Here is a 288,358-nt window from a genome sequence, read left to right as displayed (position 1 = left end):
ACTGGAATTTTGTTTTCTATTCTCTGCAAGTCTAATTTTATTTAGCCCTGTAAATAAAGCTTCATTTGCAAAACTGTAAGGATGGCTTAAAAGACTCCAGTTTCTAAATGCATTATAAAGGTACTACACTAGATTTCTAGGAAAAGAGGCCATGGCCTCTACTTCAGAATACTGAGGACAATGCGGACTTGGCTGACCTCCAAGTACGCCATGCCATTTTCATAAAGGTCCAATGGGAGGACAGCATACTAAGCACTTCTAGGAGAATAGATCAAGAATAGATAGGGAAACAAAAGAACAGGACAGGCCCATGGCATAACTATACTTTGTCCAAAGACAAATAACAAATACTGAGCTGGTTATCAGTCCCAAGACTTTTTATAACACTTGTAATGAAGTTAGCATACAACAATATTTTGAGTAGTCATGTGGGAATGAATAAGATAAAAGCCAGGATGTTAGCTAGATTTTACTTGACAGTTGTTACATAGAACAAAGACCTTTTTTTGTACAGCTTGCCCAGAATGTCAAAAAAAGCATCCACCCTTTACCTACTATGGAAATCCCACATGAAAGAACAGCAATTGGCATCAAAGATCCACTTGTAAAACTGAGTAAAGGCCATCAGTATACCCTAGTAATCATTGATTATGCAACAAAACTTCATAAGGCAATATGCCTATTAACAGTTAATGCAAAGTCCATTGCAAAAGACTGAGCACTGCTTTTTTCTAGATTAGGAATTTCCCCTAGAAATTCTTATAGACCAAGGCACCCCATTCATGTCCAGAGTAATGCAATAATTCAGTCAGTATTTTTAAGTAAAACAACTAACAACATCTGTATATCTCCCTCAGATTGGTGGGCTGGGGGCCTCTAGGAGCTGGGTGGGGAGGATGAGAGTGAGTGGCTGTTACCAACATGTCCTTCCTTGGGAGGAAGGAGGGGTCTCTGGATCAACAAGCAGGTGACACTCAGTGGGATCATTAGATCTTCATCCTGCGGAGCTCTAAGCAGACCGAGCCAGCACCAGTGCATTCATATTATGCAGCTAAGGGGAAAATGACATGCAGAGACATACTTCTCCTTGAGAAGCGATGAGCTGCCATCTGGAAAGGGATGTTCCCAAGTGGGAGGAGTCCATTTGTGTTTTCCAGGCAAGAACAAATGGGCAGCAGGGCTCATGCCTCGCCTGAGAATACCTGACTCTCCATTACGCTACAACAAATGGCCAACTAGGTGAATGTAGGGGAGTCACTGGTCAAGGTACTGGGGGGGTAAGCAAAAAATAAAAAAAAATGATATTTAATGGGTAAGGAATTTACTTACCATATTCCTCTACAAAGGCTAAACTAGCAGACAGACTGCAAACCAAAAGTATTCAGATGGACTTTGACTATCCAGCCTTATAATTTTGAAATACATCATTATCCAGTCCACACTCACTTAAATGCAGACGGGTTATCTCTGATTTATGTCCAGATAAGATAGGGCACAGACTAGTGGTTCTGTGTGGAGGATGTTGAGCTTGGATAATGTACCACACACTGTGGGACTGCATATGCTAGAGGACATGTTCTGGAAGGGATAGTGCAGAGTTTCCAGGAAAAAGCAGATATCCATAACATCTAAGAGAAAGCATAAGACTCCATGTGTTCATTGTGGCTAACACCACCATGAGGAGATCAAATGTCTGTCTTCTGAGTCTAAAGAAAGTTTTTACAAAGAGTGTCCAAGGAGTAACCTGTGAAAAATGTGGAAGTGAGCTCTGTACTGTGTGAGTACTACAAAACTGCTTGTTACTGGATGGGATATTTTCCCCATTGCAAGGACACAAAGAAAAAGCTTTCATTTGGTAGTATTTTTCTTCAAAGCTATATTTTATGTTGGCAGAATAGTAGAGTACATTTTCAATTTCTGTCTTAGTAAAATAAAAAAAAATATGTGAATTGGAACAACCTGAAGCCTAAACTTCTTACTTTCTGGATAGTTAAAAGAAGAAACTGTTGAACCAATTTCCATGAAATATGAATGACTGGTAGATAGATAGACAGACAGACAATCAATTGACCAATCTATATCTCCACCAGCTAATATAATCATTTTAGTAATATTTTTATTTTCTGCTCATATGAACAAATTGCATAAGCATAGTTTTCTTTTGAAGAAAATATTTTAATAAACTCATTTTTCTTAACAAGATATGTGAGATTTTCCAGTGAATGCACATCCAGTTATCATAGTGCTAATGTGGTATTCCTCAATACAAAGTGTTTTACAGCAATTTTATTCAAGGCATTGCAAATAATACTGTTGTGGTAAATGATCTGTCAGTATATTATAACTTTTTCTGAAAAACTGTCATGTCTTATAAAGCTATTATGATGCATTGCATTTAATATGATGATGCGCTATAACAAAGTACTTCCCTGTGTGCTCTTTTGCTGGCCCTTCACTTTCTCCAAAAGATCTAAACTCAGTAACACTTTGGAAATTAAGGAAACACCCAGAAATGTATCTAACAACCTTATCTTGTGGCCAGAACTTTTTCAAAACAAGGTACTAACGCAAGCGGTCAGTTGCACTTGATGAATGAAGAGAGGCTCACAATGGCTTTAGGAGATTATCTTCCCACAGAAATGCGTTTGTGGTTCAGGACTGGTTCCAACCACAAGGTTTAGAAGAAGAAGAAAAGGTAAAAAAAGAAATCAGAAAAAGAACTGCGGATTGTGAAAATTCATAAATTGTTCATGAAACAGTGTAAACACCATTTATCCAGTGGCTTATTAGTCATTTTATTACTCTCTCAAGGAATCCTAAGTCTTGATCAATTGGAAAAATTCTAAATGTCATAATTTGGCAGCTGTTTTCAGGATGGTTTTGTCAACTAGATTTGTTTTCATGTGTTGGGAGTTTCATTAATCAAAATGAGTTTAACTTGTTCTGTTGACTCTGTGAGGGCTTACATTCTTTATGGTTGTAAAAAAGCATGTTCGTCTGTATAATTTCTACCATACGTAGCACCACAGGCTCTTGTATTCACTGGTTGTGTTTGTGAAACGGACTTATTAACATGCATAAATTGAACTGCATTGACATATGCCACCTCCAGGTCTAGGAACACAGCAACAGGGTGGAGACAATCACATTATTTCGTTCCACGATCCCTTAGAAATGTATAAGCTGAGCTATGTTTAGCCCAGTTCTTTAATTATGAGGCCTTGAAATAAAAGCAAATACATGGAAATTATTAGCTTTAATACAAGTCTGACATCTTCTCATAAGTACATTTATTGGGTAAAACTAACTAATAAAAATAACTTTTTATTGGCTGTAGATAAAGTATCAGATACGCACTGCATTACAGGCTGTAGGAAAAGAAAGAAAGATGTCTTAATTTATGCCGAATGGTGAAGTAACAATGTCTTTGTTTACTAGCAGTAGCTTGTAATAATATTAAATTGTCATAAATAGCTGGCAACAGATACCATTTTAAAAAGGTTTCACTGGCAGTTTTTACAGCATTATGAACTATGATAGGTGTATGATGATAACTGGAAATAAAAAAGCAATGGACGTACAGGGATCTAGCAGAACAATAAAATATCCTTCAAAACTGAGGCCTCTGCAGCATTTGTGTGGTGACTTATCATTCTGGTTTTCACTGCTCAGTGATGTATGCTGATATGAAAGGTTCCCACTGAGACCAGAAGGAGGTGTTGATAACCAAGAGACTGTTTTCAGAAATCATTTCACACCAGCTGTGCCTGTCCACCTCTCACAGGCACTGTCATTCTTTACAGTTTGCAAAAATGAAACAAATGGGAAAATGGGGGTCTTGCACAAGAAAGACTTGAATGAACATGGCTTGACATTTATAAATGCTTGTTAATTCATTTTTAATAAACTGATTTTGGTATTGTACTAAAGGGTGACAAACTCAGAAACAAAACAGCAGTAATTCAGTATTTCAGGGCAACTGTCTTGTAAAGCTTTTAGTCTGTGATGATAAAAGGTTTTGAATTTCCATATTTAAGCCACCTTTAATTAATAATAACATCTTTAACTTACATAAATTAAAAGAATAGCTAAGCATAAGGACGGTCAATTTAATACCCAATAAAAATCCTTGGAGATATGAGCAGGAAATTTTCATAAGAAATTATCAGGTCTCCCTTCAACATGAAGCATTTAAAGGTCTTTCAGTATTCAGAGAATAGCCTGAATCAAGAAATGCTAGAATGCTAAAGTGTAAAGCACTTCTATTTTTTCTTGCATGATGGCTTTCTGTTTCATATGCCGAGAGGTAATGCTAATTGCCACTTTACTTTTGTAGGTTTCGTGCACAGTATGAATTGCTTATATATAATATTCAGCTGAGTAGGTCTAAGGCATTTAATTGATGGCTTTAAAGCTTGTAAGCATCAATCAGCTCGAGATTAAGCACACAACATGAGACTTGGAGGCCACAGACTATGTAGGCAAAAATACTGTAGATAGATAATAGTTAAAACAATTGCTTTATAGATGAAAGTGAAATTGCACTCTCCACCATAAAGTCAAAAGGAAAGAAAGTATAGTATATAGGACATTTTTCACATTTTTATCAGTATCAGATAAAGCAATATTGCAACACAAAAAGGTTTACCTTGTATCAGATTATTAAGAAATGTGTAAATATTGTGAATTAATGTAGAACATTGTCCCATGTAATTATTCTGCAATTGTCAGAATTGTACAGTGTCAGCTTGCAACACAATGGCATCCAGTCCAAGAAGAGCTTCTTTGCCTTGCATGCAGGGCTAGGCCCCGATTCTCTTCTAACCCCAAAGTGGATTAAGCAGGCAACTATAGAATGAAGGAATGTATGTTATCATTTACCCATGGAGGTCATACAACACAACAAACCCCTCTGTTATGTCTTACAATTAATGCAGATTGTAGCAAGCAGATATCTTCTGTAATTCATGTTAGTTTAATAAATCTATACTTAAGAGTAAAATAAACAAACCCTGCCTAGAAAGGAAGGATTGTTGCAGGAACATACTTTATCAAAACAATTAATTTTAACACTTAAAAGACTACCAATATTATGAGCCTCTCTGTGACAGGATTAGAAGTCAGATTTCAATATATTGCAACAGTTCATAATAACTAACTTTGCATCAATTCATATGAGACTGAGGTGGCTTTATATAGCCTGAAATCATAAAATGTCAAAAACAAAATGTAAAGAAAAATTGATCCTACAGAAGTGATAAGTATTGACTTTTTAAATAAAATGTTACAGCTGTACTATCAATATATTAAAGTGCAGGCTATTATTTTAGAAATCTTAACATTAATACAGTTTACTGAAAGGAAAACGTTATCTTGATCACTGATCTTATTGGAGAATGAATGTGGCAGCTAGCAATAAAATGATTACCAACACCACAAATTGTAGATTATACTGCTTGGAAGAACACTTTTTAATATGATCCATGGAAAAGCTCCCCACATTTTTGAAAAGTCATCGTTAAGACTGCACTTACTGCCAGTCTTTGTCCAGTCTTGTCCTGCTGTTTGAATTTTTAATAATGAATGGTGCTATGTTTAGTGAAATATTATTAAGTCTCTAAATTAAAGTTTTTTTTTTTAAACATAATGCATAAAATGCAGTCTGGGACATTCATTATTGTCCTGAAAGCAAGCTACTTTTAAAATCTGGAAGTCTGAATTACACATCAACTACCTGGATTATTTCTAATGGATATAGTACAGCACTATGAAAATGGCAAATTAGTTTTTATGAAGATTACTATTTCAGCCCCCAACACAGCACAACCAACACTCTGACATGCCATTGTTCTCAGACAGACCAAACACAGACATAAAACCCACCACACGTGAGATATACTGACCATAGACTAATGAAGCATATGCATGCATACACACTCACACTTATACACACACACACACACACACACACACACACACACACACACAGTCACACTGCCCAACTCTACAATTAATTATTCTAACTGCAAGGGGATTACCATAGAAGGCAGGGCAGTGCATTTTCAAGAATTTTCTAAACTTACAGTACACACAATACCATACCAAACATACAACTCAATCCAGCTTCACAAAGATTTCACATACGCAGTCACTTTTAAGATAAATAAAAAATAAATGGTTTTCATTTGTATATTTTTTATTACAGTTAAGTCAAATGGACCTCATAGGCTGCTCCTCAGTCATGACCTAATTGTATAAAAAAGCAAAGGCTGCAAATTCTCCACTGAAACAAACATAAACTTACAACTCTGCACATACAAAATAAAAAAATCTGAGATTTTTGCAGACCAGAAACAAGCATTTGAAAAACAAGGTTAATGAGAATCATAAAATCTTTTTATAACAATATAAGTAAAACTGTATGGGTAGAAGTCATTTAGTGCAGGGCCGAGGCTTTGGCCTAATCCACTGATGAATCATACCACATCAGCACTCCAGGAGATGATGCAGGGCCGAGACTTTGGCCTAATCCACTGATAAATCATACCACATCAGCATTCCAGGAGATGATGCAGGGCCAAGGCTTTGGCCTAAACCATTGATGAATCATACTACATCAGCACTCCAGGAGATGATGCAGGGCCGAGGCTTTGGCCTAATCCATTGATGAATCATACCACACCAGCACTCCAGGAGATGATGCAGGGCAGAAGCTTTGGCCTAATCCATTAATGAATCATACCACATCAGCACTCCAGGAGATGATGAAGAAGAGGGATGCTAGTGGGAATACTCTGCTGTCTCCATGGAGAGCGTTCAATGAAGCAGTGATGTGTTCATCCTCAGTGGAAGCTAGATGTTCAGTACTTACAAGATTTATGGCTGATGAGTCATGAGAAAGTGCGGACATGGTTGTATCCAGAAAACATGTCAATTCCCTGGGTACAGTCAAGAGATGTTTTACTGCATAATAACACCAACACTTTCACTTCAAAATGATGATGTAGCTTTCCATCTCTTCCAAAAATGTCACACTAGGCTTGTAAAAGTCACAGGGAGCTAGACTGGGGGGCCCACCTGCTGAACAAATGATCAGAAATGAGCCTAAAAAACTCTCTAAAATCAAAACTGAAGAAAATCAAGACAAATGTGTTTTGCTGGGTTTTAAAAGACAAAGTAGTATAAAGTAGGAATCATAAACCTAGGAGATGAAAGGTGTCAAGAAATGCACTTACTAAGTGGAATCCTGAAAACTAGTTGCATTCTCAGTTGCTATAAAATAGGATTTATAACTATTTATATTGCATGACTATTTTAATTAAGGAAATACATTTAATGAAAGCTTTCTTTTAGCAGAAACTGTTAGAAATATATTCAATAAACAAGAATTATCTGTGCGCTCTGAATCAAAATGCCATACATAATGAAAAATAAAAATGAAACATGAGATCTCACAGTTTATAATCTCATAGCAACTCAGGGCATATCTTGCAAGTTCCTAAAGCCAGTCTGCAGTGCTTTAACCACTCCATTTCTACCCTTGGACCCAAGCTCTGGAGGGATATTCCCTCAAATCTTAAAGACCTCTCTAACAACTCCTTTTGGGCACAACTTCTCTAACTCCAATCATGTCACTGCTCTAACTCATGCAAATATTGTACACATTGGTTTCTGTTTACTACCTTCATTTTTTTATATTGTATATTAAATATTTCTTTGTTTTCAGTTTTATTTTATAAATTATTTTGCTTTTTCCCCACTTAAGGTATGTTCATATTTTAGGCTGAGACTGCAAATTGTTCAATGGGATCAGTAGTCTACCCCAGTTAACAAATTATATATATAAATAAATAAATAAAAATAAACATATAATGTAAAATAAGACTGTTATACGAAGAAATTATATGTCCCATCAAGTTATTATAAAAGTAAGATGGTTCTGTGGACACAACCACATCATGGAGAAAATCTGTCTATTGCCAGAAATGCTGGAATGTGGGTTTCACTAAAGCACTACAGTGAATCTGTCATTAGCGAATCATCAGACTTCCCAGCATTCCCAATGCATTCAAAATAAGAAACTTTATATAAATTCTGAAAGTGTACGTGACCATTCTAAGTTGCAATAAAGTATTTTGTAGAAGTGATGTCTGCATTTCTAGGGTATGTAATTCATATTAGTCTGAATCTCTGGCTTCAGACCAAACACTGTGGAGAAAATCTGAAGGTTGTTTCAGTTTAATAGAAAGACATTAGGCAGTAGAGAACAACCCAAAGAAAATGACATGCAGTAGGGGCCATAAATCTCTGCTGGACAATAATCTCTGGCAATTGTTGTTCAGAATCTGTCATGGTACGTAGTTGTATCTGGATACAACAGGTATAACAATGTATCCTAATTCTGTTTATTTATTTGTATTTGTTTACTAGGGTAGAGCAGCAGATGACTAGAGACTTCTGAACTTGTTTTTGTTTTGCTTATTCATACCATTTGCTGCATTTTCTATTGCCTGCCCCCTACATTTCTACTGTATGTATTTACTGTGTACTAACCTATACTGTTGTACTGCAATTGCCTACTTCACTGTGCCTATAAACTTGAATTTTATTGCTGTTTTCACTGTTTACAAAGCTTTTTTGTTGTTTTCACTGTTTAAGCATTTGCTGGTATTCTTTTACTGTTTTAAAGCTATCTGTTCTGGTTTTCCCGCCAAGCAGTGTTTAATTAATTGATCTGTTAACTGTTTAAAACATTCTTTAGAGCCTCCTGGCTGATTTTCTGCTGTTTTAAATGTTTTTTTTCAGTGTCTCATTGTTATTTTTCTGCAGTGTTAAACATTCTGTAGTGTTTCCTGCTGAAACTAGAGTAGCTAGTAGCTGTAGCATAGAAGGCCTGCTGCTTCTGGAACTGTTCGTAATGGTTTGTTTGTTTTGAACATGTTTTCCAGGTCATCCTTGATTGGAAGGGGCCTATCTGCACTTTTGTGAGAGAATTGTGCTGATTGGGACCTGTCTGGTAAAGGGAGGCCAGTCTAGGGTTTGGAACAAGCATCCTCATTGGTCCTTTTGAATCTTTTTAGAGTTTTTTTTTTCCAAGTTTTAGCTTCTGATATTTAGGCCCTGCATTTGATCAGGTTTCTGCATGCTTGTGTGTCGCACATCACTGCGTACTACCATATAATTGTGTGCCAATGCCAAATAGTTAAATTTAAAAAAATTTGCCTTAAAACCTAGGCAGAAATATCCATTCACTGAGCTCCTCCATGATCGTTTCTGAAAATCCACCCCTAGTGACAACAGTTCTCTAACTAGCATTATGGACAGTTGGGCTACCTTTGTTTTTCCTGTCAGCCTTGTTGACTTGGGTCTCTTGAGGCAGTATAGCAATTACCTCATGCACACAGACAACCCTCCACTAATAACACAATCTAGTACTGAGTGTGAGAGATGTATTTATACAAAGAATCTAGAATCCATGCTCTCTCTCACTCAAAATAGTAACACAGAAAAGGTTGTGAACTCACCCACCACATATTCACATAGTACCACTACTCATTCACGCATCTATATTACTACATTGAAAGATTAGGTTGTCAAATGTCTAAACATCGACACCTAAGCATCGAAACCTATAAATCACTAATGGCAATTCTGTCCTCAGGAAATAATTTGCTAGGCCTTTGCAAAATAAAATAAATTCTGAACCCAAACATAGTGGGGGGCTTTGCCCCCCCACACCCCCCTAACTAAATATACCAACTCCGAGATCACTCTACATTGGGGAAAGGGCAAATCCCAGATAACGGCCAAGCAAATTCTTTCCTGAGGAAAGAATTTGCATATGTGGCTGTTCGCGATTTTAAAGTTTCAATGCTTAGGTGTCGATAATTAGGTATTCGGCAACTTAATCTGTTGAACATCTAATAGGAACCCTCATACACATACCACTACTCATACACATAGTATGCTTCAAACATGTAAATCCACATATGCAGAGGTTCTCTCAAAAAACTTACCAAACACCAGAGACCTCCAAAACACAAGTCTGCTCCAGCTAACACAGTCTCCACAGCACCCATGACACATAGCAACACCAGTGTTTCACCCACCAAAGCCGTAAGGCATAACACTCAAAGACCAAGTTTTTTTGTCATTGGAGACTCAATAGTGAGACACAAAGATGTCCCACTCACCATGCTGAACAAGGAGAAAGTCACGGTCAGCTGCCTGTCCAGTGCCAGAATTCATCAAATCACGCATGCACTCAGGTCTCTCAGCAACAAGTACCGTTATGACTCTGTCATAGTTCATGTGGGTGTGAATGATCCGAACTGTACCTACCTGGACTACATGAACAGAGACATGATGGAGCTCTTGGATTATGTGTCCCAGGTGAGTATGAGCCTAGCATTGAGCAACATTCTACCTTCTTGAAGGATAATGCTACAATATGCACAAAATATTATTTACTTTAATAATTTACCTAGTCTTTGGTGTCATCCTAAGGGGGTACAATATTTGTCAGCATGGGAGGATATGGTCAACAGACCATGCAGCTGGGGCAGGGATGGTTTGCACTTGTATCCTCTAGGCTTTCAAATATTGGCTAAAACACTGTCCTTCCCAATAGTGGATTTTTAAGCAATGCTAAATTAACAAACCTTCCAAAATTGCAAAATTAACCCTAGAAAATCTAAAGGTGTTACTGCTCAATGTCAGGAGTCTAAACAAGAAACTCCACTCCCTTCAAACTATCCTCCTCTTGGAGAATGCAAAAATTTCTGCAATTAACAAGACATGGTTTAAAGCCATGAAGAGCACCTTGGCAATGCAGGGCTACAATGTTTTCCACACATTTAGACCAGCTACTGCACAGGCAAGGACTAAGAGCAGAGGTGTCTTGATTTTTATCAAAAACAATCATTCCTCAAGGCTAGTCAAACAGGTTGACAAGCTTGAGTTTCTCCATTTTTAAATTACTATAGACAAAGTTGCATACCATAACCTTGCAAGCTACAGGCCCCACTCTGTGACCAATGAAATCAGGTAAACTTACTGGAATCACTCACCATTCAACCCAATACCATATTCATGGGTGACTTTAACTATCCCAGTATAAACTGGGAATCATACACAACCCCAAAAATTTAGGCCGAGAGATTACTGGACTTTGCCAACACAAACACACTGGACCAAATAGTCCATAGGTTCATTAGGGATACAAACATACTGGATCTGATCTTCACTAACATAGTAAAATGCTGCCTCCCCCACCCCAGTGTAATATTCTCTCTCAGGTCAGGTCAGACCATAAAGCTAATCTGCCTTGAATTAAAAATACAACCAGGGACCCCTGCTAATCCTGGAATATTCATAAACTATTCTAAGGTAAACTTCCTAATATTATAGGTTCATAGGTAGGTACCAGGCTATCTGCCCAAAGGCATTTATAAGCCTAGCTGGAATGTGTCGGCTTTCGCCACACCCTTTAATTTAGTTCTCTGTGCCTCTGTCCAGCAGAGCCACTGAAGTGATCCCCGGGGTAAACTTTCTGTTTCCCATCCACTTGTCAAGGTTTCTCCTGAAGAGTGTTAGCGAGGAGCTCTGCCTAATATAGATTGGAATCTTGTTCCAAAGCATGGGAAGTCTCTGGGACAGGAATCTATCCCTCCAGCATGTCCTATTTATTGTTGTGGTGAGGTTTAGATCCCTAGAGCATGTGGCTTGAGGGGATAAGGTTTTCTTTAGGTGGAGCATGTCCATCAATTCTGGGTTGGACATGGCCTTGTATGTCAGGCAGAGATCACCTCTGAGTAGGCGGTATGCAACCGAGTACAGCTGGAGTTTCTTCAGTTGAGCTGCATAGGGCATCTGAAGCCAGTGATCCTCTTGGTGAAGTACTTCTGTAGTCTTTCCAACTGTTGCAGGTGTCTTGTAAGGTACATCCCAAATGGGGCGTTGTACTCTATGATGGGTCTAATGAGTGATGAGTAGAGGGGCACAATGACCTCTTTTGATCTTGATGTAAACCCTTTTGTGATTAGGTGGGCCACATAGAAGGATTTTCTAACCACTTTGGCAATGTGATTATCAAAGGAGAGATTACTATCTACTTGGGTTCCCAGATCACTTATTACGTTTTCCATATTTAAGGGACTACCACATATGTGGTAGTTTGTGGGTACTTTGTTTTTTTCCAAAGGGGATGACTATGCACTTTTTGGCATTTAGCTTGAGGCCATGATTTTGACACCAGGTGTCTGTCTCAGTGAGACCCTTTTGGAGGATGTCTGTGTCAGCCAGAGAGTCAATTATAGCCCCTAGTTTGCAGTCGTCTGCGAACTTGGTTAGCCATAGTCCTCCTGTGCTTGTCTGTACCTCTGAGAAGTATATGCCGAACAGGGGGGTGGTCCAAGGACTGAGCCCTGGGGAACACCACTTGTAACCGGTTTATAGTTGGACCTAGCTCCTACAACTCTCACCATGTAGGTTCTGTCTGTGAGCCAGTTGGCAACCCATCTTGTGACGTAGGGGTTTATGTTCAGGCTGGTGAGCTTGTCTGTAATACCAAAATGGGGAATGGTGTCAAAGGCCTTTGTGAGGTCTAGGTAGGCTGTGTGTAGCAACTTTCCCTTGTCTATAGCCTTGGTAACTGTCTCAAAGAAGTCCACCAGGTTTAGGAGGCATGATCTGCCCTTAACAAAGCTCAACTGGGTAGGGTCCAGTGTTTGGAGGTTCCCATTGTCTCTGTTAATGAGTTCCATGATGATGTGCTCCATAGCCTTGCAGACCAAGCTAGTCAGGCTTGTAGGGCGATAGTTCTCGGGGTCTGTTGTGACTCCACCTTTGTAGCCGTTGCTGTGCGCCACTCTATAAGTGATAACCTGGCAAAATTTCAAGTGCCACAAATCCTGAGAACACCACTGCCTATGCAGAATTGTTCACAGGGACCCTGCATAGATGCATTGTGCCCTCACGCAATAAACATAAAGCAAACACTAAAAACAAACCACCCTGATGGAATACCAAGATTAAGAATGTGTATAACAGAATGAAGAAAGTTGTGGCAAAAACTAGAACATGCAACACCCAGCATGATAAAAAAAATCTCTCTCATCAATCTAAACAAGAAACTCAGAGGACAAATCATCTATGAAAGCCAAATGTGACATTAAAATAACGTCCCAAGGAAAGGACAACCAGAAGGCTTTTCTAGCTCTGTCTGCAAACTCAAAGGCAGCATACAGCAGTGTGCAGAGCTAACTGCAAATGGAGCCACCTACTCTGAGCCAAAAGGGATGCACTTTGAAATATCACATGCATCATAAAAAAAAAGCATCGTTCCAAAAGGATCCAAACACAAATCAAAAAAAAAAAAAAAAAAAAAAAAAAACCAGAGAAAAACAAAACCCATGTATTTTGCAATGGCACGCCACCCTGCACTCTACACCCTCTAATTATATATAACTGTGAAATTGCTCTAATATTGTTCTGATATTATGAATGTTCAATTATATGGGTAGTTTCTGCCAAAAGATAGAGCAAATTTACTGGCTGACAAATTCAACTCCAATTGTATCCCCTCACCCTAGCCACCTCTCAGGAAATACCATTGAACATAACCCCCAACAAATATTATTAGGAGTAAGTCCTTGATGCACTCTCCAAGGCCAAGAATTCCACATCAGTGGGCCCTGATAACATACCAGGATGCCTTCTAAATAGCAAGAAGCACAACCTATCAGGACCACCAGAGTCACTATTTAAAAACTGCCTCCAGACAGGCTTTGTGCCATGTGAATGGAGAAATACAATAGTTATCCCTCTGCACATGGGTGGGCCATCTATGGCCCCTGGAAGCTACAAACCTATATGCCTGACTGGTCTCATATGCAATGCCATGGGAATAATTAACAAAAAACATAGGAAATCTACAGACACTAAATCCAACCCAGTTTGATTTAATCAAAGGCAGTTTCTGCCTGCTCAGCCTGGCTGACTTTTTGAAGAAAGTCACCAAGGCAATGGATAAAGGCAAAACAGTGCATACCGCCTAACATGGCCAGCCAAGGCATTCGATACAATACCTTACTTGGGCATTGTAGACAAACTCATGGAATAGGTATAGACCCTTATTTCACCTACTGCATAGCTGGATGGCTCTCAGATAGGACCCAAGAAGTTAGGATAGGGGAGTCCACCTTCACAAAGGGGCCAGTCACTTGTGGAGCCCCTCAGGGATCTGTGCTGGGTTCACTCTTTTTCAGCATCTACATTCCAGATCTTAAGGCCAACTTCAAGGGCATCTGGCTGACCAGGTCTGTAGATGATTGCAAACTAGGTGCAGTCATAGAATTCCCCCAAGACACTAAGAAGGTTTGATTCAGACAAATAACTTGTCTCAGGGCCAAAAATGCATAACAGTATCCCATGGGTAGTCAGCTAGCCCTGGAAACTACCTTACTGATAATACATCCATAATAGTAGATCCAATAACCAGGGATTTGGGGACATATGTAGATAGTAACCTGGCCTTTGACCATAATGTATCTATAGTAGCAAGGCGATCATTCTATATTGTGCAAATTATAAGCAAGACTCTGGCATCTAGGTCCAAGAAAGTAACCATTCCACTGTATGCGGCCCTCATCAGACAGATCATTGAGTACAACACCCCGTTTGGTTTGTACCTGACCAGACACATGTAACAACTGGAATGTCCACAGAGCTTCCTCATAAAAATGTTACAGAGTGTAAAAAACATGTCCTACAAGTATTGCCTCAAAGTCTTAGCCCTGTACTCAATCTCCTACAGACTGCTGAGGGCTGACTTATGCCTGGCAAACATGGCATTCCTGGATCCTACTGTAATGGACCTTATGCATATCTGCAAAACAAATAGGACATGTTTGAGGGACAGGTATCTGTCCCAGAGAATACTACTTCTCTGTAACAAGCTTCCCATTCATGTTAAGCAAAGTTCTTCCCTAACCCTTTTCAAGCATAATTTGGACCATTACATGGGGAACTGGAATTTCAACAGTCAACAAAAAAGCCAGCAAGTGTTGGTAATAACCATATCAAAAAAGTATTTATTAACCAGAGGGAAGAAAACCTCCCCTGCTGAAATACTGCTATGATAAATATCAATAGCAGAAAAAGCTTTTAAACAAAAAAAGCAATAAATTCCAATAGTGTTAAATTCAAACCGGTTTCGGCTCCTATGAGCCTTCTTCAGTGAAATAAAAAATGGAAAAACAGATTATCACAGTACACACATATATATATGGATTGGTCCCACCCATGGTCCAATCCAAACACAGAATTCACAATTGGTCATTAAGACCAGGTGCAAACAGAGCTCCAAGTTTGATAATCCATTTTTTCTCCTTGGAGCTAAGCAATTCCTGCCAAAACTGTTTATCATTACATTTCCCTCTAATACAATCAATGACCACAAATTTATATGAAGCAGATACATGTTGCAAACAATGTTTGTATAAGGCATTACTAGTACGTTTCTTTTTAATGTCACTCAAATGCTCACAAATTCTGAAACGGAAAGCTCGAGAAGTCTTTCCAACATAGAAAGCAGAACAGATGCAGGTCACCAAATAGATGACCCACTCAGTGTTACAGTTAGCCCAAAACTTTATATCAAAAACTTGTGAGGTATTTTTACTGGTGAATTCATGAGTACGTGAAACACGAATACAGAATGAACAATGCCCACAGGGGATACATCCAACAATGGGTTTCCCTAGAATAGACCGCTGAGTTGGTTCAGAAAAATCTGCACCCACTCTCTTATAATGACTCAATTTTGAACCAATGGTTTGTCCCCTTTTAAATGAAAAAGAGCAATGATCCGGCAACATGGAACAAAGTTTTGAATCAGCTTTGAGAATGTTCCAATGTCTCTGTATGATGTTTTTAAAGCCTTGTGTATTACGTCCATATGTGGTTACCAAACGTATGGGTTGTGACTGTTGACCATTATTCTTATCCTTATATATTAATAAATCATCCCTATTTAGGCTGGACACAAATCTTTTGGCAACATGTATCGAACCTGGACGATAACCCCTCTTAATAAATCTACAAGTCAGATCATCTTGGGCATCAGTGAAGGATTGGTGGCTAGAACAGATTCTCCTGGCTCTAAGAAACTGAGATTTCGGTATATTATGGATGACATGTTGTGGGTGGAAGCTGGTAGCATGTAATATTGAATTAAATTCAGGGAATTTCCTAAACATCCTGGAGGATAAAGTGTGATCCTGGTTCCTAGTAATTTCTACATCGAGAAATACTATCCTAGATTTGTGATAGGTCAATTTGAATTCAATCCCCCATATGTTGTTATTCAAATATTCAAGAAATTCCATGAGATATTGTTCATCAGCTTTCCACACCAACCAACAGTCATCCAAATACCGACGCCAAATATCCATCTCACACATGTATATATTATGTGTGGCATCATAAATTATGATCTCTTCAATGTATGCCATAAACAGATCTGCATATTTTTTTTTTTTTTTTTGTTGACTGTTGCTTATCCATTTTTGCCGTGCAAGGGTTTCACGGGCATCTGCTACTTTGTGAACTGGAATTTCACCAAGGTTTGGCACTTATGTCCACAACAGACAGAAGCAGTTTGCAAATGTTTTATCACCAACCACTAGCCTACATACACCTCTTAGAATAATCTTGGGGTTACTAAATTTGTCAGATATATCTGGAAAACATGGCTAGATTTAAAACGGCCCCTGTGGTCATTAGCCTAACATATACCTATGAACCTATGAATAAAACACAAAAGTAATGTCCAAAGATTTTTAACTGTTTAATGAATATGTTAACCAACTTAGCAGTTGTTAGCAGTACTTCATTCTCAGTCTCACTCAGTTGCCATTGATTTTTAGGATTATAATACTGGAACATCATTCTATTTGTTATGATAGTCAGTTTAGAAGCTGAACTCCAGTTTTCACGTTCCCTTCTACAAATCACTTTACTTTAAGCTAAACAGTTATTTTCAATCACTGACACTTCAGTTACCCTTCTCTATGGAAATATATTCAAAATAAGTTATTGGCAAGAAACTGGAATGTTTAGACTAAGCAGAACTCCGATATAAAAGTGTGCAGACTTTGCAATACTAAGGCTCCGGACTGTTACAATACTGGTAAATAAAGTGAAGCCTATTTGTGTAATTCACTTATGTACAATAACATTAGTGGCAAGCCACAAAATCCTCCTGCATTTTGTATTTTCAGTTACAAGAAATGAACTCACAAGCAGCAGACCTTCACTCTATAAGTTCATGTCATGCCTGGTAGACAGACAGGCATCTATCAGTTAACATCTGGCTAACAATATTTTTGCATTAGATTAATTTGATGCAGCCTTGAGAAATTAACCTGGTTCTTTGCATTTTTTCTGTTACACTACGTATGCCCTACAGATCCAAGAGCAAAAGAACCAGAGAAATATTCTTTCTCTGTCTTATTACCATTCTAAATAAAAATTCTTTCAAAGATTCTTCTAAGCAAACAACTCAGAGGACAAATAAATTCTACCAAAGCCAAACTTGATCTAATTTTGGCTTCCCAGGCCAAAGACAACCATAACATATTCTTTATTATGACTGCAACCTCAAAGGCAATACACAATTGTGAGCAGAGCTCATTGTAAATGGAGCCACCTATACTGAACCAGTAGACATAGCAAATCTACTGTCTGACAAATTCAGCTCCAACTTTACCCCTGACTCCGGCTCAATCTTCCATCAGGAAATAACATCAAATAAAACTCTTCCTGCTATCACTAGGGAACTGGTCCTTAATGTTCTCTCTCAGGCCAAGAACAGTGCATCAATGGACCCAGACAATAAACCAGGATGCCTTCTAAATAGCATGAAACATGACCTATCATACACTCTGGAAGTGATATTTAACTGTTATCTCTAAACAGGCTTTGTGCCTCACAAATGGAGAACAGCAACAGTCATCCCTCTGCACAAATGCGCACCATCTACTGACCCTGGAAACTACAGACCCATAAATCTTATTAATCTCATATGCAAAGCCATGGGAAGAATTATCATGGAAATGATTAATAATGACATAGGCACAACCCAGTTTGGTTTCATCAAGGACAGACCATGCCTACTCAGTCTAGTGGACGTCTTTGAGAAGGTCACCAAAGCAATGGATGAGGGCAAAATGGTTCACACTGACTACCTTGAACTGGCCAAGACATATGACATAATCCCCCATTCATGTACTGTTGACAAACTCAAGAGGTTAGGTATAAACCTTTATGCAACCCAATGGATAGCCTACTGGCTCACAGACAGAACCCAGGAAGTTAGAATAGAGGAGTCTACCTCTACAAAGAGGCCAGTCACAAGCAGATTCCCTCAGGGATTGGTCCCAGGACCACTTCTTTTCAGCATTTACTTCTCTAAAGTCAAGGCCAATGTCAATGGCCTCTGGGCTGACTACATTTGCAGATTATTGCAAATTAGGAGTAGTCATATAATCCCCCAACAGCACAAATGTTCTCCAGGACGGGCTGACACAGACAAATAACTGATGTCATACCCATGGACTAAAACTAAATGTCAAGAAATGCATTATAGTATCCTTCAGGATGTCATCCACCCCTGATAACTATCATATATACAACACACCCTTAAGAGTTGACCCAGTAGTCAAGGACTTGGAGACATACATAGACAGAAATCTAGCCTTTTACCATCACATGTCAACAGTGGTTAGGAAATCATTCCATGTTGTGCAACTTATAAACAAAGGTATAACATTCTTTTTTTTTTTTTTTTTTTTTTTTTTTGTAGTTGAGATTTTTTATTTTTTTTTTGTCAGAATTTTTTTTTTACTTTCCTTTTTAACTAAATATTTTTTTATTATTTCAAATAAGATGTCTTAAGAAACATTACATGAAATAAAGATAAATAACATATTTACAGTTTTAGAACATTACTAACTTCAAACCATTATATAACTATTTACATTGGTGTCTATGCAAATAACATTGAAATTCTATATTATATAAAGTTAGAAACATAAGATGATATATCTTCATTGATCTTTTTGAGTATTTCTAGTACTTTCATCCAAGAGTAATAGTAAGAAGTAGATCTTTTATTTCTGTTCTTCACTGTTAATATTTCCATATGAGCAACTGTTGGTTAAATTCTCAAATTTCTTGAACGTAGGAGAAGCCTCATTTTTCCAGTGTATAGTTATGATTTTACGTGAAATTGCCAATAGTCACCATAGGATTTTAGTGTCTTTTTTGGTACAAAGTTTGGAATAGGAGAGTTGAATAAAATTAAAGACTTTGTTAATTGAAAATTATCATTATAAACAGTCTGAAAAAAATAGTTAATGGACTTCCAGTACATATTGAGACATATATATTCATAAAAAAACATGCTGCCAATCTGCTTTTATCTTGGTATGGCATCTCCAACATTGATCTTCAATAGAATACATTTTGGCTAGCCTATGTGGTGTATAGAAACTTCTGTGTAGATATCTCCAAGTGAATAATTGCCAGTATTTTGATAATGTAGAAAATTTGGAAGATTTTAGAATATTACTTTTTTCTTCTTCAATTGGAGGATGGTTGTTTATTAAAGTATAATAATCCCAGTATGATTTTTCATGATAATGTTTTGTTTTTTTAACAATTTTATAGATATTAGACAAGTAACCTGTACCCTGATAAGGTTGTTTTGTGATAAGGATAAGGTATTCAATAAGTTTTGGGGCTTCATATCTAACTGAAGGTTGCATTTGTTTTATTTTATTTATAAGAAAATGTCTTAGATTTTGTAAAAGCAACCAGTAGTTTTTATTTATATTATAATTGTAAGTTATCTGTTCATTTGTTAGTATTTTCCCTTTCTCTATAAGTTGATGCCAGAAGAATAATGATTTTGTCTTGATTATATTCATTTTAGAGATTTGGGATGTATCTAGAATATTGGGTGTAATAGCTATAGGGAAAATAAGAAAAATCCAAGAATTAATATCTGGTATTTTGTTTATATATGTTTTGAACTTTGAAAGTGTAGAGCCTATATAGTTTGATGGCACTTTATTAATATTATTCCTTTTCCCTAAAAAAAATATCTTTTAACATCCATATAAGGGGTGATGATATTACTGTTGTCTTGTATGTGATTGTAATTGATTTCTATGTAAATCTGCTCATGGGCTTGTTTCCATATAGGTGTATATGAATTATTTAACCATAGTGTTATATTTTTAATAACAGATGAGGTAATATATAAATCAATATCCGGTAAATTAATTCCACTGTCTTCCCAATCTGGTAAATGTTTATTTAAGGCTATACAGGGTTTATTTGGAAACCATAGAAAATTTCAGATTAGTTTATTGTATCTTTGAATAATATATTTGGGAGGTGTCAATGAAAAATTTTGTATTAAGTATAATATTTTGGGAAATATGATTATTTTAATAAGATATAATCTGTCTGCTGTTGAAAATATGTATTTATTCCAGTAACCAATTGTTCGCTCTATTTTGTCTAGTATTTTATTATAGTTAAATATTAGAGAATCTGTTAATTCATTGAGTAGATTTATTCCCAGATATAATAATTTATTTTCTGTTACTATATATTTGGAAAATCTTTTGTTTATATATTTTTTTTTACAATTACAGGGCATAAATTTAGTTTTGTTTTCATTAAATTTTAAGCCTGAAATATTTTTAAATTTATTCATGGAGTTAAATAGAGCATTCAGAGACTCATTGGCATCTGAGAGAGTTAATAGTATGTCATCAGCAAAGAGTTGGATTTTAAGGTTTAACATTTTATTAATACAAATGCCATTTATGTTATTGTTTGATTTGATTTGCAAAGGGTTCTATGAGTAATGCAAATAACAATGGTGATAAGGGGCAACCTTGTTTAGTTCCCTTTTTGATTGTTATAGGGCCTGATCTATGCGATCCTAGTTTAACATATGCAGTAGATTTTTCATATAGTATTTGGATAAGATTATTAAAATTAGAAGGAAAGTTATATTCTTTTAAAACTAGTGAAAGAATGTTCTGGTTAACTGAATCAAAATATTTATTAATATCTAATGAGATTACATTTAAATCTAGGACTTAATAAAGCCTGTTTGATCTTTGTGAATTAAGAAAGGAAGAAAGTGTTTGATCCTATCTGCGTATATAGCCATAAACATCTTATAGTCTATATTGAGTAATGATATTGGCCTATATGAGGAACACTGCTTCTCATCTTTATCTGGTTTGATAATTGGGGATATCAATGAATATTTCCAAGAGGGTGGTATGTTCAAATCTTTCTTGGCTATATCATATACTTTTAATAGTAAGGATATGGCTTGATTGGGTATTAATTTATACATTTCTGGTAGCATATTGTCTGGGCCAGGTGCTTTATTTGTCTTGAGCTTTTTAATTTGTGATTTTAATTCTGTCATATTGATTGGTTTGTTTATAATGTCTATTTGTTCTTGTGTTAATTTAATATGAATATTATTTTCTAAGTATGTTTTTATATCCTTAGTAGGTGTATCTTGAATATTTATGGAATTATCGATGTTAAATTGAAGTCTGAATGCTTCTAAAATATAATTTAGATCCGTAACTCTTTTGTTAGTATTAGGAATAAATATTTCTTTTATTTGCTTAGATTTGATTATTTTTTTTGTTCTATTAGTTAAGTGTCTCAGGTGTACAAAAAGGTATAACATTGAGTTCGAAGGAAGTCATTCTTCCACTGTATTCAGCATTCATCAGACTTTTCATTGAGTACAATGCCTCCTTTGGTATGTACCTAACCAGGTATATCCAACAACTGGAACATCCACAGAGGTTCCTCACTAAAAGAATATAGGGCATAAGTAACATGTACTTTGCAGACAGCCTCAAGGCCTATCCCTGTATTTTGTCTCATATAGGCTGTTGGCAGGAGATCTATACCTGGCATACAAGGTATTATCTGGCCCCACCCTGATAGACCTCCTACATATCTACAAAACAAACAGCACCAGAATTACTAATTTTAAAGATGTAAACCTTGCCTGTGATATAAATATGAACTGCTGGAGAGACAGGTGTATATCCCAGACACTACCCCTATTCTGGAACAGGCTCCCCATCAATGTGAAGCAGAGTTTCTTCTTAACCCAATTCAGATGTAACTTGGCAATTGGATGTGGAACTGGAAATTCATCCCTGGTTTGGCACCTATGTCTTTAATGGACACAGGCAGCCTGTAAATGGTTCATCTCCCAGGCCCCTGCTTGTAAATGTTTTGTCTCCCAACTCCCTGCCTACACTTATCAAAGCTACCAGAACTTGTCAGATATTCAGGATGCAAGCCTAGGCTTAAAAAGGTCTTTGTTAGCCTGGCAAACACCTATGAACCTATGAGATGGACCGGTATCCTAACTGACACATGTTTCCCCCTTACTTATGAACAGTGTTTTAAGGATTACCTACCCTGCTAAGCTGTCTGTACAGTGTGACAGACTTTTGCATCTGCCTTCTGGAACTGCACTGTAGTGGCAAACTCTTACATCGTGACATAACCTAGTTAAGGCTTGCATTGTCTAGAAATTTTTTGTCACAGTGACTGCATGTTTTGCATTGTTGTTTCTCTTTACAGATTAGGAAGAAGACCGCTTTTAGAGAAATTTATTCTTATTAAAGCATATATTTTATGTTCCCTTACTTTATATTATGTACTTATTGTCATCTAGAATCAGGACTCAGATTAGAGACATACATTATGCTTATACTAATACATTATTCTATGAATTGAGTGAGATAGTATTGCTATGACAACAAACCCATAACAATGTTTAAGGAATTGGTCTTTTTTGGTATGTTCTTAGTCAGAACACAAGTACATGGACTGGTTAATGTTCCCTCTGTGGATAATTTATTTATTGTTGCCAATCTGTCAGCATGTTTTGAAGTGGCAGGAAGAAACCAGAGTACCTAAAGAAAACCCACACAGACTTATGCAGAACTTGCAAACTCTACATGGAAAGATAAAACAACTGAAGTTTGAATTTCATATCAAGAAGCTATAAGGCTTATATATCTTAACCATAAGTCACTATCCACTGAATTACTGTAGTCAAGTCTTGTACCTGTTCATGGGAATTTACACTTTTTCAGTGTATACAGTTAGCCTTATCTTCTTTCACTATTTGTTCCAGGACTTACAAGATAAGTGACCTATTCCTGTTTTACTTTCATATATACTATTTTATTGTATCTTATTATATATTCCCAGTAAATAAGTATTTAATACCATATCATTTCTACTTACCTCATCTCCATGGCAATCTGTATTTGCCCTTGTAGCACTGCTCATATCAGTGGTTATTGATTATAATAGCTCTAGTTGTACTTCTTATTACCACTTATAGATCCTGCTTATGTGGTACAGTATAACTAATTTATTTCCAGTTGCAGATGATACAAGTGTCATGTTTTTGGCCCAACACCCCACACACTTCAGCTAACACTGAAGTGACAGCATCCATCTATTACAATATGACAATATGAGTCATATAGCCAGTCATATCTTATCCCTTGTACTAACACTGTAACCCCCTACCTCCATCTCACCTTTCTTCTTCATGTAGTTACCTGTTTTAACCTTCCAAAAGTATATAAGCCAGCAACCTGTCCCTGCCCTCTTATGATTTCACACTTACCTGCAATATTCTGTCCCACAAACATCATAGGGACATTCATTAGCAATAACATATACATCACTCAACAATTTCATTATATATCCAGGTTCTCCACAGCGTATCCTCACCATAAGACAACCCTGACTAAACCAAAAGTGAAATTGTCTTCATGCTGTTCCATCACACTACCTTGTACCATCAAACTCATTTGCTACCAGCTGGACAACATTGTAAACACCCTAAAAATCTAAAGGAATTATCTTGGCCAACACGTAAGGATACCTACCTCTGAATGGTGGCTTGGTACAATTGGATGTAATATCATTGCTGTCACTAGTTTGGCTCAAGTTATGTGACCTTCTCTCTGCTTTTTTGGGACACAGTTACTGCCTCGTGTGCATCTTTCATTCAAAAAACATAGAAGAAGAGAGTTTTTGCTGCTTCTCTTAAGAAATCTACAATGTAAACATTTGGCATGGTCCCTTCTAAAAGTCCTAATAATTCGAACTGTTTTCTGTGTGAATGCTATCATCTCAAAAAGTCCATGAAGCAGACAGTCAATGCGGTCCTCTTTAAAAGTTAAAATTATCCAAACTGCTTCATCTGCAAATCCTAGTTCACAGCTAAAGCTCAGTACAGGAGTCTTGTATATGTCACACCCCTCATCCATTCAACTAGTGGAGCAAGTCATGGGGTCTATACATCCCTCTGACAAACACTCGCAATATTGTTCTATTAGGAGACACTTAACTGTTCAGCTATGACAAAAAAAACACTTAGCAACTCAGTGCTATAACATATCTCCATCCCATTCTATACTTAACACTTTGTAACTCAGTGCAGAAATTTGCCCCCATCCCATACTATACTTACCACTTGGTAACTCAGTGCTGAAATGTGGCCCCATCCCATACTATACTTAACCACTTGGTAACTCAGTGCTGAAATGTGGCATATCTCATGGTAACTCAGTGCTGAAATGTGGCCCCATCCCATACTATACTTACCACTTGGTAACTCGGTGCTGAAATGTGGTCTATCTCATGGTAACTCAGTGCTGAAATGTGGCCCCATCCCATACTATGCTTATCCACTTGGTAACTCAGTGCTGAAATGTGGCATATCTCATGGTAATTCAGTGCTGAAATGTAGCCCCATCTCATTCTATACTTACCACTTGGTGACGCAATGGTAATATGTGGCCCCATCCCATACTATACTTACCACTTGGTAACTCAGTGCTGAAATGTAGCTCCATTTCATTCTATACTTACCACTTGGTGACTCACTTCTGAAATGTGGACCCATCCCATACTATATTCACTACTTGTTAACTCAGTGCTGAAATGTAGCCCCACCCCATTCTATACTTATCCTACAAAAAATAGTAGCAAACTCCCTGTTGGCTCACCAGAGGCAAACATCAGTATTAAGTGATGGCTTACATGTACTCAGTACCTTTTCACCTTAAAAAAAATCTGGAAACTCTTTCTGCCCCCCCTCCACGCCACGCACACACACACAGACACACACACACACACACACACACACACACACACACACACACACACACACACAAACACATATATACACATACGCGCACACACCTTGCACAGATTTTCCAAAGCAATGAAACCCAGTTCTTATGATACTAGCTAATCCAAACTAGACAGCTGTGTTATGCATGGATAACTCAAGTCAGTGGGATATAATTAAACTCATCAATGGTTAACTGTTTCAACACCATTTGATTGAGGTAGACAAATCAGAAATGCTTGCACTGAAACAGTTGTTAAGCTGGAGACAAAGCCATCCAGTTTTAGTATGCTTGCACTTTGTTGCAACCTTTTCACCCATGAAAGGAAAGAATCAAGAATGATACCTTTAGGGTCCATGTTGCCTACAGGATCTTTGAGAATAAGTATTGTCTTGTGATTCCAGGAAGACTGGTAGGGTTTGTTGATTATTTTTAAATTGCTACAAACAGCATCGCAGTTGATTTCTTGGAATTCACCTAAACTAGTTTATCAATATACCTAGTTGACTGAAGTCTGCTTGCACCCCTTTTTCTAATTCTTCGCTGACCTATTAGATTTGTTTAACATTCTAACAGCAATTACTGTAATCAATAACCACAAATAGCCATCATTTGACCTTCTGTCTGTTACATACCCAAAGCAAATCTCTAGAAAAAGCAGTCACCTTTCAACTGAAAGACCATCTTAACTGAAATTATCTATTACACATTTCCCAACACGTCAACAACCTTATCTCCTGGACTAATGTAATATGTACTGGGTAAGCATACACCACATTTTATACATGCTTCATTCATCTACAAACGGCTATTTATCAATTATTGTTTCTCACTAAGACTAAGTATATTAACCCAATGATCTATCATCAGAATGCTGTGCTCATTATGTGCAAATTTTGATATCTCAGTAAATTTCACCAGACTTACTTACCTCAAGATGACAGGCCTCTTCATATCACTCAAATAAAATGCTTCCACATATACCGACTTAACTACTCTCATATCCTTCCCTTTCAGCCTAAGGTAATCCACTATTATCCATACCTCTCCCTGTTACTCCCTGCAAAGAAAGGTTGGCATAACAAGTGGGAGGTTGGCATAACGGTTAAGGTATTTACCTTACAAATGCAAGGTGCAGGGTTTGATTCTCACATAGGGTAATTGGCTAGGCTAAAAATGGCTCATGAGGACAGTTAGCCTAATACAAATCTATGAACCTATGACATTACTTGATACCAGTATGGCTAGGATACCTACTAGACACAAAATAAATTAACCAGTCTCTATTTATAGCATCACAGCCTACAGGTATTCCTTTTTATCTCTTTTCTTCTGCTCTCAGGGATGATGCAACTTCCACATCCCATCTTCATGCAGACTTGTCATTTTTATACTCTGTTACTTCTGCATACACTTAGACATGTATTTGCCTGGTAGCTTTCTGACTTCCGTTTTAACTTTTTACTTATTCTTTTTCCAGTATCTCTTCCCATCTTGCTTCTTTCATGTGTAAAATCAGTAATGACATGAGTCTAACAGCCTCCTACAAGTTTTTTTTATGTTCTGTCACTGCTCACATTTCACATTGCCTGCTAATGACTACCATAAATGTAATACTTTTTAGTCTCTGTAGCAATCTGTTCATGTGCTTGGCCTTGTCTATTAGGAACACTTTTTGTACACCACTCTGGTGCAATAGCTAGCTGCGGCGAGCAGTGCTTTCTCCCACTGTCTCCCTCTCCAGTTTACATCTTAGCTGCTGTGCCTTTGTTGGGAGTCTTTCCACTGCCCCTGTCTTCGAGTCGGTTACCTCACAGGTGTCTCAGTTTCCTCTCACATCCCAAAGATGCACTACAATTAAGCTATGAAGCCTTTAAATTGTCCATGCAAGTAAATGTCATGTAGAAGTGTATGCATGTGTGAGTGTGTATGTACTGCATGTTATTGTCATGTAGAAGTGTATGCATGTGTGAGTGTGTATGTACTGTATGTTATTGTCATGTAGAAGTGTATGCATGTGTGAGTGTGTATGTACTGTATGTTATTGTCATGTAGAAGTGTATGCATGTGTGAGTGTGTATGTACTGTATGTTATTGTCATGTAGAAGTGTATGCATGTGTGAGCGTGTATGTACTGTATGTTATTGTCATGTAGAAGTGTATGCATGTGTGAGTGTGTATGTACTGTATGTTACTGTCATGTAGAAGTGTATGCATGTGTGAGTGTGTATGTACTGTATGTTATAAACCTATTTAGTATAAATGTCTATACTTTGAATGCTGGGCTTGGCTCTCTACCCCCTCCCCCTCATTCCTCAGTAATGGATTAAGCAGGTTGTTAGAGACTGATTGTAGGTTTTCAGGAATGAATGACTGAATGTTTTCAGTTTGGCTTTCTATGTCTTACAGCCATTGAGTGCTTTGACAGGAATCAACTTCCCTGCAACCAAGTATTGGATTAAGTGGGTAATCAAACAATTAATTTATGATGTTTTTATGCAACTCTCCATTGGCCTTTTGTGGTCTAATCTACTCATCTTCTCAAAATAAAAAATAAATTAATTAATGAAGTCAGAATAAATTAAATATATTCCTACATAAATAATAAGTAAGAAACAGTCGAAAGCTAAAGGGATGCAATGAAGTGTTGAGTGACTACTATTTAATTCATATTCTTAATGTATTATCAGAATTTGTTAAGAATAAGACCTGCCTATATAATAATTTATTATTATCCTGAACAGCAAACCTTTGCACTAAGAAGTTCAATCCTATTTCTAAAAAAATCCAGAAGTGAAAAAATACTGCACGTGCTGTGCTGATGTAGGCTTTCCTTTGATGGGCAGTAGTCTGTAATCACAGCTCAGACTTGATTAAAAAGTAACCTTTTCTTATTTATTGAAAGTGTTTTATAGTTTCATCAATGCAGCACAGTCTGTTAGACATAACAAGATATCCTTAGAATGTGAGCAAAACGTTACACTGGAGAAAAAATAATGAGGGTTTTCTGAGGTGGTTAGCTACATGTAATGTGATAGCAAACAAAATCTGTTCTAGCATAGCACTACAGGGGCTGTGTTAAGATCAAACACATATGTTAAATTTTCCATGGATGCAGACCAAGCGTGCATGTAGGACAGTAGTCATGAGCAGAGATGAGAATGTCAGAAATCACAGTATTTCCATTAATTTTCAACACTGTACTTTATTCAGTAAGTCCATTAAGATAAGCCAGAGATCTCACCTGTTAGCAAACCAAATGTGTGCCAGTAAGGAATAGAAATTAAGGTGGATGATAAACAGGAGGAGTAAGGCAATCCAGATCAAATGTGTATACAGCGCCGGTAAAGGTCCTTGTGAATGAGAAGATAAGGGTGAGAGAAAAGCTTGAATGAGATTATAAGTAATCGAGAAGGCAACTATGAATGTACTGAAAGACTATTAGAGAAGTTAAAAAATCAGTATACATTCAAGTAGGAAAGTGGACTCAGAAGCAACAAATGGACCAACGAAGGACAATCATATTCTATTAATGCAGACAGGAAGGTAACAATAAAAAGGCGGGCAATTAACAAACAGAATAACAATGGTCTACAATGAGGCGTGATAAACCAGGATCCTCCAAATTTTCTCAGCCTTGTAAAAACACACTATCCTCTTAATCTGCTGCAGTTTTACAGTTGTTTATATCAGGATGTCAAGGTACGAACACCCTCCCAAGTGTTTGAGAGGGTCAGAGGGTGTCACCATTCAGACAGCTGAATATTTTGCAAACTTCTTTGTAAAGGTAAAATGCATCTAACTTCCTCACATTTTTCCAGTATTATTTTTAGCATCCTTATCATGTTAATGCCACTTCCTATTTTTAGTCAGAATAATCTCATCTCTTTTAGTCTCTGGTTATATCTTTCCACTTCATCTCATGCATCCTTTGATTGGCTTTCCTCTGGAGTATTTCAGGCAGTTTGATAACCCTCTCTTAGTTTGGCCTGCAAATAAGCACACCTTTCTCATGTGCAGCCTGACCAGGGCTCAGCAGAGTGGACTCAGTACTTCTGCTACTGAAGCCTGTCCCCCAAGGATAGCCCCCAGCATTCAGTTTGCTGCTACATGTTCATCTCATTCTACTCTTAGTGGTCCACTCATGTCCAGTACCCTCATACATTTTTTCACGTACTATTACTGCCAGTTCAGCATAAACAGCTTCACAGCAATGCTGCTGCAACCCAAGTGTAGTACTTTGCATTGTTGCACTGAACCTTAGCTGCCACCTTCTTACTTTGTGAGCCTTTCCAAATGCTTCCTTAGAATCTTTCCCCTCCCTCACCGCTACACCTATCTTTGAGTCATCAGTGAAGAGGCTGATCCTGGTCTATGTTCCATCAGATGTTTGTAACCAGCACACTCGAAAGTACTGTTTCCAAGAATGACCCTTGCATTATTCTCACTGCAACCCTCAGCATCATAGACTGCAACCATGCTGCAGTCCTGTTCATCTGTCCTGGTCCTACTCCAAAATCCTCCAAATTTTTAGCAGCTCCCTCTCCTAGAACAAGTCAATGCCTTAATGAAATGCCTTAATAAAACCTAATAGGTCAATTCTGCCATTAGTCCTCTGGTGAGGTCTCCTTTAACTCATTTAGAAAACTTGATAAGGATTTTCTGACAGCTCCTTCTGGCCCTAAACTAATGTCAGTTGTTTTCTTGTGGAAAGCTGACCTCTAAGACAGGAAGCAGTATTTATCTCTGGACTCTCTTCATAACTTTCCCTACCACTAATCTTAGACTTTAATTCCCTGGATGTTTTCCTGCCTCCTGAAAATACAGTGGTATAATAGTTGCTGTTTTCCAGTCCTTAGCTGCTCCACAGTAGCCAGTGAGGTGTTGAAAACTTCTTTCAAAGAATCCATTGTTTCCTGGCCAGATTCTAAAGGACAATATTTATTTTATTATTTACTTATTCTTTGTTGATTGACTTAGTCCCACTAGGCTAGTTGCCCCTTTTCGAGTGACACCTGAGGTGGCATGTCTACTACTATGGGAAATTTGGCCAGGGTATTTGGGAACTTCCCCTACTTGTCATTTTTGTGAGTGGGAACCATTTTGGAGGAGCACTTCCTGTTTTCATTCCAGGCACAGAGGCAGCCCAGAGAAAGAGTGAGGCAGATGTAGAAAGAAGGAGATGGAATGGTGAAAGAAATGAAGGAGAAAGCAAATATCAAGACTGGAGAAAGTGTTCAGGATTCTGAGGAACTGTTTCAACGAAATCTATTTGATGAAGATGACACAGCAAACAATGGATATGTAATTACAGCCCTCCATTTGGGAGGGTTGCAGGATGATTTACTTAAAGAAATGGTGATACAGAATGAGACAGAAAATGAAAGAGATGTTTCCTGGGGAGACATTATAGAGAAAATACAAAATGAGGATGTAGAGACAATCCTGAAGAATAGTGATGAAATAGAAAAGAAAACATGGCAGAGAAAGTAAAACAATGCAAAACTGGAGTAGCAGAAAAGAAGGCAGAAGAAAATGAAAAAAGGAAATATGTGGTAAAGAAGACAAAGAAATGGACAGGTACAAAGTGTAGGATAATTGAACAGCTCCTTTGGGTGTAAAACCCCATGAGGTAAGAGCATTTATTTTTTTTAACAAAGACACATTTTGTGACATATTTCAGACTGTTTTTTTTTCAATAGGAAATTTTCTTGGAGAATATGAAAAACAGAAAGACTGTTACCATTGGAATCATTATGTGATAAAATCATTTAACAGGGAAACAAAAAGAAAATTAATGTACAATTTCAAACAGATAGAAACAGGGACTTTGAAAGGATATTTGAAAGCATTATAGCATATTATTGCTTGTCATTCACTCTGTCATCAATAAACCTTCTCCCTGCCCCAGTTTGTCCTCACTAGTCTCATTTTATAACCCTCCCCAATCTCTAAGGAGCTCAGTTCAATATCTGTTACAGATTCATAAACCTAAAAAATCTGTCAGACAGAACTTATATAGTTACTCGCCCACTATTCAATGGAACAAGCTTCCTATGACACTGTGAAGCATACCTCAAGCTTATAAATTCAAGAGAGCTCTTAAAGAACACCTGAATCACTCTTGGAAATGCCACTGTAACCACCCTACCTGAATCTAGTCCTTACTCTATCTATTATTTTCTCTTTATACTTCTATCCTTCCTTAACTTATCACTCCATCTGTTTATTCCTACTAGTTTCCAGTCATTATACTGTATTTTATTATCTTCCACTCTACTTATTTGTAATAACTTCATGTACTTTTGCTATACAATCTCCTTTAGACTATATTCTTTTTTATCGCCATGCTGTATATTGGTAATCTTTTGTATTATACTTCTATGTAGTTTTTATATTTGTATTGTGAACCATTTCTCCCTGGGCCTCCACTGAAAAAGGGCTTTGCCCCAGTCGGACTTTCCTGGTCAACAAATGTCAAATAAAAAAATTATGTAAAGAAGTACTATATACTCCAAAAGTTTATGACAAAAGGGATTTAAGGATTGGTGGCTGGAACAGTAATATTTTGTTAAAAATAGAAAGAGAAAAAATGTATACATATACCAAGCATGATAAATGTGAAGGGGAATAGGGGTGTTGCAAAATACTAGGGAGACCCAAAAATGTGTTTTTTTTGTGGAAAAGAAGGACATTTGATAAGTAATTTTGACAAAAGAAAATGTTATATTTGTGGGGAAAAGGGATATGATGCAAAAAATTGTGAACTGAAATGTTATGAATATAACAAAATTTAAATTTATGGATGCATTGCAAAAATAAAAATAACAGTAAGGAAAAGGAAAGAGAAAGAGAAGGAAATGAACAAAAAGAACCCATTTTAGAAGTAGTAGAAATAGAAGAAAAATTGGATAGAAAAAATAGTAAAGTGGACATAGAAGAAGGTACTGAAATAAGTGATGAGGAAGATAAACTGGGAGGTAGTAAAAGTGAAAAAAAGCATTCTATTGGTAAAAGGATAAAAGACTGAAAAAGAAAATTTAAAGGGATAAGTGCAAAAGAAAAAAGAAAGGAAATGGATGAAAAAGAATATATACAGCTAATGATTGGGGGTTGGTATAATGGTTAAGGTGCTTGATTTACAGACACAAGGTACAGAGGTTGCTTCTCACCTTTGGGAAGGAAATTGTTTAGGCCTAGAATGACCTATTAAGAAGGATAGCCCACTAATTAACTATTAATTTGAGAAGCCATGAATCTAAGGAAAAGGGAAAATTAAAGTTTTAGAGTGCTGTCTATAAATGCGAAAAGTATTAAGAAAATAGTAAAAAGAATATGAATTTTGGAGTAGTGTAATATATGTGACGTAGATGTAATTATACTATAAGACACAAGATTTTTAACTAATGAAGAAAGATTACAAATAGAGAAACTATGGGGAGGAAAGATAATCTGGAATTTGGGAATGAGAGATGTTCTGGAATAGCTGTATTTTATAGAAATAAAGTAAAGATATTAGATGTAATTTAGCAAAAGTGGGACAATTAATGGAAAGAAGAAGTCTATAGAATTATGAAGAAAGAACGTACGAAGGTATAATTCAAGCCGGGATTGTTTTATTTAGCACTTTCATCAAGAATTACTTATGACTTCTTCAGAATAACCTAACATCTAAACAAACTCCTTATAGTCTAATTAATTAATTAGCATACATAATACCAATCAATTAGTGCATTAAAACCCTGCAGTTTAAAGCTGCAGACTACATAAGTTAAAACATATTGTATTGCTATAAAACTATTTCGTATTATATAGTAAACGCTCTGCCTGCAACACAGAATGTTGATACTTGAAAATTGGTACATAAAAATTAGTGCATAAGGTAATACAAATGTATTTCATCAAGAATAAAATTCAGACTTGAGTTTTAAGTAACTTGTAAGGGATACAACTTCATTCAACCCAGGGTGACTTGTGGCATTCACCCTAAGTTGCCACATTAACTCTTTGTACTCAAGAAATAATTCATTAGGTCCCTCTCTTTCAGTCTCCACATGTTCAAGTACAGTAAATGTAAAACTATGGTTGGGAAAATTGTTCAGGTGTTTAACAAGTGTGTTATTGATATTGCCTTTGTTTATATCATATACATGCTGATATATACGTGTCCTGAATGTATTTTTTGTCTTCCCTGTGTAATATCTGTGACATTCCTGGCACACAGCAATATACACCACATTTTTAGTTCCACGGTTACTTTTGTGAAGGTATCTTATTGTTCCATACTTTTTGATTTCAAGCACTGTCCCCTTCTAGAATGTACTTACATTGTGAATAATGTCCGCATTTTTTCATTGTTCCATTCTTTTTATATCTCCCACCTTCTTTTTTCTGTTTAAATAAATTCTTAATACATGTATCCTTTTTGTATACCACTAATGGTTCATCCCCTATCTTACTTCCAACATGTTCATCGTTTTTATGGATGAACCAATTTTTGACTAGGATGTCTCTAATATGTAAAAACTTGGGATTATATGTCACCGTCAATGCATTTTTATACATAGTGCTGTTACTCATACTACCCCCAGTATTGGTGCTGCTGGTCCCTGGCACATGTACCTCTTCCTCCATACCTAAACCCAACAGTGGGTAAAATGGCCTGATTTTTTTTTTATTGGTTACTTCTTCCAAATAGGGCTTCAAATTCCTAAGGGTACCCCCTTTAAAATAACATACCCCAAAAAAACTCCCTTTCTTTATGAAATGTATCCATCTCACTGACTATCCTAGTGAGCCTGACACCTTGTCCCTTTACAAGTGATCTTTTTTGATGCAAGGGGTGTCGCTGTATTCTTATAGTAACTGTAAAGGAAGGGAAAGCTCATTTCATCGGATTTTAGACTACGTAGTGATACGTATGAATATTATAATATCAGAAGACTTTAAATATGATTTAAGATATAAGGATAAAAAGAAAGGAAAGGACATAAGAAAAATGTTAAAAGTTATAAGATGTGGCAAGTTAAAACTTTGAGGCAAAAATTCATGGACTTACAAAATGGGTATGTATTGAATAGAAATAGTTTGTTTTATAGTATCAGAAGATTTAGTTATAGGAAAAGAGGAGGTAGTCAAAACAGAATTTTCTGATCATCTTGCAATATAGCTAGAGATAAAAGAAAACAAGGCATATATATAAAATAGGCAAAGGAATTAAAAGTTTAAAATGAGAAAGCATGGAATGAAGAAGGAAAGAGATTAGTAATACAGTTATTGAAAGATCATTTTACCATGCGAACATTTTATAAAAAATTGGTCTGAATGGTGGGTAATATTTAAGGAAAATTATTAAATTGTTTTTTTTTTTGTTTTGTTTTTTTGCAGTGGCAATATGATGTGAGAAAAGCAAAGAAAGAAAGATATAAAAGAACATATAACTGCATTGGACAATTTAGAACATAATAATAAAAAGTAATTTTACAAAGAAAAAAATTATATGAAAGAAATCAAGAAAAATTACAAGAATTGTTATATAATCAAAGATATTTTTACAACGAAAAAGAGAAGTAGTATTGAGTTACTTAAGCAGATTAGTAAAGTAAGATTGTACTATAGTGAGAGAAATAAAAAAATGGAAAAGGAAAAATAGAAAACTCAGATTATGAATAGTGTACAATATATGCAAGAACTGTATAAAGAAAAAAGAAGGTAGTGAAAAAACATGGAAAGTAAAAAATTAACAGAAAAAGAGAATAAATAGTTGGAAAATTAGATTTGGTTAAATGAACTAGATAAAGTATTAGGACAAGTAAATATAGATTCATCTGCAAGCCCAGATGGAATAGAATATGAAATGTATAAAAATGTAAGCGATTGGCAAAAAATATTCTTTAAAGAATTCGAATGAATGGTTAAATGAAGGTTTTATATATAAAGAATTATGTAAAGGAATACTTCAATTTATATGGAAGAAGGAAGATAGAAGAGAATTAAAAACGGGAGACCAATAATGATTATAAGATCTTTTACACAAAAGAGATTTGAAACTAAAATTGGAAATATTATTGAAGATAGCATATATAATATAAAGGGGAAGGGTTGTCAAGAATTACTATTAATAGTTAGAGAAATTGTGGATGATATAAACAGAAAAGAAGAAATGAAAAATCATGATAGGAGACCTTAATAAGGCATTTGACACAATTGGATATGAAATTTTATGGGTAATAATGAAAGAATATAAGTGAGAAAGTTAGGAAATTATGCATGTCAGCATATAGTAATAATAAAGTAAAATATTTGTAAATGTCTGGGTAAGCCAAGAGGTATATATGAAGCGTGGTGTAAGACAGAGATGTCCAATGAGTTGTATACTCTTTGCATTAGTTATGCATGTGATAGTATATGAAATAAATTACAAAATGAAGGAGGTGGGTATATAACTCCCGAAGGGTTAAGAATTCCAGTTCTGTTAACATATGCAGATGACATTATAATAGTTGCAAAAAACAAAATTTGTATAAAAGTAGTAATAATTTACACAAATAAGTGTTTATAGAGGATAAGGGTGGCTTTAACTACACAAAGTAAAGGTTTAGGTGATGTAGTAAAGACTGTGACATATATTTTACAAGAAATTAAATTTCTGTGTTAGTAATAAAATTTGGGGATAAAGATGCAAGTAGAATTCAATGGGAAAACCAATAGAAGAAATACAGCAAATGTCTTTTTTTTCTGGAAAACATTTAAATTATCATTCAGAAAAAGAATGCTTACTGGATTCATTCAGTACTGATGGGAAAAATAGCATACTTTGCAAGTGCATTTATTTTGCCAATAGTTTAATTAAAGAATGTGATGTCATTTGCATTTGAATGTAAAACAGTTGGGGGAAGTTGTGTTCAGTATCTGATGCAGTCCTAATCCTGGGCCGAAAACAATTATTCTTTATAGCATTTATGTTGTTGGATAATAAAGAAGTTTGCTTGCAATACACCTGCAAATAGATCATTGTACCACAACAGTGCACATTATTTTCAGTTTTTTAATCAGAAAGTAGAATGTCAAGATTTTTTTGTGGAGACTGGTAATAGATAAATTGCCAGCAAAAGCAAATTTGCAATATAAAAAAGTGATAGAATATATTTACATTGTCAAGAAGAAGAAACTGCAAAATGTGTCTTTGAAGTGTAAAAGAGTAAAAAAGTTATGGGGAAAACTATGTAAAGATTTTTTTAATATTTAAAAGAAGTGGATAAAATAAACATGAACATGATTCAATATGGATATGATAAGAATAGAAGGAGACAATGTTACAATAATAGATAAAAATATATTTTATGTTGTATGGTTATATGGAATGAAAGAATAAATTAAATTACATTTAATGGTAAATGGATTTATCAACAATATTAAGTTAAAATCAGATGGTGGTTATGGAAAAAGGAGTGTGGGTCTAATAAGGCTGAAAATTTAACATGATTGTATAGGAAATTATGAATATGTGTAAACAGATGTGTATATTTATATATTTGTACATATGTAAATATTTTGTAAATAAGAGTTATTTTTATATAAATAAAGGATGCCTACTTGCAATTAGCACTCACAGTGTTAGCGTATGCAAGTAAGTGCACATGACCCATTCCTAGTGTGGGAGGATGGTATGTGAGATGGAAAAAAAACAACCAAAGGGAGCAGAGGCAATTGCCACCTCAGAAAAAGTAAGTAATATAAAAGCAGAAGACTTGAAAGAAGTTTTTCAGAAAAGGGTGATGACTGGAGACAGTCAGAGAGGAAGTGCATAGTTATAACCCTCCAATCGGCAGAGTTGTGTGATAATTTACTGCAAAAAATTATAAATTAAAGTGAACCAGAGAATGAAGCATCACGGGGGGACATTATGGAGAAAATAAACATAGTGGATAGAGAAGCGACGACAAGGCAGCATAAAAGTAAAGAAAATGAGACATTAACAGCTACACAAGAAGGAAGGAGAGAAACAAGTGGACACTGTAAAAAGAAGAATTGTGATAAGAGTACAAAGCAAAAGAGATCAGGAGTTGAACCGATACGAGGTATGGTACAATGTAATTTTACCTTTGGGTATAAAAACATAAAATGTAAGAGCATTTATTTTGATTTAAAAAAGAGACATTGTGTGACATTTTTTGAGAGTCTGCCTGGTATGCAGAGATTTTTGTGTGAATATTGAAAAAGAAAAAATAATAATCCATGGAATGAATATACAGTAAAAGCATCTTTTTAGGAAACTAAACAGAAAGTTCATATACATTTCTGAACCAAAGTGGAAAGAGAGACTGTAAAATATCATTTAAAAATATGTAAAGAAATACACATTTCAAAATGGAAATGGAAAAAAATGTACATATTCCAAGTATTATAAATGTTGACAGTAACAAGGGTGTTGTAAAATACCGAGGACAACCAAAGACATATTATTTTTGTGGAAAAGAAGGAAATTCAGTCAGTGACTGAGACAAAAAGAAATGTTATATATCTGGTAAACAGGACATGAAGCAAAAATAATGTGAACTTGAATGTTATAAATGTAAAAAATGAGACATTTATGGGTGGATTGTACAGAGAAAGAGTTAAGTATTATGAATGACAGTAAAGAGAAATAACAAGAAAAGACTGTAAATGAAGTAAAATAAAAGAAACATTAGAAAAAGGGAGATACTGAAATTATAATGGAGATGAATTAGAGAGAGAATCAGAAGTTAGTAATGAAGAAGATATAAGTTGGAAATGGTAAGAGGAAAAAATAATTTCATTGGTAGAAGAGTAAAAGACAGAAAAATGCAATTTAAAGCCATTAATATAAAGGAAAAGAAGAAAAAGAATGGGTAGCAAATCATTTATTATAAGAAATTTGTATAGTGTGGTATCTCCTAAACTAAGAAACAGGGAAAGGAATAATTTAAGGATTCTTTCAGTGAATGTTAATAGTATGAAAAATATTACTAGAAGGACAGCGATTTTAGAATGGTGAAATACATTTGATGCTGATATTATTACTCTGGAGTTCACAAATTTTTTTACATATGAAGAAAGATTAAAGACACAAACATATGGGATGGAAAACTAATATGGGACATAGTTAATGAACATTGTTCAGGAATAGCAGTTTTATGCAGAAGAGTAGTGAAAATTATGGACGTTATATTAGTTAAAATGAGAAGATTAACAATTATAGAAGTAAGATGACAAGAGAAAGGTATATAGAATTATTGCAGTATATGTTTATAGGATTAGTAAAGAAAATATTGGATTATGTATTTGTCAATCAATATATATATATATATATATATATATATATATATATAATAATTACAGAAGATTTCAATTGTGATTTAAGGGGAAATAGAAAAGAGGAAAAGATGTAAAAAAGATGGAAATAAACTGGAAAATTAGCTATATGAAATAAAAATCATGGAGTTACAGGAGAGGTGCTTTAAAATCTGAAATTGATAAATTTTTATTGTCAGAAGAAATATATACAATGGAAGAAGATCATTTGGCAATATGGTTGGAAATATATCATAATAAAAAAACATAAGACAAGAAAGGGTATAACAAGAATAAATGAAAATGAATGGAATGAAAAAAGAAAGAAAAATATTAATCAGTTATAGAAGGACTATATTACTATGAAAGCAATATGTTAATTAGTTAAATGGGGGTTTACTTTAAAAAATATAAAGATAGTTATATACTTTGGCAGAGTAAAGTAAGAAAGAAGAAAATCAGCAATATGCTAAACATATATAGATGTGATGGATAATTTAGAAAATAATAATAGAGCTTATTATGAAAAAGAAAAATGTATAATAAAAATTATGAGAAAATTAAAGAATTATATAAATAAAGATATTGTTTACAAGGAAGAAGAGATGTTTTACCTTATCTAAGTAAGCTAGTGAAGGAGGTTAATAGCATAATAAGAGAAATGAAAGCTATAAAAGGTAATACAAGGAAAAGTCAGCAACAAATTATGGAAATGGTAAGCTTTGTGGAAGAAATGTTTAGTAAAAAAAGACAGTGTAAAGACATGGGAAATAAAAAAAAAAATGCTGAACAAATAAATACATAATTTGAGAAAGAGATAGCACTATATAAATTAGAAAGTGTTTAAACAGTTAAATGTAGAATCAACATCTGGTCCAGATGATATTGGATGTGAGATGTAGAAAAATCAGGAACCATGACATAAAAATTATTTAATATGTGTATTTAATGAATAGATAAATGAAGAATTACAGTATAAGGGATTGTGTAGTCAGGTATTAAAATTTATAGGGAAAAAGGGAGAAAAAAGATATAAAATCTGGAGATCAACACAGATTATAAACATTTATGAAAATAATACAAAAAAGATTTCAGAATAAGATGCAATATATAATGGAAGAAAGTGTGCATGACATAAAAGGAAAAGGATGTCAAGAATTATTAATGACAGTGAGTGAAATTATAGATGATATAAGTAGAAAGAAATAAGATATAAAACTTATGGTAGGTTTTACTAATAAAACATTTCATTCAATACAGCATGATATACTGTAGAAAATAATGTATATGTTAAATGTTAATGACAAATCATGCAAGTGTTTAGAACAGCCTATTAGAATAATAAAGTAAGAATCTTAGCCAATGGTAGGTTAAGTAAAGAAATAGATATGAATAATGGTATAAGGTAAGGGTGTCCTATGGGTAGTATTTTATTTGTTTTAGTCATTAATAAAATAGAGGAGTTAATAAGCTGAAGAATGCAAATTATAAAATTCAAACAAAAATTTAAATTCCAGATGTAGATGATATTATTATGGCAACTAAAATAGAGAATGGATGAGAAAGGTTTTTATCTATTTAGTTGAAAGCTTAAAAGAAAAAAGTAAAGGAATGGGTGACATAATAAAAATAGCAGGTATACAATTTTCTATGAAAGAAATATCTGTTCTAGGGATAAATTTGATAAAGAAGGAAATAAGAGAGGATGGAATACAGGATCATAGGAAGTTACAAGCCTAGCCAAGTTCTACCCTTATTTCCCCAATCAGCACCTATTGCCCCTCTCCAAGAAGGACACAAGTGGAACCCCTGTGTTGAATTTAGGGTTACCCATCCAATCATCCAGAATGAGTTTGAAGAGTGCCAACAAAGTGCTTTGTTTGAGATGAAGTGGGAGTTTGTTCCAAATGTGTGGTAACCTCTGAGAGACAAATCTATCCCTCCAGTATGTTCTATTAATGTCACATACCAGGTTAAGGTCTTTGGTGTGAGAAACTCTGTACCATTTGACTTGCAGATATGCAGCATTTCCAATAAAGCAGGGTCAGAGATTGCCTTATATGCAAGGAAGAGATCACCTCTGAGTTGTCTGTATGAAACAGAATGAAGTGACAGTGATTTCAGATGATCCACATAGGACAGATGCTGAAGACCTTGAATTTTATTTATGGGGAACCTTTGTGGTTTCTCCAAGTGCTTGGAAAGGTATATACCAAAGTAAATGTTGCACCCAATTACTGGCCTGATAAGAGAAAAATACAGGGAAGTTATACCTTCTTTTTTTCTGAAAGCAATGCCTTTACTTATGAGATAACCAGTATAGAATGCCCTTCTTATCACTGTGGAGACATGGTGATCAAAGGTAAGCTGTAAACCTGTGTGCCCAGGTTTCTCACCACTGAGTGTGTACTTATGGTGTTGCTACTGATGTGGTAGTTATCAGAAACATCACTCTTACTGAAAGTAATGATAATACATTTTTTGCATTGAGTTTAAGGCCATGGTTTTGGAACCAATCATTTGTTTGTGTAAGACCCTCTTGTAGGATTGTTGAGATCATTTGGAAATTCTATGACGGCTCCCAGTTTGCAGTCATCAGCAAAGTTTGTCAGCCACAGACCTTTATTTTTTGCTTGTACTTTGGAGAAATAGATTGCAAACAGTAGAGGTCCCAGGACTGATCTCTGTGGAATACAGCTGGTTACAGGACTGCTGTTGGAGGTCAATTCACCTATTTTGAGTATATGTGTTCTATTAGTGAGCCAGTTAACAACCCATCTAACAATATAAGGATTGATACCTAGCTTGGTGAGTTTGTCAATGATGCCTGAGTGGAAGATAGTTTCAAAAGCCTTGGCTAAGTCTAGGTAGGCTGTATGCAAAGATTTCCCCTTGTCCACGGCCTTGGTGACTCTCTCGAAGCAGTCCACCAGGTTTAACAGGCATGATTTCCCTTTGACAAATCCAAACTGCATAGAATCAAGTGTTTGGAGATTACCTATATCTTTTTTGATAAGGTCTATGATGATTCACTCCATGGCCTTGCAGATAAGGTTAGTCAGGCTAATAGGACTATAGTTCCTGGGGTCAGTGGTAGCACCACCTTTGTGCAAGGGAACAATGGTGGCCATTTTCCATTTAGCTGAGATGAAGACTGTGCTTAGACTGTGATTGAAAAGACTACCCAACAGTGTTGCTAATTCTCATTGGAGCTCATACTAGATGTGGGTCTACATCATAACATGGAAACAGACAATGTCAAATGCTCACATGAGCAAAAAATCACATCCTCAAAAGTTTATTAATTTTGTTTGCAGTACAGGGAAGATTGGGATTTTTGCCCTTTCCTCACTGTAGTGGGATCTCGGAGGAGGAATATACATTTAGCAGGAGGGCACAGCCCCCCACAGTGCCATTGTCGAGAATGTGAATATTCACTCATGTGAGTGTCCGATGTTGTCAATTTCGATGTTATGATATAGATGCTAGGATGCAGCCTAGGATGTTATCAGGTCCCATGGATGCTGTGTTTTTGGCGTTAGAGAGGGTGTTTATGACCTGTTCTTTGGAGATACAAGGTAGGGGACAGGTGGTAGAGATGTCATGGGGTACATGTGGCAGGGACAGAAGAATGAAGTTTTCACAGAACCAGTTGGCCAACAGGTTAGCTATGTCTACAGGCTCAGTATATGTGGTATCATTAAATACCAGTTCAGCACAAATCTGAGCCTTTTCTTTTAGGTTATGGATGTAGAGAACGTCTTATGGTTATATAGTTCAGGAAGCTAAATTGGATTTGTAGTTTGCTTTGGAGGATTTCACAGAAAGTCTGATTTGCTTGTTTAAGCTGAGGAGGGAGTGTTTCCAGATTAGGGCTCACTCCTTCTAACTCTTAGACAGCAATTTCTTCCTGTTATTCTAATGCCTGTTAATGGCCGTTGTCTAACAGGAAGGTTTGCTCTTCCTTGAAGAGCTTGTTTTTTTATTCCTATCAGGTATGGCCAAGTCAATGCAGTTATACAGATATTTTTATAAAGCATTGGTGTAGAATCCTGGCTTTCACCACCCAAGAAAATTATTTTCTTGTGCCCCTGTCGAGCAGGGACACAGAAGTGATCCCCAGGGTGAATTTCCTGTTTCCCATCCAATCATCAAGATTTTTCTTGAAGAGTGCTAATGATGAGCTTTGTTTGATATAGATAGGTAGTCTGTTCCAGAGTATGGGAAGTATCTGGGACAGGAATCTATCCCTCCAGCATGTTCTGTTTATTGTGGTGACAAGGTTTAGGTCCCTAGAGCATGTGCAACTAACAGTGGGTAAAACTGCCTTCCAGTTTATAGCCTGCTACAGACCACCCTCCCAAACCCAGGAACCCCACTCGGCCTTCCTGAGAACACTGGAAAATATGAAGGTCTCTCCAAACACCATTATATTGGGTGACTTCAACTACCCAAACATAGACTGGGAGCATTAATCTAGCTCCAACACCCTAGCCCAAAGGTTTCTAGAATTTATAAACTGAAATGCTATGGAACAACTTGTTACCACTCCCACAAGAGGGGAAAACATACTGGACCTGATCATCACCAACATGGGGACTCTATGCTCCAGACCAGAAGTGTATTCCTCACTGGTAAGATCAGACCATAAACTAATCTCACTAGATACTCACATCCCGACCCCAGCCCCTGCCCAGAAAACCACAGTGAAAAACTTCTCTAAAGCAAATTTCACACTCCTCAAAACCGAGGTGGAATCCTTCAAAGCCCCCGGGCCTGTGGAAAATACGGCCCAGACTGCAGAATCCTTTATAAACGCATTCTATGAACACCTTCAGGAATGCATGGATCATGCAATCCCAAACAAAACCAAGACTCAATCCTCCAAAGGCAGGTGTCCTGTCTGGTGGACCCCAGCCATAAACAAACTATACAATAGAAGGAGGAAGCTACTACATGATAGAGCAAAATCCCAAAAAAGGAAGGCATCTCTGATCAGTATTAGCAAAAAACTACGGGCACTCATAAAATCGTCTAAGGCCAGATTCGAGAGACAAATTGCACAGGACACTAAGGATAATCACAAGGCTTTCTTTAGTTATGTTAGGAACCTGGGTGGGAATTCCCAGATATGCTCAGAATTAGTCCAAAATGACAAAAAATACACTGAACCCACAGACATTGCCAACGTCCTAGCTGACAGGTTCAGTGCAAACTTCCCCCCCCCCCCTTCCCCACCAAAAGGGCAAATATCTATCCCAGCAGAGTGCTGCCCCCCTGACATCTCAGATGCTCAGGTAAGAGCCGCCCTCTACAAAGCAAAAAACACAGCACCAATGGGACCAGATGGTGTCCCGGGCTGCGTCCTACATGAACTCCAAGAAGAACTAAACCCAAACATAAAACTACTGTTCAATCTCAGCCTTACTACAGGATATGTACCCAAAGAGTGGCGTACAGCAACAGTGGTCCCTCTCCACAAAGGTGGTGCTTCAACGGATCCTGGAAACTATCGCCCCATAAGTCTGACTAGCTTGGTCTGCAAAGCTATGGAAAGGATCATCATGGACCTCATAAATAAAGATATTGGGGACCTACAGACACTGGATCCTACCCAGTTCAGCTTTGCTAAGGGCAGATCCTGCCTCTTAAACCTGGTCAATTTCTTTGAAACAGTCACCAAGGCCATTGACGAGGGGAAGGTGGTCCACACAGCCTACCTGGACCTCGCAAAAGTCTTCGATACAATACCCCACTCGGGCATTATAGATAAGCTCACCAGCTTAAATATAAACCCCTAAGTCGCTAGATGGGTTGCAAATTGGCTCAAGGATAGAACCCACATGGTTAGAATTGCTGGAGCCATGTCAGACTCCAAACCAGTGGCATCCCACAAGGCTCAGTCCTGGGACCTCTCTTGTTCAGTATATATTTCTCGGAGGTACAGGCCAACACAGAAGGACTGCGGCTGACCAAGTTCGCAGATGACTGCAAACTGGGCACCATAATCGACTCTCCAGCCGACACAAGCATCCTACAAAAGGGCCTCATAGAAACAGACAACTGGTGCCAGAGCCATGGCCTCAAGCTAAACGCCAAAAAGTGTATAGTCATCCCCTTCAGCAAAAACAAAGTGCCCACAAATTACCACATAGATGGTAATCCATTAAGTACAGAAGAAGTAATTAGGGACCTGGGGACCCAAGTTGATAGTAATCTCTCATTCGACAACCACGTGGCCAAAGTGGTTAGAAAAACATTTTATATAGCCCACCTAATCATGAAGGGATTCACATCTAGATCAGGGGAGGTCATTGTGCCTCTTTACTCATACCTCATCAGGCCCATAATTGAGTACAATGCCCCTTTTGGGATGTACCTTACCAGACACCTGCAGCAACTGGAAAGACCCCAAAAGTACCTCACCAAGAGGATCAAAGGGTTCAAACAGATGCCATATGCTGCCCGGTTAAAGAAACTCCAGCTCTACTCAGTGGCATACCGCCTGCTCAGAGGCGATCTGTGCCTGCCATGTCCAACCCGGAATTAATGGACATGCTGCACCTCAGAAAATCCAAATCCCATCGAGCTACGCGCTCGAGAGACTTGAATCTCAGCACTGAAATAAATAGGACATGCTGGAGGGACAGATTCATAACCGAAAGGCTCCCTTCACTCTGGAATAAAATCCCAGTCCAGGTTAGGCAGAGTCCCTCACTGACTCTCTTCAAGAGGAATCTTGATGAGTGGATGGGAGATCGTAGATTTACTCCGGGTATCACTTCTGTGTCACTGTTAGACAGAGGCACAGTATACTAACCTCGAAAAAGGGCATAGCAAAATTCATTTAAAATGGGTGGCGAAAGACAAACACACTCTGGCTAGGCTTGTAAATGCCCTAGGGCAGATAGCCTAGTATGAACCTATGAACCTATGTAGCTCGGAGGGATTGGGATTTCTTTAAGTGGAGCATGTCCAACAGCTCTGGGTTTGACATAGCTTTGAATGTTAGGCAGAGATCGCCTCCGAGTAGGCAATATGCGATGGAGTAAATCTGGAGTTTTTCGAGACGGTCTGCGTAGGGCATCTTTTTGAGGCTGGTAATCCTCTTTGTGAAGTATTTCTGCAGCCTTTCCAGTTGTAGATTTCTTGTGAGGTACACACCAAAATGGGTGTTGCACTCTATAATGGGTCTAATGAATGAGTAGAGGGGAACAATGACCTCTTTTTTCCTGGATGGGAAACCTTTTGAGATGAAGTGTGCCATGTAGAAGGATTTCCTGACTACTGTGGTGATGTGATTATCAAAGGAGAGACTACTGTCCACCTGTGTCCCAAGGTCTCTTATCACACTTTCGGTGTTAAGTAAACTAGCTGGTAGTGGTAGTTCATGGTTACATAGTTTTTACCAGAGGGGATGACAATGCACTTTTTGGCATTGAGCTTGAGGCCATGGCTTTGACACCAGGCATCTGTCTCAGTGAGGCCCTTTAGTAGGATGTCCACATCATTAGGAGTTTCAATTATGACTGCTAGTTTGCAGTCATCTGCGAACTTCATTAGCCAAAGACCTTCCGTGTTAGCCTGTACTTCAGAAAAATAGATACCAAACAGGAGAGGTCCCAGGACTGAACCCTGTGGTACTCCACTTGTCACTGGTCTGAAGTCAGATTTGGAGTCTGCTACTTTCACAGTGTGTGTTCTGTCAGTGAGCCAGGTGGTAACCCATCTTGTGACATATGGATTTATACCTAGTTTATCTATAATTCCAGAGTGGGGGATGGTGTCAAAAGCCTTGGTGAGATCTAGATAGGCTTTGTGAACCACCTTACCCTTGTCTATGGCTTTGGTGACTGCTTCAAAGAAGTCTATCAGGTTTAGTAGACATGATCTGCCTTTTACAAACCCGAACTGGGTGGGGTCCAGAGTTTGGAGATTACCAATGTCTTTGTCCTTGAGACACCGCCTAAAAAGACATTATGGGGGTGGCAAAATCCTTAGCAAGTAGCCTAAATCCTAGGGGTGACAGATGAAGACCATCTCCGGCAAAGCATCGGGGTCTGTCAATTATGTCATCCCAGGTAGACAGGTACTGGATCTCCTTGAAGAAGAAACAATGGAACATGTTTTCTTAAAATGAAAGAGAGTTAAAAAGCTGTGGAATAAATTATGTATAGAAAACTGTTTTGAAAAATTCAAGAATAATGAGGATATAAATATGGATACGACTGAAAACGGATATTATGAGAATGTAAACAAAAAACTGAAAGTAGACAAGAAAGGGTTTTACATAGTTTAAGTATTATGGAATGTATATTAAAGAAGATTAGATTATGGTTATTGAAAAAAGAGTGGGTGTCATTATAAAAATATATGAATGGCAAGTTTGATGTGTAAAATATGAAAATGTCTTAAAATGATTGTATAAATTAGTAATGGTCAATCTACCTACATGCTGTATATATATATATATATATATATATATATATATATATATATATATATAGATATATATAGATATATATATATATATATATATATATATATATATATATATATAGATAGATAGATATACATATACATATGTGCAAGACTGTTACTCTTTTCAATACTTGCCATGGGATCTTTTACATACCCCTGAGCTACCACCAAATCACACAGGTGGGGCCTCAATTTAATGCAACTTCCAAAAGATGACACACCTAGGAGTAGAGCACTCCCTTTATGCTGCACTGCAGGCTCAGCAGTCACTCTATCTGGTGTGTGACTAGAATCCACAGCCTTCTACACCAAAGGAGAGTATACTGCCTGGTGCACCACTGACACTACACCAGGAGGCAGCCCCTTTGGTCCTTGCATTTAAATCATCCCTCTCACTTCCTCCATGTCCATCCTGCTGTCCATACTCTGCTCTCCCCACTCTGCCCTACTTCTTTCTCAGCAAGACACCCCCCCACGTCTGTCATGAAAACTAAACTGAAGTATTCCTTTAATACCTCTGTTTTTTTTTCCAGATTCCCATGACCACACTCACATTTTTGCTCAACTTCCTAGGTCTGTCTCTTTCTTGTTCCTGTCTGCCATGGACACAAAAAGTAATTGCAATCCTTTTTGAACCAATTCTGTCAAGTGCCTTTCAATCCGTGCTTCTGTTTCCGTTATCTCTTCTGTTGTCTTTATATTTTCTTGCTTATGTTATCTCCCCGCCTCCTTTAAACCCCACCCATATCACCATATGCATGCCCTCCTGTTTTTTTTTTTTTACTAGCCGTACCATCCTGCATAGCTACATGGGCCTTTTTCCTTTGTCTAACTTCCTGCACAGCCCCTTATCTATAACACTAAGTAGTCTATCTCTAATCCATTTCCATAGCTTGATAAACAAGTCAGTTTGCCTCCAGACCCTTAACCCTTTGGATGCCAACCCCATGTCATCATAATCCATGTAAATAAAACCCTACACTAATGTCTCTTTGTGTCTATATTCTCCCTTCCTGCCCCACCATAAGCCACACAGTGACAATATACCTAATAGTATGTTGAGCTTGACTTTCTTCACCCTGTCCGCCTTATTAAGGGCGCATCCCATATTAATATTCTTTCTAGTGAAGTCCTGCACCAGATGACAGATTCCTGTGTGGTTCCAGATTTCAGTCAACTACTATTCGCCCTCTACTCATAAGTTCATAATCTCTCAGACTACACCTAAAAAATTATACCCTTCCTAATATCCCAATTTTTTGTTCTCTCCTGTACTCTCCATCGCTCTCACTCACATATTTGTTGGCTGCTACACAAATAAACACTCCCTCCCATCTTATGTGAGAGAGTTCTGACCCTGACTGTCTGCCTGTGTGCTTGACTGCTTCATGTGATAGTGCTTGTCTTTCACACTGACCTTGGAGATGATACCCTACTTTATGCAAATTGCTACATTACCTCGACAAAAATATCTACACCCAAGAACTCTGTGTTACACCTCCCTCTTGCCCCAAGAACAAGCGTCTTATTCCTCCTGTGTCACCGCTTACAATTCCCCCATCTTCCTTCTTGATGTATATAAGGTTGATTGAAGTGTGTTTTATACTAGATCTGGTGAAGTACCTAGTTTGGTATGAAAGCGCTTATCTTGTTGTTTTGTTGTTTTTATTAAACTTGAAGTTTTACGCTTTTGCTGCCTACCAGTTATTTTCCTTTTTTTACGTTTGTACTTACAGCTTTAAACTGGTTGCTCTATTCTTGCTACATATCATTAAATAAAATCTGGGAAGGAAGACAATGGGAGAGATGTGGGAAGATACACATGTTGAGAAATTACCTGGAAAAATAATCATCTACTAGGATTATAAAATTAATAAGTAATTTAAGGAAGTGATAAAGACGGAATGAAAGAGTAAGGGGTATAGAACATTGCCAGAATTATCTAGTTTGCATATTCTGAGAAGGATATGAGAGCCATTTCAGCTGGTATCTTAATGTCTGTGTTTGGAGCAATGAACACAGGAAGTGAGACAGATGATCAAAAGGATGAAAACAAAGGAAAAGGAGGCAGGTAAAAAGATCATCCAAAAGAATTAATGGAATGAAAACAATTTGAATGAGCAGATTAATTAAAGGCAAGGACGGACACATCAAAGGTAAAGCGCGTCAAAAGAAGGTAACTAATTGCTTGAAATGGCCTGAAATTAAAATTATAACATGAATCGGAAAGAAGGCTTACTGGTTATGTTACCTGGTTCATTCTTCCATGGTTCATGACCTTGAATTACTATATGTGTGGAGTATACGTACACTCTGTGACTGTATGTCTGTGTGTTTTTCTTTCTTTTTTTAGTTTACACTCCACTTTCCAGCCACCTCTCAAAATGTGCTTGTATGGCTGCTTGAAACTGTTTACATAACTTATATTTAGCCTTGGCCTGTGACATGAGTGAGAAAGGTCTGTAAAAAAAGTACATTTACCTGGTTAACAAAAAGTAAATAATTTCACACAAAGGATATGAAGCCCTGTGACAATTATAGCAGTTCATAAATGCCAATACATCAGTATCTATTTCTGTAATTAGAAAGAAACCTCTAGTTATTATAATTTAAATTTATATAACAAATAATCATGTCTGATTTGCAGACTGTACACAATGGAAACCTTGTAGTACCTATGAACAATTTCAGTTACCTATTTTAATAAACTTGGATTACTATTGGATTGCTTCTACGCTGCCTATCTGTTTGTGTTATTTGGTTTGGTTCGTTTGCTTTATCTGCTTACAATTTCAGTTCGTTATAATGTAGGGTTAAAATTTGTACCTTAGGCCACTAGATGAAGGACAGCCTGTTGCTTCTATGCCTTTACACGGTCAAGGGTATTCAACATTGCTGTTAGCAAGACAGTGTCATGTTTGAAAGCATTTTATTATTTTCTGAAGTCAAAATTGACTTCATCAGAATTTCGCTTAAAATTCCAATGCTTATCTGAGTGCTAAAATAGCATCTAAACACCCAGGAGTTGTCAAAGCAGCTTTGTCCTAGAGATTGACATTCTCAGAAAAAAGAAGTTTTTCAATGCAATGTAGAATTTTGTTGTTGAGTTCCCCACTGACAGTTTAAAAGGTTACTTTTTCTGAACTAGAAATGAAAGGCTCACTGCTAATGAGCAGAACTTGGCAGGTCCTTTGATAGCTGAAAGCTGTCTCAATAACGCAACAATTAAGATGCAGGGGACTTTTTAAGTAGCCAGTTTACTTTTTGTCTGGGACCAGTGAACAAAATGCACATTTCCCTGAACATTTCCTTGCATTTCTTGCTGAAGCATTACACACTGTTTAGAACAAAGAGATGCAAATCAGAAGACCCAATGGGCATACAGTTGAATTCTTAATTGCTGCTTGCTGTGAGACCCTAAGCAACTTACTTAACTATCATTTCATTTTCCTTCTTGACATACCTTGGAAATAACTCCATAGAGAGCTCTGCTGATAAAAATTTTAAAATGCATTATATATGGTTTTAGAAAGCAAATTAGTAATTAATAAGTACAGATCACAAGAAAAAAGCGTGAACAGAACAGGCTACATCTGCATGTTATGAACATCTCTAAACAGCTATCTGTAGAATGTTCCAGAGTTCACACATGATTATTGCTATGGTACTAAATGGTATCATTCAAAAATGCTGCTTAGTACAATGAGAACATTTACTTGGGATGTAGCCAAAACATTTTAAACAAATACTGCGAGCCCAAAAATAAAAGGCAGTATATTCCTATTAACTACATATTTTCAAAAATCAGCTGCAGAATTTTTGTACCACAAACCAACACAGAATGCCCTAGTCATATGTCTACAGTTTGAAAACTGTCCTCTGTAAAAGCATTTTAGAAAGCTCAGATAAGATCTTAGGCAGGTTTATGCAGTTGTGACTTTTCATTCCAGCAGCTTCACCTTATAACTACTTAATTAAAATAATCATTTCAACAGTATACAGGTGAGTGACTGCCAATTGGTGAGTAATGGTCTGTCAGAAGTTAAATTAGTTATTCATATCCCTCCATTAAGATTCCCAGCATTCAGAAGAACTTCCAAAGAAAAAGGTCAAATCAGGGTTATAAGATACAGAATTAATACAAATAATATAGCAAAAATTAAACATAAAAAATAATGCATTAAACTTAGGTTCATGAAACTTGTAAGCACCACCACCATGCTTCAGCGGACAACTTGTCTATAACAGTACAAACCACTAAAATATCATAAACTAGTATCAGAGGGTAAGTCGCAAAAATCTTTTTAACCTGGTGGTTATATCCATGCATTTTATGCAACGAGTAACAACTTGAATCCTTTGTTAGGAAATATAGTCCACACCAGAGCATCAGATTGTGTTGACTATGTTTTTATGAATTTGGCTCATACTTTACTTCCTGTACCTTGTTCAAGATCTCTGGCTGCATTTTATTTTGAATTGAAACTTTTCATTTAAGGTTTGGTCACTTCTATTTGTATCTTATTCTTGTATTACATTTGTTTTGTTTTAAGTTTTCTCTTCTGTTGGAGTTTTAAGAGATCTTGGCTAGGGTCAGTTAGAAAAGTTAGCAAAGAATTTCTTAGCAAACAGTGAATAACATCAGTTAATTACTGGTGACTTTTGAGTTATCTGTCCCTACTATAAATCTGATATTGCACACTCCTCCCCTTCAAATCTCATCAGCTTATTCTACTGAGTTCCAATGAGTACAGAGAGATCATTTAAGAAGGCCCACCCCATTAGTTTCTCAAACTTAAATTATCTTATTATCTTCTATTTCCTCCCTTCACACTTAACCTAACAAAAAATGCACTTTATTCAGCTGCTTTTACTGTCTTTTTGTTTAATCCCACTTCATTACTTTATTTTGCTTTGCTGCTTGTTCTTAAAAGTGTTCAATTGCATTTTTCTGCTGCATTTATTACTGCTTGTTAGTAGCCTGATTAAATTGTAACTGTTATTCTAAGCCTTTTGGTTTAAGCACTTGGGCATCAGGCCAGTTGTTTTACATTAGTAAGGTTTGTGGTCTATATTCCTATGGCAGGAGAGGTAGCTTAAATCCTTCTAAGCTGGGAATTGCCGTTTGAAGGCTTAGTTGTTTGTTATTCTAAAAGTGTCTTTATTCTGGTTTAAGCACTTGGGTTTCAGGCCAGTTATTTTACATTAAGAAAGTTTGTGGTCTACATTCTTGCGGGAGGAAAGGAGTAGCTTCTTCCCTTTTGAGCTGGGAATTACTGGTTGAAGACTTATTGTGCCTGTTAGTTAATGGTACTACATATACAGAGCCTGTGGATATAGCAAACCTGTAGGCTGACAGGTTCAGTGAAAACTTCAATCCCCTGTTTCCACCACATTTACCCCAAAGCATCCCTAACACCTGTCCCCCACCTAGTATCTCCAAGGAGCAGGTCTTAAATGCCCGCTCCAAGGCCAAAAACACAGCTTTTATGGGACCAGATAACATCCCAGGATGTGTTCTACATGGGTTAAAATAGGAATAAGCATCACCATTGACCACACTTTCGAATCACAACCTAAGGACTGGCTTCATCCCAGCAGAATGGAAAACAGCTACCATCATCCCTTTGCACAAAAAGGGGTGCATCCACAGACCCCAGGAATGATAGACACATTAGCCTGACTAGCCTTATCTGCAAGGCCATGGAATGAATCATCATGGACCTTATTAACAAAGATATAGGAAATCTCCAAATGCTCAACCCCACACAATTTAGCTTTGTCAAGTGGAGATCATACGTGTTAAACTTGGTGGACTTCTTTGTGACCAAAGCATTACACAAGGCCAAATCTGTGCATACGGTCTACCTAGACTTAGCCAAGGTCTTTGACACAATCCTTTACTCAGGCTCATTGATACACTCATCCAGCTGGGTATCAACCTATGTATTGTCAGGTGGGTTGCAAACTGGCTCACTGACAGAACTCATAAGTCAAAATAGGGGACTCCACCTCCTCCAGCAGAACTGTAACTAGAGGTGTTTCACAGGGGTCTATATTATGTTTTCGAAGAGTCTATTCTTCAGACACATAATCATGGACAAATACACAGTGAATGCTGTAAAGCGCAAATGGACACGTCCACAAATTCTTTCCTCAGAAAAAAATTCAGTTGGCCGTTATTGGGAATTGCCCTTTTCTTCAATGTAGAGTGATCTCAGAGTTGGTTTATTTAGTTAGAGGGGTATGGGGGGCAAAGGTCCCCACATGATTAGTGTTTTAAAGTTTTGTTTTTTTTACGGCCACATGAATTTTTTCCCCGAGGAAAAAATTTGCAGACTTAGACATTCACGGTTTACAGCATTCGCTGTGTATTTGTCAATGATTATGTGTTCGAAGAGTAGACTCTTCCATCATATAATATAGACCCGTTTCACAGGGATCAGTTCTGGGACCCTTACTGTTTGGAATCTACTTCTGTGAAGTACAGGCTAAAACTCAAGGACTGTGGCTGACAAAGTTTGCTGATGACTGAAAACAGGGAGTGATCACCAAAACCCCTAGTGATGTCAACATCCTGCAAGAAGGTCTTACACAGACTAATGACTGGTGCCAAAGACATGGCCTTAAACTTAATGCAAAAAATGCATTATCATTCCCTTCAGTAAGGGTGATGTTCCTGCAAACTACCACATCAATAGCAATACCCTAAGCACACAGTCAGTGGTGAGAGATCTGGGCACACAGGTTGACAGCAACCTTAACTTCTATCACCCTGTCTCCATAGTGGTAAGAAGGATGCTTTATATTGCTCATCTCATAAGTAAGAGTATTGCCTCCAGAAATAAAGAGGTTATAACTCTCCTGTACTCTTTCCACATCAGGCCAATAATACAGTACAACACACTCCTTGGTATGTTCCTTTCCAAACACCTACAGCAATTGGAGAGATGACAAAGGTTCCTTACAAAGAAAATTCAGGGTCTTCAAGATCTGTCTTACGCGGAGAGACTAAAATCATTGTCACTTTACATTGTGTCATACAGACTGCTCAGAGGCAACCTGTGCCTTGCATATAGAGCAGTCTCTGACCCATCCTTAATGGAAATGTGCATATTCACAATTAAAATGGTGCACATGTCACTCACTCAAAGGATCTTAACCTGGTATGTGACATCAACAGAACTTGTTGGAGAAAGAGATTTGTGTCACAGAGGTTGCCCCATCTTTGGAACAAGCATCTTATTTATGTTAAACAAAACCCCTCATTGGCCCTATTTAAAGGCAATTCTGACAGTTGGATGGGTAACCGGAAATTCACCCTGGGGCTTCCACCTGTGTCCCTCTTGGACAGGGGCAAAAGGTGCTGATTTTAGTGTCTGCCTGAACCAGACACCCTTGGAAACATGGTCTGAACTTCACTAGGCTTGTCATCACCCAGGGGCCATTAGCCAAGTAACCTCCTATGATCCTATGAAACAGAACTCACATGTAAGAAATACAAAATTCAGCATAATATGCTTATCCAGTACAGCATTTTCCTACGCACCCCTTATGAACCCTGAAGTTTATAAAAGGCTTACAAAGCAAGTGCAAAATCAAACAGAAAATGAAGAAGGCCATAGGACTACATATCAACAGAAAACCCAAGAAAAGGAATTAAATCACCAGGAGATGAGTATGATGTGACCTGCTACACAAAACGAAGACATAGCTTCAAACAAGATACAGACTTAACATTTTTGTTTTACCCATCTTACTAATGCATGCTAACCATCTAACCCTGTCCCTAACCCTAACTCTAATCCTGTACCTTACCTTACAAAAAACCCTTTCCAAAACACTACCAGTATTCAGAAATGGCCCCGCCACCTTATTCATGTTTGCTAACCCTAACCTGAAACCTACCCCTGCCACTAAAGCAAGGCCTACACTTTATGCTACTAAAACATCTTTTTTTTCTTTTTTATTTGTCATTTGTTCACTGGCAAAAGACCGACTGGGCATAAAACCCATTTTCAGTGGAGACCTGGGGAGGAAAGTTTTATAGACATGTTTGTATACTTGCATAATATAACATGCTTAATAAGATAAATAGGATAAGGAGTTGTACAGTGGAGAAGAATAAAAGAAAGTGGCATACATGTAATAAACATATATATATATATATATATATATATATATATATATATATATATATATGTGTGTGTGTGTGTGTGTGTGTGCAGTTACAATAAGTTAAAATAAAATACTGCCCTGAAATATGACAATAAACAAACTAGAAGACATAACTTATGATTAACTTAAAAACACCTAAATAACAGAAGTAAGATAGTATTAAAGAAGAAAGGTGAAGCAAGGATGACATCTGAGGTAAAGAGGTGTTACATATGAGGAGAAAAGAAAGACACTGTGGTAGGGGAAAGGTAGAAAAACAAGTTGAAAGGAGGAATAGGACTAAGAGGGGAATTAAAAAGGTAAGAGGAGAGAGAGAGAGAGAGAGAGAGAGCGAGAAATGGAAGTGTTTTAAACCTGAAGAAAAACGATTTAAACCTGATGTAAAACAAGAACAGATCCAGGAGTTGAGCAGACATGCATTAAAAGAGAGCTGAAATGAGTACTAGTGGACCATTAACATGTTCTAATATCAATAAGGTGCACGTACCAAGCTTTTGCCACTGAACTGACTAATAAGCTATGACCTATTTGTTTTTTTCAATTTCCAGGAGTTATTTTTCAGTTGATCAAAGTGGAGAAATTGTGAGGTGATAGTTACAAATAGAACTGGTAGCTGGGCAGGAAGTAGAGTTATGTATCATTTTATGAGCAATAAGGAGATGAGTGTCTACAGGATTGCAATCTGGCTACCACTCTCTCAACAAAAACTGTTTTTCTCCCAGCAATTAAACAGAGTAGGTTATACATATAAAAACATTTGTTAAGCTTACTCTTACAGTGCTGTGTAACTAAGAGAGTCACTATTTTGGTCAGCCATAGGGCTCTTTTCTACTTGAGTGTTTACCTCCTTCCCCTGTAACTAAAGTGCACTGACTCTTACATTAGTGTCTCTCTGACCCTAATTTTTACAGGTATATATTGTACCTTTCTGGCTTTCTACACAAACATAGATTTCCTGTATCAAAGTTTTATTTATCTGACATCGAACAAGCAACCCTTATAAAAATCCTCAAAAGTGTATACTGCTGGTCTGTCTTTCCTGCTAAACATAAATAACATTAAGTTCTGAGTGCAGGTTTTAGGCCCTTACATTAAACTTACCTCTGGTGTGATGTCTTGAGTCAATCAAGGTCCCCCTCTAACCACTCCTACTGCCTTCACTCTTCCCCCACCCCCATTTTTCCTCAAACAGGTTAAACTGCTAAAACAGTAATTTCACCCTGCACTCCCTCACATAGCCCAGAAAATTATACCCTGCATCTATTAATTTATCCTGCAAGTGTATAACCTATAGATTAAAAATAGCCTAAAATTTGATGTAAAAAGAAACATATCTAAATACAGCCAAAACATTACCTTTACATATCATAAGCCCAGGGAAATACTTGAAGTCAGTGTTAGCCCCGCTCCGCTTGCCCTTGCTGCACTCGGACTCACTCTGCTCCCCTCCCTGCCCCCAATTCTGACCTGTCCCCACTACTCCAACATTTAAACTATGCTCAGCCATAGCTGTCAGCTGTAATATATATAAATATGGGTTACTTATAATACATTGACAGCCCACTACATCGAATTCCACTTCTCCGACATGGCAGAACATCGACAAATGAAGAGCCAAAGTTTCCCGCACACTAAGTTACCGTTTGGCCATCCAGAACTGAAAATCTGCCATTAAACAGACTACACAAATGTGGGGGGCTATGCCCCCCACACCCCCCTAACTTAATATTCCAACTCCAAGAATGCACTACTGGGGGGGGGGGTACGGGGCAAAGTTCAGGTGGATGGCCAAACAGTAACTTACCGTGCGGGGAAACTGGCTCTTCATTTGTCGATGTTCTGCCATGCCAGAGAAGTGAAATTCGATGTAGTGGGCTTTCAATGTACTAAGGGTAACCCATAAATACATATAGCCAGATTATTAAGAGACGATGACAGATTCTAGTTGCTGATTTGGTTATATAAAATATTGTTGGTGAAAGACCACCTTTTACCTTGAAGACTAAATGCAACTTTAAGAGATGACTTTCCTGTAATAGTTATGGAAAAATGTCCATCAGTTTGAATGATAAGAAAGGTATATAGCCTTGTAAATGCTATAATTACTATTAATATTAATAGCAGTGATTGTTTTGTACATCCAGTGACTCTGAAAAAATATTGTATGTATCACTGCACAGATTGTAATATTAGGTATCTTGTTTATACAGTAACTTGCTGCAAATAGAATAGTTTTTACACAAGGAAAACAGATGTCTGAAAGATAGGATTTATCAGCATTAATATGATATTAAGAAGCAGAATTTACATAATGTATTGGTGATACTTTTTGCCACAGATGGTCCTTTGCACATTTTTAAATATATGATGCTATAAGTGTTAAGAGATGATATTAGGGAGATGACATTAAGAATTTTACCAAGAATGAAAAATACAAATGGATAACTAGATTGAATGCAATTACACCACCAGGTCTCAATGAATTTTCTAGCCTTAAACATATTTTAAATAAGAGGAAATTAAGCCACTGATTTCATTTGGTGCACATACTGTATATTATATGACAATGTTATTCACTGGTCCATTAATACATCTAGCAGTGTAATGTTGTTAGCATATGTTATACATAAAGGTTTTGTTCATATATTTTTTAAGACTTGAAAAAAGCACTTCAATTTGGTGCAAAAAAGCTTGTTGAATAAAGCTTTTTATGAAGTATCTCTTCCTCTCTATGGTTCATGTCTGTATTTCTTGATTGTTAAAGCTTTTGTTTTTCATTGTGGCATGGTTAATCCTTGCTTTCGTGTTTTGGTTTAGACTGTGCTCTTTTTGGATTTGATGGAGGGAACATGGATGAAGGAGGAGACACAGAACCAGAATATACTCCTTGTTTATTTAATGGGACTGCTAAGAGAGATAGTGTTAGATATATTTTAGATATACAAGACAATCCTTTTTTAACTTTCTACTAAGACTTGCATAGAGTGTCATGAATTGATAGAATATAACAATGTTTTTACAAAATACAGAACTTTGAAGAGAAGATGTTAAAATATAACACAGATGCCAGAGGTTAGTGGCCACCCACTTCGACCTTACCATAGTAAATCCATATATATATATATATATATATATATATATATATATATATATATATATATATATATATATATTATCATCTGTATATGTATGCATGCATGTATGTGTGTGTCTCTGTATATATATATATATATATATATATATATATATATATATATATATATATATATATAGAGAGAGAGAGAGAGAGAGAGAGAGATTTTTTTACATAGAAATGAGAAGAGTTCTCCCAGAAATTTTGTGCAATTATTATTATAAGGGGGAGCTAGACAACAAGCATTATTATATTTATTATAAGAAAAGGGGGGAGGAGCTCTAGAAAATACGCATTAACTTTTCTTGCTTGCTGGTATGCTGGACACTTATAGACAAGGGAGGCTACATGTTAGTATGCTGAACAGGGAAATGCGGACCTTAAATATTAACACTGCCATGTATAATACTGAATTGAAATGGAATTTCTTGTAACTATCATAATGTATTGATCCAGTATGAAACAATTTCCTGCATGACTATGTGCATTACACAAATGTAGTACGTTCTTTTTGTTGCATCATAAAGTGCTACATGCACAGCAGTAGGTTTGGTTAACAGAAAGATTCAACACATCCACTGTTATTTATTGACATACATACAAAAAGTGATAATTCACAATCGGGCTTAGTCAACGTGCAGGTGAGAAAAATCCGTGAACTGTTTAAAGGCTTGAAGCTAGTACTGTTGGACTAGAAGCAGCAAACAACTGATGCATCAGCAATCACATATAGAAAGCACTTGTGCTACAGGAATTAGACAGTCACATTTAAATATGTGTTTGTTTTTTCAGGGCGCTGTGCCAAATGTGGGAGCTTCCCCACCACATCATCAAACTCTAAATGTAGTACCTCTGAAGTAACATCACCGCAAAATGAAAAGTAAACCTGATTTTTAGAAAAGACAAACCTCTGCTTTACTGCAAGCAAATGCAACTTCAGAGTTGGTATATGTAGACACTAGGGACATGGGGCAAACAATTCCACATCAGGAGGAATAGGGGACATAGCCTCCACTCACCCTCAAAGTACTGCATTAGCTATCTTAGTTTTCTGAGTATCAGTGCTATGTTAGTGCTATATCAAATAGTTGAGAGTAGCAGTACTCAACTACTGATACAAAAACCCATCAGAGTTAGAATTAAAATCACAAGTGCTTCATTATGTTCCCTTATAGAGAATCTTATTTTTAGTGAAATTAAGTGAGAATCAAATGACGTCAACTAGACGGGGACAGTACAAGTGAAAATAAGCATGGTGACCGTCTTGCATGTCATAGTGCATGTAAATAAGATGGCAATGGGGTGTGGTACAAAAGGAGAAAGAGAAAAAAAGAGATGTGAGAACAGTGCAGCAGCAAGAATCTAGGGATGGGAAGATGGCAAAGGATGTAAGTTTCATACTCTGATTATTCACTAAATGTTAGGAAAAGCAGGATGGAGAGGAGTTAAGCAGGGGCAGGAACGATGGAAAGATAACTCTCTTAAATGCCTTGTGCGGATGAGTGAAGAACCCAGAACATTTTCACAACATTTCATGCATATGGAGGAAGCTGATGAATTCCTTGTACTGCTAAAAAAATGAGTAAGTCATGAGGGACAATGGATGTAATATCACAGGAAAAAGTAGTTGTTTGTTTTCAGAATTACGTTTGTGTCTGGGCTATATATAAATGACATGAAATCTGTATTAATAGCCTTGGCAGGTCAACAGGAAACCTCAGTACAGAATTTTACATTTCTTCTATAGTATGATGAAGTAGAAATATGTGGACACAGACTTTTCTGCACACCCAAGAAATACACTAATTATATTCATTTGAAGGAAAGAAAAAGAGCTGACAAAACCAGGGAGGTATATAATCATTTCTGCACAGAAAAATGGAGGATGTGGGAATCAAAGCCTGGGTTACAGGAACCAGCTTATTAACATCTTATATTATGTACATACTATTAATATATCTATATATCACATATATTATAAGCATACTATCTTGTAGTAAAACCAAGTATTCCATTCAGAAGGCATTCCTCCTACTGAACTCAGTATATAGTCTATAAAAAAAATCTCAAAATGCAAATGATATACTCCTACTGCCAGACAAACAAGTAAATGCAAATTTTTGTAAGAAGGTATGTCCTCTATTCCCGTTAGTCATATATAGAATAATGTCTTGATTACACAATTCGCCTGACGTGCAGAGAGGCCTGGCACAGTAACCTCACAATCGTGCATAGTGTAGTGATTTCAACTAGCTGAGTTCAGGCAACTATAACTCAACCCTGACTGACTAGCATATAATCTCCACTCACCTACATATAATCCTTTTCACAAGTAGTGTAAACTCAAAATAGTTAACAGGCTTTCTGGCACAGAGTTAGATGGGAAAGTTCCTCTACAAAAGCATCTGAAATAGTTTCTGTTTGTTGAAGATTGGTAACGCATGTATGAATGTTATATATGTTTTGCATGTGCACACACTGTACACATTTAAGTGTCTTTATTTCTAGACTAGATGTTGATATAAACATGTCCTCACAGCACTCAAAATTCTTAAGGTTAATTCCTTTTCTACCCAGTATTTTGATACCATGTCTTCAGTGTTTACATGAAATCATGCAGCAGTATCATGTAGCTGTCTATATATTTACTGTGCATTTCTCTTACACACCATGCCAACAAAAAAAAAACACTTTCATATATCTATGAACATTTATTACATTCAGTATATATATTTACATATGTTGAAAAGAAAGCTTTCAACCTTTATGATGTAAATGGCTTTATTCTGCTTGTATAATATAGCATGCTGGATAAGAATTGAGATGTTACATGAATTTATTATTTGTGCAGTCAGGGTTTTAAATTAAAGGTACTGTGCTGGGAGTATAAATTTTAGCACTTTTGTTATGCTCCCTTACAAATATTCATCCTGAAAAAGGAATGCATAGGCACTTAGATGAATTGCTTCCAAAAGCAAGGATATGATTTCATCTGTTGCCTTTTCAACTATAGAATAATATAGCTCTCTGCATTACCATAGATGACAAAAAATTTACAACAAGTCAATTTTAAGTTTTCATTCTATGGACAAAAATTTTACATGTCAATTGTAAGTTTTTATTCTATGGTTCCTTTACCTCTTCTTCAATCTGGAAAGTTAAGAGTATTACATTTACTGATCTAATTTGCTTGCATGCAGTTTTTTTAATAAGATACTGTTCCTCATGAGCTGTTCTAATTTAAGCTTGTACAGCTGATTTTCTGACACTGCCTTTGACCCACAGTTTCAGAACACTACCCTCTGCAATTTAAGACTTCCAGGTTACTAAGAAGGAGATGATGACTCCTGCTCAATTAGACTGTACTAAAGGTCAACGCTCACTGAACACAGTGACCCTCCCTCATTATTCCACTGCTCCCTTAATAGTTTTCGTTTTTCATGAATAGCATCCACTTACATTCTAAAAGAAAGATGCTGAGATAAGCTAAGACAAGTTCACAAGATAGCTATTGTTTCAGGTTGCATTTACTGACAACCAACTATTCTAAGCTGTCACAAGTAAAAGTGTCCTTGTAACTTGTCATGTCACAGTAAAGGACAAGATAAAAAGACAGAGATTCATACAGAGGTGCCAGCAATTAAGCAGGCTTACAGGAATGCAAAAACAAAGAAAAAAGTTAAAAGTGGCTAGCATTCTTGAATGTTTGTTCTATAACTTTCAAATGAGTTTGAGAGTTGGAGTAACCTCCTTTAAAGAACATAAAATGATTGAAATAAATCATCATTAATGAATGCCAAATGAAAAAAAATATTTTTACTATAAAATAGCAAACATTCCATATGTAAATTTCCAAAAGAGTCAAATGGTGCTACTCATATGTACTCTCTTAGAGGCTAGTAAATGCCTCAATTGCTAAAACAAACCCAAAGAGTCACAAGGTACAGCTCCCTGTTCTGGAGATGGCAACATCACTCAGATTAGGTTCATAGGTTGGTACTAGGCTATTGGCCCTAGGGCCTATACAAGCCTAGCCATAACAATTCCCTGGATATTTCTTCCCACACTATTTACTTCCCTGGAACCCTGTCTAGCAGGTTGACTGACGAGATCCCCGGGGTGAATTTCCTTTCTCCCATCCAATCGTCAAGGTTCCTTTTGAAGAAGGCCAAAGAGGCACTCTGCTTGACATGTATGGGCAGTCTATTCCAGAGTCTGGGGAGTCTCTGGGTCAGGAACCTATCCCTCCAGCATGTTTTGTTTATTGTGATGACAAGGTTTAGATCCCTGGAGTGTGTGGCTCTGAGGGATTGGGATTTCTTTAAGTGTAGCATGTCCAATAGCTCTGGGTTTGACATGGCTTTGTATGCTAAGCAGAGATTGCCTCTGAGTAGACGATATGCGACAGAGTATAGCTGGAGTTTTTTAAGGCGGTCAGCGTAGGGCATCTGCTTTAGGCCTGTGATTCTTTTAGTGAGGTATTTCTGTGGCCTTTCCAGTTGTTGCAGATGTCTTCAGAGGTACATACCAAGCGGGGCATTGTATTCTATAATGGGTCTAATGAGGGATGAGTACAGTGGGACAGTAACCTCTTTTTTTCTGGTTGAAAAGCCCTTAGTGATGAGGTGTGCCACATAGATGGATTTCCTGACTGTTGTGGCGATGTGATTATTGAAGGTGAGACCACTGTCCACCTGTGTCCCTAAGTCTCTTATCACACTTTCGGTGTTTAGTGTACTGCCACCTATGTGGCAATTCACGGGTTCATGTTTTTTCCCAGAAGGGATAACTATAGAACATTTCTTGGCATTGAGCTTGAGCAAGAGTGATGTAGGGATTGATGCCCAGCTTAGTAAGTCTATCTATGATTCCAGAGTGGGGGATGGTGTCAAAGGCCTTGGCAAGGTCCAGATAGGCTGTGTGGACCACCTTACCCTCGTCCACGGCTCTGGAAACTGATTTGAAGAAGTCAATCAGGTTCAGGAGACAAGATTGGCCCTTCACAAACCCAAACTGGGTGAGATCCAGTGTTTGAAGGTTGCCATTGTCTTTGTTTATAAGTTCCATGATAATACGTTCCATGGCCTTGCAGATCAGGCACATCAGACTGATGGGGCGGTAGTTCTCAGGATCCAAGTTGGATCTCCCCTTGTGGAGTGGGATGACTGTAGCTGTGAGCCACTCAGTGGGCATGAAGCCTGAGGTGAGGCTATGATTAAACATGACACTTAGATGAGGTGCCAGTTCATTTTGTAGTTCATGTAATACACAGCCCGGGATGTCATCTGGTCCCATGGATGCTGTATTCTTAGCTTTGGAGAGTGCATTTTTTACCTGTGTGGCTGTTATTACCGGAATTTGTCAATCTTCTGGTATTGAGATGGGCCGTTTAGGAGGTGAGAGGGAGGTGAAGTTGGCACTGTATTGATCTGCCAGGATATTGGCAATATCCTTAGAATCAGTATATTTAATACCACTCTGTTGTAGCTCAGAGCAGATCTGAGCATTGACATTTAGATTCTTGACATAGTTATAGAATGCCTTGTGGTTGTATCTTTGGCAATTTTATTTTCATAACTAGCTTTGGATGATTTTATGAGGGATCTCAGCTTCTTACTGATGCTGGTAAGGGAGTTTTTTGCATCCTGGGATTTTCCTCTTTTCTGCAACAGTTTCTTCCTTTTGTTGTAAAGTTTGTTTATGGCAGGGGACCACCAGATTGGCTTCCTTTTTTGGAGGAGAGCATCTTGGTTCTATTTGGGATGGTATGATTCATGCGTGAGTGGATGTGCTCGTACAGTGCCTTAGTGTAGGATTCAGCAGTCGAACTTTCAGTTCCCATCTGCATGGGTGTCATGAAGTTTGTCACTTCTAACTTGAGTAGCATGAAGTTGGCTTTGGAGAAGTTTCTTATGGAGGTTTCCTTACTGGGGGGTATGGATGGGATATGGATATTAAGGGTGATTAGCTTATGGTCAAACCTGACCAGCGAGGGGGTGACCATAGGTGTGGAGCATCAATTTCCCATGTTGGTAATGACCAGGTCTGGGATATTGGAGCCCCTGGTGGGACTATGGATTAGTTGATCCAGGGCATTGGAATTTATGAATTCCAAGAACCGTTGGGCAAAGATGTTGGTACACGAGTAGTTTTCCCAGTTAATGGCAGGGTAGTTGAAATCACCCAGTATTAGGGTGTTTGGTTGTATCTTAATATTTTCCAGTATGTTTAGAAAGGTGTAGTGAGAATCTTGGGGCATGGTGGGGGATATGTAGCAAGCTACAATTTTGATTGCAGTCTTACCTAGTGTTAGTTGCACCTGGAGAATTTCAGACACATTGTGTTGGGCAACTAGCCTGGTGGTGTGAATATCCTTGGTGAATATGGACACTCCTCCACCTTTAGTGTTTCAGTCCTGGTTTGCTGGCCGAAAAGCAGATGTTCCTGATTTTCAGGTGCATCACCGATTTTGTCTCAAGATTTTGTACTGCCCTGCATAAAATGTGCGATTTTCTTTGTTTTGTCAAAATCATGTGAACTGAAATCACTAAACACCATCAGTAATTACATTAAGAAGTACTATATTCTTCAGAAAAAGTATTGTAGTACAAGTCATTTTTATAATGTCTTTGTGAGGGTAGCCTATGACTAACATCTGCCAAGTGTTTTTAGAGACTGTCGTATGACATCTAGTAACTGTTAAACAGGAGTGATACTTTTTACTTTTCTAGAAAACAGTTGTTAAAACTAAAGTTTTGGGAAAAGTTGTGTTATTTTACAAGTACTTTTTCACTGTGTGTTTTAGTGAAAAAAAAAGTTTTTTTTTTTATTACTAAACCTGTTTTACAATCCAATGAAGCCAAGCTTCCCTGGGAATGAGGCATCTTTTTCAGCTTTACCATGGACCACCCTACCAGTTTCACTATCCTTCTTTCTACCTGCAACAGAAAGAAGAAAATTAATATAAGCCTTTGCCACTACAGCAGACTGCCACAATGACTCAGCCACAGATGTGTGACTATGCTGTGGCCATTTCTGGTTTCTCAGATTATCATTGTCTCCATCTGTAGTAGTCCCTACACCTACAGTGGACCAGGGTTAGACATGTCCTCAGCAGCTGATGGAGTGACCTTGGTAGCCAAGGGAGAGCTACTATTGTCAATTCTGCCCGAAAGAACAGGGAGCACCTCTCTGCTTGGCCAGACCAGAATGTATGCCCATAGCGAGGTTTTGCCTGACAAAAGTGTGTCTGCTTCTTTAGAAATTCATGTCAAACAGAAGCAAAAACTGATATACGTCTTCTCCTGTCTTAGTTACTTTGTACCAGAATGATTTATTGACCTTAACTTTTGGTTTAGAACAGGATCTTGAACCTTCCAGATCAGCTGTTTCTGGCAAGAGAAGGGACTGATCATTTTCTGAAGAGGTTAAAGATTTTGGACTATAAAATGATTGCAAAGGGGCAATTTCTATTTTTCCCCTCAAGCTTCTGATTCAGATTCTGAGGAAAGTGTGGCGTCTGCCAGTACTTTTGAAGAATTCTCTTTTTCCTGAAACTATTTCCGGAATTAATCAGTTGTTAATGTGGGAACATAATGACATTCCAATCTCTCTGAAGAAGTATTGTTATTTATTGCAAAATGGATTTTCCTGATCATACACCACTTCCCCCTGTTCCTTCTGCATTGGAGGCCTTTTTTGTGGCAACCTCTGTCTTTCCTGGCAATCTGCCCACTGCCCCAAGAAAGCAAACAAAATGTATAAAATTCTTCAGTCTTATAGTTTTTATATACTAATCCCAAAGCAGACCCAGCAGTTATTTCCTTGGCAAGCCCAACTGCTGTTAACATCTGGTTAACACCAATCCTGCCCATCTGATAGAGAGAGAGAGAAATACTTTTGATAGATTTGGGCAAAATGCAACATTTATTTTTACATTTCTCAGCTGTCAAGCTCATATGTTAAAGTTTATGCCTGCCAGTTTTGAAAACATGAGGAACATTATGTTATCTGTTTCCTCTTCCGAGCAAAAAAAAAAATCTTTGTGTAAACTTGATTGCTTCTGTGTCTCAAGTGGTTGCTCACAATTTGAAATGTGTTTATGATTCTGCCACTGGAACTATTATGAGGAAGATTGCTTGATTACATACTTAAAACTTTCCTGAAGATGTTAAAGCTAAAATGTTAATTTTTTTCTTTGACAAAGAGTTATTTTTTAAGATCAGCTGCTGCAGAGGTCCCCAAAAGTGTGATGAGAAAGGTAGACAGATTCAAGGAATTTCTCAGATTTTATAGCCTTTCTTTCTTTTCCAAGTTTGTTAAGTAGTTTCATGCTATCTATGCAACATATTTCAAAAAGCAAAATAAATAAATAAACACATCAGCTACTGATAAGCAAGTGTTTAAAAAGCAATGTCAGGGAGTTTCCAAAAAGAAAGGAGGAACCCCCCAGCCCAGAACAAAGGACAGTCTAGTAAGTCTGAACGACTCCTAGAAAAGAGGTGGCTCCTCCTTGATATCTTTATTTTGTCTTGGAAAAACTGACACATGCTCCATTTGAACCAGCTCAGCGGGATGACTTGCAGTTCTTAACATAGAAAACAGTGTTGCTGCTTGCTCTGACCTCTGCAAGTTATCACATTTTCCACAAACATATGTTTTCCTTAAGAACTAATCCGTCTTTTATTCTTAAAGTGGTATCTGTGGTTACTTTGAGCCAAGCTATCAATCTACCTGTCTTCTTTCCAGAACCTAAAAACAAGGTAGAATGGATACTGCATACTTTGAATGTTCTCAGACATACAAAATTATTTTAGGAAGTCTTATCAGTTATTTCCTGTGAAGGTAAAAAGAAATCACAGCCTGTGTCAAAGCAGAGTATTTCTAAATGGTTGTTTCAAGCTATTACCTTTTGTTATACCCATCACAAGGTAATTCCAACTAGGGTCAAGGCTCATTGTGCCAGGGCCTTGATGTCATCTGTGGCTTTTTAGACAGGGTTGGATACTAAAATATTAAAGAAGTATCAGTTTAGTCCTCTGTGCATACCTTTACAAAGCACTACAAACTAGACTCTTTTCCAGGTCTAGAACAGGCTTTCCTGGGACCATTCCCCAGGGGCTCCTAGACCCTCATCCTTCTTTCTCCCAATCCATCTAAGCTATGGTATTCTACCAATATAGCCAAGGCTACTGCAACAGTGATTAATATGATGAATGTACTGCAATTGTTTAAGTAATCTTACCATAACAGTAGATGTTTGAATGGTCACTGCTGCAGTTACCACTCTCTCCCTCCCACCCTCTCTCCCCCTGACTTTTGTGTTTTTATGTTGTCAGGGTGAGGACTTCTAACTTTAGCCTCCTGGTATTGACCTTTTTCAGGGCTCTAACCTCCCTGTCCTAGCTGGCATAAAACTCTGGAGGGCTTGGCACCCAAACCACTATTTTTCTTCACCTCAGCACAAGTTGCCTTGTGGGTTGGTCACATGGAAAGTGTACTTGAAGCGTTGGAAGCTGGTTGACTGTTATATCCTGTGCAGGATATAACACATATAGCTTAAGCCTCTGCAGCAATGATTATTCAAACATCTACTGTTATGCTAAGTTTACTTACACAACTGTACTTTTCTTCTTTCTAGTAGCCTAACCAGACTACATTAAACATGTAGTCCAGGCCTAGCTTTACTTGAAAAGGTACAATGTCATTTTTGTCATGGCTTATGCCATCCAAATATAGGATTTGGGAAAGGGTGTTGCTTTCAAACTGAGAGTAATATCTGATATTTTCTAAATTCATAAATCCATATTGGGCAATCATTTTTTTATAAATCAGCAAAAGTTAGTCTCAGAATCATGTATAGTGACTAGAAATGTGAAAGAAGAAAAATGTACTTGTGTTAGAAAAATAAGATTATTTTAATAAATTGAAATAACCCTTTTAAAAATGTTTGTTTGTATGATGGCTGAAATATAGGGTTATAAAAGTATGTACTCTGCTGGCTAGTTGTTGTTTTAACTAGAAAGGTTTGTAAAGGAAACCATGAGTTGTCGAGAGACTAAAAAGCAAATGAAATAAAAAAGGGGAAACAGATGCAGTAAAAACAGTTAAAGATGACAGCGGTAGCAGAGCCAGTAAAAAGATGGGAAGACGTAACAGGCACTTTATCTGTAATCATGGAAGCAAACTGTTTGCATGCCAGCAGCTTCAGCACTGGAATCTGAGGGCTGCAGATAGCAGGGAATAACAGTATGTAGACACAATAATTATAACCTAGAAACAATTCTCAAGAAATTGTGACTGGAGGTCTGTTACACAATACATTTAACTTAGAACAAGCATAAAAACAATAGGTCACTCTATTTGAAGCAGATTATGGAGTACTCAAAAGAAATGTAACTAGATCAGTCAAAACAACCAGCAAACAATGTTAAGTATTATACTTGTTTTCTGTAAAATTTAAAGACTCAAAACAGAGAGTTAGTGGTAAAATAATAAAGACATGAAATGGTAAGACAATGATAAAGGGTGATTTCAGTCGTCAGTAAGAGGGTAAGTAAACATACATAGTAAAACTCCTAAGCTGTATTGCTACTGCCTGGCAGCAGGACACTGTATTTTAATGGCATAGTATGGTTTGTTTCCCATTTGTGCTATATAAGCAGACAGGTCACAGAACAGAAACCACTGTAATCTATCAGCTACATTTACATTTTAACATAACCAGACAAAGACAAGACATCATTGTAAAACAGAAATTAGACAGTTATGCAAATTCATAGCTATGCCCTGCACATGCACCAGTAATGCTTCTACATAAGGCATACAACTGACTCATCTCGCTGGAAGTCTCAAAGACTACAGAGTCAGCTAACTGGCTAGTTACAGCACCTTTGTATAGGCATTCCTGCACCGAGTCCAGTTTCACTCCACTGTTGCACAAGATCTAGTTGTTGTGCACATCTCTTTAACTGTTCCACCCCCTTAGAAATCTGAGGTGCAGCTGAGAAGAAACCAAATCACAATGTGTATTGCTCATGATGTCGTCTTTTATTCAGTGTCAAAGATGGATCATACACTTGACCAAGAGTGGATGTCGTCAAACATTTTCACATTTGAAGGATGACTTGCCTCCTATTGTTTCACCTGGTCTGTTACAAGAACAAACCCATTCTTTCCTGGCACAGATGCTAAGTAAGTCTAAAAGGTTCCTGCTGCTCTTTTGCACCGTTCTCACTGCTGCTTAGCCAATTACCGTGTGAAATTCCATGTACAGTGGGGAAAGAAAGTTCACCACGTGCACCATTCTCACTGCTGCTTAGCCAATTACCGTGTGAAATTCCATGTACAGTGGGGAAAGAAAGTTCACCACGTGCAACATTCTCAATGCTACTTAGCTAATTGCTACATGAAATTCCATCTGGAGTGAGGAAAGAAAGATTACCATAAAGGACAGCATGATCCCCATGAAGTTAAACAGCAAATATGAGTCACTTTATTAGATTTCTTGTCCTGTACTTCTGGATTTGAAGGCTGTTGTTATTACCCCCCACCCCTTACCACTATTACATTTATAACTTCCAGGATCACCACACTCCTAAAAATGGAGCTTAGCTGACTACAAATTCTGCATGAGAGATTTACAGTCTCTTCTCTGGATCAGCAGAGAATATGCATCAATGTCTTGCATTGAAGATCTATACAAGAGTCTTCTTAGACCTGTGTGGCATACAATACAACTAAGTGTTAGTTACAAGACTTCCTAGAAATGAGAATTTCATTAGTATTTCAGTTCTCAGTCATCAGTATGGAAATGCTTTTCTAAATACTCCCAGAGTTTATACAGTCATAAGTGCCCAGCCATAAGAACCATATACCTAGAACAAGGAGTGAGGTTTGTCCAGGAGCTCTCTTGTACTCTCAGGCTTTCAACAAAGACTGTAAACCTTTCTACTTCATATCTAGCTGCTGGTAGTACTGTGGTTTGGGGTCTTGTTAAAAGTATCATTTGTCATGCAGTCTGCGGTGCAGAGGAATAAATCCCTTACTGTGCACCAAACAGCCAGTGTCTGATTAGCTGCATAGTCAATAGAGAAATTGCAGGGGGAGGATGGGATTTAGTTATCTATGTTGACTTACCCATTCTTGGAGAAGTGAGACAGCACAGGCTCCTTGCAATAAAGCAGTGTTATGAATCTGGCAGGCTCCATACCGCATAAAGGATGTGCTGCTTAGGTGAGAGATGGCTCATTTGTGGAAGAGCTTGCACCTCCCAAAAACAGCAGTTATGGGACCTTCAAGGCTGCTAAGAAGTGTTTGGAGTTAGGGTACCCTCCCCAGTAACAGTCTGATGCTGCACCACCATCTCTGATGTCCCCACAGGCCCTGGGCATTGGTTGGGTTGATGCCAGGGGATTTTAGGGCTGGTCAGGTAGACTCAGTGAATGAGAAGAGGATATGGTGGGAGTTGATGGTCAGCTGTGTGGAGCACAACAATATAATTTATGTGTTTTATTCTGCTGGTTTATTTGTTTTATTCTGTGTCTTCTCTACCAGCCATTTATTCATCCCAGCTGTGTTACTTATCGTAACTGTTTATAAAAATATTATTGTCTTTGGCCAGCAGCCAGGAATAAGTGTGAATTGTCAATCGCATCAACCTCTATATGGACGGTACTGCTATCATTGCTGCTTATATTCTATATTTGGTGGCTCATATGGGCTTCTATAATGCATACTTCTTTGCCTCTGGCTTAATGTTCAAGATTTTACAGTATATACATACATGCATACATACAAATATTTCAAGCATGGGCATTAATGCTCTTCCAGCTTGCCAATATACCAAAACACTTGTTCCCCTAATAAGTGTCCAGGCTGTTCTTAAAAATCTCTAAACTAGTACTTGCTTTAATGTAGTTTGGTAGTCTGTTCAATGCATCACCTGCTCTGTCAGAGAACCAGATAGTACAATTATCGTTCCTATATAATCTTCTACATGGGTTGTCTGATGATTCTCTAGCACTTTTGGATAACCCCAAACATTCCCAGAGATAGTTGTCTCTAAATGCCCTACATACTTTAATAAGATCTCCTCTTAGATATTTATAAGAGACACTGTACAAGTTCAGATATTTTAGTCTTTCATAATAGTTTAAATTTTCACATCTATGGATGCTCTTGGTATATTTCTGCTGCACTCTTTCCAGCTTACTCATGCTTGTTTTCTTATAAGGTTTCCACATTGTTACTCTGTATTCACGTTTGGATCTAATGCAACTAACAAAAAAAATGACTATTATTTCTGATTTCCTAGACTTTATAAATCTTTTTATACAACTTAGAGTTCTATAACTATTATTAACCAGTTGGTTGATAAGATTAGAAAAACTCAAAGCTGCATCTACCCATGTACCCAAGTCCTTAAATGAGTCTACAGTTTTGATCACTGTGTGGTGTATTACATATTCACCTTTCAATTTAGGTCTCCCAAATCTCATATACTTAGTTTTTGATGTATTTATCAGCATACTACTCGCCTGTGCCCAAATGGTTAATTTAGTCAACTTCTTTTGCAGACATGCCTTATCCGTAACACATGTAATCAGTTTACACAGTTTCAGGTCATCTGCATATAAACTGTAGAACACCTCAGATGAAAAAGTTAAGCTGGAAGATACAATCTAAACAAGTAAGGGCCAAGGACAGAGCCCTGTAGGACACCCTGACTATAACCAAGAATTTCGCCTGTCCAGTTGCTGTGTGATACTTGCCATGTTCTCTTTGTAAGCCATGCAGCTATCCATCTTATCAAGAGTACATCAATACCTAGTTGTTCTAATTTATTGATCAGTGTTTTGTATATGACCCTGTCAACTGCTGTAATTACATCTATATAAAATACATCAAAACACAAGTTTTCATTCATAGCTGTTATTATATTGTTATAGAACATCATGTTACAAGTGGTAATAGATCTGTTTTCAACATATGCATGCTAATATATGGTTTCAGGTCCCAGCCTGTCTACTTCTGACAACTTATCCAATATTACCTTCTCCATTATTTTTCCACAACATGAAGGTAGATGAAGGTAGACTTAAAGGTCGATATGGCTATGCGTTTGTCCTACTCCCTTTTCCCATAAAGACAGGTTTAATAAGCCCATGTCTCCAATCTTGAGGAATCTCCCCATATTTATAATAATAATAGATATAAGGGTACTCTGTAAGTTCTTGATGAAGTGTTCTCAGGTCATTATTATTAATTCTGTGTCCTTCCTGTGCTTTGTTGGAATCCAGTTTATACAGTTCTTTTTCAATATAATATAATTTGATTCCAGTATTTGAGGTTACTTGGATGTCACTAGGACAACTTATTATCCACTTTGTGGAGTCAAACTGTTTTGCATAAGATTTTGTAAATATTTATGTAATCTGTTGTGTCTAAGAATAAATTTTAGAATCTTCACACAGTTTATCAGTTCATACGTCTTTACTCCTTCCAGATCTTATGTATCTACAAAAGGTTTCCTATTATGCTGATTACCTTTATATATATTTTCTTTAAATTTTTTCTTGATCTTGTCTCACACTACACTTAATTTGTTTGTCCAGCTTATTTATTTCAGTTTTCAAAGTTGAAGTTCGATCTCTCTTCAATTTCTTATATGTTTTTGTCTCTCACCTTAATCAGGTCTCTTGTTCTTATAGAAATATATCCCCTGACATTGTATGCCTATATCTTGATATTAAAAATGTTCTCTTTCAAAACTTTTCACATTCCATCAACAGTTTTTCTGCTGAACATATCACTCCAGTTATACAGTTTTGTATAGTGACTGTATAGCTTCCATATAATCTGTAATTAACCTTGTGTGCATTGGTTTAGATTTCAGTTTGGCAGAATTATCTAGCAACACATTAACCTTTATAACCCCATGATCACTGCACATCAACAGTGGTAAAACTTGGCTTGAAGTGACAGTAATTTCTTTAGGAACATAAATAATGTTTAGTATGCTCCATTCCCTGGTGTTTTTTTTTTTTTTTTTACAGTTTGAAGCAATTGTTGTTCTTGAATATATGTTGTAAATAATTTCCTTACTAAAATTGGGGAATCAATATTATTATTCCAGTCTGTTTTTGGTAAATTTAAGTCCACAACTAATATTATTATGTATGAATTCCTCTAAGTCATCTGCACTTGACTTTGGTGGTCTATGCACGTCAACAATTGTTGTATGTTCCAGGGTTGTCTTCATTGTCACAGTTACACAGTCTATAGTGTTGGTGTTATCATTGAACATGTAATAATCGCAGGTCTCATAACTATCTTTAATCCCTATCATAACACCTTCACCTGATTTTTTTGTTAGAATGTCTGTTACAGTAAAAACATGTATACCCTGTGTGACGCCCCACCACTGTCCCAGTAATAAAGGAGCATCAGTCCTTACCACTGGCAACAGTAGAGGATGTACATACTGGGAGGATGACAAGTACACACACAGTAGAGTGCAATTTCCCTTAAGAGCACACAGAGACCACAGTCAGTCTGGGGCTGGTTTCTTACTATTTCTCTAGATCCCCAATAGGACTCCCCACTGGTACAGTTATAGAGTTGAGATCCCAGCTGAGTGGCCAAGGCAAGACATCCTATACCCTCTCTGTCTAGCCAGTGCTTCATGTCCCTGCCCAAGTAGCTGACACACACACACACACTTTGAGATTTGATTTATACACAAACACACACACGCACACACACACACACACACACACACACACACACACACACACACACACACACACACACACACACACACACATGCACGCGCACACACATGCACGCACACACACATGCACGCACACACACACACACACACACACACACACACACACACACACACACACACACACACACACCTGGGAAAGGCTGGCACAGGTTTACTAGCTATACCCCCTTTTGATCTTTTGGCAAATGGTGGAAGTCGTAAAATAATTTACATTCCACCACATTAAAAGACAATACAAAAAACTTCTAGTTCTAGACATTATGTCTCCTGTTGCACTGAAACTGAAACATAACATTTCTTTTATTATGTGGTTATAAAGTAATTGTAGTTTTCAGCTATTCTTCTGAAGTTGACTTCTTGTGTTTTAGTCCCCATTGTTAAAATGCATATACATCTAAACTGTTACAATAGTGTATATATCTGCTCAGTATCTTACAAAATATCTCTTCTGCACACATCTATACAATATGACAAACAGTTCTAATACAGTTGTAACACAAGCAATTGCATCATGCTGATATTCACAAATGACATGCAACCACTTACAAAGTTCCAGACAACTGGGCTGGCAGTATCTCCTTCTGTCACACTTCTATATAAATAATAATATATAATATATATAAATCATATTAATATTCAAATGACATATAATTATTTAAAAAATTCAAGATAGCTGGGCTGGCAGTATTTCTTTTTGTGACATCCCCCCCCTTAAAACTCAAGCTAGTTTTTCAAATGACCCTTGAGAAATTATGCTTGAGACGGTGAGCCTATCAGGGAATTGAGATTCCTGCTGCCTTGGCATTGCTGACCCCCGTACAGTGCTGCACTGTCCTATCATATGCCTGAAACCCTAGGCTCCACCATAGTAATTTGAGATTTGGCTGGCTGGTCCCTGTAACCATAGATCCCCCTCAGACTCCTCCTGCCTTGTACTGCAAATACTTAGCACCAGAACTTCCATATCATGGTAAGGTTTTATCATGTTAACATGGTACAGTTTGTGCCCCTGCCTCCTGCCTAGCAGTTCCACCATGTAGTCAGCATCACTGACCTTCCTTACAACTTTGAAGGGTCCCTACAAAGCTGCCTGCAGCTTGTTGTGTCTGACAGGAATGAGAACCATTACCTGCTGCCCTACAGCATACTCTCTAGCTCAAGCAATCCTGTCATACCAGACCTTTTACAGCTGTTGGGCTTCTGCCAGGTTCTCCTGGGCCAAACCCATGAGCTCCCTGAGCCTTGTCCTGAGGTTTAGGACATATGCCACAACAGACTCCTTGTGAGATTCACATTCACCTTGTTACTCATCTTGAATCAAATCTAGAGGTCCTCTCACCCTATGCCCATACAGTAACTCAAAGGATGAAAACCCTGTAAGCTCCTGGGGTACATCCCTGTAAGCAAACAACAGATGGGGAAAATATTTGTCCCACTCCCTCTTAAACTGGTCTGCAAATGCCTGTTGCATGGTCTTCAGTATAGAGTTTAACCTCACAACTAGACCATTAGTCTGGGGATGGTAGGGTATTTTTTAGGTGTTTCACCCCACAGTGCTTCCACACACAAGCCAGCAGGCCTGACATGAAATTGGCACCTCTGTCAGTATTTCTTTTGGGAAACCTACCTGCTGAAAATCTCTAACAAAGCATTTGCCATCTTTTCTGCCTCAATGGAGCACAGTGCACTGCCTCAGGGTATCTGGTAGTATAATCTACAACCACTAGGATATGCTTCTTCTCTGTGGAATTTGGAGTACTCAGAGGTCCCACAATATCCATAGCTACCCTCTGAAATGGCTCTTCAATCACAGGTAAAGGCATCAAAGGAGCTTTAACCTTGTCCTCGGTGCTGCCTACTTCTTGGCACTACTCACAGTTCCTGCAGTACCCTATTAAATATTTGGAAATCCCAGCCCAATAAAGGTGCTGTATAATATATCTCTTTGTATGTTTTCTGTCCATAAGACCTGCAAAGGGAATGTGATGGGCTATGGCTAGAAGTGCCAGACAGTAGGCTCTGGGCACTAGCAGCTACTGTATTCCCTCACCCTCTAGCCTCCCTCAGAGGTCTACTCTCTATACAGTAACACTTTGTCCCAGTATACAGATTCCTCCTTCCCTTGAGAATCAGGTGCCTCACTAGCTACCTCCCTCAGGCCTTGTAATGTAGAGTCAGAGCTGAGCCTTTCTCAACTCTCTCTTTGTAACCCTTCCCTGCTCCCCTTCCACTGGAAGTCTAGCATCCTCTGACAGGGGTGCCTTAATTCAGCCTGGGTACTACTATTCACCTCTGCCCTTGCAGTCAGTTTGTCCAAGGGAACATCAGTACCCACAAGCAGCTGTGGCTCACATTCAGTCTCACTGCTACAGGGTAGCTCCCTCCCTGAAGTAACCACCACATCTGTCCAGGCTTCAAGTCTGTGGTATGTCTGGGTGCCCCAGGCTACCAGACCCACATGCCTGTCTCCAAGCCTGACTGCTTGTCAATGTATGCACACAAGGTACTGCATTATCAAAATCATTCCCTATCAGGACATCTGCAGGGATATCCTCAAACACACCTATTTGCTGGCTTCCTTTTCCATCCTCCCAGTCAAGGTAAACCCTAGTCAAAGGTATTTGGAATGGGGTCCCTCCTAAAGCTCTGACTGGAGTAGACTGCCCAAGCAAGTAGTGCTCTTCTGTAAACATTGCAGGCTTCACAATGGTTAGGTCAGATGCTGTGTCTCTCTTAGCAGTGACAAGTTTCCCATTTACTAAGATAGGATATAACCTCTTGTGGTAGTTTGGTACCCTTGTTGTCTCCAGACAACTTACTGCTGGCATTCTGTCATTCCCTCTTACTGGCTGTCCCACCTGTTATTCCCCACATTCCTCCATGGACATCTATATGCTACATGGCCCCACTGGTTGCATTTAAAACATTTAACCCTTGGTCCTGGGCATGTACCTGGACTAGTGGATTCCCCTGTTACTGGAGGACTCTGTTGGGGCAGTTTAGGATGCCCACCATGAGTTCCCTTAGACCCATGAGCAGCACTGGGTATCCCTTTCCTGTGCAGTGATGCCCTGCTTGCTAGGTATAGGTCTCCCTTCTTCCCCATCTCATCTGCAGTATTGCATTGCCTATCTGCTAACCAGATTCTCATGTCCTCATGCAAAGTTTTTAGGGCTTGTTCCCTCACCAAAAGGCCTGCCAGACCTTCAAAAGTGGTGACATAATACCCATTCACCCACCTATGAAAATAAGTGCTTAACTCAGCAATATATTCATACACACTCATCTGCCTTGCATCTATGCTCACAAAACTTTTTTTCTATAAGCTTCAGGTGTTAGCTTAAAACACTCTAACAGATAATTTTAACAGTATTATAATTCAAGCAATCAGTATCAGACAATTTAGAAATAGCAGTTACAGCTTTACCATGGGGTAAGGGGGTCAGGAACCATACCCAGAGCCCTCGGTCAGCATTATACTGGTTTACATACCCTTTCAAACAGATGACTTAAACTATAAAAATTATCACCCTCTGTAAATTGTGGAAGAAATGTACTGACTTTTGTTGCTTCTGGGGTTCAGTTACACCCTTCCCCATTAGCTCCAGGACCCTGACGAAGAGTCAGCATCTTCTTCTCATGTTGCCTCTGCCTCTCATTTTCCTCAGCTTCCAGATGTTGCAGTCTCTCTGCTGCTTCTATTTCCAAATGTGTGGCCTCCAGTTCAAATCTCTAGCTCCAGATGGATTTTAAGTTCTTTGTGGAAAGGTTGAACCGTCCATTTTCTGAGAGTTGTACCTCCCCAAGGCCAGTTTGATTGTCCTTGAGGTTGCTGGTCTGTGATGCAGCTGTGACTAAGGCCACAGTCATCTCTGCTTTAGTCAGGTTGGTATGCACCAGTCCTCTGTCTTGGCACATCTCAGCCAACTGGGTCCTTGTTAGCTTGCCATACTCCTCTCCTGACATCCTTACCTGCTTTCCCTGACTAACTAAGCTAACAAAAAAAATAAAATAAAACTATTGTGATATGAAACTCTGAATGTTCACTGTGTGGCTGAGAGTACAAACACCTTCCTTAGTGACCACTACTTACAGGCTACAGGAATTCAGTATTCACACCACTGAATCCAAATATGTGGATATCCCACCACTGCCAACCAATTAATATGTGATATCCCACCAATGGCCCAGAAATCAAAGAGCCTCAATCCTCACCACTGGCAACAGTGGAGGACGTACACACTAGTAGAATGACAAGTGCACACACAGTGGAGTGCAATTTCCCTTTAAAGGACACAGAGACCACAGTCAGTCTGAGGCTGCTTTCTCCCTATTTCTCCAGATCCCCAATAAGACTCCCCACTGGCACAGTTATAGAGTTGAGCAGCACCCTCTCTGTCCAACCAGTGCTTTGCGTCCCTGCCAAAGTACCTAACACATACACACACAAACACACACACACACAAACACACACAAGCACACACACAAGCACACACACACAGTTTGAGATTTGATTTATACACAAAACATACACACACACACACACACACACACACACCTAGGAAAGGTGGACACAGGTTTATTAGCTATGCCCCTTTTTGCCCAGACTATTAGGTAGTTATTACTGCCACCAGCCAACTCTCTATCTGCTACTTTAAGGCCCTTAACAATTGTCCAGTCTTACTGTGTAATGTTACTATTAAACCAAATGGTAGTTTGACCAAGAGCAAGGCTATTAGGAGTGGCCCACACAGTGTCACCCAGTAAATATGCAAGTAGTCTCAGGGCATAAATATGTCTCTACACAGATCAGGCACAATGAAAGATTTAAATATATTTAATAATAAATAAGAAAAGAACAAGAAAATACTCAGTAAATAATCACAATTACATCAGAGTTCAAAATCACAGGAAATATTTAAAACAATATTGCAGGATAGTCTCAAATAAATAAAGAATATATCTAAGCTAAACATTATATTCCAGTCTGAATCCAAGAGAAATTACTGTACCCTAGTTAACTTACTTACAGTGCCAGATGTGGTGTGCGGGTTTTCCAGCTGCTGTCAGGTCACAGAGAAAATACAATCAATCATATTCTCTCTCTCTCTCTCTCTCTCTCTCTCTCTCTCTCACAGAGAAAATACAATCAATCATATTCTCTCTCTCTCTCTCGAGAGAGAGAGAGAGAGAGAGAGAGAGAGTTCCTAAATTAATATTTCAAATATTACTGCTGGGGTGGTTGGCAGCATGACATCACTTCTTATCATCTGACTATCAGTTCCCAGGCTCACAACCATTGATTTTTAGCATCTACCTGTGAAAACACATAAACCTTAGATCTTTTGGCAAATAGTGGAAGTCGTAAAATAATTTAAATTACTCCACATTTAAAGACAATACAAAAAAACTTCTAGTTCTAGACATTATGTCTCCTGTTGCACTGAAACTGAAAGATAGCATCTCTTTTATTACATGGTTATAAAGTAATTTCAGTTTCAGCTATTCTTCTGAAGTTAACTTCTTTTGTTTCAGTCCCCATTGTTAAAATACATATACATCTAAACAGTTACAATAGTGTATATACATTTCGGCTCAGAATCTTACTAAATATTTCTGCTGCACATGTCTGTACAATATGACATACAGTTCTAATACAGTTGTAACACAAGCAATTGCATCATGCTGATATTCACAAATGGCATGCAACCACTTACAAAGTTCCAGACAACTCGGCTGGCAGTATCTTCTTCTGTCACACTTCTATATAAATAATATTAATATTCAAATGTGATATAATTATTTACAAAATTCCAGATAGCTGGGCTGGCAGTATTTCCTTTTGTGACACCCTGACAGAACCGGTTTCCAGTCATTGTTCTTTAACCATGTTTCACAAACAATAACATCAATCTTGTGGGAATGTAGCAAATTTTCCAATAAAAAAACATTATTATTAATGTTCCTATGTTCCTAGCATTAACAACCATCAGAGAGGCATCAAATGTTATTTGTGAACTGTTACATTTTCCACATTTTCCACCTGGTAAAAATCCTGCCTAGTTTTGTGGAATATTGCAAAATATCTGCTGCAAAAATTATCTTCCCTGATCTTGACAAATGTACACCACCCTGTCTGAACACGTGCCCAAAACTAGGCTTGGATGCTCTACACATTTCCGTTTCTTAAAACAGGACATTATTTCCATGTAGGTATTCACCCCAAAAAATATTTTCATTCATGGTGACCTGACTATCCTTTTTATATGTGATTTGTGAAAAATACGAAGCCGCGGTGGTGCAGCGGTAGCGTTGTCTCCTCACAGCAAGAGGTTATCCTGTTTGATTCCCAGCTGGAGTGCCTTCTGTGTGGAGTCTGCATGTCCTCCCTGCAGTCAAGTGGTGTTTGAAAAACATGCGTGAATGGGCATGCCTTCGTTGAAGATTGGGCATCGAGCTGGCATCTCTGCACCGTAAAAATCTACTGCCAATCATTAGCTGACCGGAGTTCCGCTGTGGTGACCTCTAACTGGGAAAAACCAAAAGAAGAACAAACAACGTCCTAATACCAGAACAAGCTATACTATCTAAGAGGGCTGTAAGTTCCCTACTACTAGTCAGAGAATCCTTGCAGATGAGATCATTTGTACGGACGTGATTCAAAACAGAGCTGTACTTCCTTACATTAAGGCATTCCATGGCTTGTTTCACATCTTCTATTTTTGCTCCTCACAAGCATAATATTATTTGATGTTTATTATCTTCTACGCAAATATAAGTATCAGTTCCTCTAATAACTGAATCTCCATTTACAAGAATATCTTTTCTGACCAGATCTGAAGAATAAACTTCTAATACAGTAATACTTACTCTAGCAATTGTTACAAAGGAGTGATCTTCAGCACCATTAGTCTTATTAATCCCACTGTTTTCACTGCATATTAAATTTGCAAGCATGCAATTCTCATCCACCTGGCTTTTGTACATCCACAGCTTGAGCCCTGTAGTCAACCCACATCTTTCTCTTCTCTTTTCTTACAGTAATGTTCTTTACTGGATTTAACTATCTCACTGAAGTACTACACTTAATGGCCAAAGAATAATTTTTCTGCCTGGCTCTATTATTTTTCCAACTGTACATAAAGATCACTTCCTTATTTTTATTCATAAAAATCTCTAGCTATCTATTAAAGTCTCTTAAAAAGGCACATTTTTTTTAGGCCAGCTAGGAACCCTTAAGTGAGAAAAGAGTACCAGCCTAATTAATAAAATTATAAAGTACATTTCAGAAGCTGAAAATACTAATAAAGAAATGTTGTTGGTAAGAAATAAGGCTCTAGTAAGCCAAATTGAAATGAGCAATAAAATATATCACTACTTATTTTAAGAACCTATGAAAATAGGATCAGCCAATATATTCTTTGTCTCTTCATTTGGTTAAGTACAATAGAGGAATAAAGAAAAAAATTCAGTGTTTAAAATATACAAGTCATTACTAAAACCTGATAATATTTTCAAAAACATGCACGTGCCGTCATGTTGCCAATATCCTTGGGACACTTTTTGTCATCTCTCTAGAATAATTCCAGTCAGTAGCCTGTAGTAGTATATGCTAATAAAGAGATTACTCCTCACTAGAGCTTGACAGACAGGTGAGAAGGGGGCAGAGAGAGAGAGAGAGGAGAATTATAATAATAAAGATTACAAAAAGACACACAAAAAAAAAGAGTGGAAGCAAAACAATGGCTTTACTGCCATACAGCTTTTTGTTGCACTAGCTCTTTACTTGTGGATCTCCTGCGCTGCACCTCATAGCAAGAAAATGGGAAAGAACTAGTTTCCATGGGCTGATGGAAGAGAATAGTATGGTAATACATCACAGGAGGGATGGGGGAAAGCCTCTAGTAAAAGAATGTTGAAAATGCTTAGAGCGATGACCATAATATGATTTTTTTATGCAGCCCAAGGTGTTGCTTCCCAAGCAAGTGACACAGAAAGGCATCAAAAGAATCTCACTAAATACTTGCTTTACTTTATACACATTCTTACTTCTAATTTTATCTGCATCTTGCAATATCTTAATTCACGTATTTTTAATAAATGGGGAGCAAGATAATTCAGTAGTTAAGGTTTCTGCCTCCCAAGTCAAGGGTCCAGGGTTACATTCTAACCAACAGTTACTATCTACTGAATTTTCTGTCGATATTTTAGTATCTTTCCACCTCCAAAAATATATTATGGCTTTCTGGCTACTGTACTCTGGTCATATATATTGTATTTACCTTTGGGGTGCTGGTCATACCTCATTAGCAATAAATACAATTATAATAAGCTTATAGTATACTAAAATGTATATATGCAAGCTGTATCTAGTACCTCAAGCATTGGTCAGGGACAAAAGGGGTGTTACAGATAAATGTTTGTACATGTCTCTTGTACAGGTCAGTCGGTCACTTAGTTATTCCTTTTCCAGTTCACACTTTATTCTGTTCAAGGCAGCAGAGTAACTAGATCTGGAGGTCATTTCAGCATCCAGTGAGTATAAGCTAAAAACTGTTTCAATATAGTTCACATCATGCGCGCGCGCACACACACGCATGTGCACACACACCAGCAAGCAATTTTGAGCATTATCAATTAATCTACTTGCATGTCTTTAAAGCGTGGAAAGAAACCAAAGAACCTACAAAATATCCACATGGACACAGGAAGGATAGGCAAACTCTGTACAGAAGATACTGCAAATGGGAAACAAGCCAGATAAAGCACTGTAAGACAGCAATGCTACCCTATTTGTAAAATATTTCTGTGAAAGGCATTTAGACTGGTGTTTTAAGATCACACCAACCCAGATATAAATAAACAAGGTCACACCAATGGCAGCAGCGGGAACAGATAAACAGCAACCACAAAGGCCAGAAGATCCAACAGTTTAAAAGATTTATTGTTTCAATATACACACTCTAGCAACACGGCTATACAGCCTTCTAGGAGTAAAACACTGCACTTTAAAAGGTATACAAAACATGCGGTACAAATAAAAAAAATATGTATTTTCTTTTACGTTTGTTTCTAATAGCCACATATCCTAGTCTGACATCACTTTATGAAGGCTCTGCGGTCCCTTTCTCTCTTACTCACACAGCTGCTATAAATTCTACTCTGCCCAGTTTATGTTTGTAGAATCAAAGTACAGGAAGAGTCCTCATCTATACCAAAAATGAATCACTTTCATAGGTGGGGGTTGATATAATGGCCAAGGATTTTACCTACCAGATGCAAGCTACAGGGTTTGACTCTGACTTCTAGCTACTGGCTAAACTTGCATTACTCAACAGACTGATAGCCTGGTATTTACCTATGAATCATTCTCACAATGTTTCAAGCTGTTATATCTTCTCATTAGCTTAGAATCCTGTTAATGACGGGAAAACTGGATCCATAAGAAAAGGCATTTTAATTGATTTTTGGAGGCTCACAGACAAGGAGACATGGTCCACAGCTGGAGGATAAAAGGCAGAATCTGCTCAGCAAACAAGATTGCTTCTTTGGTGTGAAATGTACAGAAAATGTGCAATGCTTTGGTTGAACAGATCCTTCCATAACACAAAATCTGTTCAGCACCCTGGAACCAGTCAAAAAGCTTCAAATAGGCTTAGTGGTAGGAAATGCAGTCTTCCAAACAATCAGTTCTTGAAAAATAATAAGGCATAGCAATGAAAGCTATAAAAGCATCAAGGTAAAAACACCACGCAGAAATGGTTGTGTAAACAAAATACTGCACTTCTATGGAGATGTACCAGTGGGACTGCCAAGTGTAGCATGTCTCATTGCACACGATAACATTTAGATATGATGGATAACATAGAAAAAAAAACATCAGAGATTCATCCTTTGAAAGAAGCTGAAATGCAATGCTATAACAAAGAAACACATAATGGCTTAAAACTAAGTAAAATTATTGATCAGAAAGAGGACATTCTTTATGTATCAAAAGCTATTATTTAAAAGTCTTGGCAGATACCACAATTCATGCAGGAAATTGCTGTTGTCCTGGAGATGTGAATTTATGCATTTTAGTGGGCAGAGAAAGAGGGGAAGTTCTATGTCTGTGCAGCATTGACTTATAACTGATAATATACATGGAATATCACATGCAACTATGAGCTATGCATCAAAAAGAATAAAATGAACATTAATGGACTATATCACAAAAACAGAAGGGGCAAAAGAAGTCTCCTGAATTGTGCATATGCATAGAACCCCTATGTGTGCTTCTGTTGTACATTTTATTCCATATGATACCTTTTAAAATAAATTTAGTTGTATGAGACTTTGTGATCCTTAGTAATTCATTAAAGAGCTGATATACTGATTACTTTTTTCTAAGACTTTGTCTACTTGATGAATGAAAGACAGCACCAAAGGGCTGAGCATATTTTTCTTTTGTGACAAGTAAATTAAAAAAAAATTGCTTCAAATAGAATTGCTAAATTTAGTAAACAAAATGTCTACCATTATACAACATTTACATTTCATTGTTGGTTATTCACATACTTCCTCGTCATTCTGCCTTATTACAAACAGACAGACAAGCTTCAGACTAACAGACAGTGGAATTCAGAGATGGCTGAACTCTATACCAAGCTACAAAACCATGCAATGTGATGTGGGAACAGGTGTGGCTTCAACTCTCTACCTTACGAGATACTGTAACTTATCATATACATGCACCCAGCAAAATGGGCCCTGTGTGCAATAGTAGTAAACATGTCAATTGTTTGCTGGGAGGCACAGAGTGCGAGAATAAAAGTACTGCCACACCATTATGTAGTGGGGGCTTTAAGTGCTTATTTGGAGATGTAAATTTAAAACTAAGACAACGTATATGACAGAAGCAAAAAATACGTTAATTAAAAAAAAATTCAAGTGTTGTTTTTCCTTTTCTGTTGTGGAGAAATACCAGTGCTTTATATGGCCTGTACCATTTTTAGTTATTAAACCATGTAGCTAAGACAAAATATTGTCAATGAGCTTTGAAAATCTCTGAAAATGAGGTGTGGGTGGTACATAGAAAAGGAAGACTGCAGTCAGGCAGCTGCTCTTCTCTTATAATTCTTATCGTCTGGCTTACTACAATTGTTCAGTTCCTTTGCCTTCTCAGCCCTTATACTGAAAAACTAAGTGTCAAGCTAAGTTGCACTATTGTTGTAGTGAGTGTATAGTTACAAACATGATCAAAAATGGGGAGACCAGTTTGATCAGTTAGGGAGACACTGGGTACAAAGCAGACTCAAAGGACCACTTGACACTCCATGAATTGCATATAAGAAACCAAGAAATTCATGGCAGATGATTAAGGACTGCTAGAACTGCACAAAGAAATAATTGGTGTCATGCTGTGTTACTGTGATAAAGCATATCTGGAGTGACAGTAATTATAGCATCCGAGGGTGGAAATGAAGCCCATTTTAAAACAGGATATAAAACACAGTACTTAGGGAATTGTGAAGTGTGATAGTGAACAATGGTAATTAACTGCAGAAAATTAATATCAAGGAAGTCACCATATATTTTCTCATCATTGTGTACTTAGCAAAACATATTCCTCCACATTTCAGAGCTACTCAAAATGTATTCATTAAACACAATACTAACACCATGCTTTGGAGGCTGCTTGTGATGGATAGGTGCACTCGAAACTCTTCTATAAACATTGAAATGGTCGTCTTTCTGTAGACTATAGAATTTATATCTGCATATGCATGCCTTATTTATTTTCCTCTTACAAACAGAGATAGAGAAAAAGACAAAAAAAGTAATATAAAAGTGCATTTAAAAAGAAAAATGTTAATGCACCTTCTTACTATCACATTGATAACACGTTGGAAAACAAGACTAATAACCTGAGAAAACATATATTGGCATAATAAAACATTTAAAACATATTGGAATAATAAAACATTTAAAACATATATTGGCATAATAAAACATTTTCAGAGATGAGTGTCAGTAAGACATCAGTGTAATATTCTCTGATGATGTAATCAGTAAAATTTCACTATAATAAAATTACAGCAAGAGATCAATGTATAAAGTTACATGAAATGAAATACATTACATGCTCTTAACAAAAGCTTTTTATAGCTTTCTTTAAAACTCATTTTTGAAACAAAATGACAAATGCTGCAAGAAATGAAGAAAGAAATGAGAAAATAAAATAAAAATTGATCCAGGCAATCTAGTCTGTCTTTGTACATTAGTCATTAGTCTAGCATGCTGCACTGCTGTATGTAACTGCTAGTAGCTAAGAAATGAACTAAAAAGTAGTAAAAAAATTGTTCATTCATTTGACATTCATTGCTTTCTATTGCTTTCAGTCATGGGGAGCCAGAGCAATTGTCAGCAGCAAGCAGAAGCACATAGAAACAAAACAATACTGGACACCAGTCCAGTCACACACACACACATATATGTAGATACACACACACACACACACACACACACACACACACACATGCACATACATTACAAACATGCTCATTTTTTACAGGATTAGGATTATCAAACAAACATAAACATATATATGGAAAGAAAAAAGTTACAGCAGCAAAAAGGTGAAACACACAACATACAAATTCCACCAAACCCACACAAAAGCATCCCAGGCAGAGAGAGAGAAAGAGAGACTAAGTTTACAGTTTCAACTCACAGACACAACTGTCTGAACTTCTGTGCAACTCTGCTTGGGTGCTAATGGAGATATCCTAAAACCACCATATCATTTTAAGTGTGTGTAGTCTGTTCAGTCATATATAACCTATAGGAGTTCTGGTTCTGGTCTATCTAACCCTTTATAACTTGAGTCCACCTTACCTCAAGGAGCTTTAGGCCTGGTATTGACTTTCACATGCCCTACATTCACCTATACAGAAGGTCCCAGGAGTTTGGCTTGATACTTCTGGCAAACATTCTTTCAGTTGTCACCCTCTTACCAGCATGGTTGAGAATGCCCCTGGTGTGCATTAGCTTCAAACAAACCCAAAAAACATTTTTGAGCTTGCATATGAGATGAGACACCAGCAACCACCACTATATATATTTAGTATTTTATTGTTATTTATTTCTTATCTTCAATGTTACTGTGATTTTAATGTACTTAAATAGAGTGTGAAGCCACAATGCTCTTCCTTTTCTCCTTCTGTAGTGCAATTAGGCATTAACAGTTAATGCGTTCAAAGTTACACAGTTCTATATCTGTAGGCTGGCAAAAATGTATTATTTTTTATTTATGTTTACTAACTCGGAAATTGTGACTGAGCATGATTCATTTTCACTAGAGGCCTGGAAAAGAAAGCTACACAACTTACATAATTGTATACAAAACAAAAACACAAAACAGAAATCCAAAAACAGTAGCTAAGAAGATTGTTTTGCATAATTGTCTGTGCTAATTTATAAACTTTGGAAATGAGGATCAGCTGACAGTACTATGAAATCCTATCATAAAGTTCTGACTTAAGCAGTCAGAATGAGCAGCAAACCTTTGTGTATATCGTACGGTGAAATAATAGTTGATGGTTTGGTGGAAAGGCTCTAGATATCAAAATCAGCCACCATATACACAAAATGTTTCATAACAGTCATAGAATATCTCAATATACATGAGCAGTATGCATTGCTTACATCAAGTGACATGTGACAACTATGCTGTAACCACAGGACAAATTATAGAAAAGTTGACTATGCACAGCGTTCTGGAAAGGAGGCTTTTAGATGAGTAATATAATGAAAACGGTGCTTTATTCCATAGCTTTGACACTACTAAACAAAACCTTGAGACTCCTAAATGGTTTTGTGCAGGTGAAGATTTGATAAGGCTTGGTTTAGTAGAATGTAGACTGTAAATGTTTCATCTCCCAAGTCCCTGCTTACACTTACTGAGGGAACCAGAACTTGTCAAGAGATTCGGGATGCGTGGCTAGGCTTAAAAAGGCCCTTGTGGTTGTTAGCCTAGTAAACACCTATGAACCTTTCGATTGGGATATATGACTTATTCAAGGGCTTAATTATGGAACATCTATTTGCAAGTCTTAATAGTAACTTTCCAAGTGTTGGTAGTCAACCCACATCACACAATGAACACAATGATTGCTCTTCAATGGATGCTCACTAATGAATCTAGTTATTCTGTAACTTTGTTCAAGGAACCAGCTAGCATGTACTATATGTCATTATACACAAACTTATGTAAAGATAAGAAAACAAACTGCCACCATTGCAAGAACATGAGTAAGCAGTAAGCTAAAGTGGGGAGGGTAACACAAAGATATTATTACATGGCTAAGAATTTTGTAAAACAGAATTTCAGAGGATTTCTTTACATTTGCATAAACATTACAGTTACATAAACTGGTTATCTGTTTTCTTTATATGATAAAAATAATGGTTAGTATTAAAGGAACATATTTTGACATAACCACAGCAAACGCACTGCAGGAGTAAAGCCAAATGCTGGACTTCCAACCGTGAATAAAACAAAATATTTATTGAATAACTGACAACATAAAACGCTTAACGAATCATCGCATTTTTCATCTAATCATACAGACTTCATCAGACAAACATATAATTAATGACATCACTTATATACTGTCACAAATATTTGAATTGGCCAATAGCTTCTAAGTATTACAACTCATTAATAAGTAAACATACCTCACAAATACTGGCAGTAATGAACATACTATATAAACCCCACCAAATTCAAAGTGTTGTTTTCTTCTTTTATATTTTATATTTTATATCCTCACCAATAGTGGATATCTATATCTTGTTAATCCCACCATATGATGAATTCACTTTGATTAAATTCTAATGTATAAAACAACTCTAACATAACTTTAATCAAAGTTTGTTTGTTTGTGTCTTTCGGGTTTTCCCGGTTAGGGGTCGCCACAGCGGAACTCCGGTCTGCTAATGATTGGCAGTAGATTTTTTACGTGCCGAGTTTGCCAGCCCTGACACACAACCTTCAACGAAGGTACGCCCATTCATGCATGTCTCCACACAGAAGACGCTCTAGCTGACAATCAAACGGCACAACGTCTTGTTGTGAGGCGACAACACTACCGCAGCACCACCACCGCAGTAAACTTGGAAAATCATTGTACCATATTCGCTATATAATGCTACCCCCAAGTGGACAAATGTAAAATTACAAGCAAGAATAACATTTCATTCTTAAAGCAAACTATATTCTATGTTAGGCAGGATGTCTAAACATAAAAATATATATATTATATATTGTATATATAATATAATGTATAAATAAATAATTAAATATATAAATAAATAATTTGTGTAAATATAAATAACAATGATAAAATTCATAAAAATACATAAAATTGCCAAAACTTAAAAACATACTCAATGTTTCATATTATACATAAATTATAATGTAGCTGCCCTCATTTTAAGAACGAGTGCAAGGGGAAATACCATAATTTATACCTGGATATTTATTAGCTTCTAATATAATTTGCCAGTATAATTCACGGTATTCAATTGTGGTTCATACCACCCCTTTCATCCTTCGGAACTTCCTCAATAATAAAAAATTTATATTTCGCTAGGGGGCAAATTGTATAATGTCTAAATAAGGCATTACTCTCTTTTTTGTTTTGAATATCATTCATATGTTCATAAACCCTCCTCCTTATTTTCCTCTCAGTTTTTCCAGCATAGAATCCCGAACATATTTCACATATTGCAATATATACTACACCGTTAGTGTCACAGGTACTGTGTGTCCTACTTGCAATTTCTCTCCCCCTAGACTCAATATATATACATTCTTTGTTAGCCATCAGTGGACATTGAGTGCACATCCCACATGGGTATGTGCCTCTTAATTTTGTTTTCTTTTGACCTCTATTCTGGACCATAAATCAATCCATTTCACCCACTCCTGTATATAATTTTTAAAGGTTCCTTATATTTTAGCTTAAGGTCCGTTAAACTTATAAATTTATTCCATTTTTTACCAAGTGTATTGTAAATCACCACTAAAATCTGTGATAAATGCACGTCCATAAGATCTATCTCTATCACTATTGTGATAGAGAAAATAAAAATACCTCGGATATATCCTATCACAATATAGAGATAGATCTTATGGACATGCATTTATCACAGATTTTAGTGGTGATTCAGTGATTCAGTACAGAACAGGAAGTTTCCCTATTCCCAGCTGTAGCCCGATCTTGTATAGTTAAGTAGGGGGGGTGTGGGGATGCAGGGGGCTTTTTTTTTTTGCCATGTTAACAGAGCGAGCTTTTGAAATATTGAGCATATGGTCTCGACCATATGCAGTTCGATATTTCAATAGTTCGATCTTTTAACATGTAACCTAATAAAATGCATACATATGTATTTTAAATGTCTGTTTCTTCTGTATTTATGATGTGATGTGACCCACCCCCATATAAAAGATCTTTATAGCAGTTTTATGTCTGAATGTGTGGCATTAGGGTTGCCTTCAGTAGCATGGTAACTATTGCTGGAAGAGAAAAAAATAATGTGTTAAAGGGTCTAGCCAAGGCAGTGAGGACTGTGCAGCATGCCAGCTGTTTGACTTCTTCTGGATGAAGGGGAGGAACTAAAGTACAATAGCACTACAACCTATAGAACAGTATGGGTCTACCAAATGACCATAGGGAAACAGCTGGTGGATAGGTAAGCTTTTCTTGTGGAAGGAGATTAAAATTGTAATGTATGTCTGCAACTAGCCTATATTCGGGTCTATATTAGAACATTGAAAGCTTAATGGTTCAAATGACTAAAGGTCAACCTTTAATGATCGAACCATTAAAATTTCGAATGTTCCAAAAAAATAAATTAAAAAAAAATCTAAAGGGTGTAGGCAGGAGGGCAAGCCCCCTTCACTCCCCACTCCCCCCACTACTTAAATATACTGAGACTGTACTACATTGAAGTAAATGGAAATCTCCCCTTATGAAGATTTCCATTTACCCGTTCAATGTTCTGCACTTTTGCTATTCTCGTATCAAACAATTTCGGACTCGACATTGTCGGCTTTCGAGAATATAATAGGTGACCTCTATATTCAGCTTGTGTTCCACAGTCCCTGATTATGGGAAGAGAACCTAATGTAAATATTCTGCATACTTCATAATATAACATTCCTGTTAGCATCCAGCTTTTGGTCCTACAGTAAATGAATGGCTTGGTAGGAATGCAGCAGGATGGGAACAGCCACCCATTCTCAGCAGGTTGGGAAACACAAAAAAAAATTACACTTTGCTAACATGCATGCATAACCTTTTATTTACCCTCATACCTTTATCAATTTCTGACACTTATGTTCTAAGATGTAGGTGCATTGCTTTTAAATATTCCCTGCGTGAATTATGCTAGTGAAATATGTCAGATAATATTCAGAAAATAAGTTAGTCTGTAACTTAAATTTCCCGGTCAAACAAAATTGCACCACAACCATTAAAAAGTCCAGGAGCTTGAATTCCAAAGATATTCTGTAAAGTACTGCAGACAATAATTTGAAAAAACAGGGAAGATATAGGGATTACATCCAATGTCTGCCTTCAGACAATGTCTACGGGGTGAGCCCAGTGGCTAAAGCTCAGTATAAATAAGGCAATATCAGTACCAGTATTGTTGCCATTGAGACGGTGTATATGATTATCAGTGTTACTGACACTGAACTCAGAGACTGAGGCCAGAGTTTATTAGTCCAAGCCTGGTGTCAAGAAGTGTCAGTAGCAGGAAAGAACCATGTCAGTGTTGAATTTATTGACCCCAAATAAGCCTGAGACTGAGAAAAAGCCTGAGGCAAGGATTGACCTCAACTTGACTTTGAGCTGCAAATAACCTTGCTAGAAGGTTAACATATGACCTGGGTCTGGACTTGTTGCCAGTATGGAGATTCAATTAATTCAGGCTGGAAAACAACATTGCCAGAAAGTAGACATTTGACCCAGAACTGCTGTCAAAGCATATATGGTAATTTAGCTTGATGCCAAAAAAAAGAATCTAACCATTATGACAACTGATACTCAACCCAGAAACAGGGTCAACACTGACTTGAAGTGGAGCAGGCAAGTTAAAGTGCATGAACTATACCAATATAAAGTATATGACTATAATAAAAAGTGCTCATGTCCCTAAAGCTGCAGAGTAAGCTGCTATAGAAAGCTTTTATTTTTTCCAAATGTTTGTAAATTTCCAGGACAAATTACTATATGGTAACAAGACATACATCATGAGGTCATTATTAAAACAGAACTTATTTTTTGCTAACTTGCCTTAGACTAATTGTCTCGCAGTGTCGTCTGTGTATAATCTCACTACCCATTCTTGAAATCAGATGCCTCACCTCACATTACATTTCTAAGTTTTCAATCGCCTTGCAATTAGGAAAGCAACATACTGCTTTACTGCCATGAGTCTCAGCAGTATCCTGTTCCAGAGGATACTTGAATGCTGTTAAGCTCACCAGTACAAGTGCCAGTTTTTTTTTAATGACGTGGCACCTTCAGAATCCTTGTAGTCCTTGTGTGATTCTTTATTGATATAGAAAGGAAGGTGAGCTGCATTCCTCCAGGGTACAGATAGAAAGAGATGTGTCACTAGGAAAACTGTATAGTTTTCCTATAATATTCAGTCTGCAAGCTGTTCCCTAAGCCAAAATTACAACGGTAAGTCATTATCCCTGTCCAAAAATAGACACCATCAAAATATTGACAGCTACTCAATCTTCCTGTAGCATGCATAAAGAAAAAAAGTCATTCTGGCATCCTCTTCATAAACTTCACTGAGTTTTTAACACCTATTTGAAAAACACACTATTCCACTCTCACCGTCAACATTACGTGTAGCCTACAATACTGACACAGACTGGCTAAATATATTATTTAGATGTTGTGAGCTTCTCCATCCTAGCCCTACACTGGCACAGGCTAACAAAATATAATATTCATATACTTCTACCATTGTGAGCGCTCCCATCCTAACCCACATGTAAGTGCACTTGTGGTATCCTATCATCAAGAACCACATCCATTGCATTACCTAGTAGACAGTAAAACTCAGGAATACAATGTACAGCCAAGAATGAGAAATGTTTGCTCTGAAATGACTGCATTAGTATAAAGTATTAAGACATCTGATTCATTTATTGAAACAGAAATTATACTAAATTAAATCAAAACAAAAAAAAAACAGAAAAGTATTTTAATACAAGGAAAGAAAATTATCTAAAACATAACAGTAAGTAAGAAATATTGAGATCATACCTTTCTATTGTCAAGAATTTAGCAGAATGTCCAGATTTTTGTCTCACACATTTTAGTCTGTTTCTCATAAAAATTATGGTTTTCTGGCACATCACTGAGGACTGAAGTTGATAAATAATGACAGGCAAGTCAGGCATTTGAGTATGAAACTTCATATCCTTCAGAAAATTCATGCTAATGCAAAACCTTTTGTTCCAGTAATGTTCTGAGTGTTTAATGAGCAATATTTAAAATCTGTATCCATTTTCAGGACATAGTCCCCATTTATTTTGGCTTTGTCCAGATTTATTGCACTACGATATGATATAAATTAAAAGCCTTACCATAAAGTTTTTATTGTTTTATTTACCATTTGTTAACCAGGTTAGATCACAGATCAATGTGGCCCATTTTCAGGCTCAGCCAATAGAAAGGCAACTATAAAGTTACACTAGACAAAGAAGTAACTTACAGTACAGACAAAAACAAAAATATATTAAGCATATGAAAGGATGACATTGTTATAGTGTTATAATGTTTAATAATGGTGGGCAATTGTTAGTTGGATTTTCGTTAGATTTATTTGTTAGTGGTTCAACAGGTGTGAAGTATTGCAAGGAAGGGTTGCATCCTGGGAAGAGGGGAATAGAAATAATTGGGCTTTGCAGAAAGACTGAAAGGAATTAGAAGTAGTCACATTCATATGTTTCTGAATTGAGGCCAAGATGTTACTTTCAAAAGAAGGTGCAAGGTGAATTCTAAGCTCTTGATAGCAGCAAGTTATGGCAAGAGAAAAGGACAGGACAAAAAGTATAGCAATTTCAGAGACTTATATTCTTAATGGGTGAGGCAGTGTGAAGCAATAAAGCTAATTGGCAACGGAAAAAACAAATGTCAAGAAAATAAAGTTTAATTAAGTAGAGACAATGAAAAACGTGTTTCCTTGCAATATTGGCACGCTGTTTGCATAATTCAGAAAAATACACCAATGATGATGTTTGAAAGGTTACAGAAAAGATAGATTTTATCAGGAGTATACAGAACAGTGATATTACGGTGTTAGAGAATGCTGCTAAGGTTTATAGGTTCATAGGGCTAGCAGCCCGAGAGCACTTACAAGCCTAGCCATGTTAATCCCAAGTTACCCCACTTGTCCTTATTAAGTGAACATATTTAGCAGAGCTAGTCTATGGTCAACACTAAAAATTAGCTAGTGGTCACCAGCAGAAGGACTAAGAGATGTTTAAGGGAAGGTTATATTCTATCGGTGGAATTTATTGATTTCCTTCCCTGAGTGGTAATGAGAGCAGGTGTGCTCTAGGCAGCTTTAGTCATTTCACTTCATTAAAAATTACTCAACATAGAAATGAAGGATTAAGAAGAGTTCAAATGAGCACTTATTTCATGAGTTTACTGGAACAAATTGGATACTTGCAGGATGAGAGATTTTTAACAATCATATTTATTTTCTTCTGGAAAAAATATAAAAAAAAATAGCAAATATCAAAAGTATATGAAAAGCTGGCATTGACATTATCGACATCATACATATTTAAAAAGACTGACCAAAACAATCTTTTTAACCAAAATCTCAAGAAATTAGCTGATGGGATCCAATCTGGTGACATACAGGGATAAAGCCCTGACTATGGCCCAGTCAGCTTGGGTTTGATTAGTGGCTTGGGTGCCCATCCCAGGTGGGAGGGTGTTTGTTGATGATGCTCCCTTAGGAGAGGCATGGTCCAAAGAGGAGAGTTGTCCTTGGATATGATCAATGAGTGGGGAGATGGGGTGGTGTATAGGTAGGGCATATAATGAACCCCTCCCCATGACAGAAGTAGAGAGGGCCAAGCCCCTGTGATGCCCTCAGAATCCATGGCCAGCTTATAAGTCCAGGGCGGGGGTGCAAGGAGATGAACTGATAGACTTGCATGATCATGGGGCACTGGGGACCAGGCCAATTGGGTGATGTCCCAAAGGGGAGGAAAAAATTTTAAAAAAAAGTAGCTAGGGGTCTCCAGCAGAACGACTAAGAGATTTTTAATGCAAGTAGCAGAACCAATAATGGATTATTACCCAGAAGATCATATATATAATAGTATTTCCAGTGGCACAAATGTATCCTTAATAGTAAAAAAAAAAAAGCCATTGCAATAGTCCTTCATGTAACAAAGCTTGTTGAGGTTACACCACAGGTCTGGAAATGTTAAGTATATGAATATTTTCATGCGAAATGACTTTGCTTACTAAATGACTTCCATAATTTGAGTGATAGTTTGTCTCATTTTAACCAATGCTTTACTTCTAAAAATTGACCTAAATAGAGAAATACATATTAAACTGTAATTATCACATGAAAGGTGAGAAAAAGACACAATTCTTACATGGCTATACCATTTACAATCCCCTTTTTAATGAGCTTGAATATCTTCAACATATTCCAAACAACCATACAAGGTAAATTAATTTACATGCCCCATATATGGAAAATGTCAGCAAAATTATCACCACGGACTGTATACTACTGTATAAATAATTTATCAATTACAAGTGATGTATAGGCATAGAGCAGATCCATAAACTTTTAGTATACACATTTAGAAGAGGGCAAATTCTTGGCTGCATTACTCCAAATTGATTTCTGAATTAAGAAACTAGTTAATTTTTTATCAACAATGTTAACCAATAATTTAGAATTTGCATACCTGAGAAATATGAAGATATTATTATCAAATTTTCGAGAAAAGACAGATAATGTAGTTTAACCACAGAATAATACACTTGAATTAATCGTATGAAATCTAACGAGAGTGAGGATAATTTAGCAATGACAATTGATTCTAAGATACAGTGCCATACTTATTGTTTCTGTGATTCTCTGTTTCTTCAGTTCATAATATTATATTCTTTCTAATCATCTGATGCAGGCAATGAACTTCCAGCATAGGAAATTATGACAAATTCAAAGATTTATTAATAATTGAAATGCTAGCACAGTTTAGTGGCAGAAATAAAAATTCCTTTAACAATTCAAGCCTGACGAATAGATTATGAACATCTTTGGCTAGAAGCTTGATGTATTAGTTGAGCTTTAGGAAAATACAGAATGTTTTATCAATCAAAAGAAAATGAATTCATGGAAATGCAAATGCCACTTGTTACTATACTGATCATTTTAATCCAGAGGGGCATTATTTGTATTGGACTCAAAATAAACAGACATACTAAACAACTTCATCAACGCAGATAATGCATCAAAAATCTGTAAATCAGGAAGTTTAAGACCTGCTTTACTTTTTGGGAATGAATGATTATTTAAGCTAATATTAAGGATGCTAATGTTCGAACAGATATATAAGATTATTTTATTGCCTGTGATTTAAACAGCTCAGTTGCATACATGAAATTAAGATGTTATAGAAATGGAAAGGCATGGGAAATACGTTCATTTGATGATGCACAATCTAGCAGGAGAATTGTATTTGAGTTTACTCTAAGTGCTGTGATCAATCTTGATTCAATACAATGTCTGTCCAAAATTCAAGTGGATAAAGGTACAGATATCATGTTTGTAATTTAACCATAATTAATTAAGGTCCTTCACAGATACACTAATTTGATAACTAAAGGAATACCATATTATTTTACTGTTAATCAAAAGTAAAGGATAATTTGCATTTAGTATAACAATTAAGGCAGTACTACAGTTACCTGTGGTATACAGTAAGTAAGGAATAGTTTTTGATTGAGTTTGAAAGTAATAAAAGAATGGCAGCCAAAAAGATGCTATATTAACATATGAATTACAATATTTTATACAATTAAATCTAAACAGTCTTAGAGGACTTTAGAAGAGTATGGTTCTAGTGAGACAATAAAAACATAGGAAGACAAAAGATACCCTTGACCTATACCCATCAAGATTCGTATAGGAGAAGATAACCTATTGCTGTTAGCTGATCACACAGAGGCTGAATTGTATAAAAGTTTTAAGTAACTACCACGAAACTTAGAATTTCTTTAATATAGCAAAAGGAAACTGAACATAAACAAAGTCTAAAGCTTTGCTTGTATCTATAACAAAGACATTATGATTATCAGAACTTCTGTTATGACATAAAATCAGCTCCAACATAATGTTATTATCATGTATTTCCTGATTCTATGAAGGAAAGTCAAGCATTAGAAACAAACTGATCAGCTACTAAATGAAATCTCTTAGTTAATACGGTAGATGACATCACTGGTAGTCAAGGAAACAGATTGTCTTAGTTAGGATGAAGAAGAAACAATTGTTCTTGACTGGTTCAGTATTTATCAGTTAGAATGTATGCTTTGATATAATTAAACAGCTTGAAAAGAACCGGAATATTGAATTTCTCATTGAAGGCATCAAAACCATCCAGCTCTGAGATTTTACCTGTTTATGGTTTGTGAAACTTCATTCAGTAAAAAGAGTGACCCAAGTTTATTGATTAAGTAGTGTTAAAATGTGATAGAAGTGAACTCAGCCAGAAAATGATGAAGCATACATTTCTTTTTAAATCTGGTAGATGTCTGAAGGAATATAACGGGGCTATGGATATATATCATTTTCTTTGACTCAATCAAAATTATTTTAGCTAGAGTTTAATTTAAGAAGGCTGCTTAAGAGCTATGAAGGAATCACTGCCCACCCAGAATACCTTGCAACTATCTTTGCTTCATACAGGTTTTGAGTAGAACCTTCTAATGGTTTAAACTCATGCCCTGCGATAAGAAAAACTGAGTAGCAGCATCAAAGAAACATTGGAGATTTCTGTCAAGCTTCAACATAAAATATTTCATAAGTGAGATTTCTTCCTGCTTGTGTTTTCTGAAATGCAATGCTTTGCTAATTAAAAAAACACTGCACATATACTGTCACCATCACTGTGTTCATCAGTAGATGAGCTTTCATATGGAACTAAACAGTTGGTTGTTGAAATATGTATAAAAATATGAAAATTATAACATAAATAGACAGTAGAGGACAAAAAATTAATTTCTCTAAAGCAGCATTAGATGTACATCAGATATCAGTGTGGCTGTTGCCCACCATGTCAGTATTAAGGTAAACTCTTTATATAGCTTGTATGTAGCATGGTTTTGAAATTATTGATGCAAATATGAACATATAATATTCGACACCTAAGGGGGTCTCTAAGACATAACTACAGAATCACCTGGAGGTTTCACTAGGCCAGACTGAGTTAAGCAGTTGTGCATTTAATCTCCACTCCACTGCTGTCACATCTGGGGTTTTAATGTTAATTTTAAGATGTATGAAGGGATAAAAACTAAAGGAAGAGGAGGTGTATCAATATTCATTAAAGATAAATACACCTCAAGATGGTTAAACAGTATGATTCCCTGGAGATACTTCAAGTGAAATTAACTGCTGGTATGACACCTATTCAAGTCATTGCTAGCTATAGAACTCTTCCATGAATCAAGACACCCACTCTGTCTATATGGATCTTCTTGATTCTGGTATGACACCTATTCAAGTCATTGCCAGCTATAGAACTCTTCCATGAATCAAGACACCCACTTTGTCTATATGGATCATCTTGATTCTATCAAGATACATCCAAACACCTTGGCTTTGGCTGACTTTAACTACCCATCCACTGACTGGGTAAATTTCTTGTGCTTAAACTCACTTCCCAAAGGTTCCTAGACTTCGTTAACTCCAGTGCCCTGGACCAGCTGGTTGACACCTCCACAAGGGGTGCCAACATCCTGGACATTATGCATACCAATATGTGAGACTACTATGAGGTCTTCCTTGGTGAAATCTGACCACAAATCAGTCTCATTTGAAGTAACAATCACACCTGACCCCCCTCCAGCAGCAACTAAACTAAAATGCTTCCCAAAGTAGATCATAACCTCTTACAGAATGGTATAAATAGCTTCAGTGCACCTCTCCCCTCAGATGGAGCTGGCAACTATGCTGAGTTCTACACCAATACTTTATACAAAACACTTTTATAACTGCATTTACTTGGACGTACCTGATAGGATCAAAACAAGCTTATCAAGGAAGAGCAAACCTGCCTGGTGGACAAGTACCATAAACAGTCTTTACAATAAGAGGAAGAAACTGCTATCTAAGAGTAAGAAGGAGCAAACCCTAAACTGGAAACACTCCCTCCTCAGCTTAAACAAGCAAATACGACTTCTTGTGAAGTCCTCCAAAATCAAACTATGAATCCAAATTAGCTACCTCAACTAAGGACAACCATAAGGCATTCTTTTAGTTCATCTGTAACCTAAAAGGAAAGGTCCAGATTTGGACTGAACCGGTAGTTAATGATACCCCATATACTAAGCCTCTGGACATACCTAACCTGTTGGCTGACAGGTTCTGTGAAAACTTCACTCCCTTGTCCCTGCCACACAAACCCCCTGACATCCCTACCACCTGTCCCGTACCTTGTATCTCTAAAGAGCAGGTCTTAAATGCCCTCTCTAAGGCCAAAAACATAGCATCTATGGGACCGGATAACATCCTAGGCGGTGTTCTTTATTGGCTCCAACAAGAATTAGCAACACCATTGAGTACTCTGTTCGATCATAGTTTAAGTACCGGCTTCATCCCAGCTGAATGAAAATTGGCCACTGTTATTCCGTTGCACAAAGGCAGTGCTTCCACTGACCCAAGGAACTGTAGACCTATTAGCCTGACTAGCCTTATCTGCAAGGCCATGGAGCAAATCACTGTGGACCTTATCAACAAAGATATAGGTTATCTCCAGACACTTGACCCTACACAGTTTGGATTTGTCAAAGGGAGATCATGCCTGTTAAACCTGGTGAACTTCTTCAAGGCAGTCACCAAGGCCCTGGATGAGGGGAAATGTGTGCATACAGCCTATCTAGACTTATTCAGTGCTTTTGACACTATTCCCCACTCGGGCACCACTGACAAACTCACCCAGCTAGGTATCAACCCTTATATTGTTAGATAGGTTGCTAACTGCCTCACTGGTAGAGCACATATGGTCAAAATGGGGGATTCCACCTCCAACAGCAGACCTGTAACCAATGGTGTTCCACAGGGATTAGTCCTGAGACCTCTACTTGAACCTGGTGAACTTCTTTAAGGCAGTCACCAAGGCCCTAGATGAGGGGAAATGTGTGCATACAGCCTATCTAGACTTAGTCAATGCTTTTGACACTATTCCCCACTCGGGCACCACTGACAAACTCACCCAGCTAGGTATTAACCCTTATATTGTTAGATGGGTTGCTAACTGCCTCACTGGTAGAGCACATATGGTCAAAATGGGGGATTCCACCTCCAACAGCAGACCTGTAACCAATGGTGTTCCACAGGGATTAATCCTGGGACCTGTACTGTTTGGAATCTATTTCTCCAAAGTACAAGCAGAAACTAAAGGTTTGTGACTGACAAAGGTTTCTGATGACTGCAAACTGGGAAAGGTCATAGAATCACCAAATGATGTCAACATCCTACAGGAGGGTCTTATACAAACATATGATTGCTGGCAAAGTCATGGCCTTAAAATCACTCCAAAAAAATGTATTATCATCCCTTTTGAGAAGTACAATGTTGCTGCTAACTACAACATCAATAGCAATATCCTTAGTACACACTCAGTGGTGAGAGACCTGGGCACACAGGTTGACAGCAACCTTACCTTTGACCACCATGTCTCCACAGTGGTAAGAAAGGGCATTTGGGCATTCTATACTACTTATCACATAAGTAAGGGCATTGTCTCCAGAAAAAAAGAAGTTATAAACTCCCTGTACTCTTCCCTCATCAGGCCAATAATTGAGCACAATGCCCTTTTTGGTATGTACTTTTCCAAGCACCTGCAGCAATTAGAGTGACCACAAAAGTTCCTCACAAGGAAAATTCAAGGTCTTCAGCATCTGTCATATGTGGATCATTTGAAATCCCTATCATTTTATTTTGTTTCATATAGACTGCTCAGAGGCAATATCTGCCTTGCATATAAGGCAATCTTTGATCCTGCTTTTTTAGAAATGCTGCATATCCGCAAGTCAAATTGTACACAGGTTACTCGCTCTAAAGACCTTAACCTGGTATGTGACACTAATACAACCTGCTGGAGGGAAAGATTTGTCTCCCACAGGTTACCACACCTTTGGAACAGACTCCCACTTCATGTCAAACAGAGCACTTCACTAGCCCTCTTCAAACTCTGTCTGGACGATTGGATGGGTAACCATAAATTCACCTTGAGGGTTCTACCTGTGTCCCTCTTATACAGGGGCAATAGGGGCTGATCGTGGAAATAAGGATAGAACTTGGCTAGGCTTGTAAGGGCCATTAGCCTAGTAACTTCCTATAATCCTATGATCAGAAAAGGATGTTATTCTCACCTTGAAATTAATATTACATTTTCAAAAGGTTTTTGGGAAGAAAGAAAAAGTCTGCTCTCAACTAGGATTTATGTGGTACTACAAAAAAGGAAAGTATTTGTCTACAAGATATAAAACACTATAAGAATATAAAAGGTCATGTGCCCCCATTAAATCATGTAATAATTGGTAAATGAACCTAATATTAAATAAAAAAAATATCCCTTACATCTAATGGAAACCCCAGCTTTATATTCAAGTCTCTCTCTCTAATATAAAATCATGATTAAAATAAGAATTTAAAATCTGAAATAAATGCCTAGAGAAGCTTGACCTGTTGCTGCAGGGGACATAAAGTGGGACCATGAAAAGAGGACTAGGTAAAAGAGGATTTATACATTTGATAATGACACATCTTTGGTAACTTCTTGAGTTCACATCTTTGGTAACTTCTTGAGTTCAATCAAATACAAAATGTACCTATTTTGTCTTTTATGTATCAAACTAGGTAGTGCACTTATGTGTATCTTGTTATTAAACCATCATTAGCTCTTATGCTATAAAATAACTGCCAGAAGGATTCTCTTTATGCTATCATCATTTGAATTCCATGCCAGCTCTTGGAAAATATACTTACTACAGACATCACTTGCTGATGTTATAACATGCTACCTCATTAGATAAGATCAAAATACAAATAGGTAAAGCCTACCTATACTCTGTGCTGGGTAAAACGGAATTTGGTTACTACTGTATGATCAAACTATATGCATTGTATTAAGGATATTACACTGACTTTATGGGTAATCTGAAACACCTTGACAGCAACATGAGAATTAACCAAATAGTACCTGTCTCTCTTCTTCAGAACTAATCTTGAAAATTCCAACTAGCTGAGAATGATGAAACACCACATAGCCTAAAACTGACTCATATCATCCCCAAGTGTGCGTGTGTGTGCTATATTTTTTTTCTCTTGTCAGTTGATTGAGTTTTCAGAAACTCGAAATTCATATTGGTAAAATTAAGTTAGTATGATCGCATTTATATTACCTCGTTGAAATTTTACTGCATCGAAGCAATAAAAGTTGAACACAATTGATCGATGCAGTAAAATATTGAACGAGTATAAAAAAACAAAAAAAAACAAAAAAAAAAGCTAAAGGGCGTAGGCAGGGGGGCAAGCCCCACACCCCCTGCTACTTAAATATACCAACTCCGAGACCGCACTACATTAAGGTAAATGGAAATCTCCCCCTACAGAGATTTTTGTTTACCTGGCTGATATTCTTCACTTTCAATATTGTTGTGACGACAATACAGATTAGATATTGTCAGCTTTATAATATAGACCCGTATGATCAAATTTCTGAAAACTCGAACATTAAAAAAAAAAAAAAAAAATCTTTTTTTTTTTTTTTTTTTTTTTTACAGTTTTTGCACACCCACATCCTTTTTGCACACCCTTTGCTAATTATATATACCAACTCCAAGATCGCACTACATTGAGGAAAATGGTAAATTTCCTGAACATCACTGTACAGCAATCTCCATTCAAAAGCTTCAGGTTTTCAGAAATTTGATCATATCATCTCACTGATACAAATTTTCAGTTTCTGAAAACTCAATCAACTGATAGGGATCTATATATATATATATATATATATGTCTACTTTTAAATCTCGAAATACTGAAAGACCAACTTTCAGTATCCCAAGACTTAAATACCAAACATCCACTATACCGAAATATTAAAAAACGAATGTCATTATACAGAAAATTCATAATACTGAAGTTTCAGCATGCGACATTCAGTTTTTTAATATAACCTCCACAACAAAAGCACAAACACCATCCCCCTAAACCTTAACTAAAACCCTAAACACATAAACCTAAAAAAACCTAAGCATAAGCAGGGGGGAAAGCATCCCCTGCACCCCCCATGTGGGGTGCTGCTCCCCCCACACCCCAGCTACTTATAAACTCTGAGGTCGCACTACCATGAAATGCACAAAAAAATACATAATCCACACACATACACTTACTTCACACAATATCACACATACACGTGAAAAACACACATACTGCACATTCAAAAAACACACCACCTTCAACAGTAACACACACAGACACTCACCCATCTAACCCATCCAGCACCCAAAACTTCCCACAACACTAAAATACAAAACACTCTATCCAAAACCCTTAAACACTTGCAACTTACCTGAATCTCCATACACAGCCACAGGTCATCCTCCATATCTAACTCACAGACCAGAATGCACCACAAATACAAACCGCAACACACCAACCCAAAAGCAGATTCAATAATATGCAATTCGGTAAAGTGCAGTTTTGATTAACTGCACTTCCAAAATTTTGGTCTCAAGATACTAAAAGTCGATCTTTCAGTATTTCGAAATTTAAAAGGGATCCTATATATATATATATATATATATATATATATATATATATATATATATGAGTGTGTGTGTGTGTGTCAAAACTTAAGTATATACAGCAGAGGTTTGTTTGCTCTGCTCTGAAGACTGAGGAGGCCATCAACTAGTGCTTCAGGATGGAATGGAAATGTTCTTTGTGGAAGTGAATGATGACCAGTAAATTCAGCCCATGGTAAGCCCTCTTGTCTTGTGAACTGAGCGTGCACAAGACATGGAAGGCCATTAAAAAAAATGTCAAACTACAAGATACCCTCTGGTCAACTCTTGACCTGGTTTTGGGGAAAAAAATAGGTCAACTGACCAGTAGGAGGCTGATAATCAGCAGACAGTAGGAAAAAAATCTACAAAAACATACTATCATTGGTTTGTAAAAATTGTTAGTGACACTGAAATCATGCCTGCTACTCTGGTCTCTATTAAACATTTTCAGTATAGCAGCATAATTTATCTCTGTCACTCATTTAAAACACAAACTATATACATTTTAAAAAACTAGAAAAAAGGGAAAATGCATTAATAGGTTTAACTGCACTAAATTCATCCATACCTAGTTTCTTGATGATGACACAAAGACATTTTAACAGCAAAAAAGAAAAAAACTGTAATCCAGAAAAGTTCACATGCTGGTTACTAATTTGACATAATCATATATCATAATCACACTTTGTTGTACCTGCAGCTAACACTACAGTTCAGGGTCATATTTCTGGTTGGATTGCAGATATTTTTAGGTTACAGCACTAATGACGTTCATCCATCCACAAACCCGTTTCCCCATTTTTGCATATGGGGTCATACAATCATTTAGATCCAATGTTATTTTTTGTTTTGTTTTTCAACTATGAGAAATACACAGAAAGCACCAACATTGCTTAAGTTTTACATACAATAACCTTAATGGATGACCTTGCAGAGAGGAGATGTAAGGCTCTGAAGATTCTGTGCTTCAGTATTTTTCCCTGGCAAGTATAGTTTCATGCCACTGCCCCCCATGGCATGTTGAACTCATCTTAAACAAAATTATTTTTAAGTGGCAGACACCAATTCCAAGAACTGTTCTGCGCTCTTAGCCTTCATTTTAAGAAATCAAGCTCATTGTTCTGTGGAGTCAGTTCAGTACATAAACGTTATAAAAGCACAGCACCATTCATATGTAACTGATCATAATGCTGCCATTTTGCTGACTGTCCAGGATGAGACATGTTAAGTTGGGGCATTGCTAAATGTGGCAAATACATCTCCAATAACATTGATTTAATTTTCTTAGATTTAACTGTCAGCTTAGGTTTAATACACAAAGATTAAATACACTAAGATTAAACCTTACCAAACTTTCCTTGAATTAAAATTTGGATGTTTGTTACTTAAAAAGTATATCCTCTAATTCTGCCAGTTTGGCATCGCCACATTAAATTCATTCTTCCATAAAATGGAGATAATGCCTGATCTATGGAAATGAATCTATGCTTCCAGGATTTTGTGGGTGTATGAATATTTGAGTGGGTGATAATTAAATTGTTAATGTTTATGAACAAAAACTACTTTTTATGTAAGGAGAGGTAAAAAAAAGAGGAATAAACAATTACTTTGTTGCAAGAAAATGGAGTATCGGTTAAACTGAAGCAAACTGTGAATGAAGATTTGAAAGGAGCATAATTAATGATAAGAAGAGAGAGCATAGCTGTTACTGGAATTAAGGGAGTGTGAAAAGGAAGATGGAACATTATAGTGAGGTTTAGTAGACAGGAAAATGGAATGTAGCAGTTAGGGGGAACATCGATGACAAACCGTATACGATGGGGTAAATAGTACAAAGGACTTCATTGTGAAAAAAACAAGGATGGTATGAAGACCACTACAGTTCATACCATGAAGACATGATCAATATAGCAATGTGTAAAATACTTGGAGATAAGCAGCATCAAGAGTGAAAAATAGCTATACTGAAAAGACCTATGCAAAGTTAAGCTATTTGAGTTAAAGCATATTCTTGGTTTCAGATGTGTTGCAATCAAAACATTATTCTGGCTCAACTAGTAGAAATCATTTTCTAGCAATACATAGGTAAACAGTTCCTAGCAATAACCTAAGAAGATAAGTATAATTAGGTAGATGTGAACAGTGCAGAATAGGAACAAATAATACAATACTACTGTGTCCCAGAAATGAATGCAGAAGGAAACAATGGCTTTTACCTATGTCTCCAAACTAGGATGGCTACACAGCAAGGTATGATATCTTGCCTTGAAAACTTTGAAAACCAGATAACCCAGATTTGGAAAGTGGCCTTGGTATTGGTTAAGCCAAACTGGGGGGGGGGGGGGGTGAACAGGCCTTTCTTGCTCTATTTCCTCAAGGTTTGAAAGAGCACATTTCTGGAAGCACATCGCTCCTACAAACCACTTGTGGAGATAAGTAGACAGTTCCTGACAGATCCTCTAAGGGAGGAGGCATTGCCAGAGCATTACAGTACCCACATAAGTGAATAATTGCCTCTGTCTATGCCCATTGCATGTTCCTTCTTTGACCACTTATATGGTATGCAAGGAGACAGAAAGGCAGTACAGGAAAAAAACCCTGACAGCTGTATGCATGACCGCTATGCTATGAGTGCTCACATCCTGAAGGGATCACATTAACTGACCAGATGCTAAGTACAAGCAGGGGAGACAAAAACTATATATGTCACCAAACTGACAGCAGGCAGCTGTACTGGAAGGTTGTGAGAAAAGATCTGCGGAAATGAAGTTGTCTGGAGTTGCAGAGGAAGATTAACGTATACCCAGGAAGAGACTGTAAAGGGACAGGTAAGTAGAAAAAGAAGGTCAGAATGTCTAGAACTGTGAAGAGTGAACAAAGACTACATGAGTGTAACAGGAAACAATGGGGATCCTTTGGAAAAAGGAAACAAAGGAAATGAGGCATTCTGATTTTAAGAACTATAGAAAACAAGGACAGAGTGTAACGTTGAAGGCAGATGTGAATATGGTAACTGATACATGAAATGGGAGGGCATTATATGACTGTAAATATCTCAGAACCTCCCTTCTCTTCTATGAAAGGCATCCCTAAAGTAAACAATAGCTCTCATCTAAAGTGTTCTATTGAATCCCTAGAGTCAAAACATTTAAAGTGCACTTACTTTCTACAAAAATATGCACATGCTTATTAAAACGGATGCCATATTTCAGATCTAGGTCAAATGAATTTTCATCACCAAAGGGACACATCATTCCTAATTGTTAATCACAGCCTGCACCAAATGTAAAAATTTTGATTTGTTTACTCAGGATAAATTAATGTAAAACCACACTGTTCAGTAAATTTTCCATTGCTGAATTACATTCCTGTAAATAATGTTAATGTTTGTAGCACTTTAATTCATGACAAAAAATAATAAGCTAGGACACGCTGAATAGGAATAGTAAAAATCGAATACAATTATACTGCTTTTAATACTGTGGACATTTTGATATCACAGAATAGTTTTTACAGTTAAAATCCACAAAACAAAGATTCATTCAGTAAAAATACGTATTAGTGGCATACTTTCAATTTCTCAAATCTCATTCCATTTATTTATTGATCCTAATGGCAGAACCTTAAATACTTCCATCAATAATCAGATTGGAAATGTCTCATTCTACACAGTAGATCTTTTTTGGATCTTTACTATAATAATCATTTCCCTGCAATCTTACCTACTTTGTCTTATTTATATAGCAAATAATGTATTTTTTATTCTTTTTTTTTTTTTTACAACAGCCAAAGCAACAATTTATTAGTAGGTTAGAAGGATATTATACTTTAAATATTAATATATATGTATGGATGTAAGCATGGAACTTAATATTTTAAAATGAAAGAAGATGAAATAAAAGAATTAAAATAAAACACTAATTACAGGTGGCCAGTCAAAAACTAAAAGAATTATTGGAAAAACAGATCTATTTCTACCTAAACTAAGATTAAGCTAACTAAAAAACAACAACGTGCAAAACTTGTCATTACTAGCATAACTGTACATACACTGTTGAAATGCATCCACAAAATGAACTGACACTGCAAAGCAAATAAATAAAAATTACTTCATGACTAGGGAACAAAGCCTCTCACTAGTTATTTAGTTAATACATACCTATACAAGCCACCAAATCATTTTTAATGTAAAATTTAGAGCAACTAATACAGTCTATTGGAGTCAAGTGAATTATCATACTAACATTAACAAAAATTTAGAAAACAATTAGATGGAATCTGGTGATTGGTGTGGTACATAAAATATATTTAAACTCACCACAGTAGACCCTCATATAATTATAAACACACACACACACACAGAAATGATTATATACATGTATATTTTGTCTCTGACAATAAAAGATCAAATTACTTTGATATTGTACTAATACTGTATTAATAGCAGTACAATAACAAAACATTTAATAATCACAAAGTTAGTTTTATTACTGAGTTGTAAGAAAAGTGAATCTGATCAACAGATGTACTGGTCTCTCTCCCAGGTAGTGACAGTCCATTTGCATAGTTCACTTGTAATTCTGAATAAGTTTATACATCCTCTGCTTTAAAGATTAATGTTTGTATTGAGGAATGTATGACATAGTAAGCATAATCTGTGGGGATACTATTGTACTATTACTGTTTTCTAGTTCTTATAAAAGTGTGTACCAAAATATAAATTCCAAGCTAGGGACAAAATATATGTAACACTTTTCATAGGAATAAAAAACAGAACTCTGTACTACTCTTACATATTTACACGCTTTGCCCGAACTGGTTTGCACATGTCCCTTCTAAGCTTTCAAATATTGGCTAAAACCTAGTCTTCCCCATTGTGCCTTTTTTATGTATGGCCAGCCTGATAAACCTTCCAATACAGCTAAACCAAGTCTAAAGGTGTCACTGCTCAATGCCCTGAGTCTAAACAAGAAACTCCACTCCTTGCCAGGTCTCCACATCCTGGAGAATAAAGACATCTTTGTAGATTCATAGGTGGGTATTAGGCTATCTGCCTGAAGGCATTTATAAGCCTAGCCAGAATGTGTTGGCTTTCTCCGTCCCCTTAGATTAGTTCCCTGTGCCTCTGTCCAGCAGAGCCACTGAAGTGATCCCGGAGGTAAACTTTCTGTTTCCCATCCACTCGTCAAGGTTTATTTTGAAGAGTGTTAGCGAGGAGCTCTGCCTAATGTAGATTAGGATCTTGTTCCAAAGCATGGGAAGTCTCTGAGACAGGAATCTATCCCTCCAGCATGTCCTATTCATTGTTGTGGTGAGGTTTAGATCCCTAGAGTGTGTGGCTCAAGGGGAAAAGGTTTTCTTTAGGTGGAGCATGTCCATCAATTCTGGGTTGGACATGGCCTTGTATGTCAGGCAGAGATCACCTCAACTGGAGTCTCTTCAGTTGAGCTGCATAGGACATCTGTTTGAGGCCATTGATCCTCTTGGTGAGGTACTTCTTTGGTCTTTCCAGCTGTTGCAGGTGTCTTGTAAGGTACATCCCAAATGGGGCATCATACTCTAAGATAGGTCTGATGAGTGATGAGTAGAGGGGCACAATGACATCTTCTGATCTGGATGTGAACCCCTTTGTGATTAGGCGGGCCACATAGAAGGATTTTTCTAACCACTTTGGCAAAGTGATTATCAAAGGTGAGATTACTATCTACTATCTACTTGGGTCCCCAGATCCCTTATTACATCTTCCATATTTAGGGGACTACCACCTATGTGGTAGTTTGTGGGTACTTTGTTCTTTCCAAAGGGGATGACTATGCACTTTTTGGCATTTAGCTTGAGGCCATGATTTTGACACCAGGTATCCGTCTCAGTGAGACCCTTTTGGAGGATGTCTGTGTCAGCCAGAAAGTCAATTATAGCCCCTAGTTTGCAGTTGTCTGCGAACTTGGTCAGCCATAGTTCTCCTGTGCTTGCCTGTACCTCTGAGAAGTATATGCCGAACAGGAGGGGTCCTATGACTAAGCCCTGGAGAACACCACTTGTAACTGGTTTAGAGACAGACCTAGCTCCTGCAACTCTCACCATGTGGGTTCTGTCTGTGAGCCAGTTGGCAACCCATCTTGTGACGTAGGGGTTTATGTTCAGGCTGGTGAGCTTGTCTATAATACCAGAATGGGGAATGGTGTTGAAGGCCTTAGCGAGGTCTAGGTAGGCTGTGTGTACCACCTTTCCCTCGTCTATAGCCTTGGTAACTGTCTCAAAGAAGTCCACCAGGATAAGGAGGCATGATCTGCCCTTAAAGCCAAACTAGGTAGGGTCCAGTGTTTGGAGATTCCCAATGTCTCTGTTAATGAGTTCCATGATGATGCGCTCCATAGCCTTGCAGACCAAGCTAGTCAGGCTTATAGGGTGATAGTTCTCGGGGTCTGTTGTGGCTCCACCTTTGTGGAGCAGAATAACCATTGCTGTGCGCCACTCTATGGGTATGTAGCCTGTGGAGAAGCTGAGTTTGAACAGTATATTTAGGGGAGGGGTTAGTTCGTCTTTGAGCTTGTGTAGAACACAGCCTGGGACACCGTCCGGTCCCATTGATGCTGAGTTTTTGGCTTTAGAGAGGGCTGTTTTAACCTGAGTGCCTGTGATTTCAGGGAATCTACATTCTTCCGGTATGGTTATGGGCCCTTTTGGGGGTGAGAGGGGGAGTGAAGTTTGCACTGAACCTGTCTGCCAGGATGTTGGTGATATCTGTCGGTTCAGTGTATTTTGTGCAATTCTGCACTAACTCCGAGCAGATCTGAGCATTGCCACTTAGATTCTTGACATAGCTAAAGAATGCCTTGTGGTTATCTTTGGAGCCCTTGGCAATTTTTCTTTCAAAGCTCGCCTTGGATGATTTTATAAGGGATTGTAGTTTCTTGCTGATACTGATCAGGGATGTCTTCCCTTCTTGGGATTTTACTCTTTTCTGTACTAGTTTCCTCCTTCTATTGTATAGCTTGTTTATGGCAGGAGTCCACCAGACTGGTTTCCTTTTCTTGGAGGAGTGAGTCTTGGTTTTGCTTTGGATGGCACGATCCATGCATTCTTGTAGCTGCCCATAGAATGCATTAGTAAAGGATTTTGCAGCTTGGACAGTGTTATCCTTCAGCATGGGGGCTTTGAAACTTTCCACCTCAGTCTTAAGTAACGTGAAGTTTGCTTTTGAAAAGTTTTTCATGGTGGCTTTCTTGTCCAGGGGTGGGGGCAGAATATGGATATCCAAAGTGATTTCTTTATGGTCAGATCTAACCAGCAAGGGGTTGACCTCTGGTGTGGAACACTGGTCGCCCATGTTGGTGATGACCAGGTCCAATATGTTGTCACCTCTAGTGGGAGTGTTGACCAGCTGAACCAGGGCATTTGAGTTTATAAATTCTAGGAAAAGTTGGGCAAGGGAGTTAGTACTTGAGTAGTTCTCCCAGTTAATGTTTGGGTAATTGAAATCACCCAATATCAGGGTGTTTGGTAGGACCTTTATGTTTCCCAGTGTTCCCAGAAATGCAGAATGGGGGTCCTGGGACATGGTGGGCGATCTGTAGCAAGCTACAATTTGAATTGCAGTTTTACCTATTGTTAGTTGCACGTGGATGATCTCTGAAGCATCGTGCTGTGCCACTAACCTGGAGGTGTGGGTATCCTTGATGAATATGGAAACACCCCTGCCTTTTGTATTTCGGTTTGGGTTCTGTGGCCAAAATGTATGGTATGAGTTGTAGCCTGGTAATGCTGGGGTGGTCTCTGGAGCCTTAAACCAGGTTTCTGTTACTGCACATATATCAATTTTCTCCATACTGAGGAGCGCCTCGAGTGCGTGCATTTTGAGGTTTAGGCTTCCTGTATTGAGTAGCATTACCCTCAGTTTTTTGTTACTTGTGCTATTTACGGCGGTGGGTTTGTCTTTTGAGCCTTGCCTAAAACCGGCACTATGGGGGTGGCAAGAGCCTTGGCAAGTATTCGAAAGCCTAAGGTTGACAGGTGCAAGCCATCTCTAGCAAAGCAGCATGGCTTGTCGAGCATGTCATCCCAGGCGGACAGACACTGGATCCCCTTTGAATGACACCAGAAACTTAGCCAATTGTTGAAATCGAGAATGTTTTCTTTATACCGTGGTATTATTCTTGGTGAGGGCAGGATGCTACTCAGGGTCAGGGTCATATGGCCTGGGCAACATGATCAGAAAGCTCTTCCATGTCTCTTTTCATGTAGTCCAGGCAGGTACGGCTCAGGTCATTCACACCAACATGGGCAATGACAGAGTCATATTTGTACTTGTTCTTGAGTGACCTGAGTGCTTGTGTTATGTGGCGGATCCTGGCACCTGACAGGCAGCTAACAGTAACCTTCTCCTTATTCAGCCTAGTGAGTGGGACGTCAGTGTGCCTGACTATAGAGTCACCTATTACTAGTATGTTGGGCATGTTATTTTTACTTAAGAGCTGTGATTGCATGGCACACTGGCTTTGTGAAGTATGTGTTTCATGGTTTGTGTTGGGGGGTGGAGGTTGCTTGGATGTTTGCTTTGGAGGTCTCTGTTGGTTTTGCAGATTTTTATTTAGAGCCTCCGAGTATGTTTCCATATATTTATGTGTGTTTTTTGTGGGTGCTGGTTTAATGGGTCTATGTAAGACTGGTGGTGTTGATGCAAATATTTCCCTTCAACTCTTGACTGTCTGATCCAGTCTTGGGTTGAGAGAGCTTAGCCTCTAGTTTGGCTGTATAACTGCATCTCTCGCATGTATTAGTGTTTGGTGGTAGAAGGAGGGGGTTGTCTGTGTACATGAGGCAGTTGTAACATTGCCTCAAAATGCCCAGATTCACCAGTTGGACTGGAGAGCACACCTGAAACTGCCCTTTGGACATGCCTGGATAGGTACAGTGAACTGTTTTACTGGATGGCTGGTAAGGTTGAATAAAGAGACTTGTCCTTCTGTACAGTACAGGAGGGTCTAGTGCTAGGGTTTATAAGTGCTTGCTATAAGTTTTGAGCAAGTGCCGGGCTGAGAAATGAATAGCTTGAGTGCTTAAGTTGAAAGTCTGTCTAGTTCCAATGGAAAAATTGAAGAGGAGACTTTGTGGAGCCGGGAATAGTTTACCCTAGCTAACCAGTGCTGCCCGGTGTGCAAAACCTGGCAAATATGGTATTTATAGCAGGGAAATGAAAGAGATAGAAATTAGCCCAAAATGGCCAATAAACTACTAATTTCTGGGCTGAAACCACTCCTCCAGGGACAGATAGGCTGCTCAAATCTCCCCTCTCTCACAGGTGAGCAGAGAAACTTCCTTCTATTCAAGTAAGGTATGGGCAAACACAGAGATTTGTAACACAGCTCTGAATTCAGCACTAACCTGAAAACTAGACTATACTAGCTTAGAAAGGTGGGAAACAAGTATATATATATTTTTTCAGAAAATAAAGCAGATACACTCATAAAAACAGTTTAAAAGCACAGAAAAAGGATAATTATTGTTATATATCACAGTTCAGAGTTGTAGTCAATGCCCCCAGTAATAAAGTAGGAAGAAACACAAATACAGTAAAAGCAGATGAATAAAGTGCAAATTTATATATATACATATATATATATATATATATATATATATATATATATATATAAAACAATAGAAAACAAACAAACTGATTTAAACAAGTTACCCAATTAACCAGAAAAAAGCTCAAAACTGAGCCCTGTTCCAGCAGTCTTCAATCAGACAAGTTCTAACTGCACACCCCATGCTTACTAGGGTGCAGGGGAACCTTCTCCAAACAAAGATGGCCTGGATCAGTGCCTCAAGTTATACAAACAAAGCTAGATTCAGTAGTTGCTGAAACGTGGATTAAAACCACAGGGAGTACCCCAGCAATATAGGGCTACAATGCTTTCAATGCATTTTGACCAGCTATTGAACAAGAAGGGTCAAAAGGCAAAGGTGACAGTGCACATCAAAAACAAACAGACATGAAGACTGGTCAAACAACATGATGTGCTTGAGCTTCTCCATTTCCACATTACAATAGGCAAAGTCCCACACCATATCCTTACAAGCTATAAGTCCCCCTCTATGACCCAGAAAACCTGTAATACATATTTTAACATACTGTTGTTACTCCCCATTCAACCCAACAAACCTATTAATGGATGACTTTATTTACCCCACTATAAAATGGGAATCATACAAGACCCATACATTTCTGGACTTTATAAACACAAACACCCTGGATGAGCTACTCCATATGCCCGCTGGGGTGCTAACATCCTTGACCTTGTCTTCACAAGCATGGGAGAATGTTGCCCATCCACTCACACACAGTGTAATGTCCTCACTGGTCAGGTGAGACTATAAAGCTGCCTTCAATTAAATGAAAATAAAGCACAAGACCTCAGCAAACCCTGGAACCTTTAGGAATTATTCTAAGGCAAAATTCCTACTACCAAGTGACATCCTGGCAAAATTTCAAGCCCCCCCAAACTCTGAGAACACTGTTACCTATGTGGAATTATTCATGGAAACCCCATACAAGCAGGTAAATAGCTGCAGAGAGGCAGCTGTGCCTACCAGAACAAGCAATTAACAAGCCACACAGGTGGAGTCCCAACATCAATAGGTTGTTTAACAAAAGGAAGAAAATGATGGCAAACATGAGGAAATGCAGTGTTTAGCAAGCTCAGACCTCCCTCAGCAATCTCAGCAATCACAACAAGCTACTCAGGGGGCTAATCAAGTCTGTTAAAGATAGATTACAGGTTAAAATAGCCTCCCGGACCAAGAACAATCATAAGCCATTCGTCAGCTATGTCTGCAACCTCAAAGGCAATACACAATAATGTAGCCACCGATACTGAGCCAGAAGATATAGCAAATCTACTGACCAACAAATTTAGCTCCAATTTTACCCCCCATTTCCCCCGCCAGCCACCTTTCAAGAAATACTCTCAACCATAACTTCCCCAGCTATCACTAAAGAACAGGTCCTCAATGCACACTCCAAGGTTAAGAACACTGCATTGAAAGGCCCTGATAATAGCCCAGGATACCTGCTTAATAGCATGAAACACAACCTGTCAGGACCACTGTAATCATTATTTAATGGTAGCCTCCAGAAAAGCTTTGTACCAAGTGAATGGAGGGTTGCAACTGTCATTCCTCTACACAAAAGAGTGGGCCATCTATGGACCCTGATAACTACAGACCCATAAGTCTGACTAGTCTCATATGCAAAACCATGGAAATTATTAACAAAGACATTAGAAACCTTCAGACATTGGATCCAAGTCAGTTTGTTCTTTTTTAACAGCAGGTCATCCCTACTCAGCCTGGTGCACTTCATAGAGAAGGTTACCAAAGAAATATATGATGGCAAAATGGTACATACTGCCTTCCTTGACCAGGCTAAAGTATTCAGCATAATACCCCACTCGGGCACTGTAGACAAACTCATGAAATTAGGTATGAACCCCCATGTCACCCACGGGATAGCCAGCCAGTTCACAGATAGGACCCAAGAAGTTAGAGTATTGGAATCTACCTCCAAAAAGAGGCAAATCACTAACAGAGTCCCACAAGTATTGACACTGGAGCTGCTCCTTTTTGACATCTACTACTCTGAAATCTAGGCCAATGTGAAGAGCCTCTGTCTAAGTTTGCAGATGATTGTAAATTAGAAACAGTCATAGAACCCCCCCCCCCCCAACACAAATACCCTCCAAGAAGGCCTGTCACAGATTAATGACTGGTGCCAGAGCCATGGTCTAAAACTCAATGCCAGGAAATGCATAATAATATCCTTTAGGAAGATGGCTACCCGTGGATACTACTACATTAATAATGCACCCCCTAGGAGTATCCTCAGTTCTCAGAGATTTAGGAATGCATGTAGGCAGTAACCAGGCATTTGATCATCATGTGTCTAAGGCAGCAAAGAAATCATTCTGTTGCAGAACTTATAAAAAAGGGTATGGCATCTAGATCCAAGGATGTCATTGTTCCACTGTACTTGGCCCACATCAGTCTGATCAGTGAGTACAATGCCCCTTTCAATATATACTTAACCAGGCATATGCAACAATTAGAGCTTCCACAGAGGTTCCTCACAAAAAGAATACAGGATGTGAACGAGATTTCCTAAGTGGACCACCTTAAAGCCATATCCCTGTACTTATTCTCCTACGGCCTACTGAGAGGTGATTTGTGCCTAACCTAGAGAGCATCCTTTGATCCCACTCTGATGGACCTATTCAGCATCTGCAAAATGGATAGCATCAGAATTAATGGATGCAATGGCCTAAATCTCATCTGCAACATGAAAACATATTAGAGGGACAGGTATTTCTCTCAAAGACTACCCTTTCTCTGTAACTTCTATGATGGGAAGAGTTCTTCTCTAACCCAATTCAAGTGTAACTTGAACCACTGGATAAAGGATTGGAAATTTACCCCAGATCTTGCACAATGTCTCCAGTAGATAGAGGCAGCCTGTTAATACTTGAACACCCATGCCCAAGCCTACAAAACCCCCTTAAAATAACCCTAGGGTATCAAAGATATGAGATACATTTGGGAAACATAGCTAGGCTTAAAAAGGACCCCGGGGGTTTAACCTAGTAATCATCTATGAACCTTTAAGATAGACCCAGCGGGACTATTTCAAATAATTAAAGTGAAAATTGACCATTGCTTAAACCAGAGAGAGCTTTTTGTTGGAATCATATCATCCAACTTTTTTAAGTATATGTACTATATTGGACAGATTTCTGAGACAGCTGTTTACACTCAGGAATGTGCATGGATCATTAACACCTCTGTATATTATACTAGAAAGCCCCTCATCCCCTTTATTTATATAACATACAACCAACTGTCACATAATTTCTTTATTCTTTATGCAATCACCATAGCAGCTTTTACGAAGTAGAAATTTCTAGGTAAATATATGTGTGTGTATTTTTTCCCAGGAGCTCACAATAAAGCATTGTGTCCCAAAACTAGCCAACCTAAAAAAAATTCTGTAAATAAGATGTGTACATCGGAAGAAGTACTACATGACAACATTTAGACAAATAACATTGACCTTAGTGCACAGTGATAACATTTGTGAGTCAGAAGTTAATAACGGTAACCAAGGATCTACCTGTCAGGCCTCTTATTGATAGGATTATTCCGAGGATAATGCAAAATGTCATCACTGTGTTTATTAATGAGTCGCCGTACATTTTTGCATTTACTGATAATCACGTCATTTAACATCAGTGTGATTTACTGCTAAGTACATCGTGGCCTTGAAATGTAGAATCATTGTTGAAAAGGGAATCTGATATTATATCACATTTATAATGGAATTCATTTAACATACATACTCACTAAAAATTAGTATGTATCACAAAATAATGTTAATGTGAAAGAATAAACACCTGTTATTTAATAGCAAAGAAATATAACACTTTGAAAGTAAATGACTAGACATAGCTTCATCTACAATCCGCGCTTCCACTTTCTTTAGGAATTGTTTGCACACTGGAAAGTCACTTTTTCAGCCCCTGCTTTGAATCATTTTGTTTATTACAATTTAATTCTAAATGGGAGAACATATGATGATCCCAGAGGTGGTTTGATAATAAACAGTATTTTTTTACAAAGAGCAAACAGTATGAGCTAGCTAAAAAGTCAATCAGACTGCAGTAAATATCTGCGCAGAGTGTAATGATATATTGTTGGACACATTCTTACTGTGGGTAGACATAGACAAAATAAGTAATTTATTTAGGGCAGAGATATTCGTTATGCAGGTAGTAAAAGAATTCAAGTCTCAGAGGTCAATCATACTTTATAATATTATGTAGATTTTTTTAGAGCAGATAATACAAATTTACTATTGACCCCAAGTCAATAAAATTCATATTATTAATATCAGTTCTTCTAAATTTTAAAATTGGTATCCTAACAAAATTTACTGTATCATTTCTACATGTAAAGTGTTTGAAGTGGTAGACATTGGTAAACAGTGTGTGTGCGTGCACACAGATTTGCGTATGTGTGTGGTGTGTGCAGTTGTGTGTGTGTGCGTTTATGTGTGTGTGTGTGTGCGCGTGCAGTTTGCAGGTGTGTATGTGTGTGGGAGTTTGTGTGGTTGCTTGTGTGTGTTTGTGTGTGTGTGTGTGTGTGTGTGTGTGTGTGTGTGTGTGTGTGTGTGTGTGTGTGTGTATCCCACACTTATCACAACGATTACGCTAATCATACAGACCAGAAATGTAGCGCAATGTATAGCAATTCAGGTCAAAGACTTATCACAATCAGTTTGGTAATGACAAATTTGTCTGCTGACAATTTGTGATAATCAGACTGCAAGACTGAATAGTACCAAACTTGGTTAGTGAGACTGTTATAAAATAATCCTATTAATTAGGTGAAGGAAGGCTTGCTAATAAAGCATTCATAAGTCAGGCTATGTCATCATTTCATAAATGTATTAAAAGAAGAATATAAAGTAACAAAATACCCATCGGTAGTACTGGCCACACCATGCACGAGTTTTGATATTAAATGCCAGTTCACAGTGAAGAGATCGTCTATTGTCATGTTTTATAAAAGATAAACATCAGTATAACATACATTAGTATGTATTTGAAGAAAACTCTTGCAAAAAGCTGAAAGAATAACCTCAGGAAGGGGTAGTTTAGCATGAAAATATACACTTGCATTTAAAAAGCAGCAGTCAAAAGTGTAAAAGAAATAAAAATGTCCATGTGTTATACAAATAGAAGAAAAACAGAGAAAGAAAACAGATTACAAATCTTTTTAAATATAAAATGTAATATTGCTCCTATACTGATATCATTGTAAGCCAGAAACAGTACCGCATTTGCTTCTGCAGTTCAATTCAAGTGGGAGTACCTTTTATGTCCAATAGGTGATCCACCAATTTGCCCACTAAAGTGTGTGTATGGGTGGGTGGATGTATTTACACATGTGCATCCTGAAATGGTTTGTTGCCCTTTTCAGGAATATTCCAGGCATTGTGTCCAGTGTTTGCCATAATATTTTCCAGTTCCCCTGTGTCCCTGTATTGAATTAAGACAGTAGTTAGAGAAAAAAAGAAAGAAAGAAAGAAAGAAAGAAAGAAAGAACTACACAGGAAAGAAGTACAAGAAATGCACTGAATAGTACTACATGGCCTCATACTCCCTGAAATATGTCAGAAACAGACTTCAAATAAATTAGAACACCTATAAAAGAGAGTCCTAAGACCATATAACAAATGCATCTTTCATTCATTCTCACTATCCACTTTGCTCTAATCTGGAAAAATAAGTATCCTGGAAATTAATGCCAGTCCATTCCAAAATACACACTTGCATGCATACCACACATATAACAAATTTTGCTGTATTGTTATTTCACCTACCTGCATGTCTTTGGGATCTAGAAAGAAATGAGATGCCATTGTAAAAACCCTTTTGAAGACAGCATGGACATACAGAATCTGAATGGAAAGCACCTCAGCCAGAACAAAGTAGTGGTCCAAGTACCGTGAAGCAGTATTTTTTTTTTCCTGTGCTGCCCTCTTACACAGTCACTGGTAGTTCTCCACATTCTCCATGCCTGCTCAACTCCAGACCCTTTTACTCCTCTATTCTGGCACTCTGGGCGTAACTCTCTGTTGTGTATGCCCCTGCCTCCACATCATGGAAATTATCCTTCTACAGGGTGTGCAAAGAAATGTACATGTCCCAATGGGGGGAAGGCACAGAAGACCCTCACTCAAATGAGCTTGCATATCCCCCATCTGGAAAAGGGCACTAAGAGCAAGACCAGAAAACTCCAATGGCTCCAATTAGGCTCTGGGGAACTTACAAGCAGTATATGAATAGTCACAATGCCATAAATAGCCCCACTGGAATGATTCCATTTTAGCCTGGATATTATTTATTTATTTTACATCTGTTTACCCGGGAAGTCCGGCTGGGCAGGGTTGCCCATTTTCAGCTGAGGCCTGGGGAGAAAAGCTCCATAAAATATGACAATCCATTAAACATATAATAATATAAAATGTCAGTCCAAAGAAAAAACAGATAGCAAGCTTATTACTTGTCAGCACTAGAAATAACTAGTTGCAATCCTCAAATTGATCCTTCTGGATTGTACGCTTGTGATGCACACCTGGAACTCTGTCACTAGGAGCATGATTTGTGATGCTATCCCTAAAAACAGTGCACCAATCCTTATGTGTGCTGGACAGCCCTCATCTCCTTATAAAAGATTAAAACAATTACAGAAGTTCCCTTAACAGACTTTCTGATAAATTATCATCATTATAGAATGCATCATCATGGAACTTATAAACAAAGACATTGGTAATCTCCAAACTCTGGACCCCACCCAGTTCGGATTTTTAAAAGGCAGATAATGTCTCCTAAACCTGATAGACTTCTTTGAAGCAGTCACCTAAGCCGTAGACAAGGGTAAGGTGGTTCACACAGCCTATCTAGATCTTGCCATGGCTTTTGACACCATCCCCCACTCTGGAATTATAGATAAACTCACTAAACTAGGTATAAATCCCTATGTCACAAGATGGGTTGCCAACTGGCTCACTGACAGCACACACACTGTGAATGTAGCAGACTCCAAATCTGACTTCAGACCAGTGATAAGTGGAGTACCACAGGGTTCAGTCCTGGGTCCTCTCCTGGTTGGTATCTACTTCTCTGAAGTACAGGCTAACACAGAAGGTCTTTGGCTAATGAAGTTCGAAGATGACTGCAAACTAGGAGCCATAATTGAAACTCCTAATGATGTGGACATCCTACAAAAGGGCCTCATTGAGACAGATGCCTGGTGTCAAAGCCATGGCCTCAAGCTCAATGTCAAAAAGTACATTGTCATCCCCTTTGGTAAAAACTCTGTACCCATGAACTACAACATAAGTGGTAGTATACTTAACACTGAAAGTGTGATAAGACCTTGGGACACAGGTGGACAGTAGTCTCTCCTTTGATAATCACATCACCACAGTAATCAGGAAATCCTTCTATGTGGCACACCTCATCACAAAAGGTTTCTCATCCAGAAAAAAAAAAGAGGTCATTGTTCCCCTCTACTCATCACTCATTAGATCCATTATAGAGTACAACACCCCTTTTGGTATGTACCTCACAAGACATCTACAACAACTGGAAAGGCCGCAGAAATACCTCACAAAGAGGATTAGCTGCCTTAAACAGATGCCCTACGCAGACCGTCTCAAAAAACTCCAGCTTTACTCCGTTGCATATCGCCTACTCAGAGGTGATCTCTGCCTAACATACAAAGCTATGTCTAACCCAGAGCTGTTGGACATGCTGCACCTAAAGAAATCCCAATCCCTCCAAGCTACACACTCTAGGGACCTAAACCTTGTCACCACAATAAACAGAACATGCCGGCGGGATAGATTCCTGTCCCACAGACTTCCCATACTCTGGAATAAGCTACCTATCTATATCAAACAAAGCTCCTCATTAGCACTCTTCAAGAAAAATGTTGATGACTGGATGGGAAACAGGAAATTCACTACAGGGATCACTTCTGTGGCTCTGCTCGACAGTGGCACATGAAAATAATTTTCTTGGGTGGCAAAAGCCAGGGTACCTTTTTGGCTGGGCTTGTATAGGCCCTAGGGCTAATAGCCTAGTACCTACCTATGATATTTGCAGCTGAGTAAACATAGTGATATTTCAAAAAACAAAACATCCACAAAGTATAAAGACAACAGTCTCACATAAAAATATTCACAAAAGACAAAAATAATAAAGATATAATTTTGTGCAGTAAGCACTTTTGTTCTTTTATTTCAGTTAAGAACCTCTTCTGACAGTACCACGATAAAGTGAACGTTCTGCTTGCTTAAGAGACTGAATTCTTGTAATGCCAACTTTTTGTGTGTGAGATTGTGGTATAATTGGTAGTGGGAATTTTACCTTGCCCTGCTGTGATATGATCTTAGAATTGGTATATATAACTTGCAGGAAGTGTGGGGAGCTTACCCACTGCAAAAAAAAATAATTTTTTCATTACTTTTGTTTCAGTCTATTTTATTTGATTGTTTTACGGTTCAGCAGTTTGTTAGATAAACCCCCGGGATTCAATAATGCCTACACTAAGTATACACAGAGTACACCATACTGAGTGATCAGACACCACAGACATAACTCACACCTTCTTCCTCCTAATTTTAGTTTTCCTACTGATATTCTTGCAGCTTTAAATATTGAAAGGGAATCATACAGGTTACCACAAAGTGTTGACTACATGTACACTCAGAGTAATCTTTCTGAGTGACTAGAAAACACACAAAAATCTAATAAGAAAGTTCTTGAATACATATCATGTACACTTAGTGTAGGCTTTATTAAATCGTGTATACATGTCTATACAAGGGTTGCATGACAGACGTTTACCACACAATTGTTCGACATTCAGAAGAATGAAAACCAATGTGAGAATTATGCACAAAGCAAAAAAAATTAAAACTAACTAAAATATTCATGTAGCTTAATATATATTAACTCATAGAATGGTGTACCTTAAAGTAACAGAAATCCTCAGAAATGCAGCTGTTTCATAATTAATATGTACTCAAACATATTTCTGCATTAGTGTTCACACTTAAGAATGCCAAACGTGGTGTGGGCTTCTGTCATGCTTGCTATATAAGGAATATGTGGCATTTAATCTATAACTTGTGTAACTCATTTTACTTGCCTAAAAAAAAGTCTTTTTTAGCAAAATATGACATTAGCAAGTCTTAGTGATAATCAGTGACACTTCACTGTGTCATTAAATCTAATCAGACATTCTGTGTATAAAATTTAAAATATGCACCTTTCTTTCATATAAATTGAAATGTCTGAAACATTTTTAATATTAAATAACCTAGTGTTGCACAGCTCTGAACTCACTACAGTTTTTACTATCTCTAAAATCTGTGTAGTGGCATAGATTTTGATTAAGACTGAAAGCAACTTAATATAAAACATTACATATTAAATCATTAAACCTGCTATAGCTGTAGAATGGTTTAATGTTTTTCTTATGTTTCAACAGACTGAAATAAATAGCTGACATTATTTTATATGTTAATGCTAATGCTAACAGATTACAAATTGTTATTGGTGAGTAACATAACTGAATGGAAGTAAGAATTTCAGTTGTTAAAACAATTCAAAATGTCCACTTCAGACACACAAGTAATATGGTTTTAACACTTAGGAAATATCAAGAAAACAGCTGTAGCAGGTTTAATTATTTAATGCTGTTTTATTTCTAATTTAGAAAGTTCTATCACTCTTCAAACTAATGTAATCTAACAAGTCTTATAACAGTTTTTTCTTTAAGCATTTGTACTTCACTGTCAGAATTTAAAGAAATATAACTTAACAGTTATATACATATGAAATGTGCTCTTTTAAAAGTAGATTCTCAGAAAATATTTTTTTTCTCTCAAAAGGTTAACATTATTGCATACTCAAATTTAAAAAAAGTAACTGAAAAGTTATATAGCTGAGTATAATTTCATGAAGCAATGCATTTTTAAATGTTTTACAAATACTACAGCACAAAGTTAGGAAATAACATCTGTTTTTGCAGGTGGCTTTTGTCCATGAATTTGCCAGTTTTGAGGGCCTACCCAATATCCCAGAAAACAAAATAAACAAAGGCCAAGGTCTCGTCTTACAGAAAGTGAATAATTCATTAGGCTATAAAAATCAGTTTATTCAAAGCTACCACAACGTCAGAGTTAATATTTTAGTTTATTCGGTTAAAGAAGCGTGAGGGGCACATCTCCGTTGGGGTTACTGGATGGCTGCTGCCAGTGGGACACTCAAAAGTTGATATAGAGGGTTCTTTTGTTTTTTGGAGGGTATAACTTTACATCATTTGTGGGGTTTTTTTTTGTTTTGTTTTTTTTGTTTTAGAGTTGTTCAATTTGTCACATTTTATTTTTTTTTTGTTATAAACATTTTTATTGATAAGATTATTATAACAAACATTTATGTTTTATGATTTTTTTTTTAATCTGGATATGAACAAACCTGAAATGTTATCTAATTTTATGTAAATAAAATATTTCCAGAATAAGACTATTAAAGAAAATATTTTCAGTGTCCCACATTAAGCTCGTCAATAAATTGTTAGTAAAAGCTTAGAAAATAGCTAGTACATCCTTTTTTGTAGTACAGTACTGAAATTATTGCAAAATAACCAACTAGTCTTGCCTTATCTATGATAATCTTTTGGAAATACCACAAACAAACAGGTGGACAGCTGCAGACAAAGGCAAATCAAATCACCAAAGAAACAGGTATAATGGTTTGTGCAGTCCATTATTAAAAAGCTAATGTTCAGTGGAATGTGTCACCTCTAGCATTATAAATTAGCAGACAGAAAGCATGTGGCTGCTAACCTTAACATGACTAGTAATAAAACAAAAATGGCCCTTCAGGGCAGTTAGCCTAATATTCACCTATGAACCTATAAAGTCAACAAAACAGTAGTCTATGCAGTTAAGAGACTAGGGCTGTGGTGGGTGGGAGGGGATACTGTCCCACTTTTATGATTTATGTCTAGAATGGACACCAGTGGAGCCTGAACATCCTATTATACTTCTTCTAAGGGTTCAAACGCAATGGTCACAGACCCCTATGTCACAAATGTGAACTTCCTGCATGAATATAGCATGGTCTCTTGTTGCATACAAGTTTAGAGCTACATACTGTGCAGAAAATGGATACCTATCAGATCTAGGCACAGTAATAACCTGAATGCCCAACTTAGTAGATATACTAGGCAATCACAGCAATTCCATTTGTCTACTTAGCATGAATAAAGAAAATGATCGACTCTGAGACTGCCAGCATCAGTTTTACAAAACTAAAAAATAAAGGTCTTCTACATATGCAGCAAAGAATTACAAACTTAAGTATAATATTTTCAGGTTAAAAACAAATGCTTAATAAGTTAATGATCTTTGTTTCTGGTAACAATTCTGTTCCACATTTCAATTTTGCAATGTTATCATAATAGAAAATAAAGGCAAACACACAACCTTTCTGAGAGGGGAATTATGCCAAAGGGTGCTATTAGAATGATCTCTCACCAAAAGTCTACACTTAAATGAAAAGTTCAAGAGATGTGCATGCCTTTTTATGTTTTAAGTAGAGGCATTACAGTTTCTGGATTTGCTAGTTAAAGAATGAATTGTCGGGGTCAATATTTCAATGACAATGGTATGGCTTCTTGTGATTTTGTTACATCTATGGTAAGATGTGTGACTCAACTCCAGTGCCAAGCTCACCTTCTGCAGAAAAAAATGATTTCATAATTTAAACCACACCTTGGATATTGTCATGCACATTCTTAGAGTTCAGTGCAAGACAACGTTAATCTGTATGTAGAAAGATTTAAGCACCCAAAATTTCAATTTGAATACTTTTTTGTACTGTTGTCATAATCTACTTGTAATGTTAATCTACTTGTAATGTTAATGTAATACTATTTCAACAAAAGCTTTTTTTTTTTTTAGAAAATCATCTCATCATATTGTAGGCAATCCTCCATCCCTTACATTAGTAAGACTCCTTCATTTAAGCATGTTCTTTTTTGTCCCTGGGGTGTCTACAGCTGACCATCAGCAGCTTATCTTCACTGATGACTTACTGATCCCAGAAATTCCCCCAGGAGTGGGACTTTCTCAGACATCGAGAAGAAGCAGCTTGCAGTAATCGCAAACACTGCCTTACATTTGAGGGCATTTTCTTAGGCTGTACTCCTCATAACATGGTGATGGTACACTGTGAGGTAAGGCATGCAATGAGGCATGACCTATGAGGATGTGTTTTCCCTGAGTTTTAGGGCAGCCCAGTCTCCATGACTATCGTCTATACACAGGCTAGGAGTCACTAAACACTGGCCTCCACTAGGGCTTAAGGAATGCTCCACCTACACCGAAATGGTCCCTCAAAACTATGATGATCACACACACATTCATGCAACTGCTCAGCCAGTTGCCAGGGTCGCCATTTGATCCTGGGTCACCTTAACCACAGTCAGGACTTTAACTCTTTATACCACCAGAGTGACTAATATACAAAGTACATTCCTTTGATCAATTATACCAGGTTACCCAATAGCTAAGTCTGTCATTTAACCATTATAAGATTATAACTGCACGTGTGTGTGTGTGTGTGTGTGTGTGTGTGTGTGTGTGTGTGTGTGTGTGTGTGTGTGTGTGTGTGTGGATAAAATAGATGTGTGAACAGTAACATTTCTGTCTATGATGACAAAAAAATAATATTAGGTAACTTAGTTATGCTACAAGAAACAAGTCTGCTGCACATTGTAGCACATAGTACACACATTGTAGCACATAGTACACACACTGTAGCACATAGTACACATACTCTTACTCTCTTAGATCCTTGACAACATTCTGACTGCTTAAGCTCATTTAGACAGGATTCATATTATGCTGCACATACAAATCAGAAAAAGGGAATCAGGTTGTGTTTAGTCTTTTATCACATTTAATGGATTGTTATAAGTGTGGTACATATGCAAATGAAATAGTATGAAGAAGTACCATAACTGTTTTTTATACCATGCTTATTTAAATTTATGAATCAGATTTGGGAAACTTCATGATAAAATGTAAATATTCAACATTTCAGACTACTCATCCAAGAAACTGTGCTAAATGACAGACAATGTTTGGATAAATTATTCAGTCTAAGATTATTTTCATAGAATGGAGAATAGTAGCTCTCAATTTATCCTTATAGCAATATACACTGAATATCCCCTTAAGTCAACTAGTTATACAATATGACACTATGTAGTTGAAAGAGAAATATGAGTGATTAAAATTATGGGAAGAAAAGATGTATTAACATTAACATAAAAGCCTAGTTGCCTAGCTGTAGACATGGGATATTTTGCATGTGCCCTAATGTTTATGGGCATCAGGCATCATTTTAAGCTCTGTTTTCTTAAGTATAGCCAAGCAATCTTCATAAGTAGGTACTAGGCTATTGGCCCTAGGGCCTATACAAGCCTAGCCAAAAGGTAACCTCACTTTTGCCACCCAAGAAAATTATTTTTCGTGTGCCATTGTCGAGCAGAGCCACAGAAGTGCTCCCCGGGGTGAATTTCCTATTTTCCATCCAATCATCAAGTTTTTTCTTGAAGAGTGCTAATGAGGGGCTTTATTTGATATAGATATGTAGTTTATTCCAGAGTATGGGAAGTCTCTGGGACAGGAATCTATCCCTCCGGCATGTTCTGTTTATTGTGGTGACAAGGTTTAGGTCCCTAGAGCGTGTAGCTCAGAGGGATTCGGATTTCTTTAAGTGCTGCATGTCCAACAGCTCTGGGTTTGACATAGCTTTGTATGTTAGGCAGAGATCACCTCTGAGGAGGCGATATGCGACGGAGTAAAGCTGGAGTTATTTGAAATGGTCTGCGTAGGGCATCTGTTTGAGATATTTCTGCAGCCTCTCCAGTTGTTGTAGAGGTCCTGTGAGGTACATACCAAAAAGGGCATTGCACTGTATAATGGGTCTAATGAGTTATAAGTAGAGGGGAAAATTTACCTATTTTTTTCTGGATGAGAAACCTTTTGTGATGAGGTGTGCCACATAGAAAGATTTCCTGACTACTGTGGCGATGTGATTATCAAAGGAGAGACTACTGTCCACCCGTGTCCCAAGGTCTCTTATCACACGTTCGGTGTTAAGTATACTACCGCCTATGTTGTAGTTCATGGGTACAGAGTTTTTACCAAAGGGGATGACAATGCACTTTTTGGCACTGAGCTTGAGGCCATGGCTTTGACACCAGACATCTGGCTCAGTGAGGCCCTTTTGTAGGATGTCCACATCATTAGGAGTTTCGATTATGGCTCCTAGTTTGCAGTCATCTGTGAACTTTGTTAGCCTGTACTTCAGAGAAGTAGATACCAAACAGGAGAGGACCCATTACTGAACCCTGTGGTACTCCACTTGTCACTGGTCTGAAATCAGATTTGGAGTCTGCTACTTTCACAGTGTGGGTTCTGTCAGTGAGCCAGTTGGCAACCCATCTTGTGACATAGGGGTTTATACCTAGTTTGGTGAGTTTATCTATAATTCCAGAGTGGGGGATGGTATCAAATGCCTTGGCAAGATCTAGATAGGCTGTGTGAACCACCTTGCTCTCATCTACGGCTTTGGTGACTGAGGCTGTGTGAACCACCTTACCCTCGTCTACGGCTTTGGTGACTGCTTCAAAGAAGTCTATCAGGTTTAGGAGACATTATCTGCCTTTTACAAACCCGAACTGGGTGCGGTCCAGAGTTTGGAGATTACCAATGTCTTTGTTTATAAGTTCCATGATGGCTAATGGGGCAGTAATTACCATGGTGGCTCCCCCCTTGTGGAGTGGGATAACCATCGCTGTGCTCCATTCAGCAGGCACAAAGCTTGAGGTGAAGCTATGATTGAACATGGTACTTGGTGCCAGTTCATTCTGTAGTTCATGTAGAATGCAGCCTGGAATGCTGTCTGATCCCATGGATGCTGTGTTCTTGGCTTTGGAGAGTGTGGTTTTTACCTGTGCAGCTTGGATTACAGGAACTTTGCATTCTTCTGGTATAGAGATGGGCCCTTTAGGGGGTGAGAGGGGGGTAAAGTTAGCATTGAACCTATCTGCCAGGATGTTGGCAATATCAGTTGGGTCTGTATATTTAGTGCCAGTGTGCTGCAACTCAGAGCAGATCAGAGTGTTGCCATTGAGATTATTGACACAGCTATAGAATGCTTTGTGGCTGTCTTTAGAAACAGTGGCGATTTTGTTTTTGTAACTAGCTTTGGAAGATTTCATCAGAGATCACAGCTTCTTACTGAGACTGACCAGGGAGCTCCTCAACTCATGGGATTTTACTCTCTTTTGCAACAGTTTCTTCCTTCTGTTGTACAGTTTGTTTATGGCAGGGGACCACCAGATTGGCTTCCTTTTTTTGGAGGATAGCGTCTTGGTTCTGTTTGGGATAGCACGATCTATGCACTTGTGTAAGTGTAGAATTCAGTAGTCATAACCATGTTGTCATGAAGTTCACCATTTCTGTCTTAAGAAGCGTGAAGTTAGCCTTGGAAATTTTTTTACCATGGTTTCCTTAATGGGGGGTGGGAGCAGGATGTGGATATCTAGGGTGATTAGCTTATGGTCAGATTGGACCAATGAGGCGTTGACTTCAGGTGTGGAACAACGGTCACTCATGTTGGTAATGACTAGATCTAGGATATTGTTGCCCCTGGTGGGGGTGTGGATAAGTTGATCCAGGGCATTGGAGTTTATGAATTCCAGAAAGCATTGAGCGAAGGAGTTAGTACATAGTAGTTTTCCCAGTTAATGGTGGGGTAGTTGAAATCTCCCATTATTAGGGTGTTTGGTTGAACCCTATTATTTTCCAGTACATCAAGAAAAGAGGAGTGGGGATCCTGGGGCATGGTGGGGGATCTGTAGCAAGCTACAATTTGGATTGCAGTTTTGCCCATAGTTAGTTGCACTTGGATAACCTCGGATGCATTATGCTGAGCAACTAGCCTGGAGGTGTGGATATCCTTAATGAATATGGACACACTTCCGCCTTTGGTGTTCCGGTCCAGGTTACATGGCAAAAAGTGCGGTATGAGTTATAGCCTGGTAGTGCAGGGGTGCTCTCTGGAGCCTTGAACCAGGTCTCAGTCACTGCACAGATATCGATGTTCTCCATTTTAAGGAGTGCCTTGAGTGAGTGCATTTTGAGATTTAGACTTCTAGCATTGAGTAGCATCACCCTCAGTTATATTGGTGAGGTCAAAATAAGGCCAAAATATGACATGTCTGCAGCAAGTGGAGTTTGGCTTTATTAGTCCAAATGCATACATCAACACTTAAAAAGTAAAAAGTCATGGGAATTCAGAAGCCATGTAACTGAAACAAATGTAAATATCCCATGGGCCTCCACTAAAGAAAGCTTAAGGAATTTCACAGTGCAGACTGTTCCTTGGCTAGGTCTTCCTTGCAGGCTTTTATTGAATGGTGTGTCTCTATGAACTTTTTAACCCTTTGATATGGCTGTTAATTGGGATATTTTGCAGGAACCCTAGTGTTCAAGGACTTCAGGCTTGAATTTAATCATTGTGTTTCTAAAGTACAGACAAGCAATCCGCTTATTACAGTAAACTCTCAGTTAACTGGAACTAAAGCAACCAGAACTCTCAAGCAGCCAGGAAAAAAAATGAAGAAATACAGTACAATTTTCATGTGTTGCACTTTCTGTCCCCAACGCAGAAACATACCTTATGTTTTTAGAGTTTTAAAAATGAAGATGGGGAGAGAGGGAATTTATTCCTAACATAAGAACAAGTCAAACCAAACAAATAGTACTAGGTACAGTATTAGTCAAACCTATTTTTAAAAGTAACTCTTAAGCAACCAGAAACTACAGTTATCCGGCATCTACCAACCCTGTGGGTGCCAGTTAACAGAGAGTTTACTGTATTAAATGATACTGAGCTGGAATGGTTTGTAGTTATTCAAAAATAATTTTGCATGGAAACAATCTGTGGAAATTCAAAAATGAATTAATGTCAGACATGAAAGAAGGCTCTCTATCTACTTGATCCATCTGTGTACCTCAACTTCTGCTACTATACACACAATGTTATGCAATGCCAATCAAAATCTAAATATGGTTTAGAAAACACTAAATTTCTCTTATAAAGCATGAAAAAAATGGAAAAAAAAATATAACTATAATATGGGTGTACTACTGCAACAGTTATACAATTTGCCAGCCTAAGACAAAGACTTGAAATTCTTTCATATTATTATGCATACATCAAAAGTATACATTCCAAAGAAGACTCTGCTCTGCATGAAAATATTTGCATAGACACCCCTCCTGAATGTAAAATAAATTCCTGATTCCTATGTCACTGCAGAGAACATGTCTTACTCTCACCCACAAATATAATCTGTGTGTCACACAAAAAAATCATACTGCAGATTTGGAAAAATGCTCAAGTTAAACCCCTCCCAAAGCAAACCAGCCTACAAGATACCTGTCATTTCTGCCCAGTATCCATTCTCCCAATTCTGGGCAAACTTTTAGAAAAGATAGATTACAAATAACTCTGTCTAGAACTCCAGTACTAGCACCTGCTCTCATCCAAACAACATGGATTCTGGTCTGGACAAAGTACTATGACAACACTTTGGTCACTAACAGGTGATGCCCTGCAAAACTCTGATAGTGGCCTCCCTACAGGTGCCCTGTTTATAGACCTGACTAAGGCGTTTGACCTCATTGTCCACTATCATCTCCAAAACAAACTAAATTAAACTGGTATTGGTCTAGACACCACTCTCTGGTCTAAAAACTCCCTCACTAAACAGACCCTTCAGAGTTAAAATAGGATCCTCCCAATCAGTATCTGCACCGATTACCAAAGGTGTACCACAAGGATCCATTTTTGTCCCCTCCTCTACTCCAAATTCATTAACAAACTTCCTTGTGACCTCCTCATCTCCCAGTTATACTCTATGCTGATGAAATGGTCATTTACAGATCAGGTCACTCTCACACAGTCAGACTTACTTGAGGTGCACCAATGGCTCATAAACTACTTCTCAACACCACCAAGGCCAAAACTATGTTTTTTGGAACTCCACAGAAAATTAAACAAGCATTTGATTACTTAACTATCTTTGACCTTCTCAATCAATGCATAGAGACAAACTCCATCTTCAAATACCAAGGATTATGGTTTGAGCATTCACTATACTTCCATCTCCACAGAGACAGAGTGAGAGACAAAATAAGCTCAGTCCCCTTCTGGGCCAAATGATCTCCCCCTTCTATCTCAACCAACAAAAGCAGCCACTGGCAAAGGAGTTCTCCTTTCTCACCTTGAATATTGGCTCCCAATTTTTGCTTCTGCCTCCAAGAAAATCATCGCCACACTCAAGACTACCTCTTACAGTATCTACTACTAACTCATCCGTGTGTGAGCATTAGTATATCACCCTAGAAAAAGCCAAATGGCTACTCATAATGCAGAGATATATTACACTGTTAGGATTTCAGCTCCACAAACTACTCCAACTCTATACATTTATTCCCCTTGCACCTAGACATCATGAAAAAATCTCCTCATGCAACCTGAGGCACTACTCACAAGCCACACCCACTCTCATTAACCCTGAAACCAAAATCCACAGCACTGCACATGCTTTTTCCTCTCAGGCACCTACTCTTCGGCAGGCTCTGCCCATTGACATTAAGGAAATCAACAAGTATTCGAAATTCATAATGCAACTCAAAAAGCGCTTCTTCATCCAAGCCAAATGCTCCTGCTTTAATTCAGGACATATCGCCTAACACACAACCTCTATCTCCTTTCCATAGCTCTTCTCCTCTCTCAAGATTTATGAGGTTTGACCCACTTTATAAATTAATGTATATATTTTGTAATTTGCACTGTGCGTGTTCACTAGAACGTACGTATATACATTTTTTTCTATGTAACTCGCCTGGACTACTCTGTTAGTTTTAACATTTCTGTATTTTTTTGTAGTTCAACAGGGCTCAGCCTAAAACTGGTCAGTATTAATCAGTGCACTACCCCAATGAACAAATACAAATAAATAAATAATTTACAGAAAGCTCTGTGCCCATCTTTTATGAAATGCATAGCTTACCTGACCATATAATGCCAATGCAAATCTTGCAGCTACTTGGCTCATATGACCAAGATATATTTTCTGTTATTTTCTTTATTTTGAAAAATCATTGCTAAAATAATTGTTATCTGTGATAGAGATAATATGTCTGTCTTTGTGACTGAATTTACCTTAAGTTGACAAGATATTAATAAATGTGATCCCCAAAGCTGGCAATGATTCATATATGCTATAACACTATCTCCATACATTTCATTATAATTTTATTAATTTACTGAGATTCCTGCATTGAAAATACATTTTATGGAGATCTTATGTTAAAGTAAGCACACAGAATTTCATATATCAAAGTTCTGCGTTATCCCTTTTGGTTTGCTACAACTTATCTAGAAGTATGATATTTGGATAAGAGACATCCAGGCAATAACCGATTACTATATTTGTTTTCTGTAAATAAACCTTATCTTGTCATTCTCTTCCTCTGTCTTTGGAAGAAACTGTATAGCTAAGTAGAGATGCATTTCCTTAATGTTCATATTTGGAAGTCATTGATATAGCTGGGTGCTGCATTACAAACCTAGAGGTCTCACCTTGAGATGTATGTCAGGACTTCAGGCCACTGGCACTGTGCAGTGCAGGAAACTTCTTTTTGACAAAATAGTTTCTAAGAAAAAAATTATGTATTTGATCTCTGCTGCAGTTAAAGGCCTCATTACAGTGCAAAAGCTGTTTTTTTTTGTTACAGAATTTCGAAGACAACAAACTTCATTTGGACTGAACCTCATTCAGGGACATTAAAAATGTAGACTTACTAGTTAGGTCACAACAGCTTTTAGACTACAAGACAGTTCATTGGTGTATTCCTTGCAGCTGTTCTAGAAACTGCCAAGGCTTTTAAAGGTCACTCTGTTCCAAGTGTTGGTGTCTGTGTGTTCAGTTAAAAACTCTCCATCACTGACAACTATAAATGACTGCTTTGCAGCTTTTAAATTTGTACAGAATAATATTTCTGCCAACTTATCTCTGTAAGGTTGCCCTTAGCCTATGGCACATAATTAAACAAGTTAGAGACCTTGACTACTGAACCTAACACATTCATTCTGGCTAATTTAAACTACTCACCCATAAACTGGCAAGCATACACCAACATCACAACCACCACCAACAACAACAACAATGGATATGTACAGCCATGCCTGAACATCATCATTGGTAACTCTGTAGCCCAGATAGTGCACTCCCCTTCTAAAGGGTCAAATCTACTTGACTGTGTATCAACAGCTATAACACCAATACATTCCATTCCTCCATTTGCCCGATCATTGTTCAAATCAGATTAGTCTGTTGTCCTTTTTTCCATAAAGGCCCTTCCTACCATGCATTCTAGTCCTACTGCCATCAGGGACTTCTTCAATGCCAATCTTCTAGCAATCATTCACGACTTAATGAGATTTTAAACTTGCCACCCCCACAAGGACCATATAAATTGTGGCTGCTTACATTACTGATTTTTGCACCCACACAAATTCTGACATTAAAGTATCTATCACTGTCCGTAACAAATACAATGGTGAATTCAGAAACATGACCCTATGGTATAACACAAGTTTCAACAAATGTTACAGAAAGACAAAAAAAAAGTTTGGCCATAAAAAATAAACCCAAACCACCCAAAGGTTAAAGTGACATAAACAATGTAAGCAATAGTTCAGGCATAAAATCAACATGCAAAACCATGTATGAATTAAATTTTATCTCATCCAAAGATAATTGCAAAGACTATTTTTTAACTATGCCAGGAATTTTACTGCAATAATCACCACTACTGTGAATTATCTAAAATGTTACCATGTAATCTGACCCAACACATTACTAATTCATTTTACTTTAACCTTCTCCCATGGTTTCCTTTCTGTTTCACACCTCACTCCAATCAGTCTGTACTACCATCTATAATTGCTCAGGAACAAGTTTTAAAAGCCTCTCCAAGCCAAAAGACACTAGCTTGTTAGCATAAAACAACGCTTTACTGATTCTCTCTTAAACCTATGTGCCCCTGGCTTGGGGGACAGTTATTGTGGTACCACTCTGCAAGGGTGACCTACTGCTGATTTGAGGAACTGAAGACCGATTAGTTTACAAACGGTGGTAGTAAGGCCAATGAAAAATATCATTATGCAGCTCATGGACAGCTATCTTCGCAGCTTACGTGCCCTCATTCTAACCAATATGTCTTTGCAAAATGTAGTTAATGACTGCTAAATATGGCAAATTTGTTTGAGAAAGTCACTGAAGTGCTGGATGATAGAAAGTCAATGCATTCTGTCTACCTGGATTTAGCCAAGGCCTCCAACGTTATCCCACACCATGGAATTAAATAAGAAACTATAACAGATAAATGTTAACTAGTTCTCAGACAGGACTTACTCAGTCAAAGTTAGTGGCGCACTCTCCTCATAAAGGCAAGTCACCAGTGGCATTTCACTTGTGGTCAGTTGCTAAGTCTGTTTATGACTACAGATTTGGACCATCAACAGCTCATTATAAGGCATCCATATCCTCCAAAGGGGCTTAACCCACACAAACTATTGGTATCAGGTCCATGATTTTAAGCTCAGTGCAAAGAATTGCAATAGTGTTCTTTTTGGGAAGCAAAACATTCAGTGCACCTACCTCATTAATGATGCCACCCTCAAAACAGATTCTGTTTTTAAGAGATCTAGGTATATTCATGGAGAAAAAAAAGTCTCTTCAACCACCAACTATCAACTATTATCAGGAAATATTTCTACCTAGTGCGTTATTAACTAATGAAATACCCTCCAGGTCCAAGAAAAATTACTGTCCATCTATACTCCTTTCTTATCAGTTCCATAACAGAGTATAAGGCACCCTTTCTTATGTATCTGTCTATGAATATTATCTTACTAAATAAAGAAAGCACAATACTTCCTTACCAGGAAAATATCAGAGATGCCATGCAGAATGTTTAAATTCCTATCACTTAACTTCATCTCCTACAAACTTCTATGTGGCGATATCTGCTTAGCTTATAAAGCTACAAATGACCATGTCCTCCTACTTGACCTTAATCTATGTGATCTACCTGGTCATAAAACAGGTAGCAATACTCATTATAGAGATTGAAATCTGAATTGTAGTACTGACAGATCTCATTGGCAGTACAGATCTCTCTCTCAGAGGATTCCCTAATTAAAAATGAGCATTATCTTTATATCAAACAAAATAACTCCATATCAAACAAAGTAAATCTCGCTCTCTCTCTCTCTTTAAAACCAACATTCTATTCATATCAAACACAGTAACTCCCACTATTTAAATCCAACATGGATGAGTATATGGGAAATCTGTAATGTTACCCTAGTCTAGACCCACTAAACCTTATTGATAGAGGGAGCACTTAATAGAAATCTTAGTGGCTAGAGTCCTGATGGTTTCACTTAACCGATAGCCTAGTATTCGTCTATGTACAGCATGAAGTACTGAATGCATAACATCCAGCGCAGTATTGTTCCTGCTCATCTATAATGTAAAGAAAACTGAGAATCATTAGTATAAATCTACAATATGCTTTGACCATCTATAATTGTTCACACTATATTTTAACATTTGATATCTTATCATGATCTAGTCACTGTCTTGGACACCTACCTCACAGAAAATTCTTGAGCTGCTTTATAGGAAAGCCATACTAGACTGAATGAAAGACAAGTTATTATACTTGAAATGTTGAAGTGTACACCATAACACTTTACAGCAACTCTCTTGCATTTTGCAATACTGAGAAACAAAAGCATTGTTTACATTACACAAAACATGTACTTTCCTCATTAATATAATTTGATATGACAGATAATCCACAGTATTTTGCAATGATTATCAGCAATCTTCAAATATATTATACACATATTTATTTTACTTATTTGTTACAAAATGCTAAAATAGTCTGCTTTACAAGTTTAAATATACTAAAATTAATTCCAGTCAATGAATAACTTGACAAAATTCTTATTTATCATACTTTATTTTGCAGGCATAACAAAAACGTTCTCATTCAGCCCAACCAATACTTAATGCCATAAAGCTCAAATGTTTCATCACCAGTTTTGCCTATCACTACTTCCTTAGTCTTTTTGTAGGTAGGTCCTTGTTGTCTTTAGAAGACAAAAATGTATAGACTACTTAACATCTAAGGTTGCAACTTCCAGTGCCAATGTATCTTATTACTTATATGTGGAAGAAGACAAAGCAGTCATGCCCTGGACAGTTCTGCTTACATCTCACATGCAGTACAGAAGTTCAGGTCATGATTTGGTAGAACTGCATTCATAACCCGTAGTCTCTTTATATTGTGAAACAAATTGCAAAATTGAAATGTAGTTTGATATTCTATAACAAACTATCAGGAGTCAAAACACTGCATTTTCAGTTATTGTTATAGTTTCCCCTTATACCTCTCCCTTCCACTAGCTAGGTCTAGCACATCCAATCCATTATTTTTCTAACTTGGTCCAAAGCTTTTTTTTCATAGTACTGATATCCCACCATAGAGTACATCCATGTATGTTATTTCTCACTTGAAGTTGACAAATTTAACAGCACTGTTCACCATACTATTAGTCGTTCCTTAATGCTTTAGTTGCAATTCTTAAAAGGTCACCTTAGTACCCCATGTACTGAAAAAGGAAAAAAAAAGAGAAAGAAAGAAAGATTTTCTTGCCATTATACCTCTCATTTGTTATTTGATGTCTTTCTCAGGCTTGTCCTCAATGCCTGAGTGTCTCTGTTTATGCTTTAGGATCACTGCCTGATTTCATTTTCTGCTCAGTAAAATCTTGGAGATATATTCTGAAAGGTAAAAGTATAAAATATTTTCTGATAAGAAAATGCCAGAAATTTTCCCCACTTTTAATCCTCCCTTCAACTTTCATTAAAACACTCTTGAGGACACTACTATAAAACAAAGAAAAGGTGCAAAAATTATAAGGGATCATTCAATTCCTGAAGTGTTCCTTTCTCAGCATTTCATTACATGATCTATGCATATCATTACTTAGCATCTCTATTTTTTCTGTCATGCTATGCAGCATGTGTAGAGTAAAGCTCTATCTTTCTTCTAAATTGTGTGTGTGTGTTTGTGTGTGTGTGTGTGTGTGAAACTGAGTGATATTTATAATTCTGCAAGACTGTAAAATGTTATTTGTTTTGACATATTATTGAAGTACATCTTTAAAAAACGAGTTTCCTTGGTGGTCTTCACCAGGAGTATCTCAAGCACATTTCATTTCGTACTCACAAGCTTTTAGTGCTATCAGCCTTGGACACCTATCACTTAAAAAAATGGACCCATCTCACAAAATATTGTTCCTCAAGCACTTAATAAATGTAACATTTTCAGTTGCCCCCCCCCCCTAAAACTATTAAAGATATTGTTTAGATTAGCAATATTGCATCGGTTGTTAAAGGCATTCATTTAGACATTTGTAGACATTAGATGACCTGAAAAAGCTATATCGATGTGATGATCAGAAAAAAACATGCACTTAAGAGTATAGAGAGCATGCCTAGCTACACGGTTGGCCTTCACCTAGTTAAGAACGGATGGTTATGATGTGTTACAGTTACAAACTTGGACAATGGTGACCTAAGGTTAAGTTTACTTTTATTAAGACTATAATATATATATATATTGCTCACTAAGAACTTATCGAAAGACCACATAATAGATTGTTCATCTGGTTTTAAAATATCAAATTATCAACTATTTGACTTTAATACATGTTGCCAACTTAATTAATTTGAATCAAATGTGCTAAAATACTACATTGTTTCTACATGTCACTAATAACAGTAAACATTATAAAAACGATGTCTTGTTGGAAGACTAGGATTTGCAGTACATCGTCTGGCCTAGAATTGCAGTTGCCATAACAACAAGATGCAATCCACCGGAAAGTTGAAATGCGGTATCCTACTTATTAGTCAGTGCTTGTCCCTCGGACGGCAACTGTCCGAAAGCTAGTAATACACTGCAGTCATCCTGGTTCCCAATGAATCCGGGTAAATCTCAAAAGAATCAGGGACACTTAAATATACGCACTATTAACTCGAGACATTGACAGATTAAGAATATATGAACCAATATACATTTCGGAAGTAAAATAAATGTTATTGTTATTATTAAGTGTAATTTACCGCACATTATCCAAGAGTCACCAATTTTGGAAGGGAGTAAAATCAGGGACTTCAATGAAAATCATGGACAGTTGTTGAGAATGAATCGGGAAATAAACCGGTCTCAAATCAGGAAGAAAGTTTCCTTATGAAAGAAGAACAGATAGTGTGTAGTCAGTGTTATTCACATATTAATGAAAGTTAATTATGTTATAGACAGTGTGCCTAACTACTATTTCCATTTTAATTATCTCAAAGCTAACAGTCAATGAGATTTTTTAGATACAGTAAAAGGGAAGTCTGCTTCCTCTTCAGAATGAAGATATGCATTATACCGCTGACCTGCAGCATTTTTGTTTGTGCTGACAGAACGAGAAAATGTCCCCATTAGCACAGAGACTGCTGCTGAAAGGATATGAAATAAAAGGTCTAACTCACTTAGAATCATTCTGCAGCCCTTCACAGATGTGAATTTTACTGACATTCCCTGATTAAGACCCAGAAGAAATTGTACCTAACGACTAAATCAGAATAGTCGCTTCTTTCCTTAGTAACCTTAATACGTCTTATAAAATAACTCCGTAAAATGGACTACATTTCTGAGTTCACTTATATCTTAATAGCAAAACATGGGCGCCTTGCCAGATGAGGTCAAACAGCTTGTACTCCAAATGTTACACGGTTACACCAACCATTATAGCTGCAGCCCACTGATCTCACCATTTTATATGCCAAAAACCTTATTGCGTTTAGTACCTCTGGCTGCAAATGGGAAGTTCTGCTACCTAAATAACTGCCAACAACTCAGATCGGCTCATTCTATACTAGAGCATGCATTCAATGCTTTCTGCTACGTTTGCAGGGGCAAACACTCTAGCCTACCTGATAACGGATGTGCTTTAAATAATAACTCAGAATAAAGATCTGCATTGCACCAGCCACTATACAAAAATGCATTACTTCCAATACAATTTTAACTTCACAGTATGTAAACATCATTGCAATTCCTACAAAACTGCAGCATGCACCCGTGTTCCTGAGCTACTAGTGGTCTTGGATGATTATGGTTCTTAATGATCACAAAAACGTGGTCACACGGGGAAAATAAATCTATACAGTGCAAAACACTGTTTAGCTCTCTTGTCTATTATTCCATTAGTTGTATCTCTTTAATACTAATCTGCCGATTAAAATCAGAGTAGCCATTCGACTACAAAGATGTTTGATAACGGAAAAAAACAGCGTGGGAAACCTGATAGCAGTAAACCAACTTCATCAACTCTTCAGTGCTAAAACGTTTTCAGGTTTCAGTTAGCAACAGCCCAAGTTTCTAACACAGTCACGTCCACATAAACATTATATGCAAACCAGTCAATGATCTCCTAAACCAATCTCCGTCTTTTCTTGCTAAATTAATTTTCAGTGTTAACAAAGACTCATAATAACCTGATGGTTGCATTATTGTTAACTAATGCATTTCATTATTTTATAATGCATGCCCTTAGTCCTTCCTTACTAATACTGTCACGCAGCACCATATTTGATTTTATCCTATATGTATTTGGATAGGTAAATCATGCAACATACAAGCTTAGGTGACAGAGACTAACACAGTCAATAATAAAAAAGGCAACCAGAGAGAATGACCAGCTTTCAGAATAATTTAACATCATCTAATGCACTAAAAAACTTCGCAAACTGTCAATGCGTTTCGAAGGCACACGCCATAATTTCCACTTCCACGCAATTATCAATTTAATACACAATCTTGTCTTCTTCACGGATCTATAGTCTGCAGTCAGTAATACTGTCAAAACAGTAATCGATCCATTTTCCTAACTTTGGCAGGGGTTCTGTGTCAATCAAGTATCGTACAGGTAATTTGCTAGACACATACTAACTGAAAACAAGCCACAGGCTAAATAAACAGCCCAATGAAGTTAAACAGCCAATTAATGGCATCACCTGCTAAGAACATTACAAGAAGTAATATTTATTAGTAAAAACTCGGAGGCTAACACGACTGTTCGTCCAACAGTTTCGAACCCCTAACTCTGGGACTCCTTTGACTGGAGTGGGTATTGGTAATTTTTCAGCTGTTCTTGGTGAGGGTACCACAGCTGTTTACCAACAGTGGGTTTGGCTCTGGTAAACTCAGGCTAGCAGATTTCATTAGGAAAGTGGCTGAATGAATGACAATGAAACTTCCATTTACTCTGTAGATGGTAGGAAAAGGCAGTAACTAGTACAATACCTTGAAAGAAGAGCAGGGCAGCCATCCCTGTGAGGATGAAGCAGCAGACGGAGCTCAGGCTATACATGTTGCTGAACGTTTTTCTGCTTCCCCGGCGTTTGCTGGCTCAGTTGGACAGCGAAGATCTTCAGGTTTTAAATCCAGTGTATGTGGAAGAACAGACGGGCTCGGTTCTCAGGGTTTTTCACACACATGCACACAGTGGCAGGAAAATAACGCTCTTCAAACTGGAGGAGAACAACCCACCTACAAGCACTGTTCATTGGTCCCAACTTCTGAGTGACATTGTCAGGACCAGGCAGGCAATGGAATTTCTTTACCTTGCACAGGAATGTGTGTGTTTTTTTTTCATTTTGCAGACTTTGGGGGATTAAAGGTAATTTATATGTACTTTGAACGAAAATACGCCATAAAGGTTAAACGTATTGACTGCTTGCTTTTATCTAAAGGCAAACTGAAACAGAGGATTGTGAGAGAAAAACAGACTGTCAAACTCTTATTTCAGGGAACAGGTGCAGCTCGTGATGGTAGGAATCACCTGCTCAGAGCTGTGTGCTTTCAGTTCCCAGGGCAGAGTACTCCTTCTTTAGTCCTAAACCAAATACAAATTGCTAGTCACCACTAACTGGACATTTGACCCTCCCTGGTTAAAGCTTCAGATCTATAAGGAGAAACAGTAAAGAATAAATTCAGTCAAATTAAGTGCTTATTAATTTACATTTCATTAATTTAGTCTTTACACTGTCCCTGCCTTTAAACACTTTCCCCCAATTACTGTAGGCTTTTCCTCAGTACTGGAGGGAAGCGTTAGTTTAACTAAGCAGAATATTCATTTCTTCACGCTTTTGGTTTGTTTAGCTTACCAACTACACGCGTGAGTTCTAGTGTAGTAACGTTACCTGTACGCACCTGAGCAACATTCTACCCAATAATCAATGTGTTGTTGAAGAGGCACCCCGACCCCCTGTGCAAAAATGGGAAAAAAGGGGTTTGGATGGATAAAGGTTATGTTAATTATTAAAATTGTACAGGCGGGACGCGACTACCTCTACACTCACCACATTAAAAAAGATACTGTGAGATGACTGCCAATATGGTATTAATATTCAGTAGATCAAATTGTACAAGACCCCCCCCGCTGGCGCTTTAAGGGGATAATCGCTCCCTTAAGCCATTCGCTTAAGTATAGCTGTAAAAAGTGAATATCTTATGGTATTGTTTTATATAGTGACATTGTTAATATAGTTGTCGATTTTGAGTCGATGGCTTCAAATAACAGAGGGGGAGACGCCTTTTGCGAAGCCCAAGAAATGAGGGACACCTGGATGATGTTGACTTTCATCCTAGTGTGAGGACAGCGATGGTCAAGCTGTGATGAGGTAATAGAAAGCAATTGTGGAAGGTGCTCTGGAAGTAGCAGTTAATGAAAGTTGTTCGTCAACTTTTGAATTCTTATAATAGGTAGTTTGGATTGACTGGCAAGGACTGTACTGAGTTCGTGAAAGAGCAATGCAACCGATTTCAGAATAGAGTGGTTGATGTAAAAAAATAACCCCAAAGAAAGAAACAGCCAAACAGTGTACCCAGAACAGAATCTGGTTACAATGGAAGACAGAGCAAGAAGCCAACGTTTGTGTTTAATGGGATATTGGAAAGAGAAGCAAGGATCTGATTGTTTGTAGTTGTGAAAAGCCTAATGGTGTAATGAACTGTTTTTTTTTTTCAAGAGATTGCCACCATACAAAAAGGTTATGGATTGATGTCACTGGTTGATAGGTCATATGGTTTTTCAGTTTATTTATTTATGTTATGGTGGTGGTGCTGCGGTAGCGTTGTCGCCTCACAGTAAGACGCTGTCCGGTTCGATTCTCAGCTAGAGCATCTTCTGCGTGGAGACATGCATGAATGGGCGTACCTTCGTTGAAGGTTGTGCGTCAGGGCAGGTAACTCGGCATGTAAAAATCAACTACCACTCATTAGCGGACCAGAGTTCTGCTGTGGCGACCCCTAACCGGGAAAAGCCAAAAGACACAACATTTATTTATTTTACATTTGTTGACCGGGATTTTCCAACTGAGCTGAAGAGCCCTTTTTCAGTGGAGGCCCAGGAAGAAAAGCTCCAACATATTATACAATTTTCATTATAAATTAGCATTAAAACAGCAATGCTACAGGATTATTACAAGACATTAAATAGCAATACAATACTATACAGTGTCAATAATCAGGAGTATAGTGTAACTATTTCAAGATGTATAAAAAGAAATATGTCATTAAGATAAGTATAGTTTTTGGGGTAAGTGGTTACAAAAACCCAGCTTTATCATAATGTAGTTGCATGAAGGCGAAACAATTACAATAGAATGTTTCTCTGAGGCGATTTGCTTAATAGATTTTAAAAGACAGTAGAAAGAGTAGTCAAGGAAGATTAGAGAGAGCTAGTGAGAAGAGTGAGTTAAGGGCAGAAAGTAGAGGAAGGTATGAGAAGTAGGGGATGTTTAAGGAGGGAGAGTGCAGTGGCCGGACCAGTGACTTTTAAAGTGCTCTTTGGTGGCTGTCTTAAATTGTTTAGGATGTGTAAGGGTCCTGATTTCTAGTGGGAGCCTATTCCAGGCAATAGTGGGGTGATAGCTGTACATGTTGTGTCCAAATTTAGACTTGGGTTTGTAGATTTGTAGTAGGTCTTGGTTAGAGCTTCGGAGAGGTCTGGAGGGAGAATAATGGGAGATGAAGGGATAGTGCTGGGCAGTAGGAAGGCTGGTGTAGGATAGAATGGATGATCTGGAGCTGAGAGAGAAGAAGCTGGTGGGGTAATTCAAGCCAGTTTAGGTGTTTTAGAAGGAGACAGTGATGGGATTTGTAGGTTTGTTGGACAGGAAATCTAGCTACCTTGTAGGTAGATTGTTGTAGGTAGTTGAGATTCTTGTTTTGGTTTGTGTGGTAAAAGATGTGGGTTTTGTTGAAATTGTGGCAACCTAATAAGAGGACAGTGGTAGATGGAATGATTTCTTTGAGACTGACATGCAACAAGGGGTGCATACTTTGGCTGCTATAAAAGCCTATCAGTGGCATAAGTTAAGATACAAACTATCATTTTCAGCAGGGCTAAAACCATTTCCTGATCATGAATACAACTGCTTACTTTGGTTTAGTGGGTGACAGCCAGTTTGCCACACTCCATGCATTATGTGGTTAAGACATCTGAGACAGTAGAACTGGATACCATTAATGACTGCCTTGAATTAAACTAGAAGCAGATTGAGCAGAAGATTACAAGCAGGAAGAAGGTGAAACTATTGCTGCATGTTCCCTGGGAAGGAAGAGAGATCCCTCTTGACTACTTGAGTCAGCTTTGAATACAGGGGAAATGATTGTAATAGGTTCATGGGTTCATAGGTGTGTACTAGGCGAATGGCCCTGGAGCCTTTACAAGCCTAGCCCAAAGAATTGCCCTGGCATTGTGCCACCCAAAGTTAGTTTCCAGTGCCTCTATCAAGTAGACACTGGAGTGATCCCAGAGTGAACTTTCTATTACTCATCCACTCATCAAGCGCATCATGGACCTGATTAACAAAGACATAGGAAATCTCCAAACTCTGGACCCCACGCAGTTTGGCTTTGTGAAAGGGAAATTATGCCTGCTCAACCTGGTTAACTTTTCTGAGTCAGTCACCAGGGATGTGGATGAAGGTAAGGCAGTGCATACCTAGCCAAGGCATTTGATACCATTCCTCATTTGGAAATTATTGATAAACGCACCAAACTAGGCATCAACCCCCTATATCACTAGGTGGGTTGCAAACTGGCTCACAGATAAAACACACAGTGTGAAAGTAGTGAACTCCAAGTCAGACTGTCAATCAGTCATGAGTGGAGTCCCACAGGGATCAGTCCTGGGTCCTCTCCTGTTCGGCATCTACTTGTCAGACGTCCAGGCCAAACACAAAAGGACTCTGGCTGACCAAGTTCGCAGATGGCTGCAAGCCAGTTTTAACTCCCCAAGTGATGCAGATATCCTAGAGAAAGACCTCACTGAGAACAATGACTGGTGTCGAAACCATGGCCTGGATTTAAAACCTGCAGGTCTTGCTGTCCAACTGAGCCAGCAAATGCCGGGGGAGCAGAAAATGATTCCACTTTCAAAGGTACATCCTACAAAAACCCTTAAAAATTATAAACCAATAATATCCAGACTCTGGCCATTAGCCAAAACTTTTGAGAAAATTCTTTACTAACAAATGCTGAAGTACACCAATATAATGGCCTCCAATCAGGTAACAGGGATGGTTTCAGAAATGGATTTAGTACTGCTATAGCCCATTTCTTAGCAACAGAAGCAATCTGCAGTAATATTGACAATGCCCTCATTACAGCTGACATATTTGTTGATATGACAAGGACATTTGAAAATGTAAACCGCAAATTGTTCATTACCAAACTGCAAAAATTTAACTTTGGTGTCAATCCAATAATATCAACAATAGTCTCATTACAGCTGACATATTTCTTGATATGACCAGACATTTGAAATTGTACACCAGAAACTGTTCATTACCAAGCTACAAAAATTGAATTTTAGTACCAATACAATACAATGGTTTCTAAGCTACCTTGAAAATATAACTTTTTAATTCCTTTGCAATAACCAGCTGTCAGCAAACAGTACTCTTAGTACGGGTGTCCCTAAGGGTTCAGGCTTAGAGCCACTACTGTTCTCATTATTTATTAATGGCTTTATGCAAGAATGTTGCATTACAGGCTGATGATATTTATCAACTAGAATCACACTAATCTACAGAAATTATTCCAACACTCTTTCTCTGATCTCAGCACCTGGGCAGAAAATAAAAACCTCCACGTTAACCATAAAAAGGCTAATGTAAGGTTCTTTTCTTGCCCTAGCAAACTACCACAACTGCCTTGCTTAAACATAACAGATAACCATAATAACAGTATATCTGTGATGTCAGAATAGAAATAAGTCCTTACTCTTGACTCCTTCCTCATTTCAACATGCACACACTGACGATATAGTCAATAAGGTCAGCTAAAATTGTGCCATAGAAATTCATATCTTCTCTCTGTCTTTCCTGTGGCATACATATCATTTTGTCAAACATGTACTTCCAAAACTGGAATGTGGATTACCATTACTAGTCTTTCATTTGGGTCTATATTACATGATCGAACATTAAGGTGAACGAACACATAAATGTCGACCCGTAAATGTCCAACCCTTAAAATCGCGAATGGCCATTTACGCAAACTTTTTCCTTGGGGAAAAAATTTGCTTGGCCGCAGGAAGCAAAACAAATCTTTAAACTCTAATTAAGTGGGGGGGCTTTGCCCCCCACACACCCCTAAATATACCAACTCCGAGATCACTCTACATTGGGAAAAAGGGCAAATTACCAATGACAGCCAAGCAATTTTTTTCCCAGGGAAAAAATCTGCATAAATGGCCATTCACGATTGTCAGAGTTCAACACTTACAGGTCGATGTTTAGGTGTTCAATCACCTAAACATTCAGTCACATAATATAGACCCTTTCATTCTGCCTAGAATACTCACAAGCTTCAGGCTGTAGATAAAACGTTTAGATTCACATTGCTTTTAGAACCTCTTACCCATCACCGTTACCTTCTTAAAAACCTAAATTGGATACCTCTCACTGAAAGATCAACTTATCTCCATAGAAGACTGATTCATAAAGTTCTGAATGATGGCTTCTGTATTCCATTGAAGAGAAAACTTCCTCTTGACAACAGGTACACTCTCTAAGGAATACACAGTAACATGTTATCTCGTTGAGTAAGTCCCGTTTCAAAAGAGTTGTGGGAGAACACTCCTCTTCCAAACTGGCCCTGCTCTATGGGACAATATCCTTCCAGAGATCACAATTCTCTTCAAGGGTTTAAATTATGCTTTACAGAACATCTCCACAGGCAAACAGCATGTGCTACAGGACTAATGGTTAGTAGCGTTATGCTGCACAGAATAATCAAAGTCTGTCCAGAATTGTAATGAATAGTGTTAGTAGATGTGCCAGTATTGTAATCCAATGTACATATCATAAGTGCTGAATGCAGTATAACTAATACTTCATATCATGTATATAATGTATACAGGTCATACAAGCATTCATAAATTATGATTAACTTACACACTGCGCAACAGTATATATGATTTCTGTTTCCTGCTCTTAGCCTAATGTATGTTAATGTGATTTCTGTGGTCTTATGTCAGTGTGATTTATGCTCAAGTTTTTAACTGTAGTCATTTAAAATGCACAGTTTTATATCTATATAACTGTCACTGAAGAATTGAAATCTCTGCACTATTGCCTTATGGGCCTGGGTTGTGACTGAAAATGTTCTTCTGACAAGCTCACTCACCCAGGTAACAAACAGTTAATAAAACCATAAATAAATAAATGATGATATATAATGACAGTATTATTATTTTTGAATCCCTACTTTGTGTTGTTATCCTATATCGCTTCTCTAATTATGAGTGACTTCAATTTCAGTTTTATTTTGATATTTTCCAAGCATGTTCTACAAATTCAAAAAAATGCACATTGATTTATATATATATATATATATATATATATATATATATATATATATATATATATATCAAAATGAACAATGAGGAAAATCTGAAAATACACACAATATATAATCTTCGATTGCAACATTTTCTGGCAATTATGATATATAATCAAGTTGAAAAATTAATAGCTGTAGAAAATTTTTCAAAAATGGTACAAAAAATCTTAAAGTGATGAAATAATACAGAATACAGCACGACCACTAAGCAATATTGCGAAAGTAACTTTGAAATCCAGCTGCAGATGTTGTCTACTGCATGAAAATCCAGGCTGGACACAGACCAGGCTGAACCTCTCCAAACAGGCTACTGAAGATATTCCTTAAGATTCTGGAACAGGCAAAAGAAAAAAATAACAACAAGGTTAGCATTTTCAGCAAGAATCATTATATGATTCAGCATTTTTGGATGTGTTATAATCCCCAAAATAAAAGCAGTGGCAACAGTAACAAACGTAAACCTCAGTATAGTCAAATTGAGATAGAAGTCATTCAGACACTGGAAATAGTGCTTTAATACAATGCAGCAAACAGGCAAACAATCCTAGCAACCACAAGCACTGGCAACAATAGCTGAGCTCTTCCTCTTAAGCAGCCAAAGTTTAAGACCACTCACAAACAGGAAATGCTGAAGCTGAAACAATGCAAACAGCAATCATGAAAATAGAAAACAGCAGCAACAGTAATGGAAATTGGCTTCTGCATCCACCGGATTCCAAGAGTGTTCATAAATTCAATAATGGAGATTGGCTTCTGCATCCACCAGACTCCAAGAGTGTTCATAAATTCAATAATGGAGATTGGCTTCTGCATCTACCAGACTCCAAGAGTGTTCATAAATTCAATAATGGAGATTGGCTTCTGCATCCACCAGACTCCAAGAGTGTTCATTAATTCAATAATGGAGATTGGCTTCTGCATCCACCAGACTCCAAGAGTGTTCATTAATTCAATAATGGAGATTGGCTTCTGCATCTACCAGACTTCAAGAGTGTTCATAAATTCAATAATGGAGATTGGCTTCTGCATCTGCCAGACTCCAAGAGTGTTCATAATTTCAATAATGGAGATTGGCTTCTGCATCCACCAGACTCCAAGAGTGTTCATTAATTCAATAATGGAGATTGGCTTCTGCATCTACCAGACTTCAAGAGTGTTCATAAATTGGCAACTCTAGGCTGGAACAGGGCAACAGTGTAGCAAAATGTTGCAGAAAAATTAGCAGGACTAATTGAAAGCAGCTGAAGATGTACAATCAAGGTGATGAAAAGCTAAAGACATTAAACAGCTTCCAGGAGCTCCACCATATAGACAATACATTTAGAACAATTCAACATCATAATTATTCTGGCATACTCAAAGATCAAATGCTTAAAATAAAAATTTGGACCAAGGCTGTCCTAAGCAGCAATGCTGCTGCTATCTTGCACATAATGTTTGACACTAATGTGGTAATGAAGATGTTCAATCTGTTGCCTGTTTTATTGCTATTTCAAGTCCAGATATGTTCGATTATTGATAATAGCAATCCTGTGGCACTTCACAAGTACAAGAGAGGAATATGATCATGAGACAAAGGGCTGTATTTTTAATTCTGTGCAATAAATAACTTGATACTACACATTAAGGTTATGTTATTGACTGGTAAGGTATAGTTCTTCAGGGACTCACTGATTTGCAAAATGTTTACCTCAATGATTCTGTTAATTATAGCAGGATTTTTCTATAGAGAGCAAATTAGCTGATTGCTACTACTTTTATATAGGCTAGCAAGGGATACAGACTGTAGTGTGAAGTCTTTTGAGTTAGAACCTAAGACCCATTAGCAGTTAAGAGCATAAAGATAGTACTGTGTAATAAATAAGTAGCTTGGCCATTGCAGAGAGTGAATCTGTGGCCTGATGTAAGACTAAGATAATCAGGAATCTCGGAGAAGGGAAGGAACTCTAAGCACTCTGTACAGCAACTCAAAGCTGAATGGACAAGATTCATATAGAGCAGGTGGACTCAGTAGCAAAGTAAATAGTAATACCAGATGCTGATCCTGGATTATTAGTACTTTATGAATAGTGAGATCTGTACAGAATGAATGCAATCATATAAGATTATTACACTTTTGTTATAATGATGAGTGTAATGAAGAGAAAACAACATTTCTGTCGGGGATGTTATTAGAGGATTTATTCCATTCTGTTAAAATTTGTATTGCATACATAACATTGGAAACAACAGGTAATTAAATGGTTAAATGAAGGAAATGTGAAACACCTTAAAGATGCTACTTCTAATAAATAAATAAATAAATAAACATGTCAGTTTTAGAGGTTCATAGTGTAAACCACAGTTTAAATGTCAGAAACAGGACTGAGGAATATAGTTCATGTTAGCCAGTTGCCCCACAGCCTTGGGAATTAGAAGTATATCTTAGTAGTTTCAAAAGGTTTAAAGTCTTTGCTTTATTTATTTTAGTTATTAAAAAAGGATTACATTTAAGTAAAACAGAATCATTGAAGAAGTGTATGGGGGAAAGAAAAAAAAAACTAGTTATCTTAGGTCACAGGGTAGATACTACCTGGGATAAAAAGGATAGTATGGACAGGTGGAAGACAAAGTCCGTAGTACTGAGAGAGGTTTAACAGAATGTATGTGGGCCAGTAATTTTTTTTTTTGGAATGTGAATGGACTGATTAGCTGAGTGAAAAGGCTTGGGTGTTGAATTAAGTCAGCAGATTTATTCATGACAGATAATACGTTTGTAAGAAACTTCATTATATCCCTAAGGACATCAGGAACTAGTCCAAACGGGCTTTAGTTCTTTTTGGATTGTAAGGAGGAGGGCTATGAGCAGATTACTAGCCAGGCAAGCCCAGGTAAATGTAATCGGAAAATAAACGAGGCACAAAGGAGGGATTTGTTGTGGTCAAATGTAAACTGAGGATGCATAGAATAACATTGGAGAGTACAAATCCCATCAGGGAAATGAACTGAAGAACTAAGAAAGGTCTTGGGGAAAATGTTGCCTTTTATGGAAGGTATGCTATTGATTTTGGGTGACTGCAAAATGGTTTATTCAGGAGTGAAAATACAGGGAATGAAAGTTCAGGTGAGAGTATGACACCCAGAGACATTTTTAAAAAGTATTTGCAGGGTCTAATGGAGGTGGTAGAAGTCATGGAGATGAGTTGCTGTAAATTTACATACATTTAATAATCTTAATGGTAGGAGATTTTTACGAACTGAAAAATCTGAGTATATTACCATGGTGCATATGTTATTTATATTAGCAATAGTAATATCAGATCTTGCCTTCCAAATGACTAACCTGAAGAAAGAAGAAAAGATAGTACACCAAGGATGTGGAGATTTCCTTTTTATTGTGCCAAAATGTAGGAATTCCCATGGCAGTGAGAGGACCAGTGACTCCACTGGCGATACTAATTACAAAAAGATAATAATACAAGTTTAATATAAAACTGGGATACTTTCGCATTTTTGTTAGGGCATTGGCTCAGCAGGTCACTACATGAATGTGGCAGCAGAGCATAGAAAGAATGACCATATGGATAGTCTGGATGGCAGAATTACAGAGCGAGAATATAAGGAACTATGGAGATGGAGTCAATGGGTAACGGAGGCTGAATCAGATATACAAACTCTGTTGGACAAAAGAGAAGAGTATAAAAAATAAATTTACAGTTGAAGTACTCTGATAACTCCTCGGCGGGCATTACATTAAGATAAATTAACTGCCAAGGTTAGATATGATGAAGCAAATGAGGCAAAAAATGATGACAGCTCAGGAAAGTTGAAGCAGGAACACCAGAAATTCTTAAAATATTTGACAGTGTTTTCAAAAGTTCTATACTAGTGAAGAGTGTAAAGAAATTATTAGTAATGGGGATGAAGGCTAGACAGAAAGAGTTAGTCCAGGAGAACCTAAATGAGAAGCATGTGAACTACTAAGGCTGATATAATTGAAATATTTAATAGACAGCAGAGAGGTAAATCGCCTGAGCCTGATGGGTTATTAAAGAAATTCTCTGAGAAGAAAAAGGAATGGTTGCTATACAGATTCCACAAGAAATGTATTTATGTGCTAAAACTATGCCATGTCCTTCTAAGCTGGAAAGGCGTAGTACTGATTTGTCTCTCTCTCTCTCTCTCTATATATATATATATATACAGACAAGTGTATGTGTGTATCTGTGTGTATATGGTTATATGACATTTCGGTGTATATCATCCTTAAAGTAATCAAGCATAAAAAGCTTGTATCGCAAATTATCAAAAAAAAATACACTGAACATTTTTTTGCAGGTGGTGAGCCTCTCTGCACCCTTCACCCCTGCTAATAATATATACCAGCTCCTAAATCACACTATATATCAACTCTGAGATTGCACTCCAGTGGGAAAAGGGCAAATTCCCTGATTCTCACTGTACCACAATCTCGCAGAGAAAAAAACGCCAGTATGTGTGCATATATATATATATATATATATATATATATATATATATATATATGCATCTATATACACACACACACACATATATATATATATATATATATATATATATATATATATATATGGAACTTTGTTGCTGAACCTTGATTGTAAGTATCTCAGTGTTTCTTGGCAGTGTCGACAAATAAGTTAAAATAACTTTGAACCACATATGATACATCCGGATCAGTGTGATTTTGTAACATGGAGACAGACAACTGGTAACAGGCATAAAACCTTGCTAGCGGTTAAGTATGCAGGGGCAAGTGGAAACTTATTGCTACAATTTTATTTGAAGCAGAGACAGGCTTTACCTGAGTAAAATAGCAGTTATTATTGGAGACACTGGGGAGACTGGGGGTAGCAGATTCCTTCATTCAGCATTTCCTGACATTACTATGGTGGTTCCTCAGCATCACTCAAAGTCAATGGCAGGTTACCAGGGCCCTTTTCATTGCAGAGGGGACTCAACAGGGGTGCCCTGACTCTCTCGCTCTTGTGTTATTTTGCAGCATATATCAAGCTTCTAGCTCATTTAATAAGAGCTCCTAACAATAAAGGATATAGGTGGTATAGGTAAGAGGTAAAATGTTCATATATAGCAATGGTTTATTGAGTTTTCAAGTCCAGAATCAGATATTCCAGAACTATTTACGATCCTAGAAAATTTTGAATTATTCCTGGGCTATACAATCAGTGTGCATTCATTTCAGACAATGCATATTATTTATAAGCCACTGGTGGCTAAGATGGAGAAATACCAAAATGTTTTCCTGCATTGCAAAGTTAAGTATTTAAATATTTTTGGTAAATCTTTAATGGTTACTGTAGAATACTAATATAAAATATTGATAGAGAAAAATAAGACCTTGGTAGAGAGGTAGAACAATCAACTGTTAAGAAGTGAATTATGTAATTCAGAAAGCTAAAACGTTTTTGTCTCCTCTTTGTTTATGTGACTCACCCTCTTCTGGCATCCACATCATATAGTTACTATGAACAAACTGAAGGCATAGTTATGCAATTCTGACTGTAAAAGGGAAGTCTTGGTAGTATATGACAAGATAACTTATCTTTTTGGAATAAAGAGGGATAATTCTACAAGACTATGAGTTATACTGAAAGAGAGTTCAACTGATGGAGTGATACAAATTTTAATATCCAACATTTGACATAATTTGAAAGTAAATGTTGAGGAAATAGTTAAAGCAGAAATGGATACATGCTCCATTATTATTCTAGAATGATCCAGGAGGGTCTTGAAAGATATAACCTAACAAAGAGGATTGGAAGCACTGGGACCTGATTTAGGTCAAATCGAATAGATAAGGTTGGCAATTTTTCCTGCCCTCTTATACTGAGTTTGAAGAACTAATTTAATAAAAAGGATTTATTGAAATGATTGGATAAGAAACCAAATGTGGTATACTGAGATCATCTAATAAAAAAAATGTAAGAAACTTATAACATGGCAATGTTTTATGAAGCTGTCTGAAGCAACTAAATGGGATTTCATGGGGTATCAATCCACGAGGGTTATGGGCAAAATATTCAGCAGAAGTGTGAGATGATTAGGTTTGTAGGAAGCATTAAACATGGTGAGAGATCTAACATATGTTGAAAATATATGGAATTGTCATTAAAATAAGGCTGTTCTAGTGGTCACTAACAGAGATACATATGGTAAAGGTTTGCAAGCTCAGATAGACAAAGGAGGACTGGACGCAGATTAGTCTAACACTGAGATATGCAACCAGCTCCTACAGGTTTGAAACATTTGTATGGAAATCCAAGTAACCAGGAAAAGCAAAATCCAGACCAGTAAACACAACAAGTCCAAAGGCTTGGAGAAAAACGGACCAGTTCAAAAGTAGCTCACTAAAGACTTTATTCGGAAAATAAAAATAAAAATACCATAAAGCGCTTTTGCCTGGGTGAATATCAGGCTTTTTCAAGATAACCAAATTGAGAAATTACAAGTTTAAATACTTCACTGAATAAAATCATGTGACAAATGCATTAATAAATGAATTGATTAAATATGCAAATTAATTATTAAAGCACCAATTACAGCCTAAATAAAAACAAATCTTGAATAAACAATGAAACAAATTATAGATGATATTCCAAATAAAATGCATTTAAAATGTGTTTAAAGGACATGAAAATAACCCATATTAAAAATGTCCCATATTAAAAAATGTCATTAACGAAATTTAAAGGTTAATACAAAACTTTTTAAAAGCTTTCTATAACTTCCAATGACATTTTGTGAACATTTTATAAAAGTACAACTGCCTCTATGCAGTTTTAACCCTAAAAACATAAAATCATAGCTTAGCCCTTCTTAATTTCAAAACACTGGTAATACTGATACCATCATTCAAACCAGGGGACTTGGTTGCATTCAGTTTAAGCTGCCACAACAATTCTTTGTACTCAAGCCGAACCTCCCAGTCACCTCCTCTATTATCCTGTAAAACCTGCTCCAAAACCATAAACTTGGGTTGCATGTTAGGGCATGAACCAAGATGTTTAACAAAGGTATTAGTGTCTTTCTTCTTAGAAATGTCATAGAGATGCTCATATATCCTTCTTCTAAGGGTTCTTTCAGTTTTGCCTACATAAAAACTGGAACATTGGGTGCACAAACCTAAATAAACAACACCCTTTGTCCCACAATTGTAATAATGTTCAGCCCTAAATTTAAACCTTCTAAAGGGGATGAATAGTGAGCTGTCATTAAGCACATAGGAACATTGTTTGCATGCACCACACTTGTAAGTTCCAAGTCTGGAGCAAACCTGCTTGTTGCCAACCCTAGGCCTTCCTTCAAAAAGACCTTTGAGGTTAGTGTCTCTTCTTCTAACAAAATAGGGATGTTCCTTAGCAATCTTTTTAAACTCATCATGTTGTTTTAAAATAGGCCAATGTCTTAAAATTGACTGTTCCACCCGCAAAAAATCTTCAGAAAAAGTGTAAACAAAACTGTTGTGAAGATCAAGCTGCTCTAATGGTTTTGTTGGATTATTTTGTGTTGCGCCTTTACCCAACAAGGGGGAGTAGACACCCTCCCTGCCAACAATAACCTCTTGGGCTAAGTCATTAACCAAGTGCACCGGGTATCCCCTTTCTTTAAAAAGCTGCTTCAATTAATTAACCTATTCCAAAAAGTATTCCCTTGTACTACACATCCTCGATGCACGTATAAACTGCCCCTTAACTATGCCTTTTTTCTGGTGGAAAGGGTGGCCACTATCAAAATGTAAATAGGAGTTAGAAAAAAAAATGGTCCTATGTGCTTAATGACAGCTCACTATTCATCCCCTCTAGAAGGTTTAAATTTAGGGCCGAACATTATTACAATTGTGGGACAAAGGGTGTTGTTTATTTAGGTTCGTGCACCCAATGTTCCAGTTTTTATGTAGGCAAAACTGAAAGAACCCTTAGAAGAAGGATATATGAGCATCTCTATGACATTTCTAAGAAGAAAGACACTAATGCCTTTGTTAAACATCTTGGTTGATGCCCTAACATGCAACTTAAGTTTATGGTTTTGGAGCAGGTTTTACAGGATAATAGAGGAGGTGACTGGGAGGTTCGGATTGAGTGCAAAGAATTGTTGTGGCAGTTTAAACTGAATGCAACCAAGTCCCCTGGTTTGAATGATGGTATTAGTATTACCAGTGTTTTGAAATTAAGAAGAGCTAAGCTATGATTTTATGTTTTTAGGGTTTAAACTGCATAGAGGCAGTTGTACTTTTATAAAATGTTCACAAAATGTCGTTGGAAGTTATAGAAAGCTTTTAAAAAGTTTTGTATTAACCTTTAAATTTCATTAATGACATTTTTTAATATGGGACATTTTTAATATGGGTTATTTTCATGTCCTTTAAACACATTTTAAATGCATTTTATTTGGAATATCATCTATAATTTGTTTCATTGTTTATTCAAGATTTGTTTTTATTTAGGCTGTAATTGGTGCTTTAATAATTCATTTGCATATTTAATCAATTAATTTATTAGCGTATTTGTCACATGATTTTATTCAGTGAAGTATTTAAACTTGTAATTTCTCAATTTGGTTATCTTGAAAAAGTCCAAACAGTTAGCGCCCAAGTGTTGAAATTAAACCAAGTAACCAATAATAGCACAACATTGCGAGTCCACAGAAATGGTTTATTCACACAAAGACTACTAGTTAAGCACTGTCATCAAATAGTATGACTTCATCAGAACAAGTGATTTGAAAAATGTAAAACTTAAATAGTGACCAGTTTAAATTCATTGGTTAAAAAACTAACCAGTCATACATCATACATACCAGTTCTCATGAATAATGAAATATTAAAATACAAATGTTGAATAATTGATTAATCAAATACTTGAATCTTAAAAAACACATATGTACTATATACTATACAGATGAATAAACAAGTAAAATAATGAAAGTATTGCACATTTAAAATATTTGCAACATAATTTAAATACAATTTACTTCATTGGCCATAAGGCCAGTGAATTATACTAAATCTGCCTTCTCTTTCAATATAGGCATAATAGATAGATGTTCATTAATACCTGGCGGGTGGTCAGCAGCTAGTCTAAGTTGCCACATCAACTCTTTTTTGTTCAACATGTTTTGCCAGTCACCACCCCTCATCACATCCACTGTGACAAAATCCAAAATTCCAAACTTGAAACAACTAAAATTCCTACACAAAATACTATGTTTATATAGAGCATTAGTATTTTTTTCACTCTTCATATCATAAAGATGCTCATATATCCTGTTTTTCAGCATCCTTTCTGTCTTTCCAACATAAAATGAAGTGCAAGTATTACACTTTGCAAGGTATACTAATCTACTGGAATGACAGTTACCATTTTTCAAAAAAATATGACTTCTATTAGAGTTGTTAATAATCATGTCAGGTTCTAACATTATATATGAACAGTAGTGACATCTACCACAAGGCTTGCTACCATATGAATTCCTCTGTTTTTCATTGGAAGTTCTAGTGACTTCCACCAATGATTTAATATTACTACCTACTTTGGTAGAAAAAATGGGTTTATCACCAAGAATACAAATTATTTCAGGATTGGTTCTAAAAATGTTTCAATTTTTTACCAAAGTTGTTTTCACTTGAGAATACAAGGGACTAAACTGCACTACACATGCCTGTTGAAAATGAGTAGTATTCTGGGTATTACCTTTATTGACTATATCATCAGGTTTATAATCACTAGAACCCAGTAGAGGTTTATAAAGGGTACCCCATTTATTGGCAACCTCTTCAAGTACTGGGTCAATAAAATAACCCGGATAGCCTCTCTCAAGAAACATGGTCCTTAAATTCTGGAACTCAAGTATCACATCTTTCTTTGTGGTAGTCATTCTAGCTATTCTTACTGCCTGGCCCTTTACAATGCTTCTTTTTTGGTAAATAGGGTGATGACTAATATAATGTAAATATGCATTGCAAAAAGTGTTTTTTCGGTAGATTTTGGAGTGAAAACTGTTTTGTTTTTTGAAAATCTGAACATCAAGAAAATTAATTTCCTGTTGATCATACTGAAAAGTAAACTTCAAGTAGCTTGTAGTCTGATTTATAAATTCCAAAAATTCTGAAATTTCTGCTACATCTCCTTTCCACACAATAAAAATATCATCCAAAAATCTACCGTAATATGCAATGCATGGAAGAAATTTCATATTAGATTGCAAAATATATTTTTGTTCCCATCCCAAAAGAACCAAGTTGGCATATAAAGGGGCACAGGCAGTACCCATAGCAACTCCTTGTAATTGTTTGAAGTATTCACCACCAAAAAATATATAATTATTCTCCAGAATCAGACTCATTAGCTCACATAAAAGTAACACCTCATCAGATTTTAAAGAGGAATAAGAAAAAAGAACTTCCTCAAAAAGATTTAACCCTTCCATCTTCGGAATACAAGACAAAAGATCTTGTACATAAATAGTAAGAAACCAACAGCCAGTAGACCAAAGGTCCTGCTTGATTTGACCTAAAAAATCCCACGAGTCTTTTAATAAATGTGGAAATTTGTTCATAATATGCTTTAATTTTTTATCCACATAAACTGCTAAATTATGCGTCTTAGAACCAGCGGCAGCGACTACAGGTCTAAATGGTTGCTTTCTAACATTTTTGTGCACCTTCGGAATTCCGAAAATGGTGGGTATCTTAGGAAATTTGTTTAATAGGAAGTTATATTCTTCCTTGGAAGTTCTCTGATCTATCAAATATTCATATAAATAACTATCCAATCTATGGTAGGAGATGTTAATTTCATTTTTGGAGCATGAGGAATATCTACCCTCCTGAAATAATATATTTTGCATATCATTGTTGTATTCTTCTAAACTGTAGATAACCACTCCTCCCCCTTTATCAGGTGTCATGATTATTATATCTTTATTTTGTCTAAGACTCTCCAGGAGGTTTTTTTCATCAATATTCAGATTATTGAACACCTTCCTTTTTTCTCCCCAAGTCTTATATAGATCTTCTTTAACTAGTTTCTCATATGCCATAATAAGGGGGTGTAGGGGTGGGTTAAACATACTACTTCTCTTTAAAACTTTATTTGATTCACCTTTACTTATTTTATCTGAAAAAATGAGGTTCAAATTTAACTTCCTAAGATATAACTGTAAATCAGTCATAATTGAAGCTATATCTGGCACATGAGTGGGAACAAACTTGAACCCCTTAGACAATAGAGAAAATAGCTCTTTAGTAATAGGAAAGTTAGAATAATTATATATATTAAAACCATCCAAAATGTATTTGATATTATCAACACTTTCAATCTGAACTATACCATCTACCATTGCTTGTAGTTGTGATTCTGCTTCACAACACTGCTGTAGGTCTTGTTTGTCCCTTGTCTGCGTTTGGATATTCTTTCTGAGCGCCGGGGAATGGGAAAATCCTGCATGTCAACAAGACATTCGGACTCATTGTCACCATGATTACTGTCATCTATTTCAACATTCATATTCCGACTGGATTTAGTTCTATCCTCCACTCCACCAGAACCATACTCATGCTGTTGTTGCATATAAAAAAACAATTTGTCAGTAGGGTAGCCCTTACCCTGCTTATACTGTTTATTGTCCCTTTCCATCTTTTTAACTTTTTTCTTAAAAATATTATCACATTTTTGATCCACCCTACTGATAATTTTATAATATAAATTTTCATATTGTGAAAATAATAAATCAGTATTAATTTTTTCATTTAATATATTCACTTCTTCCCTTAATGTATTAATCATAGACTCATAAACTACCACAGTTTTAGCCAACAATTCTAATCCCCATTTGTCAAACATTTCAGAAAAACTTTTTACAATCCCATCATCATAGTAAATACCATAAGGGAACTTGAAGACCCTTAACCCTTGTGGTACCAGCTCCTGTTTGATACATTCATTTAGATAACAAATTTCCATTTCACATAATTTAAATTTAAACAATTTTTTTTCAAATGCATAAATCATTTCCCTTAAAGATGTATAATCCACATTCTCAGTATTTTTGTGTCCAGAATTAGAATTACAAAGTTTGTAGCCAGTTTCTTGAAAAGAAAAATGTCTCTGTATTAACTTGCCAAAACTATCAGTGTTATTTTTAACACAGACATTTTCATTATCAGTGTGAATAGTTCTCCTTGAACCGCTGTTAACATGACATCTTTCTTCACACAGTTCATTGTTGTTATTAACAAAACAACTTGAAATAAGCCTGTTTTTATCATTGCAGGAACAATTGTCACACAAATATTCTTTATTTACACCACCTTTACGAAAGAGAGGTTGGTTAATACTACTAAAGTCATAGGTGGTACCAGTTTTATCAACCAAAGACATAGAAACAGTACCTGATTTAGAATTAGAAACTTCACGCTCCTGGCATCGTGCATTGTGACTGTTAGTCTCTACAAGCGCTGACTCAATCTTTGCTTCAAACTGCACAGCACAATTACTTTTGAAAGGACGTTTAGAATGAAAAACGCCCTGTTCACCTTCCAAATAAATACTATGACTGGCATTAGATGTAGAACAATTTCTTTTACCTCCATCGTGGATTTGCGCCAACGTGGTGACATCACGCGTTCCCTTAAAGTGGCTATGCCCAGCATGTTCCCTATCCATACTAAAATTCACATTATTCTTGCCAGTATCATTTCCCCTTTTAAGACTTTCAGGGGTAGAAGGAGAAAGAGAAAGAACAATGTCAGAGTCCTTTTTACTTTGCGTAAATAATTCAATTAATTTAGTAAGCTCTCCCTTAAGGTCAGCCACTTCCTTCTTCAAGGCTAAGATTTCCGGCTGTCCAGAATCCAAAATAGGAGAGAGCATAAACGAATCTGGGGACCCCATAGCAACAACACCAAATAACAACAAAGTCCAAACAGTTGGCGCCCAAGTGCTGAAATTAAACAAAGTAACCAATAATAGCACAATGTTCCGAGTCCACAGAAACGGTTTATTCACACAAAGACTACTAGTTAAGCACTGTCATCAAATAGTATGACTTCATCAGAACAAGTGATTTGAAAAATTTAAAACTTAAATAGTAACCAGTTTAAATTCATTGGTTAAAAAACTAACCAGTCATACATCATACATACCAGTTCTCATGAATAATGAAATATTAAAATACAAATGTTGAATAATTGATTAATTAATCAAATACTTGAATCTTAAAAAACACATATGTACTATATACTATACAGATGAATAAACAAGTAAAAGAATGAAAGTATTGCACGTTTAAAATATTTGCAACATAATTTAAATACAATTTACTTCATTGGCCATAAGGCCAGTGAATTATACTAAATCTGCTTTATCTTTCAATATAGGCATAATAGATAGATGTTCATTAATACCTGGTGGGTGGTCAGCAGCTAGTCTAAGTTGCCACATCAACTCTTTTTTGTTCAACATGTTTTGCCAGTCACCACCCCTCATCACATCCATTGTGACAAAATCCAAAATTCCAAACTTGAAACAAATAAAATTCCTACACAAGGGAGAGCTTACTAAATTAATCTAATTATTTACGCAAAGTAAAAAGAACTCTGACATTGTTCTTTCTCTTTCTCCTTCTACCCCTGAAAGTCTTAAAAGGGGAAATGATATTGGCAAGAATAATGTGAATTTTAGTATGCATAGGGAACATGCTGGGTATAGCCACTTTAAGGGAATGCGTGACGTCACCACGTTGGTGCAAATCCACGATGGAGGTGAAAGAAATTGTTCTACATCTAACGCCAGTCATAGTATTTATTTGGAAGGTGAACAGGGCATTTTTCATTCTAAACGTCCTTTCAAAAGTAATTGTGCTGTGCAGCTCGAAGCAGAGATTGAGTCAGCGCTTGTAGAGACAAACAGTCACAATGCACGATGCCAGGAGCGTGAAGTTTCTGATGAAGTCATACTATTTGATGAAAGAGCTTAACTAGTAGTCTTTGTGTGAATAAACCATTTCTGTGGACTCGCAACGTTGTGCTATTATTGGTTACTTATCTTGAAAAAGCCTGGTATTCACCCAGGCGAAAGCGCTTGATGGTATTTTTATTTTTATTTTCCGAATAAAGTCTTTAGTGAGCTACTTTTGAACTGGTCTGTTTTTCTCCAAGCCTTTGGACTTATTGTGTCTGTATGGAAATGCTTCCACAAGTACTTCTGTTTACCAGAAACATTACTGAGGACCTGCCAGTAAATTATTGTTAGAGGTATTCAAATATGGGAATTTTGGAAGTATATGCACATGTGTTTTGAGATTGTCCATTGCTAAGGCAAAATAGATGAGACCTGTAAGAACTGGTCATAGCTGTCTGAGGATATGTATGACAATAGATGGAAGTCTTTATTTTTTAGTTGCATTTCTAGTCAGAAAAGGGACAAAGCTAGTAATGCACCTTCGGATCTATTAAAGATGGTGGCAAAAGGCCTCAACTAGGAAATGCAAATAACAAATCTTCCCAACATTGCAGAAAGTAGTCGAATTAATGACTTTGTTGGCTTCTTATTGAAATGTTGGGATTTACAAAACCAAGTCTTAAAACACAGAAAACAGACTGAAAATAAAGTAGAAGACTGAATATTGAACATTTCTCTTCTCCTTTAAGCTTGTTTTTTTGTGGGGGGTGGGGGACAAACCCTGATATATCTCTCCCCCATGTGGGGTCAACGGCCACCATACCCCATTAACGTATATATATCAGCTCTGAAACTGCTGTACCTTAGAGAACAGGGAATATTCTGAGAACTCTCAGTTTCAGATTTAGTACATTTAAGGCTGGGGTTGCAATCATTTATTTCCCACATCTGGGACTCAGTATTCTAAGTCCCAACATTTCAAACAGTTATTGAGCTGGGTGCAATGGAAGGGAAGTGTGTTTAGTGATAAGATACAGTCAAAGTTAAAGTAATAGCCTTGGTGGCAATACTTGTAAAGAAAGGGAAGAATGTCAGTGTGGATGAGAAAGACAGTTTTGCTTTTGGGGCTCCAGGTGGCAGCAAGGGATGGATAGTAAGGGAATAAGTGAGTGCTACAGAAAAAAATGAAAATAAGAGAACATGTACTCCATGTATAATTTATTGGACATCAAATAAGATGTGGTTGGAGGAGGAAAACACCCACATGAAAACTGTAGCAGTGGAACAGCATTAAATAATTTTAAGCATGTTTCTTTTAGATAGACCTTTGTTAAATGATTGTAAAAATGGCTTTATGTCTGTGAATTTCAATAAAGTTTGGAAAATTAAAAATAAATACATAAATAAATTGTCTTACAAACATATCTGAATACTCTGTTGCCCATTTCTGAAACAAGCCTGGTTCTTGTCTTTATATCGTGTTAGCTTGCCTGGATCCATAAAGTTATGGCAGTTTTCATAAAATGTATTGATTTCCTTTTTCATTGTTAGAAATTTCAAGAATTAGCATCCTGACTTAGTTTAAGAACTAAATGATCACATTACATTCAATTCAAATCAGCCAGCAATCTAACCTGATGTTTTGCTTTCTGCATTGGAATGAAGGCAATATCTCACAGCACTTTCCACACTAATAAAATAAGTCATTTGGCACTGGCAGAGCAGTGTTTCTGAGTAATCTGTTCCAGAGTGTGTGCTGTGCCTCTAAGAGTCAACCTCCATCTTTATTCTAGCCTAAAAATAATTTCTCTCTTGAACAAGTTTAAATCTTACACCATGACTATATGTCTCATTTGTATTACCACATGGCAGCAGTCCACAAATACCTAAGTCCAGCGTTTTGCACCACATAGACTTGTAGATGGAATTAAAAGTAATCGCTCATCTGTTGTCCCTTCCTGAAATGGCACAATTTTTACCATTTATATAAAGCTGAAGTCATCTATCTCCAGGTCACACTCAGTTTTACGAGGACTCAAAGAATAGATTATCCATACCGATGTGACTTGCCTTCAGATAAGACTTTCCCCAGGATTTACTAATCTTCCATGTAAGACTAGATTAGTCTTACAAGGAAACACCAGTCTAAGAGTATGACAGCAACGCGGCATGCATATTAATGAGGACGCGCTGCGTCAACTCCAAAGCTTATACGGAGCATGGACGAGTGTAGAGGGCATATCAGACTGCTGAGCAGTCCAAAGATCCATGCCCCTGCACTGACAAAACCCAAGAAATGTCGAGTTACATGAGCGAGTCTGCTCACATGTGTACATTGTAACACTACACTCCCCCATATGTTAAACCTCGTACAAATTTAAAAATTAAAAGAAATTATTTTTTGTTTTATTTCCGATATAGCTGCTCGTATTTGCGCGTGTTTGCGTGGGATTGCCCATTGCTTAGCTACAGTTAGCAGTTTAGACACCGAAGAGGATAATAAGAAAAAATATGCAAATTAAGCAAAATAGAGATAGCATAGTGGTTAGAGCCTTCACACAAAGAGGAAGCATTCCCGGTTCAAGTCCCACTACTGCACGTTCCATTTTCTGTTGGAAATCTGTATACAAAAATATTTCCTGAGATTTATCATGTATAAGTTTTGTAAAAAGCATTCAAATGTTATATGTAGTAGTGAACGAATTATATATATATATATGAAGGTGAAATGGTTATGCATTCTGAGGCATGAGTAACTTATTTTAAGCAATATAAAGTACTGCTAAGCACATTTTAGCAGTATTTAGCATATTTAAAACCAATTGCTTGTAGCTGAGCACAGCGTTAACAAGCGCAACGTATTTGCACATAGCTGCGCACTGCGCTAACCAGCGCAACGTCGAGCAACGTCGAGCAATGTTGAGCAACGTTGTGCAAAGTCAGGCAAAGTTGAGCAAAGTCAGCTAAACATGGCCACACCTCCTTTACTGTACCTTAACCATTCAGGTCTGGCCAGTAGGAAAATAAAAATCAGTGACAGGGCTCAATCTCAGGATACTGTGCACTATAGTCACAGTACATAACCACTAAGCCATGACAGCATTTCATAACCATGCACTTTCAACAGACACATATCTATCAAAGGAATATTAAACATTGCCAACATCAGCTAAGCAGGTGTGCCTACAGCTGAGTTTTTTTCAAAACTGGCCAATCGCAAATAAGTGCAGGAAATGAGGCATATTTAAGCTCCACAGGCAGAAATACTTGCCATAACTGGTTGTAGCTCCCTTCTGCAGTCAGCATGGCTGGTGTTGGAGAAGGCACTCGATTTCGAGTGCAACCCTAGGGCATTGAGGAGACCAAAGTAATGGTTTGGCTCCTTGTCCACAATCATGAGGAAAGACTCCTGCAGGGCCAGTACCAGGGCACCCAATATAAAACGGAGGCCTGGAACAGTCTAGCTCGTGATCTCACTAGTGCCACTGGCATTCCTTGGACTGGTGAGCAGATCAGGCACCATTATTCTGACCTGAAGCGACGTAAGGAGGATCAACTGGACCAGTGGATCCAGGAGTCCCGTGCAATGCCTAATGCCCCAGTACTAAGTAAGTAGCCATTGTATTAAGTAGTTAAGAATTGCTTTGCTTGTCTATATTATAGATAGGTATGTCTCAATATCACTGCATTTACTTCACAGCTGCAGGCATCCGGGCCATGAATCAGCAAGCCCATGAAGATAGGTTGCAAAGGCTGCATCATCAGGCAGGTTAGTAATTATTCTGCATGTGCTGTTATATAAAATAAATGAGAAAGCCTTCAAAAAGTGTTTTAACCCAATAAATAAAGGTGTAATAATCCTTTAATAAATGTATAATTCCTGGAGTGCATCTATGTCATTTTCTTTGATATGTTGTTGTACTGTTGCATTTTACAAATAGTGCTGTTGTATTATGCAGTCTTAACCCACACTTGGGTAGGCCCATATAATGTGGATGAAGGGAGTGCCAGTAGCTTTTATGCATATTTACAGCCCTCAACTATTGGTTCATGCCCAGCATGTACAGGTTAATCTGGCACATGAGTAGCTTGGTATTGTGTTCCCCAGAAATGTCAGTGTGCTGCCAGAAATGTAGGGAGCTGTTAACATATAACTGATACTTTTACCTGAACATATCTAGATAATTATATGAAAGTAGAGCTGTCAGTGTACCATCTTAGCAGTAGTGTGTGTGTGTGTGAGCAACTCTCAAAATATGTAGCAGTAACATCTGCATCTTGGACAGTTTGTATGTAAGATACAGCTCATGTATATAATGAGCTAGCAAAATCCAATTGCACAATATAAGGACATTGGGTAGTGTAATAATACATGTAAGGGACATATAACTGCAGTTAATAGGAATGTAGTGAAAACTAGAAGGATATATAAGTCGTTAACTGAGCTATCTTTTCCCACCCTACTGCATGTGCATAAAAATGCAATTCCACACCTCAATCGGTATGTCTAATCTCAAAACATTTGTTGGGACATATGTCCTATTGGTTTATAAATATTTGCATTTATTTCTATGCATGTGCCCTGTTAAAATACCACAATATTGGTGGCCTGTTGCCATCAATTCAACCTGAATGCTGTTTAATGTTCACTATTGTTCTATATATGCATGTGTTATGCTTGCTTTTCAACTGTTGAAAATCTGGTGTGTTGGGTTAATGGGAATGCTTCTGCATGCTGTTATAACTAATTGGGAATGCTGTTGACTGTTACTAACCCATATCTTTATTAAACCCTCCAAAACATAGTTCGTATGGGAAGGCCGGTCCCAGCAGACCCACCTGATCCACCTCAGCTGGCCATGGCACCTGGCACCAGCAGGTCCGGTGCCCAGGAGGGCCACCTATCACCCTTCGAATGGTCTGGGCTGTGGTGCATAGAGAGATTGAATGTTCTGTTGCAGAACCTCTACGCCAGCTTGAGGCATGAGTAGCGCAACTCCTGGGTCAGCCAGCCCCTCCTACACAGCCCCCCAGCACAGCCACCCTCTGGGCTGTAAAGGTGCAGTGGTGACTGCCCATGGGTGGGGACCTCAGTCCCACTGTTTCCATCTGTGGGCTCATGGGCTTGCGATTTCCAAACATCCTGCCCCATCAAAGGTGTTCACTCACCACATGTGTCATATACTGCCCCTGTATGCATCTTGTTTGTCTTGTCTGTTTACTTCCCCAACCTACCTCCCCAAGTATACCTACTTCCCCTACCCCACATTCCACTCTCACCTGAAAAAAAATGGCAATCTGCTCCCAAAAAAAAAATTACACCCCATACACAGCTGCCCATTTTGCACACATTTCCACTGAACACATAAAATGTAATTTAATTGGCATTACATCGTACTTTGTTGTCCTCACCCCTCTCTCATGGGTTGAAGGTTTCATATCTACCTCCAAATTTATTCCATATGCACAGCTGTTGCTGTTAAAGAAATGGACAGCTATGGACCTTCCCTACACCTATTCCGCACATCCCAAGCTACTTTCCATACTGTCTTTCTCTCTTTGTGCCCCTTTTTCACCACTTTCCTACCTCCCTATTTTTCTTTTCTTTCAAAGAAATGAGCGAGGGGGTTAGCGGGAGTAAGCACTATTAAGCAGTAGTTAGGGGTTTGCCCGAGTGTGTGCTTGTTTGCGCTTAGCTAAGCATTGCTAAGCATAGCGCAAACCCGCTTACAACTGCATAAAAGTGCTTTAGCCACTCTGTATGTGAGGGCCCTTGTTCTGCTCAGGAGCAAAATAAAACACCTCTGTCAGTGTCGAACCCCGGACCTTGTACACACTACACAACATGAAGTACCACTAAGCCACGGTAGATACACAAGATGGTGCTAAAATAAATATATCATGCATCAGAATGAGTGAATGTAAAGGAAAAATAGGAATGCCATACCACACAACTTGTTCTGTGGATCTTTACCAACAGTTGTTGTGGGATTACATTACATGACTATGATAAGAGAAGCAGCCATTCTAGCAGAAAATAATGTTACACCATCACTTTTCAACCCCACACAGTATCACAGCAGGACATACACTGGCATATCTGTTTAGGGCAGAGGCCATACCTCCCAACTGTCCCTAATTTTCAGGGATGTCCCTGATTTTGACACAAATTTTAGCTCTGTCCCTCTGAATCCCTCCTAAAACTACTGACTTTGGCCAGAAAGGTGGTGAATTACACTTAATGAATAATGACAATAATTAAGAGATAGACACTTATTTTACTTCAGAAAAGGTGTATTAATTCATATGCTCTGATTCTCTCAGTGTTTCAACTTACTGGCACTAACATTTTAAAGGTGTCCCTGACTTTTTCTTTACTTTTCCCTGAGTCTGTTCAAATATGTACCTGAGTGTTTGAAAGGTCTGGCAGAGGCAGAAACACAGAGGCATATCAGCCTTTCTCCTGTTGCACACTGTGCAAATAGCTTTGGAAGGAGTTTCGGAAGCATACCCTTATGTAGGAATACAACACTGAAATACAAATGGATGTAGCCATGTACTGATAGCAACCAACTGTAACAATGCCATTGCTCTATTGCTGAAAAGACATTTGTGGTGCACAGACAAAAAATAACAGGCTATTCTCTGGCTACCATGTGGATAGGTCCACAGTTGGGAGTTATGCAGACAGACTACTTGCCTTGATAAACTAACATGTACACAGCAACCCTATAAGTCCAGCAAGATAAAATCCACACAATAATACTTACACTCTCTGTACTTCTGCACCCCTACCCAAATGTAGAATATACCTGTGTGTGCAGGGTCTACCAAGGATGTAGGTAAGCATACTCACAGTACTGAAATGTGTCCAGTTTTTCTGAGCAGCTTGTGCTAATGTCAACACTAAAAAAGCACAAACTGTTTAGAACTGAGTAAATGAATATTCACAGTATAGCAGTTCACAAACAATTCTTGTGCCAAAGGAATACATCTCAATAACTAGCTTTGTATGGCAGTTAATTGTAAAAGTTGAAAAGAAAGTACATCTTTCCATGTATCTTGGGGTAGCATTTTGAGGGGTGAGTACATTTCTACACTGACAAGTGGATACTGGAAGCAGCAACATTAGGTCTGAGTATAAAATGTAAATCTCTGGCTACACCCCTGGCTTCTGATATAAGAACTATGCCAACCTTCTGTCTTAAACAATGATGTCCACAGCAAACAAGGATGATTTCCATCTTAGAAAGCTGAAAGGGCAACGCCTACCTGAGTTAGCAATTTATAGTACTGGGTTGCTATGACAGTGATTATTGCAATTACTACACAGCAGGCTGCATGCGATTAGCAAGCGGTGGTCACTAATTGGTGCAGAGGCTATCACATGTTCATGTGCAAATACCTACAAAAGCAGGCTGCAATCTCGGCCAACAAACTCAATCACTCTATTGCAGAGACTGACAGAGAGAGAGAGAGAGACAGAGACAGCGAGAGAGAGAGAAAGACAGAGAAAAGGAAAAAGAAAAAGAAATATTACCAAATCATACAAAGGAAAGGTATGTGACACATATGTATTTACTGGCATGTAGTATATGTTATTGAAGAATAGTCTACATAATGTGAACTATTCATATGTGGCAGCAGTACTTATTTATGCATAGATGTTCTGCTTAACTACTGCTATGGACAATACAGTGTGTATCTGTGGGCAGTGGGACATACCTGTGAAATGTGTAGCTCAGCATTAAATGTCAAAGATCTGATCCATGTTATCTGTGTTCTGTACAGTAGTGTGGCCAATGGCTGTTCGGGGGATTAGTGCTGACATTATATAAAAATGGGTGTGACAGAACAACACATGCATGATAGTCATATTAAAGTGTAGCTTAGCATTGGCAACTGCTGTAGCAGTCTAATATGCTTATCTAGCATTTGTAGCCATATATACCCCCCAATGTTAGTGTGTGTTCATATGTGACACCTGTTTGTGTTGCAGCAAAACCCAACAGTTCAGCTGTGAGGTCCGGGGACTTACAACAGTGTATGCCACACACCTACGGAGAAATATATATGTGTCATATATATTCACATCTATATATGTGAATAGAGCAGGGGACATATTGCAACTGTATGTGAAGGGTGGAGATATATATGTTGGTGAAGGTTAGTATGCGCATATTTGTATGTAGGTTTTAGTGTGTGACAAACAAGAGAGCATACAGTGCTGGTATATAACATGTGGTGGTTAAACACTGTGGGTGGTTTGTTCAGTTTGCAATGTTGAAGCCAGTGAGGCCTGCTAAAGCTACCTGGGCTGTGAACACCTTCAATGCATTTATCCCAGGACTGTGCGATTTTATTATATTACTGTACACCTCACATCCTTTGTATAATTGATATTCTCACTATGAAAGGTGAAATGTATATGTGCCTACATATATATGTATATACACACCAATGGATGTGTATATGTATATATATATATATATATATATTATATATATATATGTATTTATATATATATATATATATATATATATATATATATATATATATATATATATATATATATATATATATATATATATATATACTCATACACACCTACATCTACTTGTTGCAATAGATTTTCTATGCTGTTAACTGACTGTGATGGTCAATGTGTTTGTGAATACGTCAAAGATATGTATCTGTGGCATAGCTTAGTGGGAAACTGTTTATGTCATGGTATTATGGGTCCTTGCTTTGATCCTAGCAAAAGCTGTGCATTCTGTTGCTAGGCAGAAAAGGTGCTATTGCATGAGTGTGATTAAGTCACTTTGTTTTAACTAGGGTGTGTCACTGGAGGGTAATGCACTACATCTATGATTATTGATTGGTACTGATGTTGAATCCAAATCCTGTGTGTACTGTAGTACTACTTGAAGCTCTGGGCCTGTACAGCAAAGTATGGTGTATGTCCACATTGCTTGTATCCACTGTTTTGTGTGGTACCTGTATTCATCACAGATTACAGTAGATACAAGCAATGTGGACATACACCATACTTTGCTGTACAGGTTGTGTAAGTACTGACACGCAGTACTGTATAGTGCACACCGAAAGCTTATCTGGGTTGTCATACCTTTGTGTCCTGTAATTATGTCTGATGTGTGTGTGGGTATGTCTGTAACATGTCCTTTGACATATGTGTGGTAAAACATATAACTGTGTATCTAGCAACATTCATAGTGTACTACAGCAGTATGCAACCTATATTCCCAATTGTGCACATATTTTGGACATGGGTTTGCCATTAACAAATTGTGTGGTATAATAGTAATACATTTACTGGACCTTACACTCATTGTGATGGATGAAATATTTCTTTACACATCAGCTTAATGTATATCTGCTGTGGCTAGGTGGTGCATCGTGCTGGATACAGTGTGCCAGGTACTCTTGTATAGTTTTATATAGTGATTTTATTTTGTTGCTGTGCTGAACATGGTTCATTAGATTGAGAGTGAGCCAGGCACTTCCAAGCAGTTGTGGGGTAAGCAGTGATAAGTGGCAGTTAAAGTGTTTCACTCTCGGTTAGCTAATAGGTTGCTATATATGGCAGTTCAGTGATATCTGTACTGTATAATGTTAAATGTGCCATATGACTTGCTCAGACATATTTTCGTATTTATGTTTTCCAGGGATCATGGCACATCGCAGGAACCCCATTTACTGTAGTGCTGAAGATGACATAATTACTACCAGTATGATTCAGCACTACAGTCTCATGTTCTCAAGAACCAGCCAGGACCAGCAGGAGTGTACTGCAATGTGGCAAGATGTTGTCTGCAGGGTAAATGAAGTAGGCCTGCAAAACCGGACATATGAGCAGATACGCCACCACTGCATTGATCTTCTCAGACATGAATGTCAGCATGTTGCTGATGTGCGGAGACAACAGCTTGCAACAGGAGGTGGTGTTAATATCCATCCTCCCTCACCAGAGTGGAGGAGCTGCTCCTGAGCCTGGTGGCACCTTCCCAACAACAACAGTAGCAGACATACACCATGATGGAGGTTGGAGCCACCCAGCAAGCACACATGGAGCATGCAGGTAACATGGCATATCTGTAGACTACTGTTATCTGTATTAGTAGATCATGCATGTGTGAGATGTTGAGTGTGTCGTTAAAAGATGTGGAGCCTATTGTTGTGCAATACTGATCATTTGGAACATAATCTGTAGCCCCGTGAATGTAAACAGTTTTTGTACTGTAAGATTGCAAACACACAGTAGCAATGCCACAGTTGTGGCCACTGACAAACTGTCTCATCTCTATGTCGGTCTCTCTGGGGTGACATCAAGGCAGCGGTCAGATGCTGGTGAGTGTGTTGTACATTTATTATTGTAAATAAAAAGTGCATGTCATAGTTAAGGTGTAGGCCATGTACACATGTAACACACCTACCCATAATGCATGCTGTGCATGTTTGGTGTAAGACCACGCACATCTCACTAATGTGATTAGCTGCCTCAAACACATGCAATACCCAGACCATCTCAAACAAATGTGGCTAGACTGTAATGACCATTGGATAGGCACAACTGATACTCAGCATGCACATAACATACACATCTATGTCATACACAGAGCATTTTAACATGCTACATAAAGGATTCCCAAACCCAATGTATAGACACATTCCAGTTTCCAAAATCTCATCCACACATTACACATAATATACCTGAGGGGTAGAGGCCTATCATAGGGCATTTAAACACTCTACAACACACTACACATTCATGTCAGGGAATGCTCCTTATTGGCCTCATTACAAACTCATGTAACAACTGGCTGTGAAATGGTGAATGTAGCCAAGGTATTACAGTTCCGGTACAGCATGTGTAGTGCTGGTTTGGGAAACATTTGTAGCCTTGAGTGACCACATGATGCTTCATGATGATGGCCTATGGTACTATACCCCATCCAGTTATTGTAACCACAGTACTACACATAGCTTTCATTGCTATACACCTTGCTATACACTTTAATGTTGTGTGTGTGCACACATATGCACCTCTAAACAATATGCATACCAATCACCATTTGCACAACTGACACATATATGTCTTGTGATGCCATCAAGTGGCTAAGTCATATTACACACATTGGGTATGTGTAGTGTTTAAATATGCAGTTGTGTTTTAGTATTTGATGTCATGGATGACACTGGCATGTCCACAATATGATCTACACTCACAATAAGTATCGTACATTGGGTATGTGGCCGAATGGTATTCCATCAATTATCCATGCACCACTGATGATGTTGTGTGAACACTCATCATGCATGTGTTAAAAATGTGTCTATAATTATTTGCTAAAGACACAGAGGCTGTAATCAGCATTGGATACCTATCTGACACACAGAAACACATCCAGCCATGGTATGTACACCTGTTTGTTATGGTGCACGGTACATTGCAGAGTTTTGAATACCTGCACAGCAATGTTGTGTCATTGTATGCATTGTGTTCCAGGGGGAGGCCCATCATCTAATAACAAAACACATGCATCAAAGCCAGGTATACTGTTAGTAACAAGGACTGTCTACACTTGCACTGCATGCTGTTGAGCAACACATGTCCTGCATGCTGATATGTGTGATATGACTGTTTTGCTTGTGATACTGTACACCATCATCACCTGCTATTGTGTATGTTCTGAGATTGCTGGTGTTGTGTGTGAGGAGCATATTTTTGTGTGTGTGCATGTATGTATGTGTGCATGTGCGCAAGTGTGCATGTGTGCATGTAGTCTGACATCATGTTCAGGTCTTAAAGTGTGATTCCATTTTTCCTCTCACAGGTGCCGAGGTGGGACTGGTTCAGTACAGCAAGGAACCTGATGTCACTGAGACAGACATTGATCATGAGGATAGGTGTGTTGAGGCACAGGCAGGTTTGTCAGGGTCTGTTGTCGGGCCACCAATTGACAGTACACATGTCTCCACCCCATCCATGCACACAGTCATACTGCCTGTACATCCATCATCACCATTGCCCTTAGCTAAGGGACAGTGTACGGTTGGCACTGGCCAGGACAGTGTGGTATCTATGGCACAGGTATCAGGACACAGCAGCCATAGCCAATGTCTGGAATGGTACCACATAGGCAGATGCCCAGGGGTTCTCATCAGAGCACTGCTGGTCATCATGCCCCTGGCACACGTGCCACACCTCATTTTACCACATGCATGTTCCAGGCTGTCATGGAGGAACAGACATGAATGGAGCGGTACACCAGACAGGGACTAAGGGTACAGAGGCCTAATAACTCCTCTGTAAATGACAGTATCCATGACCTAGCAGGTGCCATATGTAATTATACTGAGGTCATTGAGAGACGTTGGGGTGAGTCATTGGATGTCCTCCACAATGTCGTGTCCATGTGTCAGGACAGTGCGGGACAGTTGAGATGTCAACATGGACATATGCCAGCAACATCAGTAGCTGGAGGTCACCGTGAATATCCAGCAAGTCACAGCTGCTCCCATAGTGCCAGTACGAGCCCCAGCAATGTTGGGAGGGCTCTCCATAGACTGTCCTAGAAGACCACGTGCACATGGCTCTGGCCAGTCCCAGCAGGGACCTGGATCCAGTGGACATATGTCAACCTCTTCGGATAGTACCCAGTCTGGATTAGTACCTGATACTGCCTGTAGCACCCCTGCCAGGCACAGGTTCCGTATCCGTGGCCAGAGATGGTGATCTGTAAAGCCTGTCAGGTACAGTCTGTAGCTGTCTCACAAATCCCTGTATATGGCAGCAACATGGTGGAACTGTGTGCATGCAGACACACACACACACACACACACACACACACACACACACACACACACACACACACACACACACACACACACACACACACACACACACACACATAAACCAGAAACCTAGGGCAAACACATACCCGTACACATTACATCAACATTGGCCCACAACAGTACTCATGGCCCTCCCACACAAACTCACACACACATATTGATTGTATGACTTAGTGTAGGCCTCTGGCAAACCAACACACCCTGTGCATATGATGAAACCTGTGCCACCTCCTGTCATCTGTAACACTGATGCAGGAACAGGCTAACATGGTGCTGATGCACAGGGTGACTTTAATAAAGTATAGCAATGGTTGAATGTGTAGCATGTTGTCAGCAGTAAAGTGTAATGATATCTTTGAAGCTGGAGCTGAGCAGGCATGATGCATTAAAGCTGTAATTAGCAATGCTGTATTGTTTCCACCAGTGTTTATTCCAATTGTGTTTTGTTTGCCCATGTGGCACTTGGCTGATGTGTGTAGTTGTGTCAGCATGTGTTAAACACTGGACAGTAAGTGTGGGGTGTGTGCAGCACAGGTCTGCAGGTGTACATTTGTGAACATGGTGGAGGTGCACTGTCTGCATGTACGTGCATATTGGACACATGGGCATGGTGACATGCCCTGTATTGGCCACCCATATTTTCTATTGGTGGCCAGTATGCATTATACTACACACATTTTGGAACTTGAGTACACATGTGTGTGTATGACACGGGTTGACACTGTGCTGTGGGTGATGCTGTTATTGCTATCTGTCATCGGTTTGCATTAGTAAGGTTAACACTGTCCCAGCTGCATAATCCTTTATTAATGCACACGGTTCACCTACAGTGTTGCATGGACCGTGCTATCACAAACACAAGAAATTCTCACTTATACAGTAAAAGTCCATTAGTCTCATGGACCCCTGCCATAAACTAAATATATAATAGAAGGTGTGAAGTTGTACCAAAAAGAGTTACATACCAAGAAGGGATAACCTCTCTGGTCAGTATCATTGGGAAAATACAATCTCTCAATAAACATACAAGGCAAGCTTCAAAATACAAAATGGCAAGGATTCCAAAGACAACACTAAAGCTTTCTTCAGTGTTGTTCATAATCTACAGGGGAAATCTCAGATCGGGTTACAGTTAATGTAAATAGTCACAAAGTACACTTATCTGACTGACATTACCAATTCCTTGTCAGACAGTTTGAATGCGGATTTCACCACCCTGTCATTACACAAGGGCCACATTTCCAGACCTGAAGAATGTAAAACCTGATGATTCACAGACACTCTAGTTAAAACATCTCTTTAACAAAGTACACACCACAGTGGCAATGGTACTGGACAGTGTGCCTGGCTGTGTCATACACAAGCTGACATATGAAGTCACCACTCACCTAAACGCTCTGTCCAGATGCAGCCTCTATACAGGTTACATACTTGTGGAATGACACACGGTAATGGTGTTCACAGTCCACAAGGGTTGAGCTACAATGTCTTCTTCTTCTTCTCCTTTTGGTTGCTCCCATTAGGGGTCTCTACAGTACATAATTTCTTCCTGGCCTCCGCATCTTCCGCTATCACATCATCCACCTGCATGTCCTCTCTCACCACAGCCATAAACCTCATCTTAGGCATTCCTCTTTTCCTGTTACCTGGCAGCTTCATCCTTAGCATCTATTTCACAATATACTCTGCATCCCTCCTCAGCACATGTACAAACCAACTTAATCCTGCCTATCTGGCATGGCCTACTAACCTTCAAACCTGGCCTGACCCTCTAATATACTTATTCTTAAACCTGTCCACCCTCGTCACACCCAGTGCAAATGTTAACATAAACTGATTAAGGGTAGAACTACAACAGGTCCTGGAAACTCTCACCCTATAAGCCAGACCAATGTTATCTGGAAGGCTATGGAGCACAGCATTATGGAACTCATTAACAGAGTCATTATGAACCTGCAAACACTGCACCATCCCCACTTAGGTTCTCTAAAGGCCAGATCATGGTTCCTACACCTAGTAGACTTCAAGCCAGTCAACAAGGCTATAGATGAAGGAGGGGAGGTCAACACAGCCAAGCTATAGCTCACCAGCAATTCATACCCATCCCACATACTGGTATTATACATAACCTCAACAGACTGACCATAAACGATTGTTAGATGATGGATTGACAACTGACGCACAGGTGTAGGTCACACAGTAACATTTGCAGCCTCCATGTAATATTCTATGCCAGTAACATGTGGTATTCACCTGCACTCAGTCCTGGGACCACTCCTCTTTGGCATATAGTTTTCTTAGGTACAAGCAAACACAGTAGGGATATGTCTGCCCACATTTGATGACAATGCATACTGTGGGCTATACTTTATTCTCCAGATGACATACACATCCTCCAAAAGGGTATCATACAGACAGATACCAGGTGTCAAACTCATGCTGTAAAGCTATAAGCCAAAGAAAGTATAGTTATCCACTTTTAGAAAACAAAGTATCCCCAGAGTATCACATAGGTAGTAGCCTCCAAAATGTGGAACAGGTACTAATGTATACATTGAGCCATGTGTTAAGTCATCTCTCCTTTGATAATCACATTACCAAAGGGTTTTGGAAATCCCTCTGTGGAGCACATAAGCAATAAAGGGTTTGCATGCAGATCCACAGAGGTTGTTGCACACCTATAATGATTAGTCATCTTTGCCAGACTTTGCTTGTTTTGAAACAGGTTTCAAATATACCTCAAGCATAAACCCTCATTCACACTCTTCAATAGAAACCATGATGAGTGGATGTGAAACGGAAGACGTAGCCAAGGGATCACTGCAGTGGCTAAGCTTGTCACAAGCATACAGAAGTGACCAAAGGTCTGGAAAGCGCCAGCACACTCTGGCAAAGATAACAGATGTGTTCATGGAGAAAGCAGAGTACCCACCTATGAAATACTTGAGGTCACATGTATGTATATGGATTTGCCCCACAGCTACCTTACATGTGTAATACACATACAGTTGTCATTGTGATATGTCATACACTAAAAAAACCAAAACCCACTCCACATTGGCCAGCGGTGTCACACACCTGGAGCACACACACACACAGTCAGCAAGTGCGAGATTCAAACTCTTTCCTAACTACATTATGATACTGCAGTAGTATGCATTTACATGACACACTATACACATTACTGGGATTTCACCTTTCCACAGATATATTTGTAGGATGGTAACATCATCAGACTTGACAAAGACGAGTATACCACTTTTAAGGGATGTGAGTAGTCTCCAAAAAGGTTGTGCTTTCCCAGGGAGACACACACACACAGTTGGCTACGTGCAGGATTCAACCCCCTACCTAACTACATTATGATATTACAGCAGTATGCATTTTCACAATGTGCTATACACATTACTGGGATTTCACTTTTCCACAGGTATATTTGTAGGATGGTGACATCATCAGACTTGACAAAGATGAGTATACCACTTTTACGGTGTTTGAGTAGTCTCCAGAAAGGTTGCTCCTCCCCAGGGAGACACACACACACATACACACACACACACACACACACACACACACACACACACACACACACACACACACACACACACACACACATACACACACACAGTTGGCAAGTGCAGGATTCAAATCCCACCTAACTACATTATGATACTACAGCAGTATGCATTTACACAATGCGCTATACACATTACTGGGATTTCATTTTTCCACAGGCATATTTGTAGGATGCTGACATCATCAGACTTGACAAAGATGAGTATACCACTTTTAAGGGGTGGGAGTAGTCTCCAAAAAGGTTGCTCCTTCCCAGAGAGACACACACACAGACAGTAGGTAAGTGCAGGATTCAAACCCCTACTCAATTACATTATGATACTAAAGCAGTACGCATTTACATGATGCGCTATACACATAACTGAACTTTCACCTTTCCACAGGTATATTTGTAGGATGGTGACATCATCAGACTTGACAAAGATGATTATACCACTTTTACGGTGTTTGAGTAGTCTCCAAAAAAGGTTGTTTCTCCCCAGGGAGACACAATTGCAGGATTCCAACCCCTACCTAACTACATTATGATACTACAGCAGTACGCATTTATATGATGCGCTATACACATCACTGGGATTTCACCTTTCCACAGGTATATTTGTAGGATGGTGACATCATCAGACTTGACAAAGATGAGTATACCACTTTTAAGGTGCGTGAGTAGTCTCCAACAGGTAGCTCTGCTCCAGGGAGACACACACACTCACTTGGCAAGTGCAGGATTCAAACCCCTACCTAACTACATTATGATACTACAGCAGCACGCATTTACACAATGCGCTATACACATTATTGGGGTTGCACCTTTCCACAGGTATATTTGTAGGATGGTGACATCATCAGACTTGACAAAGATAAGTATACCACACACACACACACACACACACACACACACACACACACACACACACTTGGCAAGTGCAGTGTTCTTAATCCAAACTAAGTACATCTTTACACTTCAGAAAGCAATATGGACTTACAGGGTGAAATACAGACATTACTTGCTGACAGTCTGCACAAAGGTTTTTTTCACATTTGCTAACCTCAGCAGACTTATCATACTAGGTGTATTGTGAGTGTATTGTATGCATAGGCCATGACCATATCATATATGGGTTGATGCACCACATGCTGGCACACACAGGGTCAAACCTTGAGTAGCATCTTACCTACACCTATATGATACTGCAATATAACAGAAAGATGATAAACTTCAACAATTGGCTGAGCTTCTGGTGTCATTCAAAGGGGATTCAATCTCTGTCTGCCTGTGATGACATGATAGACAAGCCTTGTTGCTTTACTACAGATGGTTTGCACCTGTCGCTCCTATGCTTCTGAATACTGGCCAAGGCTCTTGCTGTCCCCATATTACCTTTTTTAGGCAAGACTCAAAGGTTCATAGGTAGGTACTAGGCTATTGGCCCTGGGGCCTATACAAGCCCAGCCAAAAAGGTACCATGGCTTTTGCCACCCAAGAAATTTATTTTCCTGTGCCACTGTCGAGCAGAGACAGAAGTGATCCCCAGGGTGAATTTCCTATTTCCCATCTAATCATCAAGATTTTTCTTGAAGAGTGCTAATGAGGAGCTTTGTTTCATATAGATAGGTAGATTATTCTGGAGTATGTGAAGTCTCTGGGACCGGAAGCTATCCCTCTGGCATGTTCTGTTTATTGTGGTGACAAGGTTTAGGTCCCTAGAGTATGTAGATCCATAGGTTCATAGGTAGGTATTAGGCTATCTGCCCAAGGGCATTTATAAGCCTAGCCAGAATGTGTTGGCTTTCGCCTCCTTTTTAAATTAGTTTCCTGGGCCTCTGTCTAGCAGGGCCACTGAAGTGATCCCAGGGGTAAATTTACAATTTCCCATCCACTCGTCAAGATTCCTCTTGAAGAGAGTCTACGAGGGGCTCTGCCTAACATCAACTGGGATTCTATTCCAGAGCAAGGGAAGTCTCTGGGACAGGAATCTATCCCTCCAGCACGTCCTGTTTATTGCTTTGCTGAGGTTTAATTCACTGGAGTGTGTGGCCCTAAGAGATTTGCTTTTCTTGAGGTGGAGCATGTCCATTAATTCTGGGTTGGTCATGGCCTTATACATCAGGCATCGATCACCTCTGAGCAGGCAGTAAGCAACCAAGTAGAGCTGGAGTTTCTTTAGTCGAGCTGCATAGGGCATCTCTTTGAGGCTCATGATCCTCTTGGTGAGGTACTTCCGTGGTGTTACCAGCTGTTGCATGTGCCAATTAAGGTACATACCAAATGGGGCATTGTACTCTATTATGGGCCTAATGAGTGATGAGTAGAGGGGCACAATGACCTCTCTTGATCTAGAGGTGAACCCTTTCGTGATTAGGTGGGCTACATAGAAGTACTATCTAACCACTTTGGCAATGTGATTATCAAAGGAGAGGTTACTATCTACCTGGGTCCCCAGGTCCCTAATTACATTTTCCATACCTAGTGGATTACCACCTATGTGGTAATTCGTGGGCACTTTGTTTTTTCCAAAGGGGATGACTATGCATTTTTTGGCATTCAGCTTGAGGCCATGGTTTTGACACCAGGTATCTATCTCTGTAAGACCCTTCTGGAGGATGTCTGTGTCAGCCAGAGAGTCAATTATGGTCCCCAGTTTGCAGTCATCTGCGAACTTGGTCAGCCATAGTCCTCCCGTGCTTGCCTGTACCTCAGAGAAGTATATACTGAACAGGAGGGGTCCCAGGACCGAGACCTGTGTGATGCCACTTGTGACTGGTTTAGAGTCAGACATGACACCGACAACTCTGACCATGTGTGTTCTATCCATGAGCCAGTTGGCCACCCATCTTGTGACATAGGGGTTAATGTTCAAGCTGGTAAGCTTGTCTATGATGCCAGAGTGGGGAATGGTGTCGAAGGCCTTAGTGAGGTCCAGGTAGGCTGTGTGGACTACCTTCCCTTCATCTATGGCCTTGGTAACTGTTTCAAAGAAGTCAACTAGGTTTAGGAGGCAGGATCTGCCTTTAACAAAGCCAAATTGGGTAGGGTCCAGTGTCTGGAGATTCCCAATGTCTCTGTTTATGAGTTTCATGATAATTCGCTCCATAGCTTTGCAGACCAGGCTGGTCAGGCTTATAGGGCGATACACCATTTTTTGGGTACATAGCCTGTGATAAGGCTGAGTCTGAACAGTGAATTTAGGTGAGGGTTTAGTTCCTTTTGGAGCTCATGTAAGACGTAGCCTGGGACACCATCCGGTCCCATTGATACTGTGCTCTTAGCTTTGGAGAGGGATGTTTTTACCTGCATGTCCGTGATGTCTGGGGCTCTGCATTCTTCTGGAATGGACATAGGCCCTTCTGGGGGTGAGAGGGGGTGAAGTTTGCACTAAACTTGTCTGCCAGGATGTTGGCAATGTCAGTTGGTTCAGTGTATTTTTTGCCATTTTGCAGTAGCTCAAAGCATATCTGAGAGTTGCCACCTAAATGTTTGATATAGCTAAAGAAGGCTTTGTGGTTATCTTTAGATTCCTTGGCAATTTTTCTTTAGAAACTGGCCTTGGATGATTTTATGAGTGATCGTAGTTTCATGCTAATAATGATCAGTGATGCCTTTCCTTTTTGGAATTTTGCTCTATCATGTAGTAGTTTCCTCCTTCTGTTGTATAGCTTATTTATGGCCAAGGACCACCAGGCTGTTTTCCTCTTTTTGGAGGAGTGAGTCTTGGTTTTACTCGGGATGGCTCGATCCACGCAACCCTGTAGATGCTCATATAATGCACTTGTAAAGGATTATGCGGATTGGATAGCATTATCCTGTAGCAAGGGGGCTTTGAAACTTTCCACTTCGGTCTTGAGAAGTGTGAAGTTTGCTTTTGAAAAGTTTTTCACAGTGGCTTCCTTGACTGGGAGTGGGGTTGGGATGTGGATGTCCAGTGTGATTACTTTATGATCTGATCTTACTAGCGAAGGGTTTACCTCTGGTGTGGAACACTGATCCCCCATGTTGGTGATTATCAGGTCCAGCATGTTGTCACCTCTAGTGGGCGTGGTGACCAGCTGTTCTGGGGCATTTGAGTTTATAAACTCTAGGTAGCATTGGGCAAAGAAGTTTGTACTTGAGTAATTCTCCCAGTCAATGTCTGGGTAGTTGAAATCTCCTAATATCATGGTGTTTGGTAGGACCTTTATATTTTCCAGTGTTCTCAGGAATGCTGAGTGAGGGTCCTGAGACAAGGTAGGTGATCTGTTGCAGGCTATGATCTGATAAGCAGCTTTGCCCACTGTTAGTTGCACTTGGATGGTCTCCGAGGCCTCGTGCTGTGCCACTAACCTGGAGGTGTGGGTATTCTTTATGAAAATGGATACACCCCCTCCTTTTGTAGTTCGGTCCGGGTTTTGGGGCCGAAGCCCAGAGAGATTTGGATTTCTTTAAGTGGAGCATGTCCAACAGCTCTGTGTTTGGCATAACTTTGTATGTTAGGCAGAGATCACCTCTGAGTAGGCAATATGTGACAGAGTAAAGCTGGAGTGTTTTGAGACGGTCTGTGTAGGGCATGTATTTGAGGCCACTAATCCTCTTTGTGAGGTATTTTTGCGGGCTTTCCAGTTGTTGTAGATGTCTTGTGAGGTACATACCAAAAGGGGCATTGTACTCTATAATGGATCTAATGAATGCTGAGTAGAGGGGAACAATGACCTCTTTTTTTCTGCATGAGAAACCTTTTGTGATGAGGTGTGCCATGTAGAAGGATTTTCTGACTACTGTGGTGATGTGCTTATCAAAGGAGAGTCTACTTACCACCTGTGTCCCAAGGTCTCTTATCACACTTTCAGTGTTAAGTATAGTACCGCTTATGTTGTAGTTCATGGGTACAGAGTTTTTACCAAAGGGATAGACAGTGCACTTTTTGGCATTGAGCTTGAGGCCATGGCTTTGACACCAGGCATCTGTCTCAGTGAGGCCCTTTTGTAGGATGTCCACATCATTAGTAGTTTCGATCATGGCTCCTAGTTTGCAGTCATTTGGGAACTTCATTAGCCAAAGACCTTCTGTGTTAGCCTGTACTTCAGGGAAGTAGATACCAAACAGGACAGGACAAGGACTGAACCCTGTGGTACTCCACTTGTCACTTGTCTGAAGTTGGACTTGGAGTCTGCTATTTTCACAGTGTGGGTTCTGTCAGTGAGCCAGTTGGCAACCCATCTTGTGACATAGGGATTTATACCTGATTTAGTGAGGTTTATCTATAATTCCAGAGTGCGGGATGGTGTCGAAAGCCTTGGCAAGATCTAGATAGGCTGTGTGAACCACCTTACCCTTGTCTACGGCTTTGGTGACTGCTTTGAAGAAGTCTATCAGGTTTAGGAGACATGATCTGCTTTTTTACAGACCCGAAATGGTTGTGGTCTAGAGTTTGGAGATTGCCAATGTCTTTGTTTATAAGTTCCATGATGATACGTTCCATGGCCTTGCAGACTAGGCTCATCAGGCTAATGGGGCCTACCATCGCTGTGTGCCATTCAGCAGGCACAAAGCCTGATGTGAGGCTATGATTGAACATGGTACTTAGGTGTGGTGCCAGTTCGTTCTGTAGTTCGTGTAGAATGCAGCCTGGAATGTTATCTGGTCCCATGGATGCTGTATTCCTGGCTTTGGAGAGTGGTTTTTACCTGTGCAGCCATGATGACAGCAACTTTGCATTCTTCCGGTATAGAGATGGGCTCTTTCATTGGTGAGGGGGGGGTAAAGTTAGCACTGATCCTATCTGCCAGGATGTTGGCAATATCAGTTGGGTCTGTATATTTAGTGCCATTGTGCTGTAACTCAGAGCAGATCTGAGTGTTGCCATTGTGATTCTTGACATAACTATATAATGCTTTGTGATTGTCTTTAGAATCAGTTGCAATTTTGTTTTCATAACTAGCTTTGGAAGATTTTATCAGGGATAGCAGCTTCTTACTGAGGCTGACCAGGGAGCTCCTCCACTCATGGGTTTTACCCTCTTTTCCAACAGTTTCTTCTTTTTGTTGTGCAGTTTGTTTATGGCAAGGGACCACAAGATTGGCTTCCTTTTCTTGGAGGATAGTGTCTTGGTTATGTTTGGGATAGCACAATCCATGCACTCATGTAAGTGCTTATAAAGTGCAATTGTGTAGGATTCAGTAGTCGTAACTGTATTGTCCATTTGCATGGCTTTCCTGAAGTTCACCACTTCTGTCTTAAGAATCATGGAGTTGGCTTTGGAGATATTTTTTAACATGGTTTCCTTAATGGGGGGTGGGGCAGAATGTGGATATGTAGGGTAATTAGCTTATGGTCAGATCGGACCAATGAGGCGTTGACTTCAGGTGTGGAACACCACTCACTCAGGACAAACCAAACCCCATAACAACACAAATAACCAAAAAGTGAGCTAAATGCTACTCATTGCCAGAAGTCTCAGCCTCCAGATGCACACACTCAAGGCACTTCTCAGTATGGAGAATATAGATATCTGTGCAGTAACATAAACCTAGTTCAAGGCTCCAGAGAGCACACCAGCACTACCAGGATACTACTCATTCCATACCTTCCAGCATCAGAACTTGGATCATAGCACATAGGGTGGGGATGTATCCATATTTATCAAGGATACCTGCACCTCTCTCTACATGCTCTCTACAGGATATGTACCCATAGAATGTTGCACAGCAATGTTCTTCCCACTCCACAGGGGTGGGGCCACAAAAGACCCTTGTCATTCATGCTCTATGAACCTGATGAGTCTGATCTGCAATGCAGTGGAACCAATCACAATGGAAGTCAACAATAAAGACACTGGGAACCTTCACATAGTCGAGCACACCCAGTTTGGCTTTGTCAAATGCAGATCACACCTCCTGAACTGGGTGGATTTCTTTGAGACAGTTACCTAGGCTACAGATGATTGAAATGAGCTCCACACAGCCTATCTATACCTCGCTAAGGCCTTTGAAACCATTCCCCAGTCAGGTATCATGGATGAACTCACCAACCTGGGAATGAAACCATACATCATAAGATGGATTGCAAACTGGCTCACAGATAGATCCCAAAAATGAAGAGTTGCTGGCTACATGTCAGACTCTACACCAGTAACAACTGTTCTCCCCAGGGTTCAGTCCTGGGGTCCCTCCTGTTTGGTATAGACTTCTCAAAAGTACATGCCAATGCAGGAGGATTGGTGTTGACTAAGTTTGTTGGGAACTGTAAAGTGTTTGCCATAACAGATTCCCCGGATGACACAAATATTCTCCAGAAAGGACTCTATGAGACAGATGTGTGGTGTCAGAATCATGGACTCAAGCTCAATGTGGAAGAATGCATAGTAATCCCCTTTGGTGAAAACAAACTACCCACAAACTACCATATAGGTGTTACCCCCCTTAGAACCGACAAGGTAATAAGGGATCTGGGGCCTCACGTAGATAGTCATCTTTCCTTTGACAACCATGTTGCCAAAGTGATTGGGAAATCCTATGTGGCCCACCTAATCAACAAAGGGTTTGCATCAGGATCAAAAGAGGTAGTGGTGGCCCTCTACTCTTAAGTCATCAGACCCATCATTGAGTACAATGCACCATGTTGGATGTACTCAACTAAGCATATCCAGCAGCTGTAGAGACCACAGAGGTACCTCACCAAGAGGATTACTGGCCTCAAACAGTTGTATTATGCAACACAACTGGTAAAACTAAATCTGTTCTCGATTGCATACCACCTACTCAGAGGAACACTCTGCCTAACATACAGAACCATGTCCAACACATAACTGTTGAACATGCTCCATCTACGGATAACAAAATTGAGTTGCACTACACACTCCAGGGATAGAAACCTCATCACAACAATGAATACAACATGCTGGTGGGATAGAGTACCATCCCAGACACTTGCCTTACTGTGGAAAAGAGTCCCAATGTACATCAGACAGAGCCCCTCGCTGACACTCTTCAATAGGAACCTTGATGAGTGGATGGGAAACAGACAATTCATGCCAGGCAACACATCAGCAGCCCCACTAAAAAGGGGCTTAGGGTACTAACTATTAGAACTAGGGCTTGAGAGACTACCCAATGGGGTGGTGAAAGCTGCACAACTTGCCTAAGCTAATATATGCCTTCATGAAGATAGTCTATTACATACCTATGAACCTATGTAACAGGTACATGTCTACAGATAGTAGATGTGTACTTCATTGTACAGTCATGTTGTACAGCAATTACATGGACCACATACACTGTAATGCTTACAGATACTGGTGGCTGTTATGTACAGTGGTTGACATGTGCACCTCATATATTTTTGTGCCATTGGGATGTGTGCTGGGTGGGACAGTCCTGAATGGCTCCCTGTCATGGTCACCCTCTTACACACATCTCTGCCCATCCATCTTTGCCTTATTATACTGTGTTCCCACTACACACACACACACACACACACACACACACATATATATATATATATATATATATATATATATATATATATATATATATATATATATATATATTAATATATGTAGGTACATAGGTAGGTAATAGGCTATCTGCCTGAAGGCATATATTAGTATGGCCAGAGTGTGCAGCTATCACCCACACATGGGGTTAGTTCCCTAGGCCTCTGTGTAGTAGAGCTGATGAAGTGATCCATGGTGTGACAGTTTGGTTTCACATACACTCATCAAGGCTCCTCTGGAAGAGTGTCAGTTAGGGACTCAGCTTAATGTAGGTTGGGAGCCTGTTCCAAAGCAAGGGAAGTCTGTGAATTAGTAATGTATCCCTCCAACATGTTCTATTTATTGTTGTGATGATGATATCCCTAGAGCATGTGGCACAGTGAGCTTGGATTTACTTCAGATAGCGCATGTACATCAGTTCTGCATTGGACATGGACCTGTCTGTTGGGCAGAGATCGCCTGAGTAGACAGTATGCAACAGAGTACAGATTGAGTTAAATTCAGTCTTGTTGCATGGGGCACCTGTTTGTGGCCAGTACTCCTCTTGTTGAAGTACTTCAGTGGTCTTTCCAGCTGCTGAAGATGCCTAGTCAGATTCATCGCAAGTGTGCCATGATACTCTCTGATGGGTCTGATGACTGATGAGTAGAGGGAACCTCCTTTGACCTACATGCAAAGACCATGGCAATTTGTGGGAACAAATAGCATAATTTAATAACCACTTTGTGAATGTGTTTCTGTAAGTAGAGATGACTATCCACATGTGTCCATAGATCCCTTAATATTACCTCCATATTTAGGGTGTTGGCACCTATGTGGTATTTGTATGGCTGTAGCTCGAGGCTATAATTTTGACACCACATCTGTCTGACTGAGACCCTTTTTAAGGATGTCTCTGTTGTCCCAAACATCGATTATGACAACCTTTTTGCAGTCATCCACAAACTTTGCTAAACATAGCCCTCGTGTGTTTGACTGTATTTCTGAAAACTATACACCAGACAGGAGGGGTCCCAGGACTGAGCCATGGAGGACAGCAGTTGTTACCAGCTTGAACAAGACACCACAATTCTTACCTTGTGGGATCTATATGTGCCCCAGTTGGCAATCCATCAGATGACATACATGTTTAAGCAGAGGTTGTTGATTTTGTGGATACGACATGTGTGGGATGTTAAAAAAGGGCTTTTCAAGGTCTATGTAGGCCGTGTGGAGCTCATTTCATTGATGTATGTCCTGGGTGACTGCCTTGAAAACTGCCTAGCAGGTTTAGGAACCATGATCTGCCCCTGACCAAACCACAGTGGGTAGGGTTGGGTGTTTGTAGGCTCCCAATAGCTCTGTTTATGAGTTCCATAATGATGGACTCCATGGCCTTGTAGATCAGGCTTATTAGGCTTATAAGACTATAGTTCCCATGGTCTGTTGTGCACCAACACTTGTGGAATGTGCCAAACGTTGCTGTAACCCATTCAACAGTTTCATATCCTGTACAGAGGGTGAGTCTCAACAGACTGTTCAGGTGCAGGGTCTGTTTGTTTTGGAGATCACATATGACACAGCCAGGGAAACCATGTTATCCCATAGACGCCATGTTTTTAGGTTTGGATAGAGCTGTTTAACCATTGTACATGTGATTTCTGGGTTTTCACAATCTTCAGGTATGGTAATAGGCCCTTTTGTCAGAGAGAGGGGGGTAAATATGTATGAACCTGTCTGACAAGATGTTGGCAATGCCAGTCATGTACATGTTTTCATTTACAGTTTGCACTGACTCAGAACATATATGAGTTTACATTGGTATTTATGACATGGCGAAAGAAAGCTTCATGGTTCTCTATGGACTCTTTGGCAATATTTTTGCCAGAAAATGGCTTGGATAATGTTAGGAGTGCTCATTGTTTCTTGATGATACTGATCGGAGATTTATTGATCTTCTTTGCATTTTCACTTTCTTTGAACAACTTAAGTACTTGTAGAACATAGTTTGATTATGACAGGGGTCCAATATATTATATGGGTCTGTTTTCATATCACTGTGTGCACAAGGCAGGATTGGTGAATAGTGACAAGCGTCTGGAGTAAGAACTGCAACTGCCAGATATGTGTGGCCCACTGCTGTACTAAGTGTGTGAGCATGCCCAGTATGACCTTTCAGTATGTTGGCTGATATTTGCTTCGTTTGTTTGTGTGTGAGCATGCCCAGTATGACCTTTCAGTATGTTGTTGACTGACATTTGCTTTGTTTGTTTACATGTGTGAACATGCCCAGTATGACCTTTCAGTATGTTGCTGACTGAAATTTGTTAAATTTGTTTAAGTGTGTGAGCATGCCCACTATGGGCATATATACTATATGTGTGTGAAAAATCAAGTTGGTTTTTACTTCAGGGCTCACCTTTGTGTTGTACATCGACAGGAAGCACGCTGTGTCTGCAGGGCTTCCATGAGTCAATTTGCATAGACTTATCAACATTTCTACATACAGGAGGAACAGCTATTATTTGTACATTTCTACACGATGGGGGGGGGGCACACCTGATTGTTACTGTGTATGTACATAGGATGAGGTGTACACCTGACACTTATACACATTTGCTAGGCCTGCACTGCTATGTCAGGTACTCCATTTCACTCTGTACTGTTGCCTATCATACTGGCTTGAGGCATACCACTGTACTACAGACCTTAGCTTCCAATTACATGCATATTAGTTTGTGACTTCATAGCCTACCCAACCCACATCACACTGCCTGACCTGCTGTTATCTGTCTGCATAGGCCTGGGGGGAGGTTACTCATATGCCTCTTCAGAGGGCATGATACAGCATTTGTTTGTGTTTGCATTTGTCTACAATTGTCCTGCTGGTTGTGACTGTTAGGTATGTGACCCCCCCCCCCAACTGGTATGTGTGAGTGACTTAAGTTGTGCCCTGTCACTGCTTTTTATTTTCCTGCTGGGCAGATATGACTGGTTAAGGAACAGTAAAGCAGGTGTGGGCATGTTTACCCAACTTTGCTCGACTTTGCTCGACTTTGCCCTACATTGCCCAACATTGCCCGACGTTGCCCGACGTGGCGCTGGTCAGCATGGTGCACAGCTACGCGCAATTGTATTTAAATATGCTCAATACTGGTAAAATTTGCTTAGCAGTGCTTTATATTGCTTAAAATAGAGACTCATGCCTCAGGTGGTGCTGCAGGGCTGCTATGTCAGATGCACATATTACACTCCCTATACATGTTTGAAAACAGGTAGTGTCAAGTTCGGCATCCCTTTTACTGTATGTGCGAGTCAGAGAGAGGTGTCATTTCCAGGGCTCCTACTGAGTCAGTGTATGTGCTATGTGTTGCCTCTTTGCCAAGGCCAGGTCATACTGGGCACGCCTCTTCTGCCTACTGGGGCAGGCTCAGGTTGTTCCTCCTCAGAGTCACTCTGTGCCTTTGCAGGCCTTGGCAATGGTGGGGGACTGTTTTGCCCTGCCCCATGTTGTTCCTGCTGCAGCTGTTTCCACAGGATCATATTGTGTAGCATGGCACATGCCATGACAATTTGGGTACATGTAGTTGATGAGTACTGCAAGGCTCCACCAGATGTGTCCAGGCACCGGAACCATGACTTGAGCATCCCCAACACACGCTCAATTATGTTTCTTGTTTGTGCATGTGTCTCATTATGGAGTTCTTGTTTGGGAGTGTGTGCATTTCTGATGGGTGTCATCAGCCACGGCTCCAGTGTGTATCCAGCATCCCCCACTAGGTGACCATTAGGGATGTCCCCATTGGCAAATCTCTGGTAAAGCTGTGTCAGATGCCAGATGTGGGAATCGTGATAACTTCTAGGGCAGCCAGCACACACATTCATTATTATGCCTTGGGCATCGCACACGATCTGGCAGTTGATGGAGGGGAAACCCTTGTGGTTCATGTAGACCCTACCCCGCTCACCGGGTGGTGCTTTAATGTGTATGTGCGTGCAGTCTATTGCACCCACTACCTCACGGCATTCTGCTATTTGGTGGAAAAGATGCATATTGCTAGCCAATGCCTCACGGGAATTGGGGAAATATACGTGCTCACCGACATGTGTTGACATGGCATCCAGGAACTGGTGCAGTACCCTGGATGCTGATTCCTGTGAAATCCCCATCATATCACCAGTTGGTCTCTGGAAGGTACCTGTAGCTAGTATTCTTAGGCCAACACATATCTTGGTATCCACTGGGATGGGTTCTCCTCTGTTGGTTCTGTGTGTGAGGCGTGGCCGGCACAGCTCAACAATTTGCTGCAGGAGGTCTCTGTCCACCCTATAGCACTGCACTATCTCCAGCTCATGTAACCCCTTGTAGGTTACCCTGGGTCTGTACACTCTTCTCCGTCTCCTCACTGTGGGTTGCTCAGCAGCATTCACAACATCACCACCCTCAGCACCTTGCACATGTTGTTTTATGATAACAAAAGCAGCCCCTAACATTTTGTCTGACTTTAAAGTTTTTTAAGCTTTCCCTCTTTGTATACTGCAGTGTTGCAGAGTTCTTGGGAAAAAACAGGGAAGAATGCTGTTTGTAGAGTTTAAAATGCTGGGCTGGGCTGGGCTAGTCTGCTACCTGTGTAATTGGCTGATTCTGATATATTTCACCTGGCATCTCTGCTAGTTCTCCTTTGTTAACTTCCTACTACTTCTTTTCCTTCCTTTTCCCTTTCTGTTTCCACCCAGGGCAGCGCCACGCAAATGAGCACACACGCGCATGCACACGTGCAAATGCTGTGTGCACATTTGCAAGAAATTTCAGATATATTCACGGCGTACAACTTTGGTTTCTGGTTTTCAAAAAGGACAACTGTAGACATGCCTCTTGCAATCCTGAGCAACTCAGAGCAAACACAGGACACTGTGCTCCAATAAGCTTGCAGCCTTTCTGACACCCCCCCTCATGATGTTACCTATATTCTACTCTACTACTCACCTACTCCTACAGTTACACTCTTGGGACATGGCTCTCATGCAGGGGAAAATTGGGATTCACTAGCCTTATCCTCATTTGCATAGGATTGCCTACTAATGCACGGTTACATCTCTCACACTGAGCTTCCCCCCCTTAGCAGCCACTACTCGGTGGCCATGCTGTCTTCAGCCTGCCATTCACCTGCATGGCAGGATAAACTTTTTAGTGAAAATGGCTATTTTTGGCTATTTTTAAATTATTTTCTGTTTTTTTAAAGCGCCGCACGTTTGGCCATTGGTATGCTTCCTCAACTGTATGTATCCTTTATTTGGAGCTGTCATAGCTCCGTTTAGCTATTTGCAGAACGGTACTCCATTACCAACGGAGTACATTTCTGCAGATAACACTAATCTTCCACGGACAGGTTAATGTTTCCTGGATTGCAAATTTACCTCATTTGCAAGGCTTTCAGCAGCAAATGAGGTAATTTGCATACCATGACGCTGTCCGTGCAAGAGTAGCTTTAGCAGCTCTCGTGCACACCCCTGCTGGCTGTACCTGGAATGCATGGCAGACATATTGCCTCCCTGAGCTCCTACACTCTTCTTGCACTCTGTGCAAGCTTTCGTGAATCTGGCCCTATGTCAATAAATGACTAAAATTCATGAACAACATAGCTTTAAGGAAGGCATATAATACACTAGTGCACACTACAACTCTCATGCAATTCTGTTCTGCATGGCTAAAGAGTGTTTCACTGCAGCTCTTTCTTAATCTTTAGGACAGAACTTGACCGAGTCTTTCATGGCCTTTCTCTCTCTTCTCTCTTTCAAGAGTCATCCATGTTGAGAATTGGGGGACCACCTGATTTATGTCTGAATTAACTGACAAAATTTCACTTCTCAGACTTGTGCAAACAATACCTGAAGTGTTCACTGTCTCCTCTAGTGTATCATAATAAGTGATGCTGAAAGGGGACTTCCTCATCTAACTCATTATTGACATTACCAGATACATCACAGGGTTAGATGCTGTACTTTACAGAAGCAAACTTATTCTTTTCCAGTTTTCATGAGTCTATGCAGCTGTTCAAAATGTGTTTCAGCATTAGCTTCTGTGTCCCTTAATCAGCATTTGGAATTTGTTTAGTCAGAAGCAGTCTTGGTTTAATACTGGTGGGAACCATGCCAAGTTACTTTGGACTATGGATGAGCTCACTGCTGCTACCTCGCAATCCTTCATGTACCCAGTAATCGTCTCCACTGACACATGAACATGTGTGCCAATCGTCTCCACTGACACATGAACATGTGTGCTAATCTTCTCCACTGACACATGAGCATGTGTGCCAGTCGTCTCCACTGACACATGAACATGTGTGCTAATCTCCTCCACTGAAACATGAACATGTGTGCCAGTCGTCTCCACTGACACATGAACATGTGTGCTAATCTTCTCCACTGACACATGAACATGTGTGCCAGTCGTCTCCACTGACACATGAACATGTGTGCCAATCGTCTCCACTGACACATGAACATGTGTGCTAATCTCCTCCACTGAAACATGAACATGTGTGCCAATCGTCTCCACTGACACATGAACATGTGTGCTAATCTTCTCCACTGACACATGAACATGTGTGCTAATCTCCTCCACTGAAACATGAACATGTGTGCCAATCGTCTCCACTGACACATGAATATGTGTGCCAATCATCTCCACTGACACATGAACATGTGTGCTAATCTTCTCCACTGACACATGAACATGTGTGCCAATCATCTCCACTGACACATGAACATGTGTGCTTGATTGGACTATTTCCTGTCTCTTTGTTAGGATACTGAAGTAAGGATACAGGTAGGAGGAATGTATTTTATTCCATGATAGAGTATGCCATTCCACTGTCAGCATTGTCCAGTGTACTAACCAACTAGCAAATAAAGAAGTAAGCTTTCAAACTACTCTAAGCAAAAAACAATGATTTGTTCTGCTTTGTCAGCCCATTGAGAGCATCTTTGTAACATTTTTTCCCCTGACAGCAGTAGAGCGTGCCCCTATTTCCTGTGCCAGTTTTTCTTGTTTCTTCCTCCCTGAGGTGATTATTAAGCATCCCCAGAATAAGCAAGAGCTGTCTCATACTTTCCCGTCTGAGGAGGCCTTATCAGCATATTCACAATCCAGGAAGGAAAGAGTCGGGCATTAGGGAATAGGCCATATGCTGATCCTGTAGAGTCCTCTGCCCCACCCTACCTACTCCCTCCCCAGTAGATGGCTTGTGAAGTTTCTATAATTGACTGGTCAGGGACAGAGGCATGAGGGCTCTCATATATACCTCCCATCGTCCGAGATGCCCACACAATTTTAATAGCACAAGCCTGCCCAGGCTTATCAAGCAGCAATTCTCTCACCTAATGATAGGGGTTGCTAATGTGGGGCCTAACTGCCTCCCACAAGAGAGGTGTACCAAAAATGGTCACTCAAGCCCATTTCCCCTTATCTGGCCCCACCAGTGCATGACACCAGCTGAATACAGGACCTGGGTTGAACTCTGGGATTCATCCCTCTACAAAATGGATGGAGTGTCTGTCTCACACTTTTTAAAGTATAATGCTAACTTACTATTAAAATTGCCCCATTTCTGTAGAACTAATTTCCAAACAGCCTATTTTTAATGACTACTAATGGTCCATCTCATAATTAAATGAACTATCACCTCCTTGCACATGCTGTGGATTCACAAGAAGATGGCGGTTTGCTGTTGGACAGTTTCAACCACTCCTTCACTCCAGATAAAAATGGCCTTTTATGAGCTTGCTGCTTCTTTAGCCTGGGACACACTGCCATTTCAGTATTGTGAACAGTCCTGAACAGAGGCTTTCAAACTATGCTTAATGAATATCTTACTAACATACCATTCTGCAGATGATTAATGAATACAGGTCAATATCTTATAGAAACCAAATGATGTGCCTACTTTTTATAGGTTCATAGGTTCATACTAGGCTATCTGCCCTAGGGCATTTATAAGCCTAGCCAGAATGTGTTTGGCTTTCGCCACCCATTTTAAATTTATTTCGCTATGCTCTTTTTCAAGGTTAGTATACTGTGCCTCTGTCTAACAGTGACACAGAAGTGATACCCGGGGTAAGCCTACGATCTCCCATCCACTCATCAAGATTCCTCTTGAAGAGAGTCAATGAGGGACTCTGCCTAACCTGGACTGGGATTTTATTCCAGAGTGAAGGGAGCCTCTGGGTTATGAATCTGTCCCTCCAGCATGTCCTATTTATTTCAAAGCTGAGGTTCAAGTCTCTCGAGTGCATAGCTCGATGGGATTTGGATTTTCTGAGGTGCAGCATGTCCATTAATTCAAGGTTGGACATGGCTTTATACATCAGGCACAGATCGCCTCTGAACAGGCGGTATGCCACTGAGTAGAGCTGGAGTTTCTTTAACCGGGCAGCAGATGGCATCTGTTTGAGCCCTTTGATCCTCTTGGTGAGGTACTTTTGGGGTCTTTCCAGTTGCTGCAGGTGTCTGGTAAGGTACATCCCAAAAGGGGCATTGCACTCAATTATGGGCCTGATGAGGGATGAGTAAAGAGGCACGATGACCTCCCCTGATCTAGATGTGAATCCCTTCATGATTAGGTGGGCTATATAAAATGTTTTTCTAACCACTTTGGCCATGTGGTTGTCAAATGAGAGATTGCTATCAACTTGGGTCCCCAGGTCCCTAATTACTTCTTCTGTACTTAATGGATTACCACCTATGTGGTAAATTGTGGGCACTTTGTTTTTGTCAAAGGGGATGACTATACACTTTTTGGCATTTACCTTGAGGCCATGGCTCTGGCACCAGTTGTCTGTTTCTATGAGGCCCTTTTGGAGGATGCTTGTGTCGGCTGGAGAGTCGATTATGGTGCCCAGTTTGCAGTCATCTGCAAACTTGGTCAGCCACAGTCCTTCTGTGTTGGTCTGTACCTCCAAGAAATATATACCGAACAAGAGAGGTCCCAGGACTGAGCCTTGTGGGACACCACTTGTAACTGGTTTGGAGTCTGACATGGCTCCAGCAATTCTAACCATGTGGGTTCTGTCCTTGAGCCAGTTTGCAATCCATCTAGTGACATAGGGGTTTATACTTAAGCTGGTGAGCTTATCTATAATGCCCGAGTGGGGTATTGTATCGAAGGCTTTTGCGAGGTCCAGGTAGGTTGTGTGGACCACCTTCCCCTCGTCAATGGCCTCGGTGACTGTTTCAAAGAAATCAACCAGGTTTAAGAGGCAGGATCTGCCCTTAACAAAGCCGAACTGGGTAGGATCCAGTGTCTGTAGGTCCCCAATATCTTTATTTATGAGGTCCATGATGATCCTTTCCATAGCTTTGCAGACCAAGCTAGTCAGGCTTATGGGGCGATAGTTTCCAGCATCCGTTGAGGCACCACCTTTATGGAGAGGGACCACTGTTGATGTACGCCACTCTTTGGGCACATATCCTGTAGTAAGGCTGAGATTGAACAGTAGTTTTATGTTTGGGTTTAGCTGTTCTTGGAGTTCATGTAGGACGCAGCCCTGGGCACCGTCTGGTCCCATTGATGCTGTGTTTTTTGCTTTGGAGAGGGCAGCTCTTACCTGAGCATCTGAGATGTCAGGGGGGCAGCACTCTGCTGGGATAGATATTTGCCCTTTTGGTGGGGAGGGGGGAGAGAAGTTTGCGCTGAACCTGTCAGCTAGGATGTTGGCAATGTCTGTGGGTTCAGTGTATTTTTTGTCATTTTGGACTAATTCTGAGCATATCTGGGAATTACCACCCAGGTTCCTAACATAACTAAAGAAAGCCTTGTGATTATCCTTAGTGTCCTGTGCAATTTTTCTCTCGAAGCTGGCCTTAGACAATTTTATGAGTGCCCGTAGTTTTTTGCTAATACTGATCAGTGATGCCTTCCCTTTTTGGGATTTTGCTCTATCATTTAGTAACTTCCTCCTTCTATTGTATAGTTTGTTTATGGCTGGGATCCACCAGATAGGACATCTGCCTTTGGAGGATTGGGTCTTGGTTTTATTTGCGATCGCATGATCCATGCATTCCTGAAGGTGTTCATAGAATGCGTTTATAAAGGATTCTGCGGTCTGGGCCGTATTTTCCACAGGCCTGGGGGCTTTGAAGGATTCCACCTCAGTTTTGAGGAGTGTGAAATTTGCTTTAGAGAAGTTTTTCACTGTGGTTTTCTGGGCAGGGAGTGGGGTCGGGATGTGAATATCCAGTGAGATTAGTTTATGGTCTGATCTTACCAGTGAGGGATACACTTCTGGTCTGGAGCATAGAGTCCCCATGTTGGTGATGATCAGGTCCAGTATGTTTTCCCCTCTTGTGGGAGCGGTAACAAGTTGTTCCATAGCATTTGAGTTTATAAATTCTAGGAACCTTTGGGCTAGGGTGTTGGAGCTAGAGTAATGCTCCCAGTCTATGTTTGGGTAGTTGACGTCGCCCAATATAATGGTGTTTGGAGAGACCTTCATATTTCCCAGTGTTCTCAGAAAGGCCGAGTGGGGTTCCTGGGTTTGGGAGCGTGGTCTGTAGCAAGCTATAAACTGGAAGGCAGTTTTACCCACTGTTAGTTGCACATGGATAGTCTCTGATGCTTCGTGCTTTGCCACCAACCTGGAGGTGTGGGTATCTTTGATGAATATCGATACTCCCCCTCCTTTTGTAGTTCAGTCCAGGTTTTGGGGCCAAAAAGCATGGTATGAGGTATAACCTGGTAGTGCTGGGGTGCTCTCAGGAGCCCTGAACCAGGTTTCTGTTACTGCACAGATATCGATGTTCTCCATGCTAAGGAGAGTTTCGAGTGCATGCATTTTGAGGTTTAGACTTCTGGCGTTGAGTAGCATTACTCTTAGTTTTTTATCCCTTGTGATACCTATGGAGGTGCGTTTGTCTTTTTAGCCTTGCCTAAAAAAGGCACTATGGGGGTAGCAAGAGCCTTTGCCAATATCCAAAAGCCCAGGAGTGAAAGGTGCAAGCCGTCCCTAGCGAAGCATCGTGGCTTGTCGAGCATATCATCCCAAGCTGACAGGCATTTGATCCCCTTTGAATGACACCAGTACTTAAGCCAATTGTTGAAATTGATCATCTTGTCTTCATATTGTGGCATCATTCTTGGTGAGGGTAAGATGCTACTCAAGGTCAGGGTCATACCGGCCTGGGCTACATGCTCAGAGAGCTCCTTTATGTCTCTTTTCATGTAGTCCAGGGAGGTACATCTCAGATCATTCACACCAGCATGGACAATGACTGAGTCATATTTGTACTTGCCTTGGAGTGACCTGAGTGCTTGTGTTATGTGGCGGATCCTAGCGCCCGACAGGCAGCTCACCGTGACCCTCTCCTTGTTCAGCCTGATGAGCGGGACATCAGTGTGCCTGACAATACAGTCACCTATTACAAGTGTATCAGGTGTGTTGTTTAGTCTTAAGGGCTGTGACTGTTCGGCACACTGGCTTTGTGAGATATGTGTTGCACGTGTTTTGTTTTGGGGTAGCGGTTGCTTGGGTGTCTGCTTTGGAGGTCTCTGCTGCTTAGGCAGATCTTTATTTAGAGCCTCCGAGTATGTTTTTGTATGATTATGTGTTTGGTTTGCTGTCGTGGTAGGTCTATGTGAGACTGGAATTGTAGTGAGTGTGGTTTTCTTCTCCTCCTGACTGGTTATGCCAGTACTAAGTTGAGAGAGCTTAGCCTCCAGTTTGGCTATATGGTTGCATCTCTCACATGTGTTAGAATTTGTTGGGAGGAGGAGAGGGTTGTCTGTGTACATGAGGCAGTTGTAACATTGCCTCAAGATTCCCAGATTCACCAGCTGGACCGGAGGGGAGATTGACAACTGACCTTTGGACATGCTAGAATAATATTGGGAATTCCTTAATAATTGAAAACAAGGGCCAGTGGGGAGTGAGGGTGTAGTGCTTTTAATTTTTAGTGCTGACTTATATAATTGCTTTAGCGAGCAAGTGCCAGGTAACTTAAGTGCAATGTGTTACAGGTAACTTAAATGCAAAAATGACAAACAGTAACTTTCTTTCAAGGGAAACAAGGAAATAAGTACAGTAAGCAATGCAGATATCACTAGTGATCCACAGAAGCGCTGAGAAGCCACGTATTAGGTGGAATTAGCGTTCCAGGGAAATAACAAGCAAACAAACAACAAGCATATAAACAAAGCTAGATTCAGCAGGCCTGGATCTAGTCTATGCTACAGCAAACAAGGTGTACCAATTTCAGTAAGATACAGTTCAAATATTCAGGCACTATAAACCTTTAACCAGAAATTCCCAGCTCAGAAGGACAGAGTCCAGCCTCTTCTCCCACAAGAGTGCAGACCACGAACCTTCTTATTGTAAAATAACTAGCCTGAAGCCCAAGTGCTTAAACCAGAACTAATACACTTTAAGAATAACAGACACTGGGCTCTCAATCAGCAGTTCCCAACTTAGAAGGATGAAAGCTACCTGTCCTGCCACCATAGTGCATGCCACAAACCTTCCTAATGTAAAACAACTGATCTGAAGCCCAAGTGCTTACTCCAAAAGACTTAAAATGATAGCTACACTTTAATCAAGTTACTACCAAGCAGTAATAAATACAATTGAATACTTTAGAGAATGCCTGGATTAGTGCTCAAGTTACACAAACAAAGCTAGATCCAGCAGGCCCGAATCCAGTCTATGCCACAGCAAACAAGGCGCACCAACTTCAGTAAGAAGTAGTTCAGATATGCATGCACTATAAGCCTTTAACTAGAAATTCCCAGCTCAGAAGGGCAGAGTCCAGCCTCTCCTCCCACAAGATGGCTCATTTATTCATTCACAACCTGCCTTGTACACAGTGATGAGACCATATATGTCCATAAGTTATAAGAAATGCTATAGCCCTTCATATTTCTTTACCATTTCTTTGCTAAATTAAGATTTTACTTAAGGCTAATAAGAAATGATTAGGTATAGAAATTTCTTATAGTGTGAATTTATGTGACCTCATTTCACATATAGTTCATTCTCTTGTCTTGTCTGTATTTGTACCTGATATGTGACTGAAAAGAGACACTGGATCAATTTATTTATGTAAGTTTCAAGTAGATAGGTATAGACAAATGTAAGAGAAGAAACTATGTATTGTGAGCTCCATATGCAATAAATAAATAAAACGAGGCTGGCAATGACAAAAAAAGAAAGGAAGCTATTCAAGGGGAATCAATTGGTTTAGAAGAACTTCTTCCAATTAAATAATCAATAAGAAGATGGTAATGACAATGACAAAGACAATGGCCACTTTTCTAAAGTACGGTGGTCTTTAATGTGATAACTACCATGGATACTTCTTTGTATGTAAATACCAATTCAGACTTATGCAGTCTTCACTGGATATGTTTACCAAATCAGTGTTATCCATCATTATGAATGTGCCTCTAAAAATTAACCATTTGTTGAAGATTGTCTAATTTGCCTTCAGAGGAGCCTTTAGCTCAGTACCACATGATGTTAAATGGTTTAGAAGCAGTTATCAAATCATGTTTCTGGACCTAGAATAAAGATATTGAATACATAAAGAGCTGGTGATAAGAATATATGCAGCAAAAGCAAATACATTAACAGCTTCCTGCTGTATATCTCAGTGTTCAAAGCTTCACAGAAAAATGTTTCTATTTTGATTTTTGTAGAAATATCTGGATTGTTTCTATGATAGAACTCCTTTGCCCTATAGCAGAGCAACCATGAAGGTGGTTATATGTACGGTATAATATTTATAGGGCTTGAATGAGGCACAACAACCTTCAATGAGTTTTGGGACTTTGAAACCACAGATACAAATCTTTTGTTTGTTTATGAATTTATTCTACTTATCGATTTTGAATATAAGGTTCATCTGATTAAATATGGTTTTCATTAAGTGGTCCACATATCTGCAGTTCACCACAGGAAAAAGTGATATGATCAGTCTTGTCTGAAGATTGCATAAGCAACACTATGTTGTAAGTCTGTCTATGACAGGAAGATTGTATTAACGGCCAAGTAAAGCAGAGAAGATAACGATTACCATTTCAGCTAGCTGAAAGCTCGAGACTCAGTTCCAGTAAGTATGATGATTAGTCCTAATATTTTTTTTTGTTTAGGAAAATTTTATGCAGAGGTGTACTATCAATTTTTAAAAGGCTCATTTTATTGAAACATTCGTTCAATGTCTAATATACTGCACAATCCACACACGCATGGTGTACCTTTGAATAAGACACTGGTTGCAGTTACTGCCATTTAAAGCATCCTTATTTTTCCATAAATAAAGACTACATAAAGCATTTCAGGCAACCAGTGTTTACATTATATTCAAAAGTGTTGCTTGCTTTCTATTGTTAGTACAACAAAAAATATAACATTAACATGTCCTTTTATTCATATGTTTAGTTTTTATTTATTGCTCTTCTAAAATAACTATTGAATAAACAAATATTTATCAAACTGTTTTATTATCATCACAAATTTGATAAGTCAGGCAGCTAGTACACTAGGTGAGGAAACAGGTAGAGTATATGGACAAAATTACCTTTTATGTAGTATAAGGTCCAACATTTATCTGAAATGTATGATCTTTCATACCATTAAAGAAAGCATTTCTTAACATATCAAAAATTTGCAGAACCACATTATGTTAATCCACACTATTTTCATTCTAACTTACTAAATTCATTGGTATTGATAACCTCCTTCCTGAAAGTAAATAATGAAATAAAATTACATGTTGTGAAAAAACATAAATTATAAAGCATTTATATTCATTATGCCATTTTTTGTATTTATATTATGATGAACCTAGTTTTGAATATTTATAAATGAAACAATTTTGTATGTCAGGTTTAGTTTTTGTAAACATATAATTACTCAACTGGTTATTTTGCATGTTCTCTATTTGATTTTCCTTTGAATATATAACTTGTCAAGATAAGCCTCAAGCCATTAATTGCAGTTGTAGTTTCATTAAAATATTACAATATTTAACAGTTTGTTTTTATTGGCAGCAGATGTAGTGAAATCATAATTTCAAATATTTAAGGTATTCTCTAACTCTGCTTTTATGCACCTGTCTGTCTGCACAAAATATCCGGTTATTCTAAATACGTGTAGGTTTTGCAATATATTGTTATTGAGACCTCATAATACTGCTTTGAAACAAACAAATCTCACAGTAATGAAGGAACAGCATTTAAGTTAAATTGCAATATTTAAAAAATTTACATACAAAAACACACCAGCCATCAATATTCAGAATTCAGTAACAAAATGACATTATAGGCTGCATTCATAGTTCCACAATTCACTGACACTCTGCAAATACTGGGCACTCCACCTGTGTATAAATGAGCAAAGCATGAATGAGCTAATCCCAGTGACAAAATGCCCACAGCAGTTTAGCATATCTGAAGCTGTGTAAAATAAGTCGAATCCAGTGCTGTCATGTGTGAAAGAATTTGTATATACGTTAATACATGAATCATAGAAAGCATTTTTGGCAGGAAGCTGTGGGCATGAATCAGTTCGGAGCTTTAAAGATTTTCTGCAAGAACCTGCTATGAGCTAAGATGAGTGCCTCTGGCCTATAGCTTTCCCAAATTGTTTCAAGGTTTCTTCTGTTCATTGTAATGGAGACCCTAGTTTGGCTTTTATAAATTTGGAAAGAGAGAAGACAGGAAAGGTGGAAGTAGGGGAGACAGATAAGTCAAGGGAAAAAAAAAGAAGTAAGAAGTATGCTGGAAGGTAGGGGGGAGAAGGGGCACCATGTTTCTGTGGGACAGAACCTCTGTTTTCTGCTTTTTATTTAATTGGGGAGTTATGGAAGGAGTAAAGGTAGATGGTATAGAAGACAGGGCAAAGGGAGAGTTATAGAAGACAGATATAAAACACTATGGTAGGCTGATGATGGGGAGTAGACAGATGTCCAGAGGGCAGACAGACACAAAAGAGGATGAGAAGATCCATGAGTAACCACCACCCCCAATCCAGAGGAACTCAGTTAACCCACTCCTTGATGGACCTAAAGGGGGACCCCAATGATGTGGGGGTGGAGGCTTCTCATGGCTCGATGGATCAAGACAGTCAGATCAGTGACTCTTGTACCACCTGGAGGAGAGATTGAAATGGGTGCAACCATCTCAACATGACCCTCTCAGCCAGCGCTGCAACTTGATCCTGAATCTCATGGTGCTGACTTAAAAGGCTACCTCATGCCATGGGGCTCACAGGAGGGGAGCACCCTTCCTACCCTGTGAAAATGTACACAGGTGGGCAGAGGTAGGTAGAGAATTTTCCCACAGAAGGGAGGGTTGTGGCTAAGCTGAAATTACCTCATAATTGTGAATTAATTGCATTTAATTAATAACAATAAACTATGTATTTAATAATGAAATCAGAAAATGTTATTAAGCAATGGTACATATTTTGCAGGTGGTAATGAGTGAATTCTGGCAACTACTTATTATTAGTGCTTCTTGTGTGTTAGGAATGTCCCAACATATCCTTGTTAAGCTAGTTTCTGGGTTATTCATATGCAAAACTTTAGGGCTAAAATCTATCATGGGAATATAAGGCTAGGTTTATTAAGATCCTCACATATAAATATCCAAGTAAGTACCTGCTAACCTATGAACCAATACATGATTAATTGCTTTAACTTGTGAAATGAGATACCATAACTGGTTAGCAATGAGGTATAGTAGCAGTAAATACTGAGTCACTGACGGGTAATGATTGCATTACCAAAGAACTCATTAGTGACATACTACATTTCACCCCCAACATTGGTTTTCTAAAACACATTTACATTAATAACCCTATTTTCATGTACTGACTAGCAACTAATGATCTTGATGGTAACCTGACAAACATGACATGAAGTATTGCATTAAACAATGGCACCATATTTTTAAGAGTATATACTTTTATATTATTCGATATTTTTACTATTTCTCATACTTAAGAGTGTGTTATACCAGTGAGACCACTCTCCACTGGTGCTGGTAACATTTGTAGTTGATCTCCTCTGGGGCTGTGGAAATCTGAGAAAAAAAATAGGAGAAAAAGGAAGCTGCTTGCTCTTCCAATTTGTGTGTACATTGTGGCTATGCAATGTTTTCAACTTGTGTTATCTTTATTGACAAAGCTTATAATTGATGTCAACACCTCCCACTCCTTCCTTGCTTCATTTTCTAAAGCAGCTCATTGTTTTGTGGATATGGAGCATGCTACTCTGAGGGGAAGTAGTTATTGTAAAAGCATTGCAAAGTTGTGTAGGTATAAGTTCTAAAAAAAGCTACTGTTGTGCATGCCTTTACTGCAAGAAAGACATAGTGTTCAACTTTAAGTAAATTGTTGCAGCCACTACAGAATATTTCTGAGCTGATATACTCAGAGGCACCACAGTGTCTATGGAGGGGAGGGTGGTAATTAATATACAGATATATATAATTCTGAAGGGTATTCTACCATGGTAACTTCAGCAGATAGTCAACTTCAGGGATGCCACATTCCTGCAGGTGTTGCTAACAGTTACAAAGTGTTCAACTTCAGGTACAAGGAATTATTGCCATTAATGTTCATCTCTGTCTATATGTCTCTATAACTGGCATTATGATATGATCATTATGTTATGTTATTATGCAGGACCTGAAGAACTGCAGTTTGCATGAATGCAAATGTAATAAATATTATTCAATTAACAAATTCTGCATAGCATCCTCCTTCGTGCTAGCCTGGGTGTAGTGACTTGGTGTATGTAGCCACTGCTGAAATAGAGGAAACTTCTGGAAATCCCCAGAGAAATTACCAATAGCAGTTTATATGTTGGTACAACATAATGCGAATACATTGTAAAATACCAGTTGAACTTTACTAATAAGCAATCATTAAATTTTATGAACCCATTAATACAGTGCAATAATTACCATAATTACCATAATTACAATGAAACTGTCTTCATGAAGTGTGATATATGACAAATACAGAAAAGGAATATTTCTCAAGAAAATACTTAAATATGATTTTGAGATGACAGAAATATCCCTTTTTTACAACAGGCATGACCCTTTGCATTTATACTGCCTTGTCTACTGCATGAAAATTCAATTATGCAATGTATGTACATGGCTGTTTATATATATATATATATATATATATATATATATATATATATATATATATATATATATATATATATACATATGTGTGAATGAGTGTGTGTGTGTGTGTGTATGTGTGTGTGTAGATATATAAATAGATATGAAAGCTGAGCCTCCTGCTGACAAGTCCATTCATTGATCAGGGAAAAAGCTGGAACAGCCTATCAAAAATAAGCTGGATGAAATGTGTCTACTTTTCACTATGACATCACAGTACTGTGGTGCTTAAGAATTATGCCCTTCCCCACTGTATGAGCTCAGAATTGGTATATGTATATATATATATATATATATATATATATATATATATATATATATATATATATATATATATATATATATATATATATATATATATATAGATATATATATTTTTCTGATTCCCGGAGGATCAGTGTTTGTGTTGCTCAATCATTAGTTGTTGAGCATTTCTGAATCATTATTTTGTATTTTTAACGGAAGCTTAGACATTCAAATCTTCACACACACACACATACACACACACACACACACACACATTTATATATATATATATATATATATATATATATATATATATATATATATATATATATATATATATATATATATATATATATATACACACACACACACACACACACACACACACACACACACACACACACATATACACACAAGCAAATATGTGTATGTGTGTGTGTGTGTGTGTGTGTGTGTGTGTGTATATATGTATGTATGCATGTGTGTGGGGAGTGTATACCAAAGGTATGTATACATTTTATCAATTTATAAACATACATGCATATATATATATATATATATATATATATATATATATATGTGTATGTTACATAGATACTTGCACAATATTTATATGTACACACACACACACACACACACATATATATATATATATATATATATATATATATATATATATATATATATAGATTATATATAGATATATAGATTTATAGATATAAAGAGAGAGAAATCTCCCTCTATATAGATAGATATAGATATATAGATATATATAGATATAAAAAGAAAGATAAAGTTCTCTAGCTCTCTCTCTCTTTATCTGTCTGTATATAAACATGGTTCTGTATCATTTTGTCTAAAAAAAATTTCAGCAAAAATATTTAATACAACACATGTAACATAAAAAGCTTTTTTGCAGGGTGAATCCCCCTCCATCTAGAGGGGTCTGCCCCCCACACTTCCATAATTCTATATTCCAACTCTGCCATCACACGTTCATGGAGAAAAGAAAAACATCACCACACATAGTGAATCAGTGCTGGTGCACAAATTCAATCATCTGCAGATCTAGAGGTACATCATTATGGGCATTGCCAGTCAATACAAAATCTTCTAAATTACATTGGGTAGCAATAGTTAGAGTAATACGTGGTATATGTGAAGAATTTCACCAGTACATGAAAATGGTAAAGGACAGAGACAACACCATGGTGATGGTTATCATGCACTATGGCTGCACACGCAACAGCTATACTAGTCTCCATGCACACACTCATAAAGTCTTACCAGACAAACAGCTGGACATGTATGAAGAGTTGCACGCATGCATGGTGATGGATAAGTAGGTTGGACACCACATATATCTCAAGAAACTGCTGCATGTACTCATGTAGATTCACCAAAGAAGAAGGGGACCAGACCTTGCCAGATTTTCCCAAGATGTGGTAGAAGCTCTCATTCAAGGTCTTGGTACTGCAGTATGGATAGTTAATCCTCGGGAGGTTCCCCTGGATCCAGTAGATCCTGTGATAGGAGCAGCTCAGCATGAAGCTCACATACCAACACTTGTTCACAATCTCTGGGGCCATCAACACCACCATCCTTATGGAGCATTGTGTAGAAAATCTGCCAAACTAAGTTAGATTGCCCACACTATCCTTAGGGGGACACTGTGAAGGACACCTTCCAAATATAACTTACATTTTCAACAGCAGTTACAGGGAAAGAATACTCATGGAGCAGTCACTTTGCAGGCAGAGCCAATGTTGCTGATCTTACAGGTATCCAAAAGAGAGCAAACAGACAAAACCCCAGGAAAAGGAAAAAGGAACAGACTTCTTTTTTTCAGTAGAAATAATTTATGCACACCAAAATTCATCATACCCTGTTATGGACATTGCAGTGAAAGATCTCTTAATAACCCTTAATGTTTAATAACACCTGCTTTTTCACAGTTAAATCAAACCATGCCAATATAACTAGCACTTTTGTCAGTTGCACATCAATACTGTACAAATAATGACTGATATTAGATTATGAAAAAAAGCATTTTTCTTAATATGTGGAAAAATGTCTGCCATGCAGTGTAAGTTGACCATGCAACACTCATAGCCCACAAGTAACACTGCATGCATTAACTATTATCTGGGTGAATTATTTAAACTTCCACAAAGTGAGTGTTGTGGCCCATAGCTGTAGACTAGATGCCACCTCTTTGCCTATGTAGCCATATAACATGCACAAGGCTACCCCAACGGGTATGCTACTGCCAGCATCTGGCAACCATTACTATCATCACTACTGGCAGGAATAGCAGAGTGAGCTGCACTACCCCTATCAATGACACACTGTGGCAGGGGCACACCAGACTGATCTGTGATCATGTTGCACAGAATGTAGCAGGCAGTAGCAGGCTCATAGTGAGGGCCACCCCCATACTCATCAAGACAACACAAATGGGCTTTGGGCAGACCAAACAGTTGCTTAATGACCACCCATGCAGAGAGTTTAAGTCCTGATTGTGACCCAGGTGACCAGTATTTGATTAGCAGCAAGGTATTGTTGGAGCTGGAGTGGGGGATGGGGTGAAGAGGCTCTGCTTGCTTGCCTTTCCCAGTGGAGAGGGTGTGGATGATGATCAGATATGGAGGAGCCACAGATACAAGCCCTGGTGGATGATGAGGGCTTGGATTTGCTGCCTGTCTGTGCGGAGATGGTGTACTGGGAGGCATTCTTGCCTTTGAGTGAATGGGCAAGTTCCTTACAATAAGCCATACCTGATTGCTCACAAAGTCAGTAAGGGTAAGGTAGGGCTACTTCCTCAAACAAAACACCCACCTCCATTAGCAGCAGTGTCACCTCCTAAGCTCACTCATCATGCTATCCCATGGGAAAGCACCATCACCACCAGTATGGTGACCCTGACCCAGAAGGATTAAACATCTGGGAGAACCACTCAAGGACCTCATGGACAAGGTATCAGGTCACATTGAAAAGGTAGCTTAGGTAAGAGTGTCAGGACACACCTATCAAAAAAGATGTCGGTAAATTATCTACTTATATTTATCTTGGGTACGTCTGTTACAATCTGGACAGATGCACTTTTTATTTATTAGTTTGTTTATGTGAATGTGTGTGTGTTTGTGTGTGTGTGTGTGTGTGTGTGTGTGTGTGTGTGTGTGTGTGTGTGTGTGTGTGTGTGTGTGTGTGTGTGTGTGTGGTGTGTGTATGTGTGCGTGTTTGTGTGTGTGTGTGTGTTTTTGTGTGTGAGTGTGTTTGTGTGAATCAGTTTCTAACTTTGCCTTACACTCTGTGTTAGTGTGACATCACTATGAGCTCACATTTTGTTTCAAATGGTCAAGTGTTTTTCGATGTCTGTCTCTCCTGCCAACCCACATATCCTTTTTCAGTAAGTCTCATAATGATTCATACCATTTCACTGAAGTTTCTGTCAAATCTTAAGCTATAGGCAGCCATTCCAAACAAACATTTACTTCCTTGACATTAATGGATAATGTTGTGTCATGTATGGACTTTAACATGTTTGATTTGCTGACATCCCTTGTTTAAGAATTTAAAACAGCAGAACTCGGGTACATATTTGTCAGTCATTCCTTTCTTTGTTTAATAGTAAACAGCTCTTATTGAGTATGTTATTTATTCTACTAAGAGTGTCTTGTTCTTTATGAGTCCTCACAAGTATAATAATGTTGTTACTGAGATGCGTCACATTCTTTATTTCTTGGATAACTTGTTCTAATATGTACTAAAATATTTTTAACATCAGATCTAATGTTGTAAATCTTTATTCATTCCTTACTGTTAGGACTTTGGTTCCATTCTCTGAACTGACACGGCCGTTTCCAAGCTCACGCCAGCCAAAAACTTTCAGCTAAAACCTACCTATAATGCCCATCTCATAGTTACTCCAGATCTCATTTGCCGCGTTCCTCATCAGACATGCCTAGCCATCTCTCTCAAAGCTAAGTGGGTAATTGTGATTTTTGGTATAGTTTCTCTTCAAAATTTCTTGGTTTTTAGTCAGTTTAGCTTTTTCTCACTATCGCCTATTTCCTACCCTTTACTTCTATATCATAGGTACTATCCCTCCCTCTCTCCTGCCTTTGGTAGACATTTCTTTACCACTTGTAGTATTTTTTAAATACCATCGTTGGTATTCTCTTCCTTTTCTCTTCATTTATTGTTTTATTCTCTTAGGATATCACTTTGTAGCCTGTACTATGTCAGACAAAGTTAAGTTGGGGTTTAAGCAGTGTGACAAGTGTGGGCATAAGATGCCCAACTCGGATGGACATGCTCGTTGCGTCTACTGTTTGGGCATGGACCACATTAAAGCTGATTGTGACATCTGTGCTAGTTTTAGTAATCGCACACTAGCAGAACATTAGAATAAGCTTATTTTAAAAGGTTTAATTAAAACACTTTTTTCCAAGGCTTTATCTGGGTCGGAGGTCTCACCCCCTCCAAAGACCAAAAAACATAAGGAAAAATGAAGTCACTCGGTTCCTACATCTCTGTCAGTTACAGAACCGAGTCAGCTCCTTGCTTCTTCGGCACCCTCGGTGCAGACCTCTTTGGCACCAGGCCCTGTGTCTTCTCCCTCGGTGCCTTCTATGATGTTGACTCCTATTTTGGATCCAGTCTCAGCAAAACCAGCTTTGGTGCCGTCCTTTGTTCTGACATTGGCTCCTAAAGTCGAATATCTGCCAAGAACCAGATACTCTCCTTCATACGACTCTTTTTTGGGGCATAGATTTAGCCCCTTTCTTGAAAGACTGGATTCTCCTTTAGCAGCCTCCTTTAGATCCACCAGGAGTTTTTCTGAACTAGACCTAGTGCGGGTTGTGGACCAGCTTCTGGCAGTTAGGGGATTGCCCACTCCAGCTAGACCTTCTGTCCCTCTTGGCTCAGAATCCTTCACAGCATATTCCCCTGTTTATCTTCCTCCAGCCTCTACCCAGGTCCAGGAGATCTCAGTACCGATGTTCACCCCGGTGCATACTGTCTCGGTTCCGACTGCAGATTTTTCCCTGTCAGCACCAACCACCCTTGCTGCATCAGCTCCAGTGAAGCCAGTGCTCTCTCGGAGCAGTGTTTGGACCATCGGCACCTTGGTACCTAGCCCGGTGCTTATTTTTTCACTGGCACCATCTATGTCCACATCTCTGACAGCTTCCAGTCCTCTCAGAGCTCCTAACCTGGAAGTTTGCTCCTCAGGGCAGGGTGTGACCCTGGTTCTGAGGTTGTCCTTCTCGGTTCTGGGCTCCCAGCCCTCCTCGGGCAGGCCTGCTTTCCAGGTGATGGAGAGGGTCCTTGCCTCTGCAGGCTCACAGTCAGCATCAATGACATCAGCATCAGAACCCCTCCCCAGCATGCAGCTGTCCCAACCCTCTACTTTGGGATCCTGGGCACGGGAGCTGCAAGACTCCCCTTTGAACGGAACCCTTTCTCCAGAGTCCTCCTCAGAAAATCCCACTGGGGAGCCACCCGAGAAGAAGCGGTGCAAGAGGAAACACCATGATTCCCCAGAGGAATCTGTCACAGAAGACACTGATTGTGATAAGAGAGAAGAGTCCCCATGGTCTCCCCCAGATGACATCTCATTCAGAGACATTCTCGAAATCCTCAAGCAGGAGGGAGACTGGAAGTCCTCTAACCCTTCTTCTGAGGAATCGGTGTTCTTGCAGGCCTTCCGTGCCTGGCCATCTACTTCCTAGGTGACCCCACCTGCAGATGAGCTTGTTAAGCTGATCGTGCTGTGTGCCTGGAAGGCCAGACAATGTAGAACCTGTCCCCCGGAGGCCAGACAAAATTCTATCCAGACCTGAAGATCAGCCTCACTGGTCCAAGCAGTTGACAGTTGATTCCATGGTTGTGGCGGCGGCCACCAAGAGGGAACTGGCAGAAGAGAGTTCCACTGTCCATCCTCCAAGCATGGAGTCTCAGACCATGGACAGACTGGGAAAGCAGACCTATGCTTCAGTGACCTTTGCCATTCGGTCGCTGAAGTATCTGGCATACTTCACCCGCCTCTAAAGAGACCTAATATCTGAAATATCCTCCTCTATGGCAGGGCTACTACCTGATGAGGTGCGTGACATGGTCGCCTTGCAGATAGCTACCCTAGAATCCATCTTGAACTCCTCGATGCATTTAATATCTCACACCACCAAGGGGGCAGCTCGAGCCGCTGCATCATGCATTATCATGAGATGTAAGGCTTGGATGCAGTTGTGTGATTTCGCAGACTCCTTTAAATCTTCCTTCGTCAATGTGCCTGTTGACAAATCTGCACTTTTTGGTCCCAAAGTATGAGACACATTAGCACAAAGTGAGAAAGATGTGCTCTATAGACCTCCAGGATGTGTACTACCACATAAAGATGGATCACCATTCCTGTAGGTTCTTCCTCTTCCGGCTGGGAGCCAATCACTACCAGTTCAGGGCACTGCCATTCGGTCTCCTGACAGCCCCCCGAGTGTTCACCAAATGTATGGCAGTTGTAGTAGCTCATCTTTGACTACAAGGATTCCAGGTGTTTCCATATCTAGACGATTGGCTCCTTACCGCTCCGACCAGGAATCTTCTAACCCACAACCTCTCTTACACTCAAGATCTCACTCTCTGTTTGGGGATTACAATCAACAAGGACAAATCTCAAATGTCCCCAACAAAGACACTGGAATTTATTGGAGCAGTCTTCGACAAAACATCCTGTCAACCTTCTCTCCCTCCTCACAGGCTTTTGAAAATAAGACACCAAATCCAAGCCCTCCTTCCACAGACCTATGTACCAGCACACCTTGTACTACAACTCTTAGGCTCCATGGCAGCTACCATTACTCTAGTACCACAGGTGATGCTGCACATGAGATTCCTACAATGGCTCCTTTCTGCACAATGGTCAGTCTTAACTCACCCACTTGACCACATGATACATCTTACAAACCATTGCAAGGAAGAAATTCTATGGTGGATGAAGCCACAAACAAATCTTTGGTGTTGACCATTCTGTCTTCCCCAGCCCATGGCCACAGTGACCACAGATGCTTCCCTGTTAGGGTGGGGTGAGACATTTCAAGGGAAAGATGGTCCAATGCACCTGGTCCCCCATGGAGGCCAATTTGCACATAAATGTCCTTGTACTGAGGGTGGTTCTCTTAGCATTGCAAGCATTCCATTCATCCCTACCTTCTGGGACCATTGCAATTCAGTCAGACAACATGTCAGTCATCTGGTATATCAACAAGCAAGGTGGAACCAGGTCTTACCCCCTGTGTCAGGAAGCCATGAGGATTTGGCACTGGGCGACAGCTTCCAACCGCTTTCTTATAGCAATGCACATTCCCAGGAGTTCCAACCTTATTATGGACAATCTGAGCAGGAACATCCTGATGCCTCACGAGTGGTCCCTCAATCCTGTAATAGTGGATTGGGTTTTCTGCCACTGGGACAAGCCTTGCTGTGATCTGTTTGCTTCCCCCCAAACAACAAATGCAGAAGCTACTTTGCCCAGATCCACCCTTAGGGGGAACCCCCGAGGGATGCTCTAACACACGATTGGCCCCTGGGTCTACTGTATGCCTTTCCTCCATTTCCCCTCATTCTGAAATTCCTCCAGAAAGCTCAAAGGTTGAGAAGCAAAGTGATCCTCATTGCCCCTTATTGGCCCTGTCAAGTCTGGTTCCCGTTCCTATGGCCTCATCTGATTCACAGCCCATGGATCCTGGATCATTCCCAAGGCCTATTATCTCATCCGCAGGGAGTGATTCACCCCAGTCTCCACAGTCTCAAGCTCACAGCTTGGTTCCTCCACTTCCTATGATTGCCAGGCTGCCTGACAATCCATCTCCTGTTCGTGAAAATCTTCTGGCTTCACACAAACCTTCCACTAGGAATGTTTATTCTAGTAAATGGACTAGGCACTCTACTTGGGCCAAAGATCAGAACTTAGATTCCTTCTCTATGCCTATTCAAAAGATCCTTCAATACCTGATGACTCTTTTACATGCAGGAGCCTCAGTATCGACAATCACTGTACATTTAGCAGCTATCACCAATTTTTATAATGGATTTGATAATTCTTCGATTATGTCACACTGTCTGTGCAAGACCTTTTTGAAGGGAGTATTACACAGTAAACCTCTGGTCAAGCCCCCCTTATAATCCTGGAACTTGACCTTGGTGCTTCAGTCTCTCACAGGCCCTCCCTTTGAGCCTTTTGATTCATGTGATATAAAGTTTTTTGTCATGGAAGACCCTACTTGTAATAGCACTTACCTCAGCGAGAAGAGTATCTGAGCTGCAGGCCTTGAGTGTCAAGAGACGCTACTTGAACTTCCACAGGGATAGGGTGTCCCTTCATACTGACCCTTCTTTTTTGATCAAGGTCATTTCTGGATTTTCCATTAATCAATCTATTGACCTGCCGGTTTTCTTCCCTCAGCATTCTAACAGAGTGGAGTACCTATTGCACACCCTTGATGTGCATCGGCAGCTTTGTTGTTATTTGGACAGGACTAAATCTTTCAGGAAAACAGATCAATTGTTTGTGGCTGTTGCAGGACCCAGATTGGGAAACCTGTCTCCAAATTGACTTTATCCTCCTGGCTTAGAGACGTCATTACCTTTATCTACCAACAGAATAAGCTATCCTTACCTTCCAGAATAAAGGCTCATTCTACCAGGTCTATGGCTACTTCTGTAGCTTTCCATTCCAGAGCCTCTGTGGATGATATCTGTGCAGCAGCCACTTGGGCAAGACTTCATACCTTTATTTCTAATTATAAATTGGAATTGGCCTCCAGGGGATGAGCATCTTTTGGTTCTATGGTGCTCAGGAATATCCTTCCTTAGGGCCACCTAGGACTCAAGTAGCTGGGGACTCGGCCCTAACTAAGGAATGAATAAAGATTTATAACATCAGATAAAGAAGTTATGTCTTACCATAACGTTCCATCTGTGTTGTACATCTTTATTCATTCATTCATTACTTCCCAACCTCCTTCCCCCTGCCTGGACTCCTGGTGGACTGTAGAACTCCTGGGTAGGGTATTTGCTCAGACAGAGCCTCCTGCTGTTTTCTATTTCTACTTCTATTATATAGGGGCAGGCAAACTCGATCTGGAGTAACTATGAGAGGGGCATTATGGGTAGGTCTTAGCTGAGAGTTTTTGACTGGCACGAGCTTGGAAACGGTAGTGTCAGTTCCGAGGACAGAACCGAAGTCCTAAGAGTAATGAATGAATAAAGATCTACAACACAGATGGAACGTTATGGTAAGACATAACTTCTTTTTTTTATACACCATGAGACCTAAGATAGTTCAAATGCCATAATGGTTCTTCTTTTTGGAGATTTAGAATGACTAATTAGGGTGTTATTTAATCAACACATGCTTAATCACTACAAAATGTCTAAAGCTACAAAAAAATTTCAGATCACTGTTACCCATCCAGTCCTCTTGCCAGATAGATGATTCATTGTAATCCTTCAAAACAGCTATGTCTTTCTTCATCCTCCCCAGAATTCTATCTCTATGATGCTTTTGCATGTTTCGTTTGAGTAGCACAGCTAGAGATCTTGTGAATATCCTACCAAGAAGTTACTGCCTGACACCCAAAAAGAGAAGGCCCACCAAAGATATGATCTCCACTACCCTGGTTTTAATCTTCCTGATCATCACATTGATATTTGTAAAGAATTAAGTTTAAAGGCTGGAAGGCAAAAATGCTTGTGATTCTATACTGACTTTAAGACCTAAAAAAAAAAGAAAAAAAATGGTTTTAGCAGGCCCTTCCAACTTACCAATGTTAAGCCATAAACTCAGGAATGACTGCATACTCTCATCTGCCTTGTCTCTACCTTCCCTGGTGATGAGAAACTCATCCATGTAATGATCCCCTTGCTTGACTATGCCAGCCACTTCCTAAATCCAAGTGGTGTTAAGCATCTCAGATGTGGCATAAACTGTGGCGCAACTCCCTTGTCAAAGATATATTTTCCATACAGCCATATGCCTAACAAATGCCAGTCCTACTGCCTTACTGGCAATAGTTGAAAAGCTGCCTATATGTCAGACTTTGCAAGCCAGTGCTCTTGCATTGTTCCTATGATCCTAATGACATAATGTATTCTTCAATGATGCATAATGTACCTTGGCTGCCTTTCTATTTATCATGTTATTGGCTGATCCCACTGGGGTATGAAAGATGATGACTAGCACAGTAGTCCCCTTTACATTGTTTGGGAACTAATGTGGAAATGTTAAAGATGTCAAGTGGGAGATCCTCAAACAGACTTACCACTGTCATGGTCTTCACCACTTCACCTTGTAAGTCTTGGAAATGATTTCCTTCCCTGCCACTAATGTTGTCATTTTTTTTCACAACTCAGACACTGATTGGCTGCTTTACAAAGGACCACCCACCTAAAACAACTCATCAAAGCATCCTTAGCTACTTTGTGTGGAGAATTCCTCAACAATTCCTTTAATTCTTGCCATTCAACTAGTGCCTAGATCAGCTAGTCACTGTATCATCTTGTTGCATGTGGGGTCCCACACCCACCATTAAAGGATACCCTTCCTCTACTCCAAAAATCAGCTATAATCCCCCCGTTCTGTTCTCTAGCTGCCCACTAGCTGTTAACGAAGAGATGCATCCCATCTCATTTGAAACACTGAAAACCAAGATTTCAGATGCAGACCTGTAAAATAACATTTTATCCATGGATATCTAATAGTGTTACAAGCTAAACCGACTTTATTCAAACTCTTGTCCTCCTTGGCACCCCCACCTGGCTAAGCTGTTTCTCTCATAATGCCAAACCATTATTGAGGGTGCCTGATGTCAAATCTTTAACATTTTTTCAATCGCCATTAACAAACTTAAGTGCTGATTATACATCAAACAAGCACTGCCGCTCCACAGTTTTTGTGCTTCTCAAATAATGAGAAAAAAAAGGAAAACATGGATGTCCTGCTCAGGCCTTTTCTCCAAAGTAATTACCATCAAATACATGTAAACTCTGATTGACTTTTTCCAAGTTGTTATCCTGTACCTAGTTTGCATTTTCTTAATGCTGCTGGAGCTGTCACAAGGTCCTTTGCTCCTAATTCATCTTGCTGTACAGTGCTCTGGGCTTTGTCGGATCAGTCAAACACCTCCACAACTTCATCCTCCAATATATCTCCTCACAGACTGCACAGGTGATGTGTAGAACAAATGACTAGCAATATGACCTCTCAGTTGCTTGCCCCATACTCACTGTGCTAGGTGTCTGTGCATTGTATACTGTCTTTCGAGCTGACTCCCACTGAAGATGCAGCCATCTCTACCTGTTACAAGATCTGTGGGTAATTTCTTCCTACCACCACAGAGGCTTCTCTGGGCCTTAATCATGACCCATCTCAGACATCTTTGTCCTGGCAGTCATACTTTCTACCTCTCCTTACCTAATTAGTCATTGAGTGATGTGACATACCCATCCAAACCATCTACATTATGCTCTCCACATTTAACATAACCTGTTATTTCCTGTGCTCATTGCATCTTCTTTACAGTTATGGTACCTGCTCTAATTGGAATGCTTACTAGTTCCCCACTCCCTTGATATGTTTTATGGCTTTTACTGAGGTCTTGGTGAAATGCACCCTCTTTTTGGTCATCTTCTTTCTTTCTTTTTTCCAATTCAGCCTCAGTGTTCATTTTGTCATGGCTCTATCATATCACTGCCAGCCTTTCCTAGGCCTACATCAAGAATATCTCCAGAAAACACATTTATCAGGCAAGAAAACTACAGTAAATCTACGCAAATATATTTTTATTAAATGGGATCCACAGACAATAGCTGCTCCCACCTTATAACCACAAACATAGCTGGGCCAACTAAGCAGCCATCTAGGGTACTGCTCTAGCAGGGGTGCTTTTTCAGTATTTATTTGTGTGCTGTTTTTTTTGTTTTGTTTTTTTTTTTTTTTTGAATAAAGAAATTGTTTCTTTGGTTTCTTTAAAATGTGTTGAATGAATACATGAAAAACTGAAGAGTAAGACAAACTGTGAGAAAAATGAATAAGAAAGTAATCTGGATGGTGTAGGTAGACCAGTATGGGGAACCGGGTGCTGTGGAGCCATTTTCCCTAGGGCACAAGCTGACCCAAGGCTGGCCCTGACCACAAACCTATGATAATAATATAAAAATGCATATTACACCAAAGTCTACCATCTAGGTTTCATAGGATCATGAAGTCAAGTTTGATGTGATACAAATTCGAACAGATGTTACTTCTGTTCAAATGACATCTGAAGACAGCACCTCAAGAATGTAGCACCTTCTTAAGCTACACTGCACTGTAGTGAGAGAGTTTGAGCATGAAACCAAGTACATGACATGGGAATAGAACTAAAACTTTCTGTTTCTTCTGGGATCAAAGGTAAGTAGACTAATTGCTGTGACATTTAATAGCACTGAACACAGGAAAAGGCATTTTCTACTGTTGTAATGTTTCATAACTATCTTGGGTCAGTATTATGGATGTGACATGAGTTTTCTGTTGCATTATGGGAAGAAAGTTTTAAATAAGGCAGTAGTTTAAAAATTTTGGACTGCAGGTTAAAGATTGCCTTCCATATTAAGGATTGATATTAGAGTATAGGCAAAAAGAAAGAAACAGGGGGGGGTCCTAAATGAAAGACCAGCACTTGTAGAGTTTTTAGCAGAATCTAGAACAGAAGCTGCCTTTAAAAAAGGAACAATTAGTACAGCAATTAGTTGAGCATATGAAATACTGCATGATAACTATAAGAATCGATCAGAGGAGGTTAGAAAGGATTGGGAAGAGAGACTGGATATGCAGTTCACAAAGAAACAATGGGAGGATATATGTATGTCTCCCTGATTATGCAACAAAACTTAGAAGATTTAGGATTTTTGCCTGGAAATGTTTACATAGATATTTTTATATCCCAAGTAGATGCCAAAGAATTTTCCTCAAGTAGACAGCAAATGTAGGTGTGACAGGGAGGAAAGTGGTAATTGGGAACATATTTTCTGGGAGTGCTGTGAGTTGGCAGACTTTAAGGATTCCCTGGATGCACTGTCAGAGATGCTGGGTGGGCAGATTGGTGTGACGAGGGAGATAATTTTTCTGAGCTATGATACAGAATCGGAACTGGCTAGACATGGTAAGGCCTTGCTGTGTCTAATTATGGTGGCTGCCAAAAAAGCGATTACTAAAAAATCAAAATCAAAATCTATACCAACTATACTAGAAGCAGTGAATATAGTAAAAGAGATAAAACAACTGGAACTGGGATCTTTAGAAAATGGTAGGAGAAAATTACATAGGAAACAATGGGAATTGTGGGAACAGTACACTCAGGGGAGGAATGAGGTTTAAAAGAAGGCAGGACTTAAATGAGCTATGTAATGTTTGACTGAAAATGATTGGGTAGATTATAAGTGATGTATGATGTTTGCAAGTGGGAGTGTGTCAGTATGGTTTGTGATATAAAATTCTTGCCACTAGGATTATGTTGGTGTGGTTTGTTTTCATTTATATAGATGTATGATTGCCTATGTAGTAAGTGATGATTTAATGAAGGTGTTTCTTGTTTAAAAAAGCAGGAATTGAATAATTTATGTAATGCTGCTTAGGTTATATGATATATAGTAATGTATGTGAAGTATAATGTTTGTAAATGTGAATTTGTCAATACAGTTTGATTACTTTTGTATAAATGCAAATGTGCCTATGTCACAAGTGATAATTCAAATCTTTTATCTCAAATTTTTATTGATGTAAAATCCAATAAAAAATTAAAAAAAAAAGTGATAATTCATTAAAGTTATTGAAAAAAAATATTTTTAAATGCTAAATACTGCTCAAAATGAATAATAGCTGATGTTGTACTGCTGTCAAACAAAAAGACACCGAGCACTTCTGTAGCTGCCAATTTTCTTTCTTTATTCAGTACATCCTGGTAACTCGGCCTCACAGGCCTTCAGTGGAATAAATTCATACAAGCCAAGCAGCTATTTATATTCCATCTCAGCATTAATTCATCTTCCTTTAATTAAACAATGAAATTAATGAACCCCAATGAACTTACACAATTGTTGGGTTTAGTATATATAAAAAAGAATTAAAAAAATTTTGAATGAATAAATAAATCAGTTGATTAATTTAATATTAAGAGTAAATAAGTGCAATAAAGTAAGGATGAAAAAATAAAAAAACTTTTACATTTAATAAAATAAATGTATATATTCTAGATAAATATTTATAATTGAACTTTGGGAGTAGGTTGAAATTTATTTTTTATGTGTTTAATTGTGTAGGTTCATTGGGGTATATGAGAAAATGTGAATATGAATTATTTCATTAAGTGAGTCATATATTTTAAAAAAAATGTTATTTGGGACATTCACCCTGTGTTGGGTTGATGTATTTAATATATTTATGATATGAAGTGCAAGTGTGTATGTGTGGGGGGCACATCTCTGGGTTCTAACCTGCATAATGTTTAAAGGAAAGCATTTAATTGTTTAATTAATTTAATTGTTTCATTAAAGGAAGATGAATTAATGCTGAGATGGAATATAAATAGCTGCTTGGCTTGTATGAAGTTATTCCATTGAAGGCCTGTGAGGCCGAGGTACCAGGATGTATTGAATAAAGAAAGACAATTGGCAGCTACAGCGGTGCTCGGTGTCTTTTTGTTTGATGAGAATTCTAAAATTGAAGAATATCAAAACATCTTACTTCACTTTTGTAATGCAGTTTTGCAGGTATATCAGAAACAGACCTGCTTCTGTTTTATTTTTTTTTTATGCGTTCTCCACAAAGAAAACACAGACTGTTAATCACTGCTAATCATACACTATTTATCAACACAGCTGGTGCCCTGACAAATTCTAATTTAAAAACAGTTCATGACGGGATGTTGGTAATCCTGGGTTACTCATGGTTAGTGTGGTGTGCTCACACAAAGCCAGCCATGAATCAGTCCAGCAGCCCAGCATTGCCGCATGCAAAAGTGGAATATTACTAGTATAACTTGCCATTATTTAAATACAAATAATTGTTAACCTTTTTAAATAATAACTTTGCATTTGTGACCATCTTTAAATTGCTTTCTTCTGCCACCTTCTGCTTCTGGAGACAGCTTCTTAACTTACTTTGTTTTCTTTAAGGACTCAGGATTGTGCATACCTCCTTTTTACATGAGAATGCATGAACTTAAAGTCATGTTTTAATCATTTTGCTCCTTTGCATTTTTATCTGCATTTGAGGTGAGTGGAAGTTTGCTGGTACATACTCTGTTTTCTCCACTTATTGGAGCCAAAAACATGTAACTTTTGTTTTTAATAAATATAGGTGGCCAGAGTTGCTGCTATGCATAATATTGCATTTATAGTGGGTATGCTGATTACTTTTTATAATCAGTGTGTATGTTTCTGTACATCTATTACTTTTCATTTTATAATTGTATAACTCAGAATGTTAGATATCAATCAGGCAGTATCAAAGGTCACTGTTACATCCAGGTAATGAGTTTAAAAAGTGTCTGTGAAATTAGAGGGTACAGTTACTAAGAGACAATTTGTGCTGTCAGGAGAGAAACATTGGTAATTAAATCTAGGAGCACTAGTTATACTGTGTGTGTGTGTGTGTGTGTGTGTGTGTGTGTGTGTGTGTGTGTGTGTGTGTGTGTGTGTGTGTGTGTGTGTGTCTAAGAAAAAGACAAAATAATCACAGAAGCAACAATAAATTACCTATTTATTATTTGTTAAAATTAACATTAAGGCCAGCTGAAGACTTTTACTGAGAGTAAATAAAGACGCCATACTGTAAGGTATAACCAGCTCTGGATGCTGGCTGAGTGATATGTGGTGTGATTAAGTCCATGAGTATGGAAGAAGTTCCAGCTAAGAACTTTGCTCTATTACACATGGTATAAGAAGGTACTGACCAATACAGGTTAGTATTTTGATCCATTTTAAAAATATATTAATGCATACGTAAGGAAATAGTGTATGTGTATTACATCTTCTGGCAAATTGAATCATTTTAGAGGAATATAACACTATTTAGAGCATCTTGAGATGTTATGATAGATGAACTGATGAGCGGACATTCCTAATAACCACTTCTACAAAACATATATCACAGGACTGAGCAGAAACATTTAGCAGTCACAGCCAAAGAGCTATGCATGGCTGCTTCAGAGATGGGGAGGGGATGCACTGTAAACAATGGCATGAACTAAAAAGGCTTCAAACCAAACTTTAAACAGTGTTAATAAAAGATTAACAGCATCAGTAGCTCATATTCCCTGCATGAAATGCATATCACCAAAAATTCAAATATTGTTTGGCAACAAAAGCACAGACATAACTGGTCGTGGGCATGACATGCTTAGACACTGAATCTTGAACTAAATGGCCCTAGACAGGGAGATGTTGTTGTACCAACTACGGAAATGGCCACTTAGTGTAAGATCTCTGTCTTCATTCACGGTTGAAACGTATAACATCAGACGAATGAGAGAGATAGGCAGCTGCAGAAGTGGCAATAAGAATAGGAGTTTACACCAGGAAAGGGAAAAAATGTTAAAGCATTGGCAAACTTGGAGGGTTGAACCAATGATATGGGAGTCCTAAGGATAAAGTCAAAAGAAGTATATCATGAATCTGCACAAGCACAGTTACTGATATCAGTGACAGAAAGAATGCATCATTCAGAAAGTACAGCGCGTCAGAAAGAAGAGATTCTAAAAAAGTGGAGTTCAAGTTAGATTTCATAGTAGCTATGTATGAAGATCTAGAAAACTGAACTAACAGATAAAATGTCAGAGTAGTGGAAGGAAGGGAAGGACCCAAAACTGGCTATGGAACAGTGGCTTCTACAGTTAGTTTAAGATTTCTCTTATTTATATGGGCAAGAGAATTTGACCTATAATATAGGAAAGATGGGGCTGGTAGGGTAGAATAAGACACTTCTTGGTAAAGGTTGATAGTTTTTCCCTAATTATAAATTATTAAATGCATGTTGGTATATTTTGCTATTTGCATGGGACAATCTTACATGAATTTTGTATATAGTTCCATATAAGTTTTGTGTTTGTTATTGTTATGTCTTCAGTATACATTACCAGATAAGTGTAGGCAGTCATTCTTTGCATACAGGATGACAAAGTAGTTCAAATGGAACCAGGTATGATTACAAAGAACAGAGTCTGTAGTCAGAAGAGCTAATATTAGGAGACAGAGGACTTAGCTAGGGATCTTGATAAACAGAAGGTCACTTTAGGTGCAGTTACTGTATGCAGACGGTGTAGTGAAGCATAGGGCTGATAGGCAAGTGCATTACAAGAGTGGGCAATGTGAATATCTGTTCAGCGCATAACCAGTATATGTTACTGTGCCAGTGAGTTGCCATTCTTTTTGTTATATAGTCATCTAGTTGGGGAGGAACTTATTTACTGGTATGCAATGAATGTATTTTACACACAAAATAACCAATCAGAAATCATGTTTTTTGAGCATTGTTCATAAAACGTAGCTACTTGGATATGGGGAATAGATTAGGAATTGAGGAGGGTTGCAAATATTAAGAAAAATAGGAAAACAATATGATTTACTAAGCAATGAAAAATACCTGTTAATCATCTATCCATCCTGTACCCCTTTTCCCATTTTTGCACATGGGGTTGGGGTGTCACTTCAACAGTGACAATCATCTAGAGCCAAGGTTCACACCACTGGGTGGCTAGCCCTACAGCTGTTGTTCTTCCACACCACACACACATTCACATCTATGGGCAGTTTAAAGTGAGCAATCCACCTACTACATGTCTTTGGAAAGTGGGAGGAAAGCAGGGCACCCAGAGGAGACCCATACGAACTTGAAAACACAGGGAGGACATTCAGACTCCACACAGAAGGCACCACAACCAAAAATGGAAGTCTGGAAGCTCTTGCTGTGAGTTGATAATGCTATAGTTATATGCTATATGCTGTAGTGCTACTGTGCTGCCCTCCTGCCACTGTATACATGTAACAGGTATAAAAATACCTGTTAACAATAAAGAATAAATATTGGAAATGGGAAAGGGGAGCAGTTATGCAGAGGACAAAAACATGACATGAAATTGTGGGTCGAAGGTCAGAGGAGGAGAAGAGGGAGAACAACTGTCATCACTGTCATTATTCACAAAGGGAATTAAAATCCCCTTTCTGTGGGAGGCAGAAAAAAGCCAGGTAAGAAAATTGTTAAACTGACTTGCAAACAACGTAAGCACAAAGACACCATGAAACAGCTAAGAATATTAGAAAACAACAGCAGCTTATTATATTGGAAACCAGGACAGAAAAAGGTCATGGGTGAACAGATGATGTATTAATGATGGAAAGAAGTGAGGAGGATACTAGAGATACTAAGGGAATGTAAGACAAAGTGCTAATAAGATCCTAGCCAGAAGCCTCAAGAAGGCTGCTGGGATACTAGCTGAACCTCTGAAAGAGCGGAACAACACATCCCCTAGAAATACAGCTCGTGATGGGAATCAAAACTTAAAAAAACAAAAATTATTGTGTCCATTTTCAATGATGGTGCAAGGAGAAGTCCAATAAATTACTGGTCGATTAGCCTGCCTTATTGGTGCATAAAGTGATGGAAGGAGTCATGAGGTCGATGCTCAAAAGGCTGATGGAGAAGAATGGGAAACTTAGCAAATTCTAACATAGATTTTTGGAAGGTAGATTCTGTCAGACAAAACATGATCTATTTGCTAAGCCTGTTTATAAAGAGGTAGACAGCAGCATGCCTGTGGGGTTTACTATCAAAATGTTGAACGACACGCGGATTTCAAATTCACGTAATCACTTGCATGACTGTTAAAAACAGTGAACCAAAACCTTCCGAATGCATTAAACCAAAAACAAGGAAGTGATTGGTTCTTGCAAAATCACCGTTGACTTGAACAGTGATTTTAAAGCAACATTCAAACTGGCTCGAATGTCAAATGTCATTTTTACCATTTTCAACATATGGTAACAGAAGCTTTTAACAGGTGATCTGCTGTGGCGACCCCTAACAGGAACAGCCGAAAGAAAATGATGAGCTGATGATGGTAACAGAAGCTTTTACAAATTCAACCATTTGAGTTGATGAAGTGACTCAAAAATGTTGTGCTTTTCGATAACATGATAGTAAACCTGCTTGGGCTATAACCCATCTTATATTATATCTTATATTATATGGTATATCGACAGTAAAACTTCACATACGTTAATACTTGGTTACAGGCAGCAGCATGCCATGTGATACACACTACTTCTAGAAGTTTAGTCTGATTAAACATCTCGTAGAGGCCAGAAGCTCATCCACAGTCTCTGTGATATGTACTGAGCATGTTTACAAACATTCATATGTCACATGGTGTCAGAAGTGAATACATAATTGCATAATTAAAGAAATATATTTATTTTCAAGTGACCATGAATTTAAAATCACAAATATATAATCTGCAGTAAGATGGTCTAATTGTAACCAATTTTGATTTTTCATACTACGAAGCAATTTAGAAGAAAACTTCAAGATTTTTATCTAGAAATCCAGTTATTATCCACTGTAAGATGAAAATCAAAGAAACCTGAAAAGGTACGGTGTTCCACCTTTCTGGATGCTGCTGGGGAACTAGACCTGAAGGTCCCGAATACATTTACCTTTATAGTAGAAGAAGACAAATTAGCAGCATTCAAGAGGAGTTAGAATGACTTTAACCATAGAATGAACATGCCGTTTGTTTGCCTTTTTCTATACATAGCCCAAGATCATACAGAAGCTACAGAGGTTTCTGTTACTGAACTGAACATTTGAAGAGCTGTGCATTTGGTAAACTGCAAGACTCGTTAATAAGAGACAGAAGAGTTACTGTTGTAAGAAACATTCAAATAAGGGGGAGGCTATTAAAAGAAACATTAATAAAAAGATTAAATGACACCTGATAATTTATTAACACATTCTCATAGTACATCAGTAAGGATGCTTCCACTTAGCATAGGTTCTCTTACAGTAAGTATGCCTGACCTTAATAAAAGCTGCAGTGACTGAAATTGTAGGCAAACATCTAACACACCTAACTGCAGAAGTGGAATGTGAGTCAAAAAAATTAAAACAGGAACTGGAAAGTTAATCTATAAGTAAAAAAAGGAAAATAGAGAGATTTAAACAGTAATGGTAACAAACAAAAGATATCCATGCACAGATGAAATTCAAGTCTTGTGAACTGCACATAACTGTAACCATCAGAAGAAGCATTGCTACACTTAATCATCTTTTTATAGAAGTTGAAGTACGTCATACCAGTTTACAAAAAATATATAAAAGAAAATACAATTGTGCTAAAAAAATCATATGCTGCTTAACACAAAAATTACAATATTTTGCCCCAATACACAACAGTGAAGGATGCTATTAAAATAAAGGGTATCAATGCAGTCGAGTCTGAAAATGAATCACTGTGAACGGAGTTATAAGATTGGTAAGAAATGCTGAAAATTAATAAACACAGGTACATAATATAATAATATATCGGCAGATACATCTGATGCATTAAGTTAAAAGGCACACAAAAAAGAGATGGAAATTGTTGACATAATTAAAGTATCAAATAAATGATATATGAATATAAAAGTACAAAAAAAGAAGATATTTTTTCAAAGTGTAGAAGACGAAGAAGTACATTCTCCCAACAGACTAAAAAGCTAGGAATGGCAAAACAAATTCATACTGTGAAAGCAAAGAGTAAAGGTATGCACAGAGTCGAATATGCAACTTGAGTACTATAAAGCCTCACAGTAGTGTTATCTGCCATGACTATGATTTATTTAAATAAATATGTGTTTTTGCATGGATATCATATATAAATAAATGTTGATGATACACAGGTAATGCATGCTCCCAGAAAACTACCAATATCTCTCAGGAATAGAAAATAGCAGAACTCCCTATTGAAATGTCAGCACTCAAAATGCAAAATGTTGATAAGCTGAATAAAGGCCGAAAATCCAGGAGAAGAAATCTCACAGCTCACTCCTCTCCTTTAAACTTCACTTTTGCACCCCCAAAACATATATATAATGACTCCAAGATCACCATAATTTGGAGAAAAGGTAATATTCTGAGAAATGGCCATCTCAAACTTAGTATATGCAATGCCATTTTTTGGCCATTCAGTCTCCGTGTTTCAGAACTCACTGTAGCGGGTTGTGATATTTCAAATGGTTACCAAATAGCAAACAATGACGTGAATGAACAGCTTAAATCAGAATGAATGAGTCATGTGGTTAGTGTTGTACAGCAGGCAAAGATTCACTTCATATAAATCTGTAAAATCTTAACTAACGTAGAGTTACTAACTGGCATTGTAAAACATATATGGAATGTTATACATTGGCAACTCAGATAAGAAATGTTTTACAATGCCAGTTAGTAACTCTAGGTTTTAAATTGGAGTTTTGATTTCACCCCCGATGGTTAAAAGGGGTTACTGCACTTATTTGTATTATAGAACTATAAAAACATTTTACTGAATTGTTTTATGACACATTTTAATAGTTTGTATTCAATTTTAAGTTCATTATGCTATTCAGTCGCCAAGACATTTTTAGAAAATGAATTATTTTTAGAAAATGAATTATTTTTAATGATAATAAGAATGTTTTTTAGAATTTCCTCATATGGTGATTTTCCTGTTGGGAAAGGTTCACAGGAAGTCATGTGATGATTCTGGAAGTATTTAATGTGAATGAACTTCCAGCAATGTTGTTTGCCTTGAGAAAGCTCGCATGTGGTCGAGTGAAAGCACTTGGATGATATTGTGGATTTTTACTTTGCCTGGTTACATTAAAGGATCTTTTTGGAGACCTAGCAGCTGTTTGATTTCTTCATCTGCTTATTTTGAAAGCCTTTGTTTACGTGCTTCCGGGTCCTGTGGTGCCAAGTGATTTTCATTCTTGGTTTGATTTTGCTTTTAGTTTTGGTGCCATTGAGATTCTTGACATAGCTGTAGAATTCTTTGTGGTTGTCTTTAGAATCAGTGGTGATATTGTTTTCATAACTAGCTTTGGAGGATTTTATGAGGGATCTCAGCTTCTTACTGAGGGTGACCAGGGAGTTCCTCCAATCATGGGATTCTATTCTTTTTTGCAACAGTTTCTTTCTTCTGTTGTAGAGTTTGTTTATGGCAGGGGGCCACCAGATTGAGTTCCTTTATTGGAGGATAGCATCTTGGTTCTGTTAGGGATAGCATGATCCATACACTTGTGTAAGTGCTTATAAAGTGCATTTGTGTAGGATTCAGCAGTCATACCTCTATTGTCCATCTGCATGGGTGTCATGAAGTTTGTCACTTCTGTCTTAAGAAGCATGAAGTTGGCTTTGGAGAATTTTTTTACGGTGGTTTCCCTAATGGGGAGGGATGTGGATGTCTAGGGTGATTAGTTTTGGATCTGACCAACAAGGAATTGACCTCTGGTGTGGAGCACCAGTCGCCTATGTTGGTAATGACCAGGTCCAGGATATTGCTGCCCCTGGTGGGGGTGTGGATAAGTTGATCCAAGGCATTGGAATTTATGAATTCTAGAAAACGTTGAGCAAAAGAGTTTTTACATGAGTAGTTTTCCCAGTTAATGTTGCAGTAGTTGAAATCACCCATTATTAGGGTATTGGGTTGTACCCTAATATTTTCCAGTGTATCAAGAAATGAGGAGTGGGAATCCTGGGGCATGGTGGGGGATCTGTTGCAAGTTACAATTTGGATTGCGTTCTTGCCCAGAGTTAGTTGCACTTGGATAATCTCAGATGTATTATGCTGAGCAACTATCCTGGACATGTGGATATCCTTAATGAATATGGACACGCCTCCACCTTTAGTGTTTCGGTCCAGGTTAGGTGGCCGAAAGGTGTGGTATGAATTATAGCCTGGTAATGCAGGGGTGCTCTCAGGAGCCTTGAACCAGGTCTCTGTCACTGCACAGATGTCGATGTTCTCCATTTTAAGGAGTGCCTCGGGTGAATGCATTTTGAGGTTTAGACTTCTAGCATTGAGTAGCATTATCCTCAGATTTTGCTTACCTGTTCCTGTTATGGTGGTGAATTTGTCATTTGAACCTTGCCTAAAAAAGGCACTATAGGGGTGGCAAGAGCCTTAGCCAGTATCCGGAATCCCAGGGGTGACAGATGCAGGCCATCTCTGTCAAAGCATTGTGGTCTGTTGACCATGTCGTCCCAGGCAGGCAGATACTGAATCCTCTTAGAATGACACCAGAAGCTTAACCAATTGTTGAAGTCAATCATTTTGTCCTTGTACTGAGGTATCATTCTGAGTGATGGCAGGATGCTACTCAGGGCTAGGGTCATACCTGCCTGGGCTACAAGATCAGAGAGCTCTTCCATGTCTCTTTTCATGTAGTCCAGGGAGGTACATCTCAGGTCATTCACACCAACATGGACAATGACAGAGTCATATTTGTACTTGTTGTGGAGTAATCTGAGTATGTGGGTTATGTGGCAGATCCTGGTACCCGACAGGCAGCTTACAGTAACCTTCTCCTTGTTCAGCCTGGTGAGTGGGGCATCAGTGTGCCTGACTATAGAGTCACCTATGCCTAGTATGTTGGGTACATTGTTTTGCCTTATGGGCTGTGGTTGAGTAAAACACTGAGTCTGTGGGCTATGTGTTATTTGGATTGTGTTGGGGGGGGGTGGAGGTTGCTTGCTTTTAAGCTTTGGAGGTCTCTGTTGCTTGAGCAGATTATTATTGAGAGCCTCCGTGAATGTTTTTATGTTTCTATGTGTGGATTTTGGTGGTGTAGGTTTAGTGGGACTATGTGATGAGTGTGGTGTGGTGCAAGTGTTTACCTTCTCCTCTTGACTGTCAAGTTCAGTCTTGGTTGGACAGAGCTTTACCAGCAGTTTGGCTAGATAAGTGCATCTCTCACAGGTTGTAAAAGAAAGGGAGAGAGGAGAATCCGAAGATAATTTAAGGTTAGGAAACTAAGTGGGTCGGCCTTCTCAAATGTTCTGTCTGTATAACAGCAACACACAAACAGAGAGGGAGGGTGGGAAACAATACTAAAGCTACTAGCCTACACTCTTTTAGACAGTAAACACTACAGACATTTTTATCACAGCAGAAGAACAGCAGTGAGCCACAAAATGAAAGTTATAAACAGATAAAGGAGCAACGAGACTCTACAGAATGCTTTTAACTGCAAATAAATCAGTTATATGATACACTCATGGACAACAGTAAAAGAAGTACTCACTAATCATGGACAATATCAGAATAATACCACCAGTAATACCATGCCTTTGACATAACATATGTGATTTAGAGTGATCAGAGATGATTCTGCATAAACACAATTGTACAACTATTATGGTACATTTACATTCTGTGAGGGTAACTACGCACACTGTCCTGGCACTATAACATCTGCTGGAGGTGTTGGGAGAGACAATGCTATACCTGTGTGCGACATTATGATCAATACAGGCTAGCTGAGTGGTGTGCATAGTGTACACGCACACACACACACACACACACACACACACACACACACACACACACACACACACACACACACACACACACACACATATATATGTGTGTGTGTGTGTGTGTGTGTGTGTGTGTTTATATTGCACAGTCCACCCATGCCATTAATGTTGTCAAACACCTATGTATGTACTGTATGCATCATCAGAACAGGTAGCACATATGCATCTAGTGTAACAACGTGATGGGGTTTCTGCACCATCAGACAGTAATGTTTATGCCACAAAAAGAATACCCAGAATAATCAATAAGATGTGTGACAGGTCACTGTGGTAAAGGTGGTACATTTCAGTTATAAATTACTGGAAGATATATAGGGAGGTACATGAAGAAGGCTGCATTGTACTCAGTTATTGGTGTGATGAAGGCTGTGAACTATGGAGGTGTTATGGCCTCTGATGTGGATGTCCTTTACATATTCAGTAGCTGTGTTACATACAAGGGAGTAGTCAACACTGTGACCACGTGCTAGTGAACATTCCACTTACCATCTTCCTCAGGACACAGGACACATACCTATTGGTCTGGTTATAGGGTGTGTTTTATTTATTTATTTATTTATTTATTTAACATTTGTTTTCTGGGAAAGTCAGACAAGGACAGAGCCTATTTTCAGCAGAGGCCTGGGGATAAACGCTCTAGATGCATGTCTTTGGAATGTGAGAGAAAACCGGAGTACCCGGAGGAAACCCATGCAAATGCAGGGAGGACATGCATGCTCCACACAGAAGGCACCCCAGCAGAGAATCAAGCCAGAGAACTTCTTACTGTAAGGCAACAATGTTAACTGCTGCACCACTGTACCGCCTAGATTATACTTGAGTTGTGTCTTTGTTTTCCTGATGTAAGAAATCCTCCCCAAGTTTTCTTGTCATTGCAGGTGCTGTCATGGCTGTGGAAGCAATCTTTGGTGTGTGTTGATGCTGTCTGTATTATACTAATATCACAGCTGGAGTCAATGATTGCCCACAATCTGTAGTTCTTCAGGCAGCCGTTTGGACACAGGATGTGCATATCATCTGTGATGCCCATCACTTAAATAACAGACAGGAAAGGGCCTGGCAGACAGCCCTGATATAAGAACTTGATCATGGACCTGAGATAAAGGTCACTTCACACATTTCAACATATTTGGATGCCATGCATGTGATACACTGGTCTACCCACTTGGTGAAATAGGTATATATGGCCACATCTGTGGATTTATGTCAAATGCGTTGGGCTTGTCAAGTTCAAAAGGCTGATAGTGTTGTCATCATGCATGCCCTCAATGACTTCTTTGAGGACATTTAGCAGATGTAACAGGCATGATGTAACATGTACAACTCACACAGGTCTGTTACACACAGCCGGGATGTCACTAGTGTCCATTTAGAAAAGGTCCATGATGACATGTTGGTATACCTCACAGATGAGGAAAGTTAGGATGTGTCTCTACATGCATGCATCGGGTGCTGTCCCCCCACCCCCCACAACTCACATGGACACATGCTGAAAACACCCTCCTATAGCAACACAGTCTGTGTGGAGAGTGGTTGAAGTGTGTATTCAAGCATATCAAGAAGGTATGTGTGATGAGTTAATTGACAGGTGATCTGTGACGTTGTCACAGCTCATTGATTTTGTGTGATATGCCTGGGTGGAGGTAAGACAGTGCATACTGGCTATCCTCAACTGGCCTAGGGTTTGAACACAATCTCCCGCACAGAGATCATCAAGAAACATTCCCAGCTGGGGATTAAACCTTATGTCACTAGATGGGTAACCAACTGATTCACTGACAGAACACATACTGTGAAAGTTGGTGAATTAACCTGTACTAGTAGAGGTGTCACCATTGGTGTACTACAGGGATCTGTGCTTGCCCTTTTACTGTTTTCAATCTATTTCTCAATACTTCAGGCTAAAGTCTTTGGCTTACCATGTTTGCTGATTCTTGCATACCGGGTACAACCATTGAGTCCATCTATGATGATAACATACTATAGGAGATGCTAACACAAACAAATGATTGGTGACAAAGCCACATGGTCTGCAAATAAATGCAAAAAAGTGTCTTTATTTTGGCCTTCTGAAAAGTAGAATTCCCTGCTAATTACAGTACTGACAACAGTCCCACAATGCTGAAACCCAGTGATGCAAGCACTGGGAGCACACATACCTAGCACTCTGACCTTTGACCACCAAGTGTCAACACTGGTATTGAAAGTCTATGTTGTGCACATCATAAATCACATCATCGTATTCAGATCTCAGAATTTTATTACAGTACTATACTTGAACCTCATCAGAACACTAATAATATTGGAGTCCGAATGAAGAGATGAAAAGTCAGCAAGCAAAGGAGAGTAGTAGTGCTGAAATTGAATTCATCCTCAAGTCTTGGTGAGTACTTTCACGAGGTGGACCCTGTTTTCACAAAATCTCACCAAGGCGACACTGATATATAGACTGTATTTATATAGCATATATCATGGACAGAAGTAAGTCAAAAACTAAAAAAGATAGCTGGGAGCACAAGACCCAGGATAAAAATTGCCCAATCCTGGTAGGCATACTGGTGCCAGGACCGGAAAAGATTATAGTGTAGAATCCTTAAAATACGGCAACATTCCTACAATGGGGCCAAGCCAGGCCCAGGGGGAGGATGGCCACCCTGTTGTAGAAGGAAGTAGCAGTCTACAAAAATCACAAAACCTGATAGGCCAAAGAAGAGCCATAAAGACTATAAAGTGGACTATTGAGGATAAGAAAGAAATTATGTATTGTTACTATTATATAAAAAGCCCAGAATTTCCAGATGCAAGACATGCAAAACTATTAAGAGAGAAATTGGAGGAAAAAAAGCACTTCCACAAGAAAAACTGTCAGAAGCTTCAAATGAAAATTTGTGTTTATTAATACAACAGATTTATGAAAAGGAATATATAGATCAAGAAACCTTGATCTGTTTGGAAAAAGAAGCATCTAAGTAAGTGCAAAAATATAATCAACAAAATTAAGAGATATTTGAAAAGTATAAAAAAGAAATATGGACATGGGAAAGAAAGAGAGATTTGATATGGTGCAATATTTATGTATGAAAGCCAAATTAACCAAAGTAAAGAAGGCTGCCCCAAAGATATTTGAATACAATACAGGCAAAGGCATCCGGATATGGAAAATTTCGCAATAAGAAAATAGTATCACAAAGATGGAATGTAGAAAAGAAGATTAGTAAAGTAGAAGTTAAAAAATTAGAAGTTGAAGTTATGGAGTAGCTGTGAAGTGAAGGATTTGATGTAGAAGGTCTGACACGGGTTACATCACAGCAGGATGGAGTAAGTCCCCAAAGCAGGGAGAAATAGGAAGATCAGGAAACATCTGAAGAAGAAATATGGACATGGGAAAGAAAAAAGAGATTTAAAATGGTGTAACATTTATGCAAAGGAGAAAGAAAAACTAACCAATACAAAAAGAGCAGCACCAAAGATATCTGAAGAGAAATACAGACAAAGGAATCCAGACATGAAAAAGTTTTAAATACAAAAAATAAGAAGACAAAGAGGAAAAGTAGAAAAGGAGATTAGTAATGGAGAAGTTAAAGAAATAGAAACTGACATTATGGAGTACCTGCAAAGTGAAGTATTTAGTGTAGACATTCTAATTCAGAAAGCACCACAACAGGATAGAGTAATGGATATCCAAATTAAGGGGAAACCAGTGGAACAGGAAGCAATTGGGCAGGTGCCAAATGAACATACTTTGGAGCCTTCCACAGGAAACCAGTATAAACATTCACTTGAAGCTAGACAGCAAGGAAAGGAACAGGAAACTGTGGCAACTCTGATGCAGTCAATGTTAGGAGTGACAGGCTAGTGAGTTCCCATATGATACAGAAACACACGGCACAGGATGAAATTGAAGAGAATGTGCCACAGGAAGATGTATAGAACCTTCTATAGAATGCCTGCAGGAATTGGAAAACAAGGGATGTGCCCTCAGTTTGGAAGAAAATGAGCTAAGAGAAGAATTGCTTGATTTTAATAGACATGGACAGATATATCAAGATCAATGAGAGAAATAGACTGTAGAAGGTTAATAAAACCCAAAAGTCAGAAGTCTGATATAACAAATGAACACAGTAATTAGGACTGTTCATAGAGATCCATGTGATATAAAATAAGTAAACAGGATATATTATCGTGCAGCTAAAGTAATAACTGATAAAGTTCTACCACAAGAACACAGGATAGTGAGGGAAAGGAAGGGGAAAAATCGAATACCATCATGGAAATATCAAATAGAGAAAATTATAAAGCAATTAAGACAAGAAGTGTCACTGTTAGAAGACTGTAGTAGAGGGAACAGATCAACAAAAATACTAAGAAAGATAGATGTGATAAAAGCAATGCACAGTATTAGAACAGATCAGGATCTATCGTGCACTATCGCAAATAACAAACTAAAAAATTCAGTACAAGTGGAAAAACGTAGACGATACAAAGATAAATATAAAGGAAAAGTACAAAATAAACAATTTATTGATTTTTAGAGAAGTGGGAAATAAGTTAAAAGGAATTGAAAGACCGCCAAAAAGAAGAAATAGATACATTTTGGAGAAGTATCTATGAAGATTCTGTGATAGAAGAAGTAGAAGAAAGAATAAGAAGTTCAAATGTACAGGTTATGAAATGGGATGAAGTAACAGCTAGAGAGATTGAAACAAAGTTAAGAAAATCCTCTAACTGGAAAACCCCAGGCCCAGATGCGGTACCTAATTTCTGGTTAAAAGTATTAACATCATTCCACAAAGATTTAGCCATGAGTAAGAACTATTTATATGCTCACCAACAACAGACGCCAACCTGGCTAACAACAGGCAAAACAATGCTCCTACATAAGAGTGAATCTGCAAACTACCTTAAAAATTATAGACCAATAATTTGCTTTCTGACGATGTATAAACTATACACAGGAAATGATGCTGACAGAGTTCATAGTCATTTAGAATAAAACTCAGTTATGGCAGTAGAACATAAAAGCAATAAAATAATGTCATATGGAACAAAAGATCATTTGTTTTTAAATAAAGTCAGTGGAGAACTGTAAAAAGTAGAAGACTCTAAGTATGGCATGGATTGACTACAAAAAAGCATTTGATAGTATCCCTCATTCATGGATAAAAGAGTGCTTAAAAATGTATAAGATACACCCCACTCTGATCAACTACATTACAGTGACCATGAAACAGTGGCAGACTACTTTGCAATTAAGCCATAATAAAGGACAACTTGTTATCCCAGGGATAAAAATTCAAAGGGGGATATTTCAGGGTGACTCTCTGTCACCATTACTATTCTACCTTGCCCTTAATCCATTAAACTGTTTACTCAACAACTTAGGCCATGGCTATAATTTGGCTCCTAGAAAACAACAAAGTGTAAATACTTCTCATCTTCTCTTTGTCAATGATTTAAAACTGTATAGCTCATCAGATGAGGAACTGAAAGCACAACTGTAAGTTGTCAAAACTTTTTCAGATGATATAAGAATGTCATTTGGTCTTGATAAATGTGCAAAAACAACCTTTAAAGCAGGAAAACTGCAACACCAGGAAAAATCAGTTTGGGACAAGAATGTTCTATAAAACAACTAGAGCAAGAAGGAATGTATAAATATTTGGGAATTGATGAAGGATCAACAATAAAACATGAACAAATGTGAATAAAACTAAGTAAGGAATACTTCAGAAGACTTAAATTAATCCTGAAAACAGCACTGACATCTAGGAAAAAAATCCAAGCTATAAATCAATTTTCTCTTCCTGTCCTAACTTACAGTTTTAGAATGATTCACTGGCCCCAAAACATGTTGGATAGATTAGATAGGAAAATAAGAAGGATGCTTCATGCTCACCAAATGATTTATAAAAATCTGTGCATACTAAGAATATATATTCCTCATTCTGAAGGAGGGATGGGCCTCCTTGAAATTGAGTATATATATATATATATATATAGATCTGCAATTGTGAGACTCCACACATATCTTCTGACCTCACAAGACCCAAGCATAGTGAAAGTTTTGAAACGTGGAGAATAAATCTAAGATGACTTCTCTGCTTAATTTAGTAGAAGCTTATAGGCATCAAGTGGGGATGGAAATCAAACCAGAAGTAGATAAAAGTCAGGCAGCAATTGAATGTGCCAGCAAACAAAAGAAAGAATATGAGGTGAAGGATCAGATGAGAAGGCATGGATTGACTACAAAAAAGCATTTGATAGTATCCCTCATTCATGGATAAAAGAGTGCTTAAAAATGTATAAGATACACCCCACTCTGATCAACTACATTACAGTGACCATGAAACAGTGGCAGACTACTTTGCAATTAAGCCATAATAAAGGACAACTTGTTATCCTAGGGATAAAAATTCAAAGGGGGATATTTCAGGGTGACTCTCTGTCACCATTACTATTCTACCTTGCCCTTAATCCATTAAGCTGTTTACTTAACAACTTAGGTCATGGCTATAATTTGGCTCCTAGAAAACAACAAAGTGTAAATACTTCTCACCTTCTCTTTTCAATGATTTAAAACTGTATAGCTCATCAGATGAGGAACTGAAAGCACAACTGTAAGTTGTCAAAACTTTTTCAGATGATATAAGAATGTCATGTGGTCTTGATAAATGTGCAAAAACAACCTTTAAAGCAGGAAAACTGCAACACCAGGAAAAATCAGTTTGGGACAAGAATGTTCTATAAAACAACTAGAGCAAGAAGGAATGTATAAATATTTGGGAATTGATGAAGGATCAACAATAAAACATGAACAAATGTGAATAAAACTAAGTAAGGAATACTTCAGAAGACTTAAATTAATCCTGAAAACAGCACTGACATCTAGGAAAAAAATCCAAGCTATAAATCAATTTTCTCTTCCTGTCCTAACTTACAGTTTTAGAATGATTGACTGGCCCCAAAACATGTTGGATATATTAGATAGGAAAATAAGAAGGATGCTTCATGCTCACCAAATGATTTATAAAAATCTGTGCATACTAAGAATATATATTCCTCAATCTGAAGGAGGGATGGGCCTCCTTGAAATTGAGTATATATATATATATATATATATATATATATATATATATATATATATATATATATATAGATCTGCAATTGTGAGACTCCACACATATCTTCTGACCTCACAAGACCCAAGCATAGTGAAAGTTTTGAAACATGTGGAGAATAAATCTAAGATGACTTCTCTGCTTAATTTAGTAGAAGCTTATAGGCATCAAGTGGGAATGGAAATCAAACCAGAAGTAGATAAAAGTCAGGCAGCAATTGAATGTGCCAGCAAACAAAAGAAAGAATATGAGGTGAAGGATCAGATGAGAAGGCAAGAAATGTGAAAAAAGCATAAATATAGTTGCAAGTATAGAAAACTTCTGGAAAAAACTCATGTTGATCAGGAATGAACACAGGAATGGTTAAGGAGAGGCAAATTCAAACCAAGAGGTGAAAAGTTAATACTGACAGCCCAAGATAGTGGGCTGCGTACATGTTAGTTTATAAAGTCCATTGAACATGTGGGAGAAACAGACAAATGTAGGTTTTGTAAAATTGAATTGAAAGTTGCACACCTCGTTACTGGTTGCAACATATTAGTGGCAGAAGGACTGTATACTGAAAGGCAAAATAATGTGGTGAGACTGTTGCACTGGGGATCGTGCAAACATTATGGTACTGTAGTGTCCAAAAAACACTGGAAACATGAGCCACAAAGCATAATAGAAAATGAAGAAGTCTACATCACATGGGATCATTCATTACCAACAGTACAAAAGATAGATGCTAGAAAACCAGATATAGTGGTCCAAGAAGAGAAGAGAAGACAAGAGTAGCATCGATCATTGAAATTGTTATACCCAGTGACTACAGTGTCTTGTACAGTGAGACACAAAGTCATGAAATATCAGGATCTGCAGGTAGAAACAAGAGCAATGTGGAAGAAAGATACCCAGACTATTCCATTAGTAGTAGGAGCAATGGGTCTTATAAAAAAGAATTTACAATCATACTTAGATATGTTACCAATAAATGTAACTCCATACTGACTGCAGAAGAAGTCATTACTGGGCACATTGCTGGTGCTGCAAAGAGCACTTTTGGGTGACATCAAAGATTGAAACAATACTAACTTCATGAACTTTAATCGTACTTTGACTTAGGAATGGGGTCCATTCCCATCATGGTATCAGAAACCCAGAAGATTTGGAGAAATTAAAAAAGTATAATGCTCTCTTTTGCATGTACCTTACCAGACACACGCAGCAGCTGGAGGGACCACACAGGTTACTCAGCAAAAAACACAGTGCATACAAACCATGTCATGATGTATGTGGATAGAATGAAATCCATGTGTCTGCAATCTGTATTGTATAGGATGAGGTGACTTCTGCCTGGTCTCTAGGCCAGTTTCTAACCCTGCCCTAATGGGAACAGTGCACATCCACAAATCAGATATAGCTGATGACATAACCAGCATCTGGTGAAGAAGAGAACATGGCAAATACAGTGTCCCACATGGTGTTGTAAAAGCCTCTCTGTAATGTCAAACAAGTGCACACACAGACACACATGTGCACACACACAAACACACACACACATACACACACACACACACATACACACACACACACACACACACACACACACACACACACACATGCACATATACACACACACACACCAGTTGACTGCAATGAGACTGGAACCCTACGTATCTAACAACACAGACTACTGAATGCTGTACACCACAGTTGAAGTCTGAGTTGGAGTGCCTCAGACAGCACTTTTTAGCTGATAACATCTGTGGTGTCTGAGGTGGAGAATATGGCAATAACAATGTTCGACATACTGGTGTAAAATGCTCTCTGTAATGTCAAGCAAGTGTGCACACATACACACATAAACACACACACATGCACACACACACACACACACACACACACACACACACACACACACACACACACACACACACACACACACACACACACACACACACACACACACACACACACACACACACACACACACACACACACACACACACACACACACAAAACACTTAAATGTAATGAGAATAGAACCCCTACCTATCTACATGGGTAGACTACAGAACTCAGTACTTCACACAAGTGTCACGGCACAAGTCTGACTTTTACAAGACTGCAGGTCTTATAGTGGATGACATCAGTGGAGAGAAGATGTTGGGATGCCTGCAGGAAATGGATGTGTAGGAAGTGCAGGTGTCAAAAATGTCAATGCATGGGATCGGAGCACTAACTGTAGGATACACATTTCTGCTCTTCTGACTACACATACACACACACACACACACACACACACACACACACACACACACACACACACACACACACACACACAAAACAGTTGAATGCAATGAGACTAGAACCCCTACTTATCTAAGCATACAGAGTACAGAACTCAGTACTTTACACAAGGGCTATGGCACAAGTCTGACTTTAACAAGACTGCAGATCAACTTATAGTGGATGACATCAGCAGGGCATGTTGTAGAAAAGATGCGGGGAGACCTGCATGAAATGGATGTGTGGGCATGTGCACGTATCAAAATACTGTCAATTCGTGGGATTAGAGTGGTAAGTGTAGGATACACACTTCTGCTGTTCTGGCTAGAGACACACTCACACACACACACACACACACACACACACACACACACACACACACACATACACACACACACACAGAGCTGACTGCAGTAGGAACAGAACCCCTACTTATTTGAGTACACAGACTACAGAATTCAGTCATTTATGCAAGTGGCACAGCATAAGTCTGACTTTTACAAGACTGCAGATCAACTTATAGTAGATGGCATCAGCAGGGCATATTAGACAGAAGATGATGTGAGGCCTGCATAGGTTCACAGATTCATAGGTTAATAGGAGGTTACTAGCCTAATGGCCCTAGGGCATTTACAAGCCTAGCCATGTAAGAACACAAGTACCTTTATTGACAATAGTTAGATGGTCATTGTCAGCAGAGTGATTTTGTGATCAGCTAACTGGCTCTGCCTATGAGGGATACAGGTGCCACCCCAAGGGTGAATTTACAATCATCCATCCAGTTGTCAAGGTTGCACTTGAATAGGCTCATTGAGGAACACTGCTTCACATGCAGTTTTTAGCCTATAACAGAGGAGCGGCAATCACTGGGAGATTTATCTTTCTCCCCAACATGTTCTGTTTATGTCACAGGCTAGGTTGAGATCCCTGGAGCAAGTATTCTTGTCCCATTTGATTTCTAGATGTCCAGCATTTCCAGTAGGGCAGGGTCTGTGACTGCTCTGTAGGCCAGGCATAGGTCATCTCTCAGCAGCCTGCATGATACTGAGTACAGTGACAGGTCTTTCAGTCTTTCCATGTATGCCATGTTTTGGAGGCCCTGCATTCTCTTGGTCACAAACCTCTGTGTTTTCTCCAGTTGCTGCAGGTGTTTGGTGAGGTACAGACAGAAGGGAACATTGTACTCAATTAGCAGTCTGATAAGGGTAGAGTACAGCAGAGCTATAACTTCCCTGGTCATGGATGTGATGGCCTTATTTATGAGGTGCACAATTTAGAATGTGTGTCTCACTACTATGGACACATAGTGATTAAAGTGTAGTTTGATATCAACATGGGTTCCCAAGTCTCACAACACTGAGCTTAGATGGGTGCTATGTATATCATAATTAGCAGGGGTACTTCACTGTCAAAGGGGACGATGAAGTATTTTTTGGTTTAAGGTTCAGTCCATTAGTTTGGCACCAATAATTTGTCTGGGTCATTCCCTCCTGTAATATGTTAACATATTTTGGGGACTCTATATGGCTGTATCCCGTTGACAGTCATCTGCCAACTTGGTAAGCCACAGGCCATCAACATTTGTCCAGACATCAGAGAAATAGTTTCCAAACAGTTGAGGACCAGCATGGATCCTTGTAGTATTCCACTGGTAAGTGGTCTAGTCCCCAACTTTGACAGTGTGTGTTCTGTTAGTGAGTCATTGGCTATCCATCTAGTAATATATGGGTTTATCCCCAGATGGGAGATTTTCTCTATGATACCTGAATGAAGGATAGTGTCAAAGGCCTTGGATAGCTCAACATAGGCTTCAAGTCCTGTTATCCCTCATCCAGGTCTTTGGGGTCAGTATCAAAGAAATTCATTAGGTTTAATAAGCAAGATCTACTCTTGACAAAAACAAAATGGGTTGGGTCAAGTGTGTTGAAGGTCACCTATGTCCCTGTGGTTAAGCTCCATGCTGGTTCCTTCCCTAGCCTTGCAGATAAGCCTTTTAGGCTTATGGGTCAATAGTTCTAGTTCTGCATCTTAACAGATTGATATGTGTTGCATATCATACAACATTTGATATTAATTTCTGCAGTGTGGGTGATACATGTGTGAAACAAATACTGAGTTGCAGTGCTTGGGGGAGGTAACAGATGGCTTTTTGTACATGTGTGACATATTGTTAGATATTGCCTTTAGTTTGTTATGTTTCAATTAACTTCATGTCATAGACAGGAAATGGACAGTAAAAAGCAGTAATACATAAGACCAGCATGCAATCAACTGAACGCATAAGTGAAGCTAAGTAAATTTTTATCTGCACTTTTATCAAATAATACATGATTTAAAGTAATTTGTTTGTGTTGCATTCAGCAATATCTAGCTGGAAGTTGTGACTTTGTTTTTCAGTAGGTCTTATACAAGTGGTATTTTCAGTTAAGGCTTGTTAAAAAACCTGCATAGCCAGTGATATGTGGGGGTAGTTTCCTTCATTGTTATTCAGTTTCTGTCTTATACAAGTGGTACAGTGAATTATTTTCTGTTTAAACTGTGAGCTTTGGCCGGCTAAGACCTGCATGCAATCAACTGAATGCATAAGTGAAGCTAAGTAAATTTTTATCTGCACTTTTATCAAATAATACAAGATTTAAAGTAATTTGTTTGTGTTGCATTGAGCAATATCTAGCTGTAAGTTGTGACTCTGTTTTTCAGTAGGTCTTATACAAGTGGTATTTTCAGTTAAGGCTTGTTAAAAAACCTGCATACCCAGTGATAAGTGGGGGTAGTTTCCTTCATTGTTATTCAGTTTCTATCTTATACAAGTGGTACAGTGAATTATTTTCTGTTTAAACTGTGAGCTTTGGCTGGCTAAGACCTGCATGCAATCAACTGAACGCATAAGTGAAGCTAAGTAAATTTTTATCTGCACTTTTATCAAATAATACATGATTTAAAGTAATTTGTTTGTGTTGCATTGAGCAATATCTAGCTGTAAGTTGTGACTCTGTTTTTCAGTAGGTCTTATACAAGTGGTATTTTCAGTTAAGGCTTGTTAAAAAACCTGCATAGCCAGTGATAAGTGGGGGTAGTTTCCTTCATTGTTATTCAGTTTCTGTCTTATACAAGTGGTACAGTGAATTATTTTATGTTTAAACTGTGAGCTTTGGCCAGCTAAGACCTGCATGCAATCAACTGAACGCATAAGTGAAGCTAAGTAAATTTTTATCTGCACTTTTATCAAATAATACACGATTTAAAGTAATTTGTTTGTGTTGCATTGAGTAATATCTAGCTGGAAATTGTGACTCTGTTTTTCAGTTGGTCTTATACAAGTGGTATTTTCCGTTAAGGCTTGTTAAAAAACCTGCATAGCCAGTGATAATTGGGGGTAGTTTTCTTCATTGTTATTCAGTTTCTGTCTTATACAAGTGGTACAGTGAATAATTTTCTGTTTAAACTGTGAGCTTTGGCCAGCTAAGACCTGCATGCAATCAATTGAACGCATAAGTGAAGCTAAGTAAATTTTTATCTGCACTTTTATCAAATAATACACAATTTAAAGTAATTTGTTTGTGTTGCACTGAGCAATATCTAGCTGAAAATTGTGACTCTGTTTTTCAGTAGGTTCCCACCCACCCTCCCTGTTTTTGTCTTGTTGTTAATCTTGGTGGCTTTGAAACTGCCCGCCCCTCTTGTAAATTTGCACTTGGATACTCCTCCTGGGCCCATCTCATTTGCTCACTCAAAAAAAAAAATGTTACCTGCTTTTACTGTATTTGTGTTTCTTCCTACTTTATTTTGCTTTTGCTTCATCTTAAAAGTACTCAATTGCATTTATTACTGCTTGGTGTAACTCATTCTAAGCCTTTTAGCTTAAGCACTTGGGCTTCAGACCAGTTGTTTTACATTAAGAAGGTTTGTGGTCTGCACTGTAGTGGCAGGACAGGTAGCTTACATCCTTCTAAGTTGGGAACTGCTGATTGAGGGCTCAGTGTTTGTTATTCTAAAAGTGTATTAATTCTGGTTTAAGCACTTGGGCTTCAGGCCAGTTATTTTACATTAAGAGGGTTTGTGGTCTGCACTCATGTGGGAGGAGAGACTGGACTCTGCTCTTCTGAGCTGGGAATTTCTGGTTAAAGGCTTATAGTGCCTGCATATTTGAACTGCTTCTTACTGAAATTGGTACACCTTGTTTGCTGTAACATAGACCAGATCCAGGCATGCTGAATCTAGCTTTGTTTGTATAACTTGAGCACTAATCCAGGCATTCTTTAAAGTATTCCATTGTATTTATTACTGCTTGGTAGTAATTTGATTAAAGTGTAGCTATCATTCTAAGTCTTTTGGATTAAGCACTTGAGCTTCAGACCAGTTGTTTTACACAAGGAAGGTTTGTGGCCTGCACTGTGGTGGCAGGACAGGTAGCTTACATCCTTCTAAGTTGGGAACTGCTGATTGAGGGCTCAGTGTCTGTTATTCTAAAAGTGTATTAGGTCTGGTTTAAGCACTTGGGCTTCAGGCTAGTTATTTTACATTAAGAAGGTTCATGGTCTGCACTCTTGTGGGAGGAGAGGCTGGACTCTGCTCTTCTGAGCTGGGAATTTCTGGTTAAAGGCTTATAGTGCCTGCATATTTGAACTGTTTCTTACTGAAATTGGTAAACCTTGTTTGCTGTAGCATGAACTAGATCCAGGCCTGCTGAATCTAGCTTTGTTTGTATGCTTGTTTGCTTGTTATTTCCCTGAAACGCTAATTCCACCTAAAACGCAGCTTTTCAGCGCTTCTGTGGATCCCTAGTGATATCTGCATTGCTTACTGTACTTATTTCCTTGTTTCACTTGAAAGAAAGTTACTGTTTGTCATTTTGCATTTAAGTTACCTGTAACACATTGCATCTAAGTTACCTGGCACTTGCTCAGTAAAGCAATTATATAAGTCAGCACTAAAAAATTAAAAGCACTACACCCTCACAAACTCCCCTTGAGTACCTTGCTCTCCAGTGGCCCTTTTTTTCAATTATAAAGGAATTCCCAATACTATTCTAGCATGTCCAAAGGTCAGTTGTCAATTTCCTCTCCGGTCCAGCTGGTGAATCTGGGAATCTTGAGGCAATGTTACAACTGCCTCATGTACATAGACAATCCTCTCCTCCTCCCAACAAATTCCAACACATGTGAGAGATGCAACCATATAGCCAAACTGGAGGCTAAGCTCTCTCAACTCAGTACTGGCGTAACCAGTCAGGAGAAGAAGGAAACCACACTCACTACAATTCCAGTCTCACATAGACCTACCATGACAGCAAACCAAACACATAAACACACAAAAACATACTCGGAGGCTCTAAATAAAAATCTGCCTAAGCAGCAGAGACCTCCAAAGCAGACACCCAAGCAACCGCTACCCCAAAACAAAACACGTGCAACACATAGCTCACAAAGCCAGTGTGCCAAAAAGTCACAGCCCTTAAGGCTAAGCAACACACCTGATACACTTGTAATAGGTGACTCTATCGTCAGGCACACTGACGTCCCGCTCACCAGGCTGAACAAGGAGAAGGTCACAGTGAGCTGCCTGTTGGGTGCTAGGATCCACCACATAACACAAGCACTCAGGTCACTCCAAGGCAAGTACAAATATGACTCAGTCATTGTCCATGCTGGTGTGAATGCCCTGAGACGTACCTCCCCGGACTACATGAAAAGAGACATAGAGGAGCTCTCTGAGCATGTAGCCCAGGCTGGTATGACCCTGACCTTGAGTAGCATCTTACCCTCACCAAGAATGATGCCACAATATGAAGACAAGATGATTAATTTCAACAACTGGCTTAAGTATTGGTGTCATTCAAAGGGGATCCAATGGCTGTCAGCCTGGGATGACATGCTCGACAAGCCACGATGCTTCACTAGGGACGGCTTGCACCTGTCACCCCTGGGCTTTCGGATATTGGCAAAGGCTCTTGCTACCCCCATAGTGTGTTTTTTAGGCAAGGCTCAAAAGACAAACCCACCTCCATAGGTATCACAAGGGATAAGAAACTAAGAGTAATGCTACTCAATGCCAGAAGTCTAAACCTCAAGATACATGCACTCGAAACTCTCCTTAGCATGGAGAACATCGATATCTGTGCAGTAACAGAAACCTGGTTCAAGGCTCCTGAGAGCACCCCAGCACTACCAGGTTATACCTCATACCATGCTTTTCGGCCCCAAAACTTGGACTGAACCAGAAAAGGAGGGGGAGTATCAATATTCGTCAAAGATACCCACACCTCCAGGTTGGTGGCACAGCACGAAGCATCAGAGAATATCCATGTGCAACTAACAGTGGGTAAAACTGCCTTCCAGTTTATAGCCTGCTACAGACCACCCTCCCAAACCCAGGAACCCCACTCGGCCTTCCTGAAAACGCTGGAAAATATGAAGGTCTCTCCAAACACCATTATACTGGGTGACTTCAACTACCCAAACATAGACTGGGAGCATTACTCAAGCTCCAACACCCTAGCCCAAATGTTCCTAGAATTTATAAACTCAAATGCTATGGAACAACTTGTTACCACTCCCACAAGAGGGGAAAACATACTGGAACTGATCATCACCAACATGGGGACTCTATGCTCCAGATCAGAAGTGTATCCCTCACTGGTAAGATCAGACCATAAACTAATCTCACTGGATATTCACATCCTGACCCCAACCCCTTCCCAGAAAACCACAGTGAAAAACTTCTCTAAAGCAAATTTCACACTCCTCAAAACCGAGGTGGAATCCTTCAAAGCCCCCGGGCCTGTGGAAAATACGGCCCAGACTGCAAAATCCTTTATAAACACATTCTATGAACATGTTCAGGAATGCATGGATCATGCAATCCCAAACAAAACCAACACCCAATCCTCCAAAGGCATACGTCCTGTCTGGTGGACCCCAGCAATAAACAAACTATACAATAGAAGGAGGAAGCTACTACATGATAGAGCAAAATCCCAAAAAGGGAAGGCATCTCTGATCAGTGCTAGCAAAAAAACTACGGGCACTCATAAAATCATCTAAGGCCAGCTTTGAGAGAAAAATTGCACAGGACACTAAGGATAATCACAAGGCTTTATTTAGTTATGTTAGGAACCTGGGTGGGAATTCCCAGATATGCTCAGAATTCGTCCAAAATGACAAAAAATACACCGAACCCACAGACATTGCCAACACCCTAGCTGACAGGTTCAGTGCAAACTCCCCCCCCTCCCCACCAAAAGGGCAAATATCTATCCCAGCAGAGTGCTGACCCCCTGACATCTCAGATGCTCAGGTAAGAGCCGCCTCTCCAAAGCAAAAAAACACATCAGTGGGACCAGACGGTGTCCTGGGCTGCATCCTACATGAACTCCAAGAAGAGCTAAACCCAAACATAAAACTACTGTTCATTCTCAGCCTTACCACAGGATATGTACCCAAAGAGTGGCGTACAGCAAAAGTGGTCCCTCTCCACAAAGGTGGTACCTCAACGGATCCTGGAAACTATCACCCCATAAGCCTGACTAGCTTGGTCTGCAAAGCTATGGAAAGGATCATCATGGAACTCATAAATAAAGATATTGGGGACCTACAGACACTGGTTCCTACCCAGTTCACCTTTGTTAAGGGCAGATCCTGCCTCTTAAACCTGGTTGATTTCTTTGAAACAGTAACCAAGGCCATTGATGAGGGGAAGGTGGTCCACACAGTCTACCTGGACCTCGCAAAAGCCTTCGATACAATACCCCACTCAGGCATTATAGATAAGCTCACCAGCTTAAATATAAACCCCTATGTCACTAGATGGGTTGCAAACTGGCTCAAGGACAGAACCCACATGGTTAGAATTGCTGTAGCCATGTCAGACTCCAAACCAGTTGCAAGTGGCATCCCACAAGGCTCAGTCCTGGGACCTCTCTTGTTCGGTATATATTTCTCGGAGGTACAGGCCAACACGGAAGGACTGTGGCTGACCAAGTTCGCAGATGACTGCAAACTGGGCACCATAATTGACTTTCCAGTCGACACAAGCATCCTCCGAAAGGGCCTCATAGAAACAGACAACTGGTGCCAGAGCCATGGCCTCAAGCTAAACGCCAAAAAGTGTATAGTCATCCCCTTTGGCAAAAACAAAGTGCCCACAAATTACCACATAGGTGGTAATCCATTAAGTACGGAAGAAGTAATTAGGGACCTGGGGACCCAAGTTGATAGCAATCTTTCATTTGACAACTACGTGGCCAAAGTGGTTAGAAAAATATTTTATATAGCCCACCTAATCATGAAGGGATTCACATCTAGATCAGGGGAGGTCATCGTGCCTCTTTACTCATCCCTCATCAGGCACATAATTGAGTACAATGCCCCTTTTGGGATGTACCTTACCAGACACCTGCAGCAACTGGAAAGACCCCAAAAGTACCTCACCAAGAGGATCAAAGGGCTCAAACAGATGCCATATGCTGCCCAGTTAAAGAAACTCCAGCTCTACTCAGTGGCATACCACCTGCTCATAGGCGATCTGTGCCTGACGTATAAAGCCATGTCCAACCCAGAATTAATGGATATGCTGCACCTCGGAAAATCCAAATCCCATCGAGCTATGCACTCGAGAGACTTGATCCTCAGCACTGAAATAAATAGGACATGCTGGACGGACAGATTCATAACCCAGAGGCTCCCTTCACTCTGGAATAAAATCCCAGTCCAGGTTAGGCAGAGTCCCTCATTGCCTCTCTTCAAAAGGAATCTTGATGAGTGGATGGGGGATCGTAGGTTTACTCTGGGTATCACTTTCGTGTCACTGTTAGACAGAGGCACAGTATACTAACCTCAAAAAAGGGCATAGCAAAATTAATTTAAAATGGGTGGTGAAAGCCAAACAAACTCTGGCTAGGCTTATAAATGCCCTAGGGCAGATAGCCTAGTATAAACCTACGAACCTATAACAATATTTACTTTTCCATACAGTGGCGAGCAGTGGGTTTGTGCAACAGTTGGCAAAGTGTTTGTGCATGTGAGATACACATTTCCAAAACTTTCCATGTTTTCACCTAGTTAAGCAGTGCACAAAAGTGAGCCACATTGCTAAATCTGAGAGCTAGTATTGAGTCTATGAAACACACCTGCTGCTTAATGCATTGACACATTTCTTTTTGAACCCAGATGATACTGGGTTTGAATCCAGGTGTATCTAATACTTTTAAATATAATGCAATAACATTAATTCTTTATAGTACATGTGTTGCTATATGTTGGCATAGTGCAGCAGGGTTAAGCAAATATTTGCAGAGCTAACTGCAGGACTGCACCGCCGCTCACCATCACTTGGCATTGCTGTGCAATGCGAAACTCCGTGAAAACACAAAGGCAAAAAAGTGAAGTGGTCCATTGCCTTTTCTGCTACTTATGTGTGTTCTGTGTGATTCTATTTTTTGACCAGATTATAGTTGTTAAAATGGGGTAGATAGGAAAGTGGTGAAATAGGGAGCAAGCAGCAGGAAGAACAAATGGAAGGCAATACAGGAATGTGTTGGAGGGAGGCAAGAAAGAACCACAGCTATCCATTCCTTTAACAGTAAAAACTGATCATATGTGCAAAATATTAGCTGAATTTTAACTGTTATCTCCAGAGAGAGGGGTGACAACAATGTAATCATGTTGTATAGCCAACTGGACTGAATCAAGTATGTAAAGAACACATGTATATGAAATGGAGAGCTATGCTTGGGATTTTTTTTTTATTTAGTAAAAGAGGACTGCTGGGTAAGGGACGTAGGTTTGTCTGGGTCAGGTAAGCTGGGTGGGTGAAGAAGCAAATGAAAACAAACAAGACAAACAAGACAATAGACAGAGACATTGTAGGACACAAAAGGTTGGGGGACACCATGATTGGGGTAAGGGAGGGGACAACCCAGGCTCATGCCCATCAAACTTGGAGACAGTTAGAATCAAGTCCTCACCCACTGGACTGTCATCACTGTCCCCTTACTCTGCTGGCAGCTGAAGTGCTTGATGTCTTTTCCTCCAGGAGTGCAACCTCTCCATCAGGCATAGACATACACAAATGGTGCAGTGCATGACCCTTAGTACCAACCCTGGCAACTCCCGGTGGATGATGAAATCACCACCTCTGCCACTGCTCCTGGAGGGTACCACAGCACCATCTTCCAAGGAAGTACTACCTGAGGGCATAGGCAATGAAGGGGCAGCAGAGGCAGTGCTGCCAGTTTGGCCCCCAGATGGGATGGGTATCAGTGCTGGAGATGGTGGAGTGAGGGCAGTCTGATCCACTGGGGTTGACCTACATGACTGTGCCTTGTAGCATTTAGTAATATGGTACCCATGGATGACATGGAGACATTTTGACAACACATAATATAAAATAAAAAAGTGAGATAAGGGTGGGATGAAACAAAAAAGAGATAAAATTAGTACCATCATAGGTGACATACAATTCATTAATACAATTATACAACTCTTTTATTGGGAGTATTACATTTAAGTATACTTCCTAACAGATACTCACTATATTATAGAATGTTAAAAGTAATCATTGAAATGTACATATATTACACATATGGGAGTTCCAATTATACAGATTACAGTTTACAGCAGGGCATTTGTGCCACTGGTATAGAGTTTTTAATTTAATGTAAATATTATTGAAGAAATAACAGTATTGTATAGTTGTGAATCATGGTATTTGAACCCACAACCTCTGACTACAGTCTAATATTGGACTCCTACAAATGGTTTGTGCTACAGACTAATGCATATATACTTGCTTTTACAGGTGGAATATGCATGCTCAATTTGATACAACTCTATAAAGACCAAAACAGATATCTTTAACTTTTAAAGCTACAATAAAACTTATCTTCTGCTGCATACATACCACTCACTTTCCCTCAGTCTCTAATTGAGTAACATGAGCCTGCCAATTGAACTCATGTTTACTGGGAGCTTGGGAAAGAACAGAAAAGAACAGAAGAGCATTATGCATACCAGGCTTACCTATATTTAGCTTTCTAAGTCTTACAAGTACTCTGCTATTTTAATACTTACACAGTTGTGAGATGTCTGCATTCTCAAATTCATGCAACCAGTGGTTGAGAGTATCCCTTTTTCATCTGTGTAGGTCATTAAAATGATGCCTACACTGCTCTCCAATGTGTGGGGTACCAATGGCACTGGATCCAGCCTGTGCCACACTATTCCACACCTCAGACGTGTACTAGGAGCCAGAATAGTTCCTGTGCAGAAGGCTTTGTCTGTGGCAATTAATCAGGAGTCCAGTAAATATCCTGGACTCCTGGAAACCCCACCTCTGTGCCCTAAACTTGGCACCTTCATCTCTAACGCCAGCTAGGTCTACAATCCAAACTAGAGCAATAGAAACTGATGCTTTCCTGCCAGTTCCAGTTATTACAGGTACTGGTAGTGCACAAACCTGAGCAATGATGCCAACCACATTTGCATGATGTTAAGCAGAGCACAGTAGTGCCAACCAGGGAAGAATTAAATAATTGAAATTGGAAGGTTAATCTGACACTTGGCCTTAGTTTGAGGGGTGTCTACTGATGTAGCCTGTTAATATATATTGCAAGTTGTTAAGTTTACAGATATGCACTAGGGACATAAAAGTAATGACCTGACACATTTGTTTTTGCCTTTATACACTGATGAAAATTGATTTTACACTGTGGGATTTAAACCTAGTCATAAGAGACAAAATATTTTCTTCCACAACACTGATTTTCCATCTTTGCCAAAGATATGCTGCTCAGACATGGTTTGGAATCATATATAAATATAGGTGATAGTTTGAGCTGTTACACATTTATGTGTGTGACCTCCCAAGTTTATTCGATATCGATCCAGTAGTTTATATGTCTTATGTAATTGTGAAGCCCATGCAAGTCCAGATAGTAGAATTATACATACAGATATATAGTAGATAGTAGACTCTCTGCCATACATCTGAAAACACAATAATGGTGTCTCATCCCTCATACATATAATTTATATCAGCTCCACTACCTAAAGTGTTAAAAGTGAGAGTGAATATAATGGCAAGTGGAACAACAGTAAAAATGTATGGAATATCCTGTATTAAAACCCAGGACCATGTGTATGGCAGCCCTACACTTTCATCTGTTGCCACAAGAATGTTGGAATAACACTTGTCTATTTTTCAGTTCATTGCTATAAACTGCACTGTCACAACAGTAGAAATAGGTTGCATACCCTGTAGTAGAACCCAGGACCATCTGTACGCCAACCCCACACTTACATCTGCAGGCACAGGACTAGTTACTTGATATCTTCTAATATCCTAATCATTTTTAAGGTCTCTGTGTTAACTGCCATGCAACTCCACTTAGCGGGTTTGCACAGAGCCCAACAGAATTAATTGAATATATCTGGTTTCAATTATTGGCTGTCTGAGTTCTGTCTGCAGATGTTTGATGGCCGTAGCTGCTGGGGAACCTCGCTAACCATTATGCAACACTGCTAAGCCCGGTTGCATGATGGAACACAGAAACAGCAACAATGTATAGTTTTTGACCTTTGCCCTTTTGCAGACATCTTGTTTGCAGGTGTTCTGCAGGTGCTCTGTCTGCTTCCTGTGTGGGCCACTCGTCCAATTTGCACACTGCCATGCTTCGTGCAAACAAGATAAGCACAGCCAAATCTGACATTCATTTTCTTTGTTTCCTGTGTTTGCCCTAAGCAGCACATCATGTAAACACTGACCCCCCCCCAAAAAAAATAGAAAAAAGAAAGAAAAAAAAGGGAAAAACAGTTGAAATGAGGAAAATCAATTTATGACATTCACACTACAAAATGTTAGTAAACACGAGGTATTTCTACCTAGGTCTGAGTTTAAACTTTCACTCCAATGAACCTTCAGAACACAGTAAGGGTGCCTTAATCCCTCTTTTGGCACACAAACACCCTTGCAGCAAGGAACTGAAATCATTCTGCATACAACCAACTGCAACATCATCTATACTAATGAGAAACAATACATGTGTTATTTTGTACATTTATTGTTTTCAGATGTAGTGCACTAAGTGATCACAAAACCAGTTATGAGCATTGCTTACAAATATGCAGCTCTGTATTTCCTCTCTGAGATTGTTGCTCATTTTTTTCATATCTGACCGATTATCTGAGACATGCAGTCTGTAAGCCATTCTATATCATTGTCCTTCAAATGTGTGAGGATATTAAATGGCAATAATATAATATGCAATTGACAACAAATGCCAGGGAGGTTGGATGTTAATGAAGATAACCTGGGAATTGTGTGCTACTGATTTACATTTCCAGCCATGACAAAATTACACCTAACACTTTGTAAGTCTGACATACCCACTGGCACAAGGGCAGTCTGCATTGCTGTTGTGTTTTCCTTCTTCCTACCAGTGATCATTCACAGCTGCAATCCATTAAAAACAAACACTGAGGGAGTGACTGCACTATGTTTACATGTGCTACACGGAGTCAAGTTCTTGAGTTCAGCAATTCTGAGTTCACAATTCATTTGCATCTTCACCATGCTGGCAGCCCTGAATCTCCACCATATCAAGGCAACCGTGTAGCTAGGGAAAATGAAGGGAGGAGACTTATTTATGTGGAGAACACAGAAAAGAGGCTATTAATTTCAGATATATCTGCACGGGGGTTACTGAACTTGAGAATGTATGCTTGGATTTTTCAGCTGTTATACTGCATATGCTGAAATGTAATGCTTTTACCAGGCTGAGGAGTGATGATTTAGCACTGTGACATAGCAGAAATTCCCTGAGGCTCCAAGAGCAGAATTAGTGGTTTTTTGCATTTATTTGATTGAATTGCACTTCCTAATACTTATAGTTGGGCTATATAGCTAATGTACAATATTTTGTATTGTTATAAAGCTTGTTTACTGTTTCACTGCATTATAAGCCACGGTGGTACAGCAGTAGCATTGTTGCCTCACAGCAAGAGGTTCTCCTGTTCAATTCTCGGCTGGAGTGCCTTCTGTGTGGAGTCTGCATGTCCTCCCTGCAGTTGAGTGGCCTCTTAAAGACATGCGTGAATGGGGGTGCCTTTGCTGAAGGTTGGTCATCAGGCTGGCAACTCAGCACCATAAAAATTGACTGCCGATCATTAGTGGACCGGAGTTCCACTGTGGCAACCCCCTAACTGGGAAAAGCCAAAAAGAAAAACAACAACAACTTTTCACTGCATTCTTGTATTGTTTTATACTGTTTTAACTGTATTTGCATTGCTACATAGTGTTTCATTACTGTAACTACATTTTACTGAATCACTTAACTGTAAACTACCTTTTTCATACTGAGAGTTGTATTTTCTGTTTGTAAGTGCTCTATCTGTGCTTTTCAGTGCATTTTCTGGGAGTTTTCTGTTTTCTAGTCAAGTACCATAGTCTGGATATAGGTTTGCTGCATCCAGTCCAGGTTGGTTTGCTTGCTGAGTTTCCTGGCAGCCATCTTGTGCTGGTAGGAGCTTACCTTCTCTGTTAGTGTTAGTAACAGGGAAGGCTGATGTTCTCTAGCAAGAGTGATTGGTTAAAAGTGCAGGGGCTAGCAGGATTTGGTAGAAATCTTCCATCTTTTCTGGTACTTAAACCCTGCGTTTGCATGGGCTGCACTTATTTGTGCATTGAGCACCACGACTGTGCTAATTTAACCCATTACAAGGTATTCCAGTTTCAAATTTTCCCTTATGAGCACTCGCTCAATCATGAGGTAGTGAAGCTTCTTTACAGCCTCTGTACAAACACAAGCTACTAGTACCCATCTCAGATCTTTCCACCTTAGCTTGTCCCTCTCACTGATTCTGACAAATATGGATGGACAATTTACTACAGTTTCTCCTGCCAATCTGTAAATATGGGCATCCTGAGACAGTGTAGCAACTGTCTCATGTACACTGACAACTCTCTCTTACTACCACCTAGGAACACAATTTGTAAGGGAAGCAGTTACATTAAAAATCCGGAGTCTATGCTCTCTCCCTCACAAACCAGTATATCTGGCACTGAGAAGGTTGTCTGCACAAGTGCCACACCTCAAACATCACTCACACCAACACAGCACACACCCACATATACGGAGGTTCTTAACAAAAACATACCTAAACAAAAGAGACCTCTGAGACAAAAAACACATGTAAACTACACAGGCTACCACACCACACATAGTCCACATGCCTGTGTCTCACAACCATTATGGGTTTACCATAAACCCAAGATATTAATAATAGGATACTCTATTATGAGACACACAGATGTACCCCTCACCAGGCTGGATAAGAAGAAAAGTCACAGTAAGTTGTTTGTCAGGTGCTAGAATCTGCCACATCACCCATGCACATAAGTCCCTCAACAAGCACTGCTATGACTCTGTCATAGTAAATGTTGGTGTGAATGACTTGAGATGTACCTCTCTGGACTATATGAAGAGAGATATGATTGAGCTCACTGAATATGTGTTCCAGGCAGGTATGTCCCTAGCCTTAAACAGCATTCTACCATCACCCAGAATTATGCCTCAATACAAACAAAAATGATTGACTAACAATTGGCTTAGCTTCTGGTGTCATTCTAAGGGTATCCACTTACCTGTCAGCCTGGGAAGACATGATTGACAGCCACCCATAGTGCCTTTCTTAGGCAATGTCTTGAGGTCAAAACTACCAACATAAGAATCTCATCTAAACATAATTTAAATGTCATGCTGCTGAACGCTAGGAGTCTCAACATGAAACTGCACTCATTACAAGCATTCTTAACCCTGGAAGATGCTAACATTTGTGCAATCACAGAAACCTGGTTCAAAGCTGCTGAGAGCACCCTGCCTTACCTGATTACTTATCCTGTCATACATACAGACTACAGACTGAGAGCAGCAAAGCCAAAGGAGATGGTGTTTCAATATATATTAAAGATTTACACACCTCCAGACTGGTCAAACAGTATGAAGCGTAGGAGATGCTCCAGGTGCAGTTAATGGTTGACATGACCCCTATTCAAATCATAGTTAGCTACAGGCCCCCAGTGTTGATTCAGGATGCCTACACCACCTATCTGGACCTCCTTGAATCTATTAAGATTCAACCCTATACCATGATCCTGGGTGATTTTAACTACCCAACCATTGATTGGAAGAACTACTCCAGCCAGAACACAAATGCTCAAAGATTCCTTCACTTCGTCAATGCCAGTGCCTTGGACCAGATGTTTGACATTCCCACAAGAGGTGACAACATCTTGGACTTAGTAATAACCAACATAGGAAACCACTGCAGCATCCCCACAGTGATATCATCCCTGGTAAGAGCAGACCACAAAGTGGTCACCTTCAAAGTCACCATCTCCCCTGACCCTCCCCCCACCAGCTAGGGTTAAACAAAAACACTTTTCCAAAACTGATTACAACCACCTGAGGAAAGGTCCAAACAGCTTCACAGCCCCCTCCCCAAAATGGGAACTGGAACTAAAGTCCAAACTTACACCAAAGTATTATATGACCATTTATATAAACTCATAGATTCAGCAATACCTGACAGCATAAAATTATTCTCCTCAAAGAAGAGTAAACCTGTCTGGTAGACATCAGCTATAAATAAACTCTACAACAAAAGGAAAAAATTGCTGTCCAAGACCAAGAAGGAAGAGGTGCCAAATTAGAAGCAATCTCTCCTTAGCCTAAACAGGCAAATAAGGGCATTAGTGAAGTCCTTCAAAGTTAACTTCGAGTCCAAATTGTCCACATCTACTAAAGACAATCATAAGGCCTTCTTCACATACATCTGCAATCTCAGGAGAAACACCCAAATCTGCTCAGAACTGGTGGTCAAGGACACCACGTGCAGAAATGCCATGAATATAGCCAACCTGCTGGCAGACAGTTTAGTGAAACTTGGGTCTATATTATAAAACCAAAAACCCGTTTGAGTGAATACCAAAACAACGACACATATAGCCCGAACCGCAAATACACTGAACCCCCTAAAACCACGAAATTTAAAATCTCGAATCGTTATATTTGGCCAACCGCACTGCGCCCTGCATACTACGTACCCAAACATAATAAATAAAACACATACATACACTAAACAAACCCTACTTCTAACTCTACACTAAACCTTACATACATTACTATCTATGCACTTACCTTAAACCGCACCCTAACCCTAAGGTCCGTAACTATCGCACACTTACTCTGCAGACATATACCCAAACAAAACAAATAGCCCACGCACATACAGTTAACAAAACCCCAGTTCTAACCCTAGACTAAACCTTACATACATTACCTATCTATGTACTTACCTTAACCTGCACCCTAATCCGAAGGTCCATAACTATCGCACACTTACCTTACGGAGTTATACCACAGACGGGCCAACCATGACAATTCAACATTTTGAGTTTCAAGGTTTTGGACATTTGCCACTACCGCAGTTTGCGCAATATGTGTCGCTCTTTCCCAATTCACTCAAACGGATCTTCAGGCTTCTAATAATAAACTGAAAACTTCATTCCTCTGTCCTCGATCAGTAACCAGGATATCCCCAACACCTGTCTCCCACCCCTTATCTCTAGACAACAAGTCATTACCGCACTCTCAAAGTCTAAAAACACAGTTTCCATGGGAACTGATCACATCCCAGGCTGCATCCTGCATCAACTCAGGCAGGAACTTGCAGTGCCATTAGGCACCCAATTCAGCCTAAGCCTGAGTACTGGTTTCATCCAAGCTGAGTGGAGAATGCCCACCATCATCCCACTGCACAAAGGTGGAGCATTCACTGATCCAGGCAGTTATAGATCCATCAGCCTAACTAGCCTGCAAGGCTATGGAATGCATTATCATGGACTACATTAACAAGGGCATCAGCAACCTCCAAACACTTGATCCCACAAAGTTAGGTTTTGTAAAGGGGAGATCATGCCTGTTAAATATAATAGACTTCTTTGAGTCAGTCAACAAAGCCATGGATGAGGGGAAGATGGTGCACACCACCTACCTTGACCTGGCCAAGGCCTTTGACACTATTCCCCACTTGGGCATAATAGATAAACTATCCTAGCTTGGTGTAAATCCATAAGTAACCAGAAGATGGGTTGCTAACTGGCTTACTGATAGAACTCGCTCAGTCAAAATAGGGGGAGCTAACTCAAGTAGTAGACCTGTAACAGGTGGCATACCCCAGGGATCAGTCTTGGGGCCCATGCTGTTTGGGATATACTTCTCCGAGGTGCAAGCCAAAACCAGAGGTCTATGACTCATCAAGTTTGCAGATGACTGCAGGCTGGGCACTGTCATCAACTCCCCTAGTGATGTAGACATTCTACAAGACAATCTCACCCAAACAAATGACTGGTGCCAGAAACACAACCTCAAACTAAATGCCAAAAAAAGCACCATCATCCCCTTTGGGGAGAGTGACGTCTCCATAAATTATCACATTAATAACAATGTCTTAAGCATGCAAGCAGTTGTTAGGGACCTGGACATGCAAATTGACAGCAATCTAACTTTTGGCCACCATGTTGTCTCCATTGTATGGAGAGCTTTCTACATGGCTCACCTCATTAGTAAGGGTATTTCTTCCAAGAACAAGGAAGTCATAACTTCCCTGTATTCCTCCCTTATCAGGCCCGTCATCGAGTATAAAGCCCCTTTTAGCATGTACGTCATGAAGCACATGCAGCAGCTGGAAAGACCACAGAGGTTCCTGACCAAGAGAATCCAGGGCTTCAAAAATCTATCTTACATGGATAGGCTAAAAGCCCTGTCCCTCTACTCTGTCTCATACAGACTCTTCAGAGGTGATCTATGGCTGGCATACATAGCAATCTATGACCGTTCCTTGATGAAATTGCTGCATATCTGCAAGCCAAACTCCACTCGTATGACCTGCATGCAAAACCTCAACTTGGTCTGCAACATCAATAAGACTTGCTGGTGGAACAGATTTGTCTCCCAGAGACTCCCCCATCTGTAAAACAGACAGAATCCCTCTCCACGTCAAGCAGAGTATTTCATTATCCCTCTTTAAGAGGAACCTGGATGACTGGATGAGAAATAGAAAATACACCCCTGGGATTCCATTTGTGTCCCTGCTGGACAGGGGCATCGGGTGCTGACTTGTGGTAACATGGGCTAATTTATTCATTAGGCTAATAAAGGCCGCACGGCCAGTAGCCTAGTAACTTGCTATGATCCTATGATCCTAAGAAAAATCTGTTTAATAGTTTATATATTTTGATTATCAAAGGCTTTTACACTTTTATCTGTATGCATTAGTTATAAGTATACTGATGGTGTATGCATGTTTGTCAGGGCATTTCACAGGTATACATGATTGGCAATACCTTAACATGAAATGTTCTGTGTTAAATCTGTAGATATGTTTCAGGGCCAGTTCATTTGATATCATTTTTAACATTTCAAAAATGGTTTGTTAGAAAAATGACTCATTTGCCTGTTCTTTTTGGAGATGAGGGAGCAAAGCTGCATTTCCGTTATGACACAAACAAGGATATGTTGCTACTGTTACTCTCCAGGTTCAACACTTAACTTGTAAATCCAGCAGTTTCAACAGTTTTAGTTCAGGGCTGACTCTGTCTGATGCAAGCAGTGCACAGCCAATACATGAGGAGCTGAAGGTTGTGACAGTTGCCTAGCATCAGTGTTACTATATGTATGTGCAAAGGAGGAATGCTTTAGGCCCTTAGGTGGTGAGTGGGTGTGCTATGCATTGTCTCTTAGCTAATGTGAGGGCATATTGAGCACACCTACATCTGCCTACAAGCACAGCAGCTGCTGCTTCTCCCTCTGACTCCTCACCTATGTGTGGCTGTGATGACCTTGCCATTGGTGGTGGGATGTGTGCTCCTTCCCCTTGTTGATCCTGCTGAAGCTGTTTTCTCAGGATGATGTTGTGTAGCATGGCACATGCTGTGAATATTTCAGTACATGTCCTTGGATTGTACTGCTGGGCTCTCCTCGGTGTATCTAGGCACCAGAAACACAATTTCAGCAGCCCAAATACATGATCTTTGATATTTCTGGTTTGAACGTGTGCCTCATTGTGGCATTCTTCAGCAGGTGTGTGTGCATTTCTGATGGGTGTCATTAGCCATGGTTCCAGTGCCAACCTGCATCCCCCAATAAATGACCCTGTGGGATATCCCCTCTAGTGAACATCTGATACATTTGGGAGGTATGCCAGATATGTGAGTCATGGCAACTGCCTGGGTTGCCAGCACATACATTCAAGATGATTCCCTCAACATTCCATACGACTTGAGAGTTAACAGAGTAGAAGCCCTTTCAATTATTGTAGAGCCTTCCCTGTTCCCCAGGTGGTGTCTTAATTTGTACATGTGTACAATCTATGGCACCCAGTACTTCAGGGTAGTGTAGAGTGGTGTGCTACAGGGTATAACTCTGCATATTTCTGGCCCTGTTCTCAGGAGTACGGGGAAAATATATGTGGTCACTAGCCTGTTGGAGCATAGCAATCAAAAATTGAAGGAGGATCCTGGATGCTGATCCCTGTGACACCCCCAGCATGTCACCTGTTGGTCTCTGAATGATACTTGCAGCTAAAATTCTAAGTGCTACACATACCTATGTCTCCACTGTGATGGGTTCTCCTCAGTTTGCCTTGGCTCTAAGTTGAGGAAGACAGAAGTTGCATAGTTCCTCCAATAGTGTGCCTCTATCCATGCTGTAATGCTCTACAATTTCCACCTCATGCAGATTGTGATAAGTTACCTGGGGTCTAAAATCTCTTCTCCTTCTTGGCCTTGGTCTATTAGCAGCAGTAGCAGCTTAAACTTCAGCCAGTTGCACATATACAACAATTAAACTAATAGCAGCCCCTAACATTGTTTCTGTATAGACATTTTTCCATGGCTGTCTTCCAATAGGTTTTGGAATTTGCAGAGAAAAACAGTTGCTTTATAACCTGTTGAATAGCTCCTCTATCTTGGATTGATTGATTACAATTCAGCAGCTTATGCTGTAATTTGCATGCCATTGTGTTTATGCAGATGTGCACAGATCTAAACACTGTGTAGAGCAACTTACTGAATCCAAAACACTGTGCTAACATGTGTGCATCACACTGTGATGTACACATGGTGAAAGCATACCGTGTAGGCTTTACTGAATCTGGCTGATAGTGTAGTGTAGATGACTGTAGGCACTGCTTTTAAAGTTTTTTTTTTTTTTATGGTCAAGTAACAGCTTACTGTGAATAGAAAACCTTCTTTGAACCTTCTCTATACTATTAGTCTGACCCACACTATATGAACAAAAGGCATCATTATATTTAAGGATTTGTCTACCATGTTTTAAGTAAGGTTATCATACAACTAACATCTCTTGTTGTAATATTTTTGTAATAAATCCTAATTTCCTCAATGTATTGTGTCATGTATTTTTAACACGTGCTTCAAATGAGAATTTAGTATAAACAGTGATTTTCAAGTCTTTATCATTACTAAATTCTGATAACACAAATGAGGAAATAGTTATTGAACTCCTTATACATGATTTCCCTAAACACAAAACATGATAACGCATTCTCACTAAACTGTAATCCTAGCTTTTTTGTCCAATCCCCTATTTTAAACATATTAGAATTAATGACTGCAAAGCTGTCCTTACTGTTTGATTATAGTCCAGTCTTATAGTCATCTGCATACTTGGAAATCCATCAGTATTCATCTATGGGTATGGTGTTAAATACAACATTAAATAATGCAGGTCCCAGTACTGATCCTGCATGACCCCCCCAATCTAATTTCAGCAAGGTCAGACTTTGTGCTTTGAATAGTAACTATCTGTGATCTATCAGTTAACCAGTTAGTGATCCATCTTATTAAGTCAGGATTAATTTGTAGACCTTATAGTACTCAATGGATCTCAGAGCATGAAAGAAGATACTTTTTTTTATTAAATCCAGCTAAATGCAAATCAAGTAGGGATCATATGATCTCTACTGTAGGAATTTCAGCTTGCAAACTAACCACAGAACTTTCCACTTAGTTCTATAACATGAGCACATTAATGTGATAAATTTGTTCTATCTTTCATTTTCCTTGTTGTCTAACATTGTATTTCACTCTCTACTTGTTCTTCCAAATGCTGCAGATAGTCCTTGCCAATTAGCCAGAAATGTATTTTCCTTGGAAGGCATTTACACTAATACCTGAGTATTCTCTAAGTTGCTGCTATACAAATGTCCAAATGGGGGAAAACCCAGTCTGTGGTACTTTTCTTACAGCAGATATTAAGTAGCATAACAGCTGGACCCATTCTTCTCATCTATGGTCAATACATTTCTTTAGCATGGATTTCAGTGTCCTATGAAACATCTTTACTCCTCAATCTGTGGGTAATGGATTTATATCTTCAAATCTCTGTTTAAAGCATATGTGTGTGAAATATTCTTTGATGTTACCATGGATGTATATTACCTCTACTTTTATGCTGTTTCTAATCTTATGCTTATGTACTGGGGACATCTGATAAGGGTAATAATGCTTTCAGAGTTAAACAGGACTTAATCATTCCAATAGTAAAACAGCATACTCCACCAGATTAGCTGAACACAGTGATATAATGCTGACTTAAATATTGTAGTTGTAGTCTTGTCACACATCATAGGAACAAATTATTTAGTAGCGCGATTTTCAGTTTTCTGCTATTAGCATTCTTTTCAGTACTAATGGCATAGAATGCTTTCTTTTTTACTATGGGGATACTGAGCAGTGGAAGGTTGCATTTAGCAATAACTAATAGGATATACCAAAATATGAAACATCAGAGCATTACAATCATAAGTAATATCAAACCCTGAAACTCTGTATTATTCCAGTCCTACAAACAAGTGCTAGCATGGGTCCTACAGAGTGGTATGTCCAGAAGTTTGGTATTGTAATTTTCAAGTATTTCTTGTTTTGGTGTTTCTTATTAAATAAAGATGATAATCCCAGCGAAACAACAAAATTGCAAACACACCAAAGGTGAATGAACGCCAGGAATACAGGATACTGTGCTGGAAACACTTAATTTATTGACATAAAATAGGTTGAGCGCTTTCTACAGAAGTAAATCTGTCTTCTTCAGAACATCATAGCATGGAATCATGACGCTTATATATCATAATTGAAGTAAAAAGCCCGCCTTAAGCCTCAGGTCCGAGCACAGAAGGACTTGACCAAACATTCGACAAAACCTCAGAGTAGTAACATCCGATTTGGGAAGATACCAAGCGGCCACGTTATGCCCCTTTAATTGCCACCCAACACCAATCTCTCGTGCGCTAGGAGCCGGCATTAAGCTCACTTGTTATTGCAGATGTAGCCGCCTACAGGTCTCCCATTGACATCATACAAAGAAAGTTTCCGACACACACGACTCTTAAAGGGCCCTCGTGCTCCTAGCGCACGAGAGATTGGTGTTGGGTGGCAATTAAAGGGGCATAACGTGGCCGCTTGGTATCTTCCCAAATCGGATGTTACTACTCTGAGGTTTTGTCGAAAGTTTGGTCAAGTCCTTCTGTGCTCGGACCTGAGGCTTAAGGCGGGCTTTTTACTTCAATTATGATATATAAGCGTCATGATTCCATGCTATGATGTTCTGAAGAAGACAGATTTACTTCTGTAGAAAGCGCTCAACCTATTTTATGTCAATAAATTAAGTGTTTCCAGCACAGTATCCTGTATTCCTGGCGTTCATTCACCTTTGGTGTGTTTGCAAGTTTCTTATTAAATATTGGAAGATATGAAATTGCATTACCCAATGATCCCATAGTAAACAACAGAGAATTTAGTAATGTGTTCCCTCCCCCCACATTTGAAACAAATTAACACACTACTTGTTGCCTTTTTCAAGGAAGGAACATTTCTTTCTACAATTTTAAATTTAGCAGCAGGCGATTCAGTTTTAAGCACTGTGTCATTAATTAATGACTAATAAGTATTCTAGTAGTTATTAAATATTTAACTAAAATTACTGGTTTATCAGACTCCTTGAAATCACATTTAAATACCCATTCTATTATATTACTTGGCAGACCACTGTTAAAACTAGCTTCTGCTAAAATGAAGAGCATTTTCAATTTAGTCTTACTGTCAAGTTCTAGCCATAGTGACAAAATAAGTTTTAAATCATGCATCTGCATTTTTATTGTATTATCAGTTAAATGTTATCACTGCTACTTCAGAGGTTATTCCAGCTGTATTCAAAAGTTCCTTTAAAATATGACGCAGTCCATGTAATCATTTCCTTTCATGTCTATATTATTTATTATTATTTTATTATATATTTGATTACCAGGAAAGTCCAACTTGGAATGAGTCAATTTTCAGTGGAGGCTTGGGGAGAAATGCTCCAGATACATGTCTTTTAATATATGTTTACAGTGCCTTTCCTGTCAGCTGGGATGACATGATTTTTACCTAGTCTGCTGAATCCAAGCTCTATGGTGGCATACCACTCAAAAGTAATCAGATAGGATCCCATGTCATCACTCTTGGTTAGTTTCTTTCATACCAATCATGTTTTTCTGGTTAGCATTTACATTAGCCGGTACAACTGTTACTGCATTTGCACCAGTTTTTGATTAGTCTCTGTTGTTAACCGAAAAAACTATTTCAATAAGTCTTACATGATGGGGGCTTGTCAGGAAACAGTAAAAGAATAAATAAAATCAGTAGTAGAAACAACCCTTAGAAACATACACTTTTTTTCTAACACAGCATCTCACAATACATGATGCAATTTGGTAGAAAAAGAACTGTTATTGATGGTGTAGATATGTAAGAAGCTTCCAGAACAAGTATGTGATACAAACTTCACATAGAAGTGATCAAAACCATTTCAAATCATATTAAGAAAGTATTTCTACAGGAATCCTGTAAGACTCAAAAAGCATTATAATTGCCTGAAAGTGAATAAAGTCCAGGAAAGGAACAAAACACAATAGGTAGTAGGTACATTATGCAGTGTGTATTCACTTAGGAAGCATGAAGAACTGCTGAAAGAAATAGAAGTTGTAAGTAATACCAGAGTTACAAAAAAAGCAGAAGAAAAAAATAGAATAATTCCACAGATTTACTGACATTAACTTAAAATATCAGCTACTAAAATATGTCAGAAGATGATATAAGCAAAATATATCATCAGTAAGGAAAAAAAATTGCTGTTAACTTTTATTTAAGTTAAGAAATACATTTTATCTAGGATTTAATGTTCAGAGCAGACAAACTGTGAAAGCATATACTTGACAGGATTCATATGTAAGTAGTGAAGTATAAAAAGCAAGAGATATATTTGTCAGGAATGTTGGCTCAGAAAAAATAGTATAGAAGTCTGTTACATTTAGTGCATACCTGAACAGAAATCCAGAATGAGAGACATTAAGTGATAAGTCCCAGTCATATCTGTAATGAAGACTATATTTGCTGATATAGTTGAGTAGACAAATGTTTCCTCCAATTCAAATAAGCCATGTACAGTATATGTGCAGATGATTATTCAAACATTTTTTTAAATAATCTAACCAGGAGATAAAAATAAATGCAAATGTGATGACTGCATTAATGTCTATTTTTTTAATACAGGAGGAATTTGGTGTTCTTATAGCTAATAATGGCCTGCAACGTAAATGTGAGGAATTGAATTTAGAATATCTGCATTCAAGATTGAATTTAAACATATATAGTTCAGGTCATATTTTCAGCAGTTTAATGAACAAGAAGACAGAAAAAGAAACATAAGAAAGAGTGAGCACAACAAAAGATGTCAGCACTTACCAGGAATAAGGCTGAGAAGCAAATTGCCTATTGCCTATATTAATGATGCCTGAAAAACATCACAAAGTAAAGAAATGCAGAAAATAAATCAGCAGTAAGTAATTATGTATATGTAAAAAAGCTGTAATAGGTTTAGAATCTGTTATCATTTTTTCAGAAGGGAGGTGAAGGGGAAATTAGCTAAGCTATTCAAAAGCATTATTAAATTAAAAAAAATATATTTTAAAAGATACAAGTAAAATACTATGCATTGCAACTGTTTTTTTTTTTTTTTGTAAATGTGTAGTAGTTAAAAGGGGTCTATATAACTGTATGTGAAGGGGTATTAAAATTTTTTACAGTGGAAATGCATTGCGTTTAAATAATGAAACTATTTTTGTTTCTTGTCTGTGTGTACAAGCCCCTGCAGTGCTTAAAGCCTAATGCTCTTTGGAAGATGTTATGCCAGGTCACATGTTAATGCCCCATCAAGCAGCGGCTTGTTGGAACTTCTACCCCCAAACATAAAAGTAACTGTAGAAACAAAAACAAATATTTTGTAAAATTCAGACTGGAGTCACAAAAAAGTCTGCCTAGGAATCATATACAACAGAGAAAGAAATGCAAGTTAATTACTGTTTTACATGCTAAAGACTCAGCTGTTGTTTTTTCCATCTGGAGCATACATAAGTAGACAGAGATCAACTACATTATATTACCTGTAAGAACACTACAGAGTCTATTTTCATCCTGAAAGTTAGAAATAGTCATGATACAGTATACCTTCAGTTAAAAGTAATTAATGTTCAGTCTATGTGGTAGATAATGTTTATTTTAGGTCACTATCTATTTAAAACCATTATTTTAATGTCCTTGAGCAAAAATATTTATGTTTGATATTTACATTTTAGGTGTAATTATGTAAATTCTTTATTTCAAGTAAAATAAAATATTATTGAATTTTAAATGCTAGTGATTTATTTTCTTATTCATTAATTATAAACACACTGAACAGGTATACAACTAACTAGGGCATTTGCCTTCAATGTGCTATAGCTCAGTTTTCCACTACCATTCAAATATTCCTTGGCTGGCTTACTCCAATAGTTTATGGTAATTTGTGTTCTTGGTTTGCCAAAGTAGTACTGTTGGTGGCAGAGTACAGTAAACTGGGAAGAGGATGTTGATATGAGGAGTTATCATTTGCCTCACACTTTCTTGAAATCATTGCATAAGAATGCATTGAAAATCAATGGGCTCAGTCTAAGTTTAATAAAATCCTTGGGAGCAAGTGACTACAACTCAGATCTCCAGCTGTACAGTGTAAATCTTATTTGAGTGAGGTATAGATTGGCTATAATGCATGCCCCAAAAGCAAATAACCCCTCATACATTATATAACTTGCATCATGCAATTTAAGAGACCACATACTTGTTCATATCAAATGTTTAGTGCCAGCAATGTAGATTTAAAATCCATGTAGTCACATGTCTTTGTTTGAAACATTGAAATTCAAGGCCCAGACTTTTATCTGTTCAGCACAATGGATACTAAAAAGACTACCTGGATTATAATCTGTAGATAATAATAGAAAAGCTATGAGAATGTCTATAGCCTGACGTTTAAGTAATTGGCTCATCAGCAAAAGACCCTGTGCTTTTTTCACAGGGAAGATGGAAAGCTGAATAACAGAAAATACAGATATTTTTGTAAGGCAAACATATCATAATTCCAAGAGGAAAAGTGACCTAAAGTATACAGACCAGTACATTTGTAAGAAAATAAAGTCTGAGGACTATTGTAGCCAAGATATGTCATGAGAGGCCACTGACATTGGGTCTCTTAGAAAAGTTGTTGTTTAGCAGGATTAGTCCCAAAAGGAAGCTCAGATGCCCAGACTAAGTAGTCCTATTAAGTATTCCAGATTTGAAAGATTACTGAAGGAGCTCAAGATATATTGTGACAGTTAAAAATTATTCTAAGGACTAAAAATGTGCATCTGTTCAAATAGTTTAGAATTATTATTCGGATATTATTTGATGTAAAAAGCCTATTGCATGCATAGTGTAGAGTCTGCCTTAATTTAAAAGGATAAAGGTAACATAATGAGTGCATCATTACAGAATACATATTACATGCATACATTTTATATGTAGGAAGAAGAGAAGGTGCTAGTACATGGAATGCTTTGTTTTAAATATGCCTAGTAATATGGAGCTGCATTAAGTGTGATATACATTCCTTTAAGAAGTTTAGTCTAAATACACAAGTCATGGAGGATAGACTCTCATCTACAGTATCTGTGTTATAGCTTCTGATAAACCGTAATAGGTTACAATCTCAATTCCAGCAAAGCCCAATTCATTTCCCTAATTAGCTAAAGAAGCATGCTTGATGTGTGATTAACTATGACAGCCCTATTATCCATCACAAGTTATCTCACAGGATTATAAGCAATACAAGGTAGTTGAATCACAAGACCAGTTATACCTTGACAGTACCCTCTCTCATGCTGCACATTGACATTGGATAGCAAATGTTTCTCTCCAGTGCATTTTATTTATGTGATGGCAGAAGTTTAATCCCCTAGATCTGGCATTGGTAAAGCTACCTAATTTGAAGATACAGCAGACCAAGGAGAATGAGGTCCCTGATGGTGCAAAACACAAGACACAGATTACACTGTAAGATCGCATAAGAAAGTAAGTAAATGGGTATTGCTTTGAGCCTTTCCTGGTAGCTCAGGGACATTAAACCAATAATCTTTTTAAATGGAAACTTCAGTAGCCTTTCTAATTGCTTCATATGTTTAGAAAAGTTCATCATGAAGGGGGCACTCTACTCTATTACTAGTCAAATTACAGATTCCTAAAGAGGAATGATAGCTTCTTTTGACCTGGATGATATAGCTTTAGATATTGTTTGGGCTAAATAGAAATATTTTCTAACTACTGTTTCTATATGGTGGCAAAATAAGGGGAATTATTAATCCAAGTTCCAAGACCCTAACTATGTTATCATTTTGTAGTGGGATATTGGCTATACTATACATTGAGGATAAGAGTTGTTTACAAAAGTGAAAGTACTACTTTTTTAAGTTTAATTCTATCCATTTTATCATACATAACTTGTTTATGAGGGTTAGTTCCTGCTGTAATGAAGGGTATCAGAGGGAGATTTGACAATTGTGCCTGCCTTACAGTAATCTCTAAATTTAGTTAATTGAAGAGCTATATTTCCAGTTTGGAGAATAGAGATGTAGATGATGAAAAGGAGAGTTCATAGTACTGAGCTCTGGGGCAAACCACCATTTACCTTCATACTTTCTTAGGAGGTACCTGCCACCGAAACTATGCTTATCTATCTTTCAGCCAACTGAAAGATATACCTCACCATGTATGTATCTACTTTTAAGGTACTTAGTTTATAAAAGATGCCAGCATAGGGTATAGTGTTCAATGTATTAGCCAGATCCAAATAAGCTATAAAGCAGGAGACATAGGAAACCATACTGATATAATCTTTCTTGGCCTGCCCAAAGAATTTGATACTATCAACCAGTCCTCACTACTTAAAGGATTCTTCACATATGACTAGCCTTTCAACCAAACTGGATAAACTCTTGCCTATCCAGCTATGTTTTAATGTACAGCATTACCTTACTCATTTGCTTTTTACTCTAATACCACGAGGTGTCCCTAAAGTCTCCATAGTAGGTCCACTCCACCTTGTCTCCATTTGCATGTACATAATCTTATCATCATCTACTATGACCTTTCTTCATATGTTGTCATTATTCATCCTAAAACTCTATTCTATTCATTAGTTATTTATGCTAAAAAAGACAAAAGCTGTGCCTTGTACAACCCAGACAAAGATAAATGAGGTTCCCTCTTGCAGTATTTGTGGGGATCTCTTTCTTACCAACACTGAGACTGTGCTGCACTATATGTACCACAGACCCTGGATGGACCAAGCTATTTCTCTCACCCACCATTTTGAAAAAACACATGATGATTTCCCCTATTTTGGCAACTTGCTACAGTGTCTCTCCCTTGTTAACTAGGGAAAAAAAGATGTTCTTTTCTCTACCGCTTAGCATTGCCTCTTAATCTGAGAACCATTTATACTGACAACATTCAAAATTTCCAGATACTGACAAATACTATTATTAGACACATTGGAAATCCCTGAACACCTGAATAATACTGACTCAAAGCTATCCATGATGGACAGGGTTCAAACTCCAGGAATAATGGTTTTATTTATTCATTCTTTTAACATTTTGCTACAAATCAGCTTTAGGGAGTCTGTTCACAAATCACTGACTGTTTTGGTTATTTTTCTCATTACAAATTATGACTGTATCTACAAAAGGTTTGAAATATTCTCATGAATTTTCAGAGAAATATACTAGAATAAACAAATTTAAACTACACTGAATTATGTTTCTGACTGCAGAGGCAAAAGAATATCTGCAGCTTTAATTTTAATAAAAATATTTTTATTACAACATATCTTTGTCTTTTCCCAGTTAGGGGTTGCCACAGTGGATCACCTTGTCTGCTCATGATTGGCAGTGGAGTTTTTATGGTGTCGAGTTGCCAGCCTGGCACCCAACCTTCCACAGAAGGCACACACATGCACACACTCACGCCTAGGGCCAATTTAGAGTGTCCAATCCACCTACAGCATGTCTTTGGGATGTGGGAGGAAACCAGACCACCTGGAGGAAATCCACACGGCCACAGGGAGGATATGCAGACTCCACACAGAAGGCACCCCAGCCGAGGATTGAACCGGAGAACCTCTTGCTGTGAGGCAGCAATGCTAACCACTACACCACTACGGCCGCCCCATTTTTATTACAACATATACAAGGAATAAATATCACTTTTATTAACAAATACAAATTGTATCTATGCTTGAAGACACCAATTTACTATACAGGTCTTATATTTCTTATTCTGAAAAGACCTGATAGCTACAGTTTTATTTTAAATTGTTCTGCAGATGGTCCCTCTAGTAAATTTCAGATTCCTACCCCAGCCTGGATTTGATGTTGTCTACAAATATCAACATCTCTACACATTTTCAAGATATTATTATATAATTTGTAGGACATTTGAATAATCAACCATAAACAGTGTACTTTATGAGCTAATAGCTCTTACAGCAACCAGACAGCATAATTTCAAATATATGTTTCTTTCAAGAAAAGTGAAATAGTCATATATAAGTTACAGGAAATACTGATTTTTATGAGAAAGAAGAGTTAATTTAAACTGTGTACATCTCTGATATATGACTGATGAAAGTGAAAAATAGCAGCCTCAGTGATATATTTCTACTTACTGTTTACAGGCACACACACAGACAGCCCTTCTCATCAAGCCATGATAGTTATTGTTCAACAAAGATTATGCAATTTCCCATCATGGAACTGAAACCTGTGTACACAGACATACAAAGAGACACATAGAGCATGCTTCCCAGGCCCATCCCAAAGATATCCCCATTCTATGTAAATTTCGGATAACTAAGTAAGATGAAATCATAAAAGTAATGTCACCCTTTCAGTAGTTTCTTGCTTTCAGTCAAATACAATGCCCTCCCTGATAAGCCATATGAATAATGATTTAACAGTGATCATATAATTGACATTTGTTGTTTCACACATAACCTGCCTCACCCAAAGACAGTCAATATTTGTTATAAACCTTTGATGTCTGACTACACTGAATGTAAATAAAATAATGATCACAGTACAATATTTAAGTTTATTTCTCTCAGGTTTGCACTGTTACTGGTAACCCATTTCAATGACCGTTTAACAGTGACCACATAATTGGACTTTGTTTTCAAATGACTTATTTCGCACCTCACATCATTTGTCCCTTAGAGATTTACTTGTTTTGAACACAAAATATAATGGTCCCAGCAAAGTATCTCAACTTCTTGTCTACATAAACATGTATTGTTCATTCCTAACAAACTATATTCATGATTGTTTAACAGTGATCAGGTTATGTCCCTTTGCTGTTGCACAGTCTGCCTCCCCACTCTGGCTTCAGACGTTCTTCCCCTTTAATCAATGCTTAGTTGTGATTACTGATAATGAAACATTGCTCCCTTGTTTACACACAGCCTGCTTTCTAATCTGGCATAGTATAAATTACCTGTTTTGAATGTTTTCCCCTTGAATTACTGAATGTGATCAAAGGAATAATATCCATGATAATGTATTCTATCTATCTGATGTCATAAGCATGTGCTTTTCTCCCTGGGAAGCCATATCAGTGATCATTTAACAGTGATCATGTTATGTCCATTAGCTGTTGCATATAATATCCACTGCTTGGCTGTGACCAGGAAAGAAATAATGCATACGGTGATGTATTTCATACTTGCTATTGCCATACACATGCACTTATAACTTCTAGTTGCCATAATTATAAACCATGTAGAATTAATAAGGGTCTATATTAGAGCATCAAAGTTTCAAAACTTTGAATGTTCTAATATTGAACCCTATTCTGTGAAAGCTGAAAATATCAAAGCAACAGAAAACCGAATTTTTTCCTAGGGAAAGAATTTGGTTGTCCGTTTCTGTTGCTTCTGTATTTTCAGCGCTGTGGTGGAAAGTTACGGGTCAGGTTTAGGTAAGTGTGCAATTGAGTGTGGGTTAGGGTAGTTAGGGTCAGGGTGCGGGTTAGGTATTTGTGCGATTGTGTGGACATGAGGATTAGGGCAGGGCAGGTGAGTTAGGGTTAGGGTGCGGGATAGGTATGTGTGCGATTGTGTGGACATGAGGGTTAGGACAGGTTAGGTGAGTTAGGGTTAGGGCAGGGGTCAGGTAAGTGTGAGATTGTGTGGATGTGAGGGTTAGGACGGGGTAGGTGAGTTAGGGTTAGGGTGCGGGTGAGGTGAGTGTGCGATAGTGATGGACCTTAGGGTTAGGGTTTGGGCTAAGGTAAGTGGATAGTTAGTGGTGTGTGTATAGTTTAGTGTAGGGTTAGGTGTAAGATTTGAGGTGTATGTGTGTGGATTGCTGTTTGTTTGGTGTGCTTGTGTTATGTGTATGTGTTTTGGAACAGCAAATTTTTTCCCAAGAAAAATATTTGCTGTTCTATATGTTCGATGTTTTCAGCTTTTGCTGAATAGGGTTCGATATTAGAACATTCGAAGTTTTGAAACTTCGATGTTCTAATATAGACCCAATTAATAATAATAAAAAGAAGAAGAACCTTCTTCATTTGACAACCTAAATAAATTCTGCTGTATTCCTCTTTCAGCCGATACCATAGCTAAAGCCATTGCCCATGCCTCAAATGTCTTCTCCACTAAATATTTGTATTGATAAGGCAGTCCCTATCTACACCAAATATAATTAGAAATTTAAAAGCAAAGCCCTTTGGTAGAATGCCCATATAAATAAATTATATAACAAAAGAAAGAAATTGCTTACCTAGCTTAAGAGTACACATTAATAAACTAGGAAAGAGCTTAAGGGAAACATTAGGAAACTGAAAACTGAGTATGAATTTAAAACAGCCATCAAAACCAAAAATAGCTACAAAGCTTTTTTTTTTTTTTAACTGTGGCAGGAAGTTAACAATGTAACAACAAAATTCTCCACCCAGGAAATCCTTCAGCTCCCAACCCCTGCCCCAATAGCACACCCTTTGAAACTGCTCCAATTTTCAATTCTTACTTAATAGATACCATCAGCAAACTTATGCAAACTGTCCATCCAATCAGTCCCACACCTTCTGACTGCTAAACAGTCCTTTCTCACTAAAACCCATTCCAACCAGCTATATCAAAAAACTTCTTATCAAACTTAACCCAGGTTCCCCTTCAGCTGACAGCCTGCCGCCTCTTTCCTAAAAGCTGTCTCCATCCTTATAAACCACTCAGTTAGTGACTCCACTGTTCCTGCCCTCTGGAAAAAGTTCCACACTATACCTATCCACAAAGGTGGAAATTCTGTTGAGCTCTCTAATTGTCAACCTGTTGCCATACTCTCTCCCCTCTGCAAAATTCTTGAGCACTGTGTTTATAAACAAATCTCAACCTATCTTACTCATGAGAACTTAATTACCCCTACTCAACATGGCTTCCGCCCTCACCACAGCATCACTACTGCACTTATTTCTTTACTAATTCCATCTCCCTCATTAGAAATAATGATAAACTAGTGTCCTGCATCTTTTTAGATCTCTCCAAAGTCTTTTTCACTGTCTCTGACCCCATCCTCCTGTCCAAACTCTCTTAAATCAACCTTTCCTCAGCAACTATCTCCTGGTTCAATAGCTACCTCACAGACAGACTGCAATTTGTAAAATGGCTCTCTGCTGTTTATCCTTTTCTCCCCATCAAAATGGGTGTCCTTCAAGGCTCGATTTTAGGACCCCTCCTTTTTAACATTTTTACTAACCAGCTTCACACATCCTGTCCTCAATCTTCCCTCATACAGTACGCAGATGACTCCACCATCATTTCTATCACTGACAGTCCTACTGACCTACTAATCCTGACACAAACATCTTTCAATCTCACTGAAACAAGACTCACTAACAAACATCTCATACTAAACCCTAGAAAGACAAAACTTCTCTTCCTCCCAAATCCCTTTACCATCTTAAATCCTCACGCACCATCTCTTCCCTCAACAACATTACGATCATAGCTGAATCACACAATAAACTGCTTGGAGCAATAGTGGACGATCAACTAAAATTTAATCTCATGTACATAACTGCATCAAGAAAACATACCAAAAGCATGGTTTACTCTATAGAAACAAAAGGTTCCTCACATCCAACTCCAGGATCTCTCTAGCCCAAGGTTACCTTCTCCCAACCTATTTTACAGCTCTCAAATTTTAACCAAATTAAAGTTTTCACTACTTTCCAAACTTGAAACCACTTACAACAAAGTTGCTAGATTTGCAGCCAATCTGCCCTCAAGATCACACCACTGGCATGCTCTCCAGACACTCGGCTGGCTAGAGTTTCCTAATCAACTCATACTTACCCAACTTCTCATTATCCGTACTATTTTGAATAAGCCCTCCTTATGCCCTAGAATTTCTTCACTTGTCTCCCTCTATAAACCCCCTCGATCCCTCAGAAGCTCTGACCAATGTCTCTTACAAATTCACAAACCTAGAAAATCTATTGGGCAGAATCTTTACAGCTACTTCCCTGCTCTTGCATGGAACAAGCTCCCCATGAACCTTAGAAATATTTCCTACATCCACAAATTCAAGAAAACTCTCAAAAGCTACATAAATAGCAGATGGATTTGCCTCTGTAATCATCCCATATGAACCCACCCCTTTGTCTATCACTATCCTCTCTCTTCCTCCCTTCCCTACTCCCATAACTCACTTAACTGCTCTGTATTGTACAATTACCCTCTGAAGATAATCCAGTGTGTTATGTAAATTAATTCAAATGTTTTATGGTATATTTCTTTGCTATTTTTTTCAAGAATGTTATAATGCGTCTTACTATATTGTACTGTAGAGCATTATCTACATTTGCTTAACTGTTTTATTGTAAAATTTTCACTGAATTAATTTTCAGTTTTGTAAACTTTCTTGCTTACTTGTACTGTGGAGCTTTTCTCCCCGAGCCTCCACTTTAAAAGGGCTTTTGCTCAGATGTAAATGTCAAATAAATAAATAAATGTAGAGTGCTAGTCCACAATAATAGTTCATCTTAAACCCAAAGGAAATAGTTAATATTCCAGTTGATAAACGTAGTGCAAGTTTTATTCCACTCACAGTTACAAGTATTCCACAAATTCCATAATCCAAGCCATCGCCTTTAATTACTATGGAACAAGTTGTCTCAGTGCTCTCAAAAGCTAAGAACACCTCACACATGAGCACTGAAAATATGCCACATTGTCTCATAAGCAGTGTCAAATATGACCTCTCAGAATCCATACTTAACCTCTTTAATCAAAGTTTCTCCTTTGGTTACATTCCTAAAGCCTGGAAAACTGCCATTGTAATGCCATTACACAAGAGTGACCCAACCATGGACCCTGGTAACTATAAAATACACCTATTAGTCTCACTGGCTTCATATGTAAATCTACTGAATACTTTATTTCAGACCTCATTAATCTGGATATCGAAAATCTTTGACCAAGAACCCTCGTCAGTTCAGCTTTGTCAAAAGAAGGTTCCAGCCATATCTTCATTATTTTTTTGAAAAAGTAACTGAAACAGTGGATACTGATTATGCAGTACATACAGTATATCTGGATCGAACTAAAACCTTTCACACTATTTCCTAGGCAGACATTATTGACAGACTTGTAAATCTGAATATAAATCATTTTGTTGTGTGGTGGATAGCTAACAGGTTGTTTAACAGAACCCATATAGTTAGAGTTGCAAGTGCCAGTTCTAAAATAAAAAAAATGCTAATGGTATACTACAGGTCTCAGTACTGAGTTCTCTCTTATTTGGCATCTATTTCTCAGGTCTTCAGGCTAATTCTCCTGGCCTAACATTATCTAAGTTTGCAGATAACTCTAAAGTAGGTGTTTTTATTTGATATACCACTGAATCACAATTAGCCCAACATGGGTTAGACCATGTTAACAATCAGTGCAAGGTCAATGGCCTCTAATTAAGTTTGAAAAAAATGTTGCATGGATCATTTGGTGAAGAAAAACATTTTGGTATATTAAATAGATGACACACTCCTCCAGCCAAACTTGATTGTTAGGGATCTATGATAATTCCTTACTGTTTAACCATCATGTCTCTACAGTTGTTTAGAAAGCTTCCATTCTAGCTTATCTAATTTCTAAAGGTATCTCCACTACATCCAAATAAGTCTTAATATCCCTTTACTCAGATCTCATTAGACTCATTATTAAATATAATGCAACTTTGGCATGTGTTTGTGTAAACATATAATTCAGCTTGAGAGACCTTAGAGGCTCATAACTAAAACCAGTAGCATAGAAAGAACAGGGTGAAGGGGGCATTTGTTTCAGGTGTTAAGTGCTAAGGGGCATGATCAAGAAATGTGGAAGTGCCATTCCTTCATTATTTTGAGTGATGGCTTTATTATTATTATTTTTTTTTGCTCTTCACTTACAATTAAAACCTGTGAGATGGGGCGCAGTTGTGGGAATGGGCACTGTTACTGCTACCTGCAGATATATCTGGTATTCTTTTTTTTCTATGTGATTTTTTTCCTAAGTGTCGGTCAGCCATCAAGCCCCAATCTCCACCCAAACTTTGGGATTTCACTGGTGATCAGGGAGAGAGCTATGCAGAGGGGGCCAAAATTCAGGCAACAATCAGTGTGATTTATGTCCTCACTGGGATAAAGCAATGAGGGCATCTGTAATGGCCTGAACCCATCCCTGGGCAACAGGACATGTGATCTTTATTACTGGAGAGGCCCAAAAATACCTTCCTCATATCAATGTATGCTTCTGCACTCCCACACAGATGGCTATCAGCAGGTGGTGGCTTGGTGAGCCTATTGCTCACTTCCATACTACACATTTCCATTACAACCCCTCTTCCAGGGGACTAAAGCAGTAGGAGGCCAACTCTACCCTCAGAATGGGCATCCCCATATACCCTGTCAGCTCCATCAGGCACTAATTGAGTTGTAATCAGGGCTTTAACCGCCTACACCTTTGGAGGTGAAAGTATTTATTATTTTTATCTGCATGGAAATAAAAGCTGTCCCTGAAGATCAAAACATCCACTGCTGGTACAAAGACATATGGTTAGAGATTGCTGGGTACCTTGCTCTGATCTAAATAAATTCCACTGTAGTTCTCATCATAACATAGAAACAAGCCATTGATTGGCTAGCCATGTCCTGCTACTTTGAGGAGAGATGTGAAGTTAATAACACAGAGGATGATAGCTAATATAGATGGTACACTACCTCTTAGTTAAGAGATCACATACTGGTCTTTTTTAATGTAAAATGTCTCTAAGAATATTTTCGGACAAAATCTATCTACTAGAAATAAATATATTGTGATTAAAAACCTACGTAATAGAAGTCGCCTTTTTTCTTTTTTTCCTGCACATCTCAACACTGACTGCCTGTGCACATGAGAGCATTTACTGGCTACCATTGGTAATTGTCTTCAAGCCCATTTTCTTACCCTCTGACCCCCAATTCCCCATCCACATTTTAAGTATCAGGGTATATGCCCATCTCCGCATCCATTCTTCTTCTCCTCTCAAAGCAACACACATGTATTTTACAATGACAGTCAAACATAGCTTCACCATACACACCCTATTAATACTTTCTAATCATTTTACTACATAATACACTTTGCTAACATTAACTGCGCTTTTCACATTATGCCCTAAATATTACAATTAAAACAGTCTACAAATCACATTCCTAGTTTAGTGGACAAACTTCATACTTTACATACTAGAACTCAACAACACAAGACACCATCACATTACTAAAGTATTAATAAAAACATATCCAGCTAGGTTCCTTTTCAAATCTCACAAGAATATAACGATAATAATTTTTACTGCAATTTTCCTAAGAGAAGACATCCAATTAAACCTTGGCCCAAATGACACTACTTTCTTCGACAAGGCACTCTCCACTGCCCCTATCAACCTAGGAAGCATTAATAACAAATGGGCATCATTTGAAATGTGGTACACATATATAATCACAAATACTAGTAACTACTGAGCCCTGAGCCCTGGCTAAAATATTACTTTTGGACTCCTGTTTCATCGAGCTATACAATTATTCAGGATAACAGATCAGGTAATAGTTAATTGTTTTGTTACAACAATTAATGTAGTAATGAAATAATTCTGCACAATTTTGCATAAAGTGTACTGAGTACAAATAAGTATTTTAAAATAAAAAAAAAACAGAAGAAAATTGAGGTACCTAGCTATCCACTGTTTTATCTCCTTTCTTCATTAGCCAGTCCTCTTCCATTGTATTATTTGACTCCTTTCCTTGACTTTCCTTACACTTGACTTAGTGGTTCCCAGTTATTCCCTCCGAAGTAATAGCTAGTCTCTCCATGCACTGCTGAAAGTCTGGAATTTCCTCTCCACTCAGATCAGAGCTATAATTACTTTTCCAAGTTTCTGTGACATCCTTAAACAATTCTAGCAGGGAAAATAAGTGTGCAACTTATCTTAGCGGGGGTCATATAATTCCAGAATCTCCCTTTTATAAATGTATTAGTGTTCTTTTTCCTGGTTAATCAGTGAAGGACCTAAAATGAACATGTGGTGGTTTCATTTTTCATAAGTGCATTGAGAGATGAATGTCATTATGTTGCATGGTAATTTTGTTGGTATGTACCAAAGTTTATGATTTTTGCTACATTTCAATTCATTAACCTGTCTGTAGTAAGGCTAGGGATAAAAATGAGCCCTTGAAGTTTAGCCAGCTTGTCTGTAAAAATTATACTAAATCCATTATCCTAATAATAGGCATTTTCCAGTCTAGTTTTGTGCAACACTCCCTAATCTCTCCCCTCATTGTGTTACTACAGATGGCAGGTCATGTCCAGCTGACAACAGTCTCCTTGTTATGTTTTCACTTTTTTTTCTGCTTAGAACTGATAACTGTTTCATTAATCCTGTTAATAGCTAACAGTAACACCATTATCCAATAATGGAAGTAGCCATCTCCACTTCACATAAAATCTGGGTATCCATCATCATGGCTTATATCAAATACAGTAGTTGAGGTCAAAATTACAGGCCAGAGCAGGAAGCATAAGAAGCCCCAACAGTGACCATACTTCAGCATACGATGAAGACCATTGATCATTAGCCTGAGGGCACAACCTATATTTCTGAACATTACCAATAGAAACAAGTGGCACCATATTAATTTATTAGTTGAACTGTATTTCACTCAACTGCTTGTATCTTAACCATTAGAATTCATCCCAGCCATAGGCCAACTATCTGAGGAATACATAGATGTTCTCTCTGTTTTTCTCTTTGCCCACTCAGCACTGGTGGATGACAATGACATTTCTGTTTATTTAGAATGCATTTTGTGAAAGTGGCAGCATTTTCCCACCTAACTGATCTTGATGTAGTGCTGGTAAACATCCCAGTGACACATGCAGTGATCATTATTGTGCATATGGCTGCAATGACCATGTAGCAGGGTATGATATTTGGCCATCACAGTGTCAGACTTTCAACATCTGTATTGCATACTGCAATTAAATAGTATTAATCCTCCCTATCCTCTTCTACTACATGTCAAGTAGAGAAGACCCATTGTTACCTTCAAGGTAAACCTAGATAATTAGACAGATGGCCTCAAATTCTCCACTAGTCTATTTTGCACTGCCAAAGGGAACGTTTAAATATAGGTTGCTAACTAAGTTGGTAGGGGTCTCCTGCCTGACTGCCTAGAACTTAATTATGAACCTAAAATGTGTACCCATCCTTATCACTTGGAAAAATAGGATCATAGGATCATAGTAGGTTACTAGGCCAATGACCCTAGGGCCGTTGCAAGCCTAGCCAAGTTTTACCCTTATTTTTCTACAATCAGCACCTATCACTTCTGTTCAAGAGGGACACAGGTGGAACCCCTCGGGTGAATTTACGGTTACCCATCCAATTGTCCAGATTGTGTTTGAAGAGGGCCAATGAGGTGCACTGCTTGGCATGAAGTGGGAGTATGTTCCAAAGGTGTGGTAATCTCTGGGAGACAAATCTGTCTCTCCAGAAAGTTCTATTAATGTCACATATGAGGTTAAGGTAACCCGTGTACCATTTGACTTACAGATATGCTGCATTTCAATAAAACAGGGTCAAAGACTACCTTATATGCAAGGCAGAGATCACTTCTGAGTAGTCTGTGTGAAACAGAATAAAGTGACAATGATTTCAGATGATCCACATAGGACAGATGCTGAAGAGTTTGAATTTTCCTCTTGAGGAACCTTTGTGGTCTCTCCAACTTCTCCAACTGCTGCAGGTGCTTGGAAAGATACATACCAAAGGGGGCATTGTACTCAATTAATGGCTTGATGAGAGAAGAGTACAAGGAGGTTATAGCCTCTTTTTTTTCCTGGAGGCAATGCCCTTACGTATGAGATGAACAATATAGAATACCCCTCTTACCACTGTGGAGACATGGTGATCAATGATAAGGTTGCTGTCAACCCATGTGCCCAGATCTCTCACTACTGAGTGCATACTTAGCAATTCTGTTGTCCTTTGTAGTTGGGGGTAGATTTCCTCAAATGTAAATAGCTGTGCTCTATAGACACATTCATTTTTCTTGTCATAATGTTGGATAATTTTATCTTTCCATCAACTGCCAATCATCCATATCTGACTCAATGAAGAAGCTTCACTTTGTTTCTTCATAAAGGATCTTTTATTTTTAATTACAGTAACTCAGTCTGCTGCCTGCAGTGTGATTTACAGTGTGTTAATTTTTTTCATGTTTATATACATTCGATGGAACTACAGTGGCAGTAGGATGCAAACACAGGCATAGTAGAATACATGCATGTTATACATATCTCAGTGAAATAATACAGAATTGTGCACGCTATATCTCTGTTTATGAAAAAGCAATTAAGCCATATCTGTACAAAAAAATGCCTGCAAATATTCAAAATGAGGACCGTCATCAGTTCTATTTTATGATAATTTGTCAGCAAACTGAATGCTGACAGATCTATTCTGCTGAAAAAAGAAATCTAATGTTTAAAATTCCTAGCCCCTAGAAGCTTTTGTGCCAGACATTAGATTTTAAGTGCTTTTCTCTTCATTGAATTATAATATAAAGATGGTGTGCTTGGTCATAGAACACTAACTTTGAATGTAATAATGTTTCTAAATATAATATCAGAACAACTCTGATGCACATGTTAGGCTAAGTATTTTAGAGCCAGTGGTATAAAATGTTTCATTTCATTATATGCTATGGAACATTATTTAAAAGATGCATGTAAGTGCTTTTGTCTAGGCTGAAGAGCCTTCCATCACTTTGCTTCTGATGCAGATGAATCAGTAATGGCTTACAATGATTACCAGATGTGCAGCTTCATACAAAAATACCTCATTTGGCATCAGTGTTTTTAAAGACTAGTGACTGAATTCATCTTTCACATCACTTTGGCCTCAATTCACAGAAATTGGAGGAAAAATACATTAAATTGTTACTTTTTTCCTCTATGTTCTGTGTTCTTCTTAGTATTATTTCAGTCGTAGGTGTTAGATTTGGCTGCACACTTCAAATCCATCAGCTTTGTGTATGCAAATGAGAAGTTACAAAACACAGCCTTCACAACTTTTATAAACAGCTCATTTCTACTTCTTCTGTACTTTTCTGAAATCACGTGTTTATACATTCATTCTTTCTCTTTGATAGAACACCAAAATAACTTTGGGCAGTTAATCATAGCAATATATAGTCTGTGCTTTGTCTTCAGTGAAAGATCACAGTATCATAAATCATCATGATTCTTTTAAAGGCAAGAGTTCTGCACTTCATGTGTCATCTGAGTTAGCCATCCTTACCTTACCTCAGATCTCACACACTCAGTTCCACTGACATAGAGAGGATAAAGGTCAGAATATGAGCCAGGTGAGCCGAGTATGACTCAGGTACTCGAGGTGACTCAGGCACCTACTGGAGCTAATGTAAAGAAGAATGTAAATGATGAGGCTTAAACTGCTTGCCTGCTCTCACACAGCACCAGATGTCACAGATTTCACAAACATCACTAAAGCATACACACAGCAGGCTCATCCAGAAGACAGTCTGGCTCAACTCCATCCACCCACCATTTATTTTGTACTATTTTTCTACCACCTCTGCCCTTGTGTAAGTAAGTCTTAGCCAGACAGTCCTTTCTGCATGTATTTTAGCCTGCAGAATTACCAGTCAGTGGACAAGTGCTTTAATGTCCTAGTTTGTAATCAATAGCCTAATGGTCTCTAAACCCCCAACCTCCCCCAGACATCCCTCTTATCAACATTTACTCTGCTTCCTAACAAACACTGATATTCACAGCTTACTGTTCTTACTCCTCTGTTTTTCTTCTATTTCCTTCACTTTTTCAACACTAGCGACTGCCATTATTTGTCTTCACCTGTCTCTCTTCCATGGCACTGCATGTCTTTAAGGAAGTCAGCCTTGGGCACCCTTCCTTAAGAGTATTTCTCCTTACCCAAGACCCTTGTTAAACCACTTTTAGCTCTGATCGAGTATTTGTGCCCATTGACTCAGTGCCCTCATCCTCTTTAAATTAGAAAAAAATATTTTTTTACCATTTTTTTTATTTTTATTTTTCTGTAGAAGTGTTGCTGCAAGTAAATAGATCTATAATTTATTTAACAGTGAAGTTTACAGTTAGAACATCTGTCTGAGCTATATTTTTACACAAATTTATAAATATTTTAGCAGCCCAAAACAAAGAACTTTGCCCACTATTATTGCTGCATTGCCTTAGGCCACAGCAGCTCCATTTATACTCTCTCCTTCCAGCTGGGGTCAATGGATTGTTGTTACCAGTCCACTGTCTCCCTTCTTTACGTTTATTTCTCCTTTGCCAGACACTTGTGAAACCACTTTCAGTTCTGAGCCAGTATTTTATTTCCTGAGCTGTGGTACTACATTTCGAGCTTAATGTTTCCATTGTTTTGGTGCTCTTTAGGGAGGGTAGGCTATGGACTTACCAAGTCAATGCCCACAGAAACCTTCTTATTGTTAGACAACTTGTTTTGTTTTAACACTGTATGCCACTAATAGTCAGGATAATCTGGTATTGCACTAACAGTGGGGTAATTAATTTAAATTACAAACTAAAGTTAATAATAAAATAATGAACAGATTTGGTATTAGTTGAATGGAAGCACCTTCTTATGGTCCATGATTACTTTACTGATTGTATTTGTGACTTTAACTTCCTTCTATGACTAACCTCTTTGTTTGCCTTCGCAACTTTTGGGCTCACTCCACTCCCTTACCCTACCTCCACATAGCCTAAACTTAGACATCCAAAGTCACATCCATCTAGGCAATTAGGCAATTAAATTAAACATCTAACTAGCATATACCTAAACTACCTCCTCAATTATCGAATCACCTTTTACCACATTCTTATATACCCTCACTTTCATTAAGCCATGGCCTTTCTACAACTACCAATCCTGATAACCCTTTCATTCATGGTGCACCTGACCTCCTTTCCCCATAACATCCATACGATCCATGATCCCCTACCATGACTGATCCCTTTTTCAAATACTCAGTCTATCAATACCATCAGGGCTGTAACACAACCCTCCATAACACCATTATTCTACCCCACCTCCTTCTTTCATTCCTCCAAACTTAAGATCCAAAGTTTAAAACAAAAAACACACTTCCAAAAAAACTATAATTCATACCACCTCAACACACACCTCATATTCTATCAAACATTAGATGGTGACATACACCGCAGTCTATGATCGTCCACTGCCACTGCCATCTCCACAACTAACCCAAAACCAAATATACCCCCCTCAGCTCCCAAAACATCCTCAATGCAAAATTTCCACCTGAATATCCAAAGTATTTGCAGTAAAATAACCAATCGGCATGCATGGATACCCCAACATTATCCTGATATGCTAATAATTACAGAAACGTGGTTATAGCCCCATATTAAAGACAAAGTAATACTACCACTAAGTTACAATGTACTGAGGGTAGATAGGCAAAACAAAAAGCAGTAAGTGTAGCCATCTTATACCAAAATACTCTGCAACTTACCCTTTGCCCCTCTACCCATACCGACCTTTAATAATGCCAAAATCATTAGTGCTCTACTGAAGCTAAACCTGTACAATACCCTATCCACAACAGGAATTTATATCTTTCCCTGAAATAATATAAACTCTACTAAAGAATTATAATCACGTGTCACCTTTAATATCCCACAAGAAAAGATAATTTTAAGAGATTTCAGTATAGACTGGCTGGCTGTCAACTGTGATTGTCCTCAAAATGCCATCAATCTCTATGGCCTTACCCAACTAATTACCTTTCTCACTCACTACATAAAGACCACCAACAAAGGTTCAGTACTTAACTGGATAATCACCTTCTCCCTTAACAACATATTCTCCTATGGCTGCATTTCTAAGGTTCTAAGGGATCACCTTCCTACCTTTGTCATCAGAGCTCAAAACCACATTTCCAAACCACACCACCTGAATGAAGTATGCAGTCCCTTGCACTTCTAAACAGAAACATTTGTCTGGAACCTATAACTTTGTAATTGGGAACATCTAAAGGATCTCCCCTTTGATGATACTGTTACTGAATTCAACAGAACTAAACAGTTTAGCCTCCATCAGAACAAAATATGTAAATGCTATACCAGCCATTTGGGTGACCAGAAGTACAAAACGTCTAATGCAACTCAGAGACAAGGCCTGCATTTCTCGGATCAAAAATAAAATGCAAAACAATCTACAAATATTTCTTCATCTCAGAAATCATACTATTTACCAAATCAAAACAGATAAAAAAAAAACTACTACTCTAATCTACAGTACAAAAATCTTCAAAACCCAAAGGCATTCTGGTTGGCAATTAAGAGAATCCTCAAACTAAGCCATGCCACACAACCAGAGCTCACAATGCCCAACGACACAGAAAATACTGTCACTATTTTTAATACACACTTCATAAACTCAGTCACATCCCTAGTCATACACAGCATCCCACCAACCTTTCATCCCCAGCAACACCTGTGTCTCTGCCCCCTCCTATTGCAACTAGTTCATACCTTAGCCATTATAAACTTCTATTAAATCTAAACCCCATCCCCACCACCCTAGCACCTGGAAATCTCCTGCCAAATACTTACAAAATGGTTGTCGAGGCTATAGCCTATCTCATTTCCATACTCATTAACTGCTCTGTCAAAGAAGCATATGTCCCAGCACTATAAAAAAAGATACACCCTACCACTAAACAAAGGAGGAAATAACACTAAACTTAGTAACTACCACCATATTCCTACCCTGTCCCCCTTATCTAAAATTCTTGAAAAATCCATTCAGGCCCAGCTCAGCCAACACTGCACCAAAGCAACCTCCTCTCTCCCTCCCAACACCCCCCTATCTTAGCACCACTATAGCCCTACTACATTTCACAATTACTGTAAATACCCATAGAAATGAAGGAAAGCTAGTGTTTGCCCTCTTCCTAGACTTTTCCAAAGCCTTTGACACAGTTTCATATCCCATCCTCCTGCAAAAACTCTCAGCTTCAAGATTTGATGAAACCTCTATCACATGGTTTAACAACTGTCTTGCTAACAGATCACAGGCCATAATATAGCACAAAGACTTCTACCTTTTCTTTCAGCCTCCAAACGCATCACCCAAAGGTCTATTATTGGTCCAATTCTTTTAAACATATTCACCAATACCCTCCCAGATGCCTCCTATAATTCAGTACTCCAACTAATCCATCCTCATATGCACCACCCAAAACCTTAACAACCTGCAATAAATCACTCAAGAATCCTTCTCATCTATTGAAGCCTGGCTAAACAGCTCACAGCTTTTTCTTAATTCCCCCAAAAAGCAAGCTTATTCTGTTTACCCCAAGACACCTCTTAGCCTAGAATCTCTCCTTTCATATTCTCTCAAAAAATGGCACTAACACTAAAATCATCCTGCATACTAAGCTGCTTGGCATCTACATTAACAGTAGTTTAAAATTTGGCTTCCACATCAAACATACAGTAAAGAAAACTCACTAGAAATTGGGTTCCTGTATAGAATCAAGAATGTCCTCCCTGACCAAACCAGAAGCTACTCGGCCTCTTTCCTACTACTCCCAATACTTCTCTACTCATTGCCGATTTCCTCACTTACCGATTGTCCTCATTTACCAAACCAGAAGCTACTCGGCCTCTTTCCTACTACTCCCAATACTTCTCTACTCATTGCCGATTTCCTCACTTACCGATTGTCCTCATTTACCAAACCAGAAGCTACTCGGCCTCTTTCCTACTACTCCCAATACTTCTCTACTCATTGCCGATTTTCACCAACTTACAAGTTTGCAGTAAATCACACAAAAATCCCACCACTACCTAATACTCAAAGAACTAAGCTGGCTCAAACTACCCCACTACTATCTTACTCCCAACCTGTGAGTACTCATAACCTCATCTATAAATGTACAAACTGTCCATGTCTCTACCAACTCTAATTCAGCCATACAAACAAAATCAACCCCTTCACTATACCCACATACTCTCCTCCATGTCAATAAACCCAACAATACCGCTGGTGACAGTCTCTTCTCAAACAATGTCACCAAAGCATGGAACACCATACCTATCTCTCTAAAAATAAAACAAAATATCAAATATTTATGCAACAGCTAAAGGCACACTTGTAGAATCTCTGGTTGCACTCTTGCACTAACCCTAGATAAGTACCCCTTGACTGAGCCATAATTCTACACTTCTTCCTACCCTTCCACTACGTCCATGTCATCTCTTTCTCACAACCCTTCTTCTCTATACTCTCACGCACTCACTCTTACTGACTACTATGCCCCCACTTTCCAACTCAATTCCAAGTGAGTTTTCTTTTCCCCTCCATCTTCACATGTTCAATTACATCTAGTCCTTCAACCAGTCTTTAGTTTACTACACCAGCTTATAACTAGCAAATAATAATAAAAAAAAAAAAACAAAGTATAAAAGGATGATGCTTTTATGTAACCTTGTCAGTTTTATGTCTTTATTATAAGACTGCTTACTGAAGTGTAAAACGGTACTGGTCCACTGAAATGTTTGTCTGTATATTGAATTATGCTCACCTTCCTTTGCTCAAAACAATAAACTGTATCCATGATTTATTGTATTATCTGCAATGACTCCTTTACTATGCAGACTTTTCAAAATACTATTGAATAAGTTTTTCTATTTTTTTGTATTAAGTTTTACAAAACTATGTATATACTTGTACAATTTTTTCTAACCTATGTATGATCTTTATTATGTTATAATTTCAGCTTTTCTCCCCAGGATGGCAATGGACTCTGTGCCCAGTCAGACTTTCCAGGTCAACAAATGGAATAAATAAAAATAAATAAATAAATTTGATTTTCATGTTTATATCTTGTGTAAATGACTTATAATCGGCCGGATATACAAAGGCTTGCACGGAGTCTAAGAGTAGTGTAAGATGGCAGAAAGCCAAAATGTCTGCCGAGCGATCCAGCAATAGCCGGCAGGGGGCGTGCATGAGAGCTTCTAAAGCTACTCTTGCATGGACAGTGTTATGGTATGCAAATTACCTCATTTGCTGCTGAAAGCTATGCAAATGAGGTAAATTTGCGATTCAGGAAACACTAACCTGTCCGTGTAAGAGTAGTGTTATTTGCAAAAATGTACTCCGTTGGTAACGGAGTACCGTTCTGCAAATAGCTAAACGGAGCTATGACAACTCCAAATAAAGGATGCATCTAGTTGAGGAAGCATGCCAATGGCCAAATATAAGGCCATTGGCATTTGCAAATGTTGTAAATCCTTAAAATCCATTTTTTTCCCCGATCACCGATGTTTAAGCATAGCACAATGCTGCACAAACGTGCGGCACTTTAAATAAAATGAAAAAATTGAAAAATAGCCACAAATTGGCATTTTCATTAAAAAGCTTGTTCTGCCATGCAGGTGAATGGCAGGCTGAAAACAGCATGGCCATTGAGTAGTGGTTGCTAAGAGGGGGAAGCTCAGTGTGAGAGATGTAACCAAGCATTAGTAGGCAATCCTATGCAAATGAGGATAAGGATAGTGAATCCCAATTTTCCCCGGCATGTGAGCCATGTCCCTAGAGTGTAAGTGTAGGAGTAGGGGAATAGTAGAGTAGAAGATAGGTGACATCATGAAGGAGTATGTCTGAAAGACTGTAAGCTTATTGGAGCACAGTGACTTTTGTTTGCCCTGAGTTGCTAAGGATTGCAAGAGGCATGTCTACAGTTGTTCTAGCTGAAA

The sequence above is a fragment of the Protopterus annectens genome, chromosome 10.part0, assembly GCF_019279795.1.
Source record: "Protopterus annectens isolate FY-2018-M chromosome 10.part0, PAN1.0, whole genome shotgun sequence".
NCBI classification, from domain to species: domain Eukaryota; kingdom Metazoa; phylum Chordata; order Ceratodontiformes; family Protopteridae; genus Protopterus; species Protopterus annectens.
The sequence above is the reverse complement of the archived record's forward strand: the minus strand, read 5'-3'. Positions refer to the sequence as shown.